Source organism: Leptidea sinapis, chromosome 28 (assembly GCF_905404315.1).
Source record: "Leptidea sinapis chromosome 28, ilLepSina1.1, whole genome shotgun sequence".
NCBI lineage: Eukaryota > Metazoa > Arthropoda > Insecta > Lepidoptera > Pieridae > Leptidea > Leptidea sinapis.
Window position 1 is genome coordinate 2,513,422 of NC_066292.1, and position 280,802 is coordinate 2,794,223.

A 280,802-nucleotide genomic window follows, 5' to 3' on the forward strand; every position below is an offset into this window, starting at 1 on the left:
TCCTTTGAAGTTGTTTGAATAATTTTAACCGTATGTGCATACAGAATGACTGTTGAATTTACATAGATAGTTCACTCAGTATAAGTTATATATCTAGTCATGCTCTGTTCTTGTTGGTACAATGACATTGTGGCGACTAGATAAAGTAATTGATTTAACTTGTCGTGAGTTAAATCAATTTACGCTTTTTCATATGTTTTATGTTTATATATTTAATTGAATTAAATACGTTTTTTTTTAACAAAAGACACTGACTTACTTGTTTGAAAAGTACTCTTTTTACATTGAGCAATATGTATGTAACAAACATTATATGGCAGAGCGGGTATATTTTTAAAAAATTTTTACGCCAATACAGGACGAGACGAGCAGGACGTTCAGCTGATGGTAATTGATACACCCTGCTCATTACAATGCAGTACCGCTCAGGATTCTTGAAAAACCCATAAACTCTGAGCGGCACTACAAATAATTTTATAATTTGGTAATTTCACTAGCTATGGCGCGCTTCAGACCGAAACATATGCTTTATATCATACTTACACATTACTGCTTCATGGCAGAAACAGGCGCCGTATATACCTACACCCATTATGGGTATACACACATACCCATAATCTAGCATGCTGTGCAAAGAAGCCTCCCACTGGTAACTATCAAAATCTGAATCCCCTTTTTATTTTAGAAATCAAAAAATCACATCATAAATTGTGATTTATCCATTTCATCTATTGCTTTCAGTTATAACTAGTTAATAATCTATTTAATCCGTTTATAAATAATAATACAACATAAATTTATAAATGGGTGAAATCATGTTTTAATATTCAATATAAATACAATATAGACACAGCTAATATAAAACTTATAAAAATCAAGAATAAAATGATATATAAATTAAATAGACGATGCTAATATAGCATTTATGATTTTCATATATTCTCGGAACGTTATATTTCACTTCCGTGCAGACTCGTTTAGATTTCGAAGGCTTTACGTAAAAGCACATTAATGTACATAATCCTATATTTAGCTCACTGAATACCGCATGGAGATTAAAAGTTTTGCAACTCTTTGCGCGGTTAAGGAACGAATAAAATCAGTTGGTAAATAACGAATATATGTCATGTTATGGGATTAATGTTTAATGAATTACTTACTTAGTTATTAATATAATGTGGGAGGCTCCTTTGCATAGGATACCGGCTAGATTATGGGTCCCACAAGGCCGCCTATTTGCCGTGAAGCAGTTATTTGTAAACAGTATGGCAGACTACAAGAATAATCACACAGAACAAAAATATTCATATTTATAAAAATTAAACTTGTGAATGTTATTATACATTCATTTACTACAACTTTGGACAAATTGAGCTTTGATGAAAGACAAAAGAAGTATTGCCACCAAACTATATATTGCAAAGGTAAACTAACCGCTCCACAACGCTACCTTCTCGAAATTATTATTATGAATGAAAATGCTTTTCAATATAAGACATAACATACTTAGTCTAGCTCTAAGCACTATCACAATTATTGTGGTTGGAAATTCCGAAGGCAAGGTTCCGGTTTTCAAGGAGCTCTCTTTTACGTACTACAAAGCTGTGGAATGAACTTCCTTGTGCGGTGTTTCCGGGACGATTCGACGTGTACCTTCAAAAAAAAGCGTGTACACCTTCCTTAAAGGCCGACTACGCTCCTGTGATTTCTCTGATGTTGCAAGAGAGTGTAGGTGGCGGTGATCACTTAACACCAGGTGACCCGTACGCTCGTTTGTCCTCATTTTCTATAAAAAAAATGCAAAAGATCGCGCGGTGGCTCTCCTGCAAGTTTCACTGACCAAATTAAAGACTCGTCATCATAATTTTCCACAGTTGTAAGAGACGTATTGGACAGAATCTGGTGGAGGAAGAGCATACGCTCCAGATGTAACCCTTATGCCGACCACGATCCTCAGACATGAGGGACCGACCCCTGAGAGAGACTTAAAAAAAACTAAAATTATATGTATGCAAATGATTTGAGTTTTCTTTAGTGTTAATTGCCAATATTTATCTTTAAACAATTCGACACGTGTTTCGCCTCTAAACGAGGCATCCTCAGGACATGTTGTGTCGCCAAAATGTCTCGTGCCAGATTTTAAAGAAATCTCAAATCGTTTGTATAATTATGGATTTCCGCAAAGTAACGCCTACTTCAATAAATTTTCTAAAATTATATGATATCCATCAAAATTAATATCCGGATAAAGAGCCTCTTGAGAGCTGCCAAGAACTGTGGGTTGTTCTTCAATTTGCTGTTCGAAAGCAATATGAGAGAGCGTTATGTGAAGCTGAATAAAATCTTGAAGTCATATTTCCACCAAAAATACAAAAACAACTCGTACAGAATATCAGATTGTGTTCAATGTGCAGGTTGTGTTCAATGAACTTATATTAAGTTTTTTATAGAAGGGATGAATAGTCAACCATAGGAGTCACCTGATGGTTAGTAATCACCGCCGCTCATAATCTCTGATTTCGACCACAATACAGTGTTCTTTATAAGTTCTTAGTACATAAACTCAAACAGAAACAGTATACTATTTCTATTTATATCTATAGAAAACTTCATAGAAACAATTTTTATATTTCAAACTCCACCCGAGGTAGACAGGGTGGGCCTTGAGTACTTCAAATAAATGCACAAAATGTTTTCGTTGGAAAATTAAATAATTAAAAGCGGTCGGCAGCGCCTCTCTACGCTCGTTTGACGATGGTATAATAAAAACTTTCACCCTCCATTTCACTTCCTATGGAGTGGATAAAGAATCCTTTCATGGAGCTAATATTTTAAGGGTTCTGTTTCTACTGGGCTCCTATTACTAAGCTTTACCTGTCTGTCTGTGATCACAGTAATAAAACGTGTTTTTGTTTTGCCGCAAAGAGTATCAAAAAAAATATACTTTAATAAAGGGAATGAGTGCCGACGAAGAGAAAACTTTTGTATTTACAAAATGTCAGTTGTAGTTACTTTAGAGTATCATAATTTTAACTATTATTTACTTAGCTTAAAACCCCTTTATATTTTGTAACGTTTAACTTGCTTTGGATCTGCTGTTACGTACCCATATCACACTGAGCTGATACCAGCTCAAGTTCAATAATTTCATTTAATATTTTCCCCATTACAATGTTTCTCTTACACTTACCTATAGTTACACAATAACAATGCTAAGTATATAACTACTGGTATACAACTTATACTCTAAGAAAGCATATTCATGTGCGGCTTCTGTAGTCTTCGCTTTAATGAAAGGCTTGTATAATAAACATAAATTGTTTGGTGTTCCTAGTAGTTCAGCACTTTGACGTTATGAGTTAAATACCTACAGGCTGCGGCCCGCGACGCATTAACGTGACAAAATGTAGCCTATATTATGTTGTCTTATCCTGTTGTTGCTATTCATGCTAAATTTGAATTAAATTTGTTCATTAGTTTTCTTTTTGCCCGGACATACATATTATAGAAAAAAATATTAAATAGAAACACAGACAAAAAGACTAAAAAGTACCTACTTTATTTGATTCTAAAGTGTTTGTTGAACACACAGGAAGGATTTGCAATGTGCGGTTTTTACTTTGTTATTGTTTGTCTCTGCAATTCATAACAGCCCTATGACACTACAACCCCATGATGACCTATTTAGTCTAGAATTGTTAAGAGCAGTTTTACAGGTCTTTCAGACCTATTTTTTGGTATATATTTCAGAAGTCTGTTGGAAGAAAATTGTCACTGGAACTCGTATGACACTTCAATCTTATGACGACCTAGTCATTACAAATTCTAAGATAATTACTACAATTTGCAGATCCTTTAGACCGAATTTTTGGTAACTTTCGGATGTCTGTTAAAAGAAAATTGTCACTGGAATTCTGTGACACTTCAACCTAATGACAATCTAGTTACTAAATAGCTTAGGATAGCTAAGATATTTTGATATAATATTCTCCATATAACATCTTCTTAAAACGTTTTACTTAAACGATACCTACTCGTCTATATCCAATGAGTTGCTTAGTTGTACGCTTATAATCAGGCTAAGGTTGCGTGAAACAAATCGACAATGACTAGTGAAAATATTGTAACTATACGTTGGCATATCGAAACTAATGGCCGCATACATTTTTAATGGAATGATACAAATCGCTAGGTCACGTGTTTGAAATCCTTCGAATATTTGGTTTGTTTTGCTTTGTTGGAACTCACATTAATTAATTTTATTAGAATTATTGGATTAATGTGCTTTATGAAGTATTTTTTATACAGTCCACTAGCCCTGCTAAGAATGCTTTAAGAATTGTGTAAGCTATTATTTTCTGGCGAATGTTAATAATAATAAATCTTTATTTCTTGCAAAAAGAAAATTCTATTTTGCTTAGAATTACCCTCGACCCCCAAACTAGGACAGCCGGACAGGACATGGGGGTCAGTCTCTTCCCAATTTTGTAAATGTCAAAGAAAACAAAAATCAACATATTTTTAGGTGACTAACAATGGTGGTTATGCAACTAATGATGACAATAATAAGTATTTTATATATTATTTAGGGTGTGTGATGTGTGTGTGTGTGTGTGTGTGTGTTGTGTGTGTGATCATTGTATTGTCAGATGTCTTTACAACTTTGGTATGGGGCTCAAGAGCTCAATTAATAGTAGAAAAACGTCTCCATCTATTAGGTGATTGATGATGAGACTCCGGTCGAGTTACTATATTACTTGCTCCGGGTACTATGGAATTCACAAACAAGAGTTGAAACGTTTTATAAACAATTAGGTTCATGGTAATTCGGTGACGTATCGAGAAATTCTATTTTAATTGTTTTTATTTTTGAATACAAACAGACAATTTTGATTATTACAGAGAGATAAACTAAAAAAATTATAAAATTGAACAATTATTATGACTATTAAATACCGAAAAGTTAAAAATTTTTCAAATGAGTTATTAAGATTGACGATTGCCAATATATTAATAAATAAATCTTAAGAATGATTCTGAGTACTTATTTATCTATAAAACATTTCTATCATCCAGGAAATTACATGGTACGCCGCGAGCACTGAGCTCCAAAACAAAATTGCAATTCACGGCGATTCATTTATAAAAGGTAGACCGTAATCACGTCATCTGCAAAAGTCTGATAAAGGTTAAAATAAATAAAAAAAAAACATGATAGACAGAAGTTATAAGGCAATCTAAGTTGAACTGTTTAATATTGAAATTGTTTAACTTAAGAAAAAGTTAGGTTATTACTTATATGTTATGTATATTATATGATCATCTAAGGAAACGTTATTAATTAATGCAATATTTTATTGATTATAAAATATATGTTATTCTTAGTTACAATTCTTGAATATGAACACAATTGGTTAGAGTGAGAAAAGAAAAGCCAGCCTACCACTGCCGTATGCGTGAGAGAAAGGGAAGGCAGACAGACTGGCGCCGTAACGCGTTACCTTACGAAGCGTTTTAGCCTCCCATAACAAGTTATCACTTCATTAAGGAGCCTTTTTATAAAAACTAACACAAGAGCATATAATAACTCATGTTTAGCTAATGGACCTTTGATTCAACACACAAGAAAATAACCGGCAACAATTTATTCTATATTAGGAAATGTAAGCAGAAATGGTATAAATATAATTCCTAAAGTTACGACTGAAGACCATTGAATAAACAATAAAATTCCGCAGATCGGCGCGTCTTTCGTAAGATAAATACAAGTTGATTTCGAGGTAATATGAAATTATATGTTCGTAGGTATCTAACGCATAACTTTTGCGTTTGAAATACAAAGCTGTTCTTTGTGTGTTTTTCTTAAACAGTATTGTTAATAAGTTAACATTTTATTGCAAGAATTTTGAAGTGAAAACTTCTTAACGCACGTCGGGCACTTTTTGAAATGGGAAAAACACCGTTACCGACACCTCTGTATATAAGTATGTACATATATTGTATATCTACATGCATGAAGGCATTTTAGGAAATGGGAAAAACCATTAAGGTCTCGACACTGTTACTGTTACCATTACCAAAAACACTTCATTTAAAAGTATTTCCTGAATAAATATTTCGTGACGATTCAAGGAATACACACGTAACAGTTCAAGTTTTCACTTCCGTCGGCACTTCTGGACTATGACTGTTTGTTTTTGAATTGAAATTTATTAATACGCATTAAACACTTATCTTTTAAAATTTTGCGAAGTTGCTAGAGTCAGGCAATTATAGCTGAGCTTTGTGAAGTTATATTTTCGATTATTTAGTAAATGTACAAAAAACGTTTCTTATTTCAAAATTTTCAGTTTTCTCTCAGCGATGCTCATTGCTTCTTAAAGATTTGAAACCTAAATTTTTTTTTTTAATATCATCTGTAGAGTACATCTCTAAGGAGCTACAAGTGGTAAATTGAAATTCAACGCATAGCTTAGCGTTTAGATCTCTTGGCATTGTGTTGAAACGTCACACCATTGTATGTTTTATCGCATTTATCACGATAAATGCGTGGCGTTTCTCTATAGTGCTGTTTTCAAGAAATTTTCGTACACGTACAACCAAACTGTAATATGAGCTTCTTTGTACGGTGTTTCCAGGGTGATCGATATGGGTTCCTTAAAAAAAGTGCGTACACCTTTCCAAAAGCCATGTCGTAACGTCCTATAAATCAGGTAACGTAGGTTCGTTTTTCTTCCATATCAACAACATATCATACAAAAACTAATGTGTAAGATATGTTGGAAAAGGTCAATAGGCAAACATTACACGATCAGGTATGGGGTACATATTAAAATGAGTTCCAAAAATAATAGACATACATGAAAGGTTTCAACCCTTTACGAAGTAGCGGTAGATTCTATAAGAAAAATATTTTATTTTATTTGACATACATAAGTGTCATTTTCGTGCCCTACTTGAATAAACTGATTTTGATTTGATTTGATTAGATTTGTTTGATGCTAGTGGAGGAACGCCAAGATATCATAAAAAAATCAGTTATTCCTGTTTGCCCCTCTCGGAGACAAACATGACTGTATGTATGTAAAAAAAATATTACTTACAAAACCGTATAAATAAGAAGACATTTATGAATTTCATTAATTTGAATAATGAAAGTCGTTCTCATTACAATATTTATGACCTTTGACGTTTATCAGAAGAGATAATCTTATTATTTCCTTTTCTTTTTTTATTTATTAATGTATACAGAAATATAATGAGTTTCTTGAGGGCTTAGTGTGCTATAGTGATTAATGATTATAAATAAAATGCTACCTCCCGGCGTTCCAAAATCAAAATGATCAATCAAAAATTATCTGTATGAAGTCTACTTATACTAACAAATTATTAACATAATTACATTTCTACTTTCTTTTTCCAAGCAATTCCCGAATCAGGTTTAGTCACTACTCTCTCTTTTATGACTGGGAAAAGAAAATATATTACCTCCTTCGTGCCTCCTCCAAGCAACTCGACAATTATGCAATAACGGCACCATTTTTGAGCTTGAGAGGTGAAATAACTATTTTACAGAAGGAGGCTGCTAAAGGAGTCAACAATAACCTAAATAGTGTAAAAAATTTCTTTAAATTTTAAGAAAGGATTCATTTTAATAGTTAATGTTCACTCAACAATTATGCGCTATCGAACGATTTTATTTCAATTTTCGTGCTGTTAAGAGGCTAGGGAAATGGTACTTAATAAGAAGACGAATGCAATAAATTTATTTGACAAATGAAGAAAGAATATTTTATAAGAATTACAAAACAATCCACACCACTTAAATATATATATATATCAGTACTATATTTAAAATAGACTTATATTAAATAAATTGCAGTGTTGTATTGAAACTTGTACCCATGATAAGATCTTACTTGTGTTATGGATACCAACGTACGCATAAATCAACGTATTTTGGTTAAGGATAAAAATACAACTAGAAGAAAAGGTATGCATACATTTAAGGTTTACAGCAGCATTTTTATTAATATATACTGTATGTAAAATCTTCCTTTCTTATAGTAAATAATATAAACTAATGTTTTAACTACATAATTGTAGAAATAATAATTTGTGAAGTTAAATTAGAGGATTAAAATAAATATATTAATTCGTTATATCTTGATTCGGTTAGCATGGTCATCGCATATCTGTTAAAAAAATTGTAAAAGTTTTTTCATTAAATTTGTTGGATGAAAAATTTCTAAGTGATATTAATGTTTGCTCGGAGCTAGTCTAAAAATCCGACACATTTTTGGGACACGAGTAATATGTTAAGTCGTTAAAAGCATATGAAATGTGTGTTTACGTGTGCGGAGTGAAATCGGCGCGATGTTGTGACGGCCGCGGCGTGTACAGGTGGTAAGGTAAATGATATGGGGCGCGGCGAGTGTATCGAGCGAGCTAGCGACGGCGCGCGCAACCCAGAACCTGCTCAGTGGCAGCCCCGTGAGGACCCTGGTCGGTCGCGTTAAGTGTTAAATGCTATCGGTCACAGGCGGCCGAAAGGCGGTTAACCCGCCACCGCCTCTCGGTCATACTCACCCCTATAGGTGCTATACAGTGCAAAGTTAAAGTTACTATTCCGCGACTATTTACAGTGTGTATTACTACAGTCACAATTCCTGTTTACATCCTTATCACATTTCCCTTATTATATTTTTATTTACCTCGCTTTCATTAAAAAATATATTTTTATGTACAAAATAATCATAATCAATTTGTGTGTGGCGAACCTAAATTAATTTTATCACATTATTCATTCGTTAAGATTTTGTTGTAGGAGGAATAATACTAATTTAGTATATAATATATCAAAGTAAGCATGAACTTGTATGACAGAAACTAAAAGGACTTCTGAAATATTCATAAAATTTAAAAATAAATTTTAGAATGGGATGTAGAATCAATTTTCAAATATTCTTGCTATTTATATAAAACCGTAAATTAATGAATGATCAAAATTTGAATTTCCTTTAATTTCATTATAAGAATATCACATAAACGGCTATATAATCTTTTTAAAATATTCGCCAAATGATTTAACTGGATACCCAAATATGAATATCGAGCTAAATTGAAATGATAATGAATCAAAATCTAATTCAAATGTAATAAATCATGGATTGTGTTGAAACTGGTTGACTGCATAATGTGTCGTATGCAGGATTTAGCGTAGCAATGACAGCTAAGCAATCACAGCGTAGCAAAGCGTGGTAAATCTGAGCGTAGTATTGAAAGCGTAGCAAACCTCGTAGCAGTATTCTACCAAATAAATGAGTATATTATTATTGTATGTTAAGCGCTCTGGTACTGTATCAAAAGTATAGGTTCCATTCTTATTCCTCTCTAAATCTAAGCGTTGGTCGAGTGGTATAGGTGCCTTATGAGCTACAGGTTGTGGGTTGGTTCCCGCTGGGTACATTGAGTATTTTGTGTTCTAAAATATTTAATATGTTCTGATGGTTGGACTGTTAAATACAAATTCTGAATTCTGAAACTTCTGAATTATCCACTGCTAATTACCATAGTTAATGATTGGCTATAAAGCAGCACAATTGCTATACACTGGTCTATCGTGACGATATAAAGCATATATGTTGTCCCAACTTTTTGTTCATAGTCAAAATTTTAATTAAAACTTTTCAGTAGTTTTCGTTTTGCCCAGGCATACGCACAGACAAAAAGGCAAACGAAGAAAGAGACAAAAATTCTATAAAAGAATTTTTTGTCTTTGGTATTAGAACGCTTGTAGAACACACAACAAGTATTATTTAAGAAAATACTCTAAATATAGTTTTTACCTTGTTATTTTACGTAAAGATGTAATGAATGGAGATGATCACCTTCCATCAAAAGAACCCAATCTCGTTCGGTAATGACTGACGTTTGACATAAATAAATGCTTCTCTTTTTAAAATTATAATATTCATGATATTATATTGCTAACGCTGCGCTTTAAGTCAATTTCTATTGTTACATCACGAGAAGATGGGCCTTTTCGTTCATAAACTAACTTGTTTTTAGAATCTTGAGAAAAATGAAGAAAATTTCAGTTTATTAATTTTGACAGTTATACCTTAGTGTGATTAAACCGTCAAAGGCTTGTGATGGCTTAAATAGTAAATAATATTTTTATATATTCGTAATATTTTTGTCATGAAAAGTAATGATAATTATTATAATGAGAGTTTGAGTAATAAATGAATTAAAATATATTTAAAACTACTATGGGACACAATTTTGAGTTTGCGATTACCCAAGTTCAAGGTTTTTCATAATATTAAGTACAAAAAGACTTTAAGACTGGCAATTATGTAACTTAATCAATATAAGTTCGATGATACTACGAGGCTTTAATTCCTAAAAGAATGACATGCTCTTTTGACAGCAAAAGCCATTAATTTGAGTTCAAGGGCAACTTGTAATTAATAAAAAGTCAGAAAATTGTTTGAGAAAAAGGTCACGGTATCGATTGAAATGAAAACAGTTGAACGTGTGTAGTTTAGTAGTTGATCAAAACAAAAATCTAGAAATGTCAGTTATTCTTCTTTGATAGTTGTTGGTGGGTATATATCACAAATTGTGTAATTAATTACATTTGAGAAATTTTCAAGTGAAAACTTCTTAGATGCACTTATTCTCCATCCAAACGTAGAACTAAATGTTTTTAGCGGAAGAATTTTATTTAAAGATCATTCGGGACATAATGAAGTTAACTTCCATATAAACAATAATTTAACAGATTAAATACGTCATCATATTTCGTGAATTGAACTTAAAACAAAGCCCTGCTAACCCCATTCTACAAACAGCCTATTTTGGTGCTGATAAAATATTCAACGCGTTTTGTTACACAAGAAGCGGGCTGTTATGTGAGCATTAGTGTGCTCGGTTTAGATCACGTGGTCTGAGGTTAGATTAAATAGTAGATTTGTAAAAAAAAATGTAGTAAGCTCATTAATCACTCCTTTTTCTTGAGTCAGCTTAAGAAGACTTCTGACAACGGTACAATGTCACGCAAATTAAATTATATGATTCTTCATTGTTTTAATGAAAATAAGCAACGAGACGCGCAGGACGTTGGGCTGGTGGTAATTGATTCGAACTGCCCATTACAATGCACTGCCGCTAAGGTTTCTTGAAACACCCTAAAATTCTGCGGCATTTGAAAAATTGCGCTCGTCACTTTGAGACATTAAATGTTAAGTCTCATTTGCCCAGTAATTTCACTAGCTTATGGAAAAAATTGCTAGAATTTTTTATTATTCATACGAATTTCAAGTCTACTTTGCTATTTATATACATATATATTTATTTATTTATTTTGATATTAGTATTCATAGTTAGATTTTTCAATTTCTGGTTAGCAGCATCAGAATTTCCGTCCCAATTTGAATAATGACAACAAGTCATAAATATCTTGGAAATTAATTTAAAAAAATAACGTATACACAACTTATTACTTAGATTTATTGTGATAACCATTTAAAAAAAATGACATACAGCAAATTATATCATCAGTAAATCCCGAAAGATATTCTAAAAATTTTAAACACTTAAGTTTAAGCTCGGTAAAAACCTAAGTTTTAAAATGAGGAGAGAGTGTATAGTTGTACAACTGTAGAAACATTTATTCACGAATACAGTAATGTCAAAATAAGAGTTACTTGACACAGAGGTCAATTTTCAGGGCAAGTGTGAAACTTATTTCACGATTTGTGAAAGCCTTAGTTGTAAAATTATTCTCGTTTGAATTTCTTTGCTTCTGTATCACATTTTAATCGTGTAATATTATGTTTTATTTCGCGAAAAACATTCAAAACTATAAGACTAGGATCTGTATATTAAAATTAAATATTGGTTCCTTTGTTTTTGATTCGATATTCAAAATTTATTTAAATATTAAAAGGGGAGTGTTTCGAGGAGTTGTTTCACCTGATTACTGCCGCCGAATTCCACCTTTGAACGACACGCCACAAGTTAGAATATCATCCCCACTATCTAGATGTGTGGCGGTCCTCCACAGTGCGGTTTTCAAGGATGTTTCTTTCACGTACTACAAAGCTGTGGAATAAGCTTCCTTGTGCGGTGTTTCTGGGACGATAAGACATGGGTACCTTCAAAAAAAGCGCGCAAATTCCTTAAAGGCCGGCAACGCTCCGGTGATTTCTCTGGTATTTCTCTGGTGCAAGAGAATGTGGGCGGCAGTGACTTATAGCCAGGTGACCCGTACGCTCGTTTGTCTTCTTTTTTTTTACACCTACTGGAAGTAGGCTTACACAGTACAGCTTCGTTGTTATTTTTGATTTAAGCTCTACTTTTGAATTTATTTTATAAATAAATAAAACCATAATATGTTAGTTAGAAATAAGAAGAAAATTAAACTTGCCTAATAAACCGTTTATGGATTAGACAACATGATTGTTCAAAAACGTTGTTCTATTCGTTTCTCTCATTATTTTTACAATATGATATAGGATTATGATTATGTATAAATTTCTCGAGTAAATGATCGCACTCTCCTTGGCGATTCAAGCTCAGTTCACCAAAAATATATAGCTAAGCGTGACAGCTCCCCCTTATTCACAACCCAAAAACTAACGTGCTCGCAAATAAGTCTTCACTTAAAGACTTTAAAAAAAGAAAGCGTATTTGACGTTGTGATGATTTCGTACAATAAATAGAGTCATTCGGGATGAATATACTTGTATACAATTAAAAAGTAAAATATGACAAATTAATTTTCTGCAGTGTAAATACAAAATAGGCTGCAGTTAAAATGAAACTACCTCATTAGTAAAAAAGGAACCATCCAAAGCGAGCACAATACGTAACGCCAACTTCCTTTCGCAGGCTTTCTTCTACAAACCTGCTCGAGGCAACTGTTAATGAGAGACTCAACCAAACAAACACAAACCACAATTTGATGTCTTACTACACTAAACATAAAACAGAGAATTCATTGCAGAAATTTTATGCCGTGAACTAATATATCAGTATCCAATTCATTGGTTACGTTGAATGTCTATTGACCCGGAAACGCCCCTTGTTCTAAGTTTAAAATATTAATGAATCGAAGGAATTGTACATTTCCGGTCACTGAAACACACTTTTGTTTGACTCTACCAAAGAAATTTGATTTAAAAACAACTTTTATATGACTTGTCTTAAGTTGTCCTAAAGACGCGTACGTTTATAAAGTTTGGAAGGCGGTATAAATTGTTCCGTAAGTGCGGCTTACATTAAACCTTCGAAGGAGAACGTACTGTGAATAGGTAATATGAAATTTTAACGAACTTCGGCGCAATAAATAAAGGAAAATGGCTTTAAGAAAAAATTACAACACGAAATATTTCCTTTGCGTGCTTAACGAAGCTGAAATGAGAAGGGCGTGATGTTTGCGTAATTTTCAAGTAACGCAAATTGTGGGTATTGATAAAATTACTTAAATTTCAATTTTACATCATTTTTATCATTTGAGTTATTAAGTAATTGGATGGATGGATGAATATTAAACCGTGATGTTATATTAGAGTAGATAGATTTCTATTTTTTTTTTTGATCATATTCGAAATCAGATGTTGATGGTAAATCAAATTCAAATATTTTTATTGAAAATGTGATTTAAAATCACGTATTATATTACGTCAAATACCCATTCGAGATAGTGTGCCTCAGAGCTGAAAAGAACGGGAGCAAGAAACTCAGCGGACTTTTTTTAATAAAAATATGGATAACAATGTAATATCGTACAATAAAAATTCTTCAAAGCACTTCAGTTGAAGTATTTTACTGTGATTATTACTCAAACTGTTTTCTATTATTCACGTTACTTCAATTTATAGTTAAAATTTGTAAATAGTTATAGTACAATTAGAAATTACAATTGGTAAAAGCATAGTTTAAATATTTTATGGTATAAAGTGAACTATTACCCAAATTCCATGCTCTTCAATTATTTGTGTAAATATAATATGCAAACGGCAAACTTTATCTTTGCATTTAACTCTAGCAGACAATCAAAGAAATTTTAATAAGCAAATGTACATATAGAACCCTGTTAATACTTTGTATAGAAAACTTGAAAAGTGTATAAAGTGGATTTTTATTATCGTCATTAATGTGGTAACAAAGCTTAAAAAATTGCATCTACTTTATTTGTGAACATTACCAAAAATATGAGTAAATTTTTTTTTAATGAAAATAAGGGACAAGACGGGCAGGACGTTCAGCTGATACGCACTGCCCATTACAATGCAACGCCGCTCAGGATTCTTGAAACCCCCAAAAATTCTGAGCGGCGCTACAACTGCGCTCGTCACCTTGAAACAAGACGTTAAGTCTCATTTGCCCAGTCTCACTAGCTACGGCGCCCTTCAGACCGAAACACAGTAATGCTTACACATTACTGCTTCACGGTAGAAATAGGCGCCGTTGTGGTACCCATAATCTAGCCGGCATCCTGTGCGAAGGAGCCTCCCACTGGTAAAATTGGAATTGGTATATTTGGAAGTTACTAGTATTAATATACAGGCCCGGCCTAGTTTAATGCTAGTGACAAATAAAAATAATATACATTATTTTAGTTAAATTAAATTAAATTTGCAATTTTGCTGTGTTAAAGTTTATAATAATTAATTAATGATTAGTGTATGATTAATAGCGTACCTAATATTACTTATATAAGTTACTCAATAGTAAATAAATGCTGAAATTTCAATTATTATGCCAGGGAAATTCAAACTTAAATATATACATCAAAATCAATAGTTTTCCGGACAAGAAGGTATTTATTTTGTTAATATTTTTTAATAATCAAAAAATTCCAATACAAATCAGTTTATTTAAAATAGGTTTAAAATCACTTATTCAAAGACAAAATCCTTCCATTCTAAGATAATATGATATCATTTGTAAGTCATTCACACTTTTATAGTACGAAACTAGTGTTATTAAACAATTCTTTTGAAGATCGAGAAAAAGCTCAAAGTTCTCTGTGTTCACATTATGATTATCACAGTTTCTATGTCCTATATCTTTACTATGAGAATAAATATATAAGATACTAGCTGACCCAGCAAACGTTGTATTGCCGATATTAAAATCGCGATACAAAAGTAACTGTTGATCGTAGATGGTTGAAAATTTGAATTTGTGTGTATTCTTTAATGCTGACTCATAATCGAACAAATTTAAAAAAAAATGTCAAAAAAATAAAAATTCGTGTGGACCACCCTTAACATTTAGGGGGATGAAAAATAGATGTTGTCCGATTCTCAGACCTACCCAATATGCACTCAAAATTTCATGAGAATCGGTCAAGCCGTTTCGGAGGAGTACAAAGTTTAACACCATGACACGAGAATTTTATATATTAGATATAAGAATACTCTGAGAGAAAGACGACTCTATCTTCTCTTACAAAATCTCATCAAACAAGTATTCATTAAAAATATAATGTGCTTATCGTCGAGCTTGGTTAATCGTGTTTTATAATGACCGCATTTAGTGTTTAATATTAGATCGCCTTTCATTCGATTTTCAGGTTTGTGCCTTATTTACGCTGCTATTTTAGTCATTAGTTATTATTTATCCAGATTGATCAAAGTGGATAAAAGGAGTCTAATATTGAAAACAAAATTACAAACTTATAAGTTTGGTAAGCCCAGATCTTAACTCATTAACTGAACAGACACATATTAAGAATTTGTTATTGTTTCAAATTTATAATCACTTTTCAAAATACTCGCTTTCATAATCAACATTTGAACCCCAATTGTAGCCGTGAAGTGTGTTTTGAATTAATTGCCTATTATTTAGTAGTAAAAAAACATACAAATGATTTGAGTTTTCTTTGGTATTAATTCCGCCAATATTTGTCTTAAAACAATTCGACACGTGTTTCGCCTCTATACGAGGCATCCTCAGGACGTGTTGTCTCGCCAAAATCTGGCATGATATTGTTTAAAGACAAATATTGGCGGAATTAAGACTAAAGAAAACTCAAATCATTTGTATAATTATGGATTGCCGCAAAGTAACGCCTACATCAATAAATTTTCGTAAAAAAAACAGTCAAATCGGTTCCTTATCATCTTACAAGATATGACACTATGCACTTTATTAAAACATTTGTAAGCTATTACAATTAGAGTACATTGTATTTAAATTACACTGTTAAGTTTTACACTGAAATTGAAATCCCTGTGTGGACTCGAGCCTCTTTTGCCCGAACACGCATCACATAACCGAGCGTGACAGCTCATTCTTATTCGATACTCACAAAATCTAGTCAGCACACTTAAGAAGTATTCAATTTAAAATGTGATCTATTTTCCTGTCACAATCTATCATGATCTAAATATTTATGGCTGCTTGTTCTCAGTAAATCTCACGGGTGTTTTGTAGGCTGTATCAGTTATATGGGTGAACATTTGATTATTGGATGTCGCATGTATTTTTTTTATTAAGAACTAGCTGACCCGACAGACGTTGGTCTGTATATAATTAATAAAATAATGTTTTTATATGAATTTGTTAATAATATATCATAACATCATAAATTACTTCGTAAAATATGCACCCAGCTGTCGTAATGAAATTGTTTCACAGCAGAACTGTCAAACCGTGCGTCAATAAATTCTCTCATAGAAATTATGTATGGACACATCAAAGGAAAAACAAGTTTGTTATTTTTATTTAATTTAGCAGCATTTTCCTATTTATTCACCTTTTAAACCTTCTCTGGACTTCCACGAATAATTCAAGACCAAAATTAGTCAAATAGGTCCAGCCGTTCTCGAGTTTTAGCGAGACTAACGAACAGCAATTCATTTTTATATATATAGATATTCTACGCATAGAGCAAACGTTTCTATATATTTATCTGAGTTTGTCATAGATATCAAAACTCAAATCCTTTATTTTTGCATGTTGTCATTAAATTAATGCTAGTATTCTTAAGCTTTTTGTATTGGCAGGTGTAATTAAATTGCTTGTTGGATAAGCGGATTAATTTCATTGAATAGGATTAAGAAATCATTATAAATAGTAACAAGAATCTTAGTAATAATATTATTCAATTTTAATTGCACTGAAAAGTGTTCTTAATTTTGTTCATTTATCTAATTTAAGTCTTAATAAAAACCTTTAAAAAATCACATACAATACACTAAAAAGAAAAGGTTTCACACAATATAGGTTTTGCAATATTGACATTCTTGACAAGTGCCTTTCATTTCCTTATCTAATTTAAGTCTTAATAAAAACCTTTAAAAAATCACATACAATACACTAAAAATAAAAGGTTTCAACGATATAGTTTTTCCAATATTAACATTCTTGACAAGTGCCTTTCAGTTTTAATAAAATTCTCCTTGAAGTGCCTGTCATTCGAATTTTTCATATAAAATAATTTTCCCAAGTATTAGCCGTAAATTATTCTTACGGACTTGCCGTAGACATATATGATACGGTTCGGTTTAATTTATGAAATACCTCTCTCGGAAAACAGGCTCTTGGTTACAGCGGTGTGGGACAAAGAAAATGATCCTTTCTGGGATCTGACTAGCATTATACTCGTCACCCCGAGGGATTCTTTTAATTATAAACCCTGTTTTAATTTGGTACAGCAATTATATTTCTAAGAAGACATATTGTTTGTGATAATTTTATACATAATTATGTAGTAGAATTTATAAAATGAGAAATATTAATTACGTACGCTGTTAAGAAATATGTTCGAAGTAGATCCGTCGAACAGCATTATATTAAAAATATTGCTTAGTAGATAATATTAATTACTTATAACCATATGTTGGCTTTAGTAAGGCAGTACGCGAGTAAACATTGATCGGTCCGGTCCTAGTTACCATTAACCATTTGTCTATAACCATTACAGGACTGTTCCAAGTAACCATTTTAACCAATTAATAGTAGAAATCCGCGTACTCACAAGTAGAACCATTAATTATAGTTATTAAGCAAGTGACATAGATTAGTTTAGTACCTTAAGTAAATATTTATTTACTTAAGATACTCCTTTACCTTACCTTAAGTAAATAAAGTAAATATTTAATAAATAAAGTAAATATTTATTTACTTAAGGTAAGGTAAAGGATTTCCTTTAACCATAAAATCTATCATATCTACCCCTAAGTGCACCCCTTTTCAAAATATATAAATTAAACTACACATATTTAAATAAATTAAGTTTTAATTATTCTCACGAAGGGTTCCACAGAATATATACAATAATTCTCCACTTATATTTTGAGAGTGAAAACTACTTAAAGCCCGCGATTGGTTGATAACTTCATCATTAGTAAATCATTCAGATATATATTTACTATTCTAATATTAAATACAATTTTGTAATATTTAGAAATATGTTTGGATACATTATTTACATTCGAATAGTAAAAATGATATTATTTTAACCAGTTTTAATAAACGAAACATTTAAGAAAGGGGTCGTGAATGTTGCTGTTGAGGTATGCGGGGTAGCTAAAAGAAGGAAAGGAAAAAATAACTATAATTTGTGGATGGATAAAGAGGTACAAATGGCGGTGCAAGAAAAGAAGAAAGCTTGGTTGGATTGGTTAGCAACAAAAGCTAACCAAAAAGTACAAAAGGCAACGGATGACGAGATAAAAGAAGCAAGAACGAAGTATAAAAGATTGAAATCAGCAGCGAAAGCAGTTGTGTCTAGAAAGAAAGAAGAACGAAAGGATGATTTTGATAGGAGGCTCACTGAAGATTTCCAGTCAAACATTAAGTTCTTCTGGAAATCCATCAAAACTCGGAGCTCAGTATAATCAGGAGTCAAGTTGGGAACATTATAAGAGGAGAAGAATGTGTGCTAAAGAGATGAAAAGAGTATTTTCAAAGTTTGTTTGAAAGAGAGGAAGTGCATGAACAACATGCGGCAGCTTCTATTGAAACTAATATAAATGTTGATGAAAGTGAGATAAGCATGGATGAAATAGTGAAAGCATTGAAAAGTATGAGATTAGGTAAAGCTGCAGGGTATGACAGGATTACCGTCGAGATGCTGAGGGCTGGTCAGGGCATAGTGGCTAGCCAGCTGTACCGCCTCTTCAATTTGTGCTGGCGAAATGGGCAAGTACCAGGAGACTGGTGCAAAGCTGTAATCGTGCCATTGTATAAGGGAAATGGGTCACGACAAGACTGCAGAAATTACCGCGGTATAAGCCTTCTCAGCGTCGTTGGTAAATTGTATGCAAAAGTGTTGATTGAAAGAGTTATGAATGAAACATACGAAAAAGTATGGGATGCACAAGCGGGATTTAGAAAGGGAATGGGATGTACGGATCAGGTTAGAAAGGGAATGAAGATGAATGTAAAGAAGACGTAAGTGATGGTGCTTGAAAGAGATGAGGTAGTGACAGACTGCAATATCGTGATTGGAGATCTAAGAAATTGAACAGGTGAATGAGTTTGTGTATCTGGGTTCTAAATTTACAAGAGATGGAAAGTATGAGAGTGATATTGAAAGAAGAGTGAATGCAGGAAACATGGTGAATGGAGCTTTGCACTCCTTTATGAACAGTCAGAAGGTGTCTAATACGGCTCGCTTGGCTGTGCATGATAGGAGTTAAATTGAGTGACAGGATAAGAAATAGTGAGATAAGGAAACGTTGTGGTCTGAAAGAAGATGTTGTGACAAAAATTGAGAAAGGTATGCTGAGATGGTTTGGACATGTCGAGAGAATGAATGAAGAACGATTGACGAAGAAAGTGTATCAGGCCAGTGTGAATGAAAGTGTTGGAAGGGTTAGACCTAGGCGGATGTTTCAAGATCAAATCAGGGACGTCTTGAAAAAAGGCCAGGTCAAGAGTACCCTAAACCGGAGAACATGTATGAAAGGAATAATGAAAGTGGGCGAAGCGAAAGATGTATGTAAGGATCGTAGCAAGTGGAAAGACGTGGTCTCTGCCTACCCCTACGGGAAAGAGGCGTGATTTTATGTATGTATGTATGTATGTAATAAACGAAAAACAAAATTCTTCAACGCTTTTTGACTTTAAAATCAACGTAAATGTAAATTGTAAATTCAATAAAGTCTATATGAAATAAAGCATAATATACCTTTGAATAACTTTCTTTTCTTCAATATTTGCGTATTTACGAAGTTATACTATTTTGTACTCGTATTGTCAATAACATATAATATAACATAATATAAAAAGTTGAGGCTAGTGGTTAAAAAATTATTTTTTAATTTTTTGATACCTTTTTTTTTAATGTTATTTTGTATAAAGTTTACACTTTTATGTTAGGTTAGGCTGCCGTATTTATAGGCAATTGAAAGATAAAAATGATGTATTAATATTTAAATACACGAACATACTAAAAGTAGTGCGTAGGTACTAGTAGTAATCAAACGAGGTATAGCAGCACCATTTAAGTATAAAAAAAATATAATTAAGAAAAATAAATATATAATTCTAATGAGGAGTTCCCATGCTCACTTATCGGTTTTATCACCAAATCCAGAATCCCATTTATTTTGAATTGGTATCAAAGATACGTAAATTTCAATTGAAATATTACAGTATTTCTATGCAGAAGACTGTGACGAAATTTTTAATATTAAATTATACACCTAATGCTAAAATAAATATAAAATGTTAAAATCAACAACGAACATGTATTAATTTAATATATAAATTATTCACCGTAACCAACTAACCTACATAAGTTTGAGAATCATATTCTTTCTAAAGGCTTTGTAGGGTAACTCAAAAACACTTATATCAGAAACCTACCAGTGGGAGGCTCCTTTGCACAGGATGCCGGCTACATTATGGGCACCACAACGGCACCTATTTCTGCCGTGAAGCAGTAACGTGTAAACCTTACTGTGTTTCGGCTTGAAGGGCGCCGTAGCTATTGAAAATATTGGGCAAATAAGACTTTACATCTTATGTCTCAAGTTGACGAGCGCAATTGTAGTGCCGCTCAGAATTTTTCCATCTTTCAAAAATCCTGAATGGCACTGCATTGTAATTGGCAGGGCGTAACAATTACCATCAGCTGAACCTCCTGCTCGCCTCGTCCATTATTTTCGTAAAAGAAACTCTTTTTTATAGTATTTCAGTGCTCGTGATATAAATAATACAAATAATATTTAGGCGATAAGAAAATATTTTGGCTGGTGATTTTGTACTGAATGTGAAATTAAAAGATTTAAGAAAGCCAGAAGATGACTATGTTTTTCAATTTTTTTTATTAGTAGGGGAAGTTTTATATTAATAGTATTAGAATTTCTAGTAGCAGAATACCGGGTGCGATATAATTTGATGGGGTCGTATCGTGATAGGTTACGCCATTGTTCCTATTGTAAAAGTTATAAGCACACGATGCCACTTACTTCAGGTAATTCATCTGTCCGTTCCGTTATTTATTCCCATAAAAAATTACTTACTTGTTCCAATAATATTGTGCACATTTTACTAAGAAACTGGAAATACTTCAAATAATATTATTTTATAAAACGACACGTTTAAACGTATATTTCTTGATTTTATTTCATTTTTATTCGAGCAGCGTCTCTTTAAAGTTATCTTTTATCATGCAGTTTCATTGTGAAATTAAACTGGATTTCTTGAATTTATAAAATGAATTTAAGTTTTATTACTGTAGTTCTTGGTGAAGTTCTTTTATTTAATATTTACTTATACTGTTTTCTTACAGAAACTTTATTCAGTAAACTAAAAGAGAAGGCTACTTTTATTTAACTTACTGTATTTAACTAACGTATCCGCTTAATTGACTTTTCTATCTACGCATCCCTTGTCAGAGCTAAGATGATTAATCACATCACTCGACCAACTATTACTAAATTTTCGTCATTATCTGTTATATGTTACTTAAATTAGTGCTCTAATTATTCGTTTATCACTTTGAATATAAAGACAAGCCCGTTTCATATTTATTATTCTCTTTTAATTCTAAATTTACTATTACTTTGACCTTAAAGTCAAAAAGCGTTGTAAAATTTTCTTTTAGTTGAAATTGGTTAAAATTATATCATTTTTACTATTCGTATGTAAATAGTATTATGTTTCGAAATATTACAAAAATCTATTTAAAATTTTAAAGCATTTAGTTATAGTAATAAATATATAATTAAATAACTAAATAATTAACTTCATCCAAACGCGCGTTTTAAGTAGTTATCACTCTAAAAATATTAGTGGAGAGTAGTTGTTTCAGTTCTTTATTTTTTGAATGGCATAAAAAATATCAAAATTATGAGTACCTACTTACTTAAGTTAAACAACGATAATATTATTTTTATTACTTTTTAATAATATTTTTAAATTTATGCAAGCAATCGATATAAGTACTGATTCTTAATTTTTCCAAGTAGGTGTTACTTTGCGGAAATCCATAATTATCCAAATGTTTTGAGTTTTCTTTAGTGTTAATTCCGCCAATGTCTGTCTTTTAAACAATTCGACACGTGTTCCGCCTCTACACGAGGTATCCTCAGGACATGTTGACTCGCCAAAATCTGGCACGAGACTCTGCCAGATGTCTCTAAAGTCTAAACTCAAAACATTTGGCTGAATCCTATTGTTAATTATGTATTGTTAAAATTATAACAACTAGTTAAAATGTAATTGTCAGCAAAACAACCAGTATAGAAAGAATGGCGAAAAAACGCGTCAATTAAATAAACAGGATTGACTCTACTATCCACTCATGAGAAAAAAGGTTGACGTAAAAAAGGATTCAGGGGTTATAGGGGTTCTCAGACCAATGATTTGACATATGGGTTTCCTCAGGTGCCCTCGAGGAATAAATTAAGAAGAATACTATTATGGACCGATCTTAAGTGTTTCTTTTCTATAATATAATAGAGTTATCGCTTTAAAAACATAAGAAATAGTCTAAATTTACAAGAGCGACATCTCAAGTCAATTTCCTAATATGCAAATACTGAGGTTGAGCAGGTTATCAACTGTGAAGTAGATCCTGTAGATTAAGCCATGACCTGAGAGTTGAACAAAGCATACAAGATTTTATGACGATACGCCACTCGAACGGTTAGCACAGTTGGAAGAGCACTCGCACGGGACGCAAGAGTTCGTGGGTTCAAGTTCCGCATCGTTCATAAAATTTTGTTTTCAAATTTTATTTGGGTATAATAGAGTAAACGATCAAATTGATTTCAGAATAAAATCTTAGCTATAAAAAAAATAAATACGTAAAAATAAATAGATTACTTAATCAATAATCAATTTTGGATCAATAATGTTGACAATAATAGGGCCAATCCAAATAACAGATTATTTTGTGGTCCGGCAGACTTTTGAAAAAAAAAGAACAAAAACTTTCTAAGGTAAAAATTTTCATGCTTTAAACACGAATTTATAAATTTTTAAACAGTTATTTTTATGTGATATCCCTCATTTCTGAGATTAAGTATACAAATTTATTTGCATCAAAATTCATTGACAATGCGGGATTCGAACCCGCATCTCCCGGGATACGTCCTAGCGCTCTTACCAACTAAGCCAATCGTAATCGCCGCATGACGCATGATACGTACATTTTCGCTCCGGGCTGTAGCTCCGAGTTGCGCGGGTTCGAATTTCGCATCGTCCAGAAATTTTGGTAGAATTTAAATTTACAAATATCTTTTCAAAATAAACATGCTTATTTTAACATTTTAATTAACATCTATATCGTAAGTCAACTACAAAAAGTTCAATTCTTAATTATTATTGAGATAAAAGAATAATTTATATTTCTTCAATTAAGGTAGAAACAAAATAATATTTATAAGGATTTTGTAATAAGCTAAGAAAAAGAATAGATTGTTAGTTTTTATGGACAAAAATTCTATACAATTCTGGATAACTAATGAAGTACTGAAAAATATTCACACAAAAATGTTTCTCAGTATGATATGAAAGAAGAAGGCAACGGGCCTGGATATATAGACACAAATAGTTGGAGAAATTTTATTCAGAAATAGCTCTGTTAAAGTTCAGCTTGCGATTTTATATGTGACTTCGCGTAGCTAACTTTTTCAGTATTTATTTAAAGGCTTAGCTCAACAATTGCAGAATATATAACGCCTGACCCAAATAGCTTAAAATGAGATATTTTTTAATTATGTTCAGTTATTCAACATGACTTTTAAACCTGGTAGAGCGCAAATAAGGTGCGTGTTTCATTATGATGGCGATTTGTCACGAACAGGCTTACTAAAATTTTATGTTCTCGTAAATCACTTAATTTTGACTATTTACTCCTTGCTTTTGTCAAATTATACTTAAACTTTTTGTAGTCTACCACCTGAGTCAAAATCCAACTTCTCCGTCTAATATTCGATTCGTGATTATTATGAAACACATTCGTAATTAGTTCTGTTTTTCATCTTTCCAGTTCTTTTATGATATTATTCTTTTCAACGATACATTTATATCGTCTGTTTCAACGCACTTATCTAGGAGTCTATCTACCTCCATTTTAGGAGGTTTTTGTAGTTCCAAAACATAAAGATGAAAGATTTAATTTTAGTTTTGCTACGATTTTTAGAATATAAAAATTTATAAAACGAAATTGTATCTGCGAGCTCTTTAGTGTGTAATGTTGGTTGGTAGAGTTAAATGATATTTATATAATACTATATATAGAGATGTAGAGAATCTACCTGAAATGCGAATTTCTACCCTCATTACCTTGATATCATTCCACAACCGTATGTTTCAGTAAATATTTTGAGCCTTGCACATCCACTTTGTGGAATAAACTGCCGGCTGCTGTAGGTATTCCTGATATTTCCCTGATACGACTTACCGCCCTAAAACTCTACAGCAAACTTCCACCTCAAAGAATGGCAATGCATTCCTAGATCAGTGTTTGTCTCCTCTCACATTAAATAAATATTTGCAAGGAACATTCATTTAGACACAACATTAAATTAATTTAAAATAAATTAAAAAAAACTATAATTTAATTATAACAAAACCTAGTCTGAAAGTTATTTGATTTTATGGTCTTTGTTTATAATATAACTAATCATAGTATAACTCTTATATTGGACTGAGAAAGACGTCTAATTACCGCTTCATATTTTTAAACAATTTTCAAACACAGTTGCCTGATTTAATAAAACCCATTAATACAAGCTTGTATAATACAAACTAAAATAAAACAACAATCCTTTATGAAACATTTTTTATATGAAAATAGGGGACGAGACGAGCAGAACGTTTAGCTGATGGTAATGGATAAACCCTACCCATTACAATGCAGTGTCACTCAGGATTCTTGAAAAACCCGAAAATTCTGAGCGGCACTACAATTGCGATCGTCACCTTGAGAAAGATGTTAAGTCTCATTTGCCCAGTAATTTTACTAGCTACGGCGCCCTTCAGCCCGAAACACAATAATGTTTACACATTACTGCTTCACAGCAGAAATAGGCGCGAAAAAGTTCAATCCTACATAAATAGCAAAACATAAAAATACACTTCAGTGTCTCTTAGACATTAGAAGTCTTATTTTCTGTATATTGGGACAAAGTTACGTGTAATATATTTCCTCGAATATCTCGTGGGTGAAGGGTGAAACTATGCTTATGAGTCGCAAGCCTTCATGTCACTCAAGCTCACCGTTCAGTTCATTAACCGCAAGCTATTATGAAACAATACGAAGGCGACTCCAGGGTGCAACATCTGGCCCCATATTTGAACAATTGCCAAGTGCATCTCTTTTCACTGCCGCTTTTCCAAAGGTAATCTTTGGGCCATTTGTTCGCACGATGTAATGTGCATTTTCTTGGCAACTGGTCGTAAATTGTTGCTTTGATTGGTGTGAATTGAAATTTATTAAAACGGCTGTGGATTACTTATTAATAAATACTATTTTTGCCAGTGATTAAATTTGAACGTGATTCTTTAATTTTTTAAGTGTAACGTTATTTGTTTTTTTTTTTATTAAACACAAACTTCTCATATGAACAACCGTTGCATACTATATTTTTTTTAATTTTTTTTTTATAAAGAATGTAAACTATAGTTATTATAAAATTAATAGTTATATATTATAAAATTAATAGTTTTTTCTCCGTACAAGATGTGAGTGTTTTATTAAACGGAGATTAAAGTACATAAAATGTTAAATATACTATATTTCTAGATATAACAATTGATTATTAATTACAATATACCTGTACTGAAGTATTGTCAAATAGACTCAGTTCTATAGTATAAAAGAAAATACAATTAACTGATATAAACATGGCTTATTAAAACCGTAGTTACTTTCAAAGTATTGTCCTATTTTATCCCCCGATATGCTGCTGAAGAGCAATGCAGCTGACTTAAATACAATGTAATTGATTCAGAGAGGGTCTATTCGCGCTATTTTTAATTGATAAGATTAAAAAATTTTTAGATGCTTCTACAATAGGATTACAGAGAATGTAAAATTGCTGATGTGATATTCATTTGAGTACTATAGGTACTCAGTCTAAAGTAAATTTATTTATTATACAAAGAATATTAAATATTATTAAATATTTATAAAAAAGAACAAAAAAAAAACTTGCGTCCATTCTTCTCAGGCGAGAGGCAGGGAAATCAGTTTTTCTATATATGATCTCTTTATCCAATTTCATGTGAATATAGTTTGAAATTGAATTTAAACTTTATTTAGGAAAAAATTTACAGTCCTCTTTTTTACCAATTTGCTTAGAACTATGATTTGGTTTGAATAATGAAAGTTATTCACTTCAAAAATGCATCTATTAAAATACTTTATGCTTGTTAGTTGAGTTCTAGAAATTTGTGAAAAACATCTATTGACTTATCAATGTTTTGTAGATGCTAGATAAAACTAGTTCAAAGAAAAAGATCAACAATACGCGACAGTCAATAAAATTTTCTCTTGTACTTTTTACATTGAGCGTGGTCTACAAATCCAATTAGTGTTGAGAAAGTTCTAAATGTTTTTTGGCTTGATTCCAAATGTTTCAATCGAAGAATGTCATCTAAGAAACTTTGTTTTCCTAATTTGGTTTTATATCATCAGCTAATTACGATTAACGATCTGAGCCTGCATGCGATAGAAATACGTTTCTATTTTCAATAAGTTTATGAAGATAAATTAATCTTTGTTTTTGTAATACCTTTATACTTACAAGTTAATGCTTTCAACTAGTATTTTCATTTCATATCCACACTATTTCCGTGTTCCATCATTATTCCAGTGAAGCGGTAGCGTATCTCCAGTATCCATCCTTATCATTCCTTACCTTCATTAACTGAGAACGCTTTCCACCACTGAAGTTTTTCAAGTGGAATCATTTATGAACCGCTAAGCTGCCTTGTAAAAAACACATAAACTATTTTCAGTAATTTTATATTGTTTTCTATAGTTTTTAAACTTATTATAGTATATGAAATATTTCAATGTTATTTTATTAAACATTAGTTTTTATAATAGTTTGTGTGTCTCAAAGAGGTATCCTTTCACTTTATCACTGGTGTGTACATAATGTATTATGTACATACTAGTGTTTTCTTATTTCTCTCCTAATGAAGCCTTTTATCTTTACAGAAATGAATTAAGATGTATTTTTTTATCCTGATTATTCTGACAAAGTACAAATAACTTTCAATTTAAATTAGAATCAGTGTTTAAGTGTTTTAAGTGAATAGACAATCAGACAATGTGCTAACATCTGACACAATGTTAATTATAAAAAATGTCAGAGATAAAGCACTGTTTTGTGTAAAAAGTGTTAAGTGTAAAAAGATATGGGATGACTCATAGTGAAAGATGCTACACCAAGCCTGCTTTTCGATCACAAGATGATGCACGAAATTCACGACAATGCTGGGGCAGGCGCAAGCGACACGATGGAGGAAAACGAGGCCGGAGGGAGTGGGGGTGCCTTGGTCGATATGGACGAGTGCGGCTCCCTCGCTTTACCTCCCGATTTGCCCCCATATTCAGGCGACTACATTATTAGTGACTACATGGAAAGGCTTGGCACACGATTAAATATCCTAGAAACTGAATTGAAATATGCATGGAGAGCTTTGGACCTACTAAGCCAAGAATACGTTAGAATGTGGGACCGTTTGGAAAGATTAGAATCTTTACTGGCTGATCAACAAGGTGTAATATCAACTTTGCTAGATTTTTATACGTGCCGCACTGGAACGTCTAGAGATCCGATATCTAGATTAGAAGTTATTAGAGAAATTCTCGGCAATGGAGTCATTGAAGATGGAATTGAAGAGGGTTTGGATATTAGTCAAAATGTTAATGCATTAAATGAACAAGAAGAGGCATTGGAATCAAATGAAGCTTTTTACAGAAGTTTAAATCAAGTATATAGGGATGACTATATTTGTGATGACGCCTCCAGACCACCATCTCAATTGGACATGATTTGGGAAGCACCAGAAGAAACAGAGTTAGCACACACAAGTGGACAAAATTATAGTGCAACAGATTACAAAGATTATTGTGGAATGCAAGGTGGACCCAGTATTAGTGAAAGAGATTTAGTTCATTTATCAACGTTGAATACTATAGATCAAATTGCTGTAGATAAGTTGCATCAAATCGATAGGTTAACAACACAATTGCATAAAGATTCAAGAGAGCTTAAAGACTTAAAGGCTATTCTAAGTCCAGATATAAACGTGACAAAACATGATAGAGAAATAGAGGCAAAAGCTCTAGCAGAAGATGGTAATATTATTAATGAACAACTAAAAAGTATGTACACAGGGAGTGAAAATTGGGGTATCAATGATATGATGAAAAGTTTTGATGATTTTATTCTAACAGGCAATCAAGATAATACTACTACAAAAGATAAATCACCTTCTAGATTATCTCTCACAGAAAATTTTCTTTCAAATCGGACCCTAGAATATATACCTACAAATTTATCTCCAAGGCGAAAATTTATTCCAGAAAGGAAGTCTACTGAACCTTATACAACTGTCACTGGACGCTTAGCATACAGCTCAGCAGTTGCTAATGCAGAAATTAACGCTGCTAAAGCGTCCAAATCTCCGAGTTCGATCTCTAGAGAACGTTTTGATTACGGATCTACGTATCAAATAGGAGAAAATACTAGACAAAACTATTATCCCAGTCAAATGACATCTGAGAATTTAAATGATGTATATAGGTCCTCTACAGAACAGCACTCGCCAATATCAATTCATGAAATTTATAACGGAAGTACTGATAACGATTTATTAGCATATGAGAGTAAGGTACGGTCATCACCAAGTCCACCACCACCAGCACCTGCAAATGGAAAGGAACTATTTTCAAGTATTGAAAATAATAACGAAGTCATATCCACAGATACATCGTTATTGTCTGCTTGTATAAATACGGTACATGAAGACACTTCAAGGCTAAGTCCACGTTCACCAAAATCACCAAAAGCATCACCAAAGCAGTTAAAACGAGACAGTAATATTATAGTAACAGCTAAGTCTGATTCTGGTTTATCATCAATGAGTGGTTGGTCTAGCTTAGAAAAAAGTCCAGGATCTCCTAAGCCAGGTCGAATATCACATGAAAGTATAAAAATGAGAGTTATATCACCAAATTCAACTCAGAGGTTAACTTACGACATGGATTCAAAACCTTATTTAGAAACATTAGTTGATTCATATGTCTATGATGAAAAGGTATTCAATAAAGATTTCATGTCACAAATGTCGGAAAACCGAAGTGAAAATATAGATACTATGATACGAAAATCACAAGAAAAAATAGGATCAGGGTATTTAAAAAATGACCTACAATTTACCATGACAAGTAAAATTGCCCTAACTAACATTGGAGAGTATTATTATGGGAACGATGCGCCATCTATATACTCTGTAGCTGGAAATAGACAACCTATTTTCACAACAGTTTATAGTACCCCAGGTGGAATGCTTTCTGAAGACAGAAGTTTTTCCGACGTTATAGATAGAAATGAAATTTTAGATAGCTCAAGAGCAATAGATTGCTACCCACCTGAACCTAGTTACCATGCACAAACTGTTGTAATGTCTACAAGTAATCTTAGCAAAAAATCATTAAGTAGAACTAGCAGCATAAGCGGAATAGATCCCAACGTATATCCAAATGGCTATAAAGTTTCAAATATGCGTACTGGATATCCTTCAGGTAATTTAACTGATGCATTATCATACTATCCAACTTCAAGTAGATATGATTCCCCAAAACGTACTCCATTAGAAGAGCGCATATCTTGGCAAACGGGAAATCGATCACCATCTAGTTCTGTGGAAACATCTAGTATAAAATCACGTTCGTTAAGTATATCTGAAAGAAAACAATTCCAAAATCAATTACAGCAAGAATACTTTAAGCAACAGCAATATGATCAGCGTAATGGTAATGTGGTGGGTGAAGCGCAAAAATATGAAAAGCAAATATCCGAACAAAAATTAAGAAAAGATCAATATACAGAATCAAGTGGTATTTTAGTGTCTGAGTCGGGTTATCTTTCTATATCCTCAAATTTAAAGATTAAAACACAAGATAAAAACAAAAAACCCAAAAGAACGTCATCCTTAAAATCAGCAATGAGTACAATGAGTCATTGGATTCCAGAATTGCATCTACCTAAAAAACATAGATCACACTCACTGCCGTCTGGTGTCGATACTGTAGAACAACAGGAAAAATCTTTGAAAGAAAGATTATTATCAGCTCAAAGACGCAAGAAGAAATATCACTTAGTTGCTTCTATGTCTGGCTTATTACAAAAAGCAAGAAGAAAACAAGCAAGCAATCAATCGCTATCTGATCCGGAAACATCAGAAACAGAATGGTCTGGTGGTCGATCAAGTGCACAGTCAGAGGATAGTGATAGTGTATTTTCAGATTCAACTCATGAAAGTAATATGTTTGTAAAAGTACCAGCTAAGCCCAAACAACGAAAATCAAATAATCAAGAAATAGTAGAACAACAACAAAAGATACAAGAAATTCAACAAAAACAGATAACACACCACCATGACACCCATATTAATGAAGACAATAGTCAGTGTGATGAAAAAGAGATATTCTCCACATCTAATGGCATTCCTAGAGACAAAAGTGATGACATTGATTTTCATTTTGCTCGCATAAGCCAAATGAGTAAAAATAATATAACTGATTTGGAAAAGCTTGATATCGATACTGATATAACGAATGTTGATCTATTTGAAGATGAAAAGGAAGATTCATCATCAGTTTCAGCCATATTTGCTACAGTAGGAGACATGAAAAAAACTTCATCAATCTCTGATGAATCACAAAACGAAAGCAATAAGTCGTATAATGGAAGTTCGCAAGAGTTCGCCGTTTCCCGAGCTCTAGGTAAATATCGCCTTCGTAAGTCATCTTCTGTTAGTGATGACACTCCAGATACTTCACCACCTAAAATTGAAACTAGTTCAATCGAATCCACGCCTCTCCATCCGACTAACTTTATATCCCAAAAAGATTCAGGGAAAAATAAAATAAGTCCACCAGAGCTTTTAAAAAGTAACTCAGTTTCTGAAGAACCTTCTCATCCAGATCGGAGCCCTTCTCTTCAAAGCACACGTGCAGGGCATACTAAGTTTCTTCCTCGTCATCAACAAAGCCTTGATATCCCTAATAAGCATGATGATGATGACAGTAGAAGTACACACTCTTGGCGAAGCGGATCCAGAGTTTCATCACGACGACAAAGTACTGAAGATAGTATTGATTCTGAAGATGAGTGGTATAGATATGAGTTAAGAAAATTAGAAGAGATGGAAAATCAGTCTCATCAGGAGATTGAAAGAGAGCTATTGATAGAAGAACCTGAAATTGAAGAAGAATCAGACATTATTATAAAAGAAAAAATGTCATTTGTTTTACGAGAATTAAAATTGAAAACGGCTTCTATAAAAGTACAATATGATAAAACTCCTGATCAAGAAACATGGAAGAAGCTCACTACGTTTACTGATATGGATGAACAACATGATGATATTGAGAGTCATAAAGAATCTGACGATGAAAAATCGTTTGCTGACTCTGGTTCGGGTGAAACGTCCGGTCCAGATAGTCCTATTCAAAGTGGTGATGAGTTTGAGGAGGAAGAAAAAGCACATATACAAGAGCCAATACAAAACGAGCCTTCCTCCCAACAAGATGCTCCAGTTGGTAGCAAATGGAAGCTACTAAAAGCTCTGAAGGATAGAAAAGCTGAAGAGAAGACAGTAGAAACACCAGTGTCTACAACACCATCGACTGAAAAGGACAAGGTCAGCGCGGGTGTAAGTTATTTGATGCAAAAATTCCATGAAATTAGAGTTAAGAGTTAAATTTAGGTGTTTATCTTTCTGGCTGAATGTCTATGTTAGTCAAAAATATTCGATTGGAATGAAATCTATTGTTTTATTATGGTAAATATAAAGAGAGCTAAACAGTTCTATAATTTTATAATTTAGTGCCATACAGTCTGATTATACAAAGCTGAATAATAACAAGTTTTAATTTTAGTAGAAAATGTAAAATAGTATCTATACAAATAATAATAATTCAGCCATAAAGATCTCGTTCATTAAAAAAACTGCGGCGTATAAAATAAACTGCCACTAGTCATGAAACTATGCTATAATTAAATTCCAATTTACAAGTGAAAGGGTAAAATAGTATTGTGTGGATTACCTTTATTATACAATTTATAAATGATATTATAGTCGAATATACAGCGAATTTTACTACTGTCAAGGTTGTGAATTTATCTCAAACTCAACCAAGTATTATACACAGTACGGCTGTTTATACACAATATTTGTCTTCAATTTTTATACTATTGTTATAATTTTTGAATAATGCTATTATAATTCCCATTCATAGACTATAGGTGCTCATAATTATCTACTAATACTAGAATATTTAATCTTTATAATATGTACTCAAATAAAAATGCTGTTACTTATACAAGGCAATAACTAAGTATACTGCGTAAAAATTGTACTCAACACTATATTAATTAACTGTTTTAATTCTATAAATTGTTAAAATATAACGCGACAACTGTGTAATCATCAGTAAAACTGCTTCTCACGTTATTCTTCTTACTGTAGGGCTTCAAATTGATTGATAATTTTAGATTATTGTAGTGTTCTAATTAAATTTAGTGCAAAGCGCTGATTCATTCACAACTACCGCATTGATTTCATAAGTACAAAATTATTGATCGTCATATCACATCATATCGATACAAAGTTAAAAATATTTACTCAGCCACTTGCTTCAATATTTCAGTGGCCATAAATTTATTAAATTAGAAGAGATATTGAAAATAGGCTTGTATATTTACACAATATAATTTTCTATGTTTACTCATCATTACATACATTACATTCATATTAACATTATAATAATATGATGGCTAAGGATGATATTAATAATATGTTTTGTAACGTAGTTATCTAGATTCTTAAGATACGTAGGGAGATTATGTAGCGCGTGTCTTACACATAGTAATATGTAGGTGGCACTTGACGTTTTAAAAATGTAACTATGTTTAAGAATTAGGCTTTCTATAAACATGCTCTAAGCCGTGTAAGATGTGATGTACTCTCGAAAATTTAATCAAACCCTAAGTGGTCCTTCATTTGCTGGGATTTGATATATACTAATCCCGCTTCGGGCTATATAAATGATCGCTTTGATTCCATATTAGGCTGCTACAAAAATACAAAGATGTCAATAGTGAGTTTGTTAACTGTTTTTGTATTCATACAATATTGATTTAGAATACTTTTTGGATACTTTTAGATTTTCAGTGTCAATTCTCCATTCTATTATTATTATCTATTAAATACGTGAATACGATTAATAAGATGCATTTGAAAAGCCAATCTTAAATTCTTACAATATGGTTCCTAATTATGTATGATCATCCAGTTAATCGCAGTCACTATGTTTATGAAAATGTTGTTTATAGATATAAGAGATTTTTGTTAGCAATAAAATGTTAGATTTTAGTTTTTTTTATTAGTTTATTTTTTAATTTTATTTATGTTTTTATTTTTAGAATGGCACCGGCGGCTTTAGTGAGCAAGGCGGGCGGGGAAATGGGTAAGTAATTTAATTTCATAAAGTCCTAATAAAGAAAGAAAGGTCGAGATATATTAGAAGTTTTTTAAAGTAGAGATAAATATGCTAAATTGATCGATTTTCGTGCCTTTGGCGTCATTGATTTTTACAAGAGCAGCTCTGATACACAACCGTAAACTTTAGACTTATATCAAACTTTTTATTCTTTTACTTTATAGCAGAGGATTTTGAAATGAGATGGTATTTTGTTAAATTGACGTAAAATTTTTTGATGAGATTCTTTATGTGATTTGTTATATTTAGCTATATAAACCTATACATACTTTACACGTCCATATATAATCCATATATAATATGTTAAGAGTTGTTGAAATTTCTCTGCAGTAAGTATTTTAATATGTAAGAGCAGATTAACTAAAAGATGAAGAAGTCCGTGACTAGATAACGATTGTCTTTAGCAATAAGTAATGTTATGCATATTATATGAAAAATGCGAAAAAAAGAATACGAATTTCCGAAGCGATCGTAGTGATATAATTGTTATCAAAGAAAATCTCAAGGAATTAATTAAAAAAGAATTATTTTTAATATTCTTTCTTTAATTCTAGGCACCCAGGGGATAACCCATTTTATAGCAACATCGACAGCATGCCTGATATTAGACCCAGACGAAAATCTATACCGCTCGTTTCCGAACTTGTAAGTAGAAGTTACATTACTTATGATATAGTAAGATTCTCAAGCTGGATCTATAATCCGATCCGTATCTTGGTATCTTCGATCAGAATCAAATCTTTCTTAATTCCGTCGAAACTAGAATTAAGATATGTTTGAATATATAACATATTATGATCCATGTTTAGGTAGCTGCATTACTTAAAATATAACTATTTATAAATCTATAATTATTTTTGGTCCTTCATTTTGTCACTATGACACTTACAACTTTAGTTTACTTACCCATTAGAATTCACTTAAAAGTATATGATATAGAAATACGTAACTCAAAAAGACTTAAATCTCCCCTAATTTTGCAAAAACTAACCGTTTTGGTAAAAATTTAAATTTAAATTAAATGATTTTAATGCAGCTACTTGTCTCAAATCGACGTACGCTTCCTAATGCTTAGTAACATTAGGCGCGTAATAAATGTTCTATTCTGATAACAAAATATTCGAGATATTTGGGAAGCTATTGTGACAATAGTTCTAATGATTTTGTTATATAAATCATCGAATTGCTATAAACACGAGAATTGTCGTTTTAGATGACAATAATTATTGTATTTTGATTAGTATTTTTATAGTTCTATCAATCTTTTAATATTTAATATGAAGACCTCTTCAAAATCATGGGGAAAAAATGATTACTACACAAAAAAAAATGGAATGAAATGTGGCCTTCTGTGTGAAACGTCATAAAAACAGTCGCAAGGGCGTGGGCCCTACTCCACATTGTTGACTTGATTTGAACTTTTTAAAAGTTTTGTTTGTTAACGAAATGTTAGTGATTTCAAAGGACAAAATATCTGTTCTACTTTCAACTGCACTTGTAACGAAAGTCTGAAACAGATTCGATCTGATGTGGATTCGAACTGACAGTTGTACCAAAAATCGCTTGGAATATTTTAAGACATTTCCATTAAAAATAGTCTTAAAATGTTAACATTTGTCGAATTGTCAACAGATATTATGTCTCTGATTAATGCAGTTTGATGAAATAGGGGCCCGGAAGTTTAGTTTTAAAAATGTAACTAGCAGTCAACACTATATTTATATTTAAAATACTAGTATGGATTATAGTAATGACTTAATAATTAAATATCCAAAATGTCATCCAGAACTGCAATCTCGTTAATTGTAGGACTCTGTTCCCATTTATCTTCCTGTATTCGACGTTGTGTAACACTGGACAATTTTCCGCCTTTCTTCTTTGGTGTATCAATGTTCTTTTTACTTCTTTTCTAATCCTCTACCTGTGTAGGTGATTGTACCAACTTTAGCGGGCATCACCTTATCGGATCGTACGATATATAGAGGTCACCTAATAATAGATGTAGTGAAACAAAGCTATACTCCTGATTAAAATGATTAATTATTGCATTTCCTCCCAAACCATGGATTTGCAGGTTCTTAAGGTACATCTGTCCCAATAAAACTATCTGCATGTAGTTCTTTACGGCTTTGAATATGCGATTTTGTTATTTTGTTTCAACAGAGTTTTGTTGCTTGCTTTAAATGAATAATGCATGAAGTGGAAATATATACAATGGATGTTAGGTTTTGATTTTTTTTTCTTTGAGCACTTTCTAAACTAAAAAGCATGTCTATAAACATTCAATCGATACATAGGTTTTGTTTTTAATAAACTATTAATAATATAAAATCATAATATACATACTCGTAGTAGATAATTTTATATTTTTTTATTCACAATAATGAAATGTAAAATTTAGAACTGCTGCACGTTTATGCTCGTATTTAGATCACATGAGATAATCAAAAGTCATTTTCTATATTTACCTTAAATAGTTTCCATAATGTACTTATTATTAAACAATAAAGAGCTTTATAACAGCTTTAAATAGGCATGTGTAGATAATTAATCAAGGTTTAGATTTTATAAATATAATTTATTGGTTGGTGCGTGTTATTAATATTGGTTTGTTAACCAGACTATGGCAGCTACAAAAAGAAACGCGGGGTTGACGTCGGCAGTACATAGAGCTACACTCAACGATGAGGAATTGGTAAGTGTATTGTAAGTAATTGTATATTCGGTAAAATTATTTTACGATATGTATTAGACCAAAATAAGGACACAGGTATGTTAATATACTTAACTTCATTCTGTAATCATATTAAAATTATTATTTTATCCTCTGAACCACTTATAAATTTATTTTAATAATTTAGACAACGAAACATGTGCAAAACTCGAATAATAAAGTATTATGAATGCGCAAATATGTAACTCAAAATATAATATCTCGATTGTTAGCGTTTTGAAATAAATTATCTAACCCGAATCTAAGTATAGCTTGAACATATATGGATGTGCAAGGCGATAAGTTTGTTGTTTTGCCCCCTCTTCTTGGATTAATCTGCCGGTAACAGTATTCCAAAACCGATACAACTTAGGTACCTACAAGCTCAGGGCATAATCTTACCTTCGAAGGCCTCTGGTATTGCAAATGTCCATAGGGAGGTGATTTTTACTCCCTCAGGTAAGCCTTACCCGATTGCCCCTTCTCATATAAAAATATACGACCAACAAAGATATGTTTATAGAATAATATACATTAATGAACATCCGTACTTCGGAAACTAACATTCATATTCTTTGTACAAACGTTCGCTCTTATCCCGATTGAAACACGGGAATCTAAATCTAGTGGTCCGGAACACTAACCCAAACTAATTAATTCTAAATAATTTAGGAAACAACGTAATGAATTTTGTTGAAGCTTTTCTACTACATGAGGTGTAATAAATTTTTTGTAATGTTGGATCCGATTGATTTCTGCAAATTAATGTCTAATTAATCATTTCGTTAACTCACAATAAACATGTAAAAACAGAACATTTCAGTCACATAGGTGACTCTTAAGTATGAAAAAATCTTTGTCTGAATTATTTACGGGCTTAGTGCTACCCATCATGATTGGAATTGGCATTTATGTGTCATCATTATTTTACATTTTACATGGTGGTTTTGCCAAATTTCAATGCATATGCAATGACTAGAATCGATCAAACCGTGACCACATCTAGCAATTACCTAATATCACAAACACTAGTAAGAATAACTAACGATTGACGACTAAATTTAACAGGAATCTACAACAGTAATTATTTACAGAAAATGCATGTGTATAAGAAGACTCTGCAAGCTCTTATCTACCCCATATCATCAACTACACCTCACAACTTCGTTCTTTGGACGGCTACTTCGCCGACCTATTGCTATGAATGTGAAGGCTTACTATGGGGCATCGCTCGGCAAGGAGTAAGGTGCACCGAATGCGGGGTCAAATGCCACGAAAAATGTAAAGATTTGCTGAATGCGGATTGTCTACAGAGTAAGTCTCATTTATTTCACTCCAAGCAATATAACCACACGGACTATTAAAAAAATAAGGACTCCGTGTCACCTTACATAGCAGTGTAGCACCAAAACAGGCCAATTAACGTGTAAATGCATAGCCCCACGCACACACTAACACTACTACAGGCCGATAGGCGTTCATTATGAGAATTGTCATCGTCTGTGATAGATCAGTTTGCGTCAAAAAGTGTAAAATCGATACTTTATAAGTATTTACGGTCATATATGATTATTTAAGGGAGAAAAAATGTTGTAACTAGTATCCCCCGTAACGGCACACACACTAGCATAACGGTACTTCACTTGCTAATATCACGGCGCGGAGTCCTTTTTTTACTCGTCCGTGTATAACCATTTTCGTCATGTAGCTATTGAAAGGTAAAATCTTAGATCATTTATACGTGCAGATAGACTGTGACAGTTGTGAAAACGCAAAAAAAATGCATGTACACTAAAACAAAGTGACATATATATCGCGTGTGTAAGACGTAGTTTTTCACTCACACTACGGTAATAAACCTGTTTTCAGTTGTCAAGCAGAAATAGGCTCTTTCTAGACGTAGGTATAAATAATCTAAGGGTCAAACATCGAGACTGGCCACAAATACTATTTAAATAAAAGAACTTTTAGTTGGACTGCACATCAAAAGTGAAAACTATTAGCTTAGTTGTGTTGAGATTGTTCGTGTTTGGATTTTATTAAATATTGTATGAAAAATTCTTTAGTAGAAATTATTTTACAACGAATTTATATTGTGATAATTTTTAATTATTGCTTTGCTATATATGAAAAATAATGAACATTATCTGTGCAGAAACAAACAAATTTAAAAAAATCGTATCGTACTCAAGAACAAATAATATAGGCTTATTGTTACTAAAATATGAAATGAATAATTTTGTTTATGTTTCAACCTCTTGTCAAATTAATTACGAATACGCGACGGAAAATAAAGCAGTCGTTGGCATTTAAAAAAAATCGTGTTATCTAGTAACTCTATAGTCTATGCCATTCATATTCTTTAATCTCCTTGGCGTACTTTATATATTATATTTATTATTCGGAACAACACATTCACATAATATTGTATTTAATGTGGAAACACATTGCTGTAAAAATACTTTACACAAAAGAAAAACTGTGATGTTCTATTTTGTAATAGTATTTATGGCTCGGTTTTATATGAAATGATTTATTGTATATTACGTACTAGATATTATTATAAAAACTGTAGCACAAATAGTTTAACAAGCGATTGTAGTAAAATAGTTTCATTAATTGCATTCATTGATAGAATATAGATGATTATAAATTACAATTTAATTCAAAACTGTTATAAATCGATGAATAAATGTGATTGCATTCAAGCGAACGATATATTGTTTTGCATTAAGTAATTGTTTATCATAATATTTAGGCCGATATGTCAGAAGCTGTCTCAATGGGCACGCTATTGAGAATATTATTGCCAATGCTTGTCATAAGAAACGTATGAGGGATTTCCAATATACACGATATCGTTTCAATTTTAGACATTGTCAGAGACTTTAATATATGGTTTATTCTCGTCTTTAATAAATAGAAAAGCTTTCAATTTACCTTTGAAATACTAAGTAAAAAATAGCTCTAGCTAATCTGCTATAATATAAATGTGATAAAATGAAAAATCAAAGATTTGAATAAAATGAAATTAATGTTTTTTAAGCATTTCACAAGTTCATTTGATAAAAGCTTGTCTCGAGGAACTTGCTGAGTAAATTGAATTTATAAATAATAGGTACTTGGTGTCTACTTTATATAGATTAATTCTCGTATCTCTTTGTACTTAATTTAAACCTGCAGCTCTCATATTAACTTAGTTGAAATTTATATGTTAGTTCAAGAGAGATAATGGTGGATTTTGAGTGCGGACTTCAGTACCCAAAAGCAATTTAAACATTCTGTCAAAACTACAGCTGTTTGACTATTGTGGTTTATATTATACACGCTGATAGACAGAAAGACAGACCTGCGGAGTATTAGTAATCAGTAAATATTAGTAATGGAGCAGTGTGGCCGATATTAACAGCATTGTGCTGCAGAAGAGGGCTATTCACGCGATTTATAACCTAGGGCCTAAAGAATCAATAAGAGAAAAATTAAAAGATATATACATTTTGACTGTTGCTTCTCAATACATTTTTGATAAAGTTCTGTATGTTCCTAAGCACATTGAGGAATTTTGTAGAAACTGTGACATTTATAATGTTAACACGAGGAAAAAACATAAACTTGTTATGCCTAATACTCGTTTGGGTCGAGTTAGTAAGTCTTTTATTAGGCGATGTATATGCTTCTACCATATGATCCCAGATGTACAAAACAAATGTGTTATGAAATTTAAAAGAATTGTTAAAAAACGTTTGTGTGAGAATGGTTACTATAGCATAAACGATTTTCATTATGACCACACGGAATGGGAATAAAGCGAACACCCTCAGGCTCTTTAATTATAAATGTTTATTGTACGATATCAAATTGTAATCTATATTTTTATACAAAAAAAGCCCGCTGGGTTTCTTGCGCCTATTCTTCTCAGGTCTGAGGCAGTCTCTTTTGAATGGGTGGTAGTTTTTGACGTTCAATAAGTGATTTTGAATCCTATTTTCAATAAAAATATTTGAATTTGAATCGGAATTGAATTAATTCTCTACTAAGAGTCCAATCATCACAAGCCATAAGAGAACTTCTTAAATTTTGATAATATCTGTATTATTCGTTCGGTTCGACACGTATTTCGCGAGGTTCTGGCTCGCCAAATTCTGGCACGAGACTGAATTGAATGAGCCGGTAACCGGTATATCACACCCTCGTCCCATGATTAGACACGCTGTGATTGGTCGGCTGTTGTGACGTATTACCGGAAGAGATACGTAGCAATGGTGAAGAAACGAAATTTGTTTGTTCATTCAACAATGTAAACATGTTATTTTTGTATTTTATAATTTCTAACTGTTCCAACACATTCTGTATATCTATTACTTTTGCAGTTATAAAAACAAAGAGTAAAAACGAAGATGGTTAATTTCAAAATTACTTTTACGCAATTAGAAAAAAAATACATCATGTAATAGTATTGTTATCGATCGAAATCGCCGATGAAACCGACTATAAGATGACCGGTTTTAATGATAAACGCCATTTCGTACTTAAATTTCGCTACTTAGGGAATTTCTAAAAAATTGGAAAATCGAAAAGTACACGCCTCATATTCTTAAAAAAAAGGTATCTAAAATTGAAAAGTCCATCATTATTAAATAACTGTCAGTATAATTGTATTTTTTTATGGAATAGGAGGACAAACGAGCGTACGGGTCACCTGTTGTTAAGTGATCACTGCCGCCCACAATCTCTTGCAACACCAGAGGAATCACAGGAGCGTTGCCGGCCCTTAAGGAAGGTGTTTGTAGTACGTGGAAGAAAGCTCCTTGTAAACCGCACTGTGGAGGACCGCCACACATCCAGATGGTGGGGATGATATCCTAACTTGTGGCGTGTCGTGCGAAGGTGGAATTCGGCGGCAGGAATCAGGTTAAACAGCTCTTCGGAACACTCCCCGTGATAAATGCGGTAGAAGACACACAATGAAGCGACGTCTCTACGCAACGCTAAGTGATCAAGCCGTTCACAGAGCACTGGGTCAGTCATAAAGAAATAGTTATTATAAATTATAATTAAATAACAGTTAATTGAACGCTCACATTCATTGAGAAAGTCTGTAGTGTGTTTCTTTATATTATAAAAATAAAAATAAATATATATAATAAAACTAGCTGATACAGCAAATGTTGTATTGCCATATAAAGTAATAAAAAAAATCAATAATTTAAAGTTTTGGGGTATAAAAAATAGATGCAACCGATTCTCAGACCTACCAAATATATCGTACTACAACGCTCACATTCATTGAGAAAGTCTGTAGTGTGTTTCTTTATATTATAAAAATAAAAATAAATATATATAATAAAACTAGCTGATACAGCAAATGTTGTATTGCCATATAAAGTAATAAAAAAAAACTATAATTTAAAGTTTTGGGGTATAAAAAATAGATGCAACCGATTCTCAGACCTACCAAATATATCGTACTACAATTATTGTATTCGATTGCCATCTTGCAACCCTATAGCGGATTTCTGGATGGAACAGAATAATATAAAAATCGCGATAGAAAAATAGTTGTAGATCGTAGAAGAGCGAAAATTTGTATGTATCTTTCAATACTGAATCATAATAAAAATATAAATAAAAAAAATTCTTCCGGAAAGCTACAAGCACGGATGTCCAGAAAAGAATTCCATCCCACAGATTCTTTGAATTGATATAAGTGCACTCATATTGCAGCATAAATAAAAAAAAAAACAATTCCAGTTTCGGGAAAACTGCTTTTTAGGGTTCCGTAACCAAATGGCAAAAAACGGAACCCTTATGGATTCGTCATGTCTGTCTGTCCGTCCGTCCGTATGTCACAGCCACTTTTTTCCAAAACTATAAGAATTATACTGTTGCACAGAAAATTGGGTTGAACGAGATTTTGTAAGTATTTTTTTTAATGCGTCATAACTTTAAATAAAAAAATACACTACTATTAAAACATAGATCAAAGTTACAACGAATTGTAAGAACTTTTATATTAAGTTACTTGCTGCTACGGAACTGTTCATGGGCGTGTCCGACTGGCACTTGGTCGCTTTTTTTTAAATGTTAAGAGTAGTATAGCCCTACCTCTATGCTTCGCTTACGTGGCATGCAATAGTCAATAATAAGGACAAAAGTATCTATATACGCGGTGAATTGTGATAGTCAGGAATAAAAACAATACAAGTAAAATTTTCATGGTTACGATTCTAATACTCAATATATTCTTGATAATGTAATGTATGTTCATAGGCACATAAGTGAATTTGCCAGAAACTGTCATAACCATAATGTTAACACTAGGAACAGACATAAACTGATTATGCCTTCTACTCGGCTAAGTCAAGTTAGTAAGACTTTTGTGGGGCGATGTATATGCTTTTACAACAAGATCCCAGAAAATGTTCAAAACAAAAGTATTACGTTATTCAAAAGAATTGTTAAAAAACGTTTGTGTGGTAAAGGTTACTATAACATAAAGGACTTTCATAATGATACCACAGATTGGGAATGGAGTGACCGCCCTCAGGCTATTAAATAATAAGTTTAATTGTACAATATTACTTTGTAAACATATTTATTTGATGAAAAAAAAAGCCCGCTGAGTTTGTTGCGCCCATTCTTCTCAGGTCTGAGGCATTCATTTTGGAATGGGTGGTAGTTTTTTGACTTTCAATAAGTGATGTCAAATCCTATTTTGAATAAATATATTTGAATTTGAACCAGTGGGAGGCTCCTTTGCACAGGAAGCCGGCTAGATTATGGGTACCACAACGGCGCCTATTTCTGCCGTGAAGCAGTAATGTGTAAGCATTACTGTGTTTCGGTCTGAAGGGCGCCGTAGCTAGTGCAATTACTGGGCAAATGATGCATAACATCTTATGTCTCAAGGTGACGAGCGCAATTGTAGTGCCGCTCAGAATTTTTGGGTTTTTTGAGAATCCTGAGCGACACTGCATTGTAATGGGCATGGCGTATCAATTACCATCAGCTGAACGTCCTGTTCGTCTCGTCCCTTACTATCATAAAAAAAAAAATGTGTGTTAGTTTTTACGAACTAGCAATAAACAAGGGCTTACTATGGTCATGAGTTTGTAAATACCAATTTCCGCAGATGTCATTTTCAATATATTTTCGAGAAAAAACTACAAAAGATGATAAAACGAACTTGATGAACGACGATGATGAAACGAACTTTCGTTTATAAATGTCAGTCGGATACTCACAACAATCTTTGTCGTTTCTAATAGAAAAAACGCAACTACGTCTTCCGTTCTTTATATCTTTAGTACTAGCTGACCCGGCAAACGTTTTATAAGTAATAAAATATTGCCTATATATATATTGTACATCATTTTGTTCTATTGTCAATAGTTTTTGCAGCGCACGCAAAAATAGGTTTTCGATTTTACACCTTGTGTTACAAAATAGCAATTTTATTACGGATCCCTAATTTTGAAAAAAAAAACATAGCCTATAGCCTTCCTCGATAAATGGACTACCCAACACTGAAAGAATCATTCAAATCGGACCAGTAGTACCAGAGATTAGAGCGTTCAAACAAACAAACAAACAAACAAACACTGCAGCTTTATAATACTAGTATAGACATAACGATACACAACAAGTGTATTAAGTAAAAGTACTTCCAAGACGACTTAGCCTATTTATTCTAATCATATAAAACTTGTTGGTGGAATTATAATATAAGTTTAATGGAAATAAGAAAAAGCCGTATTGGAGCTAAACGTCGCACCGTGCAAAATATGCATTTTGATGACAGTAGATACTTATTTTAACGTATTTTCTGTTGTATCGTAATTTTTAACTTTCGATTAATGTATAAAGGCTTTACAAACTCATTTTATGTGCTAATATACTAAAGAAGCTTTCAAAAAATATATGTGTGAGGACCAGAGTGCACAGGTAAGAAGTGAAACTTTTTATGACATATCATTTTCCTACTATAACTTCACAGAAATTGGGTAGATAAGGCTTAAGCAAAAAACCTAGTTAATCAGTTTACAAAAAATATATTATGAACTTTAATATTCAACTTCCATTATAATAACTCAGATTATTAATATAATATAATAATTCAAATCAGATATTTAATAATACACTCAATTACACAAGTTATGATTTAAAATTTGCAGTAAGTAATACAATTATTATTTTTGATGACAGTTAATCTTGTAGAGATGCAATGATTTTATAGAATTTGAATGAATAAATAAATCATTAAAAACGAATAATTAAAACACAGGCTCAGTGTCAAATTGTGTTTTGTTTTATTTGTAAATTATTATTTCATTTATTGAATAGAATACAACAAATCTTATAACAATATTTACAATACTATGACAACGTCATTAAATTAAAACTTTCATATTTATTGTTACTTGCTTATTTTAATAAATTTCTTTACAGTGATACTTGCAATCAAAAGTGAGGTTAACCGCAAATAAATATTAAAATCACGTTCAAGTGTTGGATTTATCAAACGATATAATATATATAATAACTCTCACTTTTACTGTAAATTCACTTGAATTTTAACAAGTCTTTTTATTTTATCACTTTCAAACCAATATATTATTTACGTCACTATACTGACTTTGATAAAAAAAAAGGCAACATAGCGCGTAACCAAAAATCGTGACGAAATTACTATTAAATTTCTCTCATTTGTCGGTAAAGAAGTTCCACTTCAATAAGTATTACTCGGTAGTCGTTACATCATTATATTAAATCAAAGCGAGAAGCGTTAAGTTGACGTAGATTATGTTTGTTGGGAGCTCAAGCATTTCACTACTTATTGATCTCGACTAGTGTCAAGCCGCTCTTGTATGGGTCGCATTGTGACCAAGATCTTACGTACTACTTTCAAATATACTATATCCATTCGACGACGACTTGTGAAATATAAAGATCTAGATTTTATGAGCGGATATAAAATAGTTATTCTGCTACTTATACAAACTGTTCCATAAATATAGAGAAACTAGGAATGGTTCTGAGATATTTCCCGCCCATAAATTTGCTAGCATTTTGATACTGTGACTTTTATGAGTATATTTATAACATATATTATGTTAAGTCAGCTCGTTTTTTATCTCTCGGGGTTTCAATCTCGATAAATATTCTGCCAAATAATAATAAAATGCGAACTTACTTTTTAACATACGATTTGTTATTTTTTTAAAGTGATAATGTCCCTTGCTTCTAGGATTAATACTCAAATAAAATTTGAAAACAAAATTTTATGAACGATGCGGGACTCGAAGTCACGACCTGGCGTTTCGTGCCAGTGCTCTGCCAACTGAGCTAACCGTTCGATTGACGTATCGTCATAAAATCTTGTATGCTTTGTTCAACTCTCAGGTTGTGGCTTCATCTACAGGATCTACTTTACAGTTGATAACCTGCTCAACCCCAATATTTGCATCTTAGGAAATTTACTTGAGAGCAAGAGCGACATCTCACGTCGTGGGTTCGACTCCCGCATCGTTTTTAAAAATTTGTTTTCAAATTCCTTTATACGTATAAACAAAAATGAGACAAGACCTAGTCTTGACCATACTTTTGCGCAGAGTTAGTACTAAATATATGACGATATATTACTTTTTTACTTTTGCGCAGAGTTAGTACTAAATATAGAGACGTCTAATACTAATAAAATATAGTCTCAAGGAAAAATTTGTTTAATCTTTTATAACAAATTTGACAGTCAATTTTTCATTTTTAATGTATAATGTTTTCTAACAATGCTGGTAGGGTGCTGTGAACATGATGATTAGTATTAATATTAAAATTTTTACTTGTTGAAACATAAATAAGTTCTCGCTATGCTATTCTACTTTATTTCGGCAAAAGGAGTTTTATGTAGGTATAGACTATACATTATATTATAACTAGCTGACCCGTCAGACGCTGTTCTGTAGATAATAAAAAAAAACACTGTTTTATAGGAATTTGCCAATAATATTTCAAAACATCAAGAATTATATCGTAAAAAATGCTGCCTGTTGTTATAATGATTTCACAGCGAAACTGTCAACCGTGCGTCACTAAATTCTCTAATAGAAAATATGTCCATACAAAACAAATATTGAAAATAAAAATAATATTGGGTCTCAAATCGAAATAAAAACTATCCTATCTCTCAAGTTGGACCAACTGCACTCCATGAAGTAATCCCCATTAAAATCCGTTCATTAGTTTAGGAGTCCATCGCGGACAAACAACGTGTCACGTTATTTATATATATTAAGATATGTGGATATATAAAATTGTAATCAGATCACATTTTATGCTAGCTATTCAGAATATATTATAATTATCTTTGTTTGATGAGGCGTTATTCAGCCTTCAACAACTATGTCGAGTCATTTGATGAAACTCATTACTCTGTTCTCATTCATTTCATAAAATATGTATTCGTGTTCTACATTTTGTTACAATATGTGTTTATCAATGTTTGATTTTTAATGCCATGTCAAAGTGAAAAATGACAATGCTTTTCGATTTTATCGTGTTTGCTATTGAAATGTGTGTTGTATTACTTAATGTTACGTTTTAATTTGTGTAGGTAAATAGTAGACATGGAATCAAAGTTATTATAGTAGTATATATTATGATCAAATGCATGTTATGGTTGCATGACTATATCGAATTTGGTATGTGTATTTGATAACACATATATCACAGTATAGTACATTCATATATTCGAGATACAGGAAGAACTTTCATAATAGTTCAAATCGATAAGTTTTGATCAATGTTTATGTTTCTAAATGTTGTGTTTTCAATTTAAACTGCTTTTCTTCCTTTCTCTTATGTCAGACCTCATATAATAGCATGAGTCCTGATAACTTGGTATTTGCTTCATCGGTGTGCATGGCAACGGTTCAGTATTCTAAATTATTCCTCTTTTATCAGAGATGTCCTCATGTGCACAATCATTTCGGTGGGCAGTCGTTTATTAATCATTCATTTAATTAAATCGGTCTTAGCGACTGCGCGCCGCCATACTCTACACTTTAAAAGCATCAAGTAGTCAAACTTAACTGTTAACTTCATCTCGCCTTGTCTTATTAGTTAAAATGTTTGAAAACGGTCCACATTTTGGGCGCGATTTGTACGTTTTAACACATAAGAGGAACTTAATGTTTTCGAAAAAGGCATTTTACATTTCGATTAGATCCATGAACACCGCATCTCATAGATTGATTGCAATGTGTGAATTAGAAAATTAGAAACAGTAATGTTTTTGAAGTGTAGATAGTTTTACACGTAGTTAGGGAAACTTCCCCTCTTCACACCAGGCTGCCCCGCCCAGCGCCGAAACTTAAACTCCTGGTACTTTATGACTACACCCCACTTACACTTCGAACTGTGTAACATTCTTAACTGAATTGGCTAGAGGTTTCGAATTCACCAGAGCCCTAATAAAATGGATTTAAAGAGTAATGTAGCAATGTGTGCACGCAATCCAATACCTCTCCACTTTAATATTATATGTGGTCTTATTTTACGTTCTTTATAGTTTCCGCGTCTTATTCTTTCACTATCTGTTATTTTAATTTGTTATATTCGTTTCAAAAATGTAATTTAAAACAATTCAATGGTATGATGTGGTTTGGATGGTGACAGTCGTACAGAATATGATACAATGACGATATTAAAATTTGTATACATATCCTACTGCTATTTTAGCTGATTATCCTCATTTCTTGGATGTGGAGAGAGCAATATGAATGGAAATAGCTTTGGGATGCTTTTACTAAAGGCGCCGTAATCAGGTTTGCTCCGGCTGGCGCCCCTCAAGGTTGACAACTTGACCAGATCCGACATCAATATATGGAATATTTGTGGATCTAAGTTGGAGTCTGGTCAGGTTGTGGTCTCTGAGTGGTCGTGGCAGGCCTGATTCCGGGGCGGGGAGCCCCCCTGGCGCAACCCGCGACATGCCAGAACAGTGTTGGCACCGCCTGAGCAGTGTGTTTCGCAGGAGCCGCTGAAAAGTCTTCCAAACACGGGGCGGAGGATAAAGCTAATTCTATAATCACTGCGATGAAAGAACGAATGAAACATCGAGAGCGAGATAAGCCAGAAATCTTCGAACTCATTAGGTATACCAACCACTAATTCTTCTTTCTAAAACATACATTTTTTAACTGTGTAAATTGATTGAGTATCATACTAATACTAATTCGAAAGCTTTACAGTTTTTATTGGATTTTCAATACGGTAATTTATTTGAGCTATATCCAATTAAACCCTGCTGTTTATATGGAAATTCAAAAGTGCTTATGTTGTTTAATATTCTTTCCAACTGACAGTACAATGTGTTATAAACAGATGCGTGTTCAGCATTGAACAAGATGGACACGTGGCACACATGAGTACGGTGAAGCAATCAGTCCTCGATGGCACGTCGAAATGGAGCGCCAAGATTGCCATTACAGGTTGGGAGATGTGTCGTGTGTAATGACTTTCTCTTGGCAGGTTGCAGGCAGGCTAGACACGGCGACGGTCCGGAACAAACAAAATACAGGCACTACACTAAACTGTCTTGTCTTTCCTTTCATGTGGCGACCAGGCGGACTTTTAGCGTCGATCCTGACACTCACATAGACACCTTAGAACAAGCTGAGCAGATTACTATAGAAGGGACTTCAAAATGGTCCTGCAAAATCGCCATCACAGGTTTGCAGTGGTCTTTTGCGGCTTCGATCCGCGTGCTCGCAAGTTTCTATTAGACTCAATCTTCGCCTGATTTCTGTAATCCACTTACTTACTTGTATTTGCTTAAGTTTACTCAAAAAAAAAAAGAAATACAGAGATCAATAAGACTGCCTTGCTAAACATTTATGTAAACTTAAGCATATACTATATACACATTAATTGCAATTTTACTAACAACCTGATCAATTCACGGTCAGTAACGCACTGCTAATTCACTTTGGTATAACGAAGTAGCTTATTTCCATCGGCATCAGGAAATTCCACGAATCAATGACACATCCAGAATATTTTTTCACTTACGAAATTAGATTTGCACACAAATTTGACACATCTTTGGAATATTTATATGAAAGCAACAATGAACAGCAAAATTTACACAACGATGCATGATCACTGTTTTTGTTCTTGAATTAAACCTCAAATACAAATTACAGGATAAAACTTCAATTTGGACCAAATAAGGAGTGTAATCAAACAACTTGATTTGGAGTAGACATTTGGACTTAGGTGAATGCATTAGCAAAAGCATGATGGTTAAATAAACCCCATCCTTTCTACTTCTTGATATAATCCTCGATTCGTGAAAGTTCCCTTCTTTATAGATTCCATTGTGCATATGTAATCATTTTGTACTATTTAACTTCGTCTGATTTTGCATAAACATTTGCGATAATGTAGTCGCTACGTTGGAGTTGTTTTAGATTTCGAGTTTGGGCATCCATAGATGATTTTTGGTAGATATGAAGCTAGAGTCTTCTTACGCCCTGACCCATCCTTATTTGAGATTCCCGATTTCATCAAGGTTATATACATTGAGATATATGCAGGTAGGTAAGTCATAGTTATTATTAAATAAGCAAACATGTATAATATAAATATAAGCTACAAACTTCCCTATGTTGCAAACATTAAATAACAGGCTTGTATTAATTGCTGCTTTACTAAGCTACTAAGTAACCTATCATTAATTAATAATGCCTAACAGTCATGAAGTTACCTATAATTATTGATAACATTCAATAGTAATGAAATATGTGTATGTATATAAGGCAAATTGAGAGAAAAAACATTTTTTTGCTAATTTTGCCCTATTTTGGGCAGTTATTTGTGCCCAAGGACTAATCGCAAAAGACAAGAGTGGCACTTCAGATCCCTACGTCACCGTGCAAGTTAGCAAAGTAAAGAAGAGGACGCGAACGATGCCTCAGGAATTGAATCCGGTCTGGAATGAGAAGTTTTACTTGTAAGTAATAATACTATTAATTAAGAAATTCCAATAAGTTAAATATTTCATGATGTGGTTAAATTATCACATGAGAGACATGTAGAAGTAGTAACTATACTCATTAGAAGCCGCATCATCGCCACAACTACAAATCAGTTTGCTAGAAAAATGAATTCATGAAATCAACTTTTCTTATTTATTTTATTTATTTATATATTCAATGAACAAAATTATCTTAATATATATAATAATAAAGACATACTCGCAAAACCTCTAAGGTTTATGTGCGAGCGGTAAGTTCGCATTACAATAATTCTTTTAATTACTTTAGACTTAATATAACATATAGTAGTATTATTAAACCAGACTTGCAAATAACACAAAATGTATTATGTCTATGTGCATTTCTTTCCATCGAGAATATTTTCATCCAATTGTATTTTTTAATACAAGGTAACAAATTTCGATGATCTCATTAAAGTTTTCCAATATAAAAACGATACAGACACAGAGGTTTTTACTGTTATTTTTTTTATGAAAATAAGGGACAAGACGAGCAGCACGTTCAGCTGATCGTAATTGATACGCCCTGCCAATTATTATTATCCAGTGCCGCTCAGGATTCTTGAAAAACCCAAACATTCTGAGCGGCACTATAATTGCGCTCGTCATCGTGAGATGTAATATGTTAAGTCTCATTTGCCCAGTAATTTCACTAGCTACGGCGCCCTTCAGACCGAAACACAGTAATGCTTACACATTATCGCTTCGTTGTGGTACCCATAATCTTGCCGGTATCCTGTGCAAAGGAGCCTCTCACTGGTGGATTTATAGTGAATTAGATAATCCGCGTTTTCAAGTTACGCCTTGATCAAAATTATCAAATTACTTGGGAATCTTATTCGAAACCCTTCGCAGAATGATCATTCAAAGGAAAATTAATTTTAAAAACGAAATAAACGTTAGATAATAAATTTATTCTAATTTGAAATACAATCACGACGGCTCAACAATTCCTTTTGTCAACAGCGAGTGCCATAACTCCTCCGATCGAATTAAAGTGCGCGTCTGGGATGAAGATAACGATTTAAAATCTAAGCTACGTCAAAAGCTGACAAGGGAATCCGATGACTTTCTAGGTCAAACAATTATAGAGGTATTTAATCAAGTTTATACAAATACTATTAGTAAAGTACCGTTTCGTAATGATATATGATAGAATAAAATAATGATAAAAGTGATATTGAACTTTTTTAAATATGTCTTTGAACTGACTTCAATTTGAATGAAGATTTAGTAGTATGTTTGTGGAATAAAATCACACCTTAATCTCTTGCAACACCTGGAAGGCGGATATTTTATGTATCCATGTTGTATTGATCTGAAAACATAAAAATAATTTGAATATTTGTGCTTAATCACACGCCATCGAACAATATCGATTTGAAATTTGGGCCGGTAACGCTTTTTGTAAATCTTGGGTTAGGAAAAAAACTGACGCAAGGATCACCCGATGGTAAGTGATTAGCGAAGCTCAAATCCTCTAGAAACCCCATAGGAATAACAGGAGCGTTGCCGGTCTTTTATATGGGTATACTCTTTTTATTTTTAATGCTCGAATGTCGAGGAAGTCCATTTCACATTTTCGTTGGTGTTGCAACAGAACTAACCATCAGGCTTAGTAGTTGACTTATTTGAGTTCCAGTACGATAAAAACAGGACTTCCATTTTAATAAAAAAAAATGATAAAGGATTTGAAAACATCCATGTAATCATTAATTTGCTTCATTTATTAAAACTACTTAATATAATAAATACAGCAATACACTGGTCCCCCAGAGAGATAAGAAGAGATTTTATTATATATAGATTTTAAGAGACAAACATATTCTCTGATTTCTTTCACATATATCAAACAATTTATAATTTTTTAATTATTAGTTCTCTCGATCTGAGCGATATTTGGTACATCGTCAACTTAATTCTCAACCTTTCCCAACAATTCTACATTAGATCTATAAAAATTATGCCGTAGATCTTCTTTCTATATTATAGCCTCTGTATTCTGCCAAGCCATCTCAAACACTCTTTTCAAATACCATCGCTAATCATTATTAGAAATCATAAAGAGATATTTACTTGATTCGAAGTTCATCACTTGCCCGTGATTTTTTTAAGCTCCCAATTTTTAAAAAAATATGTTTGGTTTTGTAGCTCTTAAACGCGTAGATTTCTTTGTACATATTAAGTTTAGAAGTACATCTATTGATTCCAGCCACTTGCGAGGTGTTGAAATCGAGGCATTTAATTTACTGTTGCTTGGCTGGAATTTTACTCTACCTACATTTCGTACTCAAGTCAAGTTATTGCCTTAGCGGGGCATAAAATTCTAGTGGGGTGTTTCTTCCTCGACTATTAGAGCATTAAGATAGCAGTCGCCTCACAATCCAGCAGGATGTGCATGGAGTCTTTATTAGCCTTGTAGAAAAATGTACACAAGATCGATCTATTATCCTCTTCATCTTATTCTTCTATATTTTTATTGTTTATCTCTCATTATTAGTGCAAAAAAGGTTTAAGATTATAATAGTTTTAAAGTGCTGTTCATACATATTATTCAATAACACATATTCCTATATTACAAAATATTTTCTCGTAGGTTCGAACATTATCGGGAGAGATGGACGTGTGGTACAACTTAGAAAAAAGGACGGACAAATCCGCTGTCTCCGGGGCCATCAGATTGCACATCAATGTGGAAATAAAAGGCGAGGAAAAGGTGGCGCCTTATCATGTGCAGGTATGTCTAAGAATTTAAACTTTTGAACGATATAGTTTCTGTTCACTTGCAGGAGTGTCTAAGGATTTCAACTTTTTAAACAAGATAGTTTCTTATCGTGTGCAGAAATGTTTAAGATTAAACTTTTTGTGCTAGATAGATTCTAACATAGTTGATCAAAATTTTAATAAGTTTTTAGGTTTCTGCATATTCTATAATCTAGTTACAAAAGACAAAATATAGAGCTCTCAAAGCAAACTGTGTAGTCCTTAGTATGTCTGTCTATCAAGATTTAATGTTCGGGAACATATGGAGAAACTCAAGTTGTATTTAAGTCCTAGCATAATGTGAGTGGTCTTATGAAGCTTTACAAGTCAAGCTTGTCAGTCAAATTAAAAATATAGTTTCAATTTATACTTAGCACTTGACTGCTGAAGTGTATATAACTAATATTGTACCTACCTACCTACCGGTGCCTACTTTCCATTGGCCTAGAAACATTGAAATTAGGGTGCAATTTAGTCTTATAAATGTAATTTTAATAGTACTAATAGTTTTAAGTAACATTAGAATAGTTTCAAATAAAATATTATTTGACGATGTAAGGGTTAATGTTTAACTAATGCACAATCTCTACAAGTGACTAAACGACTTAATAAGCAACCGGGTTTTAAGCTGCGTGTTCATCTAAAACTAGACCTTAGTGTAAAGCGGTACACTCTAGCGGTTACTCTGAGAACTAAAATAGATCGTATATGAAAGCAGCGCTATGTCAGAATACGACACATACAGTTACAAATACAAATATTTTATTTTGTCTCAAAAGAAAAAGGTATTATACAAAAATCCATGCACAAGTAACTACATACTCATAATACCTACTACACAACATTATACATCCACAACCTTTAGGCACAAACATTAAGAAGAAGTCAAAATACTTAAGTTTGGTAAATGCATCTAGACAAGTAGGTACGAAGTTTTTATTGCTAGGACTTAAATAAACTAGGCACATACAGACAGTAGGTTTATGTGAAACAGACATAAAAGCTGGTGCCTTATTCCACAAAATAAATGTAGTGCACATTATGACAACAATCTACAAGTACATGGCTGAGCTCTAACTCCTCACTAAGATTTCCTGTGTTTAGGATACTAATATCCTATTCCAAATAATCAAACAAATATCGTTTAATTTCAATGGAATTACGTATAGAAAACGAATAGCTTAAAACGAAAACTGAAAGCCAGGCCTGTCAGAAGCAACAGCTTGACATTTACAAAAACTTCAGCTGGCCTGACCGCATCAGCCGCACGTAAGTTTTAATAACATTGGATTTGTTACGACTGAAAACACAAGGAACTTTGTTTCATTGTAAAAATGCTTTGTTCTCTCCATCGTGTTTTGAACAGAATTTTGATGCGGTAAACTTATTTTTATAGAAACGATACGTTTTTATTTTTGGGGAATGTAATTAATATTTATGAATTTCCTAATTAGCAAGTTAATTTTACTGATTTTCATTTTTTCTTATTCCTATTTTTCTTCTTTTAAGAAAATTATTTCATATGCGTATTTATAATCACACACGCCAACACACACATTGGGCTTTATATAAGTTATCATCTATTTATAGTAATACCACAGAAAACAAAAGTCACCTTCCAAATTTAAAATATTTTCTTACCCAAAGTGGCTAGCTGATGTTAACGGCCATTTTTTTCAAATTTTTTATTTAATCTGCTCCGTCTTTTAGTGCTACAATTGCGTGAAAAAACATATTCAACAACCGTGCTTTATTTTCATTACACCGTACGTTACTATTGTTTTATATTCTCTCCAAGTTAAATTATGTTACTAGTGTATTAATTAAGGTAAAAAACTTACACTAATATTTTGCCCTGTTAGTCTGCCTAACTTCCGGGGCATAAAAATAATATGGATTCCAGGCCCAGGTAAGAGGTGACTAAGGGTATTTACCAGTGGGAGGCTCCTTAGCACAGGATGCCAGCTAGATTATGGGGACCATAAAGGTACCTTTTTGAAGCAGTAATGTATAAGCATTATTGTGTTTCGGTCTGAAGGGTGCCTTAGCTAGTGAAACTACTGGTCAAGTGAGACTTAACATCCCATGTTATGTCTCAATGTGACGAGCGCAATTGCAGTGACGCTCAGAATTTTTGGGTGTTTCAAGAATCCTGAGCGGCACTGCATTGTAATGGGCAGAGCGTATCAATTACCATCAGCTGAACATCCATATGGTCTCGATCCTTAGTGTAATAAAATTAGCTAAGGGGCACAGAACCAAATCAGAGTATTGTTTGTACATTACTGTTTCACGACAGAAAAAAGGTATCACAACCGATTCAGGCGTAGACTAATTACTTACTAGTTATAGAATAAAGTACTATCAACTATTCGCTAGCAATCTGTAATATATTCGTATTGGTGAACAGTGTACTAACTATTCTCTCTAACATCGTCTATTTGCTTAGCGAGCTCAAAACATTTAATAATAATTCGTTGAACAAATCCTACAAATAGTAATAAGTTGTATGATAAAGTACTATCAATTAATCTTTAGTAGTCTGTTATATTGTCCCATTGGTGAACAGTGTTTTTACTATTCTTTCATGCATCGTCTATTTACTTAGCGTACCCGAAACACTTAATAACAATTAGTTCAACAAATCTTATAACATATTAGCAATCTGTAATATTGTCGCACTGGTGAATAGAGTACTAACTATACCCTCATTCATCACCTATTTGCTTAGCGTGCCCGAAACATTTAATAACAGTTAGTTGAACAATTTGTTGAAGAGCCCGAGGTAACTAATCAAGCGTAACAATGCTTACAACAGCGCTGGCGGGTTTCCAAACGGTGATGGTCGTGATGCCGTGTAGTTGGATTCACTTGTTGCTGGTTTGTGGTTTACCGGACCCAGACACTATCTGTCTTATACATAATGACTTAGCGGAGATTCAAAAAAAAACATCGCTTGTTAAAAAATGGTATTCATAATCGCATATTAGAGCTAAAAGGCTCATTATCTCTTCGATAAAACTGACGTGACTTATTGTAGCTAGGACCCTTCTATAAACCTATTTTAAGCACTCGAACGCAAAAAACATGGCCAACATTGATCAGTTGTTCGTTAAATAATGTGATAGCTTCCCGCTCAAAGTTGTTGGATATCCGTCATAGATTGGCAACCGACAAACTTCAAAACTTTTTTCAAAAATTTTAACAACTAACAAACCGTTGACATTGAAAAGATGTCTGTTTCCATTGACAGTTCCTCCTTAATCATGTTTTTTTTTGTAAGAAATGGCAACATTGCGTACTATAGAGACGTATTAGTTATGCGAGATTTATCTTACGAATATGAATAAGGAATTTAATCGAACGTTCGATAGGCTTAAAACACGTTTTAACTAATATAGCTTTATACTTTTTAATAAGGTTTTACTTTTATAATAAGGCAGTATAACTTTAAAAGCTTATCTTACATGTTTTATTTATGACATAAAATAGATGGCGAGTTGTGTTTAATAAGAGTAAAGATGAAAGCAAACAAAACTATAAAGCTTACATAATATTTCTAGGACGTGTAAGATACTTAAAAAAGAAAGTGAATTGCACTCTCTGAACCCAATAAGGTTTCCTCAATAATCCAAAACTAATCCAAATAAAACCACATCACTAATAATCCTATAAACTATAAACCATGAGTTTCTTAAGGACTCGTACCCTAAGGGAATCAGTAAGACCCAGCTCTCCTTCGTCCTGTTTCACGTAAACTGCAATAATAAAACAGCTGAACTGATATGCTTCTGTGGCCACATTATCTAGTCTGGGTCTTGTACACAGCACAAAAAGATGATAAAATAAATATAGAATTCTGAATTTGCTATTTTAATTAATTTTACTGAGTTTGTTGGCTGGGAACCAGATCATGCCAAAATAAATAGCGAATCTCATTAAATACGCAAGTTCCGGCTACTTTTGACACTGACATTGTTATGAGGCGAAACTATTCACCTTTTTGATACTAGATGCTGGACTCGGGAAGGACATAAAGTGATGTCTTACCAAAGCAATTATTTTGTCGATTGTTTATCATATCTAAATTATCTTTTGAATTATGCGAAAACATATCGAAAACACAATTTAATAAAACTCATTATAAACACAGTTTGCTTAAACTAAGTTAGTTTACATAATTTAATTTATTTCAATAAATGCATAACTTCAATAAATATTCGGGCAATTTCTATATATTATAAACTTACATAAAAAGAATATGTTAGTCTGCGACGTTGACCCTATTATCGTTCCAGCCTTTTATAACAGCGGTCTCCTCCGACCACTTGCACACCCACATTCGTCCCATTTGCTATGCTTTATCTATTAGCCCGTGTCATCGCCATCATCATCATATCAGTCGGAAAACGTCCACTGCTAGACAAACGCCTCCCCCAATGATTTCCACGATGATCGGTCCTTCGTCTCCATCTTGTGGGGGGCGACATGGACCTTAGACATGATCTTCTACTTGTCCATGTTCATTTTAAGATCTACTCTTTAACTCTTACAAATAGTAACCATGGTTTACGTTTATGCTTCAGAAACCAATTCATATTTTTACTAACCGAGTTCAAAAAGGAGGAGGTTATCAAAGGATCGGTATTTTTTTATGTATGTACGATTACTCTGAGATTTATGATCCGATTTAGGTAATTTTTCTTAAATTCAAAGCAAAATAGATGCCATCTAGTCTCATAAAAATTTTACATTGTTGGGCACAGTAGTTTTTATTTTATGAAAAATTTTTATGATTTTTTTTTATTTAACTCGATGAAATAATTGTTTTTTGTGTACGGCTTTTTTAGGAGTTTTCGTTTTGGTTGATTATATATTATAATTATTAACTAAAAAGTATAAAATAAAATTAAAAACTATTTTTAAAAAAACCGACTCCAAAAACTGAAAAGTACCAAATAACTAAAAATTTAATTTAATACACCTGTACCTTTAATATTAATAAAATACTATTATTTATATGTGCGACATATTGATAGATTTGAAGTCGGTGCCAAGCCAAATGTAATAGTAAGTACCTACATTCGCTACGCGTGACTTTGAGCGGGATAGTTTCGTCTAGAACAAAACAACCCAAGCGGACAGACACGCGAGGCCAGACAACCTTAATATATAATTATGATATACAGAACTGCAGATAGATTTTTATTCTGTGAAATTTCCACGTGAAAATGTAAGGTTTATCCAGGCGCATAAAGCTGCAGCCATCAGCGTATGTATTTCACAGCAGTCACAAAAGGGTTAAAGTGTCCAAAAAATATATTCCTGTTATATTAATTCAACAGATTTCACACATGAAGTAACGATTTCATGCAGAATTACGCTTGTGCGAATATGATGAATGTATCAAATATTGCATTTATATTTCCAACTAGCTGATACGACACACGTTGTTCTGTCAATAAACGGTTGGAGAGATATGGTAAATGCGTGGGTGAGAGCGTGGGTGGGATCGTGACACGACAAACTATATATGTAAACCTTCCTTGAGCTTCATCGAATCTATTACAAAAGATTTCATTGAGATCGGTCGAATAGTTTAGGAGTTATTAGGGAACATACAAACATACATTCTCATTTACATGTATAGACTAGTGGACCCAACAGACGTTGTCCTGTACACACGTCTTAAATTTGAAAAGTCGGTCCACCCGTTAGCAGGAGTTCACTAACATACACATGAGCAGGAGAATTATATTATATGGACGGAATTGAGAATCTAAACCAATCTCAAATTCACTGAAACAAACAAAAAAGTCATCAAAATCAGTCCAGCCGTTTAGGAGGTAGTTTAATTGTGAATCTAAACCATTTTCGAATCCACCTGAAGACACACACCAATCTCAAATTCACTGGAACACACAAAAATATCATCAAAATCGGTCCAGCCGTTTAGGAGGTAGTTCAATTGTGAATCTAAACCATTCTCGAATCCCCTTGAACTCACACAGAAAGTTTCATTAGAATCGGTCCAGCCGTCTAGGAGGAGTTCAGTGACATACACACGCACACAAGAATTATATATATATAAAGATTTACAAACCAACAAATTAATACTCAACTGAAGAATACTTGAACAGGTCAGATTTGATCAGTCGAGCTTATTGCATTAACTTGTCACATCGTTGGGATTAATAAAACAAATAAGTTTAAAAAAAGACGTCGCTTCATTGTGTGTCTTCTACCGCATTTATCACGGGGAGTGTTCCGAAGAGCTGTTCAACCTGATTCCTGCCGCCAAATTTCACCTTCGCACGACACGCCACTAGTTACGATATCATCCCCACCATCTGGATGTGTGGCGGTCCTCCACAGTGCGGTTTTCAAGGAGCTTTCTTCCTCGTACCACGAAGCTGTGGAATGAGCTTCCTTCTGCGGTGTTTCCGGGACGATACGACATGGGTACCTTCAAGAAAAGCGCGTACACCTTCCTTAAAGGCCGGCAACGCGCTTGTGATTCCTCTGGTGTTGCAGGAGAGTGTGGGCGGCGGTGATCACTTAACACCAGGTTTGTCCTCCTATTCCATAAAAAAAAAACTTTCCTTATTTTGTTGTAGATTTATATAGCAAAGAACAGTCTCATCATCTTTTACCAAATTTTTAATATTAACCATTAAAGTTAACTATTAAAGTAAAGGCTTTACATTATAAAATAAAAAGTACGTTTATATAAATTACAATATATTCCAATTGGTTGACAACTTTATGGTGACAACAATCGGCACAGGTCTCATTAGTATGTAATTTATGTTTTAATTTTAATATGGTCCTTGGACTGGCTTTGGCCTTATAATTAATTCTGCCGAAAGACGTCCACATTTTGGTCAACGGCATCCCCCAAAGATATCCATGATGATCAGTCCTGGACTGATCCTGTTTGCTCCTGTCCAGTCCTCTTGTTGATCTTGACCAAATTATCGGTCCATTTTTTGGGGAGGGGCTACAAACACTGCGCCTTTCTGTCCAGCTATCTATCCTTCAAGCTTGTGCCCCTTGGCTTATTCGTTTAAAATTCAGATCTACCAATTTTAACTATCCATCCATCTTATAGGTTTATTTAAAAAAAAACGCTAAAATGTTTACGATAAATATAAACGAAAAGTGGATATTTGAATTTTTGTGTATTTTACTTCTAAAATCCCGAATTCTCATCCAAACGTCCATCCATTTGGCTGCATTTGGCTGCAATTTCAAAGATCCCTTATTGGTGCTCACTTACGTCATCCTTTTTCTAATATCTCAAGTCTATTGCCCGAGGAGCTCATAATCTTATGCTAATGAATAATTTAGTCAGTCAAAAAAAAAGAAGATATAATATATATATGCATAGATTATAAATTGTGCCAACAATTGGGTATAAGATATAGCACTGTATTTTATTGGCTTGATCTAATTTATCTCTCACTGGTCTTACAAGAATTTACCAAAGGATAATATATACGCGGTTCGTGACAAATTATTCGAAGTATAGAGCTTTTCCTCTTTGGCTTATTGCTTTCATCTCGAAGTCGGTTGTATAGTTTGAGTTTATTCTAGTTGCATTTACATAGCGTTGTATTTTTTACTTCGTTCTGAATGGGGCTTGTAGATAGCTAAACAACGATAGCTTCACAATATTTTTAATGATTTCTGGTGATAAAGATATGAGGAAATATATTAATGAATAATAATTATCAGAAAGTATATGAACATGATATGGATATTTTGAGTAAAGTCAAAGTTTAAGAAGAGAGAGAGAGAAAGATTGAAAGTTATTATAGTCCAATACGAATGTAGAACAAACCAAAAAAGTTACATGTCGTATTATTCACCTACACTAGCTAATTTTTAAGATATTAGGTTTAAGGAGGCTAGTATTCCGCAACAGAAGAGAAAAATAACAATCTTTTTTTAAATGGAATAGGAGGTCAAACGAGCAAACATACGAAACATACATTCGTTTCTTCTCCTCCTTTCTTAAACCATATAGTGTGTGATATCAAAACGAAAATATCTCGCCAGCAATGTCACAGATAGAAGCTAGTTTCCTTTATACTTAACTGTAAAATTTAAATTTTTAAAGAGATAACTTCTTAAACGGCCGTGAGCACTTTTCTTGGGATGGGTATAAAATGTTATACTCGCGTCAGGACACGTGACCTGATCGAAAATTCATAAGACAGTCGTTGAAATTATGGATGAAAGTTGATTTATCTCAGAGATAAACTTTTAACAGTTTTGAAGTATTAAATTTTTTATGTAACATAAATTCTCATTTTTGTGTACGATAGCGTATTAAATAATGAATATTGTATTTAACCACACAAAAGCTAGTACTTGTATACTGATAAATAAAGCAATTCGTGCGAATTGTTCTCTAATCATTCCAAAATATTCAAAAATGCACAACGTTATTGCTCAATTTTTTAGTACTACCGGCACTCTCGGAATACAACCCGTTATTTTATATTTTTACTATTATTGTCTATTGATATACATTAGAGTATTACGGACAATTTTAGCGTAAAGACTCAACATACAACATAAAACATGAGCTAAGTTCCAACTTGTGTTAAATACTAAGGTGTTACTAATCCAAGCTTATGTATCAAGCTAATCCAATAATAAAATTGTATTTATTCACAGAGACCTAACACTAACAAACACATTTTTCAGTACTCTGCACAAAACAGAGAGAACTGTAATAATTTTTAAAATAACTGTTTAAAAGTTATGTCAACATTTTAGAATGTGAAATAATATGCAATAACCAGCTTAAAAACATGAGGTTCCTACATGGTTAGAAATGTGCTGCGCCGAAAATAGGCTGTCCGACTTAACTTTGATACGGCGGTTTCATTGTTTTAATATACACAAGAGGTCATTCACAGATCGTAATCCGATTATAGTTCATAAAATTTTGAAGTAATACTTCTTTTGGGACGGTGTGAATTGGATTTTATGAAATTTCAACGTGTAATGAAAGAAAGTAAGTAAAAGAGAAAGTATAGGGTAAAGGCTGTGAGAGTCTCAAAATTCAAGATCTCTTAAATAATAAACATATACCGATAAACCTGTAATTTCAACGATTTGCCGCTTACGTCTAAACCATGCCTGCACTCCAGTATTTCTGGCAAAACTTAGGATTAGGGATTACTCTCTGTGTAATTCTGGCCTAGATGAGGGATATGTGGACCATATATTATTTAGTTGTCCTTTAATGCATTGTTCCCTATAAAATTTCATACCTCCTCAAATTTCGCGTCCTACTTCCTTTAAGTATCTCCTTTCCCTGGTGTTTACTCCATTTGTAAATATTTTATGTAAATATATTAGAAAAAATAAGATTAAGTTTTAAGTAATATTCTTAATACATTTTATATGTCTGTGTGTTTTTAAGTCATTTTCCAATTGGTGTATTTGTTTCAGATTAAACATAAAATAATAAAACTGTTGTATATAAGCACAGATCATTACCTTTAAAACTGGAATGCTCTTTTACACCGTACCGTTACTCATTACTTGGTAGCCCAGCTCAACCTGACATTGGCTCAGTTGTGGTGACCTTTTCACAAAAGCCACAATATAAAGAATAGAATAGAATAGAATAGAAGGCTGTGAGAGAATGAGATAAAACGCGTTTTTATTTCGTTCATATATCCTTTGTCTCCTATTGGTGCTATGGTCGTAACTCACTAATCTACCGTCGTATTCGGGAATCTACATACCACGGAGACTGGTCTCTTCTTCTGATAATTATGAGTGTATCATTAACTTTTATATCCTAAAACAAAATAAAATATATTTATCAACAAATTAATAAACTTAGTATTACATACTACTTAAGTTTCATACGTGTAATGCAATTTAAAATTACTCGCGTGCCTCGTTGACCCCTTTTACGAGTAATTAAGGTTATAAGTGCTTATAATGTCCTCCGACGATGGGAGTAATGGAGGTTTGAAATATATTATACAACTTAACACTTTGGTGTTAAGATATACGGCTTTTATCTGTATTAAGAAAATATAGTGTTATGAACAGAATTATGTTAGAAGTGAAAACTTATTTAGCCGCGTTGGCACTTTTTGGTTGGGGAAAATCTTATATGGCTTCGCGTCACTGACATGCTCATAACTGGCACACGCGATATTGGGGTGCATTGTTGAAACAGTGTTTTGTTTGATTATATTATTGAAAATAAGCTGTAGAAATAAATTGAAATAAAAAATAGAATTGTTTTTGAAACATTTTTAAATGATCACTTTGAGGATTAGATAGTCTTTTGTTGTTTGGCAAAGCATGATAACATGCCAGATATATAGCTTTAGTGTGCATGACTTGTATTTGTTTTAGTTTGCGTGCGTTGTTGGAAATAGAGGCTAACCCGGCGCCCTTCGAACTGTATTTAGATTTAAGAAAAATTTACATTGAGTATGGTATCGCCTACTAATTTCTTATATTTTTGTATCTTTAATGAAAATATATCAGTTTCAGTAAGATATAAATTGTAAAAACTACAAGAGCGCCTCACAAATGTATTTCCTGCATAAATGGTTTTTTAAGGTGATACAAAACTAATCTTAGAACGAGAGGAGATTCATGGTGTTATAAATTTAATTATATTTAACAAGGATGCTGAGTCAATCTTTTTTGTTAATCATTTTAAGTAGAAAATTTTTAGTTATATATACGATATAGTTTCTTCTGTTAATTAGTGGCGATATTCTGTGCCTTTGTGTCGTAGTGGCATAATCGATAAATATATGCCCAGTCCGCGGGTATTCCAATGATTTTAGGAACTTATTTTGTACACCTTCAATAAAGCAAACTCCAGGATACTGCGAATGAAAGAATAGTTAAATATTTTGAGAGTATTTACTTGACTAAATAGTAATAATGACAGGCGTAACATCATTCCTAATTGCTTATAAACCATAGAGGAAATATTGTCGATATGAAGATAAAAGTTTAATTGAGAATCAAGGGTTTCACCCAGTTCTTAAAACTATTAACTCGTTGTTGTTTCTTACTAGAAAGAAAGTAATAAAAAATAACTAAATTACATTTCCGTACAAATGTTATGGGATAACATTATATATAAAAACATTTGGTCAATTTCACAAAATAATTAAAATCTTAATCAGTAAGTCTGATTGCAACTGAACAAAATCTTCTCGAGAATTGATTATTTTATATATCTTTGTATCATCTGCATAGAGCAAACGATGAGAGTTTTTAAAACACATTTCTATACCATTCACAGGCAAAATAAAAGGCCCTAAATGTGAGCCCTGTGGCATACCCGAAGATATTTCAAGGTACTTGGGTGTATAACCCTTTAGTGCAATAGCTTGGCTACGATTTGAATTATAAGAAATTAATCAACGAAGTAAGTCCTCGTGGATACTAAATTTTGACAATTTATTTAAGTTAAGTTCAGTTAATTTATCAAAAGCTTTGAAGAAATCAGTATACACTTTGTCAACTTGATATCCTGAATCCATAGCATTTAGACCTCAAAACCTAGCGCCTACCTTGCTAGAAAAGCAATGCACATCCATGCTCTTCAGTCTGAAAAGTCTGTAATATTATAAATGCAGTGCTTATCATTTATTTCAGTTATTGTGCTTTGGGGGAGGGCTGGCGTTACAAAAGAGAGCGATACGTTCAATATACGACATATCAGCCAGGCTATTATTAAGACAACGCTTTTAAAATATATTCTTTTTTACTGTTGCGTCGCTATATAATGCGGCTTAAAGAAAAAATATTACAAATTTACTTTATGTTTGAACCTTTATAAATAAATAAGCAAAAGGGTTTTTAACTTTTTTATATTCTATGCATTTGCTTAGGTGATGCGAAGCTACCGAAGCTAGCATCACCAGCAAGTCATACTATATGTTTGTGTAGCACTGCAGGATCTAGGACTATATTATGTTTTTTTTCAAATACAAACAAATTTGTCCAATATGTGAAGTTGGTTTTTTAAAGAAGCTTAAAAAGTACTGAAAGAGTTTTTTCTATCTCAGAGTGCCATTTGTTTCTGAAGCGGTGAGGTATTTACAGACGTCAATAATTTTGAATTAATCAATTTCGAAAAAGTTATAACTTAGATTTTATGACTTAATAAACTTTTATAGGACGTTGTAACAATTATCTTTTTCACAGCATAGCAAGCTAAATCAAATACATTTTCTGAAAAGAATGAATATCTAATCACCAGCGAATCGTGAACGAGACAATTGTTCTTCCGACCACTGCAATTATTTAAATTACAATGACGTCACCGTCCAATATCGGGCTGGGTTTAATAGAAGCCAATTTAAATCACGACCAAATCCAGCTTCCGAATAGAGAGACACTTGAAACGTTTTGCTTTTACGAGTTTTGCAAGTGTCACGTACTTGTATATATGCAGTATCAAGTTTTTAAATATTTTTTTATGTATGATTCCTTACAGCTAACAAAACGTAGAGAGTATAAAAAAATAAAACAAACAAAATACGCCAAATAAAAGGAATACTAATATAGTTCAATAGTATGTGACAAATTTTGTAGTTTTAAGACAAAAACGAGAAATACTGCAAAAAAAATAAATAAAAAAGCAAAGAAGAAATTGTATCCATGTTGAGTAACTGAAATGGTGAGTAGGTTGTGTGGTGTGAGTGAATGTGAGTGTTTGTTCGAATATAATGTTTAAATTACGGTGTGACGATGTGTGTGGTTTATAATATTTACCTTAATATACTAATGATTAACTCCTGCAAATCAAACAGTATGGTAAGTTTTTTGAACCTCAAACGTGATATTTTAAAAATGTCGATGGCAGAAAACTTTTTATTATATATGTCAGATTATATGTTGACTGGTACGCAATGATGGTATCTGGAATGATATTTTCTTTAAGATATCTGGACAGTCAATCTTATTAATGTTGATGGTTCTTGGACTATTTTTTTAATGTTTACCATAATAATAAAACAATATGAAAAACATCCATGTAGCGCCGATGAAGGTGGTTGCGTATGATGTACCCTCGAAATAATTCAGAGCTTGATATATTTGGTAGTGGGCTGATCAGGTTTAAAGAAAGTGAGTGTTGTTAAGCGCTTAGCTGGAAATCAATCTGCATAGTCCAATAAGAAGCTTTTTTTTTAACCGACTTCAAAAAATGAGGAGGTTCTCAATTCGTCGGTATGTTCTTTTTTTTATATTGTTACCTCTTTTTTGATAATTCTTTTTTTATTTGAAAGCTGGTGCTTCCCATGCCGTCCCATTGTAATTGGTCTAGATCTGACAGTGGCATCCATGAGAAAACCATAAAAGACTTAAATTTGCTTTACGTACGTACAGCAAAGTAGATGATAAATTTACGAATAACTCAATATCGCGCCAACCGATTTCGATGATTCTTTTTTCATTGGAAAGGATATACTTCAAGGATAGGTTCCATGACAAAGTAACGGAACTGTTCAATTCTTAGGAGCAAATTAACGAAACTCAGCTGAATCTTTTTTATGCTATCCGGATATTTAAGGCATCTACCATAACACAGTTATGGTCAAGTAATTGTCGTAGTCGAATATCATGATCAATGGGACTCCTTAACCACTTACAGTAAGGGTGCGATCTGTGGCAGAATTTCTTACTGTCTGTAATCAAATTCCAAAGCACGTACGTTCATTTTAACAAAAAAAAACAACCGACTTCAAAAGCACTATTCCAAAACAATAGATATAATGTGCACTAAAAAGTAAGTATAAAAATAATTGCGTATTTTTATATAATCTAATGAATTAATGTAATTCTAGTTACGATTATTGTTATTATTGGAATCGGTGTCCTTCCGCCGCGACCCGATTTCGCCTCTCGCCTCCTCACGACTCAAGCACATCTCACCCATAACTCGGCATGTAGTAACAAGTGCTATCCAAGATGACACCGAATCCAAAAATTACAATAATCGTATCTTGAATTTGATTTATTAATTAGATTGTATACAAATACGCAATTATTTTTATACTTTTTAGTGTTTTGGAATAGTGCTTTTGAAGTCAATTGTTTTTTTGTTAATTTTTTTTTTCAATTAATTGGCTAAATTAATTAAATAAGTTGTACTTTTATTTCACTTTTTGTATTAGTAGTAGTTTTATTTTTCAAAAGCAATTGCAAATCAAAATATTTTTCAAAAGAAAATTTTTGTAATTTTATGTTCACCACAACTGTCATATATTTTAGAACAACAAATTGTTATTTAAGATGTAGAAAATTGTAATGTCCGTGATGTGGTGTAATTTAAAAAATAAATAAATTTATTGATAATTGCGTGTGCACTCAAAATCCAATTATGTGATTTTAACTTGGGCAAAGAGGTCAATCGAAGGATTTAACTCGGCAGGGTAGCGTTCCACAAACTGCGTAGTATCCATCTAATGGCTCTGAAACGTTGCCCTCCATTGTTGGTATTGGTAGAGGGGCTCCAGTTTCCGTAATTAAGCCACTCAGTTGGATCCATTTTGCGTGCAGTGTTGGTCATTCCAACCAGGCCAACTCCTTCCAGAAATTCAGAATATTCCTGGGGTGTTCGCAGACTTCTTGGAGCGACCTTGTATTTACTAAGGTTTTTGCCCGTTGGTTGGTCACCCCTGCACATTCCAGGATTACAAGAGTGAACGTTTCGTCCTGAGCTAGACAGCCTCTGCACTTAGGATTGTCCATTACGCCGATTGTGAAAAGGTGCTCGTTCATTGATGTGTAACCCGTTAGGGTACCCACAATGATTCGGATTTCATATCTGTTTAGGCTGATAAGTCGACCCTTCGTTGTTGGTCTGATGCAGAAGTTCAAAGTCGCTCAATAAGCTATGGAGAAAGCTATGCTTGTAGTTTCTGTGCACGACAGAATTTAAGAATGAAATGAAATTTAATGGAAAAAAAAATATATACGTAGTTACAAAGGCATTTTTAAATAGGCAAAAAATGTTCACCAAAACAAATGCGCTAAAGCATCAAAAAGTAAATTACGAAAGTACTTTAGGATACGTTAGTAGTGGATGCTACAGGGTCGCAGGTCGTGTTATGCAAGTAACCACACGCCGTTATTTTTTTTATGATAAAAAGAGGCGTGACGAGCATGACGCTGATGATAATCATACGTCCTGCCCAATACAATGCAGTGCCACTCAGGATTCTTGAAAAACTCAAAAAATCTGAGCGGTACTACAACTGCGCTCGTCACCTTGAGACAAAAGATGTTAAGTCTAATTTCACTAGCTACGGCGCCTTTCAGACCGAAATACAGTAATGCTCATAGATTACTGCTTCACGGCAGAAAAAGGCGTTGTTGTAGTACCCATAATCTAGCCGGCATCCTGTGCAAAGGTGCCTCCGATAATAACAACTTGCCATTAAAATAGCCTTTATAAGCGCCTTGAATATTTTGTTAGGCCATTCTGTTATGATCGTGGGGAGTGTTATTATAACTGGGTATAAAAATTTTATGTTTGTTTCTAGTGTTAAAGTTATGCAGTTCACACTTAGCATGTTTACGCATATTTTTCTTAGAATTTGGTCGTGATATAACAACGACGACCTGTATAGCCGAGTGGTTAGCGATCCTACCTACTAAGCTAGAGCTACCGGGTTCGAATCCCGGTAGGTTCAAGCATTTATATGATAAATATGGATGTTTGTTTCCGAGTCATGGATGTTTAAATGTATTTATGTATGTTTATATGAATTTATGTATGTTTAAGTAAGTATATTGTATTAAATATATCGTTGTCTTGTAACCCATAACACAGGCTATATATGCTTAATTAAGCAAGGGGCAAGATAATTTGTGTAAAAAGTGTGTCAATATTTTTATTATTATTATATTATAACACAATATTTTGATAGATATCTTCTAATGGTATTGAAAATATATTTATTTCCTTAGTCAGATTCTGAAATGAGTATCGATTTCCAAGAGCGTATATAGCGCGAACTGCTCTTTTTTGTAAAATAAAGATGCTGTCAATATCGGCCGTCGTACCCCAGAAACCCATAAATATATGTGTAGCAGATAACTAAATCTTCCAAAATTAAAACAACATCTACATTTTAGCTTAGAAATGTTCCCGCGTAATCCCATACAACTGGAAACAAAATCCATTTCAATAGTCGTTTTGTCCCGTGAACGAAATCTACGCCGTAAAGTTACGGGCTTTATGACAAAAGGATGTTTGGTTTGGTTGTTTCATTTATGTCTGACAAAAAAAAATATGTTTATTGCTAATATAAATTTATTAGTAAATCATTATTTTTGAGGCTTATTTGCACAGATATATTTACTAAAGTGATGCATATAAAAAGCGTCTTGACATTAACAGCTGCTGAAACTATCAATCATTTATTCAAATTTAATTTGTACCAAAATTTATGGAGAATGCGGAATTCGAACCCACTCCTCTCGTACTCGTCTCGTACTTCTCATAAATATGGCTATTATTAAAGTCAAACATGTTAGATTGATGTTACATAAATATTATTGAGTACATGTTTGCAACATTTATGACGTGCCAATTTTATAAAATACATTTCTTACAATACAAAAAAAAATCATTAGTTACAATAATATAAATTTAACAAAAGATACTATAGCAGTATTATATAGTATAATAGTCAAGTTTTTAGTTGAAAATATTCGTCTAATGAATATAAGAAATTTGTACTAAGGTTTATTTTCAATTTAGATGAGAAATTCCTATTTGACGATACCTCTCCTATTATTTTTGGGATGCGATTATAGATTTTTATGCACATACACAAACAGTTTCTCTGAAATAATGTGGTTCTACAGTAAGGTACATGTAGTTTGGTGGGGTCCCTGGATGGGAAAAGAGAAGTGTTTTCATGTTTACTGAATTCGCTAAATTGTTTTCGAACAAACATACAGCACTCAAATATGTATAATTCAATAATAGTTAATAAGTCATATTTTTTAAATACGGGTCTGCAGCTTTCAAGGACCCCTTTTCCCGCTGCAGCCCTCAAACATTTTTTTTGCGCTATTAAGGCTCTATTTAGTACTGTTGAGTTACCCCATATTATGATCCCATACCTAATTATAGACTCCACGTAAGCGTGGTAGGCCGTTAAAGCCGCTTTTTCCGATATAGTTTTTTTATTCTTCTTATTGCAAAAACAAACTTATTAAGACGTTTGCATAATGATTCAACGTGAGCTTTCCATTTACAATTATTATCCATGCCTGAGAATTTGGTATTTTCAACCTCATCAATTTTAATGTCATTGTATGTTATGTTTCTAAGGGGTGGATAAATGGTATTATAATTTTTAAATTGTGTAACTTTTGTTTTTATTATATTAATATTTAAATTGTTACTTTCTAACCATTTGCCGATTTTAATGATTTCATCATTTATGACCGAGTCGTATGGTCTTTTTGAGTTTGTGTCAGGGATAATTATTGTAATGTCATCAGCATATAACACACACTTATATTATATAAAAAGTATTATTCAAATGATGGTAGACGAAAAATTTACGCGTTCAAACAAACTATGAAACTTGTATTTTGTCACATAACGCTTTTTATCTTTTTATAAACCCCAGGTATCTATCAAAATAATCTGAATGAATCATTTATATCGGAATCCGTTCCGATATAAATGAATATCAAACTCATATATTTAGCCGGCCACTCCATAAATAAATTCCGCCATTTCCTAATATATCGAATTAATTCACTATTTGCGAAATAGCTGTTGAATGGTAATATCAAAATTCATTAGGAACCGGAAGGTCGGAGCTGAACTACAGGCAATTATCATTCTAATTAACCATTTGGCCACGGATTAAATGATTTAACTAGCTTTGACTTAATTGATTTGATTATATCTCTATAATATATAGTTTTGTATAACACATGCGGGAAAAGTAGTATCTTGGCGCTCGCTGTTGCGGTTGAGAAAGAACCGTTTGCCCATTTTAAAATTACGTGCGTGGATTGAGTGCGAAAAGGTTACTTGTCGCACGCAAATTTCGATATATGAAAACTGAATTGAGGTTGACGCGTCTGACTGTTTTATTTAATAAATAAAATTATAATTTAATTTACAAAAGCATAAAAACGAATATGGAGTCGGAAATAATAATATATAAATCGTCGCATTTGTAATACAAAATAGTATGTGCAACTCGTGCGACAAGTTGTCGATTGGCTTGGGCTATTATATACTATTGTCAGGTATTATCAAAGGTCATTTAAATACACCGGGTTTGTTATTATATATTTACGCAAGAACAATATCATTTTAGCATAAAATTAATAAGGCATTCTTTTATGTTTTCATATATAGATTATATATATATAAACATATATATGGAGTATTGCTGTCATCTCTGGTCTGGCGCACCCCAGTATCAGCTCGATCCATTTGACCGCGTGCAACGCAGAGCAGCTCGAATTGTCGGGGACCCAGTGCTCTGTGAACGGCTGGATCACTTGGCGTTGCGTAAAGACGTCGCTTCATTGTGTGTCTTCTACCACATTTATCACGGGGAGTGTTCCGAAGAGCTGTTTAACCTGATTCCTGCCGCCAAATTCCACCTTCGCACGACACGCCACAAATTAGGATATCATCCCCACCATCTGGATGTGTGGCGGACCTCCACAGTGCGGTTTTCAAGGAGCTTTCTTCCACGTACTACAAAGCTGTGGAATAAGCTTCCTTGTGCGGTGTTTCCAGAACGATACGACATGGGTACCTTCAAAAAAAGCGCGTACACCTTCTTTAAAGGCCGGCAACGCTCTTGTGATTCCTCTGGTGTTGCAAGAGAATGTGGGCGGCGGTGATCACTTAACACCAAGTGACCCGTACGCTCGTTTGTCATCCTATTCCATAAAAAAAAAGGTATTATAATTTATAGTTTTCCTCACTCTTGCACTCTAATAAAACAATATACGGGTAATAAAAGAGTCCAAATTAAAACCTTTGTATGTTGTATTTGAGGCTGTTATACAAAACAATTTTCATCATTTTCAAATGTTTAAAGCTTTTGTGTTACAGAAGTACCATTCATTTTTTATGATTAATTTATCGAGATGCTCTAGATCAAAAACAGCGTACATTTCATGATAATACAAATGTTGACCCATTTAAATTTAATTAAACTAGGTCGCTGTGCCAGACATTAATCTGAAAGTAGTTTCAGCTTTAACTCGCAAGATATTAACACATATTATAAATTTATTTTTTAATTGTCGTCAACACAACAACTTGTTAAAATATTAAGTAGTAAGACTGGTGAGATACTTACAATATTTAGGTAGAAAGAAATAATGTTTATTGACGTCATTATACATTCTGATTACAGTTCTTAAAAGTTATAATATTCTAATTATGATCTAATGACGCCAATGAGCCCCCAACTCAGCATAGTTGTGGTTTCGAAAGAATCCAGAACGCTGGTCTTCCGTGGAAACCCAGAGAGCGCTACTAACTTGCAGTATTATCACACGAAGGTTTACAAACCATGAATTCTCTATGAGCACAGAGCACAAAAAACAGTGAAACTAGGATCTAAAATTAAAACTAAAGCAATTCATTTTTTTTTTTTAGGAACAATACAATTTAACTTGAATTAAACTTTTTAAACTTGCCATTTAAATATTTTAAATTGATTTTTGGACATTAATGAGATATTCCTTGTATTTTAATTTATATAGCCCTAAACTACCGCAGTTCCGTATGGGAGGCGGGATATTATTCCAACACTTCGTGGAAGCATGCTGAAAGCTGCCAGTTAAAATTATCGCTTAATAGTAACCCCCTATCACTACCTAACGAGAATACGTGGAATTAACAATATCCTGTATATTTTTGATGAAATCTTAGCATATATTTCTTCTGTGCGTGTCTATGTCACTTAACTAATCCTAAATGGCTGGACCGATTTTAATGAAATTTTCTGTCTGTCTTCAGCTGGATTCTAGAACGTTATTAACTATTTCGTGATGTTTTTTGGGTTTTTTCAAATTCCTTCTGGCTCTTCAAATCAGAACATAGATCCACAATATTTCACGTCACTTCGCGTTCATAGCGACATGATTTTACAACACCGTGAAATAATCAATACATCTTCTCATAATAATTTGAAGCTATATTTATATTTAGATATTTATTTAGCAAGTGAAAATGTCAATAAGTTCTATAGAGGTTTGTATTCAAAATAGTTTTATATTCTTATGCTGTGGTCACATTGTCCCTATAAGGCGAAGATTTTTGTAGTAGTGACATATCTAATGAAGCTTATAACTTCAACATCTTAAAGTCATATAATTGTTACGTAAAAACTTTGATCAAATTATTTTTTATCAATTTTAAATCTAAGTTATTTTTGTTTTGCTATGCTTTAAAATTATAAATTATTTCCTTCACAGAAGGATTGTTTTCAATGTTTTATTATTTATCTACACCCATGCTTTAAATCCTCTATTTTTTATATATTTTTCGGTACCTTCATGCGTAAAGAGTTTCAACAGACAGCAACATTCTTATTGCTCGATGCGTGGTATCTGTATGAATTTTAAAAAAAGAACATTTTCGTTTAGGCGCGTTCGACACTGCCAGAACGTCGCGTGCCGTAAAAAAAAGTAGGTTATTCGAATCCCCGGCATTTTTCTTCGATATTTTTATTGTTTTGTTTACAAATAATGAGCGATTCATTTTAAACGCTGCAAAAGAACATTATATTCGTGTGAATTTTAATTATTGCACTATACAAAATGTAAGATACTACTAAAATAAATATTTTTTTCATTAATACTTAATTTATTTGTATATAATCAGTAATGAATGATATTAGGTTACTACTAGGACTGGTGTTTTAATGTTAGCAGTAAGCTAACTGTTCCAGAATCGTTTAGAGGATTCATATTCTAGGTGTAGATAAAGTCTTGTATGTAACTGTTGATAATTAGGTATTAAAACACTCATTTAATACTATTATAACGATATAATTATGAAATCAGTCTGGCAGCCGATCTTTTGGTTAGATTTCAATTACTTATGTGTATCACTTCATTCATAATCATATCATTATAAAACAAAGTTCTCCACCGCATCTGTATGTCCGTCTTTTCAAGATAAACTCAAAAACTACTGCACCTATTTTCATGTTGTTTTCACCAATGGATAGCGTGGTTCTCGAGGAAGGTTTAAGTATATTATTTGTTAATAATTTATCAACGATATTTGTTAGAAATGTCGGAAAAAAAGCCGTCTAGGTGCATTCAACGAAAACACTGTCCCCTTTGAGATATAACAAAATACTCGTAATATCTTATATCGGTCTATAAAAAAGTCCTCGATATCGGCATATTTCTATTTATTCTATTCTTCTATTAGGATTAGATACTATATCCATTATAAAATTAAAAAAGTTGGCAATTATAAGGCGGTAAGGTAAAAAGTAATACGATATTAATCCTTATCATTTTATTACTACATATTATTATGAAATTTATTTTGTTTCATTTTTAAATCATTTACTTTGTTAACACATTTCCGATGGCTTCAGACTATGTTATTCCCATCATCAATTTAATGTCGGTTCAGCCAGTTAATCTAATAGTATTGAATATTAGCTGCCATACTTATTGTAATGTAACACATTTTTGTACAAAAATCTCAGATATTATTACTGAAATCAACAGATGAAAGACCGCCCACATAAATAATGGGGTCCATTTTTCTTATCAACATGAATATAAAAAGGTGTCTTAGCATCTTTATGATGAAAAATTTTCATTTCATAACAAGAGGCTTAAAAGGAAACACGGGTATGAACTTTCTTTGAATAAAATCGTATGCTTTAGAATGGGATATATAGAATAATCTTTTGTCCAGTTTTGACAAGAACTGAGACTTAACTTTGTAGGAAAATTGTCGAATAAACTTTTATTCATACTATGATATTTAAATGGACTTGTCCCAAGTTATATTAACATCACATTAGTTTTTTAAGAACTGTTTCGTAGTATTTCGTGCTTTTTAAACTGATATTTTACGCTTTTACGTGACTATTATTTATTTATTTATTAACTATGAATATTATATACGTTTTGATAAATATACATTGCCCTCCAAAGCCTTTTAGACCTTTTGACTGGAGGATCGTACAGTCTCACTATATTTTTTAATTTGGATTATTCTTCGTCACTCTATGCAATAATGATCTTTCAGGACGGTATCAGGAGATAACTGGACATCGAAAACTCTATAAATTTCTAGCTTTGCTTTCGATATTAATTTTAATGAGAGATAAACTTTTTAATGTAAAATAATTAGGTCTAAAGTGTTAAATTTATCATGTAACTAATATACATTGTTATTCTTGTGTATGATAGCGCTATAAATGAATATTATATTTATCAAAATAGGGTGTGACATCACTTATTGAAAGTCAAAAAACTACCACCCATTCCAAAATGAATGCCTCAGGCCTGAGAAGAATGGGCGCAACAAACGCAGCGGGCTTTTTTTTCATCAAAAATATGTTTTACAATTAAAGTAACATTTACAAAGTAACAAAGTAACATTGTGCAATTAAACTTATTATTTAATAGCCTGAGGGCGGTCGCTCATGGGGAATCCCATCTGTGGTATCATGAAGAAAGTAATTTATGTTATAGTAGCCTTAACCACACAAACGTTTTTTTACAATTCTTTTGAATAATATTTGATAAATAAAGGAATTCGTGCGAAATTCTTCTCCAACGATTCCACAATATTCAAAAATGCACAACGTTAATGTTCAATTTTTCACTTCGGCCGGCACTCTCGGAGTGCAACCCGTTATTTTCTAGTCCTCTACTTTTATCTGTCATTTATACAATCATGATCAGTAATATAGTACATACTTTATTGAGTCTTTGAAAAAGTCTATAATCTATGGCCTTAAAAAAGAATTGTTAACCGCATTATAATGTCGCCAAAAAAGCACAATTTTTTGGTGCCACAGACAACTCAATCTTGGTTAGGTATAGTAGGTTTATAGAAGTATTAGGTAATACGTAGTACATACATAATATTTCCACGCTTAAATCATTAGATTAAATATTTAAATGTCAACTTAAGAAAAACAATACTCATTCATATAATTTGCAAATGCAGCATCATTTTCATACGTCCCGATTGCCGGGTAGCCGGCGTCCGGTATCCGGCGGCGAATTGTATGACTAAGAACGATAGGTTTCACACGTACCGGCATAAATTACCGGTAAGGCGGTCGCCGAGTGCTCGCCGGTGGTGTATAGAACATGTAACAAGCTTTCATACGCACCGGCGGTCAGTCGCCCTGGTACAATCACGTGGATATGTCTCACAACCTCGTGTCGTCAAAATTTATACGAAAATAGCAAAATGGAGATGTAACTAGACGTATGTAGATACGCTGGAAATGGTTTTTCAAAACTTTGATGTAATTGATTTAAAGAGGATATTGACATCCTATTTTCATCATTTAGTAGATCTGAAAATAATGTGTAGAATGCTCTGCGGTGTTCTCTTTTCATGTTAATCGGATGAACCCAATAATTTCTTGATTTCCTTTTCCGGCGATAGTATCTTAGGTACAAAACCACATGGCAATTAATTGATCATGTTCCATTTTTAGAGAAGATTGAAAATTATGTATGCGTACCCACTACGCGACTGTACTACGCCGACGGTAAGAACGCTACAATATTCGGGTCGGGATACAAAATCGGGTCGTATGAAAGCTGAATGTGTTACCGGACAGTCGGCGCCGGCTGCCCTACCGGGACGTATGAAAAGAGTGCCTTTTCATACGTATGAAAAGGCCTGAAATGTACCTTTGCAATTGCTTGAAGTAGATATATAACCACTCACCAGAGATAAATACCTATGTTTATACCTTACATACATTTCCCGCCCATTTAAGGGTAACTCGAAAACTCGTAGTATTTGTTTTTTAATTTTTGTTACATTTAAAATTATCTAGTCATAAAAAAATATTTCATGCAACAGTTGTATAATGAGGGTCAAAAAACGCTGGTGTCATTCATTGCGATGTGATCCACAGGCGAACCCACACCACTCACGTTAATTGACCCTCTTTATACAACTGTTGCATAAAATACTTTTAAAAGTTTATAAAAGTTAATTTTTTTATCGGAAACGAAGTGCACCTAAATTTGATTTCAAATCAATTATATAGTCTATTAATTTGTTAGATATTTGTACTTAATTACTTTTAATGAGGGCTTTAAAAATGGGATATTTTCAAACAACTCGTTACAACTAAATTGGATAGCTTGTTTGAAATAATTAATCTTTCCTTGATTTATTAAGATTCTTAATTAAATTGTGGCATTATTAATAATAAATTGTACTGATTTGCAATAATATAATATTTACAATTTTGTTGACATTTTTTGGAAGCTAATTTGGATATAACTTTAAAAATAAATTTTGGTAGCTTCAATAAAATTAAAATTATTCGTAAATATTAGTTAAACCTACAAGCCTTTGCAGTACTGTGACGTATTTGTAAATGTAGTAAATAAGTATGACATATGCCTCTAAAGTAAATATGAAGTCCTGGTACATGTTATCAGGATGACACGACCATTGATTACCAGGTGATTTCCAATATAAAACAACATATTATTATAACTACTATAATATTTATGTTCACCTGGTAGCAATAAACTATACGTCAAACTATAGGTACAAAAATTAACTGAAATAATAAATTAAAATAACGCATATATTTTGCAGATATTTGATCAATGGGAGTTTATAAGAAATATATCTGTATGGACACCTTTTAACGGATAATAAAACACACTACCATGTCATATCAACGACACATCTTTTAACGCAACCATGGGATTAATCAAGTGTATGATATATATAAAATAACTAGTTTTTACTTCATTGAAACCGCGGCGAAACCACCGGATGCTATTTTCATTTATATTGAGGAGATTAAAAGCGTACCCTAATAAACGAAATGTGTTTTCAACAAAACAAACAAAACATTATCCCGAAAGTTGCTTACACAATTAGTCGCTTCAAAAGAACATTAAGCAAACACACTCACGTAATTGTTTTGTCAGTCGTACGTCTGGCTCGCTGATTTAGAAGCCTCCTTAATTACATTAGAATAAGACCGCATTATTGCAATAAGTATTCATAAGGAATGTGACATTACTGTTACATAATTAGTAAAAGAGTTGTATGAAAATATTAAGGCAATTAGACTATTTAGTATAATTAACAACTAGAATTTTTTTTTATATATGAGAGGTTGCAAACGGGCAAGGGGCTCATGTCATGGAAGGTGCAGAGGTAACTATTGTTTTATAAAAATACAGGACGAGACAAGCAGGACGTTCAGCTGATGGTAATTGATACGCCCTGCCTATTACAATGCAGTGCCGCTCAGGATTCTTGAAAAGCCCAAAATTCTGAGTGGCACTACAATTGCGCTCGTCACCTTGAGACATAAGATGTTAAGTCTCATTTGCCCAGTAATTTCACTAACTATGGCGTCCTTCAGACCAAGATACAGTAATGTTTACACATTACTGCTTTACGGCAGAAATAGGCGCCGTTGTGGTACCCATAATCTAGCCGGCATCCTGTGCAAAGGAGCCTGCCACTGGTAAACTAATTTATCATGGATCAATGGATGCGTTGCCGGCTTTTAGGTTTATGTTCATGCTAAGATATTTTATACGTCTAGATAGAGCCTGTTTCCCGCGTTTATTTGTAACGCTGCATGTCATTCGGAAAACTTCAAAATTTTAATTGTATTGACAGTGTTGTCAATGATATTGTAAAAAATTTGCATAGTCATTGTTTATGCTTAGTTATAACTTTAAACCAAGTGTATTTGTAAGATCTGCGTTTCATACTAGTAATGTACACATACCAATAATGTACACATTACACATTACATCTAAACACATTACATCCATACACCTAAATTTCCATGATAAAAAGCGCAAATGTTCGATGTATTTGCAATATACTCGTACATATTAACATTACTTAGTTGTAGGACGTTGATTTATTTAAGTACCAATAAGTTTACATATCAGGTACTCATACTTACACCTAAATTACTAAAAAATCATGATTTGGAATGAAAGCACACATACATCTTATTTTTAGTACATATACTTCTTAGTATTTAGAATATGCTTATGATTGTCCGTAGATAATCTTAATATATATAAATTACGTTACACATTGTTTGTCCGCGATGGACTCCTAAACTAATGAACGGATTTTAATGGCGATTACTTCATGGAGTGCACTTAAGTCCAACTTGAGAGATAGGATAGTTTTTATTTCGATTTGAGACTCATAATTATTTTTAATTCCAATATTTGTTTTGTATGGACATATTTTCTATGAGAAAATTTATTGACGCACGGTTTGACAGTTCTGCTGTGATACAATTTCACTGTAGGTTCTATACATAATATAGAACGTCATTGACAAAGAGCATATTTTACAAAATAGTTCTTGGTGTTATGAAATATTACTGACAAATTCATAAAAAACAGTATTTATTTATTATGCACAGAACAAAGTCTGTCGAGTCAGCTAGTGGCATATAAATATGCCATGGAAGAGGCTCTAACACAGGCGATATAGTGCATAAAAGGAGGCTGGAGTTGCAATCATGAATATTGATTTATGTAGGTACATAATTAGTAAGGAAAATAAACATTTTGTATTTGTATTTTTATGAACTCAACTATCCCTAACAAATTTAAGTCTTGAAAACAGTATATTTTGAAATTTTTATAAAACAATAAATGTAGAAAATACAAAACTTAATTTCTGAAAGATAATGAAGCGAATTAACGTTAGAAGTGCAGAAGGCGTCTTCTTACGTAATCCCTGATCAACTGTGTTTTGTCTCTTTTATGCAGTTATAAAGACATTGATAAAACATACTTGAACTTGGATTACGTAGTAATTGGCTTAGGATAAGTATTTCCAAATGATTCAGTAGAGTCGAGGGTGAAATTGGTTGTAATAATGAATCTTTTCTTGATCTTTATACTGATTCTGTTAATAAAACTTTATCTCAAAGTAACTACAGACTCAAAATAACGTTAGCTAGACTTTAAACTACGTTAGTACTTAAACATAATCTTTACTAACTACTTATTACTAATATTTGAGTCACTATTTCTCCATACCATTAGAGATAGAGCAACAGTGACTCATTTATTTGTAGTCTTACCTGCTGCCAATCATCTTCAGGACACCGTTGGTGCTGCCCCTCATTCTGCGCACCAGGGAACCACATCTTTTGCGCATCGTTTCGTAAAAACAATCTACTATTATGTCTGTACATAAGTGAATTTTCTAGAAATTGTGATCATTATAATGCTTATACCAGGCACAAGCATTAACTATGTTCGAAGTAAATCCATCGAACAGCATTATATTACAAATATTGCTTAGTAGATAAAATTAATTATTTATAACCATGCAATGCCTTACAGAAGGCAACACCTTCAGTAAGGCAGTGTAGTGCAGTAAACGTAGGTAACCATTGATCAAGCCGGTCCCTATTATCATTTTAACCATTCGTCTATAACCATTACATGGCCGATCTGCGAATTAGAATCATTAATTATAGTTATCTAACACGTGTCATAGGTTAGTTTAGTACCTTAAGTTAATAAATATTATGACCATAAAAATCAATACACATATCTATCCCTGAGTCCACCCCTTTTCCTGGTCCTTCGAGCCGGATTCCTATTCGATATACTACTCGGTTAAGTCGAGTATGTAAATCTTTCGTGGGGCGATATATATGCTTTCACGAAATGATCCAAGAAAATGTACAAAACAAATGTGTTACGAAATTCAAAAGAATTGTTAAAAAACGTTTGAGTGGTGTTATAGTTTAATGTAATATGAATGACTTTCTTAATGATACAACAGACAGGGAATAGAGCGGACGCCCTCAGGCTATGTAATAATAAATCAATCAATAAAGTGTCGTACATACTATTTAATATTAAATAGTAACGAAATATTAAAAACGATCTTCTCAGATCCGAGGCATGCTATTTCGAATGGCTTGGTAGTTTTTGAAGTTCGATATGTGATTTTAATTCCTATTTTGAATAAAAATATTTGAGTTTTAATTTGTCCTCGGGCGATTAATTATTATCGCCTTTAGTCAACTCGAAACTACAAGAACGAGCGTTACAAGACAGATAGTGACGATATTAACTCATTCAGCGTTCTCCATGAAGAGTTAAAAGGCGCAGTTTTGACAGAGCTATTGAGCGTCACGCCGTAATTTTTGATTCAACAACATTGCCGATTGCCGTATTTTATACGTTTATTGAAAACCTTATTAATCTCAAGGTTTATATCAAAACTGGATATTTTTTAAATAATTTCACTCATTGTATATTATTTGATTCTTTTATATTTCATCATGCCCATTGCTTTTCCTATTATAAGCTACCTTATATAACATTTTTCATCATTCATTCCATAACACAAAATTATAGTTCCATTATTTGAACGAACAAAAGCGGCATACTCAGCGCGTTTTCACAAACAATAGATATGAAAAAGAAATATATTGAAAAATGATCATCATTTACGGTCCAAAGAGATGAATTGATGTAATTTTTTTTCACAACATTTCATTAACGATTCCTTTTCTAAATAATTTTATGGATTCTTACGTCCGATACTAGAAGTAAAAGGGCTTTACACTCTAAGAAAATCTGTACGCGCTATCATATTATTTATTTATATCCAATAGGTGGTATAATTTTAGTTATTTATAAGTTCATCTCATATTAATGCTTTTAGGCTCTATAAAGTCAATTAATAGAAGAGATCCGCGTACTCACAAGCAGAACCATTAATTATAGTTATTTAACAAGTGTCATAGATTTAGTACCTTAAGTAAATAAATACTTTTAACGCTTTTCAGAAAGTATAAAATGCTAATTGATTTCGATGGAAAGCAATAATGTTAAAATCCTAATATTATGGCTATTTAGAGTAAATTAAATATACTACCATTATAAATACATAAAAAAAGAAAAGAGAAGTTAATTAAATACTTGTCTTTATTCATAATGATATAACGGTCTGATGTACCCCAGTATCATCTCGATCCATTCGACCGCGTGCAACGCAGAGCAGCTCGAATTGTCGGGGACCCAGTGCTCTGTGAACGGCTGGATCACTTGGCGTTGCGTAGAGACATCGCTTCAGTGTGTTTTCTACCGCATTTATCACGGGAAGTATTCCGAAGAGCTGTTTCACCTGATTCCTGCCGCCGAATTCATTGAATCTTCGCACGCCACTCCACACGTTAGGATATCATCCCCATCATCTGGATATATGGCGATCCTCCACAGGGCGGTTTTCAAGTAGCTTTCTTCCACATACTACAAGTCTATGGAATGAGCTTCCTTGTGCGGTGTTTCCGGGACGATGCGGCATGGGTACCATCAAAAAAGGGGCATTTCTTCAAGGCCGGCAATGCTCCTGTGATTCCTCTGATGTTGTAAGAGAATGTGGGCGGCAATGATCACTTAACACCAGGTGGACCCCGTACGCTCGTTTGTCCCCCTATTCCTTTTATATACTATACAATATGTATATTATATTATACAAAAAGTATTAGATAGTTGGAAGAATCAGGATCTGTTTACCGTTTCATTGATTTAGCACTTGAACTGATTCTCGGATAAATGGAAATAAACAGCTCTAACAAATTGTTTGTTAAATGTCAACTTATATATGTATAGGTGATCGTATTCCTGCATTAGTGCGACAGTTACCGGTTGCAAGTAGTTTAAAATTACTCTGTGCTCGGATATGGAGTGTTCTAGGAATAACATACCTTAGTTGGTTGCCATTTTCAGTACAATCTACAAAATGCATTGAAACCTGAATGGACTGTAGGAAGAGTAGTTTGTACTTACATAATAGTTGTGTGGAATGAATCGTAGATAATTTATACGTATAGATAGAGCCTCTTGCTGCTAGACAACCGATGAACACAGGCCAGGTTTATTACGTTAGTGTGCGTGACAAGTTACGTCTTACACTCGCTATTTGTATGTCACTTTTTGATAGTGTGCGTGGATTACACACCAATTAAAAGATTGAAATGTATCGTAAAATATATTTTAATATCTAAGGCCTTTTATAATGTGAAAGATAATTTTAATGATAAAGATAGTAATATGAATTAATGTTTCTAAAATTTGTTAATGAGTATCGTTATACTCATTTGAATGTTATTGTAACTTTGGTACTTCATCCTGACTTGCACTAAATAACTTATAAAGTTTTACAGTGAATAAATATTTTTTTGACTTTTGACACAGTAATGCTTACAGATTACTGCTTCACGGCAGAAATAGGCTCCGATCTTGTAACAGAGAGAGATCATAAGAGTGTTGCCGAATCTGAAAACGGAAAACACATTGGTGCGTGGCGAGCGAGGGATCCAGCGCCTAAAGCAATTACATTACTTTAGGAGCGTTAAGAACTTACGAGAAGAAAATAAGTTGAATATAGCATCAACGAAAACTTCATATATGTTTTATAAAAGGCATTTATGTTCTCAAAATTTATTCCTTTAGAATTATTTTGGATGTCATTTCTAATATACTAGATAGACTTTAAAATAAGAGCATAGTCTTTCTTTAAAAGAATGGATGCATCTTTAAAGCCATATAAACATCAGATGGATACATTTATCTTTTGTCCCTCTCTTATATAGGTTGTCTTAAATTTCTAATGGCCTTTATTTTCTCAAAATTGATTCCTTTAGATTCCTTTTTGATGTCATGTCTAATGTACTAGATACTACTTCTGCTTCGGAAACAAATGGCGCTCTGAGAGAGAAGAAACTGCGCAAGAAAATCGCCCAGCATTCTTTTTTTGCGCTTCTTTTAATGAATTATACAATATTGTACTGTCATTGCTATTGCTATAAAATAATCATAATCTAGTCAGGCTGTCGCATCACTTAGATATTCAGCAGATTTACGACAGAACCATTTTTGTATGAAACATTTAAATTTATTTATAGATAATGCCTGAACAGTGGCTGGGACTTTATTATAAAAGTGTATACATTTACCCTTAAAGCAATCATGTATCTTATATCTGTTGCTACACAGTTCATTGTCGGATGAAGCTCTCCGTCGATGTCAGTAAACAATTATTTATTCATTGATAAACCTGGGAGTGTGATCCGCGATTTTACCGCTGAGCTTAAATCGAGTAACTTATTTATCTTCATTAAAATCTTAGATTAAGCTTGACAGTTAACCACTATTTTGAGCAATTCACGAACAAAACACAAAGTGACATACAAATCGCGAGTGCAAGACGTAGCCTGTCACACACACACACAAAATAATTAAACGTGGCCTATTTTCATCAGTTGTCTAGCAACAAGAGACTCTATCTAGGTGTAAGTTATCATAGATCAAAACCATAATTTCACAACTAGAAAGCTCTCACTAAATTTATATTTTTTTATTAAAATAGGAAGGTTGATAAGAGTTTTAGTAATTATGGTGGAGATGGGTTTTGAAAGTCAGATGATATTTTATTATCATCTGGCTGTTAAAAAAACTGAGATCACCTAATAAAGATGTAATGAATTTGTAAAACGTTAAGGAAAGTGTTCACCAGTGGGAGGCTCCTTTGCATAGGATGCCGGCTAGATTATGGGTAGGTACCATAACGGCGCCGTCTGCCGTGAAGTAAATATTACTGTGTTTCGGTCTGATGGGCCCCATAGCTAGTGAAATTATTGGGCAGATGAGACTATACATCATATGTCTCAAGGTGACGAGCGAAATTGTAGTGCCACTCAGAATGTTTGGGCTTTTCAAACATCCTGAGCGGCACTGAATTTTAACAGGCAGGGCGTATCAATTACTATCAGCTGAACGTCCTGCTCGTCTCGTCTCGTATTTTCATAAAAAAATGTGCTTTCAAACATACCTATTTAAAAAATTGGTTGAGAATATAAGCACAACAATAAATGAGCTTATTCGATAACAAAATCTAAATAAGCCTGTAACTTGAGTAGAAAGGCCTCTTAATACCTCCGTAGGCGCAAGCAAAGGGTTAGTTAAAGACCTTACAGAATTACGTTGTCCTAAATAAACTTCTCTTTATATGACGGGCTTTTACGTCGAATTTCAAAGGGAATGAAAAATTTGTGAAGGAATTTTCTTTTAGTCCATCTATTGCTATGTTACTATGAAGTTACGAGTATGTTCCAGTTACATAAACTAACTAACTACAAATGATATTATAAATTCACTGTTTATGAAGCATTAAGGGTCTTAATTTTATGGCCTATAAACCTCTTTTCAAACCTACTAATATTATAAATGTGTAAGTTTGTATGTCTGGATGTATGTTTGAACTTCTTTAACGCAAAATTTAATGAATAGATTTTGATGAAACTTTACAATAATATAGCTTACACAACAGAATAACAAATAGGCTATAATTTATAGAACTATAGTATGAATTATACAAAATATTTATATTTTTCTTTTAAGAAGTGTGATTGTTACTAATGAATACAACTAGCGCCATCTCTTATCAACTAGCAAGCACAAGATCAATACAATTTATATGGCAAACAACGTTTGCCGGGTCAGCTAGTTAACAATTATTATATATGTATAGCCGAGTGCTTAGCGACCCTATCTACTAAGCTACAGGTCCCAGGTTCGAATCCCGGTAGGTGCAAACATTTAAATGATGAATATGGATGTTTGTTTCCGAATCATGGATGTTTATTAGTATATTGTATAAAGTATATCGTTGTGTAGCACCTATAGTACAGGCTATGCCTAATTTGGGGCAAGATGATTTGTGTAAAAGTGTGTCATTATTATTATTATTATAAATCAAATTGAAATAAATTACTTTCTTTTTGTTAAAGAAAAGTTAAAGCTAGTTTTAAATAAAAATGAACTGTAAACAAAAATAATTCGCAATTCACCTGAATAAAAAATCAATATTCGGTCAACACGTTTGATTTCCCCATCGGCCGCTCTGTTGTATGATTTATGTCTAGTAACTGGTTCGTTCGGTTCAATATAACTTGTGAAATTCGATTTCAATTTACTGGTGAGAATGATTTTGAATTACAAGCGTTGAAATTATAAGGCAATTAATGTTGAACTTGAAATGGTATTATTTTATGAAAATAAGGGACGAGATGAGCAGGTCGTTCAACTGATGGTTATTGATACTTTCTGTCCATTACAATGCAGTGCCGCCCTGGATACTTGTAAAGCCCGAAAAATCTGAGTGGCACTATAATTGCGCTCGTCATCTTGAGACATAAGATATTAAGTCTCATTTGCCCAGTAATTTCACTAACTACAGCGCCCTTCAGACCGAAACACATTACTGCCTCACGGCAGAAAAAGGAGTCGTTGTGGTACATACCTATAATCTACTTCAGCTTATAGGATAGTGTCTTAATAAACTAAATCTTAATTAAAAATAGTCTAAATTAATCAAAGTGACGGAGTGGAATAAATAGTACCGTTGATTCTCAACAGAAAGCCCTCGGCTCGATTCCCACCCGCAACATACCATTGTGTTTCGGTTTTTTCAATTCATAATAATATGTACGTGAATTCGATGCTTTATAAGATCGGCAACTTAATATGATTCCTGTGACCCGTATTTAAATTTGTTTTGTCCTCTTTCATAAAAACACAATACATATTATTGAATATTTTGGAATAGTAATGGAATTATTTCACACGAATTGCTTTATTACACAAAAATGACAATTCACATTACATAGAAGACTTAAACTTTCAGAACTATTACAATTATATTAGTTTAAAAAGTTTCCCTATCAGAAAAATCAACTTTCATCAATACTAAACTGTAAAAATATTTCACGACTGACATTCGATCCCTCGACCTCGCGGTGTTTCGGGTTCGCAATGACAATAAAAGGCATAAAAAGGCATTTATTTTCTCAAAATTGATTCCTTTAGAATTCTTTTTGATGTCATTTCTTATACTACTAGATACTACTACCGCTTCGGAAACAAATGGCGCTCTGAGAGAGAAGAAGCGGCGCAAGAAACTCTCCCAGCATTCTTTTTTTTGCGCTCTTTTCAATAAAAATATACAATACTGTACAGTCATTTCTATCGCTATAAAATAATCACAATCTAGTCCCAGGCTGTCCGATCATTTAGATATTCAGCAGTGGAGTAATAGGATTTACGACAGAGCCATTTTTTATAAAACATTTAAATTTATTTATAGATAATGCCTGAACAGTGGCTGGGACTTTATTGTAGAAGTGTATAACATTTACCCTTAAAGCTATTATGTATCTTATGATTCAACCACTGGTCCAATGACCTTATGTTGTGTTTTGTTTAAATAGCCGAACTATTATTAGTTTGAAGTATAAATCTTTCATCGGTAATTTCAACGACTGTCATACGAATTACCGATAAGGCCACGTGACCTGACGCGAGTTTAACGTTTTATACCCAATCCAAAAAAAGTGCTCAAAGCCGCTAAAGAAGTTTTCACTTCAAAAACGAGTGTGGTTTAGATCGCAGGAATGAAGTAAAACAAAATATTAATTTACAAAATTGTCTAGACCGAAATGAAGTTTAAAAATAATCAAGAAATCACCGTTCGCGTAACGCTAGCGTTCGTTCGCAACGCTCTCGTCACGTCAAGTTTTACGTCAAATATTGTACGATATACGCAGAAGAAAGTTGTATGATAAGACATTTATAATATAAACCATTTCTAACTTAACCGCTTCGAAACTCTGCGTTCGTGTATTACTTGACATACGAGTATTAATGTAGAAGTACTTATATGATGTTTGTTGATTTTTATATCAGTAATATCAAAAGAAATAAATAATATTTTTCATCATAGAATTTTCGTTTTTATTTATTTTGATTCCAGTTTTTTATTTCACTTAAGAGCTAAATTTCAGTATTAAATTTATTTTTGACATGTCCCAAAAAGTCTTGATTTCGGTAGTAAGTCCTGATTCGGGTGAACAATAAATTTAATTCAACGTTTTCAATACAGTACACATGTCTCCACGAGAACCTGTTTCACTACCTTTGTGAAGAGAACGGTGGTGCGGTGACACTCCCAGCTGCAAAAGGTGACGATGCGTGGAAGATATACTTCAATGAAATACCAGAGGAGATCGTTGATGAGTTCGCGATGAGATATGGCATCGAGGCAATCTATCAGGCAATGACGTAAGTAAACAGAAATTGATCAAAATATAACGTTTTACGTGTTTAATATGATCATATATATGTAAATAATGTTTACCACTCTCTATAAATTTTCATTGGAGAACTAATATAGATATCTAACTCGTAAACCCCAACACCTACCTACCTACGAAGCCTATGAAACCTTTGGTAGCGCAAGAGGAAACAGTTCACTCTCACCACTTGTCTCCATCTTCCAGAAATACTACAATTAAATTTAAAACTGCTAAAAAAACTCGATATATCAGGTAATATTTGTACACTGTGGAATGAGCTTCCTTGTGCGGTGTATCCGGGACGATACAACATTGGTACCTTTAAAAAAAGTGCGTGCAAGGTGTACCTTAAAGTCAGCAACGCTCCTGTGATTCCTCTGGTGTTGCAAGAGAATGTGGGCGGCGGTGATCACTTAACACCAGGTGACCCGTACACTCATTTGTCCTCCTTTTCCATAAAGAAAAAGATAAGTTAATATTACACATGAAATCGCCATATAATGCGGTGAATAAATCCTATTAATAATATCTATCGACGTGTTATGAGTGAAATCAGCTAAGAAGTCACTCGAATGACCTAGTAAGGTTTATCAGTTCATTTGCCTAACATATATTGACAAGTCTATTTCTATTTGCATAGAAATGAGTTCAATCAACTCGATTCAGAAAATTGTACTCAGATGGAGATTATTCTCATTTATTTTTATTAATATTGTTTCTGTTATAATATTCTACATTGAGAAATATTAATACTGTTTGCTCGTTTTCATCGTTTGCTTTATTCTTGGTCGTTACAAAAATAAATAAAACTTAAGTAGGAAATTATGTTATTTCTTGCAATGATACAAGATTACTTATTTTTAACCGACATCAAAAAGGAGGAGGTTCTTTTTATGTATAAACACCAATGACGCCGAGATTTATGATCTGATTTTCTTCATTATTAATTAGTTTAATGCGGAATAATTGCCATTTGGTCCCATAAAATTTAACATAGTTTGGCCATATATGAACATAGGTTCATTATATATTATTACTAACCCGTGTCCCGATAAGTAGGTCTTAGGCTTCCTATCATTCATAGCTAACAAATATTTTCCACGATATTTCACTGTCTCACAAGAACATGAAATAGAGTTTCGAACAGAATTTTTTCGAAGTCGATTCCATTTCTCCATATCCGTTTCTTGGGATCTATATTTCTTAAAGCTCGCGGCACATTTCGAAGGCCTGCCCTTAACTACTTAAAAATTACTATGTAATAAAAATCATATGACACTAAAAAGCAACGAAATGTTATAGTTAATCTGATGTAATAAGTTATATGTTTTAGAGGCAGGGTAAGAATTAGACCGTATTAATTCATTATCTGATGGCGCTTCATTGTATTAAATGACCTTTTTTATGGAAGTGAAAGATAAACCAGCCTAAGTGTCACCTGATGTAAAGTGATCACCGCCGCACACGTTCTCCGAAAAGAATCACAGGGGCTTTGCAGGCCTGGAGGTTAACATCGGAGGGTCTCCTAAGAAAGTCTTTTCATATGAGTCTTAAGCTAAGCATAAATTAAAATAACTGATTATTAAAGAAGAATATGAATGAAGGATTAACTGGTCAAATACTTACGCCAACAAGCGTTACATACCCGAGCGTAACGGCTGAATGTCATTTTGTCTTTCAACATTTACAACATTCCATCTTCATACAAATGAGGCATTAATATTTGTTCCTTTAACGTTGCTTATTTGTACGTCAGTGTTTTGACTGCATCAAACTTATTAATATTTCAGACACTTCCATTGCTTATCAACGAAGTACTTATGTGCTGGAGTGCCAGCTGTCATGTCAACACTTCTCGCCAATATCAACGCATACTATGCTCATACCACAGCTTCATCTGCCGTTTCAGCCTCCGACAGATTTGCTGCGTCTAACTTTGGGGTAAGAAAATCACTTTAAGTATTATTCATATTCTTAATTTTTTTCCAGAATTGTATTAACAACTACAAATGATAGATTACAATACAAAAAACTAACAAAGGGATGAAGGGATGTTTTGAGATGAAAATATCAGTCAGCTACACTAGCCGCATCTTACTATGTAAAACCCTTAGGTATAAAATGCTAATTGATTTCAATGAGAAATAAAAAATGCAAAAATCCTAAAAAATAGCATAACGGCTGACCCTAAAGACCATCCCTGCTAATTCCATATCTAAACGCATCCAATTTGAACTCGAATAGCTCAAAAATATAATTTGTGTTATTTTGAGCTCTTCACGCTCTAAAGTCTGTTAAAAGTGATATAAAACCCTATTTTATAAATTTTTAAACCGCAATCAATAACTTTTGAATGAAACCGATTTTCACGCAGTTTTCAGTCGTTTTGTAAAGCCGTTGAAAAACTATTAAAAAAAATACATTTAGTTTTTTTTTTATTTCGTAGTTGTTTTAAGATTTCTCAAGATCTACCGGTCCAAATTGTTTTAAAAATCTCAGTTTGGTAAAGCCCTTTCAAATAGCAACACACACACACGCACAGTCAGACATACAGACGTCATCTTAAAAATTGTCAGGAATGCTTCCTAGGACCTAAAACGTTGATGTTTTTATGATGAATATGTATGTTTGTTTCCGAGTCATGGATGTTTATAAGTATTTTTGTATGTCTAGTTTGTGGCAAGATAATTTGGGTAAAAGTTTCAATACAATTATATTATTAACAAGGAAATCCAAATATAATAGTGTTCTTAATTCTTAATATCCTTAATTAACTTTTAATTCATCTTTAACATAAACATAATGTTTAAAAGGCATAAATACAGAAGATCGGAGTTCTTTTGGGCAACATAAAACAATACAGCGTTATAAGTTATGTAAAGATAAAATGTAACTACCCTTCATTTAGAGGCATAGTACAACTAATTGGGCTGTAACAAAGACTAAAGTTGAATAATAAATTGTTATTACAATTATTTGCACACACTGGTAATTGTTTCTTAAGCCCAGCATTCGTCCTAAATTGTTATAATTTTAATTATTAGGTCAAGCCAAAAATATATGATTGAGTTACAAATATCCAAACATACATAAGTTACTAGTATTATCTATGTATTTTTATTTGTTTAATTGTCATCGTTGTAAGATAAATAATTTTATATTTATTTACATTACATTTCTATAAATGTTGATTAAAAAGAGTGACAGTGAGTTTCATGCCATTAATCTCCTTAGAGCTTAACTCTTTCCGAAGTGGCGGTAAATATAAAAAGAAAAGAAAACTTTTGACACTCATAAGTGTCATTCCTTGACCTAAATGAATAAAGTGATTTTGATTTTATTGATATATTTACATCTTTAATCAACAAATTAATGTCATTATTTAAACAACAGTCTTTTGCTTCTTCCAAGGTAAGGATGTAAATTAATTAAGGAACACTTAGTTCTTTTAATATAAAATGAATTATAAATTTAATCATACATTTCAATAATTTCTATCAAAAGTTATATTGAAATGAATATGAAAACTTTTGATAGAACTTTATTTCTAAGTTTATAGACTTAAGATTTTCATAGATGTGTCCAATTTCTAATGTCATATCATATCTTGAATTTGTATTGTAACATATTTTGATGGAAAAGGAACAGTTCATTAAATAGAATGCTTAAAATTGAATTAAAAGGGAAAACCATCAAACATTGGTTGCACTGTAACTAGCTTAACAACTTTAAGATATTATGTGAAAAGTATTCCATTCGCACATCAAACTAAGAAAATAGTACTCACAATGGTTAACTTTCTTACCGCAAAGCAACTAAATCCATTGGTAACTTATTAACAGAAAGAAAAGTTCGTGAAACTACTCGACCAACTTCACAATTCGTTGCGGATAGACCTTTCAATGTACAGAAACAACTTTCCAGCGTCCACTCCAGATAAACTCACGGATCTTAAGTCTACCGTCGATTTGTTAACAAGTATCACATTCTTTAGGATGAAGGTAAGTGTGTTTTGTAAATTTGTAAGATACCATATCAGGCTATGATAACCAGAATGGCCTAACTGCATTTTTACACTACTAAGTTAATAGTTTCTAATAGTTAACAATAATCACTTTAATCTGAGTGATTTATTTTAATAATCTTATAAAATTATTAATAATATTGTGGTCGCTAACTATGGGCCTTATGAGAAAGCTAAAAAAAACTTTAGGAGATCCGTAGGAGAACCAAAGTTACCGACAGATGGCCATTGGGGCAGTAAAGTCCTCGAATAGCGACCGCGTACCGGAAGACATAGTGTTGGTAGGCCGCCCACAAGATGGATCGACGACCTGGTCAAGATCGCCGGAATACGTTGGATGAGGGAGGCGCAAGACCGATCGTCGTGGAAATCTTTGGGGGAGGCCTTTGTCCAGCAGTGGACGTCTTTCGGCTGATGATGATGATGATGATACTAATATTATTATAATTTATAGACTCTGGTACATGCCCTTATGGCATCGCATTATCAATATTTATTCTTTTTTATTTGTGTTCATCAATTAGAGTGAGGCTATTGCGGTGCATCTGTATTGGTCGGAGTAATTAAACTTTTGGTCCATTCGTTATTAATAATGATAAAATATCATTAATTTATTAATAGAATAAGAAGGAATGCACGCTTTTCGTCCATGCTCTCTTGTAGCACTTCATGTTAATGAAGGTCAGTAGCTTCACGTTAAAGACCTGAAACATCGCAGATGTAAAGTTATTCTACCCATAAGTCTAACGTGGAAATAAGTTCCCTGTTAAACCCTTAATAAACGATATGACGGTTGGGGTGGTATATTTTGATTTTTGAGTTGATTGAGTTTTTTGTATGAAGTCAGGTCAATGATTTCTTTATAACACTCATCGTAATGAATGCGGTAGGAGACGCGTAATAAAATGACGCTAATAATCTTTGCGCAGCCCCAAGAGATGTAGACATTTAACGTGTACAAACTGGATCCGCAACAGTCCATGGCGCATACAATTTGACAGAATGTTAATTTAAATGTAGATTTAAAGCTCAACATAAACTTATCGAATACCTAACTTGTCAATGTTCTTACTTATTCAGTCAACTGTTAATTTATTCAAACAAATGATCGAAATCAGAAGTGGGATACCAAATATACCAACAAGTTTAAGTAGAAACTGTCAGAGTGTCTAGTGCAGTTTAGCTTCGATTAAAACTTTGAGCTCCTGCATACTAAAATGTATTGAATATTCTAGATAATCCTTATTGTGTAACAATTTATACAGCTCATTTTGGTATCTTGTGAAGTTTATGTGACACGTGTTCAAACTTTGTGGTTGAAGTTTGACATACTTTGTGTAATAAACCAATCAGATATATGACTCTGAGATCGTTTTGGTTATGTATAGACCTTTACAAATTTATAGAGCAAATGTTAATAGAAGTTCTGGAACAAATTGAGACGAATATTTTATGATCAGAAAAGTAGTGAAAAGGGGTCGGCCAGGGGTACGAAGTTTGTATGAGAAATTGATTTATGATAGAAGCTGAAGAAGCAATAAATATACGTAAGGACCGTGATAAATAGGCATCCATAATTTCTGCCAAATGATCTGGAAGACTCTTGTAGGAGGCGTTGATCTGTACTGCAGTGGTACCTTTGTATGCCGTGAACCAGTAATTTGCCAACATTATTGTGTTTCGGTTAGAAGGGCGCTGTAGCTATTGAAGCTTTTGGGGTACTGAGTTAACATCTTATGTGTCGTAAGTTTCCGCACTCACGCAATCCCAGGGCCTTTATTTGGAATCCTGAGCGGCACTGCAATGAAATTGGCAGGACCTCTCACTAACCATCAAGTGCACTTGGTGTCCTTGCTATGTAGATTTCTTATTAATATTTTGAGTTTTAGGTGTTTTGAAAGAACTGTTTATATGATAAGATAATCATATAGAGGCAAGTCTTCACGTCTAATTAAGTTCTTTGAATTTGTAAATTTCTAACTATAATTTCATCCACTTCCTGATTTTAATTATATTTTAAGGTCCAAGAGCTAAGTAGTCCCCCGCGTGCCAGTACAGTTGTAAAGGACTGTGTGAAAGCTTGTCTCAGGTCGACGTATCAATTCCTGTTTGAAAATTGTTATGTTCTCTACAACAGGGAATTTCAGGTATCTTACATATTCTTTAATATACTTTTTAATGAATAACATTTACTCGAATTTTCAGATTTATGATATCATGGTGTAATCAAAGGAGGTCAAATTGATTATCTTAACCAACATCTGTACAATGAACTAGAATTTTATCGTAGAGATGCTTAATTATTAAAACTCATAATAAGGTTTTTGATAATTAAATTTTCCTTGCCAGCACTCGAACCTATTAAATTTGAAAAAAAAATCGTGTTTCATTTTAAAGTGTTCAATGTTATTTTATTTTTAACAAGAATATGCAAAACAGGTCGACCCAAATGAAGTAAAACGGGACCCATCCGACCACGGCCCACAACTTGATTCAGTGGACTTTTGGCACAAGATTATAGCACTTCTCGTGTCGGTGGTAGAAGAGGATAGAAATTCTTATGCACCAGTCTTGAACCAGTTCCCACAGGAATTGAATATTGGTCAGGTAATTATAGATATAGATTTTCATAGAATTATAACAATCTTTCTGGTGAAACCATTATGTCATCATCATCGTCTCATGTTGTGAAACATGGTTATTTAACTTTTAATTTAGTTAAATATATATTATATGGATATATTATATTATTACAACAACTACAAGCTTATAGTGCCCCAATAAACAATTCTTTTGCATGCAATGGTATTAAATTTTACAATAAATTGCCAAAAAGTGAATCTGAATTATCAATAAATAAATTTAAATCTTTTATTAACCGTAGACTCATGTCGAAGGCTTATTATAGTATTAAAGATTACGTAATAGTTATTTATGCAACTGTTGTGTAATAAGGGGTATCAAAACACGAATGTGGGTTTCGGCTTCGCCTCGTGTGATAATAGCATCACATGAGTTTTTTAATACCTAATTATCTACAGTTGCATACAAGACTTTATCTACACCCATAATATGAATCCTCTAAAATATTCTGACACAGTTAGCTTACTGCTAACATTAAAACAGCCAGTTCTAATAGTAACCTAATATCATCCATTACTGATTATATACAAATATATTAAGTATTAATGAAAGAATTATTTATTTTAGTAGTAATTTTACATTTTGTATAGAGCAATTACAAAAAATACACTTGAATATTATGTTATTTTGCAGCGTTTAAAATATCGGTGTGCTGTCAAAACTTAAATCGCATTTTTTCAAGAAAAATGGCGGGGTTTCGAATAACCTACTTTTTTATGGCGCGCCACGTTCTGGTAGTGTGGAACGCGCGTAAACGAAAATTTTTTTTTTTTAATTCATACAGATACCATGCATTGAGCAATAAGAATGTGGCTGTTTTTTGAAACTCTTTGCGCATGAAGGGATCGAAAAAAATCAAGGAGTGTTGTTATGAAATTCAGTACAACATTACAACACTCGTTTGGATGATGTAATGGTTGTCACGACATTAGGTGTTTTAATGTTGGTAATAAGCTAACTGTTTGAGGATCTTTAATAGAGGATTTAAAGCATGGGTGTAGATAAACGATATTACGATTCGGAATTGAATAGTATTATAGTTGTTATTTTTCATGGATTTTATGGTTCAGCCTTGTATTGTTTTACTGGATTGTATTATTTTAAAAATATACATATGTTTAAGCTTTTGTGTAATTAGCATGTATTTGAATTGTATTTTCGGTGATTGACGTTAACGAGCCATTTTTTGATTTTATGTCAATAAAATATTTGTGACTTTGACTTATTTGGCAACAATTTTCTTTTTATAAAATTTAAAACAAAAATCATAATGTTGGCAATTGTTTGTCCCTACCTAAATTATTTTGCGTTGGATGTTACTTTCTTCAAGCTACTTACTTACCTGATTCATACAAAAATTAACAATTGGCTTGTGTCAGTGGTGATCAGTGATTCTTTTTTTCTTTATTATGTGGTGTTAAACGTAGAAAGTACCTTGAAATATAATTTCTGTGCACGTTGTCCTTTTTTACTTTCTTTTCTATTCTATCATATCCTTTATCTTGTTATGAATCATTTATCTTTTTTTTTTCAACCTCCAAGATGGCGTAAAATACCTTCTGATATATTCTTACAGTTATCTGCAGCAACCATGTGGTCACTATTCGCAGTGGACATGAAGTATGCTCTTGAAGAACATGAACAGCATCGTCTGTGCAAGTCTTCCGCCTACATGAACTTACACTTTAAGGTAACATCTATACTTATTGTTTACAAATGAAAGTAAATGTGTTTAGTTGTTACTTTTTCGGATAACGTATTCAATTAAAGTAAGTAAGGTTGAAAAATACCCGCGCACTGCTTTTAAAATAGAATTTACCAGTGGGAGGTTCCTTTGCACAGGATGCTGGCTAGATTATGGGAACTACAACGGCGCCTATTTCTGCCGTAAAGCAGTGATGTGTAAACATTACTGTGTTTTGGTCTGAAGAGTGCCGTAGCTAGTAAAATTACTGGGCAAATGAGATTTAACATCTTATGTCTCAAGGTGATGAGCGCAGCACACTACAACTGTTGTAGTGCCGCTCAGAATTTTTGGGGTTTTCAAGAATCCTGAACGGCACTGCATTGTAATGGGCAGGGCGTATCAATTGCTATCAAGGTGACGAGCGCAGTAACACTACAACTGTTGTAGTGCCGCTCAGAATTTTTGGGGTTTTCAAGAATCGGCTAAAGGTCCTGCTGGTCTCGTAAAATTTTCGTAAGAAAAAAGAATTTATCAAACTATAACGAAGTTCGAATTTTTTTATATTACAATTACAAAAGGCAGTGGCAACAGACTATGCATGGCGTGAAGACCGATTACGAATCTATATTTATTTCAATTCATTGGTATTGGTATTGGTAAAGGGCTCCTGTTTTCGCAATTAGACTGCTTAGTTGGGTCCATTTTGCGTGCAGTGTTGGCCAGTCATTCCAACCAACCCAGCTCCTTCCAGAAGTTCGTAACACTCCTGGGGTGTTAGCAGACTTCCTGGAGAGACCTTATATTCACTAAGGTTTTTGCCCGTTGGTTGGCCACTCCAGCACATTCGCAACACACAGGTTAGACAGCCCCTGCACCTAGGACTGTCCATAACGCCGATTGTAAATAGGTGCTTGTTCAGTGATGTGTGATCCGTTAAGAGTGCCGACCATGATTCGGATGTCGTGTCTGTTTAGGCTAATAAGTCGACGTGTCAGTTTGGGCGATAGTGCAGGAATCGCCTCTTTCGACTGTCTACAGCCTGAGACATTTGTCCATCGGGTTCTGTATAGGTTGTTGGTGAGAGAACGTATCCATGACCGCATTTGGCTGAAGGGTAGCGGCAGGACTGATTTCAATTCAATCAAGAGGGTACTAGAGAGACGCCGTTAAGCTTCCAATGAGTCTCAAGCTTATTTAAATACATTAGTAATATATTTTTATTTTAGGTAAAATGGCTACATACAAACTACGTGAAGGATGTGCCACCTTACTGTGGTGCTGTACCAGAATATCCAGCCTGGTTTGAACCGTTCGTAATGCAGTGGCTCAACGAGAATGATGATGTGTCTCTGGAGTATTTGAATGGAGCTTTCAATAGAGATAAGAGAGATGGGGTAAGTGAATACTGCTCGGTGCTAATATATTAATTTTAAACACGAAACATCAAGTTCTTTCGTAGCTGTATCATCGTTACTAAGCACAGTAGTAACTTCAACATTTTTATTGCCATATTTTGAATAAATGGATCCCAACAATGAACCTGCACAGGTTCCTTTGCACAGGAAGCCGGCTAGATTATAGGTACCACAACGGCGCCTATTTCTGCCGTGAAGCAGTAATGAAGGGCGCCGTAGCTATCAATTACCATCAGCTGAACGTCCTGCTCGTCTCGTTCCGTTTTTTTATAAAAAAATGGAATGGAAAATATGAAAGTGTAAAATTTTTCTTTTTATTCCAGTTCCAAAAGTCAAGCGAGCACGCATTATTCAGTAATTCTGTGGTGGACGTGTTCACGCAACTAACCCAGTGCTTTGATGTGGTTTCTAAACTGGAGTGTCCAGACCCCGAGATATGGAAGAGATACATGAAAAGATTCGCGAAGACAATCGTCAAAGTGCTAGTGGCTTACGCTGACATCGTGAAAAAAGAGTTCCCTGAACATCTAAAAGAAGAAAGAGTAGTAAGTAACATTTTTATAAATACTTATCATAAGCCGATTTTCACCAAAGTACAGCAAAGTTTTATCTCCATTATGTTGATATCTAGCACTCCACTTGAGGATTCATTTGACGGCTATTGTATTCCCAAATCAATAAGACTTAGTAACTTTGAAACATAAAGCATAATCCCACGGTACAGCAACCTTGACCACTAGTATTTCAGATGTCCTTGAACGTTTACTGTTTCACTTCCTATTACGTGGCTCACGTAACTCTTGCCGATTTACTCCATAAAAAAAGCTATTTTAAATCTAAATAATATTCGAAGAATCACAGATGACATATAAAATTATAATAGTCATAAGATACGTTTAAAATCCTGTGTCATATAGATCAACCAACAACAATTCTACCTGGTTCATTGATGTATGATGGAGCTTGTGTGTTATGTTCCAACAACTCTGTCTTTTGAATTGCCAAAAATTTAAATTAATCTGTGTGATCAATATTCTTAATATGTAGATTATTTCGCATAATTTGTTATTTTTTTTTAACCCTCACTTCTTCTAAAATACAAATAAAATTTGAAAACAAAATTTTATGAACGAGTTTCGAAACAAAATTGTTTGCGAGTGCTCTCCCAACTGAGCTAGCTCAGCACTCGCACGGACCGCGAGAGTTCGTGGGTTCTAGTCCCGCATCGTTCATAAAATTTTGTTTTCAAATTTCGCTTAATTTATCAATATTATTATATCTGGCTTATCTCGTATAACAGGCTTGCATCTTAATGAATAACATTCAGCAACTTCGGGTGCAGCTTGAGAAGATGTTTGAAGCAATGGGTGGAACTAAATTGGAACGCGATGCCGCCGATATACTTCATGATCTACAACAGAGCCTTAACAGCACTCTTGATGATCTCGCTTCCATGTTCGCGAACAGGTACATAAGTAACATCTAACATTTAAATGAATGCTGAGGACATATTAAAGAAGATAGGGTTCACCTACTAGTATGGATCATTGCTTCTCATGCAAAATTTGAGAAATTAAAAAGAAAATCTTTTTTTTGGTTCTTTAGTCCTATCTGAAGTTAATTTCACATAGCCCTGATCACGTTACAGCACCATCAATGATCTCTCTTCTAATCAATGTATCAGTTTAATAAAGTTCATATTGTTTTTTTTTTTATTTGAGTAATTAAAAAAAAACAACACTTTTTGGGGTACTTTAGGTACCTACTCCAATCTGAAGTTCATTTTACATAACCTTGATCACCTTGCATTGCGCCCTGATGGGTGATCCCAGGGACGTAAAGATGGAATCTATTTACCAGTGGGAGGCTCCTTTGAACAGGAAGCCGGCTAGATTATGGGTACCACAAAGGCGCCTATTTCTGCCGTGAAGCAGTAATGTGTAAACATTACTGTGTTTCGGTCTGAAGGGCGCCGTAGCTAGTAAAATTACTGGGCAAACGAGACTTAACATCTTATATCTCAAGGTGACGAGCGCAATTGTAGTGCCACTCAGAATTTTTGGGTTTTTCAAGAATCCTAAGCGGCACTGCATTGTAATAGGTGAACGTTCTGCTCGTCTCGTCCCTTATTTTCATTAAAAAAAATCTCATGTATCTGTAATTCCCTACATGAGCTATGATTTCTTCTAATCAGTATATCAATATGACAAATTTTCAATTTTTGCTTTCAGCTTAGAAATCCGTATAACAGCAAGTGTGAAGGAACTGGGAGAGCTGTTACAAAAAGTGGGGGGAGGTGGTGCACCCGGCGCGCCACAGCCTCCCGCTCATCACGAGGCTGATGAAGTGCTGAGACCACTCATGGATATACTGGTATTAATATTTAATGTTAAAGTCATAGTTAAACATTGTAAGGCATTAAAGGCATTTATTTTCTCAAAATTCTTTAGAATTCTTTTTGATGTCATTTCTAATAACTACTAGACACTACTACCGCTTCGGAAACAAATGGCGCTCTGAGGGAGAAGAAGAGGCGCAAGAAACTCTCCCAGCATTCTTTTTTTTGCGCTCTTTTCAATAAAAATATACAATATTGTACAGTCATTTCTATCGCTATAAAATAATCACAATCTAGTCCCAGGCTGTCCGATCATTTAGATATTCAGCAGTGGAGTAATAGGATTTACGACAGAGCCATTTTTTTATAAAACATTTAAATTTATTTATAGATAATGCCTGAACAGTGGCTGGGACTTTATTATAGAAGTGTATACATTTACCCTTAAAGCTATTATGTATCTTATGAAGCCTACTAGAATTAGTTACAAGCAATCCCTTATTTCTAGTGCTATAATAACGAAAATCACTATTAAGTGCAAAAAGGTGACGGTTTTTGTGAACGTATATTAAATTTTCATAAATGTACTGACAATGAACAGTCATAATATTAATTTCTTTAAATTTTTCTTTGAGAGACTGTATATATTTGCGATCAATGTGAAAATGATGGTGGTGGATTGAAGATGCTAGAACCTGAGTCAGGAAGGGGCGTGGAAATTTAGGGTTAGTTAGTTGGCCCTATTTTAACTTTAACCTCATTTTGCTTATTGACGTAGGGCTCAAAGAAGACTCACATTAATTCCTCAATAAAAATAAAATCAAATACAGTCCACTCAAATAATTATATCGAATTATAATTATATAACCAATCTACCCGAATAAAAAAATTTACCCATTTTTTTACCATCGGCAAACAGACAAATAAAGGTGGCTTAAGTTGGGAAAATTCCGGTTCTGTGAAGAATAGTTCTTCACAACAAACTCATTTTTATTCATTGAAAGGCATAAAAGGCAGGCAGTTTCTCAAAATTTATTCATAGTCCAAAATTGTCCTTTTTGATCTCAGTTAAATATACTATCCCTTCGAGAAAATGCTGCTATGAGAGAGAACAAACAGTTATTTATTTAAAAAATAATACAAAATGAAATTTTTTGCTGACTCATGTGATCATTTGATGTTTTTAGCTTTATTTTGTCCATGCTATAAATGCTGTATATGCGGTTTGACTACCGAATACGTGTGAATGATAATCTTAATATTTAGAGCGTATTATTTCTGCTTCAAACATGTTTTATTTGGTTTACGATCACTATTTAAATCAAATTCAAATTGAAGTCACTACAAAATGAAATTCCTTCTTTTTATCAGGACGGATCACTAACAATGTATGCTGAGTCATGCGAGAAGACAGTTCTGAAGCGATTGTTGAAGGAGTTGTGGAAGATTGTGATGAAGATCCTAGAGAAGACAGTGGTACTTCCACCAATGACAGATAAAACGGTACAATATCAATATTTAATTTCATTAAAGTGAGTGTTATACATTTAAATACAATACCTTCATCAAGCAAAATGTTAATCCTTTAAAAAAATATTAAAAGATACAATTTTATGTTATTAATATGCCAATACTACGTTATTACTGCTACAAATATAAAATAGGATGCCAGTATAGTCTGAGAATTAAATCAAGACGACGTGCATAATAATTCGAATCCAACTATACTCACCAATTCTCCCTTAGTCAACTCGCGCCAACTTTACCCGAATAAGCGTTAAATAAAGTACAATTTATGTTACATTCTCTTCAAGCACACTTTTGCCGTTCCACTATCAGACTGTAAATGATATGCTTCGATCATTAAAAATTCTTTAGATTTACAACCAAGTGATTTGCTATTGTTTCACTCACATTTATATTTATGATATAATCGTTAACACTTATAATTACACCTGCAAAACGCTCATACAAGGTGAAGACATATAAATCACACCCTATTCACGATCCAAACAGATGATGCTGAAGAATCTTACCAACAACGCGAAGAATTTGGCAGCCAACGCGAAGATTGAAGACATGACGCAACTGTTCAAGAGTACAGTTGGCAAACAAGACGTCAAGCATGCCTTGTCCGGTGTTATGGATATATCTAAAGAGGTAACATACTGTAAACATTGTGCTTATTTATTGCCCGTACTAAGCCAATAGCGCATTCCCTTCGTTCATAAATTCTAGAATCCGGAAGCTGCGGCCATTTAATATAGATCAAATACAATTTATATGATATTTACTTTGTATTGTTTTGATATTCAGTGAAAACTTTATATTATCATTAGCACAATACTATTTTCCATCATAAACTTTTCTCAAAATGTGATTGTTAATTCTGTTTACATAGTTATATTATATTTACATGCTGAAGTATCTTGTTCAGCTTCTATCATTGTTTATTGTTTTTTGTCTAATTTTCTCAGCTACAATTTAATAACAAAAATTTGTATATCTATATATTTGTATATCATATGTGTTGTATATATATATATATACAAAAAAACATAACACTAAACATTAGGAAATAAAAAAATAAAATAGTAATTTAGGCAGGTTTCGTCAAGCAAGCTGATATTGCTTGTGGTGGTATCGTGGACCGGGTCGTTCCCTTTTCTGAAATGCAATGGCCGTTCTATGTTTCACGCTCGTGAGGTACTTGTCGTGGCAGACGATCCTTTCATAGCGAACCCTTTTTTTTGTTTTTAAATTGATATTTATATATTTCTTCAAATATTCAAATAATAGCTTTATTTCTTTACAGTGTATGTGGTTTGACCTCAATACCTCTTGAAGGTTTTATATGATTCATTAATTATATTTTCAAATTTCAAACTGATCCATGGGTTGTAGGTATTTGGTATAAATTGAAAAGTATTAAATGAAATAAACATTTATTAAAAAATTGTAGCTTTCATATCAATTCTTCTCATAGTTGAATGTATTTAAACATCGACATTCTTAAGTGTGCTTTTATTTAAATGAACAAACTACTTATGATTTTGTTATATTTTTGAGATAACAGTCTATAGATATTTAGTATTGTTAAATATCTTTGAGACCCAAGGCAGTTAAATAATATCTATCATTTATTTTTCCAGCATTTATCTGCTGAGAAGAGTTTAACTCCAAAGCAGTGCGCAGTGCTAGATGCAGCTTTGGACACGATCAAACTGTATTTCCACGCTGGAGGAAATGGCCTTAAGAAGACGTTTCTGGAGAAGAGTCCTGAACTTCAGTCACTGAGATACGCGCTCAGTTTGTATACCCAGACCACAGACACTTTGATCAGGACGTTTGTGACCAGTCAGCAGAATCAAGGTATGTTTGATTGATAAATTGACTAGAATAGACGCGATTTACCTATTACTAATCTCCATCAGGTAATGCATCCCATAAATGTATGTTAAGAAAAAAAAAATCTGTGTACACGTTAAATGAATAAAAGTCTATTTACACATAAAATGTATGTATGATCCGAATTAACATAAATTAAAACGATTTAAAAAAGTAAAACGAGCGCACGTGTTACCTGAAGTTACTAAATGATCACATCAATAATGTTTTCGCACTTTTATCATTTTATCAAGCTAATGAGATACTCAGTTGGCACTTGTGTGCCGGAGATAAAAAGACGTATTGGTACCAAGGATGCTATGACCCGCCTGTACAAAAATATGGAAAAAGAGGGGAATCACTATTAACACTAAGACCCGCTTAGTACTACGTGCCTTGATATTCCCCATTTTTCTGTATGTCGTGGAGTCGTGGACGATACGGGCTCGAGACAGGAAGAGGATTGATGCCTTGGAGATGTGGTGCTGGAGGCGTATGTTGAGAATACCTTGGACGGCCAAGAGAACAAATGTATCGATCTTCTCACAGCTCAAGATAAAAACCCGTCTGTCCATGATATGCCACCAATAAATTCTTTCGTATTTTGGCCACATAATCGAAGAGGTAATGAGCCCGCAAGCGAGCCCGAGGCCGATCTCCTACCAGATGGACGGACCAAATAAAAGACTCCAGGTCCCCGAGGTTTAGCTCCGTCGTCAGGGCCGCGATGGACAGAAGCCGATGGAAACAAATAGTTCACTCCAAGTGTGGACCATTTGTTGATGACCATGATCCTCAGTCATGAGGGAACGACTAGAGAGATAATGAGATACTCAGATAGGCGGACGCTTCATAAGGTCGGCAAAGTTCAAGAGATTCCTCTGGTGTTGTAAGAGAGTTTGGATCGCGGTGATGACACTATCAGATGACCCTTATAATATATTATGCTCGTTGCTTCTCTTCTTTAAAAAAAGCCAGATATCAGTTTAATATATGAAAGAGCTTCATTTTCAGAATCATAAATAAGACCAAATATCTGCTTATAAAGGATTTCCTGACATTCTTAGCAGATCTAACGTCACACCTTATGAACCAAAATAAATATATTTTATGTACTTTGATATCCTGTATCAGTCACAATTAATAAACATGGAATTTCTATGATGTATAGAAAGTATTATTTTAAAATCTCAGTGCATTATTTGTGGCGTGGATATTTTTCAAGTAGGTTTTTACAACTATATAGGTACAAATTCAAACTCACATGGAGTACTGTTCTCACTTCTGGGCAGGCACTCCCCGGTATGAGCTTTTTCCATTCGACCGCATACAACGAATTGCGTGGAGATCTAAGGTCTCTCTGCAATTTCTACCACATTTATCACGGGATGTGCACAGACAGGATGTTTAGGGTTGGCATTCATTCAGGGTTCATATTCAATATGCAAACTTTCATGCGGGTGAAAATTGTTGCATGTTGACATCTGGCATGCTACAACGGCGCGCTTTGCAATTAATTTCTTCCCTCGCACAGACAATTGTATACCGATACGTCCTAGAGACCTTAAAGACTAGACAATACTCCCACGATTAATCTCGTCAATGCATCTTTTGACCTCTTTTGTTAAGGGGCAGTTGCTTCACCACTCCCCATCACGAGCCTCTTGCAAGTTTGTCCCTCTTATTTAAAAATCACTTTCGAATCGTTTTTTTACAAATAAAGATTGAAAATTATTTTAAAGAATTGAAAATTGAAAATATGTATAAAAAATGGAATTGAAATATATATAAATAGAGGTATGTGTAGTGCAAACGCATAGTGTTTGTATGTCGCAATAGGTAAAAGGCTTCCACCGTGCACTATGGTGGTTGCAAGATACCTTTAAGAGTGTAGAAGATATGGGGGTTAAAACATGTGATTTCTAAAATGTGTGATTGTCGTTAATCTAAGAAGATTTGGATTGGTCTAGAAATTTCTAGAATGACCTCCAGATTTCTAGAATTATTTGGAATATTTTCTAATGTAAGCTTTTATTCTTGATCTAGAATTGTTTTATATGAAAAAATTGTGAAATTTGCGATAAATTATTCACACTAACAAATAAGTATACAATTAAAAATGAACCAACCAAGCAGGGTGATATTTACAGCTAGTATATTATACACATATATATATAAATATATATTCCAGTTACTTAGTACTAATACTTTGTATTGGAACACCCAAAAAGTAAAATTATGTGGAACAACAAACGTATAGAATATAGACAGCAAAACCAATGAATATCTGGGCCTAATAATTTAATAAGGAAATTGAACAAAGAATAGGAAGTACTTGGCGAAGGTACTGGGTACTCAAGCATATAATGAAAACCGGTCACATCTCCCAAATAAAATCCCCGACAAAAGTTTTTAAACGTGTATACGTCCATGCATGACTTATGGATGCCAAACTTGGTCTCGCACAAATAAAAATTTAAACAAATTAAAAGTGTGCCAACTGGGATTGAGCGCAGTATGTTGAAAATAGAAAAGCAACATAAATAACAAACATAAGAAAGAAAACTAAAATGGAAAATGTGGAAAATTTAATTAAGCAGCTAAAATGGCGTTGGAAAGGATGTGATAAGAAGCAAACAAGATAAATGGACAAAAGACATTATGGAGTGATATCCAAGTTATGGAAAAAGAAATAGAGGGAGACAAACGATACGAAGGGAAGTTGATTTCAAAAAGATTGTTAGACCAACATGGAGAAGAACAACTTACGACAGGAAAATGTGGAAAGATCTGGAGGAGGCCTATGTCGACGGACAAGCGAGTGATGATTAACTTAAGAAATAGTATATTTTAGGTGAAATATAAGACTAATCATTTTGTATAAGTTGTACCATAACTTAAGAATGAACTCTATAGTTTGCTTGAAATAAAGGCTTCATTCATTCATTCAACCTAGTACTGATATGTACAATTCATTTAAAATTGCAACAAAGACTTTACAATAGTATGTTAAACGAAACGTAAACAACGCAGGATTGGCGGAAACTTTATACGAAATTATAAATAAGTCAAAATAAACGTACAAAAATTTAAGCGAACTTGTGTATTTTGCGATGAAGTGTTATCTTCGCTTATTACAATCATTAACAAAATTTGTATTTCTCGGAAATTAATAATACGGATTATTACTATAAAATTAACTTCACATTGAAATTATACTTTGTAATTAATCATCTCATCACTAATAAAGTGTATCCCATAACTTTCATCGAAAAATGTTTGCGGTCCAATACAATCTCTCAATATTTTCGGCACAGTTGCGGAGGAAGGCAGTGTCGGTGAAGTATCTCTTCAAGTGGACCTCTTCACTCATCCTGGCACTGGAGAACATAAGATAACGGTTAAAGGTATGCTTATATATTAAAACTGACGCCCTGGCTGAACGCCCTGCTCGTCTCGTCCCTTAGTTTCATAAAAAAAAGACTTTCATTTGCTTTCGACCGCGCTCAGTAAAGAGTCAAGGTGTTGGGTGCGTTTAAGTGAAAATAAATAGAAATCCAAATTCAACGATATATTAGGGGGTCTGTGCTTTTATGGCTACTGAGGAATAAAATTTCCAAAGTTGTCTTAGTACTTTACATATATTATATTATTATTACTACATTATTATTATTATTAGTATTATAAAAATTCCGAATTCTTGATGTATGCTGATGACTTATAAATTTACAAAATTATTAAGAATAATAATGACTGTTGTCTTTTGCAATCTGATTTAGACAGTCTGGCTAAATATTGTGAAGCTAATAAAATAAAATTTAGTATAAATAAATGCAAATCAATGACTTTTACAAAAAAGAAAAAACCCATTAATTTTACATATAATATTAATAACAACAAACTTAGTAAGGTTGACGAAATTTGTGACTTAGGAATCATTCTAGATTCAAAAATGTTAATGAATAAACATATTGATAATATAGCAAATAAAGCATTTAAGATGCTTGGTTTCGTTTCCCAAATAGGAAAAAACTTCCGTAACCTAAAAACTTTTACATATCTTTATTGTACTCTCATAAGGTCAACTATTTAATACGCAGTCATAGTTTGGGATCCTGTTTACAATATTTACACAGATACTTTGGAAAAAATTCAGAGAAAAATGCTTAAAATAATTAATTTTAGATGCCTGAAAAATGTTTTTGATTACACAAGCATACTAAAACAACTTAATATGACATCACTTCATCACCGTAGAATACAACTCGAATCACTATATTTATACAAAATCATTCATAATAACATAAATTGCACTGACTTAGTTAATAAAGTACATTACAAAACCACGAAGCCCGCACGTGACACGACTAAAAGACTTTTATATACCACTATCGCGTACAAATGCTGGAAAACGATCACCCGTCCGTAGAATGTGTTATAGATATAATGAATACTTCACTAATTTAGATATTTTTCATGACAAGCAGTCCACATTTAAATCCCAGGTTATAAGTATATTAAGAAAGAAGCAAGAAGACGAATACAAAATTTAAATATGAACTATACATAGAATACAGGCTCCTAAAATGTGTATATATGTATGTATATATATATAGGTAAATGTGTATAATATAGATAGTAGGTATAATATATATTTTAGTGTATTGCTATAATATGTATAGGTATATATTATTATATATCTTTGATTATATTATTTTTATTTTATTTTTTAAATATTTTATATGTATATATGTCACTATTACTATCACTTATAAATATTATTTTTATCTTAATTTTTAAGCACTAGTAGTATTAAGCGTAGATAACGCAATTTTGTTAAAAAACAGCGGAACACGTGGTTTAGAATACATGTATTATAATTCTTATAACTTATTGTCTGCACATGTATTTGTATTTCTGTTTGTGTTTTTCCAATAAAATAAATAAATAAATTATTGTTACAGTGATAGCAGCCAATGACTTGAAATGGGTTATAGCGAGTGGTATGTTCCGTCCCTTCATAGAAGTAAACCTCATTGGTCCCCATCTGGCAGATAAGAAAAGAAAGTTTGCTACCAAGTCCAAGAGCAATAACTGGAGTCCAAAGTTCAACGAGACTTTCCATTTGTAAGATTTTATATATTATTTTATTTGTTAAAGAATGTACTATAAAATTCTTTTATCTAGTTGTAACCTATATACCGTTTTAACTACAAATTATGCTGGCATGTCATTTAGAACCCTATATACTTGTATAAAGACTTTTTGTTTGACAAACAACAAAACATGATTTGAATTATTGATTGTAGTGCGTTATTTAAATTAATAAGGAATAAATCATCCTGTTTCTTTTACTAAAAAAAACATTTATTTAACTTACTTATTTTAAAAATTATTGGGCAAAATATTTAAAGAATTAATTCTAAATAGCAATGACAATAAAAACTATAAAAGGGTATAAAAGGGTTTTGCATTTTGCCGTAAGTGTTCTAATGTTTCCATTACAAATATATTACAGAAACCAGAAAATATCTTAAAATATTTATAATTAACTTATCTTTAAACTTATGCTCTTAAAATTATGTCAGTTCTACAATAATTTTACATTCGACGTCAAAGTTGAAATAACTGAAGTAGAATTTTATAGTTTGATACAGTGTGCTTACCTGCATAATAATTATGCATTCAGTTGCTCTCTATGCTGACATAAGCGTAGACTAATTGTTTTCAAATTCAAATATTTTTATTCAAAAAAGGATGTGACATCACTTATTGAAAGTCAAAAACTACCACCCATTCCAAAACGAATGCCTCAAACCTGAGAAGAACGGATGCAACAAACTCAGCGGACTGTTTTTTCATCAATAAAATATGTTTTATTAAAATATGTTTATATAAAAAAATATGACTTATTAAGATACGCTTGTCATCAGCGATATCTACATTTGTTCGTGTAAAATAATCAAAATAATCTTTTCAAGTATGGTGAGTGCGACGGAGCAGTTAGAGCTATTTGAACTGCACGTGTGTGTCAGAGACTACTGCTTCGCGAGAGAGGATAGACTGGTTGGAGTCGCCGTCATGCGACTTGCTGGCATAGTCGAACAGGTGTGTATTGCCCCTCATAGTTTTCGTAACAGGTTTGAAATACATTTAATCGGATTAAATGTTGAAAACTCAAAAGGAATTTATTCTCATTGTGATGTAAATGCTTTTATAAATAATGCATTTAATGAATTTTGTGGGGCCTAGCTTTTGTGTAATAAACATATTTTAGCCTGTATTTGTATAAAGTATCTTATTTGAACGTGTCGCGGTAAGTTAACTTAATTTCCCGATTATGTTTTCCCAAACATTACAATAAAATATGTGATATTTCTCCTACCGCAATTCATTAAATGGCGGCAGTTATTTAAAGAAATTCATACAAGTATATTTAAATGAAGGATGAGCTCAATAATTCAAACAGTTATTTTATAATAGCATAAAATTTCGAGGATAAAATCTACAACGTAAACATTTAAGGAAATACTGGTTAACCTTATCACTGCGTAGTATGTGTGAGGTGAGACTGATTGATAGAATTCCGAATGCGGTAATACGACCGCGCTGTGGTCTGAAAGAGGATATTGTGACAAGGACTGAGAAAGGAATGCTGGAATAGTTTGGACACGTGGAGCGAATGAGTGAAGAAAGAATGACGCATCAAATATACAAGGCAAAGTTTGTGTGGAAAAGCCGGTCACGGGAGACCTCGTAGAACATTCGTCGACCTAATTGGTGACGTTTTGAGAAAAGGAAAGGTCCGAATCACTTTCAACCGGCGAGCATGTATGAAAAGTGTAATGATTGGAGAGGAAGCGCATGAGGCTTGGAAGGATAGAAGCAAGTGGCATTCTATTGTCTCTGCCTACCCCGACGGGAACAAGGCGTGAGTGTAGTATGTGTATGTTTTAATGCAGTGATGTATTAGCAAACTACAAATTTTTTAATGACATCACTGAAGATAAAATATATGATAGAAGAAAAAATAGAACACGCCTCCTAGTATGAAACTAACTCGACAAAGATGATTTATCGCATATTCTTTGTTGATAGAAACGAAAAGAAAACGCGAAAGAAAGCTCTAACCGTGTGGTAAAACTGGTGCCGGAACAAAAGCAAAACCAAAACCAAATAATCGACACCGTAAGTGGATATGATCAGCAAGCTGTTTATTATCTGTTTTATGTTTCTTTCTATTATTTCCTTGATGACTTTCCTCTTTCAACTGATAATACTATTAATATTAGCAAGCGTCTCGCTATTGAAGTAATCGATGTTTTAAGTTAAAACAAAAATTTAAATTTAAAAGTTAAATGTAAATAATCCTTTTAGTTCTATTGTTGTTCTTTATATGATGTATTATATTATTGTTAAAAAATGGTGTGATTTTTTAAAGATATTTTATTTAAATAATCAACCAAATTCTTATAATGCTTAATTATAACTGCAATTTTCTAATTGCTAGCTATAATTTATTTAATATTCATATTTTTTTGATAAGACTAATTTTAAATGAACGTTTAGGGAGTATGCAATAATGATATTGCCTGTTAAAAAAAAAATGGTAATTACCTGTAACTTTGTTGTAAAAAAATGGTTGCAAGCAGAGGTTGCCATAATTTCAATAAACGATTCTCATTTTAGGTTAAATTAATTAAAATGAGCAAAATTAATTAAATAACATGATATACTTGCTGACTCTTAACTGGAGCGAGAATTGTTTATTGTAACCATGGCAACCTCTACTTGCGGCCATTTCTTAACTGGTAACCCAGGTTTATCGTAAATAGTAAATATAAAACTAAAATTTTGTATTGAAACAAAAAAAACATATGACTGTAAAATTATCAAAATGAATGTACCTGTTTACACCTGCAACCCTAATGTTGCAGTTGATTGAGAGCTGGCAACCATACTTTATTCAATTCTCTACAAAATTTCCTATAAAATGACGTACAATTTATTAAAAATACAGTTATTAAACATACAGCATATTACATAAAAAATAATTATTGTAAAATCAATTTCAGGTAATTAAGGCCAATTTTTTATAGTCAATCTATCGCAAATACATTGCATACTCCCGAATAGTTCCATTAAAATTAGTTTTACCAAAAAAACACGTACCTGCAGAATCGAGCGGTTTGATCTTGTACAATAAGAATATGTAGCGTTAATTTGACTTACGAAAAATAAAGTTAATTTAAAGAAAAAAATCATCAATTAGTAGGTACTTTAAGAAAATCATACAAGTATATTTAAATAAAAAGGGCGCATGAGGTGCATAACAATACTTATTCAAACAGTTATATTATTTCCATAAAATATAAATGATAAAATCTTCAACGTGATGAATGAGCATATTTTAAATTTAACGCTGGTATCGTATCAGAATAGAGAGTATAATACGAGCCTGCAACCATGAAATAAACTCGACAAAGATGATTTATTGCATATTCTTTGTTGATAGAAACGAAACGAAAACACGAATGAAAGCTCTAACCGTGTGGTAAAACTGGTGCCGGAACAAAATCAAAACCAAAACCAAATGATCGACACCGTAAGTGGATATGATCAGCAAGCTGTTTATTATCTGTTTTATGTTTCTTTCTTTTATATTTTCTTTCATGACTTTACTCTTTGAACGGATAGTTATATTATTATTAGAAAGCGTCTCGCTGTTGATGTAATCAATGTTTTCAGTTAAAATAATTTTTTTTGTTTAAAAGTTAAATGTAAATACTTTTTAGTTCTATTGTTGTTGATGTTTATATTGTGTTTAAAATGATCTGATTATTTAAAAATATATTTTATTTAAATAATCAACCAAAATCTAATAATGCTTCAACTATAACTGCAATATTGTAATTTCAATTTGACTTTCTTACGAATAATAGTAAAATACATGATCACATGTTTTCTATCGCAATTCATCAATTGGTAGGTGGTTTAAGAAAATCATACAAAAATATTTTAATTGAAAAAGGTGCATAAGTCACTTAAACTTACTAATTCAAACTGTATTATTAATTCCATTAAATTTAGACGATAAAATCGTACCCAACTTATTCATCAATAAGCATAATACAAATTTATCAAAGAGTAGAGAGAAATAATACACGCCTGAAACCATGAAACAAACTCGACAAAGATGATTTATTGCCTATTCTTTGTTGATAGAAACGAAACGAAAACTCTAACCGAGTGGTAAAACTGGTGCCGGAACAAAAGCAAAACCAAAACCAAATGATCGACGCCGTAAGTGGATATGATCAGCAAGCTGTTTGTTATCTGTTTTATGTTTCTTTCTTATATATTTTCTTTGATGACTTTCTTCTTTCAACGGATAATTCTATTATTATTAGCAAGCGTCTCGCTATTGATGTAATCGATGTTTAAGTTGTAAGTTAAAACAAAAATTTTTGCATTAAAGTAAAAATTTAAATTATCCTTTTTAGTTCTGTTGATGATTACGTTATGTTAAAAATGGTGTGATTATTTAAAAATATAGTTTATTTTAATTAATCAACCAAAATCTAATAAAGCTTAAACTATTACTGCAATGTTCTAATTGTTAGCTATTATTTATATATTATTATTTATTTATTTAGGATTTGTATCATTCAATTTGACTTACTTACGAATAATAATACTATGATTATAGTAGCATAGCTTTAATCAGTTGGTAGGTGTTCTAAGATAATCATTAAACTTACTTATTCAAACAGTTATTATTTCCATTAAATTTAGACGATAAAATCGTACTCAACTTATTCATAAATAAGCATAATACAAATTTAATACTGGTATCACAGAATAGTGAGGAATAATACACGCCTGAAACCATGAACCAAACTCACAAAGATGATTTATTGCCTATTCTTTGTTGATAGAAACGAAACGAAAACTCTAACCGAGTGGTAAAACTGGTGCCGGAACAAAAGCAAAACCAAAACGAAATGATCGACGCCGTAAGTGGATATGATCAGCAAGCTGTTTATTATCTGTTTTATGTTTCTTTCTTTTATAATTTCTTTGATGACTTTCCTAATGGAACGAATAATTCTATTATTATTAGCAAGCGTCTTGCTATTGATGTAATCGATGTTTTAAGTTAAAACAAAAATTTTAGTTTAAAATTTGAAAATGAAATTATCCTTTTTAGTTCTGTTGTTGTTGATGTTTATAGTATGTACCATATTGTTAAAAATGGTCTGATTATTTAAAAGTATAGTTTATTTAAATAATCAACCAAAATCTAATAACGCTTCATCTATAACTGCAATATTCTAATTGTTAGCTTTAATTTATATATTTATTATGATTTATTTATCTAGGATATTTAGCATTCAATTTGATTTACTTACAAATAATATAAATAAAAGTAAAATACATGATAACATGTTTTCTATTGCAATTCACCAATTGGTAGGTGTTTTAAGAAAATCATACTAAAATATTTAAATGAAAAGGGGAAAAGTCACTTAAATTTACTAATTCAAACTGTTATTAATTCCATTAAATTTAGACGATAAAATCGTACACAACTTATTCTTCAATAAGCATAATACAAATTTATCACTGGCATCACAGAGTAGAGAGGAGATAATACACGCCTGCAACCATGAAACATACTCGACAAAGATGATTTATTGCCTATTCTTTGTTGATAGAAACGAAACGAAAACACGAACGAAAACTTTAACCGAGTGGTAAAACTGGTGCCGGAACAAAAGCAAAACCAAAACCAAATGATCGACGCCGTAAGTGGATATGATCAGCAAGCTGTTTGTTATCTGTTTTATGTTTCTTTCTTTGGTGACTTTCTTCTTTGAACGGATAATTCTATTATTATCAGCAAGTGTCTCGCTGTTTATGTAATCGATGTTTAAGTTGTAAGTTAAAACAAAAATTTTTGCTTAAAAGTAAAAATTTTAATTATCCTTTTTAGTTCTATTGTTGTTGATGTTTATGTTATGTTAAAAATGGTGTGATTATTTAAAAATATAGTTTATTTAAATAATCACCCAAAATCGAATAATGCTTAAACTATTACTGCAATATTCTTATTGTTAGCTATTATTATTTATTTATTTAGGATTTTTAGCATTCAATTTGACTTACTTACGAATAATAATAGTAAAATATAAGATAACATGTTTTCTACCGCAATTCATCAAGTGGTAGGTGTTTTAAGAAAATCATTAAACTAATTCAAACACTTATTATTTCCATTAAATTTATACGATAAAATCGTACACATTTTATTCATCCATAAACATAATACAAATTTAACACTGGCATCACAGAATAGTGAGGAATAATACACGCCTGCAACTATGAAACAAACTCACAAAGATGATTTATTGCCTATTCTTTGTTGATAGAAACGAAACGAAAACAAGAACGAAAGCTCTAACCGTGTGGTAGTACGGCCGCCGGACCAAAAGCAAAACCAAAACCCAAACCAATTGATCGACGCCGTAAGTGGATATAATCAGCAAGCTGTTTATGATCTATATTTTGGTTCTTTCCGTTGTTTCCTTGATGACTTTCCTCTTTAAACGAATTATAGCAAGCGTCTCGCTGTGGTAACATTGTTAAAAGTTAAAACAAAATGTTTTGTTTGAAAGTGAAATATAGATAAGCCTAATTAATTGTCATGTTGTGGTTTATCTGTATTAGCTTGTTAAGACTTGGTAAAATAATGCTTAGCTATAACTGCAGCGCTCTAAACGCTAGCTATAATTTATCTTTTAGCGTGTATCCTATTGGTAGATAGTTTAGAGGTCTGTGTTGTGTTCCAATGCTGTCTTCCTTCACTGTACCTCTGTTCTTGGAAATCGATGTTGCCCTCAAACATGACCGTAGCCATTTAAAGGGATCATTCAAAGATTGATTCTGCAAATATTTGTGTTTGTTAAGGAGGTCCTATTAGAGAATTACCATGGCTACGGACCTGTTTTGATAACTTCAGATTAATAATTTAAAAATTGTCCTCAGGGCTCATCCGCGAACTGGCTTTCTCTTGGGACTCGAGTGAAAATGGATGAGACTGGTTGGACAATATTGCGAATTCTTTCACAAAGGCACAGCGATGAAGTTGCCCGAGAGTTTGTGAAGTTGAAATCAGAAATGCGCAGCGAAGCACCTCAAGCAGGACCTCAAACGGGACCTCAAGCGGCACCTCAAGCAGGACCTCAAGGACCCTCGTGAAGTTTGTAAGACTCTCCCTAGTGTCTCTTCCAAAACGAAAGCGACTGGAACTGCCGGTTGTGATGTGATAATAGTTAACGTTTCGTAATGGAACTACTTAATGGACGATGATTCGATCGAAGCGCTCCGGCCAGCGAAGGTCAGTGCTCGTTTGGTTTTTGAAAGCCTCGTTGACTCAAGGCTACATTTTGTAAATATAACGTTACGCGACTTGTAGGAATATTTTGCACAAATTCGTAATTTTTAGCAAAAAAGACTGACCATACGGCCGGACGCTTCGTCCGCCAACCTTTAGTGATTCAGCGATATTGTATTCTCGTTCTAAAACCATTTCTATGATACAATAACATAATAGGTGCAATACATTCAATTTTGCCATCGTTTCTAAAGTTGTCTTTACCTTAATAAACATAGTAAGAGTTGAATCGTTACTTAGTAATTTTTTAATAGAAATTTTATTACCATATCTACGGAACGTTTCAAATATTGTGTGCGTTAAGAGACTTTTAAGATTAATTGTATCAACGTAGTTTATTGAGAATCATACTAGCCTACATTGTCGTTGTTATATCAAATTTTGCTGAATAACTAAATTAGGATGGACATTTATGTACTAATAATCTGTTTATGGACCAAATGTCGTTAATACGAACGCATTACATTATCTTTAATAATTAAATCAAACATTATTTATCTAATTAATCGTCTAATATATTATGTGTACAGTTAAATATAGTATCGCCTTATGTAAATTATTTCCTATGATTTGGTTCGATGCTTTGGGATTATTGGAACTATCTATGTGTGAGCGACAAGATGTGTAAAGAATTTAGATGTGTTCTTTAGTGAAAGGTGTTTTATAGTATAGGTAATATTATTTGTTATACATTAATATATTACCATCTTTTATATACTTTGTGCCCTTTGCAAGTACCTACCTTATATTATGTGGTCAACGTGTATATATAAAGTTATTGCATTCAATTATTCGCTATTATTTACGCTTGACCTGTTTAAATGTTAATAACCTACGTCCTTTTGTATATTGAAAAATGTGATATTGTTAATACCTACATAAATAATAATTGTCGTGGTTATTTATATTAAACTGTTTCGGAATTCATGTTAACTGTTATATTTCGCTTCATTTGTTCGTATCGGGACGATATCTGTAATATTATAACTATGTAATATGCATAAAATATATTGGTGTTGACGGTACTAGAGATAACCGTAAAGACACAGCCACACTGCAAGCTAAGCTGAAACTATAATGTTGTCGCTTCTAATCTTGTGTTACAAATTTCACTTGCATCGTGATTTTTTGAAGTAAAAACTTCTTTAGGTTCGTTGCACGCTTTTAGTACAAAACTTGCATGACCGTCATTCCAAAGAAATTAAAGTAAAGTAAAAACGACAAAATCAAAATTAATTACCAAATTGGTAAATGATCTTTTTAGTCGGTCGTGCATCATTCAATTGAGGTTACGACCTCTGAGATATATCTCAGATTTTGTGGTCAACAATAATCGTTCGAAAGAAATATACCTACTTACGCTTCTCTTGTTAGTATCGGTTGGGAAAACGGCTGAATTTGATATAAATAAATTTTCGTGAATATATTTTATATTTTCAAATAATTAACTGTTGTAGAAAATTTTGTTGATACGGTTTGTGTGAGTCGATAGTTATAACTGCAGTTTTATAATCTCGATAAAGCTAATATCAAGTCAGACCAACATTTTTGTAAAATCTCTTTGTCATCACACATTTCACAGTCGATAGTTAAATCGGAACTATTCATTATTCTTATTTTAGTAACCAATATATAGCAAATAATGTGAGAACTGTTGGGGTTACGGTTGAAAATTGGTGAAAATAATGTTGCAAATCCAATTGATTCGATTTTACAAATTAATATATATTTTTAAATTTGTAAAATATTCATAATATTCATACTTTTTCATGTATCTAGTACTTTATTTTAAAGGTTCAGTCATCTTTTTTAGTATTCTGAATGATTTTCTTTGGTGACAATAAACTGGCAAAATTGTTGGAAGGAAAATTATTTCGTACGGTTAAAGTTTGAAATAAAGATAACGCCCAGTTACCATGCTGTATTTTCATAGCGAGGTTAGCTTAGCTTGCAGTGTTTCTTGTACTTAACATCGGACCTGTACGACACTCTCGAGGAACATGGCAAGTGCGTGGAAATATCATATTATACTAATGTATCTTAATTGGCAACTGACCTTCTAATTTTTACATCAGCTTTTTTTCCCAATTGCGATATATTAGTCTGATAAAAAATAATTTACTTAAAACAGTCTAAAAATATACAAATATAAATAAACTTTGCTAATGTATTTATTTCCAAGATTATTTAATTACTTCTGAAATGTGACATTTTATTAACGCACTTACCGATGTCGTTAAGGTGGTTTACTAAGAGCATTAGTCTGTACTGTAATATTTATATATAATGATTTTTTTTTTCAACTGTGAGTGTAAATATCCAAGCATTATGCCGCCTTCATAATAGCCGTATTAAGGCTTTGAGTTGAAGTCAGTACCTCAAGTTTAATGCAATGCCCTTAATGGAATCCAGCATTGTTATTCAACAGGTGAAACGTCCTAGTGTCGAAAGAGTCGAAAAGAATCTCGAGAGAAAATGAAAAGCGGAAATGACGTCACTAAATCGGCTCCCCGCTTCCTCTCTTCCTGTTCTATAAAATATATAAAATGTTTAAGATATTTAATGTAATGTTAGACATTTTATGCTCAAATTGTTTTGTTATATAATTAGTATTATTGTGAATATTATGTTATACAGTCCATTTGAAATGGTTAAGATCACAGTGTTTTATCACAATAAATATAGTTCGGATGTATTTTGACATCGCTCAGCGTGCGACATATTACCTCTAATTGTATACGAAATTCATATTTTTAATAAAATGTAATGGGACAAATTTAAACATATTCGATAAATAGTATTGTTCTTAGATATGTTTATTTCTTATTTGACTAGGTTTTTTGGAATGTTTTATATTATAATGCATTTCTGGTAGAATTCTGATGGTATTGTGGTGTACTACATCCCGGTAATTGCTGGGAACAACCACAAAATAGTATTTATTTAAATATTGGTTCGATGGTGGACGTAACGTCTTTCCCTAGCCGTGGTCTCATGGAAAGTTACAACACCTCTACTTGCGCCAGCAGGACCAGGACCTTCAGATTATGCTCGACTTAAATGGAGAGTTCAGGAGTACTAAATCAAAATCAAAATGTTAATTGAACTCATAACATTAATTAACAATGGCTTAAGTTCCGTCATACACTTAATTTCATAATAATAAATAATTAATATCACACAGGTAAAATTAAAATCAAACAAATCAAAAAAAATCAAATAATTAAAATCACACAAAAACAAATCACGTATGATAGTGCTGTTAACATGTAATTATGTCCATAATCATGAGTGTTTCGATCAATATAAGCAATGCTTTAAAAATTATTATTTTTTTTTTTTCATCATTTTAACCTAATAATGAAATCTCAAATTTTTGTTCTGCCCTTTCTTCAACACACAATATGTCCTAAACATTTTTCGACATTTCTCGTGCTTGGCAGTGAATAAAAACTCGTTTATTTTGGAATGGAACCGGATGGACTCGGATCAGCCATTATTAAAATAAAAAAAAAAATACTCGGGATCGCAACTTCAGTATTAACACGATAGCACGGTAAGACTAAGATAACTAACGAATACGGCACATCACTACACTGCAGGTGCGCGAGGTGAAGCGTGCGGACAGCGGGGGGAGATGCACCCGCTCTTTACCTCAGGCCCCGACTGCATTCAACTCGCGCGATATCAGGAATATTAGTCTTTATACTAGAAGTATGTCTATAATATGACATACCTAATTTCATGTTTTTCAAATTTTTTTGTAACATTTCTCCATTGTGATGATAAATAAACTTAATAAGCAGATGTATCTTATCTGTTTTAAGGATGGGAGTGATCACCAAATCTTAAAAGAATCTCATTAATATTTAAAATAATAATAATAATAAAACTAAATTCCTCGAACGTGATAAACCCGGATGCATTAAAATTGAGACGTCAACTAGTATTCTCGGGACTGTGAATCATATTAAACAGAAATAGAAATTGCACAGCAAATGAGAGAAGACATCTTCACAGCGCTAAAGTACGTAATTAGTGTGATTGATGAGGCCCACTAATTATAGCTAAGACAATTGCTTTTGAACCGGTTTTTTCTATTTTCACAACTTCAGTCTTATTGTTACAGTACTTTCTATTTTTGTCTCATTGAAATACCAAAAATGTATCAGTATTTCATTTTATTTAAATGTATTTGTATATGTCCTTTAGTACAAAGCTGATAACCAAGATTTAAGCCACAATTTTCCATTTTCAATCCTTAGTTATCATTTTTGTAAATTTTCTGTATTTGTCCCATTTAAATAACCAAAAATTTCACAATAACCTGAGCGATGTTACAAATACATACAACAGCACATCTCACTTCCACGGAACTTAGATTTTCATACTATTATTATAGCATTTATCATGGGTTACATATCTGTAGATAGCATGTGATTTTTCTAGTTCAAAATAAATAATAGTTTATTATATTTTAATAACTACTCGTCATAAAGTTGGTGCGGTGCAACTGATTGTTTGAATTGTATTTTATTTTTGTCATTTTTCTTACACAATGTTAGATTAATTTAAGGGATTTTAAACATGAAGTTTTATTATTTCTAAACTGCTTTTTTATTCAAGTTTATTGAATATAACCCAGCTTATGTATTACTTTTCAAATACTTCGATGTAAAACTTACACATAAATTTCGATCATTTTGCGTGACAAATGCATAAAGATTTTGTATTAAACACTTATGTTATTTCTATGAATTATATTATACCTGTATTAAGTAAATATTTGTTTATTTAAATATCCATTTTTACTTTACATTTCTTCTTTTAAATTTTTAAACAACTTTTTTAGTATCTCGTTTTTAAATATATTTCTGGATAGGTTTATTATTTACTTTGTGATTTATTTTGAAGTATTTTTTTTAAATTATTGAATGGCTTATAACTTGATTAAATATTATAGGTCACTAACTGACTATTGATTCTGTTCAGCTGAATAGCATATGGAGCTGGGTTAATGTGGTACAATTTCCATTGGCACTTCAGTTATTTATAAAATTTCAAAGCGCTTAAATCGCTTCGATGATTGATTAATCACTTTAATCTTTGTTTTTATAAGGATTCAATGGAATAGAACTATAATTTGTGGAATTATGAAATATTTACAGAAATAGACCGTCACATTTACGAAAATTACCTACAGCTTTCGATCAAAGTTGCGGTTACCGAAATGGATTTTAATTTGTCATAATTCATAATAAATTGATTATCTTTCATCGTAGTTTGATGTATTAATTTGAATCAAAGTACGCACATTGCGATATGTTATTGACGTTAAAGTTTTATCCACATCAAATTTATGTCTATTTTATACTTCCAATGCCCAAATACATTCGTAAAAATTTATAATTCTAATATATTCCATATTACATGGTAAAATATAAATATTTACATAAAATATAATTGTACATTAATAAGTTAAATAAATATCCAATAACATAATATAGATATTTAATATTTACATAAAGATTATCTAATAGAAGTGATGATATAAAACACCAAATACAGCAATAATATTCGTACATAATAACGCTTAATATTAATAAGTAAATATATTATATTATATCACCTATGTATTTAATATTAATATATATTAATATAAAATGTTTTTTTTTTGGTGTTGGGTTGAAGTTGATGTTGTCTTTTAGGGTGAGGTTTTAATGATCTTTGTCTTCTTATGCCACATACGAAAAATTGTAATGAATTTGCATATACTTCTAGTTATTGTGTGGAGATGCATTCCTTGAGAATGTGGTGAGATTTCATCCTTTGTGACTGAATCTACATTTGGGAGACTCGCCTATCGTATGAAGGTGTTAAATAAGCTTCTTGTACATGCTACGAAAACCGCACCGACGCTTAATCGCATTATTATAACGAATATCTCCCCGCATCATCATTATTAATAACGAGTTAATTAGTACACGATCTGTGTTCAGTAAAGCATTCCTAGAGAAACTGAAATGTTACTATTAATAAATAACTCATAACTATTCTATTTCAATATTTATTTCTTATGAAATGGTATAATTTGGACCATCCTAAACTGAGGCTGGTTTGCATAAACTAACTTTAGCAATAACAAACATATTAAAGTACCGGTTAAGCAAAAAATGTGTTCCACTATTTGACAAATTTTAGATGACGTTATAACTTTAACTGTTAACCGTAACCATCCTACCTTCGCCGATAAAAGCTAAAGTTAATGTTTAATAGCTAAATAGCGACCTGTTAGAAGATTAAAAATAAATATTCGATATTGATATATTATTTTTAACTTTTGCCTTAACGGTTCTGTGCGGCGATGGTGTGAACCATTCGCGATATTTATTCGACGACTCACACATGCGATTCAGCGCCGGTGCGACTCTAGCTTCGTGTACAAGAAGCCTGAGGGAGAACCACTAGATATTTTTCTGCTTATTCTTCCATTAGTTGCTGCTTGATAAATTATTGAAGTAAAAACTTCTCTAGCGGCGTTGAGCACTTTTCTTGGGATGAGTATAAAATATTAACTCGCGACAGGACACGTGGCCTGATCGAAAATCCGTAAGACAGTCGTTGAAATAATGGATGAACAATTTATACTTCTAACTAATTATAATTCGGTTATTTCAACTAAATGGTCATATGATCATTGGACCAGTGGTTGAATCATTGTGATTGCGAAGCCGAAACACCGCGAGGTTTTGTTTAATTTTTTTTTTTTGTTTCTTACTTAGCTACCACAAACCTATTAAGTTTAGAGATTGGTGATGATGATGCTGGTAATGAAGAGTCTTTGAAATTATGGATGAAAGTTGATTTTTATGAGTGATAAACTTTTTAATATAAAATAATTATAATAGTTCTGAAGTGTTAATTTTTTTATGTAATATAAATTGTAATTTTTGTACTATAGCGCAATAAATTAATATTGTATTTAAGCACATAAATGCTAGTACTAGTATTCTGATAAATAAAGCAATTCGTGTGCGATATTCTTCTCTAACCATTCCAAAATATTCAAAAATGCACAACGTTAATGTTCAAGTTTTTACTTCTACCGGCACTCCCGTAGTGCATCCCATATTTTTTTATAACATAAACGACTGTGCTACTGAAAATAAGCACTTCATAATCGACCTAAAAACCTTTTGTAATCTGAATTTATAAATAATTATAATTTGGTGTGGACAAATCTTTCGATAATTCATACGTATCAATAGGTATTGACAATACTTGGTATTTTAGTGTAAATTGTGGTGTTCCAAGCATCATTCATTGTAAGTCGGTTACGCTCCAATTCTAGTATTAAAATATCACTAACATTGCATATATCTTTGTATAAATGCATTTATGTATATGTTACATGTTTAAACACATTATTGAATTTAGAATTTTTATGAAAAAAAAAGTAAATATCCGTATTTCAAATATAATGTTTTTGTTTTATTTGCCTCCTGATAGTAAATGGGTAGAATTTATTGAATATATCAGGGTCTACCTCACGGGTAAGTTCCAGGCTGAAGCTTGGATGTTATCTTGGTTGTAAATGCTATATTTGTTTTTTTAAGTGATATCCGTCACTTTTGGGATTAAATACTCATACAAATTTAATTTGTACCAAAATTTATAAACGATGTGGTACTCAATGGGAATGTAAACAAAAAAAACTGCTTATATTTGAAAGAGCGACATCTCAAGTCAATTTCCTAATAATATGTAATTATTGGGGTTGAGAAAGTTATCAATTGTAAAGTAGATTCTGAAGATAGAGCATAGAGTTGGACAAGACATACCAAGATTTACGTTGGATGTGTCACTCGGACGGTTGGCTCACTTGGAGAGAGCGCTCGGACACAATCCGAGAGGCACGGGTTCGAGTCCGGCATCGCCTAGAAATTTTGGTACAAATTAAATTATTATAATACTATATTTCTTGACTGTTTAGTAGCATTACAACTAACTGTGCAGTGTGTAGCAGTGCAAACTGTTCAGAATTTACTTTCTATTTTCTGCAAATAAAATAGCCCGTGACTCCCGAATCACATGGTAATTACAAGTATAAAAATCTAGTATACAGTCACACTAAAAAATTTCGTAACTTAAAAAAACAACATGTTATAACCAAAATATTATGTTTATTGCTTTTCAAATGTAAAGGACATTTGAAACAATTAGTTCATGCGATCGAACAATTTTTTAAAACAGGAGGACCACAGATCTGAAGGCATGTTTTCTACGTGCTGATTGAACGCTACCACTGGCTTTCACTTCAGAATTGGTAAAAGTGAAAACTCTCATCAAATCTTTGATTTTGGGGGTGCTAGGTCGGGGCTATGTGTAGGATGGATGACAAGTTGTCGGAAGCTAAAAATGACTTAGTTTTGTTGGCCGTGTGTGAAGAAGCGTTGTCATGATGTAGGAACACGCGGCTTTTTGGTCGTCTTTCGCGAACTTTTTTTAACACCCTGGGTAAACAAATGGTAGAAAACCACTCGGCATTAACACTCTTTTGATCGTCAAGTGGAATTGTGCAGATGGCATCCGAAGCTGAGAAAAAAAATGCAATCATTTTTTTACCAACGTTTCCAGCCTGCCTCACTTTTGTTGGCCTGTTCTTATTTTCAAACACTCATTCACAAGATTGCTGTTCCAAAACAATAAATCCACATTTCGTGTCCTGTGACAATGTCTTAAACAGCATTAGAATGTCCGTGGTTGAACTTCATTAGCATCTGTGAGCACCATTCCACGCGAGCCCGCTTCTGTTGTTCTGAACGACATCAAAGTTTCCGAACATCCAATTCTTCGTGTAAAATTTTCTGAATTTGGCTCATACCAATCCCCAATAGTTCTCGAATTGTCTCATAGGTAATCCACGGGTATTCTCCAATTAGCCGCTTAACAGTAGCCACATTATTTTCTTTGGCGGCAGTTGAAAGCCGCCTTTCACGAAAATCGTCATGTAAAGAAACTCGACCTCTCTCAAATTCAGCAAACCATCGCATGACGGTGCTCAAACAAGGTGCTTCTCTCCCAAAAGCATTTTGAAGATGAACGGCACAGTCTTGCGGAGAGAGCGAAATTTTGCAATCATAAAAAAAGCATCGCTCTAAAATCTTTTCAACTTAATTTCATTTACGTTGCGTACGTAGAACTTTGATGTGTGATAAAAAACAATTGACATATGATTTCCCGCCAATTGCTTTTTTTATATAACTAAGAAGGTTGCAATGTTTCAAAAAATATATCATTCGAAATTCAAATAGTTCCGATTAGCTAGAAGTGCAAAACTTTTAGTGTGCCCCATGTACAAATGTACATGCCACAAAATGTTTTTGTTAATTCGAAAATTCCTATTCTTTATGGATTCTAATAATTAAGCTTGGGTGGTGTCATTGAATGCAATTATTGCAATAGAATTCATTCGATTGTTAAGCCTATTATCATCAATTTAGTAGCAGTATAACTTCACGGAAATCATGGGCCATTTCTACAACTCGATGTCTACTATATTGTGATTTGTGATAACGACCTTCCTTGAGGCCCTTTTAAGCCTAGTGAACAAGTTCATCAACTTCACAAACAACCTTTGAATTTCTTTGCAGGTGTTTGTGTGTACTCAAAAATTCGTCAAGAACAGCCACCTTTACGAACCGCAGTATCTTCGTGACGCGAGTAATACAAACCAGGGACCAGGAAGTAGTTGCCAAGGATGATGTTACGCTTATGCATTAGTGTACCGCAATCATCAGCCTCAAGGCAAAATCTGCAAGTTTTATCTTTTTCAATTCCGACCACAGTAAGGTGTCTGTTTTGGCGACAGTGGGCACATTTTGCATCCTGGTAAGTATGCATAGATTTTTCCTGTTCAGTGATATCAGTGATAGGAAGTAAGCCCTTTATTTTCGAATTTAATTAATTTGGTAAGTAAGTAAATTTTAACGAATTGTCGTTTTATGAAAGGTGGCACAGTGGTAGTACAGTGTAACAATATTTTTCATATAGTGATTCAGCTCTGCGACTCGACGGAGAATGAAAGGAGGCGGCGCCCCCTCCCGTCCCCGACATCCTCAGTCACACCGTATCGCGATTCGGTACTCATATTTAGGCATTTTTACTAGGATATGACAATTTTCCGTTTAGTTGTTGATGTGAAACGTTCAGGGATTCTTTTTTTAGGCTAGGCAACAAGTTAAAAATTAAACAACGGCTCAACTGATTCGAGATGACGTTTAAAAAAAGTGTCGAGAGTTATAAAAAATTAAAATGAAAAGCTACTCACAATATATACTTATTAGTTTCTTTTTCTAAAGATTTGCAAAACTAAAAACTAACTAAAGCTAATTCCCGTTCTTAAATCCTATTGAATAGTGAATCATAAACAGTAGAAAGCCAGCTGATCAGGAAATCTATTAATTCACTTTACGTGCTACGCTACTATGACGTCACAAAGCTCAGGTCAGCAGGGCTATTTAAAAACGTCATTCATTCATGAATTCCTCGGAGCATAACAAGTTCGATCGTCCGAGTGTGTACACGTTTTGTGAGTGAGATTTAATTCGTGACAATGAGTGGTAACTTCCTTACAATACCGGGCGATGATCCAATCAAACGCCGAGGGCGGGTAAGGCTTCTAATAATTTAATTGTGTGCCTTAATACCGGCTAATCTTAATAACATTAGAAATTGTTAATTAACAAGTAATTAATAATTTCAATATATACAATTTTTATGTTACATATTCAAATTTATTTCTTAACAATAATCTATATATACAAAAATGAATTGCTGTTCGTTAGTCTCGCAAAAACTCGAGAACGGCTGGACCGATTTTGCTAATTTTGGTCTTGAATTATTCGTGGAAGTCCAGGGAAGGTTTAAAATGTGAATAGAATAGAATGAAAGTGTTCGAAATTAAATAAAAACAACAATTTTGTTTTTCCTTTGATGTGTCCCCCGTCGTCCGATATTTGTTTTGTATGGACATATTTTCTATGAGAGAATTTATTGGCGCACGGTTTGACAGTTCTGCTGTGAAACAATTTCAATAAAACAACAGGGTGCATATTTTACAAAACAATTCTTAATGATATGAAATATTATTGACAAATTAATAAAAACTATTATTTTATTTGAAGAATTATTTTATTTGAACCATTATTTTTTTTAGAACAACGTCTGTCGGGTCAACTAGTCGATAATATAATCTATATAAATAAAATAGTTTTATATGATTAAAACGCTTGTAATTTTACATTAGGTACCTTAATAGCAAACGCAAATGCGTCAAACTTAAGTTCCCCAACGTAGTCCTGCAAAGGTCACGAAACATCGGGTTAAATTAATAAATTATAAAATAAGTGCAGTAACAATTATACACATTTTAATCCTATAAAAAGTATTTTATTTTAATGTGTTACACTCGCGTTAATCAAAAAAAATCAAAGATTTAGCAACCTATCTTAAATCACTAGTATTGAAAAAATCTTTGATTCGCATACCACAAAACTCAACAAATTATAATAATGTAATAAAATGTACGAAAGATAAAACTTTAGGGATCATACACACCATAAACAAAGCTTACAATATAAACGTGTATAATTCTGTTTCGTTGTATTTTTATAAGCTTAACTGAGTATCAATATATATTGTATGTAGTTTTATTTCTGGTCTACTAATGATCGTACACGCCGTGTTATAACCAATAATGGCGCGTCCAGTACATTTTTGAAGTCAACGAATACTTATAAAAGTATATTTTGTACGGATAAACGGATCATGGCCATGGCAGAACTTCTAATACTGGCTGTTGCGTAGCGTAAGCACAGTTGGTACGCGATTACACTTTGAAATTTTATTTTTTATTGCAAGACAGTCCCCTTGAAAACGAGATCTGGAAACGTCTTGAAACGTCGGGTTAGCTAAAATAATAATAAAAACGTAACTTTTACGCAAAAATCGAATGTAAAAACACAGATATAATTACTCGCGTTTTACTACTTTAAAAGTATTTTATTTAAATGTATAACACTTCCGTTAATCAAATAAAATAGTATGTACATATGAATTCGACAGTCGCAAGCACATTGGTACATGGCGGGCTAGGATCGAACCGGGCTCTATGCAACCCACCGACGTTTTTAGTTTACAATAGTTATGGAAACATGTCAAATGTGACTGTTAATCAGATTTTATTTACAAGCTGGAGTGATGCAAACGGTAGATGATACATGGAGTTTGATTTTGCATAAACGAGTTTAATCTGAATACAATTATGAGTCTATAACTTAGAATATTTCTCAAACCAAAAATTAAATACGATTACTGATTTCATTGTCAGTGGGAAGATTGAAGAAAGGCCACCCCCAAAGATCTCCAGGACTTCGCTGCCTTCATCCAACGTATTCCGGCAATCTTGACCTAATAGCCTTGTGGGGGGGTCTACCTACACTGCGTCTACCAGTAACACTGAGTTTCCCATTTACCGACTTTTAATTACTATTATTTTTTGAATGAGGTGTTGATAGTTATGTAATTATCGCTTGGTGTTTTTACATCGTTCGTTCTGTTATATTTAATAGAACTCTTTTGATGTTTTTAGGTTGAGTTTTAGAGACCTTTTCCTTTTGACAGTATTAGGTTCTTTAACGATTAGTTCGTCATGCTTTAAATAAGCAATTTTCCCTTTTTTTTTAGTTCTTCATGCAGTTTTGGTTGTAAAGGTTTTCTTTTCTTTTTTTACTTTGTGTAGTCCTCCAATATAAAATTTTTCTTAAAGCTCTGTATATTCTTCATAATTTCTTCTTTATTGCAGAGAAGAGATAAGATTCTGAATAGAAGGCTGTTATTATTATAATATTATTATGACATAAAAACGTACATTTTAAGCTAAAATAAAGCGTATAATAAATAGATTTCATTTTAATTATGAAGACTTTAACATCACATACCAGAAATTGAACTTGGTCCTATTATTTCAAACAACTCAACCTATTGACTTAACATGCTCACTATATCGATAATAATAACACGACCTTTCATTGCGAAAGTATAATTTAATACAAGGCTGCCTATATAAAATATTCATATATTAATATAACTGAATACACATAGCACAGTAAACACTCGTTGGAACATATCAGAAGGTCATGGTACTGAATTGTTCTAACGTTACTCATAATACAAATAAACAAAGAATATATTAATAGAATATTCATAATATTATGCTAGTTCCTAGACAAGAAATTTAAAGTAAATCTTCTTATGGCACGCTGGGGAAAAAATATGAGTGAATTTGTTTCGGATGCGCTCAATTTTCCAACACCATGAAGTTAGTGAATCTCTCTAGCGTGCACTTGAACTTTTTATATTTAGAACGCCAAAAATGACACTGAATGAAACCATAGACCCACCACATGACGAGTCGTTTCGATTCGATTTTAATTGGTTAAAGATATATAACATTCCAACAAAAATCGATCTTTTTAAATGTACTATGAAGATGCCATGCTTAATCGATTATAATTCGATTACTAGCGATCGATTTTATTATTTCAATAATATAAAGTACCTACATTTAGAATAAAAAAATCTTGGGATATGAAGCACCTTTATTTTACGTACCAAATTGTTTTTTATATACAATTTCACTAGCTACCGTGCCCTTCCAACCGAAACACAATAATGTTTACACATTACTGGTTTATTAATTCATTCTGCGCAAAGGAGCAGCCTCCCACTGGTAAACTAAATGTTAAAATGTTACTTGAATTATAAATTATATTATTTTCTGACATAACCATGGCCCGTGTATGGTAAATCTCATGTCATTTCATTTCATTTACCTCTCATCCCAATGAACAGAGACTAAACAATGGCGTTAATTTTCATACTAATGAACAAACACAGACATATTATTGCGTTGTATCTTATATTAACATGCCGAGAAAGATATAACAAATTATTTATTTCTTAGACGGAGTGGTAGGCAAAGTTTATAGAATAAAATATTATTATAGATTTTAGTTAAGCTTATTTAAAAATAGAAGTGGAATATTCGGCCCTTTACAAAAATAAGACGCCGCAATATAATGAATTACAAGTTTATTCTCAAACTGACCCAAAATCTATAAACGAAGACGTGTTGTTATACGAAACAAGTCTACAGAGATCTATGGATTTATGCAAATTTCCCGAGCAAAGTTCAAACTCGCTACATAGTTCTTAATTGGCTAATGTAAGTTTCTTTTGGTGTGTTTTAGTTGTACCTACTTAACGCTTTGTACCCACTACAGAAGTTGCTAATGTAATAAATAAGAGTGTTGTTATTGAGAAATAGGTTAATGTAGTCAAGGGCACTTACGGAAATCAAATTTTACTTGATGGATAAGTTAGGCTAAGATGGCGGTCTGAGCAATTTAATAAGACACGGGTAGTTTATTTAAGAGGGGAGAAACTTGTGTCTTCTTTCGGGTCCTCTTTTGAAAGGGTTTGTGCGTTTATTACTAAAAAAAACCTAATTTGTCGTATCACCGCTCTTCGACTACACCTTCCTTAAAGTCTCGCCTAGAATCGAAATACTGGGTTTCGAAATCTCGAGCGATTGCTAACTCTGCGGTAATCCGGAGGGCAAGGCCAAAAATGATTACGTAAGTACTACAAAGCTGTGGAATGGCTACCTTCAAAAAAAGCGCGTACACCTTCCTTAAAGGCCATGAACGCTCCTGTGATTCCTCTGGTGTTGCAAGAGGATGTAGACGGCGGTGATCACTTAGAACCAGGTGACCCGTACGCTCGTTTGTCCTCCTTTTTCATTAAAAAGTGTATTCGTGTTTTTAATTACTTTCAGTAATTTTGTGTGAACTAATAAAAAGCATTTGTAAATAAAAATATTGAATTTCATATTTTTCAATTAGAGACCCCGTTGGTAGATACGGGTTCATTTGCATGTCTAGCCATCGAACCCAAATGAAAAAAATGATTGTTTTGTGTATCATGAAAACTTTAATCATATTAAACTCAGCCAGGTTTTGACAAAATTAGATTTTACTTTAATCGTAATTGTTGTAAATCAACAATTCAAAATAATTGTAATAATTAAAATGTATTTAGAGACACTAAATGAATGTACGTTGGCTGTAATTAATTTCTGTTACATTAAAAATAAAGCGAACATTTTACTAAGGAAACTTGATATTTGCAATGAAAGATGACCATAAAAATATAAATAAGTAGGTAATATAGTGATTATTATAACGGGCACTCGAGATATATATTTTATTTATTTGAAGCCAATATTTTGATCCAATTGCATGAATCGTGCAAAGAGGATGTAAATAATACGTAATCCCGTCCGGTCACGACGGAACTGCGGATAGGAGGCGGCGAAGAATTCTTGACACTTTGACGCTAATAGAGCCCACATTAATCTGTCAACGTGGCGTCTTATTCGTTTCGGTGTTTGATTCCCTAATTCACGACATATATATATTAATTACTGCGCATCACAATATCTCTGTTTATATATTTGCGACCCAACTTGCGTCGATACTCTGGCACCTTCTGGGGTCCAGGTTAAGTCAGTTGGCGCTGGGGCTGCTGCTTCAACTGCCAAAGAGAGCAAAGTCGCAAATATTTCGGTCTCAGTGAGTCTTACATCTTTTTGCCATTGGCGTCAAGACCCTTGGCCCAGAGGCGCGGAGAATGTACAAATGTACTGTCTACGCGCCTCAAAAGGGCTACTGGAAGCTATTTCGGTCAACGGATCAGCCTAGCTATCCGATGCGGAAATGCTGCCAGTGATCTTGGTACACTTCTCCGAAATGATAGTTTTAAATTATTGTAGTTATTTTTTTTGTTTCAATAAACTCCTTCAGATCTTTGATGATATATTTTTAATACTTCGGAGTGCTATTTCTTTTCTGTCTTGATCGTCTTGCCACTTCTTATCATATACAAAACAAACCAGTTGCTCAAAGTCAATTACACACACTTAAAGACAGACCTAAAGGCTTTTGTCTCGTATCTTTTTTTAATAAATAACTCTTTTCAGGTTCAAAGTTTCCAATCTTTAAGAAGTGAATGAACGTACCATAATAACGATACCATAATGAAATTTTATTTAGATTTTTGTGATTTCAATTGAGATTAGTTTGAAGCAGATGTCATTGACTACTAAGGTATATTTAATTAAGATTTCCAGTTTATTAAAATTAATATTATTAATACTTTATCGTTGAGAAAAGGGTTCATCGAAAATAAACCTATTATCTGGCCAAAATTAAAATATGTTGCGCATCCTATAGGCTATATATATAAATAATAATAAATTTCTTTATAGGCTCTTGGTCAATTCTTACCTTAAAAGCATTAACAGCCATTTTGGTTCGAACAGCACGCCACCCTTATCTATTATGGTATTCGACAGAGAATGTGTTGGTATACCTATATACAGATATACGACTGCCACAGCACTTTGTGTCTACAGCTCTGTTTTGTTTTATAAAAATTATTTACGATACGGGATGTGAACCCACTCCTCTCAGGTTTTGTCCGAGCGCTCTTATCAACTTCGAGTCCCGCATCGTTCATAAAATTTGGTAACTAATTTAATTTGTATAATTAAAAAGTTCCTCACTTTAAATAACAAATTGTTTATATTTGACAGAGCCACATCTCAAGACAATTTCCTAAAATGCAATAATCGGTGGTGAGCAGGTAATCAACTGGAAAGTAGATCCTGTAAATGCAATCACTACCTAAGAGTTGAAGAACACCTACCCAGATTTACGATCCATGCGTCACTCGGACGGTTGGCTCAGTTGATAAGAAAGATCGAACGGAAGCCGAGAGGTATGGGTTCGAGTCCCGCATTAATCCCAGAAGTGAGCAACCTTATAACAACAAACTCCATTAATTATTGTAATTTAAAACTAACCTAAAAAAATATAAGAAATTGCGGAAAAAAATCAATGTTTCTAAATTTTAAATTTAGAACATTAACATAAAAATTAGAAGTAATGAAATTGTTTAAAATGCCATGAAATTTATTCACGTTAGCAGACCACATTATAAGATGTTTTCTGTAGTAGACAATAGAATACTTTTGTCTACTAGATGTTATCAGAGGTATTTCTTTGTTACGAATAAGACTGGCACGATGCCAAATGTCGGTGATATATTTGTCACATTTAAATTGATGGTACGTATCTATTTCGACTCGAATTAAAAATCCCGGGATCACGCGATAATGATCAGAACGGCCTAATAAATAGACGTATAAAAATAGCGTACATTTATAAATTACTTTACATTTGTTTTAGTCAGTTATTTATCTTAGTCAACCTAGACATTGGTATAAAGATTAATTCATATTTCAATGCCAAGGTAGCGTCGAGATTATAGCAAAACCCCCCGAAAGGCAAACATGACTGACATCAAAAGGCCTCGGCCCCAATCCTCAGCGGCCACAGGCGGAGACAGGGGGTGCTAAGAATCCCTGGGCTAGGCAACGCTGCTACGAACGAAAACGTCTGAAAGCGATATCCTGCAAAGATTACGAATGTGCGGACATGTTGAATGTAAACTAATAGCAATATAATTTTTACGCAAAAACCTAATGAAATATAATGTAATAAAACAGCTAAAAAGGCATAAAAGGCATTTATTTTCTCAAAATTGATTCCTCTACAATAATTCTTTTTGGTGTCATTTTTAATATACTAGATGCTACTACCGCTTCGGAAACAAATTGCGCTCCGAGAGGGAATAATCGGCGCAAGAAACTCTCCCAGCTACAAACTAAACATTCTAATCGATGACTCATTCATAGTTTCTAGAAGACTAAGTTGTATTTATATACATATAATATATATTATAATACATAATATGTGTGTATATATTATATTTAAGATAATTTATTGCCTTATGTCAAGTTATAAATAAATCTCCTACCTTTATCTTAACTGGAAGAGATCGCTGAATAGCGATAAGGTCGCCTAATTGTGCTACCATAACTATTACTTGTAAATACAGATTGTAACTGTTTAGTACAATAAAGAATTTTCATTCGCCGCTAATAAGCTGTCTCTAACTCTCGCTTGCCGAAAATCATACCTTATTAGATTCTGAATAAGTGAAATAATAAAAACTACTTTCAGATAAATCTCTGTACGGACCAAACAGAGAAATCTGGAATATCAACAATTATGACGAAAATAACTTGTAATTTCAAGCGGCTAAAGTGTTTCTGTAAACATACCAATGTCGTGAGTCACAGGGAATTTTTCAACTGGTTGAAATGTACGCTGAACGTATTAAAGTCAATACCCCGACTTTTGAAGGCTGAATCCCTTTAAGCACCTTTAGATCAAGTAATGAACTGTAAACCGAGCCACAAATCGTTTATATCAAACTTCACGCGTACAGATTAAAAGACTTTTGACTTGCGAGATATGCAAATTTTGTATGAACTCAGTTCAATGATTGCGAGAAACTTTTTATTGTTTATTTAATAAGTTGCTAACTCATACTGAGGCAGTGGTAACGGTACTTTAGACACGCGCCACAAATTAGAATATCTTCCCCACTATCTGGATGGATTTCAAGGAGCTCTCTTCCACGTACTACAAAGCTGTGGAATGAGCTTCCTTGTGCGGGTGTATCCCGGACGATAAGACGATGGGTACCTGCAAAAAAAAATCGCGTATACCTGCCTTAATCACGGCCCCTGGTGTTGCGAGAGAATATCGGCGGTGGTGAACACTTAACACCAGGTGACCCGTACGCTTGTTTGCCCTACTTTTTCCATAAATAAAAAAGACAACTACTCGTAGTTTTGAAATCGTTTCCAATACTAAATGGACGAAGGCCTAAACGGCTAAATTAACGTATATATTATAATAAATACATAGGTAACATGTAAACATACTACAGATTGAATGTTTTAGCCACAGTTTATAAATCTTCACAGAAAAGAAAAATAATAAACCTTAGAATATTTAACTTGCACACAATATGGATATGGCATTGATGGTGTTTCGATAGATGATTCGAAATAGATGGCCAAGGTTAGATTAAGTGTTATAAACATAAACTGTGACATTTCTTTTACTATTTGTATATTTTTGAGAAATTTATAATAATTGTTACTCCATCTCACGTGAATTTGGTGGACATCTTAATAATATTGAGATATTCTCCCGCAACACCAGAAGAATCACAGGAGCGTTGCCGGCCTTTAAGTATGGTATACATGCTTTTTTTGAAGGTATGTATGTCATGTCGGATCGTCCTGGAAACACCCACGTGGAAGAATGTTACTTGAAAACCGCACTGTGGAGGAACGCTACGCTTCTATATGGTAGGGATGATATCTTAATTAGTGGCGTGTCCTGAAGAAGGCAAAAATGAAATTCGGTGACAGGAATCAGGTGAAACAGCTCTACGAAAAGTTCCCCGTGATAAATGCGGTAAAATACACACAATGAAGCGGTGTTCACAGAGCACTTGGTCCCCGACAATTCGAGCTGTTCTGCGTTGCACGCGGTCAAATGATAATATGCTATAATGACAGCTTCATTTGTAAAATACTAAAAAAAAATAAAATCAATAGATCCGATAATACCATAATGTAAAGAAATATAGTACTGTGCTGAATGTGCCATTTCAATTTTGGAGATCAAAAATATCATTTTAACATGAATTTTAAAATTTACCTAAACCTAATAAAATTTTTATTTCTGCTCTCCAAATTTCAGGTTTAACAGCATAAAAGCATACCACTACACCTTTTCTCTTATAGTACAGCCACTTACCATCATAAAAAATAAAAAATAAAAATTTTTTCAAGATCAAGGTGAATCTTGAAAGTGAACGACTGCGAAATATAACCGCGTCCGAGTTCATTCGAATTGCGTGTTTACACTGTACAACTAGCGTCCGAGTAGATATCCGAATTCACTCAGTCGGAGTGTAGTCGGATAGGGAAAACCCCGCTTAAGTTGGAATTTATTATTTACTAATTATTATAATAATACCTGTATATGCACACATTCTCCATTCTATTGTGGCAGACATAGGCGCACGTTGTGGCAATACTACCACAATACAGTAATAGAAAAATACATAAACTTCATACTAATGCGCTCGAATCGACGCACGCACATATATAGACTATTTACACGGCCCACAGAGCTGTATGAATACCACTGGACAGACTGTTCCATATTATGTTTGACAGCAAATTTTTTGTGCCTATTTGAAGCGCCACTCGCTAGAGAACAAATTTTGACGCATAATACAAATGGCTACAAAGGAACGTACAATACTCTGAAGTATTTTTGCATTTTTAATTAATTTCATTCGTTTTCCGCGTTATTTTTTCTAGAATCAACGTAATAAAGTACACATTTTCTTTTGTAAATAGTTTCCCACCATCTATCGATGTTTGCCGAGGTTGTCATCACTAGTTTTAGAACCACAGACTCTCGCTACATGGCCAACAGCGCCAAAATGGCGAATATTAAACAGACACAAAAGCACTTTGACGCCACCAGCCCAGTGGTATATAGCAGAGGTCAGTGACACGGCCGCTAGCAATCTTAGCAAGCAGCAATCTTAGCAAGATAAAACTATTAAGTGCTACGCCGTACACCACCGAGACTGGTCGCTGTCCGAGTTAAATTAGCTGCACCGTCAGGTCCACGACGTCAATATTTTTGTATGTGCCAACCCTAGCACTCCGCCCAAACGTTCGTATAAATTTCTAGGAGACCTCTGAGTAACACTACTGTTCTGTTACTTGTACTGTGGTACTGTTTCGGGCAAAAACTGCAGCTACACTTACTGCTACTCTCATATTCTATTAAAAATATGCCAATCTATAATAGATATATCCATATCAGATAATATTATCATGGAAGGAATTCAGAACAAAAAATTGTCGGATAAAACGCTAAATCCAACCACATGAATAATTAAGAAATGTGACGCCTCAAATACAAATGATTGCCCAAATAATCATTAATTGCTACTGGGATTTATGGAAACGCCCATTAGACTCGGCGCGAGATCCTCAAAAGTCATTAATCTTCTAGAAATACAGACGTTTATCAAGCTTTTACGTGGCCATCATATCTCTAGATGTATTCAAGAAGATTTTAAAATATTGTCACCATTTTAGTGTAAACTATCTGACCCGACAGATGCTGTTCGAACATAATTTTTTTGATGTTATACTTCTTTAGGCGCGTTATGAAAAAATGATGAGAGTGAAATTTTAAGATGCGCGCGCATCACTGTAACACAAAAGTAACAGGGTGAAGTTGGTCGGTGAAAGAATAAATTGAAAATCTGTTATCAAATGAGTTAAAAATGAAACAAAAACGTATAAAATGATAAGGACTAATATCGTTTTTGTGTAAACAGATTTTACATTAATGCTTTATAAGTACGATATGCAATATTTTTTAAAGTATTAAAATTGATATAGTATGTCCATAAGAGATAAGAGATATGCCATCGCGGAACTTTTTGTAGAACTATATGAAATACACAATACCACTCTACATCATTTTATTATAATTTATCATAATTTAATTTTTCTCGTAAAAAGAAAGAAAAGGTAGACTTGGATGTTTTCCTAACTTTTTAAGGGCCCTGTGATCAGTAAATTATTATTGAATTAAATAAAATATTTCAGCTACACATGAGAAATAAGTCTATTAATAAAATAATAAAATAAATTTACTTACATCAGAAATTATACTGTTTCAGCATAGCAAAACAAAAATAATTCCATTTATGTATGAATAATATGATGTATTTCTTGTTTAGATCTGATCGCCTTTTCGCAACTCTGTACCTCTGACATCTTATTTACAATTGTAACCTGTGGCTTTGTACAGTGTAATGTACTAATTAAATATCTTGGATATAACTGCATACAATTTTAGAGGAAGTATTTTTGTCTCACTTAAAGGTGTCGGAAAATCATGTCGCTGTGTGTACACGTGCATCATAAAAATTTACTCTCACATATTTTGCCAAATGCGCCATAAGAAATTTAATTCAATTTAAACATACTTAATAAAAAATATTTCACCTCTTTTTTAATATAATCTTAGTAAATATTTTGCTGTAAAGTAAATATTTTATTGATGTAAACTTGTTACAGATGAAAAGCAGCAAAACACGCATTATATCTAATAAAAATTCGTAGTGTAGATTTCCGCGAACGCTGCCAAGATTCTATAAAATTAATTTAGCGTGAAATTCAACGATACAAATATCAGCTTTACATATTGCGATATAAAATGTTCTCTGCCTTAATTTAATTATTTTATGCGAATTATTTTATCAACGATGTCAATAAAAAAACGCAAATATTATTACTGAAAAAAAAGAAGCAACTGCTGAAATCGTTAAAATGTAAGGAAATTGATAGATAGCACGTATTGGTCTCGATTTCTTAAATAAACATAACTACCAGTGGTAGACTCCTTTGCACAGGATACCGGCTAGTTTATGGGTACCACAACGGCGCTTATTTCTGCCGTGAAGCAGTAAATTGTTAACATTACTGTTTCGGTCTGAAGGGCGCCGTAGCTAGTGAAATTACTGTGGAAACGAGACTTAACATCTTATGTCGCATGGTGACGAGGCAATTGTAGTGCCGCTCAGAATTTTTGGGTTTTTCAAGAATCCTGAGCAGCCCTGCATTGTAATGGGCAGGGAGTTTCAATAACATCAGCTGGACGTCCTGCTCACCTAGTCCCTTATTTTCATTAAAAAAACAAGCTTACCCGACAGACGCTGTTCTGTGAATAGAAAATTAAGTAAGAATTCGTGAATAACGCAATCCAAAGTTAATGAATTAAAAATGAAACAAAAACGTATATCAGAATTATTTTATAATATTATGTAGTAATAAAACGAGAAAGATTAATATCGTATTAATAATAAATAAGCAGCTTTTACATTATCACTTTATAATTGTAAATATAATAATAGTATAATTTTTAGAGTATTAAAATGGATATAGTATGTTATCCTTAAGACATAGAGGTAGACCTATATAAGATACACAATTCTACCATCCATTATTTTGTTATATCTCAAAGGGTTTAGACAGCCTTTTCGTTTAAAGCCCAGACGGCTTATATTTTTCCTGACACCCCCAACAAAATATCGTTAATATATTAATACAAAACCTTAACAAATTATATACTTAAATCTCCATCCCACGAGAATAACGCTATCCATTGGTGAAAACAGAATGAAAATCGGTTCAGTGGTTTTTAAGTTTATCGTGAACAGACAGACGCGATGGAGGTTTTTTTTCATAATATGTAGTGATAGTGTGAATTACTCGTTCTGCTTCAAATTTGACCTTGCTATTAAAACGTATTCTATAAATTATTGTTCACTTTGTTACTCTAAAAACATTTTCAAAAAACTTTATTTTGAAAGACTCGATTAAGTCATGTATTGAAAATATGACAGTTTATCGATATTTGTATTAAGATCTTGATAAGATTATAAGATGAAGCTATGACACATAAGTCTGCAAAGGTTTAATATAAAACGACGCTTCAAAAATTCTATAAGCTTTAATAAATCTCTATCTTATATTTTCCATGAATTATACAAGAGATGGGCTAACTATGCGCCTTATGAGAAAGCTCATGGTCGCTCCGAGGGCAATGGAGAGGGCTATGCTCGGAGTTTCAGAAATGATGAGATCCGTAGGAGAACTAAAGTTACCGACAGAGTCCAAATGATTGCGAAACTGAAGTGGCAGTGGGCAGGGCACATACAGGGGACAGTAAAGTCCTCGAATGGCGATCACGTACCGGAAGACGCAGTGTTGGTAGGTCCCCCTCAAGATAAACCGACGATTTGGTCAAGATCGTTGCATGAGGGCAGCGCAGGACCGATTGTCGTGGAAATCTTTGAGGGAGGTCTTTGTTCAGCAGTGGACATCTTCCGGCTGATGATGATACAAGAGATCGGGATATAGGGTACATATTATCACGTTAAAGGCAGGCATAGTATTTTTGCTGCTTTATAGCATCCACGCACACGACGTTGCGGGCAGCAGCTAGTACTTATTATAACTAGCGGCAAACTGGCGTTGTATTGTCAGAGACCCCGATACAGATAAGTGTATTGTAATTAAAAATGATTTTAGCTATACAACATCTACGTAATAAATAATGGGACACACCTTTTTTGAAATTAGACAATATTTCGCTTAGTACTGAACAATCCGTGACATATAGGACGATGATACTAATACTTTTGAAACGTTTTGTTGCTGCTATACTTATGGGTCAAAAATGCATATATTTTTCCATGCGTCGCTCATACCATTATCGATACTCCACAGCGGTCGTATCGGTAACAATGGAAAGCAATTACCACATTGCACATAGAATAAAATTATCCATCACAGCCCTGAAAGCCATGCAAGGAGATTGGAAATAAGGCGTGATATAATTCGAAGAATAACTTTGATACCAAGGAAATTAAGAAAAATAAAACTAGCGACAAAACTTCTGCACAAACTCAAAATGATTATGAAAGTGCTGGTAACGCTCTTGATATTACTGATGAGAGTATGTAACACTTGGTTGAGATACAAAATTATTTCTAAAATTCAGAATACTATAAAATATTATATAAAGTATATTATTGGATATAATACTTACATGTGCTGATAATTATTTTTTTAAACAATAGTTTTCTTGTTGAAATAAAGAATACGAAAAGAGATAGGAGCTTACAGTTAGAGTTATGAAAAAACCTACTAATTGCTTCAAATTTTGGTAGAGTTGCTAAAAGAAAAGAAGGTCCTGGAAATTTAGTAAAAGAAATGTGCTCAAAAATATTTTAAACGTAGCTTCGTCATCACACGGTATAGTTAATGAAAAAAGAACTGCTTTGGTTCATTTGAATAAACATGAGAATTTTGAAATTGAGACTTACTGCCTAATTATTCATTTCTTGAAGCGAGTCCCAACGAGTTAAATGGATGCGGGCACAATAGGTGAGGTCAACTGTCCAATCGCTTCTTGCAAAGTTAGTATTTGAACAGTAAACTTAAATATAAAATATTATCTATAAGAATTATCTTCGGGAATTAAACAGAGTAATTAATCTGTAATAAGCTGATGTCAGTATTTCTGATCGAATAAACCAAATATTATAATTATTATGACGGGTACTCACGATATATATCTTATGGATTTCATGCCGATATTTCGATCCAATTGCATGAATCGTGGTCACGGTGGAACTGCGGAGGCGGCGAAAAACTCTTGACACATTGACACTTGACACTAATTGTACATCAATCTGTCGACTTGGCGCCTTGTTCGTTTTGGTCTTTGATTCCCTAATTCACGACACACACTACTGACGACGTCCATACTTTGGGATCTTTTTGTTGAATTCGTACTGCAGAGAGAGACCGCCATGTTTGCGCTAGCCTAAAACCATCCTCCTTATTAAAATTGTTAGGATGCTTTTTAATCACTCGTGGGTTGTGCAGCTCGATCCAATGGTTGGTACAGGCTTTAACCAAGTGTTCGCACCGTCATAATAATTACAATGTACTGTAATGTCATAAAACTTTTGTCATCGCGAAACTTAAAGTTCATATATTTAGCTAGTTTTAGTCATTATTTAGTTATAAGTTCATCAGATAAAAGTTTAAAAACATATAAACGATATATATTTGTATTATTTTATTTTCTTACAGAGTGTTTGGTATTATTTGTCATTAGTAACTAAGTGCTCGCACCAACTCACCTATACCGAGATATTTCTCCTCTCTCAACGCTCTTCTCGAAGTCAACCTCGATTGTGGTATATATGCGGATGGATACCAGACGATATTTAAACGGTGTTTGTTTGTATGTTTATGTATTATAGCCTAAACACATGATCGGATTTGGTACGGCCAAAACATTTGACGCGGTCCGGTAGTGGACCATCACAAAAAAAATATTATTATTACCGTCCGGACCGTACCGAGTACAACTCCGGACCCACCAGCACATGGCGCTCAAAGGACCGGCCGATGGTCCAGCCATGTACCAAATCCGGCCATGTGCTTAAGCTTAAGATTTTAACGGTAACTATTGTCCTTATCTACAATTCTTTGAGTACAAATAAAAGATGTTTGTTTTTAATTATTTACTTTTTTAATATCGTAATTAGCTCAAGCCGATATTAAAGTATAAATAAATAGCTTTCCGAAGTCCGAAACATTTATGCGAAGTTGATCAAATCCGGCTCTTATGGTGAGAAAAGCACAATGAAGTTAGCTGCGAAATATAATTGTATACTAACATATAGGATGAATTCACAAAATAGGCTTGAACTGCCAAATTTCAAACAATGAGGTATTCAAGTCTAAAAGGTACTCAGGTATACCTACTAAAAGTTTCGCAAAGGAGTCTCAGGGCCGATTTTATTAAAAACATACACAGCATCATTGTAATCCTGAAAACCTATATTCTTCACAAAAAAATCGACATTGTTGTTTTAAAATAACACAACGTTTGTAAAATATTTATCTTAAATAAAGAAAATCACATAGAAAATGAAAATCATATTTTTAATATTGTCTTGGACCCGTAACTTGTTCGAAATGAATAATTCGCATTCAGAACTGCAATCAGAACTTTCATATCAAATATATTGAACCGCTGAACGCTATTAAATTGAATATATTGTAAAAGATTGCCTTCATTTTATTTTATTTATCAGTTAAGGTTTCATAAGATAGTAATGAAAGAATACCTTATGTAAGTAAATTTAGTTTGTTAAAAAGTAGCTTTATTCTTTAAAAGTTTTTTGACTTTTCAGTGATCAAATAATGCAAATTTTGGTCTCAACAAAACCGAAAAATAGTATTTATCTATTAGTCATAGTTTTATATTAGTCCATCCACCCGAAATACGACCATCACAACTCAAAAATGAGGGGTTGCGAATGCTAAAATGCATGTATTACAGAGATTTTATTTGAAATAAAATTCTTTTTCGTCGGTTTGAATTTGATTTTATGAATCGAAGACGTGTAAATGAATCTTTTAACTGTATTTGTAGAGCTTAGACTGTGACAGAATGATATAAAACGCGTTTGTATTCAGTTTCTTATAGTAGGTCTCCTTATGGTTCATAGAGTTCCAACTGCTCTAACGAACAACTAACTAACATGTTCCGAACACAGACTCTGCATAAGAGCATACCATAATATGAAGTAGTCTAGTGTCTACTACACTCTGAACATACTCAAAATATATGATCATAAAGAGAGAACGGTTGTAATGTGAATTAGAATATTTTAAGTGAACATTTTAGGGCGATGAAAGAAAGAAAGAAAATCATCATCAACACACAAAAACAAAAATAAAACAACTAAAAAATATAAAAACGTGTGGTGTTAGCATGTGTTCCAACACAAAATATGTGTTGCAACGCTGATCTTCTGTGACCCCCGCGTGACACATGACTTTAAGGAGGACACCTCACCTGAATTAAATTGACTAATCTAATTAAACATAAAAAACAATTACAACTAATTTTGAAAACTATAAAAAACATACAGATTATAAAAAGTAATTACAAATAGAACAAAATGATAGGAATAAAATAAATTTAAAAAAAAGCTGCTAGTCTATTTAAACGCAACTAAGGAATACTGACTTTGATGTACATTTAAAAGATATCAGCTCATCTTTAATTTAGAGAAATTAAATGATAAGGAGGCTTTGTAAGGTGGTGGTATATTGTAACAGCACTAAGTTGCATTGTAACAAAAACTACCTTTGAAGGCAGCAGTGTGATGTCGACTTAAAAATAGAAGACCGTATAGGGCCGCTCTGGTGTGTTACAAGGTGTAAAGGTGTACTCGATGAGCAGTTTATTTTATTTTCTTTATTATATTGATATATACTAAATATTTAAATTCAAACTAGGATATGTTATCAGTTAAAGTTGAAAACAGTTGAAAGTCAAAATATATATGAAATGCTCGGCGTATAATAAATAATATCCGGACGACCGAGCCTTGCTCGGATTTTTAAGAATGTACAAAACTTGAACAAAAAAAAAACTAATAGGACATCTGGATTCGAACCGGGGTCTTCTGCTTTCCGGATCACCCAATGTCCCATCTGAGCTATAATAGTCTTGTATATAGTGGCGATCTTTACCTTTGTATTCTAATGTTATTGTAGCTGTTTCTCATTCAAACATGGATAAAACCATATTTTTTAAATTGAAACCTAGCTAGATCGATTTATCACCCCCGAAATCCCCTGCATACTTAATTTTATGAAAATCGTTGGAGCCGTTTCCGAAATTCAGATATATATATATATATATATATATATATATATATATATATATACAAGAATTGCTCGTTTAAAGATATAAGATATATAATGAATATATCTGGAGGCTTTAGCATAAGTGTATTTTGTATAATAAGCCTCACCTTCGCTTATGCCAAGTAGTTAACATAAGTCTTTTAAAATATCGATAAATGTATATCGATAGTCATATATCTAATTGCGTAACAATAAATTGTAATTGTGACGACCCCTATAGCCCAGTGGTTAGTGATCCTGCCTACTGAGCTGGAGGTCCCGGGATCGAATCCTGATAGGTGCAAACATTTATAAGATGAATATGAATGTTTGTCTCCGAGTCATGGATGTTTATAAGTATTTATGTATGTTTAAGTAAGTATATTTATTGTATTAAATATATCGTTTTCTTGTACCCATAGTACAGGCTATGCCTAGTTTGGGGCATGATAATTTGTGTAAAAGTGTGTTAATATTTATTTAAATAATATGTCACACAAACTGAATAGATTGAGACCTATTCACATATAGAAGTGGGAGGCTCCTTTACACAGGGTGCCGGCTAAATTATGGGTACCACTACGGCGCCTATTTCTGCCGTGAAGGAAGGAATGTGTAAACATTACTGTGTTTCGGTCTGTTGGCTACTGAAATTACTGGTCAAATGAGACTTGATATTTTATGTCTCAACGTGACGAGCGCAGTTGTAGTGCCGCTCAGAATTATTGGATCTTTCAAGAATCATGAGCGGCACTACATTGTAATGGGCATCAATTACTATCAGCTGAACGTCTTGCTTGTCTCGTCCCTTATTATCATATAAAAAAATAAAAACTTCTACAGAATACGATTACAATCTAAAGATATATTATTTCAGTTGATACGAAATTGAAAACACGTGTAACAGTTCTGTTCCTATATCTTGTTTCATTTCAACAGAAACAATAAAATAAATCTCGATATTGATGCTATGAACGGAAATTGATAAGATTTATTGGCCTTTAATAAACATTTGTAATAACAATGAGGATAGTTTCGTACAAATAAGAAATTTGTCTCTTCAAATCCCCAATTATTGAGAACAATATCGTAATAAGACATCTTAAGATAATAATATTTTGATCGGGCTAATATATATATATAAGAATGTATGTTTGTATGTTCCCTTATAACTCCTAAACTATTCGACCGATCTCAATGAAATATTTTGTAATAGATTCGTTGAAGCTCAAGGAAGGTTTACATATATAATTTTTATGGCAAAACAAAGTTTGCCAGGTCAGCTAGTTAATAATATTATTATCTATGTCAGTGTAGATATTAGCGATTATCTTCGTTAAAATCCAACTAAGAAGTGGGTTACCTAGATTCATACACAAACCTTTGCAAATTAAAAAAAAGTATGTGTAAACTTATGCATGCACGAAAATATACTACTTTGGCCTAACGAAGCAACAATCATTAAAATGATTTATTCCTCGTACTATTCTACGTTTGTAGAAAGAAGAATTCTGCAAAAATCTTGCTACGATGGCTTTGACAATTAAATAACGAATACGGCTGTACGGGCTTGAACCTTGATAGGCAAAGGCCTATCCTAATAATTTACGAAGAAACCAAAAACAAAATAACGAAAGCAGTAAACGTCAGAAAATTTAAGGAAAAAACTTCACCCTGTTACAGTGATGCGCGCGCATCTTGAAATTTCACTCTCATCATTTATTCATAACGCGCCTAAAGATGTATAACTTCAAAAAGTATTAAAAAATTTGCTATCATAATCATAAGTAACAAAATCTTTGTGTGAAATCGTTTATTTTTTCATTCTTTTTCAGAGTTCATCTCTCACAGATCTTATCTCAGCGTTCGACACAAAAGCACAGACGCACAGCGATCTACAGAAGATAACGGCATTTAGCGGGCAATTCGACAAGAACCACAAACCAACCTTCTCAAAAGATGAATATGGCAAGTGAGTATTGTTAAACTATGCTTTGTTATTCGTACAAGAGGCCCTGACAGAAAAAAATCTGAAATTTAATTTAAAACAATATTTTCTGTCAAAACTCAATTCATGTTTTAATTCATATTGATATAAAGTATTTATTTATCCTCGTCGTTATTGTAGTGTTACAATTTTGGTTAAAAAAAATCACTCTGTATAAAAAGCTACAAAAATATCAAATCGTTAACAAGGACGCAAAGATACAAAATGGCAAACAATAAAAAGAGACGGACATTTTAAATTCATTATTATACTTTTATTATTAATATTGAGGGTATTCGTAAATTCTTTAGTTTTTTTCTGTTCATAATATTATGTCTCAGCACCTAAATGCTAATGCTTTTCTTTTGTTTTTTACATAATTAATAATAATATGTAGATTTAAGTTGTTTTCGTTTTCTTTTATATTACACTATACTATATTTTATACTACTTATAGTAGACGGTAAAACTCGTATGTATGTAGAAGAATTGTGATATTTATGTGTACTTTTCTAATAATAAATAAATATAAATTAAATTAATAGTCTTGCGTTATCCTGTCGAATTACACTTTCGTGATAATGAATATAACTGAATGAAATTTTCTATGGAACGTCTCAAAGTAATATTCGGGTTCTTTCCAACTCAGCAGTATATTATGCAGAACATTTCCCTCCCTTCCTAAACGTACACATACGTATATGTATCAATAATATACACAAAATGTACACATATAATTAACGTACATTCATATCATTATCAAAATTACGCTTCAAACTTTTTTTGTTTGTTTAAATATGTAGTACATCTACAGTACACTGTATATGAGACGAAATAACACACGAAATGCTTGTTTGATTTGTTCAATACGAGACTTCCTACTACAAGTTAACAACTAAGGCTGTGAACGCAACATAATATGTGCAGCTATCTACTATTGTCAATATTGGTATTTACCGACACTATAATTGATTTGATTACTTAGATAGATTAGATAGAAGTTTTAGAGTGTAGTTATGGGACCTTAAAGGCCGGCAAGGTATCTCTCGACCTCTGGTGTTACGGACCTCCATAGGCAGAAGCCTCACTAATTGCCATGACGTGAGTCTCTTCTAAATATGTACCGTTCCAAATAAAATAATAAAAGTGGTGAATTATTCTTGTAGAAAGATCCAACAAAACTATAAATTTAAAGCATCCTACGAACATCGATCTTGATGGTCAGGGTAGGAACTTACATTTACCTAACTCGCGCTTGCGAATTTTAAACTAACATATATTTTCGATTACATTGATCTCTACCAAGACATAATAAAATAAGTTGAGCAGAAGTTGAGACCCCTAATTTAAGGTTTTTTATATTAAAGGGGGCAAACGGGTAAGAGGGAAATGGTGAGGCAGCCACCTATAACTTCAAATGTAACAAAAAAGTGTTTGAATAGCACTTTGCATTAAAACACAACCCCAATACAAAGTAAATAAACAAACACTTTAAGCCTGTTCAAATTCAATTTACCCTTCACATAATTTAACGGAAAGCGTAATGAAGATAGACATTTTCTCTAGGTAGGAATTAATTAAATCCGTATAATGTACATACATCTTCCTATTTTCATTAATTCTAGCGATAATTAAATTTGACATTCGCTGTACTAAAATACCTCTAAAGTGAAATATAATGATTCTGAAGCGAATTACGTAAACTAAGCTGTGAAGTATTTTCTTTAAATATTTTAATAATCCTGTATTTGATCAGATTTTATTTTACCTTTATTTAAATTCAAATATTTTTATTAAAAAACAAAGATTCAAACTCACTCATTGAACGTCAAAAACTACCACCCATTCAAAATAGACTGCCTCAGACCTGAGAAGAATGGGCGGAAGAAACTCAGCGGGCTTTTGTTTTTATGTAAAAATATGGATTACAATGTGATATCGTACAATAAACATTTATAATTTAAGAGCCTGAGGGTGTTAGCTTCATTCCCAGTCTGTGGTGTCATTAAGAAAATAGTTTATGCTATAGCAACCTAAATTTAACTATTAAAATATGTTATATATTTTAAATTAAATAAATAACAGAGAATATCCTAATCGAGTATAAGCCTCGTCATCCTGCTCTATGTTTTACGATCCGCCGCTGTAATTCTATGCTGCGATTAATTGTAATGACCGACCTTCACCTCTCTTTCCGTATACCTCCATATTATGTACTTTACCCACCGCCGCTTTATTTTAAAGAAAGCATATAAAACAATATTGTTTTCTTTATGATTAGTTTTATATGTTTTATTCCATATGGAAGTAATACTGTCATTAAGTATAGATGATAATATGATAATGATGAGACGTCCGTCCTGCGCTACCCTCGTCCAACGAATTCCTGTGATCTTGTCCAGATCGTCGGTCCATCTTGTGGGAAGCCTACCAACACTGCGTCTTCCGGTACGTCGTCGCCATTCGAGGACTTTTCTGCCCCACCTGCCCTGCCCACTGCCGTCAGTTTCGCAATCATTTGGACTATGTCGGTGACTTTGGTTCTCCTGCGGATCTCCTCATTTCTGATTCGATCTCGTAAGAAACTCTGAACATAGCCCTATCCATTGCCCTCTGAGCGACAATTAGCTTCCTCATAAGGCCCATAGTTAGCGACCACGTCTGCGTACCGTAAGTCAATCTATCTGGCTATTATATACAAAAAAATAGTTATCATAAACTTATAAAAAACTGAAATTCGAGGACACAATCTAAAAGGTCTTCAATGTGTAATATTAAAACCAATGACGTTATATTAATTTAATACACATATGAAAGACAATGAAGGCACACTTTTCTCCTTAGGCGTGTATCAACTGTCACTGTCCGAATCAAAACTGAGGGCCTACCATCAACTTTTAATATGTGATGCGATTCCGATTCAGTTCAGTTTAGGTATCTAAACTGAATCACTAAAATTCATACCATGAAGTGCCTTTTACCTTACTTTTATAGCTTATGAAGAATGAACGAAAGAAATTTGTCTGTGGTCCGCGGTGTGAGAAAGAGATGACGCTCTCCAGTCGTTGCATAAGTTTGTCTCTCTTACTTGAACCATATGCGTTGCGTTTCGAAACCTAAAATGATATGATTTAAGCGGTTTTTTTGCATAGAAAACAATTAAAAAACATTTTAAAATTGCGCTATATATCTTCAAATTATAAACCATTAAGCCCTTTTTTGTATTTATTAAATAATAGTAATATAAATAAATATAGTTCTTTGAATTACAAATAAAATGTTTGCGTTGGTGTTTTTGTAAAAATAGCAAGTTATGAAAGCACCCCCATTGATGTTTGATTTGACAGGACCACAGAGTACATTTTTTTTATTCATTCTTGCGAACAGGCTATAGCCCGGGCCCTTACTGCCTCGTCTTTAGTATCCAATATAAAGTCCAATAAAGTATTCTCATCTCATCTTTCATCAATAAAATGTTCCTTTTCTGTATGTTTTCACTATTTTTTAAAAGTTATTAAGAATACGATTCACTTTCCTCCCAGGAAGTAGCAACTTTTTTTGAGTCTCTCGCTTTGACACATAAGCTATCCAGTTAAGGTTGCAATATTACCTCATGGTGCGAATGAATGAACTAACTAAATCAGATTGCGATTCAAGTGATACCATTTTTGACATTGTTCATCAGTTACATCAGTTGATTTGACGTCAACCTAAATTAGATAGCTCTAATCACGTCGTGGTACGAAATAGCAAAGCAGTTCAGTTTAGGTTGTCAATTGAATCGTAATAAGAGTTCATGGTAGGCCCGCTGAACTGAGTAAATGTTTTACATTGCTGCTCATTGACCAAGAATATTTTTAACGACTGTAGTAAATGTGAAAACGTATATATTTTTATACGACGTAATTTTTCTGTATGTATTTGAACGTCATTGATTTAAATAAATGTGATAACTAGAGTTAATAATAATAGGCTCACAGCAAGTGGATCATGCCCATCAACTAATCACTGATATAAATAAATTATTTGTGACAGGCCGGTACCAGGTTCGATGACAGAATACAGAGGCGCGGAGGCACAAGCCAGGGTTTGTACTGAGATGAAGGAGCTATGTGAGATCATCAATGAATATGGAAAGTCACCATGCAAGAGTCTGCTACCACCTGAACTACAAAGTGCAACGAAAGTTATTTCCTTCGGAGAATTGTTTTCGGTAAGAATTCATTGTACACGCAAACAACGCTGTACCGTCACTATACACCATGGCATACTCTCCTCATTTGAGTTAATTAAATCAACATATTGTATTATCAAATAAAATACAGTGCTAAGTTAAACATAACACTTACGAAAATAATCATTTATTCAAACAAAACAAATCTTGTAGCTATATTAACAATACAAGATTACATTAAATTAAAACTATTGTTACGGGAAAATGTACCAAGAATACTGTCAGCATTTCCGCGTTGGATAGCTGGGCTGATCTGTTGGCCGAAATAGCTGCCAGCGCTTGGGTTTCCAAGAGCCCTAGTGAGGTGCATAGATAGTACTTTGTAGATTATCCGCGCCTCTGGGTCCCACGGGCCAAGGGCCTCGACACCAACCGGCATAAGGATGTAAGACTCACTGAGACCGACATATTTGCGATGGTTGTGATCTTCGGCAGTCGAAGCAGCAGCCCAGCACCAACTGACGTAACTTGGACATGAGAAGGAGCCAGAGTGTCGACGCATGTCGCGTCCCAGATCAGCGCTCTTCCCCGTTTACATTTACGATATTCAACACTCACATAATAATGAAGCCACAATCTGAGAGTTGAACAAAGCATACAAGATATTATGATGATACGTCACTCGAATGATTAGCTCAGTTCGTTGGAGCACTGGCATGGAACGCCAGAGGTCAAATTCAAATATTTTTATTCAAAATAGGATGTGAAATCACTTATTGAAAGTCAAAAAACTACCACCCATTCCAAAATGAATGCCTCGTCGTCGGTCGTGGGTTCGAGTCCCGCATCGTTCATAAATTTTGTTTTGTGTATTAATCCTAGAAGTGAGGGTTATCACCTTAAAAAAATAACAAATTACATAATCTAATTTTGTATAAGTACTAAATATTATATATACTTAGATATTGGTCTAGACTTACAATATAGCGAATAGACAAAAGCGGGCGAGAGAAGACATTAGAGAAAAGGAAAGTGAATCTGTACTAAACTGTAACCAATTTTGAATAACAAGTCGTTCCCACACTTGGCATTAGCTCCTATTATGACTATAAATCCAATAGCTAAGGCACGCATTGACAAATCAAAATTGGTGACGTATTATCAGATTGTCAGTTCGTGTTAACGCTATAAAGTACTTTAAGGAGGAGATATGTAACCATCCTATTTTAATTTATTTTGCTGAATTAAAGTCATTTATTTATCCTGACGTTTCAAAAATTTATGTTATGATTTATTCATACTTCCTTACACGCGTTTGATTTGAGCACAGTACTACTGTGCTCATGTTAAATGAAATAATAAATATAATTATTAAGAATTGAATAATAACTGAATAATGCTCAAAATACAGAACAAATCAGAAGGAGTATTGAATAACATTTCTACGCAGCACATTGTGTCCAAAATAACCATCCGTCTAAGCACCAGATAGGAAAAGCCTACATAACGAAATCCATGTTTCACGGCTATTGTTTACAGTTAGGTTAGTTAATATATACACCAAAGGGTATGAAACCGATTTTATGGCTGCCTAGTACAAAGAGTTGCTTGATTTACTCCCTAATTGTCTCCACGGTCAATGTACCATGTACAATACATATCAAATCAATGCACTATAGCACTATTTTCATTTAGTTCAAATTAATGACACATGAATTTCAATAACCAACTTAATTATTTCAATATGTGATATCTTACATCTTTACATATTAATAGTGACTTACATCATCAAAACGTCTGATTTTAATTCATTTAACTTCTATCAATACCAACCTGGCGACAGGCAAGGCTTTTATATTATTGTTATTTCCCTTCAAAAGTATTATTAGATTATTCAATAACTTTTGAACGAAACTCTCGAATGACAAATAGCAACGTAAACTCATTAGTTGCTATAAATATTCATTATTATGTCAGAGTCAGGTGTGAATTGAAAATGATTTAGCTTGGCAGACTCATTTGTTAGATAAATATCTTAAGCGTACTAATTTTGCCTGTGTGAGTATATTTTCCAAACAATAAAAACACTCTTCTCCATCTGTGAGTTAAACTCGTAATAAATTAAGATTGATTAATATCATAATATATTCATTTTAAACTTCGTCCACGAAACATTGGCTCTATACGATTAATTTCCGGGGCAACAAAATCTTTAAATCATCAAATATTATTTGCTTTTATATTAAAATTTATATCTGCGCCTTCAATTTCCGGTACTTTAAACGTGATTGAAAATTGACATCGCAAGATTTCTAGCGAATTTGTAAAAATACCTGTTTTTAAAGTGAATTATGATTAACTACGCCGCGCAAAATTATGATTTCAACATTATGGATATCGTATCCAAGGTTCTCGAGGGCGCAGAGAACGAATTTGGGATCACTTTTTAAATTCAGTGTCTATATGTGCCAATAAAGTGTCACGAAAATGTGGGACGTTTTATCCAAGAAGAGGGAGAGGGAGATGGAGACCGATTGAGATAGAGTGAGAAAGGGCGAACGAAGCATGAAGCACATGGCACCGCTAGTAAGTAGAACAACTTCGCTACTAGAGTTATAGAGTACATGTTCAGTGCGCGGCCGCCAAAACGTAGAACATCTCCCCCACTAGCTTTGTATCGTGCAGGTTTAGCTCGCGGATGCGAAAAAGTTAAACATCTTCCCTCCTAGCGTTGTATCGTGCAGGTTTAGCACGCAGCCGAGAAAAAGTAGAACATCTTCCCTACTAGTGTTGTATTGTGCAGGCTTAGCGCGTGGCCGCAAGTAAGAAGAACATCTCATAATTTCTAATATTGACAAAAAACATTTGATTTAGAGAACAGATTAAATTTAGAAAAGAAAATTACAGTTTCACTTGTGACATGTGTACTTTGTACGCACGTTATTTTTTTTTCTTTCGATGCCAAAAAATAATAAGAGATTTATTTCTTTTAGTGTATTGTAGTGAATTAAATTAAAGTATACAATAGAAATTAAGGTATGCTACTTTAATACGAAAACTAAGCTTGAGCACTGGCGGAACCAGTATTAACCAGTTTAGAAATGCACATGCACCTCGAGCATAAAGCTTACATGTGACGAAATCCAATTTGTTTATGCGATATTTTTCACTGTCTGAGTACACCTGGGTGACAGGTAAAGACGTGATCCGAGCACACTCAGAAGACGATATCCAATCGGAGTTCAATCGGATGATTTTATAACAACAAAATGGCGTCATCAAAAATGTGCTAAAAGAAGTCTCTTCCTGAAATGAGTAAATGCTGTCTGATTTTTTGGCGGCTAGAGCTATAAATAATAAAGTTAAAATTATTTGTCTTCCTTCCACTTTTATTCGGTGTGAAATTGTTTATAGCATACAGTGGTATTTTGTTTTTATCAAACGTCATTCTACGTCAGTATATCTGACGATTGACGATAAGTATTGGGTTCGTTCCGTATTTTAATTTAACTTTAAATCAAATTATAATTCAATTTACGCATAGTTAATTTTAATAACGCTCTTTACTGGTGTGAACATAGCCATCCCATCGAACAAAAGCGAGTGTCTTGACGTCAATTAACAGCTTTACGTTAGTATAGCTGACGATTGACGATAAGTCCAAGGATATTTGGTTGGTTCGATTTGTATAAATACTTTTTTTTTAAATGTTACTCTTATAGGCCTATTTAATATATATTTGTAAGTTCGAGATAGTTCCTTTGCACATACGTTTGTTCTGATGAGACAATATGTTAGTTAAAAAAAGGGCCTGGCTAACACTAGCTAGTAATCTGGAATTTATCGGAACTAATGTAGAACTAACGATTGATGTCGAAAAATCTCATTTTTCTCTATGGATTGGCTATTTACACACCGGAGCGTCCATTCGTCAAATAGTATATTGGCTATTGAGCAATTGGTTGCGAATACTACCCGGATGATAATATTATTTGACGTTTATCTTTTCGGTATTTTTTAAATAAGAGTTTCTGTTCTCGAATCTCTTGAGTACTTGATGTTAAAATAAAACCCTATTGGTGGGATTTTATCATTGATAAGGCGTAGAATTAGGCGTATTAATTCAATTAACTATTTCGTGTATAAGCTGATTCAAATTTATATAATTTTATTCAAAATAGGATTTAAATCAGTACTTAAACATCTAAAACTATCACCCATTCGAAATAATACTATTTCGCCTGCATCAGACCTGAGAAGAACGTGCGCAAGAAACTCAGCGGGTTTATTTTTAGAATTAGATTAGAATGAAACACTCTGAATGTTACAGAGAACCTGCCACAATAAATCCGTAAATACTGCAATAAAATCGGTCTGATTATGTTTGAGATAAGCGTACACGAACACAAGACATTTTTTTAAAACGATGTTTATAGTCGCAATCAACTACTATGATTGTCATATCACAGTCGTATATAGTCCATTGAGATTTTACAATTTAAGGACCTAATATTGCATTTTTTAGAGGACGCAATTTTATTTTTGGAATCATTTAACTAAGTTAAGCATTTAGTTTTGACCGGATTCTCACGAGCAATGACGAACCCGGTCAACTTTGGACCGCTGTAAAATCGTTTCAAATGAATGAAATAAAAAAAAATTGGAGAGAAAAATTTCTTGAAAAGACCACCTACAAGATCGGTCTGAAGTATTTTAAGCAATATTTTTGTTATGTTTCTTTAAAGTGATAACCCTCACTTCTAGGATTAATACACAAATAAAATTTGAAAAACAAAATCTTATGAACGATGTGGGCCTCGAACCCACGACCTTCGGCGTTCCATGCCGGTGCTCTAACCAACTGAAGTATTTTTTTTTTGGAAAGTGTATATAAAAAAAGTTATAGAGCAAAAAAGAAAACTATAGAAATTTTCTCACTTTTTTGCTTTTTTCTTTAATTTAAATTTAGGGCAAAAAGTTATATGAACATATTTGTAGGTAAAGCGATTTGCTACAAATTATGTCGTGCGGGAGTTTTTGTAGGACGCATACTTTCCGATATATCGGGAAAAGGTGTTTGCACCCCTTTTTTTTCCATGATGACGACCGGGGGACAAGGGCGGCACCCCCACAAACTTGGGGTTAAGCTTCTATTGACCCCCCACACATGTCCCAAATATAAAATTGCGTCCTCTAAAAAATCTGGTCTGACGCACCCCAGTATCAGCTCGATCCATTTGACCACGTGCAACGTAAAGCAGATCGAATTTTCGGGGACCCAGTGCTCTGTGAACGGCTGGATCACTTGGCGTTGCGTAGAGATATCGCTTCATTGTGTATCCTCTACCGCATTTATCATGGGGAGTGTTTCGAAGTGCTGTTTCATCTGATTCCTGCCGCCGAATTCCGCCCCTTCGCACGACACGCCACAAGTTAGGATATCATCCCCACCATCTGAATGTGTGGCGGTCTGCCACAGTGCGGTTTTCAAGGAGCTTTCTTCCACGTTCTACAAAGCTGTGGAATGAACTTCCTTGTGCGGTGTTTCCGGGACGATACGACATGGGTACCTTCAAAAAAAGCGCGTACACCTTCCTTAATCAACGCTCCTGTGATTCCTCTGGTGTTGCAAGAGAATGTGGGCGGCGGTGATCACTTAACACCAGGTGACTTGAATACCCGTACGCTCATTTGTCCTCCTTTTCCACAAAAAAAAATATTTAAAGCGAATGTAACATTTCAATGGACTAATAATGTTTAAATAACATATACATTCTCTGAAAGTCGAGACCTGAATTTCACGGCCTCTTAATCTATACGATTGTATTCGTGTTTAAATTAAGAAACGGAAATGAACGGCTCGTGATTCGGCTGGTCGGCCGGTCGCGACACCAATGTCTTGGCACATGTTGTGATGAAACATATGAGATGTGTCTCAAGTTCACGACGTTTTTCGGAACACTTCAATTACTTGTTGTTGGTTTTACGATCACGTTTGTAATTTGTAGTCAACACTTTTTACACTAATATTATAAAAAGGATAGATTTATATTTTTAAAGTGAATAATTCTTTAGGCAATTTTGACACTTTTTGAATGGGTAAGAACTACTGCTATTGCGTGACGTTATTTGAATTATTTTCTAAATAATTCTATTACGTGCTCCTTTTACGATGCCGTTCGTAATTTAAAAGAAAATATTTAAGTTTTAAAGTAAAAACTTCATTGGACTCTTTTGGGTGGGCAAAAATCACGGAACTGGATTGACCTTTACGAAGACTTATGTTAATTGTCAGATATTTAAAAACTTAATTTAAGGATTAAGAGATCCAACTCGCCTTCTTATGCCATACTGTAGAACAGCGCTTCATCAAAATAACGCAAATGTTATAGTTTAAAAGAATTCTTTAGCCAAAAATAATAGCATTCAAATGTAATTTTTGAGAGGTACCTACAAACTAATGTTTATTTTATATTATATCATTGAATTAAAGCTACGTAATGTGTATTAAGAACGTATAAGTATAAATTAAATATGATATTCCAATATTGACAATCAAATATTTGTATGCCGATATATTGGCGAATTGTGCTGTACACCAATTAATTGTTAACAACTATGTTACCACGATTCATACAAATAAATCATTTCATTTCATTTCATTTTATTTCAAAAAAATTATCCGTTTTAACTTGAATACCATCGAAAATTTTGGTTTGCAAAGCTTTGGTGAAAATAGCAAGACTTATATTAATTCTTTATATTTTTCATCAAATAACTGTTATAACTAAACGTTTAAAGCGTTCTTCAAGCGTTCATAATTAAATTAATATTAGTAACAGAAGCTATCATTAGGAAAATTTTAAAATGCTTTAAGCCATTATATTTCTCGATACATTTTCCAATAAAGTCAGATTTGGGTGGTGCAAATTAAATTAGTTTTTCTGAGACTGTTATAATTAACAGCTTACATCTTAATTTTAACTAACTGATAATATTCAAGTTTTAATAAAAATAATTGGATTTTTTTCTACGGGTCATTGTCACTCAAATTTAGTTTGTGTCTTATTTAAATATTATATAGTAGTATATTAATTAACAAATGAATTTGAGACCGTCACGTTTTGTAAATTACAACTGAAAAAGATACTAAGCATTTTTTGAACCGTATTGCTTGACATTAGCAGTTCTGTACTGACGGGTACGGCCAACGATACTGAATTATACTCTTGGGTTTTTTTTAGTTCCTTAGAGCTCTACTTCACCGAGACGCTATGGTGACGTCTCCGGCTGCGTATTTAAATAATTCATATTAAAATCAAGGGCAATTACTACTTGATGATGTTTGTGAGCGTCGCCAATTTAGAAGCGTAGCCACTACTGTCAGCGCTCTGTGTACAGTCTGGAGATTTGTCGAGCTGGCGACGTCGCCAGTAAAACCACTCCACTCACTCAGACGAACTCAATACGAGATCTGAGAAAACTTTTAACAATCGGGACAGCTAGACAGTTTTAAATTTTAAATGTGGTGTGTATAAATTTGGCGCCATTACAACATATAATATAAAATAAGATGACGAATTCCAAAATGGTTACCCTACAATGCAAAAGACAAATTTCATTTTCAAAATTATAAAAAAGTCGTAGTGTCATATCATGTACGGAACCTTTAGAGAGCGATTTCAAAGTTGACCAATTTGTAATTCCAAACACGATAAATAATCTTAATATCATCTTTACCATATAGATGAATGACATTCCTGAGGTTTTCATGGACTTTCCACCTTCTACCAATCTTTGGAATAATCTTCCTTGCGCTCTATATCCAGGACGATACAACATGGATACCTTCAAAAAACTTTGAATACCGAAAATTTTCTCTAGATTTTTTTTTATTCTATAATTTTTCTCTAAATTAACATGACTAGCAGTTCAAATAAATTTAATATTATTAGTGTTTCATATAATACGTCGGATGGTTGTTGCCCATTTTTTTTTAAATCACATGTTGTACCTAACAAAAAGATCATAAATCGACCTTGGAATATTACTGCAATTAATATTAATTAATATTAATGCAAAAAAAAATGTTTAGAAAAATGAACAAAAAAAAATATCGGGTGGTTTTTTCATTATTTTAGTTATTATTTTTATAATAATTTTAACCATTAAATACAACTAGAGCCATTAATTTTTTTCTTATTTTTCAATTTTAAATATATTTTTCAGAACCATTTTTGTTTTTCAGGAAGTATATTTTAAAGCGTGTTTTTATTTTCGTGGTATTTATGCACGTTTCTTGCAGCTCTTTGGGCAGTTCGTGAATGTAATCTGGTATTAGGTAATTGACAGTTCCCATATTTATAATAAATTTTTTAAATATATTTATTATAAAGCTTTAAGGGTAAATGTATACACTTCTATAATATAATCCCAGCCTCTGTTCAGGCATTATCCATAAATAAATTTAAATGTTTTATAAAACAATGTCTCTGTCGGAAATCCTATTACTCCACTGCTGAATATCTAAATGATCGGACAGCCTGGGACTAGATTGTGATTATTTTATAACGATAGAAATGACTGTACAATATTGTATATTTTTATTGAAAAGAGCGCAAAAAAAGAATGCTGGGAGAGTTTCTTGCGCCGCTTCTTCTCTCTCAGAGCGCCATTTGTTTCCGAAGCGGTAGTAGTATCTAGTAGTTATTAGAAATGACATCAAAAAGAATTCTAAAGAAATCAATTTTGAGAAAATAAATGCCTTTTATGCCTTTACGACATAAGTATCATGTATACTTCAATATAATATAATATAATGACGTGGAGTTAGTTTAATTTGCATGCCCTTTTTGGCTAATGTGTTGATTCGTAGGTATTGTAATTTTTTTTACTTTTATATACACATTATGCAAATTAATAATTATTATAAAGTTTTTCTAGATAATCCGTAGCATTTTGTGTGCCTACTAATATGGTATTTGATCTTCTGTAAAGCGTATTAGATTGCGTTAAGTTTTGATTTTTATCTTTTAGAGATTCCCTACCATTAGCTAAAATTTCTTAGTCCAGAAAACTTAAATTTTGTTAATTATATATTGTTAAAACATGATTATGAAGATATTTTATTATATTCACCTTTTGGGCAGAAAAAAATGGGAGAAAAATGTCTTAGTTCTTCGATTCACAATATTATTTATGACGGAAATACGAGTATGAGATATCGTTTTATACCGATGCCAAAGCTGAACAACAAGGGTTTCGAATAATGGATGTGCTAATCACAAAATTACTTTAAATGATTTTGTTTATTTTCCTAGTCTAGTTAATTGTTCGTATATCTATAATAATAGACAAATTTCGAAGCTCTGGCGCTTCCAGGACTGTCCAGTCAAATCTCAAGTGTGTCATGTATCTAGTTAATGGCACTAACCATTGGGAGGCTCCTTTGCACAGGATGCCGGCTAGATTATGGGTACCACAACGGCGCCTATTTCTGCCGTGAAGCAGAAATGTGTAATTATTGTGTTTCGGTCTGAAGGGCCTCGTCCCTAATTATCATAAAAAAGCCTTTTTGGCCTCTTAATACCGAAACTATATTTAATTCTAGGAAAAATATTTTTATACCTTGGTATCGCAACAGATGGAACTGTTGACAGTACGATTTTTTTCTGTTCTGCTGTTTGCTGTATGAGATCAGCAACTGTATAAGAAAAGGGTGTTACCCTGCGGTGATTATCTATTATCAGGTCATCTAAATGTATACTCATATGTCCTCCTCTTACATATCAAAAAGACCAATTTGAGTGGTCATAGACCGAAACTAAATGCGATTGATCTATGTTAGACTAATCATACCTAAGAAGGCGGGCGCAATAAATGTTGCTATAAAAATCCGCGGAAGTTTGACGGCGAAGTGAAGCCTTCTAATCTTAATGAAACAATTAATCAGACCAGATTTGACAGATTACGTCCGGGTAAGCCAAAGGTTCATTGATCTTTTAAGTGAAGTCTGAAACAGATTATTTTGCTTTTGACATTTTATTAAGTAGCTACTTACATCCAGATTTGCCAAAAGAGTATTAAATTATGATGTATTTTGGGGTTATCCGGAAGGCAATAGTCTAATCAGTCAATCCGTGAAGAAAGAGAAGAGACATAAATGTTTGACTATAACATACATTTTGTTATGTTTTTAAACTACTCAGAGTTAAACTCTCACTTCTAGGATTAACACACAAATAAAATTTGAAAACAAAATTTTATGAACGATGCGATACTCGACCTCTCGCGTTCCGTGCGAGTGCTCTGCCAACTGAGCTAACCGTTCGAGTGACGTATCGTCATAAAATCTTGTATGCTTTGTTCAACGCTCAGGTTGTGGCTTCATCTACAGGATCTACTTTACAATGGACTTGAGATGTCGCTCTTGTAAATCTAAACAATTTGTTATGTTTTTAAAGTGATAACCCTCATTTCTTAACACAAATAAAATTTGAAAACAATTTTTATGAACTACGTTCGTATTCATTCATAGTGCAAATGTAAAGAATAATAATAAAATGTCTTAAAATTCAACTGTTCAGTCTGAAATTACAACAATAGTTTAGTGCGATGAGTCATCGTGACGTCACGATATTGGTATGCGTCTGTCTCAGCGTCCAGGGCCGGTCGCTGTAAGCCAAGATAAAGTTGGCATACATTAATATGTCCGTTCGTAATTAGCTTCGACGTACATATCCGAATATGGACATGTCTTCATTCGTACAAATATAACTTACGCACTAGAAATACTCTTTCTTAGTGTATAATGGTAAACATATCAATCATCAAATTACTTTCTTTGTGTTTCTTCTAATCCTCGAGGCTCCTTTGAACAGGATGCCGGCTAGATTATGGGTACCACAACGGCACCTATTTTTGCCGTGAAGCAGTAATGTGTGTTTGGGTCTGGAGGGCGCCGTAGGTAGTGAAATTACTGAACAAGTGAGACATAACATCTAAAGTCTCAAGGTGACGAGCGCAGTTGTAGTGCCTCTCAGTTTTCTGTGGTTTTCAAGAATCATGAGCGGCACTTAGTTGTAATGGGCAGGGCATATTAATTACCATCGGCTGCACGTCCAGCTCGTGTCGTCCTTTACTGTCATAAAAGACGATTATTTATAAAAGAAAAAAAGAAAATGTCAGAATACAGTACAGTAATACAGTCTTACAAAGATTTAGATCAAAAATTTGACCTAGTTATACAATGTCGCAAACAATAATTTTACTACGAATACGTTATTTTCAATGAAACAATTAAAATCACAGTTTTCGTGTTCCCGTTTAAATGAGCGCGAAATTCTCTATCCCTTGCCTGGCAAGGAATGGAGAACTTTTATTGTGATTTGTAACATCTTACATATACCCATGACTACAAAGAAATGATATTATCTTATCTTAAAAAAATATGTATTGTTTATACACCTTTGTCTAGTGAGTGTTTTTATTTTTAGTTCAAGGAATGGCAAAAGTAAATCCATACAGCCAACGCGGGAAATGTGTAAATTGCAGATAATCCATCATCTTGGCAAATTATATAAAAAAAATTTTTTCTCAAGTTGATATCCAAATTTTTAGGCTTATGATTTTATGATGGAAATAATATTTATGTAATATGTATTTACTAATATTTCTATGAACCATACCTAACCTAGATTTAGTTGTCTGTGGCACCAAAAAACTAGTGCTTTTTCGATAGTAATGGCCTTATAAATAAACTTTTTATACGTGAGAATATACCAAGAATCAGCAAAATGTTTACAAATACACATTTTGCTTATGATTAATTTATTCGGACGTATAAAGTTTCCCGCGTTTATTTGAAAGATTGATTGACAGTCGGAAATATTCAGAATTATCATTATATTAACCGTGCTATCAGCGATATAGTCAACATGTTGCATATAATTTATTTATTCTAAGTTTTATCTTTATACCAAGTTCATTTATAAGTAATGTTTAATGCGACATTAATTAATACATAGTATGGAGTTTTTCAGACTCATGTATAGGGAATATGTAGAGGAGTAGAAAAATATATTTAAATTACTTAATTTAATTATTACAAGTAGCAATATTTGAAAAAAACGCGCAGGTGAGCTAAAAGTACTGGAGGCATCTTTGAGTTACACAGAAAATGTACATCAAACCTGGTTTGACTTTGTTCTTATGAAAAATTCTTTGTTACATTTTCGCCGTCCTGACTATACAGGGTATGGGACATGAAGGGAAAGTACCTTAAATATCGAAGAAGAAGTCTATTTTACTGAAAGAAGACTTTATGTTATTATTAAAAAAAAAACACCCCTACTCCTATGATGCCAATCGAAAGAATATATAGCAAATTTTAAAGAAGAAGCTTTATTATCCTGTAAATAAGCCAAGTCTTCGTTATTATGCTAATAAAATATAACATTCTCAATATATAAAGACTTAATCTGTAGAAATTATCTACTAAATGTCAAACGATTCATAATAATATGGCCGACATGTGCATATTATAAATTTAGATTTAATGTTGTTATGATCCGGAGATCTTCCTAAATATATTTAATGTAAATATTATCGTCATCAAAACTGATGGAAACGATCGCGGGATTTTATTTATTATTATTAGGCATATGGTTGAGATATTCATCACTAAAATACATTCTCTTATGTTTTGTGTAAATATTTTGCATTCTAAGAATTGGGACTTCAATAAGTTTAATTATAACTATTGCGACTATCTATATAACGTCATTGATTACGACGTATTTCATATATACATATATTTATTTATTTGACTCTGATGTCACGTAGTTTTTTTTTATGAAAATAAGGGCCGAGATGAGCAGGACGTTCAGCTGATGGTAATTGATACGATCTGCCATGAATTACCCGAACCCAAAAATGTGAATAGCGGCACTACAATTGCGCTCGTCACCTTGAGACATAAGATGTTAAGTCTCATTTGCCCAATAATTTTAGTAGCTACGGCGCCCTTCAGACCCTAACACTATAACACACAATAGGCACCGTTGTGGTACCCATAATCTAGCCGGCTTCCTATGCAAAGGAGCCTCCCACTGATAAAAAGTAGTTGAATAAAAATAAAATGTATTATGTTGCTCACTAGCTCAATATCATTTTATTCATTAAGGTTGAAGATATGTCACTTACCTATGAGTGTCAAAAGTGATACTTTTTTACAATTTAGCACCACTTCACTTCATCACTTTAAAAAGTGGCAAGAATCTGATTTCCACTCTTTTAGATCACAAGATTCATGGTTATAGAAATTATTGTACATTATATTATGAGCCTTGTGCTTCCCCGGGGTAGTAAGAATAGGGAAATCCCATGCCCAAGAGAGAGTGCAGAAAGAGATGACTTAGGGCACTTACCAGTAGGGGGCTTCATCGCAAAGGATGATGGTAACTCAACGGCGCCTTTTTTTGCTGTGCATAAGATATGTGTAAGCATTATTGTATTTTGATCTGAAGGACGCCTTAGCTAGTGAAATTTCTGGGCAAATGAGACTTAACATCTTATATCTTAAGGTGACGAGCGCAATTATTAGTCTGGTGTAGTTCTGGCATTTAGTTCATTATAAAATAATGACAAAAGTGTGCTAAATTAGTAATTATATTGAAAGTAAGAAGTTAATACTGCTCATTTTTCTACTACTGATAAGCTCGCTCTAAAGCAAGATTATCAGCTTCTTAAATTTAATTTTAATGGGATAAAAGAACAAATAAGCACCCGGGTTACCTGATCACTGCATCCATCTCTTAACATATCAGAGGAATCACAGGAGTGTTGCTGGCCTTTTTTTTATGGAATAGGATTACAAATGAGCGTACGGGTCATCTGTTGTTAAGTGATCACCGCCGCCCACAATCTCTTGCAACACCAGAGGAATCACAGGAGCGTTGCTGGCATTTAAGGAAGGTGTACGCGCTTTTTTTGAAGGTACCCATGTTGTATCGTCCCGGAAATACCGCACAAGGAAGCTCATTCCACAGCTTTGTAATACGTGGAAGAAAGCTCCTTGAAAACCGCACTGTGGAGGACCGCCACACATCCAGATGGTGAGGATGATATCGTAACTTGTGGCGTGTCGTGCGAAGGTTGAATTCGGCGGCAGGAATCAGGTGTGGCCTTCAAGATGTACGTAGCAGCTCCTTAGTCTTAAGAATATTTAAAATAAAATTCACACAATGTAGCTAACGCACACATTGAAAAATCAATGTTGGTCATTATTGGGCTGTTAGGTTGTCTATACCCTAATATATTGTATCTGTGAGTACACTGGTGCCAACCAGTACTGTGTTACAACAAATGTAAGTTAACGTTATTATTTACAGATATACACAATAATATCGGACAAATTAGTCGGGCTCCTACTTCGGACGAGGAAGCATGGCCTGACTTTCTTCGAGGGAGAAGTATTATTCCAGGTAACTATTAAACGAATATGTTTTTTTGTAAAATTATTTCCGATGAGCGCCTAATACAATTTACGTACTTAGCAGCGAACTAAATTTAAGAGTGGATTCATGATCAAAGGGTTCTTTCATATTTTTTTAATTCTTTCATATTTTTTCGATTCTTTCATTTAGAGCTTATGAGACAGTATTTGTTTTCTTTTATTATTAGATCTTTGCTTCGAGCCTTCAAATCCCACTTTGACCAAAGATTGATATATTGATGAACCTACAAAACTTCGTTAATTAACTTTTGTGTTGTTTCCTCGAAATTCAGATTTTTCGCGTAGTGAGTTACATCTCTCCCCGATGTGCGACCCTGATAATACTTTGTTTGGATTTTTTTGGTCCGCAGAAGCAAGGAATATACAAAACTTTTTTTTCGCTTCCTAACAGAAACTACAAGTCACGTCTTGTTTTATAACCACCTTTGAAAAATGTGTTTATTACACAAATTTCTACACAAGGTTTGTGTGTATCGAGTTTTAATATCTGATAGGACAGATTTTAATGTTGATTTAGTGATTCGGATATATTGTGTTTTAAGCACATTGAATTGGACGATTCGTCACATAAACAGTTTTAAAAAAATATATAATATATATAAGTTTGCACATAACTTTTTATTAAACAAATCTTGAAAATTAAAATTGCTGGTTGTAAGAACCGACCTAAACTATAAAGCTTATAAAAATACAATCACTGCTAACTTTCTTCTGTTTTAAACTCCTGTCAAAGTAGATATGGTTTCGCTTGGAAAGTTTTTAATTAAACTAACTCTTTTCACAGAAACGAGATGACGACGTTCCAGTATTTTTAATGCAGACAATTAATGAAATTAGGGAGTACTGTAATAATAAGGCGATGCAAGCAAGAAGATCCGTTTCACCCATGCCAATGTAAACTGTGTCATATTCATTCCCTACTAGGAATACTATATGTCAGGGAAAATAGTACTGCAAAGATTACAATTTGAATTTTTCAAAGTTCTGACGAAAGATAATTAGTTATTTATGCAACTCTTGTGTAATAAGGGGTATTAAAACACGAATGTTTGCACGACAGTTGCATACTATACTTTATCTATTATGGGTATAATATGAATTCTCTATAAAAGATTCTGAAATAATTAGCTAACTGCTAACAACTAAAAAGCCAGTCCAGTAACCATTAATGTTTTACTGAATTTCATTACAACACTCGTTTGGATGATGTAATGGTTATTAGGACATTTGGTGTTTTAATGTTGGCAATAAGCTAACTGTTTTAGAATTTTTAATAGAGGATTTAAAGCATGGTTGTAGATAAACACATTTACAGCAAATTGTCCAAAATTTATATATGGCAATAATTTAGCTAAAATTATTAAATTTAGCTAGAGATCTCACATCAGTTAATTATTTTGTTTTTCAAAACTTGTTTTCGATTTGTTTTTTTATTTTATTTTGACAGCGTCGTATAAGTGTTAGTATCAGCATAATTAGTGTTAACGTGTCCTTAGTTTAGTAATCCATAATCCTTGGTCCATTGAGATCTTATATATTTGTCTGTGTACTATCATCGCATTTTATTAGTTACTGGAAATTTCTATCCATCGCAAAAATAGTGCTGGAGTTTTGTGAGACTTTATAATAAATATTTTTAGTTGATTCTGATATTGTTTTTGTATTTATTATGAACCGTCATGAGAAATTTTGAAAATAGAATTTATTAAAATAGATTCAAATTATATTATGTACGTTGTAATAATTAAAATGACCACCTCAGGTGGTTCGCTTATATATTTCGAGTATATAGGAATTGTGATCCTATTATTTTTTTAGTTTTCTGCGATTCCGATTTTCAGGGCAATTGTGTTTCAATTTTATTTTTCAATTCATCTTTATTTTTGCAGTAAATTAGTTCTGTACTAGTTTTGTGAGATCAAATATTCGTGTGAAATTTCTTTTTAAGTCTTTGGTCGACTAGTACGCTTAAGGTTGTTGTGAAGCAGTACTCTTATCATAGTTTCACTATCATGGGCAAATGAGTCCGGTAAAGGTCCAAAAAACTAAGCATATTTTAAAACTGGCACAAAATGTATTTATTTGTTTTTTAAACAATAAAGTCAACATTCATCGTCTAAAGAACGCTTCTACGAGGCGTCTTAAAACGCCAATCTAATCACTAGATTAGATTGGCGTTTTAAGACGCCTAAGAGATACTAATCTCTAATGTAGTAAGTACATTTTCATTATAAATATATTTAAGTTACACTTAATACTTTCTATGATCATAGATTACGTACCTATTTAGACACTTTCTGTAATACGGACCTAGCCCCTTTTATATAAGTATAAATATATAGATCTGATATTTTTATAGACTATACATAATTTATTTATTTATTTAGAGAACCTTGCAGAGTAAAAACTAAATACCATTTATGCAAAATATAATAAAATAATAATAAACACCGCCTTATTCAAATAATTTTCTTTTATTCTATAGGAAACATGGAGTTAGTATAATTTATATAAAGAGTCTAGTCTATTATTAAATACTAGTCATAAAATATAACTATAAAACAATGATTGTATTTAATTAAATATGAAATTTAAAGTAGGAATTACTGTGCCTTATTATAATTATTGGATTAAGTTTTAAAATATTATATATTTTCAAAATAATGTTTATATATTTATGAAATCAGAAACATATTAACAACGACTTATATATGAATTTAACATATTTTCGTATCATATCTTATTAAGTTTGATCATTATTTATACTTCTAGATAGACTATGAAATGTATGAAAAGGTTGAAAAACATAGAGGTTGAGAGTTAACCTCTATTTTGAGCAATGGACGCACACTTACACACAGTGACATATAAATCGCGAGTCATGCAACTAATGTAATAAACCTGGCCTGTTTTCATCGGTTGTCTAGCAGCAAGAGGCTCTATCTAGACGTATAAATTAATGTATCTTATTAACTCCGTTGAACTTTAAAGTGAAAAGTGATTAATGTTTGTTATTTCAAAGTATCTTTCAGACGTTGAAATCTCGAACGAACTTAAACTTAATACTTATTATAAACTACTAACTGTTATGATAAACTTTTTGTTACGATAAATCTTTAATCTAATCTTACATTGTCATATAGGAAATTTAGTTTGATAAGTTTTATAACGGATGGAATTAAATATAAAAATGTTCTAATCAAAATAAAATGTTTTTAATACACGATTTATTTTATTTTTCGCTCAGTTATTATACAAAATTTGCAATAATCGCAAACCTTTTGACTGAAACAGTGTATGTGATTTTTAATTATTTATTTATTATGTCAGTCAGTCTGTTTCGCTGGGCTGTTTACGCATTTCTATAATTTTTTTGCGGCATTATCCGTGACTGTACGTATTACTCCAACCAGATCAGAAATCTACCAGTCTTTTCCAATTACTAAGGGCATCCGGAAGGGATGTTGAAGATCGGAGGATTTATGCCCGCTACTACTGCACAGTAAGATTTCTTTTTTTTGGCGTTTTCTCTGCCTCCATGCATCCTCTGCATAAAGGGCTGTAACATTTATGGTACATAAATGCTTTTTTATGAAAATAAGGGAGCAGGACGTTTAGCTGATGGTAATTGATAGGGCCTACCCATTACAATACAGTGCCACTCAAGATTCTTGAAAAACCAGTGGGAGGCTCCTTTGCACAGGATGCCGGCTAGATTATGAGTACCACAACGGCGTCTATTTCTGCCGTGAAGCAGTAATGTGTAACCATTACTGTGTTTCGGTCTGAAGGGCGCCGTAGCTAGTGAAATTACTTGACAAATGAGACTTAACATCTTATGTCTAAAGGTGACGAGCGCAGTTGTAGCGCCACTAAGAATTTTTGGGATTTTCCAAAATCGAATCGTTGAATGCGAGGTTTCTTTGCGCATAATGCCGACTAGGAGAGTACCCAGCAACGTCCTTTTCTGTCGTGAAGCAGAAATGTGTAAGCGTTATTTTGTTTGAAGCGCCATTGCTAGTGAAATTAATGAGATAATGAGACTTAAAATCACTTTGCATCTCAAGGTGGCAAGCGTTATTACGAAACTGTTCAGAATAACTCAAGAATCCTAAGCGTCACTGCATTGTGATGGGCAGGGCGTATCATTTACCATTAGGTGAATGTCTAATTCTTATTATAAAATAAAAACAAGAATATTTTTGGATATGTAATTCTCATACGAATGAACTGGAATTTTAGCTCAGCTCCGATGATATTTTTTAAGATAATCATGCTCTGGTTTGATATCCAGGATTAGCTCCAGATGAAAGAACTCTTCATCAGCCAACAGCACACATAGGATATTTAGTGTACGTATTTAATTATGATATGTAACTAATATTAGTATTACATTACGTTCAGGATTAAGAGATATTGAGTTTTTATAAATAATTTATGTTGGCTACATAATATACAATATATGTCTATTTTACCATATATATTAAATATAGAGTTTAGGTATTACCCGGTTCCTATAAAGTATTCCCCCCCCCCCCCAACAAAAGACCAGAGGAGTGTACCGGCTCTACCAGACGCTCGGGCTGCCCTTCGTATTCTGGGGTGGGCACAGAACCACGGATGATGCCATCCTTAAAGGCTGGCGACGCTCTTGTGATTCCTTTGGTGTTGCAAGAGAATGTGGGCGGCGGTGATCACTTAACACCAGGTGACCCGTACGCTCGTTTGTCCTCCTATTACATAAAAAAAAGAAATAGACAGTTTGTGGTACGCCTCGAAACATTAAAAATGCGACGTATTTGATAACTGTTTCTATAAATACCAACCGTACTGTCATTTTGATGAGATATTTTTTAACATTAGTATACTGTCAAAGCTACAAGCCGTCTTGTCATACAATGACTGTTCATATTCGGGTGATAAATTGCTACTTGGAATATTTTTCGTACAACATTTCTATGAATATAATAAGATCATCTTATCAAAATATTGAACAAATGCAACGAAAAACTAATAATAGTTACTGACAGGCAAATGAGTAGAGCTAGGGATGCCATCCGTACTTCATAATAAAGTATTGTACGTTATTTCAGGTGGTATTCAATTTAATATGCACTAAAAAGTAAAAAAATGTTGTGTTATTTCTACATCACAATAATTAACTTGTTTTTAGAGTTCTCCGAAAGAAAAGTTCGAGTTCTCGAGAAAGTAAAATGAAATGAAAAATATTAGACTGCCTTAAAGTTAATCAAATTAATACGACTATATAATGTTGTTAAAATTATTATTATTTTTCGCCTGAATAAAATCTCTGGCCTCTCGCCTCGTCCCTTCACACGTGCGACACAAGCACATCTCACCTATAAGTATGTATGTCATATTACCTTGGCTGACACCGACTCCAAAGATGATGACCAGCTTTCAAATAAAAAAAAAAACATCAAAATCGTTGACCTAGTCGAAAATTCCGAGGAGACAAACTTTAAAAAAATATCCTCTTTTTATGAGGTCGTTTAATAAAAGTAGTGACATTAGTCACAGCCAAATCTTTGGCATCTTTTGTCAACAATGCCTGGAATTGTCAAATGTCAATATCCGATATAACTATTGATATAGATAAACAATAATATAAACGTTTCTTTCGAACAAAGTTAAATGCATAAAAATACATTAGTTACGAATTATAAATAAGAATTTATTGATGAAATTAAATAAAATTTATTTATTGCGTCAAATACACATTATAGATCTTAAATTTATTGTAGTGTCTTTTATTCGGCTAATTTAAATTAGCATGCAAAACGTTTACTTAAAATTTAAAAAATCCTTAACACTTTAAAAAAATTGTCGATTAACTATTTAAACAGGAGTCTAGTAAATCGTTTCTGTGGTAAGTTTTTTATTTCTAGAAGTAGATGATTTTATACACATTGCGTAGCTACTATTTAGGTTTAATGTTGTTTTTTTTTTGTTTAATGTTTCACTTTTTAAAAAGGTCTTTTCATGAACAGGTTGGACCAACTCCACATATACAACGAATACATTTTTTTTGAGCAACAAATGCTTGATGTACTCCTGTGCCATTTCCCCAGATGAGAAGACCGTATTTGATTACTGACGCGACATTTCGATTGATAATAAAAATTGATAATAAACTAAACTATTATAACTAAATTAAAATATGCAATTATAATAAATACTTATAAAATAATTTTTTTTGGCTCGAAACGTGAAAGAGGTTCAGTGCTGTCTGTTGGTACCTAAACATAGTAAGGACACTCGTAATAAGTAGGAGAGAAAAAAATGTTGTGAAACGCCGAAAGCTAAAACATTTGGCAGGTGGATTTCCGATCATAGCTTTTATACTTCTGACGCTTATGACACTTCGTGTTTTAAAGAAACCCGGCATTAATCATTTTCATTGATAATGTCATTTTATGCAGAGACTTTGTTGAAAAGTTCAGACTGAATTAACACGCATTTTAATTTCAAATGTTAGAGTTACTCACGGTTTATGGACGGGCTAAGCAAAATGAAAATCACTTGGGGCTCTCAAAAATCACGTGACATTACTTAAAGACCGGCAATGTTCCTGTGATTCTCTTTCAATGTAATGAAAATCTTGAGTTAAACTAATTAAAATCCATTTTAACTTCATTTAAATGGAGGGAGCAATAGTATAGAGATTTACTACTTGACTAAGATTTGGATGTCAACTACAATCCGACCTTCGTCAAGACTTAAGTCAAACGAAGCTAAAATATTTCAATTTTAATCAATATATTGACCTATAGCTTCGGATTTAATTCCGTTTTGGTTTATTGTTTACTAGATCACAAATGACAGGATTTTTAAAACCTTAGTGAGTAATTTTCGAGTCTGCAAATAATCTTTGTAGTATAATTATAATTTTTGATTCAACGTTTGACCAACGTTTTGTTTGCGGTCGATACATCACAGATACCGTCAATAAAACACTTCGAACGGTGAGTTCAAAGCCGATAACGCTTTTGTAACTCCTTTGCTATTATTAAATTTATTTATTTTTATATTGTTTTGTGTTCTTGGTGAACCGAACACGGAGGGCTGTCTTGAAGGTATGTTGTTTCAAGCCTCGCCTGTATCCCACAACCAAACTCTACGAATACTGTCAAGTTCTGACAGTCAGGCAACTCTTCATATTGGCTATTGTTATCAAATAGAACCCTTTAACAGAGCATAGCCAGAGTCTACTCGCCGCAATCATCTTGAAGGTAAGGACATCACTTTGCCGCAGATTCTTTCTTGTTCTGGGACCGTACCTTTATAATAAGCTCCATAAAGTCATATGTATGTATGGTCTAAACAGGTACAAATGTCGAACAATTGCATACGAACTTTTCCAAGACTACTGTGTCACACAGAGGAACTTTTGGAGGTCTTGGATGGTTAGCACGCCAATGAACCGAGAACACCCTCACATACACACACACTCACACACCCTTTCTCACTCTCATGCATACCCACACACACATTTAGCTTTATCCTTTATGATAAAAATAAAATACCTATATAGTTGTGTATTTTGATTTTAGAGCTTTTTAGTCACTGTGTAAAAGTTGAATCCTGGTGACCAGTAATACAGGTAAATACCTGTATTTAATTAAATAATTACCTACCACAGGCACCAGCGATCCACAACCAAAACTTTTTAACCCTTATAATTTTTAAGTTTTCGTTGCATTGTAATTTTGGTTCTCGATGAGAAAATAAAGATATTATTATAATAATCCATTGAACTAACAATGTTGGATTTATTAAGAATTGCTATATTATATAAATATCGGCCGTTAAAGCACGAATATTTTTCTACTTAACATCACGAAAGCAACAACCAAGACAAATCAATTATCTATAATTCTAGTTACCAACTGGTTTAAAATAACACCATAATAAAATATAACAAACTGTTTCAAAGTTATCAAATATCTGCGAAATAATGTTTGACAAATACGATGTAACCTTTCTAAAACACATTAATGTTTCTGCGAAAGGCAAACTACTCTGATGCGGTTAAGAATTTCTGTAAATATGAACTGTTACTAGGTCACTGAAAAGGTTAGCATTGTATTATATTATTGTCTGTATTAGACGGACTCAATAAAGGGAGATGATAAAATTGTCTCAATTACTCATTCATTTAAACATCAGTTTTGATTTTATTGACATTAAGCTTCGCGTGTATATTGTCTCGTGATATTAAACGTAAGTATGTAACCAAATCATTCAAAGTGATTTTTATCCAACTTAAGATGTCGGATGTCATATCAAGATGTATATTTTAAGCTTCTGGGCTGGAACGGACTGGACATCAATATCAACGTCGAGTACATAAATCACTTTCAATTGGCAGACGATATCGTTAACATGGCTGAGACCATGTAAGTCATGAGCCAGGTGCTCGATGACCTCAATACATGAGGAGGAGTAGGTCTCAAATTGAACATGGATAAGACGAAGATCGCGTCTAATGTCCATGTCACCCTACTTCCGTAACAGTTTAAAACTATACTCTCGAAATTGTCGATAAGTACGTCTATCTTGGACAAATCATATACTTACATAAGTAGGTCCAATTATCAAATACATAATAATATAAACTTTACCAGTGGCTCCTTTGCACAGGATGCCGGCTAGATTATGGGTACCACATCGGCACCTATTTCTGCCGTGAAGCAGTAATGTGTAAATATTACTGGTTCGGTCTGAAGGGCGCCGTAGCTAGTAAAATTACTGGACAAATGAGACTTAACATCTTACGTCTTAAGGCGACGAGCGCAATTGCAGCGCCGCTCAGAATTTTTTGGTTTTTCAGGAATCCTGAGCGGCACTGCATTGTCATGTAGGGCGTATCAATAACCATCAGCTGAACTTGCTGCTTACTTATTTTCATAAAAACCTTAATAATGATCTATAACCTTATTATAACCTTCGTAATGATCTATTTAAATTAAACTAAATAAAGTATGTCATTAAAATTAAATTTGTTGTGACAAATACAGTTTCACGCATACATAATAAAACAGTTATTTATTTTTGTTAATAATAAAGGAAAAATCTATAACGTTAATTTTACGGATAATGTTTGCTATATTATAATACTTATATTGTAATAAAACTTGTGAGTGGGATATATATTATAAATTACTGAGGAGTGAGTCAGTACAATCACGTCGCGAATCAAGTCATTTATCATGTTTCAATTGTGAGAACCAAAGAGGTTACGCATGCTATAGAGGTTCATAGATCTGATTTTACAATAATTTATAAATATAAGGCAAGTGTGTGTTTGTAAGGATAGAAGCAAATGGCATTCTATTGTCTCTGCCTACCCCGACGGAAACAAGGCGTGAGTGTGTGTATGTATGTATGTAATTTATAAATACTATTCCATAAACGATTACGTAGCGCTGTAGTGAAATCGTTTATCATACTTATGCAATTTCTTAAACAATAATAATTAAAAGTACTAATTAAATTCTTAGACCTTCATTGGCAGCTCTCTGTCATATTAAAGATACTACTATCGGCTAATATATAATATATAATTTTATTAATATTTATTATCGCTCATGTCCAAGTTACGTCAGTTGGTGCTGGGGCTGCTGCTTCGACTGCCGAAGACAGCAAGCGTCGCAAATATGTTGGTCTCAGTGAGTCATACATCTTTGTGCCGTTTGGTGTCGAGACACTTGGCCCGTGGGGCCTAGAGGCGCGGAGAATGTTCAAAATAGTACGAGTATCTTCGCGCCTCAAAAAGGCTACTGGAAACCCAAGCGCTGGCATCTATTTCGGTCAACGGATCAGCCTTGCTATCCAACGCGTTTATGCTGCCAGTATTCTTGGTACGCTTCCACGTAATGATAGTTTTAATTTTATGTAGTTGTAGTATTGTAAATATAGTTATAAGATTTGTTTTCTATGAATAATAAAATTTAATAATATTTTTATTATCTTATATATTGCTAATATATAAGATAATAAAAATATACATCAAAATCTGGGGGTACGGTAGTGCCAAGTCCACCATATCATCCTTTTCTCATAGCAGTTCAGGCCATTTTCGACCCTCTATAACATCGTCTTGGATAAAACTAGAAGCCTGAATTCAGTAACCAAGCAGGCATTGTGTAAACACGGTATATTTAAAAGTTCAATTTGAACCAGTAGTATAAAAATTATAACTAATCAAAATTTCTTAATTTTGTTACTCACTAACTGACTGACTGACCGATTATGAAAGGTTAAGACACTTCTAGAAGACATAAAAGTTTTAAATTTAGAATACAATTAGTTTACGTGTATAAATCATGGGAAACTTAATTTTTTTCTAATTATCTCTAGATACACCAACTGCACAAATAACATTGTAATTGTAATTCCATATATAATATATGAGATTACAAAGTTGTTAATGCAGTTGGTGTTTGGGTTGCAAGTCTATGTGGCACTTTCGAGAGTCACAAGTCTTGAAAGGAATAAAGTTGGATTATCTACACACAGAAATGAGATACCCAAGTCAATCTATTTTTTTCTAAAACATAAAATATTTTCATGATCAAAACAAGATGTTAATAGGTTAGCATAATACGTTATAACTTTATACAGAAGGACCCTTAAGTAGGGATACTAGGGAACTAAATAAATAATGGTAAAATTACATGGATCTCACTTTTTACAGTAGAAGAAATGTATTGCGAGGTGTTTTTACAACTTATGTTTTTGAGAATATTTGAAACTTATAAAGTTGGGAAAACCCGATTCAAAATTGTAAATATTTTGCAGACGTAGATTTAATTCCATATTACTTATATCACAACAAGGAATTAATAAACTTCAAATATCTAAATAAATAGATCTGAAGCAAGGTTGACAAGGAAAACCCCATGAAAGTAATTCGTATTGTACTTATTTTGTTGTTACTTTATAAAGCCTTATAAAGTAGGGTTAGGTAACAATACATTATATTGTTAGTTATTATAAGGTATCGAAATAGCTTTTCTCTCTTTGAAGTAGTTTGTTCTATGGCGGTGTAGTGAGACTGGTTGAACTTGTATTGAATTGAAAATTATATATGTATAGACTAAAAAGCTTGAGACATACCTTTCTTTAAATTTATTGAATTAGGCGTTACTTATTTGTCTTTAAAAACAATTCGACACGTGTTTCGCCTATACACGAGCCTTCAGGACGTGTTGTCTCGCCAAAAGTCAGTTCGAAAGACAGACGTTCAGTCTCGTGTAAGATTTTGGCGAGACAACACGTCCTGAGGATGCCTCGTGTAGAGGCGAAACACGTGTCGAATTGTTTAAAGATAAATATTAGCGGAATTAACACTAAAGAAAACTTAAATCATTTGTATACCTTTATTTATTTACAGTTTTCGTATATGAATATATTCTCCAGTTTAATTTTAGTTTTTTCTGGTTCTATTACTTTATTCTAAACTTGCTCAAATAATTCAAAACGTTTAAGTAGTTTTGTTACTTAATATTTGCTCAATAAATATTTTTTAAGCTGCTAAGGCTATTGAAGTCTTACTTATTAGTTAAGTACTTGTTGTACAAGTTTAGGTACTTGTAATTGGTAAAATTTAAATACAACTTTGACATTCATAAGTGCTTATCACCATTGATATAAGCGAGTTAAATACGATTTTTAATTTGATATTTTTATGATTTATATGAAAAGTTGGTGGTCACCCTAGTATGAAAATATAAAAAAAATACAAGTGTGTGTAGGACTCGCCCACCGAGCGTTCTGTACAATTTTGTTTTTTTGATTTAATTGCAAATGTATATTTTTTGGATTTTCCCTGTACTTTTTTGTTTTTAATGAAAATAAGGGACGAGACGAGCAGGACGTTCAGCTAATGGAAATTGTTAAGTCCTGCCCATTACAATGCAGTGCCGCTCAGGATTCTTGAAAAACCCAAAAATTCTGAGCGGCACTACAATTGCGCTCGTCACCTTGACACATATTATGATGTTAAGTCTCATTTCAGACAGAAACACAGTAAGGTTTACATATAACTGCTTCACGGCAGAAATAGGCGCCTCCCACTGGTAATTTGCAAATGTATATTTTTCAGATTTTTCCCTGTACTTGCAGTATAAGACGGTTTTACTTGACATATTTTATACTTATATGTCAACGGAATACCCTATAAAGGAAGCGGATATCCTTTCATACATTATTGGGAAGAGGTAAAAGGATGAAATTGGTGTTAATAAATAGCTTATAAATTAAAACAACATCACTGAGAATTTGAGGATTTTTGGCAATCTGAAAGCAGAGTTATAGGAGGTTTTGTAAAATTCAGGTTATGCAATATATGGGCAACAATCTATATTAAAACAACTGATTTTTGAAATGCGATTGTTTTTTGTTCTTCGATAATGATTGTACAAGTTTAGCAACATCAGCAGTCAAATAGAAAGAAGGAAAATATCAATAAAACAACGGGAAACACTCAAATGACAAATCGCGTGATATATGACAAAATATGACAATTTTTTTAAACCATATCTCAACTTATTACATTTTGGTCCAGAAATCCCCGTCTCCTTTTGATTATTAAGAATTTATCATACAAATATAAAAGGAACCGTAGTTCATGATTTTTCCCAATCATTAGTTGACGTAAATCTACTTTGTAACAATAAAAATATGAGGAAAATGTGATGATTGATTATTACACGTTTAATTTACATATTATGCTTTCTGGCCTCCTTTTCAATATTCGAATAAAGTCGCCTCAATTGTGACTATCATTAGAATTCATTTCGCGATTCATTTTCTGGAAGCGATTTTCTATGGGTATTTAGACGTACGTCTAAATACCAGTACTGTTACGATTTATTGAATCTCCTTTTCCTTCATTCTTCTGACATTATTTTATATCAGTGTCTTGCACACAACACTTAATTTAGTTGTTGGCAACAGTATACTTGCTATTTATGCTGAAAGAGTAGTAATAGCAAGTATATTTCAGCATTAATATCAATAAACAAGAGGTAGACAGAAAGGTGAACATAATATGGGAAAAATTTGGGCACAAATAGAAATTCTTAAAGGAGATTACAACAAAAAAATAGTGTAATGGATACGTCTCCTTTCAAGATTAACACACAGAAGAGACAAATAAACGGGTTTACACAAATAAAAACAAAATAACATCAACACAAAGAGCAAAGGAAAGAAAGCATCCTAAAGATAAAAAAATACAAAAAATTAGAAGCGAAATTATAAGAAAATGGACCAATCATTCAGATGCTCTTAAATATGCTTTAAAGCAAAAATGGCAGTGGGCTGGCATATCTGCTGACATATCTGCAGAGTAAAAGACAAAAGATTGACGTTAAAGGTAACAAAATGGTGGGGACCGATAGGGAAAGCCGGAAGAGCCAAGAAACGGTGGGTCGATGACATAATACATGTGACGATAGCGGAAAATGACCGATGAAAACAGGCCAGGGTAGAGAAAATTGGGAAAAGATGTAGGCATTTACCCGAAAGGGGTCCGTAATAAATCAATAAAAATTAACTGTATTTAATTTACTTTAGAATGAACTGTTTTAATTTAGTTAAAAATCTTATTTAAAAAAAACAAAATGAAAAAAGTGATTCAGAATAAATAATGCTTCATTATTGTTGTATACTTTATTTTTGTTTTTTTTAATCACACTTATCACAGGATGTCAACTGGGTGTGTACAGCGGCGCCACGCGGCTATCACTTACCATCACGATATGCGCGCCTCGCCACTTCTTCTCTTTCAAAATATACAATATTAATCATAGACTATAGACATGCCAGTGGAATGTCTGTCACTGATCATCTCTATCGCAAGCCACACACAAAGCATCATCACCAACCGTTGCATGATCCGTTGTAGTGAATCATAATTCACGTGGTGTTTCTTTTCTGTCTGTCTGATGCTCTCATAGCAGTCATGGTATGGCACGGTGTAGCAAGCAACCCCCTTTAAAAAAATAATTCTATTGTATTTATATTTAACTATATTTGCCCTTTAGCGTGGCCTTCAGTCTATGTCGCCATAAGAAACCACACAAGATAACTCTTTGTATGATAACTACTATGTTAATGACTGTGTTTCGGTCTGAAGGGTGCCGTAGCTAGTAAAATTACTGGGCAAATAAGACTTAACATCTTATGTCTCAAGGCGACAAGCGCAATTGGGATTCAGATTTTTGGGCTTTTCAAGAGTCCTGAGCTGCACTGCATTGTAATGGCTAGGGCGTATGAATTACCATCAGCTGAACGTCTTGCTCGTCTCAGCCCGTATTTTCATAATAAAAACGTCTAGAGTATTATTAGTATGATGTAGTGTTAAAGAATAATAAAACCCTCGTTGTCCTTTGCATTGTCCTTGCTCACTATAAACGAATATCTTTGTATCATCTGATACTTCGTTCTGAAACATTTATTCCTAAAAATAAAGCAACAATATTATATCTTGAAATGTCAATTGCAATATCAGAATGAAATAAAATCCATATAACTGTCACACAATGACATATCGATAAAATCACACAGAAATTACACCTTTATATTCAGCTTTTATAAAATACTATCGTCATGGACATATAGATATTATGATACCAATAAAGATTCAATATCTCTGTTATGATGAAATAAAATGGAATTTCTTTGTTTATTTAGGTACATATTATTTGTATACTTTTATAAAAGTCAGTTATTATACTATTGATTTAAAAACGTACCCAGGCCCTGCTCTGAGAAGAAGCGGCAAGAAACTCAGTAGTTTTTTCCTCCCTTTACCGTTTTCACAGTATCCACACAGTTTTTATATTTATATATTTCTGAACATAATGATATGCTTTTTCAATAAAATTTCCCTAATATGAAGCATTTATTTATGTAACGGAAGTTCAGTTACATGATGTGGGAGTTTATTATCCACATATTGCCCATCTAGCAGATAGACTCAGCTCTGCGGCATATGCCGTTAGAAAGATTAGAGAGTACACGAATGTTGCGACCGCTAGATTAGTGTACTTCAGTTATTTTTTGGATTGCTTGTAACTAATTCTAGTAGGCTTCATAAGATACATATTAGCTTTAAGGATAAATGTGTACACTTCTATAATAAAGTCCCAGCCACCGTTCAGGCATTATCTATAAATAAATTTAAATGTTTTATAAAAAAATGGCTCTGTCGTAAACCCTATTGTATATTTTTATTAAAAAGAGCGCAAAAAAAGATTGCTGGGAGAGTTTCTTGCGCCGCTTCTTCTCTCTCAGAGCGCCATTTGTTTCCGAAGCGGTAGTAGTATCTAGTATATTAGAAATGACATCAAAAAGAATTGTGAAGGAATCAATTTTGAGAAAATAAATACCTTTTTATTATATATTTGTCTACATTTCCCCATGAATGAGTGACCAGTTCTATGAAGTCTGAAGGTTTGAACCAAGTTTTGATCCCAAGAATACTGAACCATCACATAAACACAGTGCGTAAAATTCAAATTCAAATATTTTTATTCGAAATAGGATTTAAAATCATTTAGGTGTTGAACGTTAATAACTATCACCGATGCCAAAAAGTATTCCTCAGACCTAAGACGAACGGGAACTCAGAGGGCTTCTCTTTTTTTTTTTCAAAAATATCGTTAGAATGTAATATTGCATAATAAAATTTATTATTTATTAGCCTGAGGCCGGTCCATTCCCAATCCGTGGTATCATTTAGAAAGTCATTTTTGCTATAGTAACCTTTACCACACAAAAGTTATTTAACAATTTTTTTGAATTTCGTAACATATTTCTTTATTACATTTTCTGGGATCTGGTTCTAAAAGAATTGGTTGACAGATGTCATACAATCTGGATTCTTTATAATCTTAAATGAGAGAACGGATATTGAAAGTGGACCATAGTCGGTGTAATTCTAATTGAGTGTGTTTGGCAAGTGATTATCTAATTCTCTCATTTAAGGGGGGTTTTTCACTGTTCGTGGACATTTGGACTGACTGCACTCGTACAACAACTTCTCCTTCAAGCATCCGCATTGTATTTCGTCTCCTTACACAATTCATATAACAACCATAAATTTGTTACTGCAATGTATTGAATTAGTTGTATATGAAAACCAAAACATAGATACATTTGAAACCGCTAATAGATAGGTTGATCAACTGAATGCTACCAATCAGTTTATCAGTGAGAGTGGCTTTAACAATTAAGCTATGATGAAACCGAGAAAATTATCAGTTCAAAATTAATTTAACTTAATATATATATATATTTAATGATGTATATATATTTATAACTACTTGCTTTATCTATTACTATTTAAATTTTATAAAGTTCTTTATTAATATTATAAGATAGATTCCACCTTCGCACGACACGCCACAAGTTAGGATATCATTCCCACCATCTGGATGTGTGGCGGTCCTCCACAGTGCGGTTTTCAAGGAGCTTTCTTCCTCGTCCTACGAAGCTGTGGAATGAGCTTCCTTGTGCGGTGTTTCCGGGACGATACGACATGCGTACCTTCAAAAAAAGCGCGTATACCTTCCTTAAAGGCCGGCAACGCTCTTGTGATTCCTTTGGTGTTGCAAGAGAATGTGGGCGGCGGTGATCCCTTAACACCAGGTGACCCGTACACTTGTTAGTCCTCCTATTCCATAAAAAAAAAGATAGGTATATCTTAAAGACAGATAAATATTGTTAGTTTTAGTTCTACTAAAATCCCTGGTTGACTCTGCACAGGGTTACCTAGTGAGCCATCCAGAGGAATTTAATACGAAGGTGCCTCTTTGTTTCTGCTTTTGAGACTGACACTGTAAATTTATATAAGGCATCAAGATCAATGTATGTAATTTTATTTAATAATAAGTAAATGCAATGAAAATGTAAACTGTAATAGATAGATCATCTGTTTTTATTAAATTAAATTTAAATAATTATAGAGTATCAACGAAAAAATAGAAAGCAGATATTAAATTGAGGAAAGCTATAATTCTAATAGGTGCTTCAATTTTTCTAAGACCTTCCACATTGTTTTTATAAAGTTATCTGAGTGAACTCGTTTGAATAGTTCGTTCGAGCACCTGGTATTCAAATTCAAATATTTTTATTCAAAATAGGATGTGACATCACTTATTGAAAGTCAAAAAAAAACTACCACCCATTCCAAAATGAATGCCTCAGGCCTGAGTAGAACGGGCGCAACAAACTCCGCGGGCTTTTTTTTTCATCATAAAATATGTTTACAAAGTCATCAAAAGATATTATACAATTAAACTTATTATTTAATAGCCTGAGGGCGGTCGCTCCATTCCCAATCTGTGGTATCATTAAGAAAGTCATTTATGTTATAGTAACCTTTTCCAGACAAACGTTTTTTAACAATTCTTTTGAATAACGTAATACTTATGTTTTGAACACCTTCTGGGATCTTGTTGCAGAAGCATATACATTGCTGCACAAAAGACTTATTAACTCGACTTAGCCGAGTAGTAGTCATTATAAGCTTATGTCTGTTCCTGGTGTTAACATTATGGTTATGACAGTTTCTACCAAATTCACTTATGTGCCTATGAACATACATTATCAAGAATTTATTGAGAAGGCAGTCAAGATGTTAATTTCTTTGAATTTTGCTCTCAATGATTCTTTAGGACCACCTAGGTCCTAGGAACACTAGGTTATTAGCGCTAAACCGGTACACCATGTCAGATTCACTTCTTCACACATAGTTTGGTTTCCTTTCACTTTGAAAATCTCTGAAGAGAAGCTGGATGCCCTCGCTCGCCCGAGTGCACTCGAATCACGTGCTTAAGCTATAGCAGTTGCGTCCGTGTAGATTTTTTTTAATAAAATAAGAGACGAGACGAGCAGGACGTTCAGCTGATGGCAATTGCTAACCCCTGCCCATAACAATGCAGTACAGCTCGGGATTCTTGAAAATCCCCAAAAATTCTGAGCGGCACTACAACTGCGCTTGTCACCTTGAGACATAAGGAGTTAAGTCTCAATGCCCAGTAATTTCACTAGCTACGGCGCCCTTCAGACCAAAACATAGTAATGCTTACACACTACTACTTCACGGCAGAAATAGGTGCCGTTGTGGTAACCATAATCTAGCCGGCATCCTGTGCAAAGGAGCCTTAAACTAGCCACTAGTAAAACTGTGAACTCGCTAAGAGTTTACTCGGACATTGAAAATCCCCTTTAAACAGGCGTAGCTTCACTTCACAAGGACACTCGATGAAAATTATCACAAATATTAAAAACCAACACGATAAATGTTTTCTATCCTCGATTCTTATTCCGCAAGCTTTTCATGATTTGTCACATGACGTTTGCTTTTGCCAGTTCCATTAGTCTATTCAAATACATTTTCACCCACAAAGGTTTTGAGTGCTTAAGAGCTTACCATTCCTTTTTCTTCGTTTTGTTTTGATTGTTAAAATACTTTAATAGCCATTTTGCTCTTAAACTAATAAGTAATGTTCACGTTATATAACATTAATCACCACTCGACAATTTAATTAAATCGTTTAACAACAACTTAGTACATTAGTTACTATTATGTGAAAGAAAAATTTGAAATTGAAATTAAAATTAAATTCTGTTGTAATAAGGACACCTTTTAAATTTGACTATAGCGCATAGAACAAAAATTACCAAAATTATTAAAAAAATTGTACGAGTAGCTGTAAATTCTTACTACTAGTAAGCTCCAACACTTTGGTGTCATCACTTTCAGATTAATAAGCTGCTTTAATTTTAAAATATCAGATTTGTAAATTGTTAAAATTTGTTCATGCATAAAATTTCACATATCTAGTCGTATCTGTGACAATTTTTTTAATTATCCTTGTGATGCTGGTTGGAATGATACCAGAGTAATAATAATAATACATTCTTTATTTCAACCAACTAAATAAAAACTAAAATAAAACCTAGTGTAAGTGCAAGATTGCAGAGCGTGTAAATTCACTAATAGTGCAAATGAAACCTGTCTGAATGTGGTCCTTTAATGCTTAAACGTAGCATTACTTTGAGAAGTCCAATTCTTTAACCACTTGAGATACTTCAGCTCAATGCAAAAGATATAATAAGATTCATGAAAAGAGTAAATGTTAGCAGTGAGCTATAGTTAACAGTGGCTATCACAATTATAGATCACATTGGTCGCAGTGAAACAGGGCTGCTATACAAACCATAACCATAGTGCAATATATCTTAAAATCTAAGCATTCCTAACCTAGGACAGGACCAACTTGTCAGCACATGTGTCGTACAGCAGTGGTTTAGTAACGGAAAAGACAATTGAACCTGTGCAAAAATGTTGAATTAGTTTTGTTTCATCTTGCATTCAAAAAAGAACCGCCAAAAAGACAAAAATTTCAAAAGAAGTGTTCGCTTCCTACAATTATTGTTTTGCGGTAATCTTCAAACCACGGACTTCAAATCTCTAAATCTTAAATCATATTATAATAAAAATCCAACAAAAAAATTAAAACAGAGTTTGCTTCTATATTTACTTCAAAGTCAGTCAACTCAGGTGGTCTCTTATCAATTAACAACTGGGCAACAGTTGGTATTCATAGGAGCAGACAACGGTTATATGAACTATTTTAAAGATTTGAGAGATCATCATGTAATCATGATGTATCTTTTCTTATATATGTGAAAAAATATTCAAAATTATTTAAGAAAGTATGTACTATTGCTAGGTCAATGCATATTAGAGAAATAATTAAAAATGCTTCAAATAAAATGAAAATGACTTGGAAAGTTATTAACAGGGAATCTGGAAGAGCGAAAGACTGCAAGTTTGAATATAATCTAATAATAAACAATACTAAAATCCACTCTGAGCAGTAGTAGCTTCTGCTTTTGAGAATTTTTTTTTTCTGACTTTCCAGTTTCTCTCTCAAGCACCGTTGTCTCCTCCACCAGTGCTGCTGAGTCACTTCTTGTAGAAAATGTTAAGGAATGTACTCAAAATTCAAATTCAGTGTTGTTAGCCCAGCAGAAATAATAAAAACTATCAGATCTTTAGAAATGAAAAAAACTGCTGATATATATATTATATATATCTGTAAAAATAATGAGTTCTGTTATTGACGTCATAAAACCATATCTAGCTCTAGTTTTTAATAGCTGTATTGAACATGGCGTGTTTCCTGACCTTCTGAAATATAGTAAAATTACACCAATATTTAAATCGGGACTCACTTCTGACCCGAATAACTATCGCCCTGTTTCAGTGTTGCCGACCCTTAGTTTAATTTTTGAAAAAATATAAAAAAAATTAAGCCCAATGCTTACTCACTTTAACACATATAAGTTACTTCATATTAAACAATTTGGCTTTACTAGAGGACGCTCAACTATTATTGCAGGTGTTGAACTCATCAGGAATATTTTTGAGGCCTGGGAGGAACCACAGAATGCACTTGGTATCTTCTGTGATTTATCGAAGGCTTTTGATTGTGTTCAACTACCTAATCCTACCTATCTACCTAACCTTGTAGAAAAAAAAACACTGGGTGGTATTGTTTGCGGATGACACTTCAGTTATATTAAAATGAAAAGAAGCCAAGTTTTATATGACATCGTGTACTGGTTTAGCGCCAATAACTTATTGTTAAATAGTCATTAAAACAAATATATTAAATTTATCGCGCCAAATGTAAAAAATGTAGATGCGAATATTTTATGAAACGGAGAGGTGGAATCTGCTGTATTTCTTGGCATTACTCTTGATTCCAAATTGCAATTGAGCCCCCATATTCAATATGGCGGATAGGCTTAGTTCTGCAGCATATGCGGTTAAGAAAATTAGACGGTTTACTGACATAGATACGGAGCGACTAGTATACTTTAGTTATTTTCATAGTATTATGACCTATGGTATATTGATATGGGACAGTGCGGCCGATATTAATACAATCTTTGTGCTGCAGAAGAGGGCTATCCGCGCGATTTATAACCTAGGTCCTAAAGAATCATTAAGAGAAAAATTTAAAGAAATAAAAATTTCGACTGTTGCTTCTCAATACATTTCTGATAATGTTCTGTATCATTTGTTCATAAGCACATTGAGGAATTTTCTAGAAACTGTGACATTCATAATGTTAACACGAGGAACAAACATAAACTTGTTATGCCTGCTACTCGGTTGGGTCGAGTTAGTAAGTCTTTTGTTGAGTGATGTATATGCTTCTACAATATGATCCCAGAAAATGTACAAAACAAATGTGTTACAAAATTTAAAACAATTGTTATAAAACGTTTGTGTGGGAAAGGCATAGCATAAACGATTTTCTTAATGACACCACGGACTGGGAATAAAGCGAACACTCTCAGGCTCTTTAATTGTGTTTAATTAAAATGTTTAATAATATTGAGTTTCTTGCGTCCATTCTTCTCAGGTCTGAGGCAGTCTCTTTTGAATGGGTGGTAGTTTTTGACGTTCAATAAGTGATTTTGAATCCTATTTTAAATAAAAATATTTGAATTTGAAGAGAAAAGCATGCAAATTCCATATGGGTACATATGGAATGTATTTATAAAAATCACTACGATTAAACATTGAAGTAATAATTAAAGTCGATCTATTGAGATCAACTTCCTGATTTAAATCAGGCGGCTTATTGTGAAAGGGTTAATGAGATGCAATAAACTCTTTGTGGCGTTATTCGCTGCATGACGTTAATTATTCAAGTTATTTAAATATTATGAGAAAATTTACAAGTGAATATTATCAAAAACACTCAATCAAGTTCAATTGTTCATGAATGATCGGTGGCTTTAATTTCTACTTTTACAGTCTAAATATCTGAATATGTAATAACTAATAAGTCTATAATAAAATGAACTAAAATGAGAATTATTCATGAACATTCGCCAGTTATTTAAAGAAATATTCAACTTCAAGTTCACCATCTTCTGGAAGATCTGTGCAGTGTACAGCATTGTGTACAATATTCTAGCCGTGTTATGCTCGTATGGAATTAGGATACAACTGACGACATAGCTCCTGCAATGTAAAGATAATGTAGCATTGATAGCTTTATTTAAAATAATTTATGAAGCTAATAATTATCTGTAATAAATGCTGTGAAGAAAAATAAGCAAGTTAGCGTAAATACACTGGCCTGCAAAAGAAAGTATCACACTTTTCAAATTAAATTTTTTTCTTAAATAAACAAGGTAGAGATTTAAAATTAAAAACGTTTTGTTGCAAATTTTATAGGCTTTAATTCTTAGAAACTAAATTTAACATTTTTAACTTAAAAAAGATAAAACAATGAAAATAGACATTTTTAGTTTAGTGTAAAAAAAATCAACTAAAATGTATTACATGTTATTTAATTTTTAATAACTGGTATTGTCTCCTCGAGCTCTGAGTACAGCCTCGAGCCGGTTTGGCATACTGAACACTAGGTTTCGGAGCCGATGTTGGGGAATATTCCCCATTCTTCTACCAGGGCCTGCTTTAGTGCCCTGAGGGTAGTTAGGTGGTGGTCTGCGATTTCTGACTAGCCTCCCAAGCTCATCCCAGGCGTGTTCAATCGGGTTGAGATCAGGACTTCTTGATGGCCAAGCCATCACGCTAATATCGACCTCCTGAATATACTCTTGTACGATATGAGCCGTGTGTGGCCGGGCATTATCATGCATCAGCATCGATCCATCACCCATATTATAGAATCTCTTGAGCCTATCTTTGCCCAGTGAGGGTGCCGTTTTCTATGGCTACTAGCTCTGTGCGAACTTCTGAAGATGCCAGCCCATACATGTACACTGCCTCCACCGTATTGGACTCTTTCTGAGATGCAGGCTTGAAGGTATCGCTCACCAGGTCGCCTGTAAACACTTCGCCTTCCATCAGAAGTGTAAAGGGAGAATCGAGACTCATCTGCAAACAAAATTCTTGACCATTCTTCTTCATCCCACTGCATGTGTTCACGGGCGTATCGCAGTCTCGCTACTCGATGCTGTCTCTCGAGTTTTGGGCCACTCGCTGGTCTTCGGGTATTCAAATTTGCTTCAGCAAGTCTTCTTCTCACTGTACTGTCACTAATGTAGTCCCTCCGGGTTTGAAGTAGCTGTTGCTGGACTTCAACTGCATTTTGGTGGCGATTTCTTAACACAGTGGAAATAATATAACGATCTTCTCAGGCACTGGTACACCTGGGTCTGCCGTTACAAGGTCTCCTCAGATGGTGTCCAGTCTCTTCGTACCTTCGCTTTATCTTCTGGACCGTTCGTACCGTCACACCCACCATTCTTGCAGTGCGACGCATACTGATGCCTAGTTCCAGAAAAGCCATGATCCTAGCACATTCTTCAACTGAAAGAGGCATGATAAATAAATCTTATGTGCTTTTTTAGCATAAATTTTTAAAACAAGACCCATCGATTCTGAAAAAAATTTAAAACAGAAAGAAAAATGTGAATGGTAAAATTGTAATTCGGAAACGTCCACTTTGAAAAAGGAATGGTTTTGTTTTTGAAGTTTTTTTTCAGCCAATTCTTAAAAGAAGGTTACCGACTATAAACTTTTTATGTACAATATTAAATTTTCTTTGGAGTCCTTTTTATTTCGAAAGTATATCTTGTGAACTTAAAATGTTATCCCAATTTTAAAAGTGTGATGCTTACTTTTGAAGGCCAGTGTATTACCAAAAACACCCAACATAATTTAATAGTTCCTGAATGATAAGAATCTTTTAGTTTTCTTATTTTATACTAATTTTCTAAATATCTGGATAAGTAATATGTTATAACCAAGTATACGTAAATATTACCAAGAAAGCCCAATATAATTTAATAGTTTCTGAATAAATATTAATAAACATCTGATTAAGTAATAAGATAGAAGGAAGTATACGTGAATATTACCAAGTCCACACAATATAATTAAATAGTTTCTAAAAGATTAGTGGGTATTCAATTTTCTACTTTTTACTAATAGTCTAAATATCATTATATTATTATTCATTTCAGGTCTGGAATCCATATTTTGTAAAGGATATAGAATTGGTGGAAAGAGGCGAGCCACTAAGTTGCCTAGGGAACAAAAAATCTTACATATGAACAAAGACTTACAAAGCTTGGACACAGCACCCTCAAAAGCAGGCGAGAAAGAGGCGATCTAATTGAAACATACGAAATACTAAATAATTATTATAATGTCCCAAATTTTGAGAGCATGTTTCCAAGGAAGAGCAAACCTAGACTAAGGGGACATGATATGAAGCTAGAATATCAATTAGCATCAACAAATCCATTAAAACACTTACAAACATGGAATAGATTGCCCAAGGATGTGGTTAAATCAAAATCTGTTAATCAGTTTAAGAATAGACTGGACAAACATTTGAATAGACATGGCAAATGATATAGACGCATCAGCGGAAGCTGCTTAGTCTATTATAAATAATAATAATAATAATATCTGAATAAGTAAGAATGTATAAGCAAGTATACGCGAATAGTCTCAAAAATACTCAAGATACTTTCATTGTTATAGAAGTATTATTGGCTTTTTAAGTCTAAACATCTCATTAAGTAATATTACAAGCGAAAACGGATCAGGTTCTTAATAAACTTTATTTGTTCAAAATGCATTCCTAAATATTTTGGTTAAATTTCTCTTAAATTAATAATTTCATAAAGGCCTACTAACTAGATATACAATTAACTCTACGACAACTATATAACTATAATTTCAATTTTTCATTTTCAATACTTACTTTTTTATTTAATAATAATATATTTTATCCATCCTACTTTGGAACTAGCTCTAGATAGGTGAATTTTAGACTGGGCGATAAGTGCAAAACGACTGCAATAGATTCGAATAATATTGACAAAAAATGAATATTAGCTAGCACTTATTTAGCCTTACATATATTTTTTTATTTTTATGAAAATAAGGGACAAGACGAGCTGGACGTTCAGCTGATGGTAATTGATACGCCCTACCCATTACAATGCAGTGCCGCTCAGGATTCTTGAAATAACCAAAAATTCTGAGCGGCACTACAATTGCGCTCGTCACCTTGAGACATTAGGTGTTAAGTCTCATTTACCCAGAAATTCAACAGTAAGTTGTGGTACCCATAATCTAGCCGGCATCTTGTGCAAAGGAGCCTCCCACTGGTATAATCTACACGCTAGTAATATACTAGCATTTGCGTTGCTCAAATAATAAAATCCTCACGACTATATCTGACGATATCAGAAGCCCTATATATAAACGATGGATATCTGTTCACACGGAGAACAACAAAAAATAAATTGGACTTGTAATAAATATTATGAATTTTTATATTTTGGGCACAACACCCCTATACAATGATGGTTTTCTAGTTTTTAAGTTTATTTTTAATTAGAATAATCAAACTATGGGACGTAATGGCCTGAAATAAAAAAATATTATTATTATTTTAACAGTAACTCTATGCTCAGTTACGATTAAAGTACGTAATAGATTTCGATGTCTTCGCAAAAGAATTCTTGCAAAATAAAGTTATACACGTGCCGTGCAAGTTATACTTTCGACACGTGCAATTAAATCTATTTTCAGAAAAATTTAATGACAATACATCTTCGCTTATTGCCTTCTTAATTGGCTTTGATATTGTCGTTTTATTTTCTAAGAAACACACACATATATATATATATATATATGTGTGAATCCAACAAATAAATAAATCGTGTAAAAGTTTATTCACTTTATTACAGTTTGAAAAGCATAGCAGTTGAAAACTTCAATTAGGTACAATCACGAACCAATTCCTGACACACTCATAGAAGTATTTGAACAAATTTCAACACTTACGGTGTGAGTTTTGCTGAAGTGCAGAAAAATAGTGCTATTCAATTGATTTCATATAACTTTACTTCATGTTCAATATTTCTACTTTAAACGACTTAGCTCAAACTACTTACGTAAAACTTAGCTGGGTTGTAAGCTTATCATAATGTTTTATTTCGTTTTTATATTTATTTGACAGCTAAAATTATGCTGAGCTTAAGCTAAGGCAACCCAATGCAAAACTCATGTTCGCGTTTTATAACACTCAGCAAAGTTTTACTATTATAAAGTCTGAACAAACTCTAAGTACCCTCTGCCCTCTAGATTCAAGCAGCCTTATAATATTATTAGGCTTTATATTTTTTTTTATTAAATGGTTCTGTTCGGTCTTCCAATTGTATATTGTTTGGTTTACCAGTTGATTTCAACTGGGAAGACTGAACTTGCTAAGGTGCCATCTAACGCTACTGTACTTCAACCCTTAGTTGAAACCGATAGCAAATTGGTGGCGCTAGGAGCGACAATCGCGTGACGTATGTGTGGGCGCTACTCATAAGCCTGCACAGCCTCTCTTCCGCTTGCGACCGCCGTACCAGAAGGTGCTGTCCGAGACGTTCTCGACCGCCCCTCGATTGTTGAAACCACGTTGATTCCTGTAGTGCCGTGCACCGGTAGATACTTTGTGGCGAGGAGCAGTAAACGAGGGTGTAATAAGCATTGTTCTTTTTTCAAAGTTGTTTTTATTACGCCTACCAAACAATCTACAGTCCATTCCTAATATTGAACAGGTTCCGTCGACTGCATAGCGACGATTCAGCAAACGACAAAGTGGAGAGTTTTATTTTTATTTAGCTGATTGAAGTACAGTAAAATGAAATGATCGGATGATTCTCGTATAGCTGTGGTTTCCTTTTGTGAACTGAAGAATTATCAAGAAGAGCTAGTACGGTTAGTATTAAATACCCTTAATATTAGGTACCTCGTATCTTATTCTAATTTAAGGGAGAAATGTGTGAATGTAAGTGTGAATGCCTAAAAGAAGTGTAGAAAGTATGGGGAATAAAAATTACATTATTATTAATATTATTGCGGGAAAAAAAATTGTAAGGAATCTTTTTGAAAGAGGAAGGGCATAAACTGAGAATAAAGCGAATGTTGATAGCTCGTCCTATCAACATTCAAAGATATCCCTCGGGATAACCTTCGGCAGGAGGTCATATAAAGGAATTGACAATTTGGGGCAATAGAAAAAAAACATTTTGTTTATGATTGGCTTATTCGGACGTATATCGTTTCCCACGTTTATATACAAGGCTGTAATGTAAACATTCAGAAAACTTCATAATTGTCATTGTATTGACAGTGTTGTCAGTGATAATAGTCATCACTTTGCATATTCTATGTTTAATCTCGGGTATAACTTTATGCCAAGTTTATTTGTAAGATCGTAAGTATCTTTTGATGATTGTGAGTAAACGTTGTAAGGATAATTGGAATGTTGGTTTTTTACTATAAATGGTGATAATATGATGGAAATTATAGACTAATTAATAGACTATTGATTTCAATTAACATTGAGAACGCAAGAATCTTGAGCGGCACTGTATTGTAATGGGCAAGTCGTATCAATTACCATCAGCTGACCGTCCTGCTCGTCTCGTCCCTTAATCATAAAAAAAATAAAAAAAGTAAAATTCGGTTTCCGTTTTCAGTTCCACTAACTATACAAATACACGGTCCACATGTACTACCTGCTCTGGAGCAGGCTCGGCTGGCCGAATAAGGTATGTATACAAACAGTTTTTGTCATGTTGAGAATAATAAATTCAAAATCGTTAATTTATTGTTATAAAGATTCACTTATTGTAATTCTATTCGAAATAAAACTCGTGTTATCATCAATCATCGAACCAAACGCAAAAGTATTCAAATATCAGCCCGATTCGTCTAAGCTGCATTTATTTTCTTTTTTATTCACAATTGATTACGTATGACAGATACAATCAACAAATCTGAGTTATAGGTAATTTGAATATTAAATTTAACGTTGTGTAAATTATTTTCTTTTGTTCAGTATATTTTTTTTTATGGAATGGAAGGACAAACGAGCGTACGGGTCACCTGTTGTTAAGTGATCACCGCCGCCCACAATCTCTAGCAACACCAGAGGAATCACAGGAGCGTTGCCGGCCTTTAAGGAATGTGTACGCGCTTTTTTTGAAGGTACCCATGTCGTATCGTCCCGGAAACACCGCACAAGGAAGTTCATTCCACATCTTTGTAGTACGTGGAAGAAAGCTCCTTGAAAACCGCAATGTGGAGGACCGCCACACATCCAGATGGTGGGGATGATATTTTATATCCTAACTTGTAGCGTGTCGTGCGAAGGTGGAATTCGGCGGCAGGAATCAGGTTAAACAGATCTTCGGAACACTCCCCGTGATAAATGCGGTAGAAGACCCACAATGAAGCGACATCTCTACGCAACGCCAAGTGATCCAGCCGTTCACAGAGCACTGGGTCCCCGACAATTCGAGCTGCTCTACGTTGCACGCGGTCAAATATATCGAGCTAATACTGGGGTGCGCCAGACCGGAGATGACAACATAATTTGAAAGTAAATCGTTATAACATTCTATTTAAATATTTTTTTTGAGACGTTGATTCAAAAATATATAGAAGTTTCTCTTATTATGCCGAAAACCAAAAATATATAAATGAAATAGTAAAACTTATCGTAGCTGTTTTATTGTTGTGTGTTACTTTATTTCTTGAAACAACAAACTCAGTATTTGAAACAACTCTATTCGATCATACATGACATGACATTAAAGACATTCAAAACTTTGTTTGAAAGTATACGTAGATGGAATTTCTCAAAAACTTATTAGTATTTTGTGAAAGACAAAGGTACCCGTTTTAAATATAAACGTGTTTAATACAAAACTCAATGGTGTAAAATACGGTTTTTATTAATTTTATATTCTATTGCTAAGCTTCACCCATAACAGCATCGAATGTATCATTATTCTGTAAGCAAATTAACATATTCTGAATAAAACACAGCAAAACTTTACTGGTAGTATATTTTTTAGTTAAATAAAATTTTTTAGTTTAAAACAACACAATTAATGAAAAATTCTAGCGCTATTTGAAATGTCTATGAAGCGTTTTATTTCTCAAGATAAGTATTTTTTTTTAATTATATTAATATATTATAAATGTCATAAGTTAAACTTTAGGTACGGTTATTAAATTGATACATATATATACCCAATATTCTCGATGTTGTGGGCATTCGGAGAGTTTCCGGTATTTTGGCATGATTGCAGGATTAGCTACCGAGTGTTACTCTCTATTCTGTGCTAACAGCCGCATTCTATATTCAATCGTAATCCTAAATTGACGAGCCGACCTTGTTATTTCAATCCATTTCATCTTTTGATATTTCAATAGCACCACTCTTTGGATCTTTACGATAAGCTATTTCTTCAAAGCATTAATTATTTGTAGAAATGTTATATTTAAGTATTTTGTTTTGTGTGTGACAAAAAGCTAAAACTTTAAATTGAGAAATCAATTTTTGGGAAGAGTCAGTCGTTATTTAGAAGCAACATTCTGTTTAAAAATATAAGGGTCATGATCGGATGAGTAGTTAGGGCGTGAATTTGATTTATTACATTTATTTATACCAACAGTAACATATTTAATACTTAAAATATACTTTAATCTATATTATATATTAATGTATTACAAATAACAGGAGAACACATCGTTTGCTATGGAATATTAATAAAACAGCGTTTTAAAATGCACTTCTTTTGTAGCCGCACTAAACATTACACGGATAAACACTATAAATAAAATACACAAAACAGAAAAAATTACAAATTATTAATACAATTAAAAAACCAAATTCAGTTTAACATAATAGTACACCCTATAACAAACCCTATTCACATTTATTTATAAATTGTAAGACCCTCTCACAACTAATGTCCAAATTGTAAACAAACAAACCCAGATTCGTATAAATAATATTTGTTAGGTTTCAAAACAAAATATTATAAGGTACGAGCATTTTACCGCTACCTAAAAATATATCTGAATACTCGATTGTCACCTAATGTTAAGTCTCTCCCACATTCTCTTGCAATACCAGGGACATCACAGGAACGTTGCCAGAATTTTAGGAAGGTGTACGCTTTTATTTTCAAGGTATCCGTGTACGACATACACATCATCATCCTGGGAAGAAACACACAAAGAAGGTCATTTTACGTGTACGCGGTGAGAACAATAGAAGAATTTACGAGCAAGCTACAGGCACCCATAAAAGCCTACCGACAACTACTCCGAGAAGAGTATACAATACAAATAAGTAACTATTACACACTGAAGTTATCTCTACATACCCCGCTTTATGGTAAACTTACCCAGTGGGAGGCTCCTTTGCACAGGAAGGCAGCTAGATTATGGGTACCACAACGGCGCCTTTTTCTGCCGTGAAGCAGTAATGTGTAACATAACTGTGTTTCGGTCTGAATGGCGCCATAGCTAGTGAAATTACTGGGAGACTTGACATTTTATGTCTCAAGGTGACGAGCGCAGTTGTAGTGCCGCTCAGAATTAATGGGTTTTTCAAGAATCCTGAGCGGCACTGCATTGTAACGGGCAGTGCGTAATAATTACCATGAACGTCCTGCTCGTCCCGTCCCTTATTTTCGTTAAAAAAAAAAACAGCTAACATGGAAGCAAACTGTATGCCTGGAGCATTTCTGTATAAATTATTTTCAGTGCGAGAAAGAAACATCAAATGCGACACAGCTTCTCATAAAGCATTCATTAGTTAATTACTTGACTATAAAATGTTAAGGCCGAGGCACCGCTTTGAAATAAATGCGGTCTTTGGTTCTCTTTCGCTAACTATATTATTAACACTCTGGTTATGTTGTTCTCGACAGAAAAATATCAGAACTTAAGAAATTATACTCTTAGCACGCCGTCACAACATGATATCATAATCAGCAGATCTCAATTTATAACCATATTACATACGCACCGAACGCTGGAGTTCGTGGGTTCGAATCCCGCATCGTTCATAAAGTTTTGTTTTTCAAATTTTATTTGTGTATTAATCCTAGAAGTGAGGGTTATCACTTTAAAAACATAACATATTGTTTAGATTTACAAGAGCGACATCTCAAGTCAATTTCTTGATATGCAAATATTGGGGTTGAGCAGGATATCAACTGTAAAGTAGATCCTGTAGATGAAGCCACAACCTGAGAGTTGAACAAAGCAAACAGAATTTTATAGCGAGGCGGTACTCGAACGGTTAGCTCAGTTGGTTAGAGCACAGGCACGGAACGCCGGAGGTCGTGGGTTCGAATCCCGCACCGTTCATACAGTTTTGTTTTTCAAATTTTATTTGTGTATTAATCCTAGAAGTGAGGGTTATCGCTTTAAAACATAACATATTGACCATATTACATGTTTATGTATTTAATAATGTGGAATGGTCATTTTTAGATTTAAGTTTTCTATTTTATTGTTTTATTGCACATATAAGTATTGTTTTCAAAAGGTTGTAAATAAATTGATTGAGAAAATATCCCAAATAACAGATGTTTAGTTAAGATATTTTAGAAAGCGTGGGAACGTAAGTATAGTTTTGTCTCGTGGCAAAATGTACATTATAAGTACTGAGAGTATAAGAACGAAGGATGACTGATGCGGGGGTGACAACCCAGGTAGTAAGTAAGATATAATTGAATGGGACTCAAGCGGGGAGTTCCTACTTAACTTCGATGTACAACAGACCTCTGTCCTTTAACTCTGTCAATTTTTTACTAATAAATATACTCACTTTAAATTAACCGCCCCGTGATTCCTTAATTATAACGTCTTAATAAACATTTAGTATCCTATCCAATAAATTCCGATACTACATTTTGGGGGCTCGTCCAGGATTACGGAAAATCGGAAAATTTTTAATTATGTTGTTTTTGAGTATCTTTCATACAAAATAATAGAAATAATTATCAAATATCAATATCACTCACCTTTACGAGAAAATTGGCAACGCTACATACTAAGAGCTTCAAATTATGAATGATTTTACTTGCCTACTTATTAATGAAAAATATGTCACAATCTTACTTTCATTGATAATTATGCCCTTTCATTATCTTTGTAATTATAAATTTGGCAATGTCGCTAAGATTAGGATTTGGCAAACTGGTTACATTCCAGACTACATCCATACACAATGTACATATTTTAAGAACATTTTTCTCCACCCATGCTTTAAATCCTCTATTAATGATTCTAAAACAGTTAGCTTATTTCCAACATTAAAACACCCAATGTCCTAATAACCATTACATCATCCAAACGTGTGTTGTAATGAAATTTAGTACAACATTATATCATCCGTTTTCATAATAGCACTCCTTTGGATGATATTATGGTTATCTGGACTGGCTTTTTTTAATATTAGCAGTAAGCTAACTATTTCAGAATCTTTTATAGAAGATTCATATTATGGGTCTAGATAAAGTCTTGTATAACTGTTGATAATTAGGTATTAAAACACTCATGTATCACATGAGTGGTTTCTCGGCTTCTTCTCGTGTGATAAACCCACATTCGTGTTTTAATACCCCTTATTACACAACAGTTGCATTTTATTACATCGTCTCAAACTATTTCGTCTGTTTTGCATGTCGCGTGACGGTCGAGCGGCGCCTATAGTTCGCAGCAGCTGACCGTGTAGTGTATAGACTATTACTCATTTGTGCCAGTGCTCCATACTATTTTGTTTGTTTTTTAATATAATTCTAATTAATATCAATAATAATCTAATTGTTAAAATATTGATTGAAAAGTATTGGGAATCAGTCACCCCGTGTAAACTGTATATCTATCTATATATACATGAAAAAGAATTGAAAGTATTCAAAAGTATTCAAAATTCATTATTTTTCATCATTTTCAATCCATATTTTTAACCAGGGCTAAGACACAGAGTTCAACAAAAATAATAGTTGAAGACTTAGTCTACTTTTATTATTTCCCTTTATCATTCCAATTTTCCAAGCATACAATTAAGATTGATAAAGCGATTATTATACCCTTAATGGAATATTATTCCAAAAATTTTTAGTTGTCTGTCTATAATGTGAAAAGAAGTTTCACTATTACCGTGGTTTCATAAAACCACACAATCCTTTTTTTATTATAATATCACTAGTCAAATTGTAATATCACGGCCAAAGAGAACTTAAACACTACGTTCAATCACGGCTTTTATATAGGCCGATATAGTGAAAGTACCGATTGATCGTTCTCTTTATATAATTGTAGTACATAACAACTCCAGTGTTGACTTCGAACAAACAGAAGCCGGCTGCACGCTTGGGGCAATTGTGTTTAAATTCAGAATCGATTTCAGTGTGGAAAAGATACATAAAATGTTACAAAGGTTCTTTAAAACCTGATAGCTTGATTAAAGGAAGCTCACGGAAAAACTTTAGTAGATCGGATGAATAATTAGGAATGACATCTACTTTGTATTTTTAACCTTGTTGAGATACGGGTATAATACTTATTCAAAGCTGAATCAGGCATGAATTGTAACATGATTCTTTTTTATTTGTTTTATACATGGATAATTTATACATCTAGATAGAGCCTCTTGCTGCTAAACAACCGATGAAAACAGACCAGGTTTATTACTTTAGTGTACGTGACGACCTACGTCCTGTGTTAGTGTTATTGCTCAAAATAGATGTTAGCAGTCAACCTCAATTTTTTTTGAAGATTCACAGTCTATCTAGACGTATAGATAATCCTATGTTTTATACTCTTCATGCACTTTCTTGTTTCTTGGAATTTTAAGATATTGCTCATACAAATTAAAAAAAACATTTCACGTTAAGTTTGTTACCAAAACTCACAATTGTACTTATGAGATCTTTGGTAACGCCAATGAGTCTTGATTTTGTTATTTCTACATCTTTTGAAGAAATTTGGCCATAAAATCTGATACTTAGTGTGTTTTATAAGGCATAGAATATAACTGTAAAATTTATATATTTATACTAGATGACCCAGCAAACGTTGTATTGCCGATATTAAAATCGCGATACAAAAGTATCTGTTGATCGTAGATGGGTGAATTATATTGATATTGATACTGAACTTATATTGCCGGTAAACATCTTAGATACTTTTCATCCCGGAAAATTAAAGAGTTCCCATGGGTTAGTAAATTATATAGCTTTGCATACAACAACTTATGCACCTAATATAGTTTAATATACCATGTTGATACATTATACTGCCGGTCAATATTTTAGATACATTTCATAAAATTAATAAGTTTCCGTGGGACAGTTAAAAACCTATACTTACCGTAATAGCGAAGTACACAACAACTTATGCACATAATTTAATAAAATCTGGCATGTTGATTTCATCCCAAAAAATAAAAGAGTTCCCGAGGCACAACTTATGCACATAATTTTAATGAAATTTGACAAATTAATAAAAGATGCTCTGACTTGATGCCATTATAATTGTAATAAATTACCACTGCAATTGGCCAATCATATATCGTGACAGATAACTTGATAAGAGTTGAGCGATACCTATAAAATTAAATAGAGCTATAATAAAGAAAACGTAACCAACGGGACATGATTCGTTAGAACTTTTACAAAACGCATCTTTTTAATAGTTGAAAAGATATTATCTCACTTTGTCGTCAATAGCGGCAAACTTGATATTGGTGTTTGAATCATCTAATTTGCTAAACAATTTTGAAAATTTTCAACTAAATTATCCTGAACGATTATTCTAATCCTAAAAAAGAAAAACTGCACATTATTTTTTTTAAAGAAAACTCGCTTCCGCAAACAACATGGAAGCCAAAAAGGTTTTTTAAAGAATATCTGTCTGTATGTCAGGGCTAAACGAAAAAACCATATTTTTTTTATTTTATTTGCATGAATAACTTATAAGTATACATCGGGACTGCTTTATGCCATGTACTCGGATGACTTCGCGGGCAGCAGCTACACCATATAAATTTTGATTCCCTTGATAATGTCGAAATTTACGCTTCTGCGGCAAATGTAAATCTGTTTTTGCGGTATCTTTTTTATGTTAACGTAGAAGTTTGATTTTTTCACGGTTTCAGTTTCAACTTGATAATTTCCGCGTTTCCGAGATAAAGGGTCTTGACAGACAGAACTCGAACGTTTCGAATTAATTGATAAGGATAAAACGTGAATAGTTAAATGAACTAAGTTTTTAAACCTCAAAAAATCAATAGTTAGAACAATATATTGTATCAACATTTGAATAAAAAAAAAAATATTTAACATCACGCTTTTAATAGCAATAAAATAAAAATTCGCTATGACAGTATCAACAAGTCACACAAAGCAGCAAGCTGTGCTGTGCGTGAAGCACATGGATCAGAATGACCCCCCCCCCCCCCCCCCACCAACCAGCCCTTCGAAGATTTTTGAATTATCGAATTGAATTGAGTTATTAAATGGAACTATCTTCGTCCCTGTTACTGTCCTACGAATCTTTTCCAATCAAACAAAAACCAACCAAGTAATATATTATATCAACTAGCTGACCCGACAGACGTTGTTCTGTTCATAATAAAAAAAACTCTTGCGAGTGGAATTTCGTAAAATCCGTTCTTAGCTGACCTCTACTCGGCGAAAGGAATATTCCTACCAAATTTCAAGTCTCTTCGGCTTATGGTTCCAGAGATATTGTGATAAGTGACTATATACGTGGAAATCTCGCATAATATCTTTTAATAATTACAAAATAGTTTCTTTCCCCTAAAATTCTTTTTTTCCTGGTGCTAAGTGATCATCGCCGCCCACATTCTCTTGCAACACCAGAGGAATCACAGGAGCATTGCCAGGCCTTCTCTCTGGATCTACTGAACTGATTTCGATTGATCTGTTACAAATAGAAAGCCAGATAGAGACGTTTTCGTGGTAGTCGAAGTAGGGACGTAAGAGAGAATACAATCGAACACTAAAAATATTTTATTTAGCAAAACAACGCTTGCCGGGTCAGCTAGTATATATATATTTATATACATATTAATGGTATAAGCAAGAATTGCATCGAATATTAAAGTCTGCAACATGAACTGGTTAATTTCAAAGCTATTTTCTTTTAAAAATGCTGGCTCCGAGTAATATTAGCAATATAAATTCTTGTGTCTTGACTTCAGACTATTGCTTAGTCGTTTTTTCGTTTGCGGTGACTGTCTAATGCCCAATTGAAATATCAGCTGTAACAAAAATTATATAAATATCATAATTTGGCTCAAAACGCCCCAATTGCTAAAAATCAAGTCCAGCATACCTACTATAGCATAGTGATTATGATGTATATGTATTTCAAAAAGATGAAAATACAAAAAACATTCTTAATTATATCATTAAAGAAGGCTTCAAACTCAAGGACATTACTATTGTGGTACTTTGCCAAGAATCATACAGTAAATGGCGTTGATACTGCAAATATTTGCCATACAAAGCGTTCCCACACATTTATCAAGAAGATTTATTCGGCTAATAAGTTAGAAGGATGAAATATACAAAATACCACCACATATTATAAGTTAAGCCTTTGTAAGGGCGGCTTTACTTGATGATAGGAGATCGCCCTCGAGTTTACGTCTGTACGTATAATAAAAATTGAAGTATCCGGTTCAAAAGGCAAAATAACAGTATTTTACTAAAGGTTAATAAATTATTTTTCTTTTTTCTCACATCATAAAATAAATTTGATAATTGTGAAACTGAAGTGGCAGTGGGCAGGGCACATAGCTCGAAGGATAGATAGCTATTGAGGTTGTAAAGTCCTCGAATGGCGACCACGTACTGCAAGGCAGTCTTGGTAGGCCCCCCACACAGGTGGACCGCTCATCTGGCCAAGATTGACGGATTTGGTTGTATATCGGTAGAGCAGGACCAACCGTCATTCGCCGTTCATGAGTCAAAATTAATTCTTAAGCAAGAGAAAATCGCCGTGTTTATCACGTAGGAGTCGTTCCTTAAAAATAGGAATGGGAACGCTGATTTTAGTTCTTCTAAAGTAGTTTGGAAATACAAAAATAAAAACTCGAAAAGACCGGTAACGCCTGTTATTCCGCTGGTTTTCAACTCTCGTACGCTATTATCCTATTCAGAAGACTAAGTCTTGCTTCATTTAAATATAAAGAAATCCATAACAGATTAACGTTAATGGAAAGTTTTATTTATAAAATTCAACCGGTAACCGCTTCGACTAAGACTTACATGATATTTTTATTTTGTGTTACGTTTACACTTTACCCTGAGCTTGTTATGATTTCTTAGAAAACTCGGTTTATATGCGAGAATGAAAGGAAAATAATGAATAAACAGGAAAATGTAACCACTATATAACCATAACATTCCTGACGCAAGTCCTGCAAGCTGTTATATTTTTAATAAAGACTTGTTGAAAATGAGAAAACTTGAAATAAAGTCATAGATCAATAATGTTGTTATTCGTTATAATAATGTAATAATAAATATCGTTTATTTCAAAGAAAATTTATATGTAAATATAAATTTTTTTAGTGGTTGAGACTTCCCAGTAAGTTGTCTTAGGCCACTTGTATTGGGAATATCTCGCTATAAAACTAATTGCATCGACTTCCGATATATTTTTCATGTCATACCGTGATTTGAACCAAACTTGAAACTATTTCATTTATATAAAAACATTGTTAGCTATATTGTAACCCGCCCGTACAACGTTCTATGAAAAATTATCCGTTAGGGAAAATGTCATCGGAATCCATAGCATGGATTAGTAGAAGTTAGAAGAAAGCTCCTTTATATCTACTGCTACCAATTACCCACAACTTCTTTGTGCTCCCTTGCCAACTCTTAAAAAGTATTCCATTTAATAAGTGTGTATATTTGGTGCATATAATTGAATTTTGTCAATATAATAATTATGAGTTCTAAATCAGCTACCCCAAGGTTTTTCAAATTGATTTTCAAAAGTATTCGATTCTTTCTCTGCTACCCTGGGCACCTTGGAAACGATTTAAAATTTTGTTGAAAACATTATTTTGCGTGACGGCCATCAAATATTTCCAGAGTCATTTACGCCATTCCGAGAACCTTGGAAATTATGAAAAAAATTATGCTTCCAAAGGTTTCTTTCACTGTCAATTATCATATGTAGATTCGAGCTCAATTTCAGGATAAAAATTATTCTATGTCCTTTTCTGTATCCCTGGTAACGTGTGTGGAAAATATATAAAGTTATGGTGTGAAAATGTAACGAACATACAAACTCACATTCGTATACATATATTTATAATATTGGTTAGGAAATAAAGCTCATGAAAAATTAATTGTTTTATTTTTTTAGTACGATACAGTACAAGTATATGAACCGATATTATTCAAACACCTAACCAGTTGTTCGCTTTGGTGGGAATTATTTTAACTTGTATAAGGTATAAATAATGACCACACTATACTTTAGATCTTGTTAATCTAAAACATACCTGAAAACTAAGAAATAAAATTATCCTAGAACATTTATAAGTTGGCGACAAGTTTAACATAAAAACTTTCGGCTATGGTTCAATGCAGCCGATTTTAACACCATCTTTGTGCTGGAGAAGATTGATATTCGATATATATTAGATTGCGATTTATTACAAGAAGATCTTAATGCAATATACAAATGGTGTGCTAGTAATAAAATGACATTGAACACAAGTAAATGTTACTCTATCACATCCACTCGCAACCGCGATATACTCAGAACTCAATATAGCATTAATGGTTTAGTTCTAGAGGATAAAACTGATATTAGAGACTTAGGGGTTTTTTTTATAACAAATTAACGTTTCTGCCTCATATTGATAATGTTATTAATAAATCTTCAAAAATGCTAGGCTTCATCATCCGTAACTGTAAAAAATTCCGCAATCCAACAACTAAAATAACCCTGTATAATGCTTATGTGCGCAGTAATCTAGAATACTGTAGCATCGTTTGGTCTCCTCAATACAACATTCATCAATTAAGAGTTGAACGCATTCAAAAACGGTTCTTATGGCACCTTGCTTTTTCTTGTGGGGTACATAAGCAATTGCCATCGTACTGCGATAAGTTGAGACACTTTAACTTGAAAAGTCTTTCTGTTCGACGACAAATGCTAGATCTAATATTTTTATACAAAATAATTAGAAATCAGCTCGACAGTCCATCACTCGTGCGCTCCATCAGCTTACGAGTTCCCCGCCGAGTACCAAGGCGTGCGCAGGTTCAGCTGGCCTGTTCCATCAGCCATTTGCCAAAACTAACCTTAAGCCATTTTCTCCCATACCACGTCTATCAAGAACTTATAACTCCATCTGTGGTGAAGTAGATATTTTTAAAGATTCTTTACCTGCTTTTAAAAAAAATATTACGAGATTGTTAGGCGCCAAAATATGATTAATATTCTTCTTCTTCTTTTTTTTTTTTTATTCTTTTCAAATTCGTATCTTGATTTTATAATTTTTGCTTTATTTTATATAATTGTTTTCTTTGTGTCACGGAAGCAAAGGCTGTGCATCTTGTGACACCTTAATTTGTTGTACATTCAACTCATTATTTGTTAATATTTGATATATTTTAAGCGTATTAGAATGTAACAACTACTGGTTGACCTATAAATAAATAAATAAATATTCACGCTGTTTATAACCTAATGAATCCTTATGAGATTTCTTTGTTAAAGAAACAATATATTAACTAGTGCATCTTAATAAATTCCTAGTAATGTGATGTAGTAGAAGTATTATTATATTAATAAATAAAAACGTTTATACATAAACGGTGATAATCATACTTTTATTACAAATTTTAAAATTTTTGTAATGTTGTCTTTTGTGGGGTCGGAAAAAGTCATATTTGTGCCAACAAATCTTTTTGTTGGTTAAATTTTCTAAATGCAAGCAAACAAAATTATATAACTTCTTAAATATGTTCCTTATAAATATATGAACACTTTCATTAAAGAAATACATTGAAGTTGTGAACAAATTATCAAATTATATTTAGAAATAATACCAGTGATATAAATTCTAAGCATTTAGAATTATTTGGTTTTCTTATCGCACACAAATCGCAGATGAATGTAATAATTCAAGAGCACGTAGCATCCGGCACAGTCCGAAACGAGACTACGAGCGGTAGACGCGTCGTAGCTTAGTATTCGTAGCGCTACGAATTTGATACACGATAATATAAATTGACTCTAAAACTTATTTGTTCAAATACGTAAAGTTCGTGTGTTTTTAAATTTAATTTATTTTATATACGTGTAACGATTAGTTAGAGTGAACCAATTATATATAATAATAATTTAAAAGTGAATATCTGTTGGGAAAATGAATGACACACTATACGAAAACTTCTGGGACTACTTCAGTACGGATTTAACGATGAATATTACGGACAATGATGTTGATTCTGTGGGAGAGTCGGACCAAGGTTTTGTGGTTGGAATCTATACGGGTTTGTTCATGGTTGGCGCTGCGGGAAATATGGCTGTGTTTATAGCTCTTGTGAGGTCGAGGAGGAGGAAATCCAGGGTCAATCTGCTGATGACACACTTGGTGATTGCTGATTTGATTGTCACATTTATAGTCATACCTTTAGAGGTAAATGTTATGTAAATATTTTTTTAAATAAGAAATTGCATAAAACATTATTATAAACACAAGTATAACGGGAAATAACTGTAATCATTTATTTTTATAACTATGGATGATGCCATGTCAAATTTAGTATTAATATCTACAATATTTATATCTCAATCTTTAATTTCCAGTTCTGCTTGTGTTTTAAGATAAATTCTTTATTTGCCTTGGTGATGCTTCAGTTATCTTTATGAAATCACAAATGAAAAAACCTTATAATTTATTTATTATACCTGGGTCAGCACATTGATTAAATTTATAAATAAATAATTCGTAATAATAATTACTTTGATATCAAATAATAATTAAAGCAAAATCAAAATAGTGTATTTCTTTGAGTAACTACGTGAAGCATATTGTAATTATTCAAATACTGACAGTCTAATTGGTTTACAAATAACAATATGCAACTGCCTAACACCCTGTGCATCAAGGAACAATATTTTTGCATTTTATCATAAAAGCAATCCACTCGTGGCTCGGTCAATATCCCCGAGATACACAATAGATTTGTGGCAAGTGAATGAGTATCCTAGATGCACTAATGGTTTGGATCTGCAAAACGCTTTGTTGTGTAAACATATTGTCAAGCCACACACTGCAGTTGTAAAGTGCACAAAAGTGTGGGGAGTGTTCCGAAGAGCTGTTTGCCCAGATTCCACCTTCCCATGACACGCCATAAATTAGGATATCATCCCCGCCATCTGGATGTCTGGCTGTCCACAGTGCGGTTTTCAAGGAACTTTCTTTCACGTGCAACCAAGCTGTAGAATGAGCTTCCTTGTGGGAGTATCCAAGTATCCCACCTTTCTTAAAGGCTGGTAACGCTCTGGTGATTCTTCTGGTGTTGCAAATGTGAGCGGCATCGATCACTTAACATGAGGTGACGCCGTACGTTCGTTTGTCTACGTCGTCCATAAGAAAAACAAGATGCCTTTAACAATTCTCGAGTAACGCGTCTATCTGTTGGTTATTATGTTACCATTAACAGACAATACTCTCAACTCTCGATGTCTGCATTGTCTTTAAGGTCGGGGGCTACAATGTGGCTAAGATATTTAATACTTTCTACTCCTTTGCCTTAATAACAGGCGACAGAGAATTCTTAAGAAAGTATGTACGCGTATATTAAAATTCCAAAACAACAGTATCATTGCATTTATATAAATGTTTGAATTTTCTCATGAATTTTTTATTTATATATTAATAGGAAGACCAACTGCATACAATAATTTTAAAATAAGTCTAATAATAATAAAAAGCCAATTAAAGGTCCTCACGGATAGTTTAATATAACCATAAAAAGCATTTTCACTAAATTATGTTATGTCTGCCTACATGTTATTTTTGGAATTCACTCGCCGAATGCAATATCCAATCAGTAGGCCTTGTCATCCACTCAGAAAGTAATTTTTAACATATAATTCAAATAATAACTGTTAGGATATCTTTTCTATTTGAATGTTTCGCCGTTTATTTATGATTGAAACATACGAATTAAAACAAATTTATTTGTTCTATATACAATCTAAAAGTATAGAAAAGTATGCATTTATTCATGACAACACAAAACCTTATTTACATAGTAAAATTAGCCAAATTATAAATAGGATGAAAAGGACCCACGGAATTTTTGAAATTATTGAAATAAGGATCACCCCAAGTCAAGCTGTTGACAGCAGCCGTAGACAACACATTTCCTTTTGTTATAATAGGTATTAAAGTGACCATCTAAAAATAGTACAAAAAGAGAAGAAACTAAAAAGATTGAATTCTTATGGGAGTTGTAAAAATATTTTTTTTTATATTAAATAGGATATATTCTGCTTTTTTTATTGAAGCTGTTTATTTTTTTTTAATGTTTATGTTATCTTTTTTATATGTTCGTGCAACGAAATGGAGTTTTAAGGGATAGTTGGCTCTTACCAGTCTTAAATAAAAGTCTTAAATTAAAAGTATCTTAGACGGTGGTCATCACCTATTTGTAAGTAAGCCCATACTTGACCTTTGGTCACTTACATGCAGTATAAAACCTGACTATCATGCTTAAAAATTTAATAAATTTAATATAACATTTAATCATCGAAATAGTTCCTCGCTTTTGGTGTCTAAACCACTGCAGCAGAATAAGCATACATAAGCTGATCTGATAAATACTTAACCCTGCTTTACATCATGCAATCGGGTAACCGTGGCTTAACAACAAGCTGTGTTGCCGTTCAAATTAGAGTTAGGGGAAATCACTCATTACTGTGCCGAGTAACAATACCACGCACATTAATATAGCAGCATTCAAATACAATATTGACTCATGTGTGGTATACGCTAGGCAGTGAGTAAATTACCTTACGCCCTCACAAAATTCAGAGAACGCAATACTTCATTGAACGTAATTGAACAATATTAATTCTTCACAGTTTCCAGTGAAGCTAAAGTTGAGGAGATTAATAAGAAAAGTGTAAAAATAAATATAATGTCATTAAGGACGGACCAAACACGACGTTACACGAGGATAACTATACGGGGATATTTTTCTCCTTGAATTTATTCTTTGGTTGTTTTCGTTTGCGTTCTTTCAACGTACTTGCGGAGGATGCTATCGCAGTATTGTTAAACAATGATTTAAAAGAGAATGATGATTGAATGTATAAACCGACAAAAAACCATGCTCTATTGTTTCTTCTCATGTGATATAAAATGCCATAATAATTCATTATGGTAGAATAATAGTGAAGTGTCAAATGTTGACAGCTTGTTTATTTTTCAAGAGTCTTTTATTCGGCTCTGACAATTATTATTCTAAGTTTAACCTTTTATACCACAAAAATCGCCCGTGTAAATACTCGCATATAGTAATATTATTCTTATGTTAGGTTAGTAAAATGCAAAATTTGCTTTAATCTAAGAATAGTCATACCTACTCGCGGGTAAAAACTTACTCCAGTTGTATCTAATCCTAATATCCGTGAATAAATAATAACATATTTTATTATTAATTCGTTTACAATTTTTACGTCAAATAAATCACTACCACCTCTTCCTACCAGTTCCAGTATTCGTCATTGCATTCATTTTATAAATAATGTCAGTAATATCAGTTTGAACACCAGTGAGAAGCCTCCATTGCACAGGATGCGGGCTAGATTATGCCACAACGGCGCCTTTTTCTGTCGTAATGCAGTAATGTGTAAATATTACTGTGTTTCGGTTTGAAGGGCGCCGCAGCTAGTGAAGTGACAGAGCAAATGAGACTTAACATCTTACATCTCAAGGTGACGATCGCAATTGTAGTGCCGCTCAGAATTTTTGGGAAAACCCAATTTGAAAAATCAAGAATCCTGAGCGGCCCTGCTTTGTTATGGGCTGGGCGTGTCAATTACCATCAGCTGAACGTCCTGCTCGTCTCGTCCCTTATTTTCATAAAAAAAGAACATAAGTATCACTAAAGACATTCTCAATGAAGTCCCAGGCATCGTTTAGATAATCTATAGTTGAGTAATTAGATTAAAGCAAATCTTTAATCTTTAAATAAGACTCTTTTATTAAATTGTATAATAAACTTATAATTAAATTCTCCCTTAAAACGATTGTTTTAACAATGAGAAAGACTATTTTGAGCAAACAGTGTCTATTAACTATAAGTCTTAGATGTAATTAGTTAAATTCAGTTAAGTTTAATTAGCAGCTTGGACACTGCTTAAGTATTTAGTTATGATTCCAATAACTTGAAGTGGTGGAGGTCAAAACATATATACGAGTACCCGGCTGAAATTATAACAATTTTAATCCTCATTAAATGTATCTTTAGCACAGAAAATTGTAAGCTCGTAAACAGTCTCGTAGTCGTTCTGCATAGTATGAAGAAATTTTTCGAAAGCTGTATTTATTTATTTTTTATATAAGAGTAATAATAAAGGTCTACCAATTGTTTTTACAGTAGGTTGCAATTTGTAACAATGTGTGTCCAGGTCTATATGTTTGTCTTCGTGTTCTTACAGATTCAGGTAGGAATATCAACATCATCAGCCGGAAGACGTCCACTGCTGGACAAACGCCTCCTACAAAACCTCCACGACGATCGGCCCTGCGCTGCACTCTTCCAACGTACGGCGATCTTGACCAGGGCGTCGGTCCATCTTGTCCATCATCGACATAGCTCAAATGATTGCGAAACTGAAGTGGCAGTGGGCAGAGCACATAGTTCAACGGACAGATGGCCGTTGGGGCAGTAAAGTCCTTGAATGGCGACCACTTTGTTGTTAGGCCCCCCACAACATGGTAGTAATAAATAATAAATAAATTCCAACGACGCAACGAGCGGATACAATTGCTGTGACATGCGGATTGCATTGTTCCGTCTTAGCTTTTACATTTCCGTACACAAACGGTAACTAATGGGACCCTATTACTAAGACCATGCTCTCTGTCCGTACGTTCGTCTGTCACTACTGCCGCTTTTAAAACTCGAAAATGGCTGCAATGCAAATAAAAAAAAAATTTTTTCTAGTATAAAGTCTGTTTAAAAAGTAGGTATTTAAAAAGTACAATCTTACATCTTGTATAATGCCACGGAACCCTTGATTCACGTCCAACTCGCAATCGACCAGTTTTTTGTGTTCCCAGTTATCGAATTAACAATAAACAAAATTGGTACCGCGTTTTTAATAACGCAATGGATTAGATTTTATAAAGAGTTATGTTTTTATTAATTTATTCATATTTGTACTATTCTATTCACACATGCAAAACAAGATAGTAAGCTTGAAAGTTTATTAGCTCAGCATGCCCGTTGGATGGGTATAGCGGTGCTTTTTTCTGTCTCCAATCACTCCTGAGCAAACACTATTTTTCTTTCTTATTTTCCGGCAGTAATTTTCCCTGCTGTCCGCTTTCCTATGGCACTACCTCCGGATACTTCACATCACAAGTATCAATGCTATGCAATCGCAATGTTACTGATACATTAGATTTTTCTCTAATCTTGAGCGGCACTGCGATGTGATGTACAGGTCGTATCATTACCAATCAGGTAAACCATTTGACTACGTGCAACGCAGAGCTCGTATAGTCGGGGATTCAGTTCTCTGTGAATGGCTGGATCATTGGCGTTACGTAGAGACGCATCAGTGTGTGTCGTCAACGGCATTTATCACGGGGAGTGTTCCGAAGAGCTGTTTCATCTTATTATTGCCACCGACATATTATAGTTATATCATCCCAACCATCTGGATATATGGTGTTCCTCCACAGTGCGGTTTCAAGGAACTGTTTTCCACGTACAACCAAGCTGTGGAAAGAGATTTCTTGTGCGGTATTTCCGGGACGATACGACATGGGTACCTTCAAGAACAGCGTGTACACCTTTTTAAAAAGCCGGCAACGCTCCTGTGATTCCTCTGGTGTTGCAACAGAATATAAATGACCCGTACGTTCGTTAGTCATAAAAAAAGTAACTACTTCTCTTAAGACCTTTATTTTATTATCTATAAAAATAAACCTATTCTTCAATTGATTTCGTGAAGATGATTATGTGTTTTCGTGTTATGTTTCAATGTGTTTGTATTATATTGTAAATACATTAACACTTAGAAAAAAATATTTATTTAAATCGGCTTACCTCACGCTTCATCGGTGTTGGTAAGTCGTGAGAAAAGCCGATTTAAATAAATAAAGTTAATAATGTCTCTTAGAAAATGTATGTTTAATTTATTCGTATATTTTGTGCTATTTTCGCGTACGCGTCAAAATATTGTAGAGCATGGATTAATATTTGATGGTTTTACAAACTTAATGTTTCTGAGTCTATATTCCTAACAAATTTATTCTAATAAACTAGTGTACAGGTCATCTCATGTGAAGTGATCATCACCGCCCACACTCTCTTGGAAAACTATAAATTTCACAGGAGCATTTCCGACCTTTAGGGTAGATATTTGCGCTGATTTGAAGGTATTAATTACATGTCGTATCGTACTGGAAACACCAAGCAAGCTCGTTCCAAAGCTGGGTAGGACATGATAAAACGTTATTTTATCCATTTATTTTTGGGTATTGAATAAGACTATATATCTATATTTACATACAGGTGTCCCAATGTTATGGGACATGAAGGGAAAGTACCTTAAATATCGTAGATAGGGTATTTTATTGAAAGGAGACTTTATGTTGTTTTTGAAAGTTAGTAATTCTGCATTCAAAGATTTTCTAACTTGCCTCGTCTGGGACTCGAACCGACTTAAAAAAAAACACCCCTACTTTTATGTTATCAATTGAAAGAATGGCCAAAAACAAATAACCCATCTTAAGCAACACAGCATTTAAAAAGAAAGGAGCAACGTAAAATGTTTGAGTCAAATTTCAAGAAAGTTATTTAATGCCAACGACGACGTTCGAAATGATAGCATTGATTATTCGTAAATAAGTACCCACTTCATAATTAAAATACTTTAAAGCATAGTTTTTTTTAGTTTAAAAGCGATACGAGAATGTGGGCGAGTTACAAACAGAATTGTGCCATATCATATAGAGTATTCGCCATAAAATGATTAGAAAGTCAAAAGGCAGCGGACTCATTAAAAGATTGGCGATTTGCGTAAGACAAGAGGAGTCACATTTTGAGCATTTAATTAATTAATTTACAAAAAAATACCCACTTAATTGACTACTTTCTCATATCTACATATAAAGGTGTTTTTTTACATTTAACAAATAAGGGTGTTTTTTTACATTTAAGTCGGTTCGATTCCCAGACGAGGCAAGTAATTTTTAGGAAGTCTTCTTTCAGTAAAATACCCTATCTACGATATTTAAGGTACTTTCCCTTCAAGTCCCATAACTTTGGGACACCCTGTATAAGCATGAAGTGTACCCCTAACTACTTATATGTAAGTAATAAAAATTTATTTTATATTTTGTTTTATTTTGTACAATACATATTTTAAAATTTAATTTTATCATTATAGTATAGTTTTAAGTGTTCACATAATTGTATGTTGATGCATATGAATTCCTGTTTTTAAAGTGCAAACTTCTTTAGGGGCGTTGAGTATTTTTCTTGGAATGGGTATAAAATTTTAAATCCGCGTCAAGACACGTGGCCTGATCGAAAATTCGTAAGACAGATCGTTGAAATTATACTTCTTACTAATTATAGTTGACCAGTGCTTGAATCATTGTGATTGCGAAGCCAAAACACCGCGAGGTCGAGGCATCGATTTCAGCCGTGAAATATTTTAACAGTTTATTATGGATGAAAGTTGATTTTTTTGAGAGATATACTTTTTAATGTAAAATAATTGTAATAGTTCTGAAGTCTTAAATTTTTTTTGTAATATAAATTGTAATTTTTGTGTACGATAGCGCAGTGAATGAATATTTTATTCAACAACATAAATTCTAGTACTTTTATACAGATAAATAAAGGAAATAGTGCAAATATTCAAAAATGTTCAACATTATTGTTCTTGTTTTCTTTGAATCAAAGTCATATGCTCTGTGATTTTAATTTTTTTCTTTTTAAATTATTTTGGCATAAACGTTTATGATATAATATAAATATAGTTAAATGATGACGGACCCTTTTTGCGAAACTGGGTACCCGGGCATGTGCGTAGTGGTATTTATACTCTACCATAAGAGCCTTTATTATTAATTATTGTCATATAATATATATATATATATACGACGACATTGATGTATATATATATATATATATATACATCAATGATTTATATAACTGCGCTAGAGAGGTGCAGGTTTGAGTTCCGGATCGTCCATGAATTTTGATAGAAATTTAATTTGTATATTTAACAGTCTTTTCTCGTAGTTCAATTGACGAGAACCTTAAACTATCGATTCAGCTAACGATCATAGATTTAACGACAATATTTTAAGAGCTCATCATAGTCGGTAATACATAATTTGTTTATTCTTTGAGAAATTGTGAAACAATTTTTATTTCCATAAAATTAATCCTCGAGTTATTCAGCATTTTGGTCCACACAAAAACCTCATTCCAAATGAAAAGTCACTCCAAACGACAGATGAATAGAAACATATTATCAAATCATTATATCGACCTCTAACCACAGCCGTTTGGGCTGACACTTATTATGTTACCAAACTAGTTTTATCTCGCGTCACTCCTACCCCTATAATCTAGTAAAGTTATTGCAACACACAAAGCGGTGCGGTTTGACGGTAAAAATTTAATAAATATAATGTATAACCGAGAGATCCCGCTATTTATATCTCAACAATAAACGACGATAACAAACAAAAATAAGTTTTATATTTAGTGTCTTGATGATGCTCATTCTAATGCTTTGCCATTTACAATATAAATCTGTAATATCTTCAAAAATATACATTTATATTCCATGCTGTAAAGCACCATATTGAACTACATATATTAAAAAGAGCGCAACAAAAGAATGCTGGGAGAGTTTCTTGCGCCGCTTCTTCTCTCTCAGAGCGCCATTTGTTACCGAAGCGGTAGTAGTATCTAGTATATTAGGAATGACATCAAAAATAATTCTAAAGGAATCAATTTTGAGAAAATAAGTGCCTTTTATGCTTTTAATATTAAATGCACAATGCCTTTAATATACTAAATTGGATAGGGTTAATGCTGTATTGCTTAAAATGACTTCGTAAATAAGCCAATATTTCTCATAATTATTATGCATTATCACTTAGGTCTAGACATGTACCATCACTGACTCTTTTGTAGACCTTATTAAGGTGTAAAGTACTCTAGTACATTATTTTGATCTATCTATGAACCCAATATCATTCAGCGTTGCAATGTAACCACAATAAAATGTGTTCATTGACGATATCATATTACCAACCTCTAAAATTATCAGCGTTTCTCTACTGCATAATATGTATGTAATATATATAAATATATAAACCTTCCACTTAAATAAAAATTTAAAAAACCGCATCAAAATCCATTCCGTAGTTTTAAATATGTAAACAGACATAGCGACTTTGTTTTATACTATGTAATAATAATACTTATATCCTAAGTAGGTAATACTGGTTAAGATAAATAAGCAATTAAGTTAGCATTAATGCTAACATGACACTTGCATCCAGATCGCGTGAAATTATTAAGCAAACTGATCTTATTTAGTTCGTCTCGCACCGCACCGCACGTGACACCGTGCGTGTCGCGTGCGTTTGATCACGTAAGGCAGTTCATCGACATGTACCTACTGTTTGTTGTTTTACTTCGGTCAAACCGCACCGCTTTGTGTGTTGCAATAACTTTACTAGATTATAGGGGTAGGAGTGACGCGAGATAAAACTAGTTTGGTAACATAATAAGTGTCAGCCCAAACGGCTGTGGTTAGAGGTCGATATAATGATTTGATAATATGTTTCTATTCATCTGTCGTTTGGAGTGACTTTTCATTTGGAATGAGGTTTTTGTGTGGACCAAAATGCTGAATAACTCGAGGATTAATTTTATGGAAATAAAAATTGTTTCACAATTTCTCAAAGAATAAACAAATTATGTATTACCGACTATGATGAGCTCTTAAAATATTGTCGTTAAATCTATGATCGTTAGCTGAATCGATAGTTTAAGGTTCTCGTCAATTGAACTACGAGAAAAGACTGTTAAATATACAAATTAAATTTCTATCAAAATTCATGGACGATCCGGAACTCAAACCTGCACCTCTCTAGCGCAGTTATATAAATCATTGATGTATATATATATATATATATATATATATACGACGACATTGATGTATATATATATATATATATATATATATATATATATATACATCAATGATTTATATAACTGCGCTAGAGAGGTGCAGGTTTGAGTTCCGGATCGTCCATGAATTTTGATAGAAATTTAATTTGTATATTTAACAGTCTTTTCTCGTAGTTCAATTGACGAGAACCTTAAACTATCGATTCAGCTAACGATCATAGATTTAACGACAATATTTTAAGAGCTCATCATAGTCGGTAATACATAATTTGTTTATTCTTTGAGAAATTGTGAAACAATTTTTATTTCCATAAAATTAATCCTCGAGTTATTCAGCATTTTGGTCCACACAAAAACCTCATTCCAAATGAAAAGTCACTCCAAACGACAGATGAATAGAAACATATTATCAAATCATTATATCGACCTCTAACCACAGCCGTTTGGGCTGACACTTATTATGTTACCAAACTAGTTTTATCTCGCGTCACTCCTACCCCTATAATCTAGTAAAGTTATTGCAACACACAAAGCGGTGCGGTTTGACCGAAGTAAAACAACAAACAGTAGGTACATGTCGATGAACTGCCTTACGTGATCAAACGCACGCGACACGCACGGTGTCACGTGCGGTGCGGTGCGAGACGAACTAAATAAGATCAGTTTGCTTAATAATTTCACGCGATCTGGATGCAAGTGTCATGTTAGCATTAATGCTAACTTAATTGCTTATTTATCTTAACCAGTATTACCTACTTAGGATATAAGTATTATTATTACATAGTATAAAACAAAGTCGCTATGTCTGTTTACATATTTAAAACTACGGAATGGATTTTGATGCGGTTTTTTAAATTTTTATTTAAGTGGAAGGTTTATATATTTATATATATTACATACATATTATGCAGTAGAGAAACGCTGATAATTTTAGAGGTTGGTAATATGATATCGTCAATGAACACATTTTATTGTGGTTACATTGCAACGCTGAATGATATTGGGTTCATAGATAGATCAAAATAATGTACTAGAGTACTTTACACCTTAATAAGGTCTACAAAAGAGTCAGTGATGGTACATGTCTAGACCTAAGTGATAATGCATAATAATTATGAGAAATATTGGCTTATTTACGAAGTCATTTTAAGCAATACAGCATTAACCCTATCCAATTTAGTATATTAAAGGCATTGTGCATTTAATATTAAAAGCATAAAAGGCACTTATTTTCTCAAAATTGATTCCTTTAGAATTATTTTTGATGTCATTCCTAATATACTAGATACTACTACCGCTTCGGTAACAAATGGCGCTCTGAGAGAGAAGAAGCGGCGCAAGAAACTCTCCCAGCATTCTTTTGTTGCGCTCTTTTTAATATATGTAGTTCAATATGGTGCTTTACAGCATGGAATATAAATGTATATTTTTGAAGATATTACAGATTTATATTGTAAATGGCAAAGCATTAGAATGAGCATCATCAAGACACTAAATATAAAACTTATTTTTGTTTGTTATCGTCGTTTATTGTTGAGATATAAATAGCGGGATCTCTCGGTTATACATTATATTTATTAAATTTTTACTATTAACTTTTGACAGAACGAAGTCGGTTCGGGCAGCTAGTAATCCCTACTAATATTATAAATGTGAATATAAGTTTGTTTGTTACGCTTTCACGCCTAATCCACTCAACCGGTTTTGATAAAATTTAATATAGAGATAGAATAGAGCTGCGAAAATGACATAGGCTATACTTACTTTTTATTGCGAAAAAATTAATGAACAGGTTGAAATAAGGGATTAAAGTTTGTATGGGAATTCGTCATTTTCGGAGATAAAACCAAGAAATTTGTATTTAGGCACTTCCTACGTAAAAAAGCGGCTTCTCTTCTCCGCCGAATTCGTGGCAGCAGTAATAGTTACCAGAAGGCGATAGCCGCCAGCGGGGACTGTGCGTATGTTGGCCATTTCATAAAAATAAATATGTCCCTTCGTATTTTTAATTACTAACACAATTAGATTATAAGTTTACTAACAATGGAACGCTGTTATCTGAGAATAAACGTTTTATTATTATTATTAGAAGTAATTTATAAATATTTGTTCGAGCATTTTTGAAATTTAGATCTACATGGGGATGAAATAGGACATTTAATATTCACAGGGAAATACTATTAACGAGACTGTCGACAATAACAAGGGATATCCGCTGTATCGTAGAAGAGAGCCGCGCCGGCAGCTTCCCTATCAGCTATCCCACGCGGACGAAGTCGTGGCTAAAAGCTAGTAATAATTCTGCTATAATATATAATTCTGTGTTATAAAATAAATCTTCAATATTTCCTTAAATGAACTCAATAGAGAAATCTTAACAGAACGCAAAAATTTTAATAAATTCGCTTCTGCATTTTTCTGTATACGATATAAGTTCCACTTCGCTGCCCGCTTGCGAACATACTTCATAGGTAATTGATATTTAAAATATGAATTTTCTATTAAACGACTGTTGGAGTTAGTACTAGATTATTATTATTTTATTTGTCTATATAAGGTTATTTTTCGCACATAGGATGTAGCGTTAGAGATGTCGATTGGTTTGAGTTAGTAAAAAAAAACCACGAAGGCTAGCCTTTGCCTTGTAACCTAAACGACAAATTATTCATTCGTTCATTTGAGTTATTCAGCTCTGACATTATATATATCTAGTTAAACCTAATTTGATTAATCTCCAATATAAAGTCACAAATTTTCACAATATTTTCCAATAAATAGACATATTTTTACCTAATTATGACTAAAAATTTGTTAGTTTATCTAAAGACAAAGGCTAAAATTGGAATATAATTCGGGGTTTGCTGAAAGACGTTAAATTTTAGCATGAGCCAGTCATTCCGCGAAGAGGCATTTTTTTTTATGGAAAAGGAGAACAAACGAGCGTACGGGTCACCTGGTGTTAAGTGATCACCGCCGTCCACGTTCCACCAGAGGAATCACAGGAGCATTGCCGGCCTTGAAGGAAGGTGTACGCGCCTTTTTTGAAGGTACCCATGTCGTATCGTGCCGGATACACCGCACAAGGAAGTTCATTCCACAGCTTTGTAGTACGTGGAAGAAAGCTCCTTGAAAACCCCACTGTGGAGGACCGCCACACATCCAGATGGTGGGGATGATATCCTAACTTGTGGCGTGTCGTGCGAAGGTGGAATTCGGCGGCAGGAATAAGGTGAAACAGCTCTTCGGAACCCTCCCCATGATAAATGCGGTCTTGTCCACTAGGACACACAATGAAGCGATGTCTCTACGCACCGCCAAGTGATCCAGCCGTTCACAGAGCACTGGGTCCCCGACAATTCACGCTGCTCTGCTTCGCACGCGGTCAAATGGATCGAGCTGATACTGGCGTGCGCCAGACCAGAGATGACAGCAATACTCCATATGTGGCCGGACCTGCGCTTTGTACAGCGCTAGAATGTAAGCCGGCTTGAAGTATTGCCGTGCTCTATTTAGGCTACCAATCGGTCCTTGACTACGACGTATTATAAAGACGTGTTCTGCTAAGTCTTTTTTATCCATCTCCTTACATCTAAACAGCTCAACTCTCTTCACACTTTCATCTTATTTATCATTTTCAACCGACCTCGGTTCTCGATTCGATTACGTTGAGATTCTCAACAAGTTCAAGTCTATAGCGCCACGTGTATTGACAATATATTCACTGACATTATTCCAATAAACAAATGTATTATTAGTAAATTAGACTCGGACCATTTTGGTCAACTAATAAAAATTAAAGACATCAGATCTATTCTGAAAAAACAGAAAAAGAAAATGAAAAAGTTAAATGTACTCCTGTAAAAAAAATATCGTTTAAATCAATTGAAAAATTGCCTCAGTTCCAATTCTCTATTCCTAACTCAACTTAACTTATATGCCAATGCAATGTACAACATATTTTTTGAAACATTTACTAAGCTGTTTAACTCTATTTTCATTTCAAAATCATTTATTCCAAAAAATACTTTATCTTTTAATGACTGGGCTTCCGTCGATTTACATAAACGTAGACAAACATTGTATAACTTATATGAAGAGAGGCGATTTAATACAATTGCAAAATTTAAAATGTAAGGTTATATTCTCAAGAATTCAAGAACGATTTTAAATTAGCTTAGTCTCACAACATAAGTTTATAAATTAAAAATAGCAATGACAAAATAAAAACAACTTGGAAAATTATAAATGAGGAGATCGGTAAAACTAATAAGAGAAATATTGAATTCAAATTGAAGATTGGTAACAGAAACGTGAAAACAGATTCTGAAATTGCAGATACATTTGAAAAGTTTTTTACTGGTCTCTACGACAAAATATCTAAATTCCTCATCTATATCTGCAATGAAACTGCTACAGAAAAACGTATGTTTATGTAATACAAACTTTAAATTTAAGCATGTTGATCGCATAGAGATTATTAAAACGTTTAGACTAATTAGCGTTAAGAAAACTAAAGATCTCTGGGGAATCTCTGTGAACGTAGTGAAATCTGTAATAGAAATTGTAGCCACAGACTTAGCTTTTATTTTCAATAAGTGTGTAGATTGCGGTATATTTCCAAACCTAATGAAACAGAGCAAGATCACTCCTCTATTTAAATCGGGAGATAAAGCTGACCCCACCAATTTTAGACCCATATCAGTACTACCAACCTTTAGCAAGATTTTCGAAAAAATTATGTTTTGCAATTAATGAACCATTTTTACAATAATAACCTCATGCATAATAAACAATATGGTTTTACTCAAGGTCTTTCAACCACAGATGCTTGTATCGAGTTAATAAGAAATATTTTGGATGCTTCGGAGGATTCATGTGATGCGTTAGGAGCGTTATGTGATCTATCCAAGGCATTCAACTGCGTCCATCATGAAACCTTACTTCAAAAATTTCACCACTATGGGGTTAGAGATGTTTCACTAGACTTAATAAAATCATACTTGCGTAATAGGATTCAAAAAGTAGACATTAATGAAAAAAGATGAACTGGCTCTATCATATCGATGGGTGTACCGCAGGGCTCAATCTTGGGTCCTTTTTTGTTCCTGGTTTACGTGAATGGTTTACCAGACCTGATTAAAAATAAACATCATATTATACTGTTTGCGGACGATACATCTTTGTTATTTAAAATAAAACGCCAGCAAAAAAATATCTGTCAGGTTGACGACGACATTGCTGAAGTAGTAAATTGGTTTAATGTTAATAACTTACTTTTAAATGAAAGGAAAACAAAATGTGTAAGGTTTACACCTCTAAATATAAAGCACCAACCAACACCTATAAAAATTAATAATGACAAACTTGATGTAGTAGAAACGACAACATTCCTAGGCATTACATTAGACTTTAAGCTACAATGGGGTGCTCATATAAAAAACGTAAGTAATCGACTTAGCTCTGCAGTATTTGGGATAAAAAAAAATCGGCAGGTGTTGAAACGACTAGACTTGTATATTTCAGCTACTTTCATAGTGTCCTGTCTTACGGAATTATATTGTGGGGTAGGGCTGCAGATATTGAAAAAATATTTGTGCTGCAGAAAAGAGCAATTCGAGCAGTCTATAAAATGCGTTCAAGGGATTCATTGCGAGAAAAGTTTAGTGAAATAAATATTATGACAGTACACTGACAGTACATATACGAGAACCTCCTATACGCTCATAAAAATATTAGCCAATTTAAAAAGAATAGTGATGTACACAGTGTCAATACTCGAAACAAACATAAACTCGCAATTCCATCTACTAGGCTCCGTAAAATTGTTAAATATTTTAAAGTGGATTGTTTTATATTTTATAATAAACTCCCAAATGAAATTAAAATATTACCTATTAAAAAATTTAAATGTGTCGTAATAAATAAATTAATATCTAAGGCCTATTATAATGTGAAAGATTATTTGAATGATAAAGATAGTTGGAATTAATGTTCTAAATTTTGTTAATGAATATTGTTATACTCATTTGAATGCTATTGTTACTTTTGTACTTCATCCTGACTTGCACTAAATAACTTATAAAGTTTTACAGTGAATAAAGATTTTTTTGACTTTAACTTTTATTTAACATAAAATTATTGAAAATCCGTATAACAATATAAAGGATTATTTAGATGATTAGAAAGCTTTGGTATGAATCGCTCTAAAGGATTTGAGCTTTACTTACTCTTAAAAAATCTTATAATAATAATTATGAATTATTTTATACAAATTCAAGCAAAATGGTCAAATTGTAAGTAGAAGTATTTCGTGAGTAATGCATAATATGTAGATGAACATTCTTTTCTGATATTTGATTGTAATCTCGTGACAAAATTGTTCACCTGCGCCTTTAAAAAAAGAGCGACTCTATAGTTTTCATTTCTTACTGTGTGCTGGTCGCGTCCTTTTATCTGTCTCACTTTGACAAAGGGATGTGATTACTTGTCAATAATAAAAGTACCATATTTAATGAAACAATATTCGTTTTACTATACTATTTACGCGTTTTGCCAATCAATCTTATATAAATAAAATTAACTTACAGTATCACCGTCGCACCATCTTTTTTTGCGTCGTTTACGTATTATTTAAACACTTTTTTATAGCACGCTCAGGCTTGTTGATTGACACACAGCTGACACACGACTTAGGAGAAAAGTGTGCTAACATTGTCCTTAAGCACAATTTTGCCGTTCCATATTTATATAAAACGTCATTGATAATCGCTTATAAAATGCTTGCAAAATACCTTTATCTATTTACTTAAATTACCGAGGCTAACAAAATAGCTTCAACAATTTCTATGTGTCAGTATATTTGCGGTTGTGACTCACGTATTGTGGCTATCTCCCCGCATAGTTGCAACAAATAACATGGTTAATTGAAATATCATTCGGATAAACTGAAATGTAGCCCTGATTTGAAAATTTTAAGATAATTTTCTCTTGGTGTCATTTTGTTAATGCAATATTGTGTTTGTTGCAGATTGGTTGGCGAACGACCAATGAGTGGCTCGCGGGAAACTTTGCTTGTAAATTCTTCTTAGTTCTTCGAGCATTTGGATTGTACCTCTCCTCAAATGTATTAGTCTGCATATCATTAGACAGGTAACTTTATTTTGCTACTTGTATTCACTTTTATTTACTGTGTGTGTCGGTTATCAAGACCATCATGTTCACGAAGCATCCTTACACAAACAATGAATTCAAGGTCTGTATATGATATTTAAAACGCTTTATCTAACACGATTAATATTTTGTATGCAGCACCTTACAAACTAATTTGTTTTGAATACAGCCATTGTAAAATACTCTATTGATTGAAAAGAGTGGTGTTCTCACGAGCTCTACTTTTTCCAAAGATATGGTGGATTCATTAATTTAGAAGGAATGTTAATAGTGACGATTAAAAAGCGTTTAGTTTAAGCCTAATTGAATAAAGTTTATTTGACTTTGACTTTTATGCTCTCTCGCTCTTTGCAAATAGGCGTCGTTAACTTTCTTTTACTGCGCCTGTTATACAGTTACCAAAAACCATAGACCCAGGATATACTAGCGTATAGACCACCTGACAATACTAAGTAGCTAATGCCAAGCGTGTCTGACTGTTTACGAGTTAGCAACAATAATCGTTTACAGTATGAATAGATTCGCTTTCCATTTCTATCTTGCTTTGTTAGATGTTCTTCTCTTTAGCATGCTATGTTTGTCTATACGTTAGTATATTATAAGTCTATGTCAAAATCTATAGGGCAATAAATTTACGACACTCACATGATTTGTGCTGTCTCAATGCGTTTTCGGTTTTCGAAATCATATTATGTTCGTTTATTGGACGTTCGGATATATAACACTAGAAATAAGGGATCGCTTGTAACTTATTCTGTATTATTCTTGTTCAGACATTATCAATAAATAAATTTAAATGTTTTATCAAAAATGGCTCTGTCGTAAATCCTACTACTCTACAGCTGAATATCTATGCGATCGGACAGCCTGGGACTAGATTATGATTATTTTATACCAATAGTAATGATAGTACAATATTGTATATTTAAAAAGAGCGCAAGAAAAGAATGCTGGGAGAGTTTCTTGCGCCGTTTCTTCTCTCTCAGAGCGCCATTAGTTTCCGAACTGATAGTAGTATCTAGCACATTAGAAATGACATCGAAATGAATGCTAAAGTTAATTCTTCTTTTTATAGGGTTAATGAATTTATGTCCCGTATGTTTGGTCATTTGTCCTCCTCTACAAAACAAATACGGGTTGCTCTCTGGGAGTGGCGGCAAAAGTGAAAACTAGAACATTTACGTTGTGCATTTTTGAATATTTTGGTATGGTTAGGGAATAATTTCGCACGAATTGCTTTATTTATCAGTATAAAAGTACTAGCATTTATGTAGTTAAAAAAAATATTAATTAATTGCGCTATAGTACACAAAAATGACAATTTATATTACACAATGATTTTATCAAATTAATGTATTGTCATCGGTCATCGATAAATCTTCGAAGTTTGAACGAAATCTGTCCATTTAAAGTAAGTCAAAATCGCGCCCACACGAGTCGGGTAAAAATATAATATAGGCGAAGCTAATAAAAAGCGTCTATAGAAAAATTAACACTTCAGAACTATTACAATTATTTTACATTAAAAAGTTAATCTCTCAGAAAAATCAACTTTCATCCTTAATTTCTCCGACGATCTTAAGAATTTTCTTACTCCCAAGCCAAGCGTGCGTAAAGAAGTTTTACTTCAAAAAATTTCCTCGAGTTTTCATAACATATTTTCTACTAAAAGTCATATCATATCATCAAACATCGGACTGAAACAAAAAACTGAAATGTACTCGGAATTCATAAAATTGAGAGTTTATTAATAAATAATTTTATTAATTCTGTTGGCAAAAGTGGAAATTGATTTTGCTTAATAATTTCGGTTTCTCATTTAACTAATGTAACTTTATCGAGGGAAAGTTTTACAGTTGTGTTGGTTCGTTCAGTTCATCTGCCTATACGACCTACTCTCTTAGGAGAACCAAATTATAATATTTAATTTGATTTGTATCATATAATATTTAATTTGAATCTTTTTTCCTTACACCTTAATCCTTTGCACAGAATGTTTTGCCACAATGGCGCCTATTTCTGCCGTGAAGCAGTAATATGTAAGCATTACTGTGTTTCGGTCTGCAGGGCGCCGTAAATAGTGAAATTTCTGTGCAAATGAGACTTAACATCTTATATGTCTCAATGTGACGAGCGCAGCTGTAGTGCCGCTCAGAATTTTTGGGGGTTTTTCAAGAATCCTGGGAGGCACTGAATTGTAATGGGCAGCGTGTAACAATTACCATCAGCTGAACGTCCTGCTCGCCTGATCCCTTATTTTCATAAGAAACTTAAATACGCAGATAACCTTGATCTTAAATCACAGATATATTGTTTACATTCACAACTTCATTGAATAAGTCAAAAATAGATAATAACTAATAACTACGCGCTACTAACTAACTAATAACTGTCCGGAATTTTCAAATGAAATATAACCTGTTTCCTTTAATCAGATCGATTGAGAAGTTAAGGCATATACGAATGTATTTATACTATCTTACGGCCGTTCCCAATATACTATCTATAGATAGAGATAAATTACCACCTTCTACTGTCAGTAATTAGCCGTCAATAATCTGAAGCTGTCCCAATATACCCGATAAGTTTATCTTATCGCCTTATATTGGGACGCGTGAATTGCAATTTCCATACAAACTTCTATCGCTGGTAAGCTATACGTCCTCCCATTGACAGACAGCGTGTACGGATAAGGTGAGTTACCGTCGATAATTTTATTTAGACAGAAAAGTCAACGATTGTTACGATTTTGCAAGTAGGCCACAACCGGAGATAGACTAAATATTGGGAACGGCCGTTAGGCAGTTCTAATATACATTTAGCCTCTTGCTGCTAAACGACCGATGCAAACAGGACATGTTCATTACTCTAATGTGCGTAACAAGCCACGACTTACGCTGGCGATTTCTATGTCACTTTGTGTTAGTGCTATCTGTCACAGTCTATCTAGATGTATAACCGCCAGTTACTGAATAGTTAATTATGCAACTGTTATGTAATCAGGTGTATTAGAACACGAATGTGGGTTTATACTTCAATAATAGTCTCACATGAGTGTTTTAATACCTAATCATCAACTGTTGCATATAAGACTTTATCTACACCCCTAATATGAATCCTCTATAAAAGATTCTGAGTTGTGTTATTGTGAAAGCGGATGATATAATATTGTACTGAATTTTATTACAACACTCGTTTGGACGATGTAATGGTTATTAGGACATTGGGTGTTTTAATGTTTGCAATAAGCTAACTGTTTTAGAATCTTTAAAGCATGGGTGTAGAAAAAGCATATGAAAAGTTAATGTTTCATTATATCACATGCTATCTTTGACTGTCAAAATGAAAAAGAAAGTGACAGTATTATATTTAATGAAATATTAACTTTAAGGATGTTTTCTGCAACTAGCGGTAAGTGATCTAAGTAGAGCATCAGCTAAGCTAGCTAAGTATTCACTAATACTGGATGTATCATATAGTAAAATAAAACATGGTAGGTATGGAGTTAGCCTGAGATACGGATTAAGAAACAGTGTAAAAAGCGAATGGAGTGGAACTAAATAAGATGTATTGTCAGTTATCCAAAAGAGAATATGGAGATGATTGCGTTACGAAGAAAAGATTTTTGAATTGGCGGATAACAAGGACTTAACAAGATTAGAACTTATTTGGATCCATAGCTAAATCTATCTAATTGAGTCGAGGAATTCTCTGAAAAGCCTGCCCACCATCGATCAAAACTTCAGAGATCTCTCACGATGCTTCTTGGACATGGCAACCCACTACCACAACATCTTGGTCATATTATAAGCATCGTTAAACACCACTGCACCACAGTCTGAATTAAAAAAGATACTGAACACACCCGTACTCTTGACAGCTGGTACTTTTTACTTATGCGAAGGTCAAATAAAATCAAACTTACCTTATTCACGTAAGTTAAGGAAATAATACTCATGAATGTCAAAAGTTTCCTTTTCTTATTACATTTACCGTCACTTCGGAGAAGGTTGAGCTTTGTTGAGAAGAAGTGGCAAGAAACATGTTGCTTCATCGTTATACAAATTATTGCATTTTATATATATCTATAGTGATGCAAGAAAGATACACAAACATCAAATACTCATTCCCTTACACGAGTGAAAAAAAAGTAAATGTAAATTTAATAAGTAAAAACACAAGAGTTATTGAGTACATTAGATGCATCAATCCTGTGTGGATTATGCATATCGTAAATAATATCTTGCGAGTGTTAAATTTGCGATTATAAAAATAAAATAACTTTTCTGGTAATTAGATCATCCAGCCACCACAAACCCGCTCATAAGCATGACGCATGGACCAGCCATAGGCTCCCTCGACCATATTTTAGGGAACTGTTTAGTTAACAAAGAATAATGTTCAGCAAGGAAAGGTCAACAGTGAATAAGAACGCAAAATAGAATGAAGTCGAGTTCAAACACCCGGTTCGATTCCTAACGAGAACACATCAAACATGGAATATGTACACTTCGATACCCACATCATGCATTCAATCACACACCTAGAAATAATACAATTAAAGTAACATGTTACGTTGAAATAGTTTTTGTTCAACAAGAGATAAAAGTTCACTTTTGTTACGAGTGTCGAGTTTGAATCTCGAGTGAACGAAAGATCCTTTAATTAAATGACAAGCTAACAAAGTTACTACCTTCTTCGTGCATCCTTCAAACAACTCGCCATTGACTAAGTGCATGGCGTTAGTTTCACACTCATAATCATCATTATCAGCCGGAAGACATCCACTGCTGGACAAAGGCCTCCCCTAATGGTTGCCATGACGATTGGTCCTGCGCTGCCCACATCTATTATCAACGTATTCCGGCGATCTTGACCAGTTCGTCGGTCCATCTTGTGGGGGGACTACCAACACTGCATCTTCTGGTACGTGGTCGCCATTCCAGGACATTACTGCCCTAACGGCCATCTGTCCGTTGAACTTTTTGCCATACCCACTGCCACTTCAGTTTCGCAATCATTTGGGCTATGTCGGTAAATTTAGTTCTCCTACGGATCTACTCATTTCTGATTCGTGCGAGTTTCGCACTACAAAAGGCAAACATCAAAAGAAGACCAAGAATTTTTTCTCACTGAGTGAGTGAAAACGACTTCTTTGCACTAGTTTTTGGTAACAGAGATACTATTTTTTACACTACAAGCAATTGAGTCCAATTCAAAAGGAAGTTGAAAGAAGGCAGCGAAATAAAAAATAAGTTTGTATGATGTTAAACCTACTTTGAATATACTAAAACTTACCTTAAACCTACTTTTAATACTTACTACTGTAATGGCTCTATCATATCGCTTATATATCGTCTATCAACAATTATTAATTTGTTTCATGTAAAAAAAACTGTAGCAATAGACACTTCACAATCTTTTTTGTGTCAGTTCACTTGACATTATATTCCATCCAAGTGTAGGCGAACTTTTCTTGTTTACTTGGAGTTTGTCAGTTTGTATTACGGACGATTCATTAAGCCCAAGTTTTTTATGTAAAAATAACTTTTGAATTTTGTATCGTCTTGCAGTTAAAGCTTGTTTTATTGATTACTACGAATGTATTTGAACTGCTGTGTTTTTGATCCCGGCAGTAGAATTTTTTCCGGTTTGTTTCCGCTGAGTTTCTTGTGCGTGTTCTTCTCAGGTCTGAGGCATACTTTTTCGAATGGGTGTTAGTTTTTAACTTTCCATAAGTAATATAATATTATCCTATTTTTAATAAAAATATTTGAATTTTAATTTTAATAAGGAACATCTGACATTGTTAGCCTTAGGGTGACGCAAGATGGGGTGATCAAGGTCGTATCATACTACCTACTAATTATTTTCCTGATAGGATATTATTGTGATGATATTCACAATGGCATAGGTAGCTCATATTGCCTAACACCAGGTTGACCATTAAAAATTTATATTAATCTCATGTACTTTAACTTTAAGTTTTATATTTGACTGGCAACCATAATAATAAAGAAAAATATACTTCGACGGCCTTATAAATAAACTTGGTGTAAAGTTATAACTGATGATAAACAAAGAAAATGCAAAATGTTTACAATATCGTTGACAATACTGTCAATACAATGATAATTCTGAAGTTTTCTGAATGACGCTGCCTTGCAAATAAACGCGGGAGACGTTATACGTCCAAACAAACAATTCGTAAGCAAAATGTCTATTTGTAAACATTTTACATATTCTTGGTTTATGCTTAGTTATAACTTAATGTCAATTTTATTTGTAAGGCCGCTAGAGTTTCTACAAACGCACTACTGCAGTGTATGCGTAGAGAATGTCCATATTTTAAATTACATATCAATCGTTGAAAAATTGGCTTAGTAGTATTTATACGGCTAGATAGAGCCTGTTTATTTTAGGCACCGCACGAGGCCAGCTTTATTATTTTAGTGTGCATGACAGCTAAGTCTTTTTCAAATTCAAAATATCTTTATTTGTACACAGTTATTTACAATCACATATGAAACTCTCCTGGTAGATTTAGATAATCTGTGTTGGATAGATCAATCTGATAGCTTCACTAACAGCTCACTGCTATTTTTTTCGTCGCTTTCACAGCTTTTAGCATAAAAAATACAGAATATCGAGTCTCTTCTAGTAAATGTTATAAGGAATTTTAATTTGTTTTCGGATTAATAGTTTCTAGTTTGTGTACTTAATCTTGTCATTGTGTTTTTGATTTTGTTCCAATATTGCTTAAAAAAATTATATTATATTAAAATCTAAGATATTAATTAGATGTGCTTAAAGGTACTATAACTACCACGTCGGTTGCTTGTATAGAATGTAAGCTAGGTGTGGAGCACAGTTCAAAGTTACTTTTTCATACTTAAGTTGACACAATAGTTATTAATGCACATTTGACAGAAGCAATGAAATGAAAAATCTTTATTCATTTATGTACAATTTGTGCAGTTATGAAAATAAATTTTTATGTCATCGGTCTAAGAGAGGCCTTCCAACCAAGAAAGCAAGAAACTCAGCAAGTATTATCCTCCCTTTACAGTTTTTATAGCATCCATAAACTTTTATAGTCTATTTATTTCTGAACTTTATTATACACTTTCTTCATTTAAATTTTCTTAATAAGAAGCTTAAAATTATAAATAACGGAAGTTCAGTAACATGATGTGGATAATCTCAAGTAAGCCGCAAACAGGCCTGGAATCCTTTTTTCTTTAAGCAGTCATAAATGCAAATTGCATTGAGAATATTCAAATAATATTCCTAAAACATCTTTATTATCGTTTAAAAGTCACATATAACTCAACTATGTAATCAATATCATTTCCCGCCTCTAAAGAAACATCCTAAAATAACTGCTATTTTTCTTCTTTTAAAAAGCTTGAAGTTTAATCGATTGTTCCCAACTTCTTGCTAAACTCCAATTCAATACCCCTGTTAAATCACTTTGAAAGAAAAGCTTTCACTTGGCGAGCAAGCGCTATTTTTTAAATAGCGTTAATAATCTAGATTCTGAATAATGTGTTCACTCTGCAAGACGTACCTTAGCCAACAAATTCCTCACTAATTCAGTTTCTGTTGTTGTTATGATCACTTTAATCTTAATCGTAGACTAAGGCTGAGATTTATAAAGCATACTTAGACTTTTCTCAGACTAATCTAGAGCGATAAGTCCAAGTTGCTATTTATAAATATCGCTTTGATTGCGAGGTAAGGACTTCATCCACCAAAACGACGACTTAAAACGAAACTCAAGCTTTTAGCCGAACAAAAAGGAGATCAACAATTTATTGCGTAGTCACAATAGCAGTTGTTCAACGTTTTAAAATTCCCGTATAATACACGCTTCGGTGTGGTAAGATGTTTGATATCTATCATTGTAATTTATTTATTTATTTATTTATCAAAGATACAATGTAACATTACAGATTAAATCTAAAGCGTTACAAAGATATTATACTAAAGAAAAAACAAACAATGAAAATTATAAACTAGTTATCTTATTTTATAGAGCTTACAGGCATCAAACTCTCAAATCTTTTCTTACATTCTTTGACCAAACATTCCATCGAGCTGGCAAATAGATCACACTGTGGTGCTACCTCAAGTACAGAGTTTAGAAGACAGATGGCTCGTATTACAGGCGTGTGCTTATGCGCTTGAGTGCGTGCAGGTGGCTGCGCAAATAGTGCGTGTCGCCGCGCGCGTACGTACGAGGTCGGTACAAAGAAACGCAACAAACGTTGTAATAAGTATACGCAGTCCACTCTGCCCCGAATTATTTTGAGAACAAACTTAGTAAGAGCTACGTACCTACGTAACTGCAGTGAATCAAAGCTCAGATGTCCTTGTAAAAAGAGTGTTGGGTACATAAATGGATAGTATCCATATTGCCTCTTATACAAATGTCTAAGGAATTGTTTTTGGATTTGTTCGATCATTAAAGTATATTTGCTCTCATGTGGGTTCCAAACAACTGAGTTGCACTCGAGAATACTACGGACTAGCGCCGTATAAAGGATACGAAGTGCTTGGTTCGTTAAATGAGATGCATTACGTAGAACAAATCCAAGCCGTCGGTAAGCAGCCTCAACAATAGTCTCCACATGTAAGTGAAACGTGAGTTTAGGATCGAATACAACCCCAAGATCTCGTACTTCCTGTACTCGCATCACCGGCACATCACCAATTAAATAATTGAACTCTTGCACGGCGGAGGAGCGTGAGAATGACATGAATTCACATTTCGACAGGTTAAAAAACAGCTTATTATCAACACTCCACTTGTAAACCCGATCTAAGTCGTTTTGTAGAGATAAGGAGTCCTCTGAGCTCTTTACTGCCTTGACCAACTTTAGATCATCAGCAAACAGTAACACCTCAGAATCCTGTATGACTTCTGGGAGATCAATTATGAATAGGATAAAGAGCAAAGGTCCCAAATTAGACCCCTGACTAATTCCAAAACGCGTTCTATAAGGATTAGATACAAACTCACCATATTTAACAAATTGCTCTCTTTGAGATAGGTAACTTGCATAAAGCATTAACAGTTTTGGCGAGAAACCCATCATCCCCAATTTGTGAATCATGACGTCGTTATCAAGCCGATCGAACGCCTTCTGGAAGTCCAGATAGATGACGTCCACTTGGTTGCCTTGTTCTAATTCCCATGATAGAAGATCCACAAGGTGGAGAAGGTTTGAGCTTACTGATCGTCGTGGGAGAAACCCGTGCTGCGTCTCAGTAACGAAGGGAATACACTGCGGTAAGATTATGTCGTACAAGGCACTCTCAAAAGATTTAGCTAAAGCTGAAAGAATTGCTATTGGCCGATAGATTTCCACCGCAGTCTTGGATCCCGTTTTGAGAATAGGAGTAACTCGAGATTTCTTCCATGCTGAGGGATAGTTACCTGTCTGTAAAACCAAATTAAAAATATAAGTGATTGGTTTAATCAAAATATCAACGCAACCACGAATTACATATGCTGGTATTCCATCAGGTCCTGGCGAAGAAGCAGCCTTAAGGTTTTTGATAGAAGTACGGACGCGAGACTCCGAGAAGCATTGTATATTCACGTGCCTTGCATGGGAGTACGAATTGGCATTGGTACTCTGCCAGTCTAAGCGCGGCTCCTGATCTACAAATACTGAACTGAAATGCTCCGCAAAAGCATTTGCACTATTGACTCCCTGATACTCCTTACCGGCTCGTGTGACTTTAATCTCATGTAATGTTCGTGTTTGTTCAATTTTTGCTGCCACATCAAGAAATGCGTTCCGTCTCTCATATCAAATAAGTTAACAAATCCGCATATCGCATAAATCATTTATAGATTTCCACTTATTTCAATAAAACTGATAATCAAATGAGTTTGGGGTACTATATAATAATATAATGTACTATTTCACTTCTCATGCTGTGAAATTGCTTATTTGTGCACGATATAGGCTGCACTAAGTCGATTTTTGTGCACAAGTGCACAAAGGGATATACTCATAAATGAATCTATATTAAAGCAAAGAAAATGAGCCATACAGCCAAACACAATAAAAAGTTCAGAGATAGAATTTGTTATTTTTTAATATTTACTTTAATTTATTTGCCTTATGTGTTTTTAAGACATAAAAGATATTAAAATTTAAATTAAAATACATTAGGTTATTTAATTAATTAAAAAATATATATATTACCAAATTAATTCAATAGTAGGCTGTATAGGTCTGGAGCCCAAGCCTAATATCAATGTCGTAAGATTTAAAAAAAGCGGCGGTAAACAGGTCTTGTTTTATCGTGCGTTTATTATTTTCTTCAAATTTCCTAAAATTGTTAAAAATGTCCATGTTATACTACTGTTTTATTTCCTCGCAATCGAATTGAAAAGCAGAGTTTACAACTCGTCCACAAAACCTTTTTATCCTCGACATTACTATCAGTCATTGCTAAAAGTCTCGGATAAAAATGGTTCGTTTTGTGCACTCGTTGTAAAATCTACTAAAACTTTCTATTGTAAAAGTTTATTTAATAATAATCGGCAATGTACTGTGTATAATGAAACGTGCGCTTGACCTTTCCATTGGGCTGTCTTCGGCCGTTCCCAATATTCAGTCTATCTCTTACTTGAGATAAAAACCGTAACTATCGATGACTTTTCTGTCCCAATAAACTTATCCACGGTAACTCACCTTATCCGTACACGCTGTCTATAAATGGGACGACGTATAGCTTACCAGCGATATAAGTTTGTATGGAAATTTCAATACACGCGTCCCAATATAAGGCGATAAGAATAACTTATCGGGTATATTGGGACAGCTTCAGATTATTGACAGCAAATTACTAAGTAGAAGGTATTAATTTATTTCAATCCGTAGATAGTATATTGGGAACGGCCGTAGCTATTAGCATATGCTGCGCTTAACCTAAACTGTCAAATGACTATAAATACCAAATCGTTTGTTTACGTATTCTATAAAAAAAAATCAAAGAATGCCCTAAGCTTACTTAAGCTGAGTTTTACGTAAGTAACGTCTGAGCAAAGACTTAAAGTCTTAGTACGCTATATAGATCTCAGCCTTAGGCCCAATATCCACCAAAGCGGAGAGGAGATGTATTTTGATACCCAATTAGATTTCGTTATTTTCACACCTCCTCTCCGCTTAGCTTCAGTGGAAATGGATCAAGTGGAGAGGAGAGGAGATGTATTTTGATAACCAATTAGATTTCATTATTTTCGCACCTCATCTCCGCTTAACTTCAGTGGAAATGGATCTAGTGGAGAGGAGAGGAAATGTATTTTGATAACCAATTAGATTTCGTTATTTTCGCACCTCCTCTCCGCTTATCTTCAGTGGAAATGGATCAAGCGGAGAGGAGATGTCTCATTTATCTATAAAATTTTGTGCCACGTCGAGCGATCAAGTGGCGCAGCGGAGCGGAGATGCGATTCAGCCTACCGAAACTCTCTAAGAAAAAAGCGATTTACTCGATTATATGAAACGTGCAGTCATTGACAGATTGAGAGATGACGGCTATAAACTTGTAAAAACGGAGATAGCAGAAATCCACTGCGTTTTAAGCAACTTTTCGGTTTCAAACTTAGCTGAATTATACTTCGTCGCCAATATATCTATATATAATAGATAAATAGAATAGATAATAAGCAAAAGAACTACGTAAGATCGGCAAGCTCTGCCTCGGAGGAGTACGGGCTGGAATGCGGGGTGAGGCAGGGGGGTTGACCTCTCCCAAGCTCTTCAGCCTGTATGTCGACCGACTGACCGATGAGCTCAGTAGCTCCGGAGTCGGGAGTCATATTGACGGAGTGTGCGTGAACAATAATAACAACGCAGACGATATGGTGCTACTGAGCCCATCGATTGGTGATTTACGAAGGCTACTGAGAATTTATAAGTCCTAAGCAGTGGCACACGGTCTCAAATACAACGCAAAAAAGAGTGCAATAATGATTTTTTGGCCGGATGTAAAGCGATACACTTTTGTTCCAAGATTCAGCTTATGTGGTACAGCTCTAAATAAAGTTAAGCAAGTAAAGTATTTGGGTCACTGGGTTACCGAGGACCTCAATGACAATATGGATATTGAAAGGGAGCGAAGAGCGCTGTCAGTCCGATGTAACATGTTGGCCCGCAGGTTGTTACGATGCACGGAGACTGTTAAAGTTGCGCTTTTCAGTCTTTCTACACCTGCAGCCTGTGGGTTAACTATACACTGCGGAGATACAGCGATCTGCGCGTACAATACAATAACGCGGGTGCTGATGGGACTGATACGCCATTGCAGTGCCTCCTCCTATGTACGCGGCAGCTCACGCAGATGGCTTTGCGGCCAACATACGCAAGCGGTGCGCTTCTACCATGCGTCGCATGCGCGACAGTCCCAACAGCATACTGCGCACGCTGTCAGACCGGTGGGACTCCCCGATGCTGACTCGTTGGATAAGGCTGAACGCAGTCGTACAGTAATTTACCGTCATCATCGGGAAGTCCACCCGGACCAGCCTATTATTTTATTTTATTTATTTTTCTAAATATGTGAATTAATAAGTTATTACTTACACTATTTTGTAAGTTTGCAAATTGTACTAACAAATATGGATCTAATCTAATCTCATGTATGGATGAATCCGAAATATTATTATTATAAAGACAATTCTCATCTCCTCATCGCTCTGATGGAAATAACCTGACAGCTTCTCGCGGCTTATCTCGTCTCGTCTCCTCTCCTCTCCGCTTTGGTGGATACCGGGCCTTTGAGTCGTATAAGACAGCCCGATAGGGCGTGACTAATTTTGTTTAGTGAATGTGTGCGTTAGTTCTTTAATGATACACTTAGAATATACTCTTACGTTGTTTTAGCAGAGTTTTGGGTTGCCTATTATCACGGTCGTTAGGTTGGGATTATAGTGTGGGCCTATTCTTCGGTGGAGGACGTATAAAAACACTAACTCTAAGCCATGCAACTGGGCTTTACACTAACAACTCATCTTTAGATATTATTTGAGTTTTAATAGCTATTGGCTTTCTTAATAAAAATAAAATAATCTACAAATAAAATTTGAAAAACAAAAGTTTATGAACGATTCGGGATTCGAACCCACGACTTCCGGCGTTCCGTGCCGGTACTCTAACCAACTGAGCTAACCGTTCGATTACCGCCTCGTTATAAAATTCTGTTTGCTTTGTTCAACTCTCAGGTTGTGGCTTCATCAACAGGATCTGCTTTACAGTTGATAACCTGCTCAACCCCAATATCTGCATATTAGGAAATTGACTTGAGATGTCGCTCTTGTAAATCTAAACAATATTTTATGTTTTTTAAAGTGATAACCCTCACTTTTAGGATTAATACACAAATAAAATTTGAAAAACAAAATTTTTATGAACGTTTCGGGATTCGAACCCACGACCTACGGCGTTCCGTGCCGGTGCTCTAACCAACTAAGCGTACCGCCTCGTTGTAAAGTTCTGTCTGCTTTGTTCAACTCTCAGGTTGTGGCTTCATCTACAGGATCTACTTTACAGTTGATAACCTGCTCAATCAAATGTAATAAATTTTTAAAATTATGTATCGGGTATCTTCATTAGATTCACTTATTTTGACAGAAAGATGAACAAATAAAAAGTTCTAGATGTATTGTTAAAAAAAACCACCACACAAAGCCAAGGAATCTAATTATTGCTAAGCTAAGTGAACATGGCGAGTATGAACGAGGAAACAATGCACTAACTAATTATGTAACTAAATTAACAAGAACAAACCATACAAACGCAAACTAGTGCTATAGCAATTGCGCAAAACATTTCACGTTTGTGACTCGTGTTCACGTTGCGAAAGAGGCTCTATTGAGATGCCACCATACCTATGGATCTATTTCAAAGGTCTAATTGAATTTGAATACAGCTATATGGGTCTAATTATTGAATCAGACAAAAAACTTCATGCTATCTAATAGGCATTACAAATATTGAATTTTAAGCCGTAAGGTTAACTTTGACCCTTGGCTGCATGTGATTCTTGTATTTCATTTTCCTATAGTATTTGGAAAAGTAAAGTATAAGTATACACAAACATATGCAGACAACGTATTCTTTAAAATGTGGCCACACAATGCGCTGAGGCAACGAAAGCTTGAAAAAAAATAATTGTGGTTGGAAATACCGAAGGGAACTGATCGCGTGGTCGTTCTCCAACAAGATGGACATACCAAATTAAAGACTCGTCATCCAAATTCTCCACGTTTGTAAGAGACGTACTGGAAACAATCTGGTGGACGCAGATCATCCGCTCCAGATGAAAATGCTGACCACGATCCTCAGATAAGAGGGACCAACCTCATAGAGAGAAAGAGTTTAAGTAGTATTGATAGTAGTAGTATTGACCAATTAAAGAAACATACTTATTACATACGTTTAAGTTATGTGTCTCATCATTTGATATCTTTTTTTTTCTTGCCTTGTAGATATTGTGAAATTGTGGTGTGTACCTTTTACCGGCGTCAGTTCTTACCCTTTTTCCAGTTCTACTACACATCAGACGTAATACCAGACTTATGCAAGGCACCTTTACTAGCTATTCTAGCTTCATTCCATTACTTTAGGGTTGCTGAGGGTTTTTGTTGGCAGTTTCAGGAAGATATATCTTACTCTGAGTTTAGAGTTTGCTGGTCCTATTGGTGAAGTTAGTCTTTGAGCTCAGAAATTTTGGTTTTATGTAGAGATTTCTCTTTTCTTGGCCCTTTTCTTTTCTTTTTCGCGTTTCATGAAATCTGTCTGAAGCTTTTACAATTTTTTTCTCAGTAAGCGAATTTCCGAAGCCATTGATTGCATATCGTCTAGCCGATAACGTTGCAAATTGTTCATCCGGAGTGATATTTTCATTTGTCAGTATGTGTGTATTGACCTCATCCAATTCATTCATTTCATAGGCAATAGCTGAAAAAACCAAAATTCAGCAAAAGTTAATATTGCAAAATGAATGACAGAGATTAAAATATATATATTTCGAATGCAGCGAGACACAGTTTATGTTAGAGGGCATTCACGAACATTGTTTCAGTTTCAAATTTCACGTTGAAATTGTCAAACGGTAATTGCTCTTGCTGTTAAATCTAGTCGAGTTCATAGACGTGTTAATTCTTCGACTCCAAAATTCTAATCGTAACTAGAATAAGATTAATTAATTAGATTGTATTAAAATACGTAATTATTTTTATATTTTTTAGTGCATATTATATCTAGATATTGTATTGGAATAGTGTTTTTGAAGTTGGTTGCTTTTTTTTTTTCAATTTATTTTTATTTTTTGGTTTTTTGTGAATTTGAAGTACACTAACTAACGATTTGTCTAAATATGTGTATATATTATATGTGTATAGTATATAAAGCGCTTTGCAATTTGATAACAGACAGTTAGAAATTCTGCCATAGATCGCACCGTTAATGTAAGTCGTTAAGGTCCCATTGATCATCATATTCGACTACGACAATTACTTGACTATAACTATGATATGGTAGATGACTTAAATATCCGGATAGCATAAAAAAGATTCGGCCGATCGTTAATTTGCTCCTAAGAATTGAAGAGTTCCGTTACTTTGTCATGTATTCCGTAATCAGAACCTAACCAAACTCTCACCAAACTATCTATCTTTCCAATAAAAAAGAATAATCGAAATCGGTTGGCGCGATATTGAGTTATTCGTAAATTTATCATCCACTTTGCTATACGTAGATCAGATCTGGACCAAATTACATGGGGAAGCACCAGCCTTCAAACAAAAAAAAATATCAGTATTTGTTCACCCAGTCGAAAGTTTTGTGGTAACAAACAAAAAAAATAATATACCGACGAATTGAGAACCGTCTCCCTTTTTGAAGTCGGTTAAAAATATGAGCGATGTCTCATTCGATTCGGAATGATGTCTAGAAAAAAGTATAGACATTATGCACATAAAAAAGGAAATTGTTATTAACAAATAAATACGAAAGAAAAGATAGCATTTAGTTTTTCTATTTTTCTGTATTTTCTATAAATTTATAACTGAAAAACTATTAACATTTAAGGAGTTTAGTCATCACAGTATTACCAATTAATGATTAAGGTTTAACTTACCAATTTAGATTTTAAGCTCTATCAGTTATTTTTACGTAGGGTACCTACTAGTGACAAAATACACCATTTGTCTATCCATCATGGCTAACTGACACGTTTGCTGTTTATTTTCGTTTGACACATAAATTTGGCCCTTCGTAACCCCTTTGGCAAAAACAACACTTCTGATTGAAGCATAAACGATAATTAATAGCATTATTTACGACGTGGTTGTACTGACTCACCATTAAGTAATTAATAATATTATATTCCCGCTGTCTCACATATATCTACTGTTATATTATAAGGCTAACGCCTAAAAGTAACATGATTAATTATTGTTCTCAAGTTTTCAGTCAAGAATATCGGAAAATATTTTAACAATTTGAACACAATGACTTTGCTTTAAATATTTTTTAATTTAGGAATGAGTGAACGGGCCAAAGCCTCACGGGATCCGACACGACATCCGCAATACTAGGGTTGCCTGCCTTTTAGAAAGGTGTACGCGCTTTTTTTGAAGGTACTCGTCATGTTGTATCAGCCTGGAAACACCGCACTACGAAGCTCATTCCAAAGCTTGCTTGCTGCAAATCGCGCGATTGTGAATGCCAGAAATCAACACAATAATTTGATATGTATAGAAGATGATTCCACTACTAATACTAAATACCTTTATTTATTAACGGTGTGTGTGGATGATGCAGCTACTGTACTCAATTACTTATGTTTTATACTAATTTACATTTACTTTTTTGACTTACTCGTGTAAGGCATTGACTACTTGACGTTTGAGTATTTTTGTTGCATCTCTTTACATAATATTATATTGCAATTGAAATGATTTGTAAGACAGTGAAAATGTAAATCTGGCTTTAAAAGAGTGGCAATGAGTTTTTTGCTACTTTTTCTCATTAGCTCAACCCTTCACGAAGTAGCGGTAGAACCAATAAAAAAAAAATTTTATGACATTCATAAGTGTCATTTCCTTGACCTACATGAATAAAGTGATTTTGATTTTATTTGATTTGAAATACATTCCTTTGAAATATATTAATTAATAATAGAAATATTTATACATTATATACTGAGATTATGTTAAAATTAAAAAAGTTTATACTCCACGAACTTTATTGAGTTTATTAAATAAAGTATTATTAGCTGGTGACCAGTGCGCTTCATCTTAACAAATACACATAATATTATACAAGATTTCATTTCAAATTTTAAATCTTATAATAATTTTAAAATAATTTAAAATGATTGTTTCATAGTTCACTGTTCTTGAAATAAAATAATGACACAGTAGAACTATCAAACTGTACGTCAAACATTTATACTCATAGAATTATTCAGATAGAAAAAACATTTTCACGAATTATGGAGCTTTCAGGTAGCTTGTACGCAAGTACATTCTAAGTCAAGATTTAGTTTTTAAGGCCTTTTGTCCCTATTCCATATTTTCGCTTGAGATATAAAATAATATTGAATTATATTTTGTATCTTATACATTTCATTAATATTCCAATTTCAAACAAACTATTTTTATTCTATTCAGAAAATCATATTTTTTTGCTTTTAGAAATTTGTCTATTATTTACACGTTCATTTATCAAATGATGGTTAAAATCACAAATTGATCAGTGCTTCTTTTTAATTGACTTCTTAAAGGAGTTAGTTCTCAATTCATGTTATTTTGTCTTTAATTTCCTCGTGTAACAAACATATTTTATGTGAGGCCATTATGTGGTGTGAAGATTGAAGATGTTTTCTTAAAAATGTTTGCTTATAATAAACAAAACAAATCGTATAACTATATTTACAATATACTTTACCTTCTTTTCCATCTGCCGCCGAATTCTACCTTCGCACGAAACGCCACAATTTAGGTTTCGCCCACAGTGCGGTTTTTAAGGAGCTTTCTTCCACGTACTACAAAGCTGTGGAATGAGCTTCCTGGTGCGGTGTTTCCGGGACGATTCGACATGGGTACCTTCAAAAAAAACGCGTTCACCTTCCCTAAAGCCCGGCAACGCTCCTGTAATTCCTCTGATGTTACAAGAGTAAGTAAACTCGCCAACAAACTGGCGCCAAACAACAGTTTGGCGAGATGTAAAATTTAAGTACCAACTGTGCATACTTTTATAATTAAATAAATTAAAAAAAAGAGATTGTGTGCGGCGATGATCACTTAACACCAGCTGACCTCGTTTGTCCTAGTATTCCATAAAAAAATTTATGAATACTATGAATACATTAAATTAAAACTACCATTGTGGAAGACGTGCAAGTGTACTAACAATACTTGCAGCATTTCCGCGTTGGATAGCTAGGCTGATCCGTTGACCGAAATACCGGCAACCAATTTTTTTTTTCTTTGTCTCAAATATTCCGATCTGGGCATGAATATACCCTGGTCATCTGGTGACAGTTTCTGCTCGGTATTATTCTTGTTTTCAGATTTTTAAAGGCCTCAAGTTGCTCTGATACGATTTTTCTTTTTTTTCCATTACTCTAAATAATTCTTTAGCATATATCGCGGATAGCCCTCTTCGCCAGCAAAAAGATAATGTCGACTGCATTCCCCTATAATAATATACCATAGAACATTATACTATTAAAATGACTAAATAAAACTAGGGAAGCCGTATCTCCCAGTTAATAGTATAATCATAACCGCATATGGCTATATTAGTCTGTAAGCCCATTCTGTAATATGAGGGCCCCATTGTTTTTTGGCGAAAAATCTTAGGGCCTTTTCTCCATTTTTTTTATTAAAATAAGGGACGAGACAAGCAGGGCGTTCAGCTTTTTGTAATTGATACGCCCTGCCCATAACAATGCAGTACCGCTTCGGATTATTGAAAAACCCAAAAATTCTGAGCGGCACTACAACTGCGCTCGTCACCTTGAAATATAACATGTCAAGTCTCATTTGTCCAGTAATTTCACCACCTACGGCGCCCTTCAGACCGGAACACAGTAATGCTTACACATTACTGCTTCACGGCAAAAAAGTGCGGTACGCATAATCTAGCCGGCATCCGATGCAAAAGGAGCCTCTCTCCCATGAAGCATATTAAGTAATAAATTAACAAACACAGCTTTTGAGAGCTGCTCATCTTGAGTAAAATAATGTAAATTCGATTTGAGATTTAGCATTTAGCTTAAAGATAATGCTTAGTATTCTTATCAACCCCAGATCGAGGCTTTCGCTGAAGTTTATAAATGTTTTATCTTATTATTTTAAGCATGAAAAGGGCACCTCAAAATAACTCATTTCACTTATTCCCTCTGTTATTTATTTTCGATTGTTATTGAAAATTAATGTTATTGTAAATTATTGTTATAGTGGAAAACAATAAGGTTTAATTAGAAAATTGTGTTTGAAGATCCATTTATAAATGATATTATTTATTTTATTCTTAAGAAACAAAACAGTCGTTTACACAAAATAATTAGAAAATATTCCTTGAATTTCCTTAATTTTCATAAAAGCAGTCTATATTTACTTAACTATAAGTTCTAGTGATTTATTATCTATATATATAAAAATGAATTGCTGTTCGTTAGTCTTGCTAATTTTGGTCTTGAATTATTTGTGGAAGTCCAGAGAAGGTTTAAAAGGTGAATAAATAGGAACATGCTGCTAAATTAAATAAAAACAACAAATTTATTTTTCCTTTGATGTGTCCATACAAAATTTCTATGAGAGAATTTATTGACGCACGGTTTCACAGTTCTGCTGTGAAACAATTTCATGACGACAGCAGGGTGCATATTTTACGAAGTAACTTTTGATGTTATGATATATTATTGACAAATTCATATTAAAACATTATTTTATTTATTATATACAGAACAACGTCTGTCGGGTCAGCTAGTTATTTATATAATTTGTCGCAGGTATATTCTCAAAGCCGTGATATTGCAATTTCACTAGTGACATTATAATAAAACGGTACATTGTCAATCGACTTAACTTCTTACAATTTAATTTTGGTCACAAAATATGATTGTCAAAACTGATTGGTTTGTTTCTTGTTTTTATTTTATTGTCATTATTTTTTAGTTTACATTAGTGTAATCAACTAATTGCTATGTAAGCGAATCGGCCTTTATCAACCAGTAGGTCGCAAAAACAAATTTAGACTGTTAATCACAGCGTATAAACTGAGCATAGCATGCTGCGGCAGTGGCCAGCGAGTCCCAGAACCAAATCGGCCATTGTTCACTAGTAGGTGCGAGGGACTCTTAGATGTATTTGATGTAATAATGAGAGGACATCCAATACATTACGCATAATTTTATAAAGTAGGACGGCATCAACATAGTCTCGACGGTCACTTGGAGAGTTAGTGTGAGTGTGACCAGTTCTAAAATCGAGATTCTGGATTCCGTGTTTTGAAAAAAAAATTGTATCCATTCTACTCTATTGATATGAATATTATAATACGGTTTCCAAACTGCGCAGGCAAACTCAAGATTGGTGCGAACAAAATTGTTGAATTAGATTTTATAGATGACACTATTTTGGAAGGGTTTTCCTTGACGTTGAAGCCTAATAGCCTTTTCTTACTGAGTCCAAATGAGGTATTATAAAAAGTGTATATAAACTTTTTATAATACCTCGTTGAGGTAGGATACTCGGGAACTAATGGACTATAATTTAGAGGCATAATATACTGACAGAACTACACATTGGCTTCGATTTTCGATATAGGGTTTAATCCAGCGAAATAAGTCTCCGTGTATCCCAAGGTGCCAAAGTTTAAGAAGAAACGTGCTATAACAAATTTGTCTAAAGCTTTGGCGATATAGGTGTACACGGCTTCTTCGTAAGCATATTAACCATCGCGAGACGAATAACACAAGTAAAAGTCAATAAGTTAGTGTCCACCGAGCTACCCTTGTAAAAACCACGTTGATTGGAGCTCATATGATTTTTAACAGCTTGATAGAGTTGACTAGTAACAATTTTATCGAAAATTTTATTGAAGTGACATAATTTTGAAATAGGCCTAAACTGTTCAATACTTTGGCTAACTTGACCCTTTGGGAATAGGAGTCACCAAACCTTTTTTTCCATATTTCGAGAACGCAACCTGATAGACTTTAGTTCCAAAGTATAGGTCAATTATGGTCAACATAAAAATTACAAAAAAGTTTTGCTGTTGTTATTAAATGTTTATTTAATCAAAACAAATCTTATAACTATATTTACAATACTACGACTACATAAAATTAAAACTATCATTACGTGGAAGCGTACCAAGAATACTGGCAGCATTACCCCGTTGGATAGCAAGGCTGATCCGTTGACCGAAATAGCTGCCAGCGCTTGGGTTTCCAGTAGCCTTATTGAGGCGCGAATATAGTATTTTGAACATTCTCCGCGCCTGGGCCCCACGGGCCAAGTTTCTCGACACCAAACGGCACAAAGATGTATGACTCACTGAGACCAACATATTTGCGACGCTTGCTGTCTTCGGCAGTCGAAGCAGCAGCCCCAGCACCAACTGACGTAACATGGACATGAGAAGGAGCCAGAGTGTCGACGCAAGTAGCGTCCCACACCAGCGCCCTTCACCGTGCCCAAGCCACCAGCGTCATTCCATCAGGACGCTTGCCATCGCGGCGGGTAATACCATTTGGCTCTAAAACAGCTGGTATATTAAGAGCGGCAAATGCCCTGCGGATGACTTCATTAATGCTGGCGTGACGACTGATACGGCCTGCCGATTTTAGGCAGGATAACCCGTGGCGTCCAAGAGCATCTACCTGAACGCCACATCTACATTGATGTGGTTCATTCAGTTTTATACCTAGCCGGAGTGATACGCATATTGACAATGTCATATTGTCAAGTAGCGTTCCGATCGGCGCAGAAGGCAAGGCTTGTAACCAAAAGCCCGACTCATTTTGTGTCACGGCCAAAAGACGAGCACGCTCTGTTATGTCAGTAGATGAGATCAATAGATCATCAAAGGCTGACTTACAAAGAAGTGCGTCCCATGCTTTTTGACTTTTGCTGTTGTTGTTCTAATTCTGTAAGATAATCTCAAGTTTGATTATACGTATTGCAGTCGATCGTTAAAGAATAAATAATACTTACGTTGAGGATTGTAAATTATGGCACCCGGCAGCGGGTGAACCCTCCCCATTTTGAGGTGTTTTTGCTGCGTCCCATTATTTTCTTTTGACTTGAAGAATGCTCGTTAATCTTTCAACCGTCAACTCTTGTTGAGATGTATCATATTTTGTCTTACAAAATATTTATGTGATATAATTACTTAGAGATAATATTGGGTATTATATCTATAAACAACATATGACAGAGTGAAGTGGCGCCGATAACTTAAAAGATACATAAGGCATCGTACTATAAGATACATCATCATCATCGAAAAAAAATATGATTTGAACTGAGTTCTTTCCACAAATGAATTGAATCGATGAAGTTAACTAACATTTTAAATACAAAGCCATGTCGACGCTTCTTGCCGATTTTTTCTTACCTGATCTCATGACGAAAACTGACACGAACCACACATTATTTCTTACCCGGTATCCATTACGGTACGATGAACCGTTAGAGTGTTCTTTTCAATAATGCCAAAATATATTTGTCCTTGTCGTTTAATTTAAATGTATTATAATTGAATTAAATTAATTTTTTGAATGTCATTAACAACACGGTTCACTTTCCTCTAAGGAAGTAGCAACTTTCTTCGAATCGCTCACTTTGACACATAAGCTATCCAGTTTGAAATATTGCCTCATGGTACGAATGAATGAACGAAATAAATAATTTTGCGATTCAATGACATCATTTTTGACATTCAATTGACATCATTGCATCAATCAGTTGATTTGACGTCAACCTAAATTAGATAGCTCTAATCACGTCGTGGTACGAAATATCAAAGCAGTACATTTTAGGTTGTGAATTGAATCGCAATAAGAGTTCATAGTAGGCCCGCAGATATCCAAACAACTAGATATTCCTGTCAACATAGCACTGCACCATCCCACTGATCGTAACCGATGAAGGCGTGTTGTTAACAGTCCACAGAATCACGATCCTCAGCAGTGAGGGGAAGACGAAGATAAATAATTACATTATTACTAATAAATGCTTATTCTGTTTACAAAACAGAGAAATAAGGCTCGAACCGTTACTGAGATCAAACAAAAGGCAAGCGTCTAAAGCAAAAGTAATCGAACTGAACGATGGAAAGAGAATTTATTTGGAAAATCCGAAGATAAATAACAGCGAAGATCTGATAAGTTTTGTGTTACCGAGGGTATCAACACTTGAACGCAATTTGCGTGCCGCATTTACTTTTCTTTAAGTGAAAATATATTTGAAATCAGCTTAGACGTGCCCCGAAAGTTTTATTACGAAATTATGGATCGTCTATATTGAATTGGATCTATAAACAAATGGACTATCTATGGATATAAGATATTGCATTAAATCACAATAATTTTTTTTTGTGATGATAGTAGTTTTCGACTGGGTCAATACTAACAAACCTATTTCTGTCGCAAAGCAGCTACAGGCCACTTATGTAATGAAGAATATAACTTTTATCATACTTTTATTTATGAAGCTTGATCATAAATTAAATAAAAAGTTAAAAAAAGGAGTTTTAGAGACTTCCAAAAGATGTGAAAACTTACATTATCAAACACATTAAAATATTATTAATTTCAATTTGTTTTTAAAACTTATTTTCAATAAAACATTTATCAATAAAAAACACTAATATATATTATATACACACACTAATATACACACAGCACTAATGTTGCACAATACGTCAGCTGTATAACTACAGATATACTGCTATAAGCATGTCGGTGACGTGAACCCATAAGATTCTTCCCTACCAAAAAATGCCCAAAGTGGCTAAAGAACTTTTCACTTCTAAAATATTTTCAATATACCCCATACCTTGCAAAATATTAATTTGTTATGCTAGACGCTCCGGTTCGGTCTTGCTAAGACGGTACTACACTTAGCGGCGCCGAATGTTACGGCGACACGCGGCCATTTCACGCCGAATCAATTTTTTATGCGAAATCAATGTAGGTATATTTTTAAAGCTCTATGATCATACATTTTTAAGTAAACCACTTACGGGCTGAGTGATATTCTTCACTACAGCCACATGACATATTCCATTGTAGTCTTACGGTGACATACACTGAGCGATGTAATCGGGGCCTTATCCCAATACGCTACAACTATGTATGTATGTATTAGTAATTTTCATAAATTTAAAACTCAAATTGTGTTAGCAGATCAATCCACAAGTGGCTGTGTGAGCCAATGAATTTGTTAGGATTCTTTTCTAGAAGCGAACGTTTGTCTATGGGCTAAGTCTGCGTGCCCAGGGAAAGCAAAGGGAGAACTTTTACTGGCCTTCATTTACGGTACTCCTATCGTAAGGACTTTAAAATAACAAGTATATTGTTAATAAATACTGTGACGATGGTCATGTCGAATTTACCACGTAATCAAATCTCGACCTTATGTCTTACCAATAAAGGTCGAGTATAAGACACCTTGCTGTATAAACAATCTTTTTACTTGTTTATACTTCCTTTTTTTGTTTATTAGTTACTACAATATTCGAAATCACTTGAGAATAGTTATATATACATATGTATACAGGCGCACTAGTTTATTTATTCATTCTATTTCTAAGCATTACTGGAGAATATTCAGTGTGGTAATAGCAAGCGATAAAGCTACAACGATATGAAACAAGAAAAAGCCAGTAACCTTTTTGAAGCAGTAATTATGTTTTTATTATATTCAGCGAGAATACACGCAGTAAATTCATAAATTCAATAAACAGTTTTAAATTCTGCATAGTAATTTTCATGCATAATGTTTGTAGCTGAGCTTTTGTTGTCTAATAAAGGAAATGTACGACGCTTGCTAAATAAAATAAAGCATAATAGTAAAAATCCGCACTTTTCAGTTTACTAAATTTTACTATTCCAAATCTGACTCTCCTCCTCGTAACTGGTATCAAAATCCAATCCAACGTAAGCCACTGTTCATTGGCAATGCCTTGTTCACACATGTTTGGACATCTATAACTACTGTTAAAGTAAAAGAAAAGTAAAGTAAGTGTAAAATTGATTTTTAACTTGTACAATTTTTCGTGAGTTTTACGCAGCTACCTAAAAAGCACCAGGCAAACTCTTTCCATTGCAGGCGTAGATTATTTGCGTGTAAGCTTCTACGTGCACATTCTGGGAGATTATTAAGTAAGATTTGAATTTATGGCGGCTTCACGTACGAGGGTGTTAGCAAATTGAGTCTACAAAGTCTTCAATTAACAAAAACCAAAACAATTGTGTGAATTGTCATGGAACCTTTATAGTCCGATAATTTTGTGTGCGATGGTCCCACGGGGTAAAAGACGGTGGCGGGGACGAGGTAGTTAAGGTGTCAGCGGGTAGCTGGTTACGGCAGTCTCACGCGTTACCTTTCCCCACAATACCAGAATAAATGAAACAAGTGGGACGGTCGCGCACGAAGTTGTTGGACTATAGTACCAGCATGGCTTCGTTTGTCATTACAAATCCTTGTTGTGATAAATTTTTAGATTCTTCGCGGTATTGTATCCACTCCGCCTGGCGATCGCCAGGAAAAGAAGCAAGACAATGCTGACGGTTGCGTGGGTGGTGGCCTTGCTCTGCAGCGCTCCGCAAGTAATTACTTTTATTTATTTTGACTTATAGATAATTAAAAGACATTATCAGCAACTAGCATGGGCTGCATTTTAATAATACTTTATCGACTTCACAGTATCGTTGAACAGTCCAACTGTTTGTCCTTCCACGTGTAGAGGCTCGTGCATGTTTGACGAATTTGAATTGTGTTGGTGCGTACGCTCTGATGATGGTAAATCTCTTACATGAACATACTCTCCACACATAACTCTTCACACAACAAAAGGATTATTAGAAATTTCAGAGGGGGGACTTCCATTGCCCTCACTTGATATCCTTGTCCGTTTTCATCTTCTTCTTCGTGACACTCTTGGCAGAGTCGTCGTGGTCATCACGAAGTGACATTTTTGGGGGCAGATGTGATTCGTCTCACGAGCATTCGGCACTTTACCCTACTGGCCGACAACCTGGTAAACTCGTTTAACGGACCGCCCACAACAGACTTAATTTGGTTGGTCCATTTCATGGGTAGCCTTCCTCGCCCTCTGGTGCTCTCCACTTTGCCCTGCACGATAATGCGCTTGATGGACTCAATCTCGCGCCGGGAGACGTATTCGAAGGACTTAAATATGCACATATTAGGAAACTCGATCCACGTACCTTCCAGGATTCTTCTCCAGCACTACATCTCCAGATCATCAATTATCTTTTTCTCGACTTGACGCAAAGTCCACGTTTCTGCAGCATAGAAAAATATGGTAAACACGGACGTGACAAAAACGAGTGTTTGGACGAGACGGATTTTCGTAGATATTGTTATGTTTCTTCTTCTTCTTCCATAATTTCTTCAATTTGTCTATGGCAGTTCCTGCTGTCGCTATACGGCGGCTTATTTCATCTTCGCAACTCCATGCTTGAGATTAGAGCACCAAGATATACATAAGATTGCACGACCTCGCAGTTCCCAATGTGTGTAAGGTCCGTCAAGTTATTGTTTGTTCGACCTTGGTTTTACTGCGGTTATTCTTCAATCCAAACTCTAGACTCATGTGCTCTTTTTTGAGAAGTAGCTCTTTCATATGACTAACACTAGTCGTAAACAAAGTAGTATCATCGGCGAAGTGCAAATTTGATTTTTCGTATCCACCAATAGTTATCACCCATCCAGTCTTCGAGAGTAGCCTTCCCCGTTTACATCAACTATTATCAAACATTTCATATGTGGTACTCTTGAGTTGAAAAATTTTTCGATGTTTCGGCTTTAAGCCTGGATATTGAAACTGTATTTATTTATCATAAAAAAATATATTTATCCAAGCCATTTGACATTAGCATTCTTTTATTTTAGAGTTTAGTCTTCCGCGTGATGCATCATCCGAAGGTTCCGGAGTTCGAGCAGTGTGTGTCCTTCGAAGCCTTCTCTAACCACCATCAGGAGCTTGCGTACAACCTCACGTGTCTACTGGCGATGTACTTCCTTCCCCTCATCATCATCACTGTTTGTTACGCCTGCATATTCTGTGAAATTTCCAAGAACTCACGAGAAATATCAGGTTAGTACCTACTACTATTTATTCACTACCAACTCTGATAACCGTTTATTTATCTATTAAATCGATACAAAGAGATAAATGCAGAAATTATCTATATATAAATCACAAAGACGGCAATATAAATTATATTCGTCAGCAAACACAATGTACACAGCCCACATAATATATCGTTAGAAAGGTCTTGATAAGAAAAGGTTAAAATCGTTTGAGTGAGTGTTTAAATGAGTTCGGGCTTGTAGCTGACTATTTAGGTTCAAATATTTCCCCATAGAGTGACATTTAAAAAGGTTTTGTTCACCAGGCATGCATATACTGGCAGGCGGAACGCGAGTATATCTTATCAATGATCATCATTTCATCCGGAAGACGTCCACTGCTGGACAAAGGCCTAACAAGAGATCAATATAACTATCGATCCTGCACTGCCCTCATCTAACCTATTCCAATGATCTTGACCAGTTCGTCGGTCCATCTTAAGCTTAACAATTATCAATCACAATCCATTATAATCCAATTAAATGCTCATTTTCATAAAATTAATTTGTACAATGAATTAAACTATATTATGAAGCCCTAACCTTCTTAATTCCCTTTGTAAGGTATAACGAAAAAATGATATATATATATATATATATATATATATATATATCTTTATTTTGTGATTAAATTGATATATTAATTAAGGCTGAAAATACAAAAATTATGCAAAACTTCATCTTATTTTATTTTTAGTTATATTTCAGCCCACTACTGGGCAAAGGCCTTTTTTGTCAGCTGTTAATCGGGTCCACCTTCAAAGGCAATTATTTCGTCGTTCCATCTGGTCTGCCTCTTTTTCGTTTTGCGTCCCTCGGATACCATGATGGGATTATATTACTCCAGCTATTGCTATATCTTCTTGTGATTATATAATATTAGATTAGGTTAATTATCTGTAACAAGAACATAGCCTTTAATGTACATATTTTTCTAACTATTATTGTATTTAGCTAGCTGTGAATGATTATAACACAGTCTAGTCTAGTCTGGTATTGCATGAAGAGAGTATTGGCAGCGGTGATCACTTATTTTATCAGGAGACCCGTGCGCACTTTTATGCTCGTCTTTCAGAAATTATTCATAAAATTCTATATATTTTGCTTGTATTTTATCATTAATGTAAATTAAGATTTAATTACAATATTCGTCGAGCGTTCCGAAGTTGCGTCTTAAGATTTTTGTTTACCTCGTTCTAATGACTTAGCATTTCAGTTTGAGTAGTGTTTTCGATTAAATTAGAGAACAAATAGAGTTCATGTTAAGTACGTTTACTTTGTCAAGTATTTAAAAAGTGTCCTTAAAATTCAGGAAAGTCAGAAATAAAATACATTTTCATTATAGTTGTTAAGCTGGAAGTACTTTATAACTTTCAGAGGCTTATAATTAGTATTCGAAAATTAAATTTTTGCATAAGTATTCTTTTACGCGATTATAACTTTCCTTTTCAATTTAAAAAGTTTAGTAGCAAGCAGATTTGATACATACAATAAAATAGGATAGAATTTATACAAGTACTATTATTTTAGTATTGAATTCTCAATTTTTGTTAAATGGTTGCTTACCATATTTAATTACCAGCTTTTATGTAATTAATTTCACATCAATATTTGTCAAAAATCAAAACAAGATACCACTGCCTAGTTTTATTTTATATAGAAATCCAGTTGCAAAAACGCCGTATTTCTGAAAAATATTGTGTTTTAAAAAGAAATTTGATAGTGATATATTGATTATTTTTTTGTTAATATGATTTGAACGATCTTCAACCCGTGCAAAACTACAAATTTCATTGAATATTAGCAATTGCTCGAATTTACTACTTAGTTACTTATTCATGTTGAAATAATCCAATTTATTATCATTTTCTTTACTATTTCTCATGACTGTAATGAAAAACGTCGTGTGATACACGGGTGTGTAGGTCATTGCAAACGGGCCGCCATTAAGAAGCCCGAAGTAAAGGCGAGGTTTTTAATGACATGATTCTTTCCACCCTTGTATCACATTACAACATAATATGTGTTTTTTTTTTCTTTCCTCGTCACAGTATTCAAGTGGATTACTAACGGAAAATGAGCTTCAAATCTTCTGCCAGCTCTTAGTGCACGCTCACACTTAGATATATTTTGGATCAATATATCTGCAAAAAAATAAAAAAATGTTCAATTACTTTGTAATCAATAGGAATAAGTTGGTTTTGTTCATGGGCCTTATGAGAAAGCTCAAAGGGCAATGGAGATGGCTATGCTCGGAGTTTCCCTTTGAGATCGAATCAGAAATTAGGAGATCCGTAGGAGAACCAAAGTTACCGACATAGTCCAAATGATTGCGAAACTGAAGTGGCAGTGGGCAGGGCACATAGTTCGACGGATGGCCGTTGGGGCAGTAAAGTCCTCGAATGGCGACCACGTACCGGAGGACGCAGTGTTGGTTGGCCCCCCACAAGATGGACCGACGAGCTGGACAAGATTGCCGGAATACGTTGGATGAGGGAAGCACAGGACCGATCGTCGTGCAAATCTTAGGGGGATGCCTTTGTGCAGCAGTGGACGTCTTCCGGCTGATGATGAGTTTTCTTCACCACTTATAAATAGGACCCAGAATTTTACAGGATACCAGCTAAAAATGGTATCATCACATCGTCGTCCCAAAGTCACAGAATAATGAGTTAGGAGTAAGTACAGAAGTTTTACTAACTTACACGATTTCAAGATAGCTACTTTGCCTGCCCGCTAATATGACTTATTTTAAGTCCTTCTTAGATTAGATGCTACCGCAGAATCACAATACATTGATAGAATAGTTTATGTATACTTCAATCTACTCGTACTTACTACGTATTGGTTAGCTACTCAACGCTAAAGCACGCCAATAAGACAGCAGACGCCATTATCACGCTACTTGGCTATTTACTGTTTGTTGTCTGTTAGATCTAGAACAAATGTGACAAATACAAAGATTTCTTATTAGCAAAGTACGCACGGTGAGGAGAATTACTTACTTCCTTAGTCTAATTTAGTACGTAGGTGTAATGTTTACGCATTTTTTATGCTTCTCCGAGTTTGATAAATATTTTTACTCTGACAAAAAAAAATATAATAATATTAAAACAGACGTTGGTGATATGTTTTCATACCTAAAGCTTATAAAGCTATAAAAGTGACGAGGTGTCCAAGAATCCTCAGCTGCACTGCTTTACTAAGAGAAGAAACTTACCCTTATTATTATAGAAGAAGAAAATTCAATTGTGTGTGCTCGCTTATCCTGTAAAAATTAAATGTTTTACCTCAAATATAAAATATTACGAGTATTTGTTAGCAATCAATTATCATACAGTTATAAGGGTTATCAATAATACAAATCAAATCAAATCAAAATCTGTTTAGTCTGCGCACGAAAATGACACTTATGAATGTCAAAAAAAATAAAATATTTTTCTTATTGAATCTACCGCTACTTCGTAAAGGGTTGAGCTAATGAGAAGAAGTAGCAAGAAACTCATTGCCACTCTTTTATATCAAGATTTACATTTAAGTACATCGATTTACAAATCATTTCAAATTACAATATAATATATAAAATGATGCAACAGACACAGTCAAACGTCAAATAGTCAATGTCTTACCCGAGTAAGTCAAAAAAGTAAATGTAAATTAATACAAAAGTTATTGAGTACAGTAGCTGCATCATCCACATACACCATAAATAATACAGTTGGAGAAGATAAATAAATGCAATCATATGACCTCGGAATGATTATTGAAGTATTGTAAACTTTTTCGTTCATAATTGCTGTCACCAACTCTCACCCTTTTCAGCCATTACATCACGCGAAGGATTATTCTGATGTGACGTAAAATTAATGGCATTTGTTCGCCCGACTCTGTTTTGTTGTGCACGTTTGAGATTGTTTTATGGAATTGATAGGAAAATGTCACCGAAGCGGGCTACTAGATCAAAGTTAATGTATAGCTCCAAGTTATATGAAAGTATCGAACATTTCTATAAAAAGCCGAGGGATTTCTTAACCGATTGATCCCACTACGATATAGATTGACCCAATTCCAAAACATCCAGTTACATGCACTCATTATCTCCTCAAATGTTTTTTAGACAAATCATTGTTTTTTTTATATTTTTGGTAACAAATCAAACATTTTTATATACCAAAAAAAATACATATTGAATTGAACAAACATTTTGAATTATACTTTAATGTATATTCTAGTAACCCGCCCTCTCGTTACGATACATAATCAAAATAAATTATAACCAAAGACGGCAAACGGCAAAAATATGTAAAACTTTTCAAAAGTCTAGTTTACGCTAACAACACTTCATAATAAGGCTACTGGAAACCAAAGAGTACTATTACAGAGATATATTTGAGTGCTATTAGAAATTTGAATCTCATATCGAAAGTCTTTTACCCTTACAAAAGTCAAAGTCAAATAAACTCTATTCAATTAGACTTAAACTAAGCTCTTAAAGCGATAAACAATCGAATTTTGTATTTTACTGAGTCTCGTTTTTTGGAATAGCGATTTTATTTCTATTTATCATCACCCATGCTTTAAATCCTCTATTAAAGATTCTCAAACAGTTAGCTTATTGCCAACATTAAAACACCCAATGTCGTAATAACCTTTACAACATCCAAACGAGTGTTGTAATGTTGTACTGAATTTTATGACAACACTCCTTTTTTTTTCGATCCCTTCATGCGCAATTGTTTCTACAGACAGAACCATTCTTATTGCACGATGCGTGGTAACTGTATGAATTTCAAAAAAAGAACGTTTTCGTTAACGCGCGTTCCACACTACCAGGACGTTGCGCGCCGGTACAAAAGTAGGTTATTCGAATCCCAGCCATTTTTCTTGAAAAAATGAGCGATTCAAGTTTTGACAGCACACCGCCGGATATTTTAAACTCTGCAAACGAACAATATTCAAGTGAATTTTAATAATTGCACTATACAAAATGTACATTTTGTATTGTACTTCTAAAAATAAATAATTCTTTCATTAATACTTAGTTTACTTGTATATAATCAGTAATGGATGATATTAGGTTACTACTAGGACTGGCTGTTTTAGTGATAGCAGTAAGCTAACTGTTTCAGAATCTTTTAGAGGATTCATATAATGGGTGTAGATAAAGTCTTGTATGCAACTGTTGATAATAAGGTATTAAAACACTCATGTGATACTATTATCAACAGTTGCATAAATAACTATTCTTGTATTAATGGTATGTACGTCTTTATTTTAAATGTATTCATTCTTTCTATTATAAACTATACATATATTATTATAAATGAATTGGGAAGCTGTTGTTAGAATTCCTATGTGCTTAAAGTGATTTCTAAGAGATTCTCTAGAATTCAGATCATAGATGGCCCTAATTGTTCTTTTTAACCGACTTCAGAAGAGGAGGAGGTTCTCAATTCGTCGGTATTTTTTTTTTTTCAATTTGGTCCAGATCTGACAATGGCATCCATGAGAAAAATCATAAAAGTCTTAAATTTGCTATACATACGTATAACAAATTAGATGATAAATTTACTTTATTAACTGACTCGTCTTAGATCGTTCATAAAACGAGATGAGCACGATCTGTTCTCTTCCTTATCCTCGCCTTATCCCGTTACGCGGGGTCGGCTTTTGTTATCATGTGGTGTCATGAATCTTCATCACTAAGGCCAAGGCGTTTCATCTCCGTTTGGACATTCGTCCTCCAGATAGTTTGGGGTCTTCCCCTACCCCTCTTTCTTGCCATGGAAAGGAACTTTTTCACGACATAATCGTCGGGCCTACGCATTACGTGTCCGTATTATCTGAGCCTATATTCTGATATTTTGTCGGTTGTGAGTGCAACTTTAAAGCATCCTCTTATATATTTATTCTGTACTCTGTCCTTGAGTGTTACTCCTCCCGCCCACCGCATACGCATTTCATTGGTATGTAGCTTCTGTTCATGGGTCTTTTTGCTGGCCCCCAGCTTCCCGTTTTATAGACCTAGCCTTTAGTTTTAACTGACATTTTAGCGTCACATAGCCTCTGTGAGAGTACGCCACATCATCCATCAGATGTCGTTCTCTGTGTTGTGAGCACGATCTGTTCTCTCAGTATAATATTATGATATCAACAGATCTTTAATTATTATTAAGTCAGCACTTACAAAGTAGTTTGTCCCATGCTTCTCCAGGTATTTTGATCTGTTTTTTATCCTCTTATCTTTTGCCCCGATCGTTGCTTGAATTTTCTGTATTGAGATTTTATGTCTAGTCTATAGTAACGTTCTATACACATTTAAGGATGATATATTCGCATACTGATAGCGAACGGCAAAAGTGTGCCTATAGATAATATAAGCACACTTTTCTCTTTAGTCATGTGTCAAGTGTCACTGTGTGAATAAAATCTGAACTGAAAATGTTCTACATTGCTGCTCATTAACGAAGAATAATTTAAGCAACTGGAATAAATGCGGCAATGTATAGATATAGCAGTCATAGCCTATTTTGTTGTAGTTTTTTGACATGTTCCATATTTCGGCTTTGTTTTTATACGACGTGTTGTATCTATATCTATATATATAATGAAAATGGTCATTGTTCGAGGTTCAATCACGCCTAAACCACTCATCGTATCGACATGAAATTACCACTATTTGATGCAAAATTTATCCTAGATGGTTTATGGCTAATTATTTTTTATTTATTTAATTTATTTCCTTTTAAAATTCGCCCAGTGAAGCGGCCGGGAATGGCTAGTTAGTCTATATGTAAATAAAACTATATATCAATTCGTAGGTAAATGTGCCAGTTCAAAGCAAGGCAGAATCCAGCTGCGTAGATCGGACCAGAGACCACTGGCACGGGCTCGACGTCGTACTCTCCGGATGACTGTCACCATAGTAACAGTATTTGCCTGCTGCTGGTTACCTTATGCTACGATGACGTTATGGTAAGTCAGATTTTATCACGAGGAGTGCTCAGAGGAGCTGTTCGGGTTAATTCTAGCGGCCTAATTCCAAGCGGACATTACGTGCAAAGTAACACCCGCATCACGTTGACATGTGGCATTCGACAACCGCGCGTTTTACAAAAAAATTCTTGCCTCGCACAGCCACTTCGTGGAATCAATTACCGGCTGCGGTTTTCCATACTTAGGGACCATAAAAAAGCATACTCCCACCTTTAAGGGCGGCAACGCATTTCTTGACACCTGTTGTTGGGCGGTTGCCTCACCTCTCTCCATCCCGTGAGCCTCTTACCAGTTTGCCCCCCTCATATATTATAACACTAGAAATAAGGGATTACTTGTAACAAATTCTAGTAGGCTTCATAATATACATAATAGCTTTAAGAGTAAACTTTTATAATAAAGTCCCAGCCACTGTTCATGCATCATCTATAAATAAATTTAAATGTTTTATACAAACAATGGCTCTGTCGTAAATCCTATTACTCCATAGCTGAATATCTAAGTGATCGGACAGCCTGGGACTAGATTATGATTATTTTATAGCGATAGAAATGAATTACAACGTACAACATTGTATATTATTATTGAAAATAAGCGCGCAATAAAAAAAGAATGCTGGGAGAGTTTCTTGCGCCTCTTCTTCTCTCTCAGAGCGCCATTCGTTTCCGAAGTGGTAGTAGTATCTAGTATATTAGAAATGAAATGAAATTAATTCTAAAGGAATCTATTTTGAGAAAATAAATGCCTGTTATGCCTTTTATAAAAAAAAAGGATATTAGCAGATGTTTAAAACTCTGGTTTACGCTGCGTATTACGATTCGTCTTTTACTATTGAGCCGTTGCATCACCTCTATAAATATATTAATAAGTGCAACTTATGATGTAGAATAACGTTTATTTATATACCTACAGACAGGACCAATAAAAACCATAAATGATTAGAGACTAATGTTTATATTTGGGCAAATATAGGATGCAAGGTAACTATTATTTTAATACTATCCGATATAGATTACACAAGTAGATTTAATAATTATTTGTAGATTTATAAAATTATTTGCATTTTCTTAGGAATTAAATTAATGTCTTACAGACGTACTCGTAAGCTCGCCGCGCACCCACCAGCCCACGCCTACCATTGGATTAACAAATTATTATTATAAGTACCCTAAAAAACCAGTAGGATGCTCCTTTGCACAGGAAGCCGGCTAGATTATGGGTACCACAACGGCGCCTATTTCTGCCGTGAAGCAACTATGAAACACGGTTCGATCTGAAGGGCACCGTAGCTAGTGAAATTTCTGGGCAAATGAGACTTAACATCTTATGTCTAAAGTTCACGAGCGCAATTGTAGTGCCGCACAGAATTTTTGGGCTTTTCAAGTATCCTGAGCGTCACTCGCACACGGTAATCGGTATGGCGTATCAATTACCATCAGCTGAACGTCCTGCTCGTCTCATCCCTTATTTTCATAAAAGACACAATATATTCACTACCTGAGGAATACACTCAAATTTTTTGTTCGTAAAAGTTGAAACCAGATTGGAACTCCCTTTTTGAATATTCTTTGACAAACTTTTTTTAATTTGGCTCGCGCTTGATTTACCATTATTCAGCCTGTTGCTGTCCATGATCGATCTCTTTGATGATTAAAACTTTAACCAAGAATATCCATATTCCAAATTTAAATCTTAATCCGTAGGGATAAAAAATCCTATTTAAAACCTGATTACAGTGAACCAATTAGCTGTTCTAGAAAAGTTTTGATAAAAATATGTTTTAACATTTAATATTCCATCAATTTTATTTAATAATCCATCAGAGCGTTAGAACGAGTTCTAGGCCATGGCCTGTAACACATTATCAAATATTAATATTTAAAAGCAACATTTCAGGAAAAACAAAATTTTCTTATGTAGATTAGCTATACATTTTTACAAATTTATTCAAATCAAGAGGCCTTTGAACCTTATGAAACTTTCACGTACAGAAAGCTATAGAATATTTGCGCTGTGTTTTAAACTTATGTAACTAAACTTCTTAAACGTATCTAAGTAGAATCTTAGGTAGCATTACATGCAAAGCTGACATGCTTTAATAATTTATAGCTACGTCTGGATAGACAACCGATGAATACAGGCCAGGTTTATTACTTTAGTGTGCGTAATAAGCTACGTCTTAGACAAGAGATTTGTATGCCACTTTGTGATAGTGTGCGTGCATTGCTCAAAGTAGACGTTAAATGTCAACCTCAATTTTTTTCAACGTTTTCACAGCTGTCACAGTCTATCTAGATGTACAAATTACAGTAGTACAGGTTAGTAGTAGTAGTACAGGTTTATTTATGTATTTGAACCGCGTTTTTAAATTTGAAATGACTGTTATTTTTTTTTTTATTAAATCATCAGGTATATGTTTGATCGAAAGTCAGCCATGCACGTGTCCACTAGAGTTCAGGATCTGTTCTTCATCATGGCTGTATCCAATTCCTGCATGGACCCGCTGGTCTACGGCTCATACACCCTGGACATGAACATCATAAACAGAACTTTGAGGAAGATTTTCTGTATGCATAATAAGAATTTAGACGGACGAGGTGGGTTTATTTTAATTTTAATATAGTTTATGGCCCAGTTTACATATAAGTAACCATTTTTTACTGAAAACTTTAAATATTTATTTTGATGGAAGTATTCAAACACAACATTGAGATGTTTCTGCGTTATTATTTGCATATTATATTCAAAAATTACTGTAATTTTCAAATTATCAATCTTTACTCTAATGAAAAAAGTATAGAAAGTCCAACAATCGAAAGTTGTACATTTTTGATTCACAATGTTCTGAAAGACAAGAAAGTCAACATTTTTTCTATTCACGTTTTAGAATAGAATTTCGTTTCTTTTATTTCTAAGAACTTACGATTATCATTAAATTCTTTAATGGCATCACAATTTATTGATGAAGAATGTGATATATTTTGGCATGCTAATTACTTTGTTTTTAAATGTTTATTGAGGGTTTAATTTACACATTCTACATCAATAAGTTTATGAAATCGTGACATTTATCTGTGAATAAAAAATTGTCTTACCTTTCTGTATTACACATGATCTTAGAGTTAAAAGCGATGCCTCAATGAGACCTTTCTTGAGTAAATAAGCAACGCTTTACAGGTTTTTTTTTATGGAATAGGAAGACAAACGAGCGTACGGGTCACCTGGTGTTAAGTGATCACCGCCGCCCACATTCTCTTGCAACACCAGAGGAATCACAAGAGCGTTGCCAGCCCTTAAGGAAGGTGTACGCGCTTTTATTGAAGGTACCCATGTCGTATCGTCCCGGAAACACCGCACAAGGAAGCTCATTCCACAGCTTTGTAGTACGTGGAAGAAAGCTCCTTGAAAACTGCACTGTGGAGGACCGCCACACATCCAGATGGTGGGGATGATATCCTAATTTGTGGCGTGTCGTGCGAAGGTGGAATTATGTAAATACCACAGACCTGGATCCATACCATGGATCCAAATAGATGCCGCAAGTGAATGTACTTCGAGTGTCAAAAAGAGGAGCAATGCTATTCCTTTGACTTTAGTAATAAGCAATACCGACTTTTACTGAAAACGTCAACTAATGATGAGGTGAGTGGCTAAACGTTAGGCTCGATGCACTGGCATTTTTAACGACGTCACAGTAGGTACAAAAAAGGGCACGCTTGGTTTTCGTACAGACGGAGAGATTTGCGTTATCTACTTGAAACTATGTCTGTGGTAAATACAGTGAAAAAAAATTTGTCATTTGAATTGATATACAAGATGCCTGGTAATTGCGAATTGGAATCTTCATAAGTTTGGGATACCTGCTGACTGATATACTGAATGACGATTATTTTAATTAATAAAAAAATAAACATCTTAAACACCTTAAAAAACATCGGATGAAAATAAATATATCAATCCATTTATGATGCACAAATAAATAATTTTGATAATACATTAGCCCTTTAAATTGAAAACGAATGATAATTCCTAAACTAACAACGTATAAAACATTGTTAAAAAATAATTTTGCGAAACAATGTAATTAAAAGCCCGTTTAATGAACTAATTGTTGTGGAGCCGGATGTTGTCTCTTTTCTTTTACCAAACACAATTAATAATAACAAAAATGTTTTAATAACCCTTTCAGCATTGGCTTTCACAGTAAAAATTAATGCCTATTGCGCTTAGAATGTAAAACGGAGTAAACGGAAATACGCAGGGCAAATTAAAAGCTTCCAGAAGAGGAAATGACGAAAGATATTAGCTTTTACTAACAAAATTTTATGATTAATGAATATCTTTAGATTCTGTAAACCTCTATTGATGGTATAAACATGAAACGTTACTCCAAAGAAAGTTTAAAATTTTTCAATAGATTTCACATCCCTGTAAGTGGCTTAAACGTGATACACTCACAAACATACAAATAAACCGAAAAGATATCTAAAACTTTTTTTTACAAATTTTTTTGCGTTGTCATACATGTCTTACATACTTACATATCATCATCATTTCAGCCGGAAGACGTCCACTGCTGGACAAAGGCCTACCCCAAACATCGTCATGACGATCAGTCCTGCGCTGCTCTCATCCAACCTACTGCGGCGATCTTGACCAGATCGTCGGTCTATCAACACTCGTCGTCAGTGGTAGCAATTCCAAACCCGGGGATTCTTAGCATCCCCTGCCCAGTCGCTTATGTGGCTGCTACCGTGGCCACCACGAGCGGGGCCTCCGGGAACTAGGGGCCGGGGCCTTTCAGTGTCTGTTTTCATCTTTGAGGTGTTTTTTTTTCTGCCGCAATCGCCACGCTTGGCAGGTGGGTTGGCGATCGCAGTGGGTGTTGGTAGTTCTCGGAAGGATGCTGCTCCCATCCTCCATTCTATGTATCCCTTAGTCGCCTCTTACGACACCCACGGGAGTAGATGGGGTGGTGCTATTCTGGTGCGACACCACATTCACAACATATACTCCAGTTTTAATTTTGCGAACATTTTTATTACACGGATTCAAAAAAAATAACGCATTTATAAAAGATTGATAGACGTAATATAGATTATTTTCCTTATTATTATTATTTTAGAACTAACAATATACGCTTAGAATGAACGTAACGAACTAACGTTAGCAATAGTCAATTGTAGGCTTAACTAATAATAACTGAAGCATTTAATTGATTCTACCCAGTGTGGCGTGGCCTGGAGATATGTGGCTCGGTCTGGCCCGGCTTGCTTTGACCGCTTTGGATCCGGCGAAGCGTTATATTGTAATCAAAACAGATTTGCCATATGTTTATCTTAAATCCAACAGAGAATTCAAAAGTTACATAAATATTAATTGGTATTACGCTAAGATTTACTACCACTGTACTTTAATAATGGAATAGAAAGTTTGCCAACAATTATATAAATCCCAGCAGCTTTATTCAACTTCTGAATGTACATGGCGAATAATTTTGATCCAGGTATTTTGGTGACGGCAATAAGTAAGAGCAAGGAACCCGAAAAGATAAAGATTGTAAGTACATATGCAATAAATCTTTGATAGCTTATACGCCTAGATAGATAAAAAGCGATGTAAAGTTAGCCTCTATTTTCAGCAAATGCATGCACAATTTAACAAAGTGTCTGACATATTGCCAGTATAAGACGTAGCTGTCATTCACACTGAAGTAATAGAATTCTAAGTAAAAAAAAATAGGTTCTGGATAAGTAATCAACAACAAATTTATACTAAAACCTTCTTCGAAACACACTGCATCTTATAGTATAAGTATTATTCTGATCAGTTCAGTAGTTACTGGAGCATAACGAAAAAGAACTGGCTCTTCATTTATAAGTACAGATAGATAGAAAGATACAAATAATTATTATATCTTTACCAGGAGGCCCCTTAGCGCCGCTTTTTTCTGTCGTTAAGCATTAATATGTAAGCATTATTGTGTTTTTGTCTGAAGGGTGAAATTACTGGGCAAACGAAACTTAACATGTTATGTCTCAAGGTGATGAGCGCAATTGTAGAGCCGCTCAGAATTTTTGGGTTTTACAAGAATCCTGAGTGGCACTTTTTTTTTATGGAATAGGAGGACAAACGAGCGTACGGGTCACCTGGTGTTAAGTGATCACCGCCGCCCACAGGCACTGCAATGTAATGGGCAGAGCGTATCAATAACCATCAGCTGAACGTCCTGCTCGTCTCGTCCTTTATTGTTATAAAAAAAGTATGTTTATGTTATTACTTATAATAATTTAAAAGCCCTCGCGTGTTTGACCTATTCCATAAAAATGTAAAGAAAAAATGTAGATATATATTATATATTATGTAAATGAAAGCTACTTACAATACAAGATTTATATATGTCGCAGGTATAATATCAAAACCGTGATATTATAATTTCACTAGTGATATTTAATTAAACGTAGCTTGTCAATCGACTTCATTTCTTACAATTTAACGGCCTGGTTCTAGTGATATTGTAATGTTACGGGTACATTATAGTGGTATTATAATAAATCTAGGTATACTACAAATGAAGTCAGCAGTGTGAGACCTGGAGCGTTCTGTATGGAAATTTTTTTCATACGCAATTTCTCATTTGCCCAGTAATTTCACTAACTACGGCGCCCTTCAGACTGAAAAACAATAATGCTTCACGGCGAAAAAAGGGGCCGTACCCATAATCTAGCCGGCATCCTGTTCAAAGGAGCCTCTGGTAAAGGCCACACTTGGGGCTGGGACTTCCTTATTATTTACCAACAAAACACTAGAGATTATTATGAGCGTCACCGGCCTTTGAGGTTCATAACTTTTGTAAAGTAAGCATATTTATTATTTCAGCCTAGAAATATCATATAAAGAGATTGATTCAACAGTTTGCATTCATTTTCACTCATGCATACGTGCGACAAGTCTACTGATACAAAAGTCATGGACTTCATCTTCTACCTACATACTCAGCAGCAGAACATTTAATATAATTTGTGCTAACTAAATCTCAGAAGTGAGGAATATCATTTTAAAATAACAAACTGTTTATATATAACGATATAATTATTTCACAGAAGCGTCTGGTACCACCGTGCAACTTCGGAGGCTACCAGGAAACGTCACTGACAGCCCCAAGTGGCGTGAGTGACCCCCAAGCTTGCTGGAGTGAACAACTTAACGAGAACAATAAGAGCAGTTCAGAAATATTTACGTTACAAACACGCCATACGAGTTAAACTTCAATATGAAAATGTTTAAAGAGAATAGCAGTAGAACTAACTGTATGTGCAGTGTTCTTGTGAGCCAATACGGCCACCATCCTATTTTTATCGCAAAATAGCGTATAGTACTTGTGCTGTTGCAGTGCGGTTTGCAACCGCAAATGTTATTACAGCCATACATAACAGTTTTAAATCTCATATCGACGGAGAGAGTGTGACATAAGGTGGATCTGCTCTCTCTATCACTTATTCCTTATATACTCATTTGCACTAGAGTTCCAAAAGGTATATCCCGTGCAAAGGCGCTCCCTCCACGAGCGAGAGCGACGACTCCGCCAGTGTATCATTACTATATATTTTTTAAAGCGTATATTGCTATACTTCATATAGCGTATATTGTTATACGTCATATTGCTCTACTCGAGTAGCCTGAGGGCGTGCTACACTTATAAATCGTACAGCGCCCTGCGAGTCCAGTATAACAACGCCTTCAGAGCACTGTTGAAGCTGCCACGTTTTTGTAGAGTGTTAGCTATGTTTGCACATGCAGAGGTCGATAGCTTTAGCGCTGTTCAACGTAAAAAAGCGGCTTGTCTACTCCGCCGAATTCGAGGCAGTAGTTACAGTTATCTGAAGGCGACAGAGGGGCCTGTCCCTATGTTGGCCATTTAATAAAAATAAATGTCCCTTCGTACATTAATTACTAACTCAAATAGATTATAAGTTTGCTAACAATGGATCCTAGTTGTCTGAAATTAAAAGATTTATTATTATTATTTAATAATAATAGTTCCAGCCAGTATTCGAGTCCCGCATCGTTCATAAAATTTTATTTTTGTTTGTATAATTAATCCCAGAAGGGAGGGTTATCACTTTAAAAAATAACAAATTGTTGAAATAATTTGTTGAAGAGTTCGTTTGACAGCTCTCCAATGATTCCGCGTGACAACATGTTGACGTTTTGCTCGCACTAAGCCACTCGTCGTATGGAGACTGGGGGCACGTTTTATGAAGTCGTGATGCGTATAGAAATACCCATCACTCGCTCGTGGAAGTGGTCCCTAACTCGTGACGTATAGATGTTTTAGAGAAGACTATTTTGCTGTACATTTTGTATTATAGACATTTGTTACTTATGATTGTAATTAATTCGTCACTAAGTAAATATTAATTTAGAAATTTGAAGTAATAAGTTTTTACAAAGAAATATTTGACTGTTAACTTTTTAAGGAATGAAACAATATAAAGAAAAATATGGACAAGTTCTTTATTATTGTAATTTCAATGAGAAATTTTTGATAACTCTGAGGTTCTCTGGTTATGTATAGTGTATGATTGATGAAGAATTACGGTAAAGGCCGTGTCGCATATTTCACGAAGATGTTCTACTTATATTAACTTTGCTGTCGTGGGCCCGTAATCTAGAAAGTACCTCAGCATGTTTTAAGTAGCAGTTATCTCTTTGCATGTCCAAAATGCAAACATTTGTTCGTGTATTATACTTATAAAGACGTACGGACCTAACATAACTCAACCAATCGAAAGAAATTTAATGATGATCGTGTAAAATGTATACATTAATGTATGGTGTATTTAAGTGTAAATAAATATTTTTTATGTTATTTATGCCTTGTTTTCTTTAATTGATTTTTTTCGTGGATGAGGAGGTCAAATGAGCATTAGGGTCACCTGAGAGATGATAAGTCGATAATTGAATTTAAATTATGGGAAGCCTGATCTTTTTGAAAGTATTTTTATCATATACATAGTTTTATATTATTGTAATACGTAGGGGCCTCCCTTATACTTTTTAGTGCATATTATATCTATTGTTTTGGAATAGTGTTTTTGAAGTCAGTTGTTTTTTGTTATTGTTTTTTTTTTTTTAGTGAATTTGAAGTACACTAACTAACAACTTGTCTAAATATGTGCAGATATACTAAATTTTTCAATGCAGCAATTAACGTAAGCGCTTAACTGAAGAGTTCAGTTCAGAACCTAACCAAACTTTCACCAAACTATCTTTAAAGTATATCCTTTCCAATAAAAAAAGAATCATCGAATCATCTTTTATGATTTTTCTCATGGATGCCATTGTCAGATCTAGACCAAATTACAATGGACCACAGGGGAAGCACCAGCTTTCAAATAAAAAAAAAGAATTATAAAAATCGGTTCACTCAGTCGAAAGTTTTGAGGTAACAAACATAAAAAGAAAAATACCGACGAATTGAGACCCACCGCCTTTTTTGAAGTCGGTTACAAATACAGTCAATACTCATTGATAAAACACTATTCTATTGGTGAAAGATGTTTTATAAATCCACTAAGCAATTTTTGATTTGATTTATTACAATGACACACATGTTTTTGTATTACTCATGCGGGAAAAATAGTATCTCGGCGCTCGCTGTTTCGGTTGAAAAAGAGCCGTTTCCCATTTTAAAATTACACGTGAGTTTTTTCGTAAATTAAAATGTTGTTTGCGTGCGAAAAGTTTACTTGTCGCACGCAAATTATACTTAGTACACGCAACTTAAGATAAAATTGCTAAAATAATAACAAAAAAAAACACAATCGAAATATCACAACTGAATTGAGTTTGACGCGTCTGACAGTTTAATTTAATAAATAAAATTATAATTTAAGTTACAAAAATTTACAAATAAATATGGAGTCGGAAATAATACATAAATCGTCGTGTTGTGATACAAAATAGTATATGCAACTCGTGCTACAAGTTGTCGATTGACCATGAAATTGTTGAACGGTCATCCCTTTGAGTTACACAATATACTATTTTAATTAATTAGTTAATTTATTTATTTTTAATTTGATTACCGTTACGCACGCTTGTTGCACCGGGAGCGTTGCTGACCTTTAGGCATGAGAAAGCGAGACACTTCCAATTAATCCTGAAACACATCTGTAGTAAAAAAGTCAAATTTATCTAAAAGTAAACGACAAATATTAACTTTATTTTAGTTAAGTGGGAAAGCAACTTTTCCTCTAGTATTTAAAACTGTTATTATGATCATTGCTTCACAGGTGGCCAATATAAAAATATTCGAGCCATTTTATTTTATTCCACTTACATAAATACATATTTCTTTACAAAGTTAAGGCCTCTAGTGGATATAGACCCACTCCATCAACCAATCAGAACAGATGGCTTATACAACACAATAAACAGCGACATTGGTAAATCAGTAGTAATAGTATTTTTTCGCGTTACTAACTAGATCCTAGTGCAAGCTCATCGTGGAATTTTGGGAAATGTCACAATAATAATAATGACAAAACGGGTTTATCATATTTTGTCTGGGTTTATCATGGTTTTTCATGGGATAAATTATTACTTATTCCAAATGGCTATCTTGCTGGCTGACGTATCGACGCACGTGTAAGCTGTTGATGCTACAAACCTTAAAGTTAAGCACAAACTAAAAGATTTGTGCGCGAAAAAAAAATAGGCGTCTGCATATAACTATTATTTAATCACAGAACAGGTAAAATAGAAAATCTGTTCTGTGTATTTAATGAACGTGAGAAGATAAATGTTAACATACGATTATAGCACAATGATATTAGCGTTGGATATTCCATAGAACCCATTGTGCATGATATAAATATTATCTAGGATCTAGGCACTTGGTGTCTAGGCACTAGGTACTTTGTGTCTACTCTACTGCGGACATGACGAATAGGAACGTGTTAACGTTAAAATTTGTTTTCGGGCAGTCTCAATCTAAATCACCTTACCCTACCCCTCTGCCTGCATCAACATTTACGCCTCGACGTGTCTAGCTCAGGCAAGATTTATTTCTTGATCATCGCCGAAATAGTATACACAGTTCGTGTATAGAAACTACATTTTGATGACACGAATTCTTTCATAGGCCCAGTGACTTCTTAGCGTAAACAAGTGGCGTAATTATTCATGGCGGAAAATATTATTCATGGCGCCGCTGTGGTACTTAACCGGCATCCTGTCAAACGAAGCCTTCCACTGCTAATTAACTTAATGAAACTGGGAGTGTTATGCTTTTATATTTCTTACAAAAGATTTAATGTTTTTGTCTTTACAAAAATTTTCCAGAAACCAAGACTTTAGTAAGTAATAAGTATTTAATGAAGTAATATTACAAGAATAACCCAACTTGATACATTAAGCTCATGATGGCAGTAGGGCAAAGTGTTGCATAGGTTTTTTTTAAATCTTCGACAATTTTAACCTTTATCAGACATTTTCTCAAGGCTACTGTTCTGTTCTACATAAGTTTCCAGACGTTTAACTGCAACCTCCCAACTGCAGAAGGTCGTCCAACGCCAGTGCTATTACGGCTTAGAGTAGCAAAACTAAACTTATTAAAGTTTCCTCGAAGAGTCAGTAATATAGTCGCAAGTTCTAGTTATAATTGCTCAGGTGAAGTTTCGCAAGGCCTGGCCACAAGAAGTTTCCTTAAAGAAACTAAATTAAATGCTTATTTAATAGCTTATGTAACTTAAAAATCATTAAAAATTTACTTTTAAGCGTCAATGAAGTGGCAATTACTAATGAGTAATGACAATCAGTTATCAACTAATGATAAATAAATCAAGTACATCAATATATTATGTCTCTGAGGATTATTTTCGAATGTTCTCGAAGTAAATTAAATACTTATTCAATGGCTTAAATTAAATCATATAAGTTAAAAATCATTAACCATTTACTTTTAAGCGTTAATGAATACATTCAGAGCTTTTTTTAAAAATGCCAAACTGAACTTAATTGAACTGAACGAAATTTTAGTGCGCGATTTTTTATGGTATATAAACTTCTGCATTCAATCTACATGAACAAAACCAGCTCTTTCAACACAGACGAATTTCGAGCGGCTCAAATAGCTTCATTATTATAAAGGTAGTTTGTTTGGATGATTTTCATGATAAAGTATATAATCAGCTATATAACGCTACGTTGCATGAATACCGAATGTCCCTCAGTAAATACATTATGTATCATCCCACGACATCGTCATATTACCTCACATAATTTGACACGTCATACATCAGTGATTCGAGCACAGATACTTATTTTGTAATACCTATTTATTTTTGTTATTTAAATAACTTGAATACAGTGGCAATTACTCTTGAATAATGACAATCAGTTACCTACTAATGAATAAATAAATTATGTACGTTGCAATATGTCTCTGAGGATTCTTTTCGAATGTTCTCGAATAGTGTAGTTAAGAAAAAGCAAAAGACCCGAAAATGAGTAAACAAGTTGTTTACAAAACAGCTGGGTCACTACTAACTCTCTAGCTTATTACGTGAGTATTATATTCTTTTTTAATATCATTTATTTATTTATTATAAACATACAGTTTCTTCTTAAAATAATACAAAGTCCTGTAAAACTGTTTACACAATTTGTCTACAGGATCGAGCGAGTCTCATAAAATAAATCTTAAAGCGTATTTTACAAATGTTACTATAACAATGAATATTGATGCAATAGTTTTTTTAAATTACACACACTTACTAACACAGGTAGTATGTAGTGTAAATAGCGTAAATGGCAGTCCAATTTGACAGGAGACTAAAGGGCCCTGTAAACGGTCAAATTATTTGTCAAATATTTGTTTGACAAACGTGTTTGTCAAATTTTTTGAAAGTGTGCGAGCTTGTTTGACGTGTTTGTCAAACAATGGAAATGTTTGACCTGTTTGATGGAAATTTTGATTGACGGTGTGTTTGGCAAATCTGTTTGATAGTTTGCCACGGTGTTTGTCAAATAATATCTCAGTTATCGCCTTGAAACCATGGAGAACACAACTGCTACAATCAATAACGGCAACATGTCTGAAAAAGAATTTCTTTTGGAATTTATCTCCGTATATCAAAACATGAAGTTTGACAAACAAATTCGACAAACAAATTTGACCGTCTACAGGGCCCTTAATGGACTCTAAATTGTTTAAAAATCGTTTGACGGTCCATCTTTTTTTAGTTTCTTTTGTAAGGATAGTTATCTCACTCTCACATAGGGTTCGGCTAATACGCTAGTATACTAAGTTTAGGGTCGTGACCTACATCTTAATATTTTGATTAAATTGAGAATATGTTACCGTGTATTTTCACAACATTTTAACTATTTTAAAAATAAAGTACAATATTGCTACGGTCTCTATAACACTAACTTGATTTTAAACGAATTTCGCAATTTTGTACTCGAAGAATTGCGATGTAAGACTGGGCGTTTTAACGATTAAGGTTTTTCATGGGATAAATTATTACTTATTACAAATGGCTATCTTACTGGCTATCGACGCAAGCCTAAGCTGGTGATGCTATAACCTTAAAGTTAAGCACAAACTACAAGATTTGTACGCGAAAAAAAACTAGGTGTCTACATATAACTTTTATTTAATCACAGAACAAGTAAAATAGATTATCTGTTCTGTGTATTTAATGAACGTGAGAAGATAATGTTAACATACGATAATAGCACAATGATACTGGCGTTGGATATTCCATAGAACCTATTGTACATGATAATATAAATATTGTACTAAGCGAATTTAACTCAATAAAGGATAATATACCGTAAATGACAGTATATAATAATATATTTGTTATAATTATAATATGGATGGAATACCAATTATTTCAATAGTTCATACATCAGTTACAAATTTAATTTAATAAATTGTGTATGTATTATTTCGGTAATTTTTTCTCTGACTAATCGCTCTCCCAGGCTGAATCAAGCCAACTTTACCCGAAGGAGCGTTACATAGCCCAGCGTGTTAATTCAATCTCGTTCAACAAAATAAAGTAGATGGGTAGTTCACCAGTGGGAGGCTCCTTTGCACAGGAAGCCGGCTAGATTATGGGTACCACTCCGCCACCTATTTCTGCCGTGAAGCAGTAATGTGTAAACATTACTGTGTTTCGGTCTGAAGGGCACCGTAGCTAGTGAAATTACTGGGCAAATGAGACTTAACATCTTATATCTCAAGTTGACGAGCGCAATTGTAGTGCCACTCAGAATTTTTGTGTTTTTCAAGAATCCTGAGCGGCACTGCATTGTAATGGGTAGGGCGTATCAATTACCATCAGCTGAACGTCCTGCGCCTTATTTTCATTAAAAAAAGGTGCCTACGCAGTGCGCCTACAGGTGATTTGAAACAACTTAAATATTCCACGCGTTTCTGAGAAAAAGGGTCCTAATAAACAGAGGAAATTAGTACGGAACCAAAAATAAAATGAGTAAGAACGAGGGCTTAATTTATGTTTAACATTTTTAATGTTTAAACTAACACTTTCTAACCCTTTTAATGTTAACACGAGAAACAAACATAAACTTGTTATGCCTACTACACAGTTGGTTCGAGTTAGTAAGTCTTTTGTTGGGCGATGTATATGCTTCTACAATATGATCCCAGAAAATGTACAAAACAATGTGTTACGAAATTTAAAAGATTTGTGTGGGAAAGGTTATTATAGCATAAACGATTTTCTTAATGACACCACGGACTGGGAATAAAGCGAACACCCTCAGGCTCTTTAATTATAAATGTTTATTGTACGACATTACATTGTTATCCATATTTTATATTAAAAAAAAACCAGCTGAGTTTCTTGCGCCCATTCTCTCATTCGTCTCTTTTGAATGGGTGGTAGTTTTTGACGTTCAATAAGTGATTTTAAATCCTATTTTAAATAAAAATATTTGAATTTGAATTTATAAATGTTTTATCAATGCACCAGCTTTCATGTCAATTAAAGTTACATTGCTCAATGCAACACAGTGTTGAGATAATTTATACGCCAGAGTTTATTGTAAACGGGACGCGGTTCAATTTTTAATTTTTGCTTTTAAAATGTACTTTTAATATTCAGCACAAGTCTTTTATTCTAAACTTTAATGTATCAGAGTCATAATATCATTTTACGGTGATATCAGAAAAAGGCAGACATAAATAACTACGCCCTATGTCATGTCCGATCTCAGGTTTTAAGATTATTTGGAAATTAGATCGCAAGCTATCCATCAATCAATCTTGAGCTGCATTTAAATATATCAATGTTAAAACACTAATGTTAAAATACTATAATATACGACCTGTATAGCCGAGTGGTTAGCGATCCTATCGACTAAGCTAGAGGTCCCGGGTTCGAATCCCGATAGGTGCAAGCATTTATATGATGAATATGGATGTTTGTTTCCGAGTCACGGATGTTTATATGTATGTTTAAGTAAGTATATTGTATTAAATATATCGTTGTTTTGCATCCCATCACACAGGCTATGCCTAATTTGGGGCAAGATAATTTGTGTACAACAAGGTAGAATGGGATAGCGAATCTATTGTTACCAATTTTGATTGATAAGCTTGTAGTAATGAAATGTAATAATTATTTATCTCCTTAAATTTTTCTCTAAATAATATTTTAGGACCTAGTTTATGAATAACGCGAATAGCCCTTTAATATGGGGGCCCATTGGAACTAACTACTAAATTAAAATATTGCACAATAAAGTACGAAAATATACAAAGGATTTATATGAGTTTCTGGCTTACTTCATAGATATAGGAAGTATATATAATTATAAGCTGACCCAGCAAACGTTGTATTGCATGCTCAAGTAATAATTAAAAAAATCAATTATTAAAATTTTTGGGGTATTAAAAATAGATGACGACCGATTCTCAGATCTACCAAGTACTTATATCGTACATAAAGTTTATCGTACTACAATAATTATTATATTATCTATTGCGGATTGCCATCTTGCGGATCTGTGGATGGGACAGAATAATACAAAAATAGCGATATAAAAATAGGTGTTCATCGTAGACGGGTGAAAATTTGAAGTTGTATATATTTTTTAATCCTGAACCATAATAAAATAAAAATAAAAAAAATCGTAACAAAATATTTAGGGATGGATTACCCTTATCATTTAGGGGTATGAAAAATAGATGTTGGCCTATTCTCAGAGCTACCCGATGTACAGACAAATTTTCAAAAAAAAAAGGTTCACCCGTTTCGGAGGAGTTTGGTAACAATATTATTATATAAATATATTATATATAAATTACATATTGATTATAAAAACTACCTTTTACCTTTTGACAGATATCATTGAAATGAAAATAAAGTATTAAAAAAAGTAGGTTATTCCAATCCCCGCCATTTTTCATCGATATTTTTGATTTTTTTTTACAAAAATGAGCGATTCAATCAATCAAGCGTTTTGACAGCACACCGCCAGATTAAACGCTGTAAATTACTACTAAATTAAATAATTCTTTCATTAATACTTACTTTATTTGTATATAATTAGTAATGGATGATATTATTAGGTTACTACTAAAACTGGCTGTTTTAATGTTAACTGTAAGATAACTGTTTCAGAATATTTTAGAGGATTCATATTCTGGGTGTAGATAAAGTCTTGTATGCAACTGTTGATAATTAGGTATTAAAATACTCATGTTCTATTATCACACGTGTGATTAACGCACATCCATGTTTTAATACCCCTTATTAGACAACAATTGGATAAATATCTATTAACGCTTATATTTATCATATTCTCTATTACATATTGATTATAAGAACTACCGTTTACCTTATTCTTTGCGCTGATATTCCTAAATAAGTGACATTGAAATGAAATAAAAGAATATTAATATATTTTCTCTCGTAAGTATTTCAGAACTCTAAAAATCAATTTATAAAAACTGTTTTATCAAAATGTGTTTGCTCGAAGCCTTGTTGAATCTTAGACAGATTTGATTTACTGTTGTGAAACACTTCGAAAGAGAAAATAATTGAAAAAGAAATAATAACAGAGTAAACAGAAATGTGTGTAAAGTACACGTTTTGTTTACAATATTGTATTATGAACACGCATGTGGGTTACCTAATGGTTAACGTATATTATCAGAGCAACCCTAATTCTCTTGTTCCTCAAGAGGAATTAAAATTTGCCGATCTTATAAAGCGACAAATTAACGCATATATCTAGAATCTGAATACCGAAAATAGATTGGTACGCAGCCGGCGACGGTATATCTAACCTGGCACTGAGGTGGGATTTAACGTATGTATTGTGCCACCGACGCTATTGGTTTTAATTATTTGTTGTTATATTGGATATACAGTCCACACTGACATTATTTCAGTTGTCTAATTGCTATGGCTTCATCACCACATGGTATTAAACAAAGTCGCTTTCTGCTAACTGTCCCTATGTATGCTTAGATCTTTAAAACTACGAAACGGATTTTGATGAGGTTTTTTTAAATAGATAGAGTGACTCAAGAGGAAGATTTATACGTATAATACATAAAACATAGTAGAGAAACACTGATAATTTTAGATAGTTTCTCGTGTGTTGTCGTAAATAAATACATTTTTTGAAACGTTGGCTGAACCCTACGAGATAGATGAAAATGCGAGTAATGTTCTACTGTTTTCTAGACCTCATAGTACGGTATATATCTATCACTTAGGGATAACCTACAATTACCATTTTTTATCCTTTACTTTTTACGAGAAATAATGGCTTATTTATGAAGCGATTTTAAGCAATACAGCATTAATCCTTATTCAATTAAGTACCTTACATCAATATAGCCCTTTACAGCAAGTAATTTAAATGGATATTTTCGGTAATAACCGATTTAAAATGCAGATGCGGTTGCGGCGGTACCGGCGGGGCATCAATAGTATGAGTATTATCAAGTTTATAAAGTATTGCAGTCTACGAAATATAAAACTTATTTTTGTACGTTATCGTCGTTTATTGTTGAGATATAAATAACGGAATCACTTGAAAATACACTAATTTATTTAAAGTACTTTTAACTTTTGACAAAACGAAGTCTGTCCAGGCAGCTAGTATGAGATAATATGATATATATATATATGATATAGCTCGCTAAAACACAGCTTGACTGGCAAGACTGCATCTGTACTAGATGTAGTACGTTACCATTTTTTATGATTATAAAGGATGAGACATGGAGGACTTTCAGCTGATGGTTAATTAATTTTGGTAACGGAAACCTTCAAAATAAGGTCTTAAGTCTTATCGAATATTCGAAAGACAGTATTAATTGCAATTACAACTTTATAACTTTTTAATTATGTTTTTTAAGTAAGAATATGCAAAAAGCACTTGAAAATAAGATAGATAATAAATCTGCGTCTTGAATGTATTAATGAAATCAAGCGTCTTTAAATGGAACGGATCTGTCTATGAATACTATCACTTTAATTAATTGAAGCTAGAAGCACTAGAGAACTTTAGCTTTTAAGTTTAATCGCAGTGTAAGTAAATAAAAAATCGATTAATACAACATTTAGGTTGTTAATAGGTTGAAAAAATTATGCCATTTCTTTTTCTGTATTTCTTACTTCTGTTTTCTTACAAGACTGAATATTGACTGTACTGTTACGATCGTGACTTCGATAGGTACTTACTGGTGTAAAAGTATTTCGACCTTGAAATACCTAGCTGTTTTGTAAACAACTTGTTTATAATTTCGCATTGTTTGTTATGACAGTATTCGACATCATTCGAAAATAATACGTATATACCGGTATATACTTATAGAGCCGCAATTATGTCATTGGGTCATTCAACTGAACGATAAAGTGAACATTCAATGTGTTAATATGATAGTCGATACAACAACTAGTGCACAATTGGTTATCAGAAATAGCGTGGAACGAGTTATTGGTAATAAGAAGAATTTTTCTGACTGTTGCAACACATTCAAAATAATTTGCAGAATCATTATATTGGTATTTTCTGAACTCTGTAGTACTGACACGTATAAATATTATGAAAATTATTACAACTGCAGACACAGAGTTAAAAAGATTTTCTGCGTAGAAAAACACCCATAATTTATAGTGATTTATACTCACTTATACAGAAACTGAAGAACTTTTAACACAATCATAATATTAATTTAACATTCATTCATTTGATCACAAACACACATTGACTCACACACACTTCATAATACCGCTCACACCTTACTTATCACTCACAACACACCCAATGCACACACCTTACACACCTTATTTCTTACTATACATACTTTTTAGATATACTTCTTAGTATTTAGAGTTTGAATGTCTGTAAATAATGTAATAAATATTAATAAGCTATGGAAGAGCGTCTTCTAACACAGGCGCTATAGTGCCTAAAAGGAGGCTCCAATCATGAATATTGATTAATGTACATACTTGCTAAGGAAAATAAACATTTTGTATTTTGTATTATACTATATAGACATTGTTGTCGCGTTATATTATAGTGTTATGTTAGATGAAACTACAATTAAATAATGGTTAAATTCTTGAATAATTTTAACGTCTAGATAGAACTTGACAGCTGTGAAAACATCGAAAAAAGGTGAGGTTGACTATTAAATTCTATTTTGATCAAAGCACGTACACTACACTACTACAAAGTGACATTAAGGTAAGGTTTCATTTACTGCTCGACCGACGGTGAGCGCTGACGTCGGTCAAGCGAGCTAGTACAATGAAAATATGAACGCGTACAGTCCACCGCTGATGAATTGCTACGTGCGTACAGCTACGTCGCGCTGACGAGAATCGTCGGCGAGCTTGTCGGTCTGCTGACGCGCTATGGCAATAATACATGTCCAATCAAGTTTGCTGTCACCTGAGCACCATAGATAATACACTATATACTAGAGATAGATGTGCAACTAATGCTTTTATTTTGTAAAATCAGTGTACCCAGGCGAAAAGATGGCGCTGTGTTATTTTTAAGCTCTTAGCGTACCGTCGGCCGTCGCTACATGGCGCTATTATGTTTAACGTTTTTACTATTGTTGTAGACCGTATTGAATGCACATTAATGTTTGTTTTGTGTGGGTGGAAATTATTATTGGTTTATTAAGTTCAGCAGTCACCTTTAAATAAGGAGATGCATTCAATGATTACAACACGATAGGCAAGTCTTGTTTTAATAAGTAAGTTAAGTTTTTGGCTATCACTAGCTCCGTCTATCCATCTATCATGTATGTTAAATTATCGCCATCGTGGTGAAGTTGCAGCGTACCTAATAGAATAGGTGGCAGCACTTTCAATGTTAATTTTTTTCATGTGCAATGTAGGGAAGTTGCACCCCCCTGCTGAGCACTAAACGCTAGCGATGTGCCGAGTACGGCTTGGCTCAAGTCAGACTCGATTCCCACATTGCTACTACTCGAATTCCAATTTATTTTGATTCGAGTACGCCTGACTCGCTTCTTACCAGGATAATTGACTTTGTACTTGCTGATACAATTTTATAATATCTTAAGTTCTTAAATAGCTTCAAAAAAGATCTGCTTTTTGTGTAATAAAACTTAAACAAAATGATCTCATTTCTGGTTCCTAAATACATCCTTAGTGTGTTGTATGTTTTTTTGTAATACGTTTAAAAATCTATAATATCGTTGTGTCATTATATGAAATGCACATGTTGTTTTAACTCCATTTCGATTTTATCAGCGTTGTTATAAAATTGGTAGCGGACTCGAATTTCCAGAGTAAACGAGTTTTTGATTAGTCAACTCAAAAACTCGAGTACTGGGCTCGAACCGCGAATCCACCCTTCCGCGAATACCGTATAAATCGGCTCGATCCACCAAAACAGCGACTTGGCACATCACTACTAAACGCAACTTGGTCAGCGGCCAGTTTGAATGATATGCCCTACGTAGGACCGACGTTATCGCTCTCCATCGGTCAAGCACTAAATCCAGCCTAAGACTTATAAAGTCACGCACACTATAGCAATAAAGCCCGCCCTGTTTTCATCGGTTGTCAAGCAACAAGGCTTCATCTAAACGTATAAATTATCTAAGGCTAAATCCATTGTAGTTATAAAGACATTCTTCCAATCCTGTTACGCTAATAAATCATTGAAAGTAATTGTGAGAACCTAATTTAAGGTTCCCCTTTTCTGTAGGACTGCGAATGTAATTTACGAGCAGACATTACTCTTGCTAAAACAAACAGTTTTTCTGTTGGTTTACACAGTGAACCTTATAATCAATCACATTTTAGTAACATCTTTTTTCTATACACAAGTATATAATAGTACTGTCAGTAACTGTAACAAGTCTAAAATTCATCCTTAGTGAATATAATAAATAATATTCCATATTTTCGATTTCTAAACTCTGTAGGTTAGGTGTAGTTACTTTACCTATAATATGCCACTAATATGCATTGATGAATATAGTCTAGACAGCTGTGACAGCTGTGAACACGTCGAAAAATTAGCGGCTAACTGTTCTGCCTCTATCTTCAGAAAATCACGCATACTAAAACAAAGTGAATCATGTACCGCGAGTATAGCAATTAGCTGCTGGCATTCACACTAAAGTAATAAACCTGGCCTGTTTTTATGCTTTGCCTTAGCAATGACAGTACAATATTATGGTTTCCGAAGCGCTTGTAGTAGGTATCTATTATATTCTAATAAGAAATGACATCAAAAAGAATTGTAAAGGAATCAATTTCGAGAAATAAATGCCTTTTATGCCCTTTAAGAGAAAGAGGCTCTATCTAGATTTTAAATAATATCTCAGGCTTGTATATTCCATATATACCAGTGGCTTCTAAGGACAGAATGACGGCAAGCTGAGTGCCACACAGGCGCCTTTCTCTTCAATGTAGCAGTAGTTTGCAAGCACTGTTTGCGTTTCGGTTTGAAGGAAGCCGTAGCTAAATAAACTTACTGGCTTGATGAAACTTAACGTCTTATGGCACTGCATTGTACTTAGCAGGGCGTATCACTTTAACTATCACATGAACCCAGCTCGTCTCGTCACTTTTTAAAATATCTGACGATTATGAACTTAACATTGCTAACGTTAATCCTAACTTTTAACTTATTCATATTAAAATTAAACTCGAAGAGAATTTATGTGTACATTACAAAATAATGAAAAGAATTTATGTAATGCACACATATAATGCATACATTACATAATATTTTATTTGATTTTTCATATTAATGTACCTACTACTCAATATCAATGTACTGAACTGGACAACAGTATAATCGCAAGTAAATTAAATTTCAATCACAATCGTAGATTACAATTCAAAGTATAAATCATGGTACATATATCAATTATATTTGTTTTCAATAAAACAACTATGGCATATTATTATACCAGTAGGAGGCTCCTTTGCACAGGATGCCGGCAAGATTATGGGTACCACAACGGCGCCTATTACTGCCATGAAGCAATGTACTAATGTAATGTGTA

The 280,802-nt window shown here is 33.5% G+C and overlaps 3 protein-coding genes across 8 annotated transcripts; all 3 read left to right on the forward strand.

The window, feature by feature from the left end:
• Positions 1–8,497: 8,497 nt before the first annotated feature.
• LOC126973158 (protein unc-13 homolog A) lies at positions 8,498–124,615 on the forward strand. 6 transcript variants are annotated; one of them, XM_050820362.1, is made up of 33 exons: positions 8,498–8,644; positions 27,653–32,382; positions 34,155–34,198; positions 34,786–34,876; positions 36,852–36,926; positions 38,039–38,258; positions 48,976–49,096; positions 49,326–49,432; positions 50,814–50,955; positions 51,967–52,093; positions 53,597–53,737; positions 88,991–89,169; positions 90,974–91,124; positions 93,026–93,184; positions 95,229–95,354; positions 95,647–95,814; positions 97,427–97,540; positions 98,764–98,931; positions 99,276–99,497; positions 100,253–100,419; positions 101,184–101,325; positions 102,662–102,793; positions 103,307–103,450; positions 104,443–104,662; positions 107,995–108,084; positions 109,642–109,804; positions 110,659–110,785; positions 111,776–111,865; positions 113,193–113,282; positions 114,616–114,693; positions 115,396–115,485; positions 116,110–116,205; positions 116,726–124,615. In XM_050820362.1, exons 2-33 carry the CDS (start codon positions 27,907–27,909, stop codon positions 116,936–116,938), a joined length of 8,673 nt encoding a protein of 2,890 aa, XP_050676319.1. In that variant the 5' UTR covers positions 8,498–8,644; positions 27,653–27,906; the 3' UTR covers positions 116,939–124,615. The 6 variants fall into 6 exon arrangements, with proteins under 6 accessions (XP_050676319.1, XP_050676320.1, XP_050676321.1 ...); XM_050820363.1 differs by lacking the exons at positions 114,616–114,693; positions 115,396–115,485 and having other exon boundaries at positions 48,964–49,096; XM_050820364.1 differs by lacking the exons at positions 114,616–114,693; positions 115,396–115,485; positions 116,110–116,205 and having other exon boundaries at positions 48,964–49,096.
• Positions 124,616–127,668: 3,053 nt separating this feature from the next.
• LOC126973164 (actin-binding Rho-activating protein-like) lies at positions 127,669–167,886 on the forward strand. The gene is made up of 5 exons (XM_050820374.1): positions 127,669–127,806; positions 147,402–147,538; positions 151,589–151,766; positions 166,118–166,210; positions 167,027–167,886. The coding sequence occupies exons 1-5, from the start codon at positions 127,750–127,752 to the stop codon at positions 167,138–167,140; spliced, it is 579 nt and encodes a 192-aa protein (XP_050676331.1). The 5' UTR covers positions 127,669–127,749; the 3' UTR covers positions 167,141–167,886.
• A 38,705-nt stretch (positions 167,887–206,591) lies between these two features.
• LOC126973055 (adipokinetic hormone/corazonin-related peptide receptor variant I-like) lies at positions 206,592–265,772 on the forward strand. Its single transcript, XM_050820169.1, has 9 exons — positions 206,592–206,864; positions 217,298–217,342; positions 223,667–223,788; positions 249,582–249,687; positions 250,997–251,201; positions 258,058–258,211; positions 260,642–260,829; positions 263,739–263,791; positions 265,336–265,772. Exons 1-9 carry the CDS (start codon positions 206,592–206,594, stop codon positions 265,495–265,497), a joined length of 1,308 nt encoding a protein of 435 aa, XP_050676126.1. The 3' UTR covers positions 265,498–265,772.
• Positions 265,773–280,802: the final 15,030 nt, after the last annotated feature.

What these genes read in the sequence shown, in the direction of transcription:
- LOC126973164 (XM_050820374.1), top strand. Translation starts at nt 127,750, where the DNA reads ATGAGTGGTAACTTCCTTACAATACCGGGCGATGATCCAATCAAACGC. An exon ending in CCTTCGGAGAATTGTTTTCG is followed by an intron (nt 151,767 to 166,117) that starts GTAAGAATTCAT and finishes TATTATTTACAG; the next exon opens with ATATACACAATAATATCGGA. An exon ending in AGGGAGAAGTATTATTCCAG is followed by an intron (nt 166,211 to 167,026) that starts GTAACTATTAAA and finishes CTCTTTTCACAG; the next exon opens with AAACGAGATGACGACGTTCC.
- LOC126973158 (XM_050820362.1), top strand. Translation starts at nt 27,907, where the DNA reads ATGATGCACGAAATTCACGACAATGCTGGGGCAGGCGCAAGCGACACG. An exon ending in TCACATTCTTTAGGATGAAG is followed by an intron (nt 93,185 to 95,228) that starts GTAAGTGTGTTT and finishes TTATATTTTAAG; the next exon opens with GTCCAAGAGCTAAGTAGTCC. An exon ending in TTCAACGAGACTTTCCATTT is followed by an intron (nt 109,805 to 110,658) that starts GTAAGATTTTAT and finishes AATCTTTTCAAG; the next exon opens with TATGGTGAGTGCGACGGAGC.
- LOC126973055 (XM_050820169.1), top strand. Translation starts at nt 206,592, where the DNA reads ATGAATGACACACTATACGAAAACTTCTGGGACTACTTCAGTACGGAT. An exon ending in GTCTGCATATCATTAGACAG is followed by an intron (nt 223,789 to 249,581) that starts GTAACTTTATTT and finishes ATAAATTTTTAG; the next exon opens with ATTCTTCGCGGTATTGTATC. An exon ending in AACCCGAAAAGATAAAGATT is followed by an intron (nt 263,792 to 265,335) that starts GTAAGTACATAT and finishes ATTATTTCACAG; the next exon opens with AAGCGTCTGGTACCACCGTG.